Source organism: Gopherus flavomarginatus, chromosome 2 (assembly GCF_025201925.1).
Source record: "Gopherus flavomarginatus isolate rGopFla2 chromosome 2, rGopFla2.mat.asm, whole genome shotgun sequence".
In the NCBI taxonomy this organism is placed as follows: domain Eukaryota; kingdom Metazoa; phylum Chordata; order Testudines; family Testudinidae; genus Gopherus; species Gopherus flavomarginatus.
Genome location: NC_066618.1, coordinates 130,530,821 through 130,819,178, shown reverse-complemented (window position 1 = coordinate 130,819,178; position 288,358 = coordinate 130,530,821). Strand labels below are relative to the sequence as shown.

General features: G+C 43.5%; 3 protein-coding genes across 8 annotated transcripts; 1 reads left to right on the top strand and 2 right to left on the bottom strand.

Annotated features, from left to right (window-relative positions):
- Positions 1–134,184: 134,184 nt before the first annotated feature.
- On the bottom strand, positions 134,185–273,648 carry MTRR (5-methyltetrahydrofolate-homocysteine methyltransferase reductase). 5 transcript variants are annotated; one of them, XM_050938192.1, is made up of 15 exons: positions 273,561–273,648; positions 262,410–262,564; positions 258,195–258,348; positions 250,470–250,587; positions 248,918–249,299; positions 241,818–241,940; positions 234,514–234,667; positions 209,693–209,781; positions 187,959–188,139; positions 186,092–186,134; positions 184,405–184,591; positions 164,004–164,122; positions 137,478–137,570; positions 137,208–137,387; positions 134,185–134,889 (listed from the first exon to the last, which is right to left on the bottom strand). In XM_050938192.1, exons 2-15 carry the CDS (start codon positions 262,551–262,553, stop codon positions 134,745–134,747), a joined length of 2,112 nt encoding a protein of 703 aa, XP_050794149.1. In that variant the 5' UTR covers positions 262,554–262,564; positions 273,561–273,648; the 3' UTR covers positions 134,185–134,744. The 5 variants fall into 5 exon arrangements, with proteins under 5 accessions (XP_050794149.1, XP_050794148.1, XP_050794151.1 ...); XM_050938191.1 differs by lacking the exon at positions 273,561–273,648 and adding an exon at positions 273,235–273,543; XM_050938193.1 differs by lacking the exon at positions 273,561–273,648 and adding an exon at positions 273,235–273,543 and having other exon boundaries at positions 134,770–134,889; positions 137,216–137,387.
- Positions 195,199–201,502, bottom strand: LOC127043942 (uncharacterized). The gene is made up of 2 exons (XM_050938238.1): positions 196,468–201,502; positions 195,199–195,800 (listed from the first exon to the last, which is right to left on the bottom strand). The coding sequence occupies exons 1-2, from the start codon at positions 197,198–197,200 to the stop codon at positions 195,205–195,207; spliced, it is 1,329 nt and encodes a 442-aa protein (XP_050794195.1). The 5' UTR covers positions 197,201–201,502; the 3' UTR covers positions 195,199–195,204.
- Positions 273,649–273,751: 103 nt separating the features above from the next.
- On the top strand, positions 273,752–287,855 carry FASTKD3 (FAST kinase domains 3). 2 transcript variants are annotated; one of them, XM_050938200.1, is made up of 7 exons: positions 273,756–273,854; positions 277,144–278,613; positions 279,308–279,393; positions 281,803–281,977; positions 284,052–284,121; positions 285,934–286,048; positions 286,910–287,855. In XM_050938200.1, the coding sequence occupies exons 2-7, from the start codon at positions 277,173–277,175 to the stop codon at positions 287,006–287,008; spliced, it is 1,986 nt and encodes a 661-aa protein (XP_050794157.1). In that variant the 5' UTR covers positions 273,756–273,854; positions 277,144–277,172; the 3' UTR covers positions 287,009–287,855. The 2 variants fall into 2 exon arrangements, with proteins under 2 accessions (XP_050794158.1, XP_050794157.1); XM_050938201.1 differs by lacking the exons at positions 284,052–284,121; positions 285,934–286,048; positions 286,910–287,855 and adding an exon at positions 281,148–281,271 and having other exon boundaries at positions 273,752–273,854; positions 281,803–281,900.
- Positions 287,856–288,358: the final 503 nt, after the last annotated feature.

Genomic DNA, 288,358 nt, shown 5'->3' with positions numbered 1-288,358 from the left:
TTAGCAGTGACTGTGAAGGGACTTCCAGCTATTTGGCTGTGGGAACTCTGGTATTAAGTGGACAGCCTGTCTTAGCTGTGTGGCTGTATTGCTTGTAGATTGATATATTCTGTATTGATGTTACCAAGTGGAGTATTTTGTAGCTGGCTGTTATAATTTGTTTAACTTGTATGAACTATTACTATGCTCCCTCAGACTTAACCACCTGCCTTTCACACACTCCCTGCCCCTCGCTCTCTGGGGTGGGAAGAAGCCACCAGCATGTGTGTCCATTGGATTTTTTTTTATTTAATTACTTCTCATTGTTAAATTATTTATGAATCTTTCTTAAATTTCATTGCAGTGTGTTTTCTTCCTGCCACTGTCACCTGGCAGCTCAGGGATGTGAGAGTCTCCTCCATTGCATTTCTGCCCACAGAAAAAGAAGAGAGATCACACTTCAGCACCTTTGGAAATAAAAGCAACCTGGAAACAAACCAACTGTCTCCTCAGTGTGCAGTTTGTGTCTCTTTTGGTGCAGTTGATGTGTGTGCAGCATGTGTGGTGGACAGGGGCACTGTGTGCTACCATGGGAATTCATCAGCCTTGGTGCAGGATTTGACTTGTTCCTGGAGTGAATGTAGCACTGTGGAGTGCCAGGCACAGGCTGCATGACCCCCTCCATTCATCCTTGGTGCAGATACAGCCCACACAGCACTAGTGCAACCTCCTCTCCTGCTGCCCTCCACCATCATCTGCACAGCCCACCTGTCAGGGCAGGAGGGGAATGTTGCTCCATGGATCCTGGGTCTCAGATGGGACTGCCCTGGGATGGGGGTGTGTGGTTGCATCCATTGGATTACCAGACTGAGCCTTCTGATATCCTTGGTGATTGTTCCCAAGATCCAGGACTTTATGCTCAAACATCTCCCAGCTTCCTTGGTGAAAGGAAGACCAAGGTTTTGTTGCAATATACAGGAAGAAAGTAGATTTTCACCCTAGATGGGACTCAAACCCACAATTTCTGGCTTCGGAAGGAAATACTTTATCCATTAGGGCCCTGGTGTACAGCTGCTGAAGAGACGGAAATTCCCTCTCAGAAATGCACATTCCTCGCATTTGCTTCAACACCAAATAGCTCCTTTCTGCACCTTACAGAAATGTCTGCATCCCCTGGCAACAAGGCCACTGGGCAGGTGACTGACAGAGCTGAGCACCACCTTTCAACCAGCCATCTTTAGAGAAGAACCCCACTCGATTCACCCCTCCCTCCTTCAGCACCTCCACGTCTGTGGCTCTGAGTGGCAGTAGGATGATTAGGGGGCGAATCCGGGAATGGAAGAGGGGTAAGGTCAGCCTGTAAGGAGTAACTAGGTGGGGCAGACCCAGGGGGAGGCTGTGGGCTGCTGGTCGGTCATTGGGATCTGAGCTCTAGATCAAAGCTGCACAGTGACCTGACACCCAGGGTTATAGGGCAGACATAGTAACCCCCTTACTGGTCTCTGTGAACCCCAAATTCTTGTTACTAAGGGCATTGAGGAGTCACTGTCCCTTAAAGCTTCTGGGAGCTCCCCAGCAGGCTGCGGGCATCAACTGCTTCCTGCCACACAGGTTAGACCCTTGGCGCTGTGCCAGCTGCCCCCTCGCTTGCAGGCCCAGTGTAGGAAGAAGGAGGCCCAGAGGTAGCAGAAAGGGGTTTTGATTGATTGACCTATGTGGTATGGGCACAGGACGCTTCCACTGTGTCACTCTGCTGGCTTTTCTTCAGCAGCGCCTAGAGGCCCTGGCTCCAGGTTAGTGCCTGGTGAGCTCTGGCACTGGCAGGAAGCGCTGCAGAGTGCTGGGCAGCGGCCCTGGCAAACCAGCTGCTGGTAGGTGTCTCTGTGGTATCATGGGTCAGTGAGTTCAGCTGTTAATGGAAAGGAGGGGGTGTTTCTGCTCCCCCAGGGATGCCACTGAAGGCTCCTCTTGGGCTCCTCAAGGTCTGCTGGGAGCCGTGATGTTCCCCTTTTGCCACCTTGAAACAAAGGTTCACCTGCTGCCTACAAGAGTGTGGGGGCAGCGCTGCAAAAGCCCATCTCCCGGCAGCCGTGCTGGAGGCTCGGGCTTAATCCTCAAAGCCGAGCACAAAACCTTCAGCCAGGAGCGTTTTGCTACCTCCCGCCTCCACCCAAGGAGTAAGGGAGAAAAGGATGAGACATGAAGGCTCAAAGATGCCTCCCTCCCACTTCCCTGTACGCTGTGCAAAGCCCTTGGCCTGCCTCATGCCTCGTCAGGAATGCGTGGCCATGCTGCCCAAGCCGCAGTCACATCCACAGCCTGGCCCACCTCAGGTGACGGAGCACAGAACCACGCGAGTCAATGGCAGGTCAAGTTGGGAGCCTCGGCTCTTTCCCCTGACAGCCACACAGGGCTGCCTAGCATCTCAAGAGCCTCTCTCGTGTTCTCTTGCAACAGCCGCCTGCTGGTGCGGGTGGGAAAAGGAACGAGGAAGTACTGTGGCCTCAGGCTAGGACAGGAGGCCCTCGCCACACATAGGCCTTCCTCTTACCTTCAGCCCAGGCAGTCAGAGGTGCCGAGGAGCTCCCTGGCAGGCCGCCGCCTCAGCCAGGAAATAAGGAAAAGGCGATGAATAAAGAAGTCAGGAAATAACAAGGAAATGAAGAGGTTTGTCGAACGGGTTTCTGTCCGATTTACCAGCTTCTCAGCTATCGCTCAAAGTTAAAGACCTAAAGTCAACCTATCTGCATAAGTACAGATGGTTAAATGGGTGTTAAAAGGAGCTGCTGTCACAAGTGTTAGGTGCCTGCAAGCAGCATGCAGACCATTTAAAAACACTGCAATTAGAGGCTCAGATGAAACGTTTGACCTAAATCAGAAACTACAATAGGAGGACCAGCAGAAAGCCACTCTAGGTATACAGTCGAGTAATGGAAGCTTTTAGAGGCAAAAAGTCATCCCTCAAAATTTGGAAATCAAAACCTAGTGAGGATAATAGGAAGGTGCACAAACTCTGGCCTGTTAAGTGTCAAAGTCTAAGAAGTCAGGCCAAGAAAGAATCTGAGAAGCAACATGCTAAAGACACAAAAGCTAAGCATAAATCCGGTCAATGAGCATCCTGGTCTGTCCCTGCAGAAAAGTGAACCCCCTCTGTTGCTGGAGTGAGCTCCTCTAAGCTGACCTCACTACCAGACCTGTGCCAGGTAGTGCTCATTGTAAAAATGTTTCCTCTGATGGTCGGGAAAACGGGACCAGCGGTCCTCAGGCCAGCTGACACAATTAAAATCCTCCCCCCAACAACAAACATCATGCAGTCCAGAGGAAGGGATCCTCTGATCTTCCCTCTTATGCCTTAACTGGGGACCATACACACTAATATAGCAGTAACCAGTGCCACAGAGCACTAGGTCTGCCAGTAATGCCCTCCCTGGTCGGAGCTCCACCACCTTCTGTATTCACACCGCAAATGTGAAAAACAAGACTCCAGCCCCATCATTCTTTCTTGGCCAGGAGGCCCTTCCTCCAATCACCCTCTGCCTATTGAGCTACCCTAGAGTTGTTAATGTGCATTTCCTGAACACCCACCATGTCCAAGTCCAGCTGCTCCAAGGCACTGAACATCAAGCACCTCCTCCTGGGCCCCCAAATCCCTTCCACCTTCCACACAGCCATTTTCACAGATGACCTTTCCCTGCTACTGCCCTTGCTCAGTTGCGCAGAGGAGTTTTCATCCCCAATCCCTGCCTGTCACTGCCCAGCAGCCCTCTGGCACCATTCCTGAGGGTCACCCTGCCTTGCTCTCTTCCTGTCATGTTGGGAAAGACAGCTCTCATCGTTAAAGGTCAGGTGGGTCAACTAGCGGCAGAAGTCCATTCTATGATTTCCTAATGCAGAGCCTAAGATCAGAGACTCATCTTTAGTGCAATCCAGAAGTGAGGCAAGTGGGGCAATTTGCCCCAGGTCCCGCAGGGACCCCATGATAATACAGTATTGCAACTTTTTTTTAATGGAATGGGCCCCCGCAATTGCTTTGCCCCAGGCCAGCCCTGCTCACTTTGGGTGCAGGCATTGCTGTGCTGCCAGAAAATAAGCTGCCGCTGCACAAAGAGGATGAAAAAACCTGCCGAAGCCTGGGATCGATCCATGGGCTTTTATCTCTTCAGTCTAATGATTACCTAACGGAGCTATTTTGGTGGCCATATGGGTTTATTTTGGCCTGTTGCTTCTCTGTCCAGGATGTTTTTGCACCAGTTGCACACAAAAAGGATGTCATTGTGCGCGGCCCATGAAGACAAGACTCGCCTTTGCCTGCCTTGCTCGGCTTGACTTGCTTCCTCACCCTGTTCCTGCCCTAGTGCCTGGGTTGACCTGATGGTGGAAAGGGACTGGGGGCCTCTGGCTTGTGGAGGAAATTGAGCTGGACTCTGAGCTAGACTAGACCCTGGCAGTGAGAGTCTGGCCACTACTTGCCACCCCACCCTGTTGTCCTGGCTTCCCTCACTGGACGTCATTTCAGGAGGGAAGTGGGGCTTCTTCCTCCCCTCCCCGATTTTCATACGGCAGAGGAGTGCAAACAGGAAAATGAACTGCTGCTCCACAGCCCCACCGGAGGAACTCGACGCCCTTTGCTGTGGTGAGTAAGAAGTGGCTGTTGGCTGACAGGCCCTGTCCCCGAGGAGCTGGAACAGCAGCTTCCGCCTCCCTCTCAGCTCCAGGCTGTGGGAAATGCTCATTGCCTGGCTGCATGGGCGGCTGCTGCTCCTTGCTCTGGAGAGCGTCTGTATTGCTCTGTCAACCTCCCGTCTTCACTGAGCCAGTCTGGTAAGGTCCCAAGTGCCCCCTTCGGCTCGGCAGCTGATAGTCTGTGCAGACATCAGCCTCCTTGCCAGCCCCACAAGCAGCAGCAGCACCAGCCCCCCAGCACCACAGGGGCACTCAATGCATTTCCTGTGGGGAAATGGCTCCTTGGTGTCCAGCTGATAGAATGAGAGCCAGGAGAGAGCACTGTCTGGCTCACCTTGGGGGAGAGAAGGGACTTGATGAGTGCGGATCTCCCTCTGTCTCCTCCACAATGCTTGCCAGTTTTATTGTCACTGTGATAGTCAGCGTTCTCCCTTCAGGGCTGGCCCTAGAGGGATCCGGAGTCTGGGATAAATCCCCCCTTTCCTCCCCAGGTCCTGCCCCCACTCCACCCCTTCCCCCATGCCCCTACCCTTGTCCCATCTCTTCCCGGCTTTCACCATTCCTCTCCCTCTCCCACCTCTTCTCGTCCCTGCTCCTCCCCCACCCCACCCAGCGCCTCCTGAACCCCACTGAACACTTGATCACTGGCAAGTGGGAGGTGCTGAAGGGGAAGAGGAGGAGCTTGTTAGCACAGCCTGTAGTGGTTGGGGGGAGTTGGCTGCCAGTGGGTGCTGAGCACCTATTTTTTCTCTATTGGTTCTCCAGCCCCAGAGCTCCCATGGAGTTGCTGACTTGGCTTCTTTCGCACTCTGGAGAGAGGAGAAGAACCAGGGCTATGGCTGATCTGTGGGGCACCAGGTGAGTGGAAGAGGTGTCAGGTGCTGAGAGTTTGCCTGACACCTCAGGGACACAGTGTGAGGTGGTGTCCCAGGGACCTCTATGAAAGGAGCAGAACCGGATTTACTTGGGGTGGGGAGAGAATTGAGAGTGTCTCAGTCGGTTGTACAGAGGTATTGCCTGGGTTGGAGACTGGCTAAAACACAGGCCTCGCTGTGAGCAAGATTCAAACCTGCACAGGGGAACCCTAATGGATTTCAACTCCAATGCCTTAACCACTCGGCCATCACAGTTGGGAGCACAAAAATGCCCCAATGTCTGAGAAACTGGTAAAGAATCACAATGTCCAGGCTTGAAGCCATCTGAACTACAGAATTCCCACCGCAAACCTGGCTCCCAAAGCACAGGGGGGATTTGGGTTTGTTCTCTTTGCTTAGCCATGCGCAGTCGCACAGAGAGCACATTTAAAAGTCTCCCCTCCCACAGGGCGGGAATAGGAAATGATTCTCAACTTGAAGATTGATGTAAATGAGGATGTTTGGACCACAGGGCCAGGGACTGATCTTTGCTAGGGAAACCAGTGACACACAGAACCAGGCTAAGGAAAATGTTCCCTGGAGTCAGTAACTGGATTAGCAGCAGTATTGTGCAGAGAAATGTCTCACAGGAGGAGTCAGAGCATTGGTGTTTCAGTAGCAGAAGTCACAGCTACAGTGGGGGAGGTCTAGCTTTGGTTTCTGGCCAACAAAGGGATGAGTTTTATTGTCTCCAAATTTCAGTAGAAAAATTCAGACCCAAACTGTGTGTGGTGGGGGTTTCTCTGGTTTGGTTTGTTTTTCTCATTTGAAATGTAATTTTAAATTTTTCGGGGAAAACTATTTCGAAAAGGCCAAGGAAGAGTCCAAACAATTACAAATATCCATGGGAATGAAGGGTTCTCTCTGCGCCGGGGGAGAGGTGGAGATTTTAATGGAGGGGAGTTGAGGAGATAAGTGAGAGACTTTTGCTCCAGCAGAGGGAGCGGCTTGGCAGGTTCATTTTTACCAAGTGAAAGCCCCCTCCGCCCCCACTACACACACATTGCTCCCCTGCTGCTGCTGCCCCAGCTCAAAGCCCACTGTCACCCCCCGCATGTGACCTACAGCTTCCCACTGACAAAGCCCTTATCTATCAGAGACAAAATCCGCTTCTCCCAGCTGAGCCCTCCCCCTACAGAGCCCAGGACAACCCCGACCTAGCCATGACAGGAGTTCGGGCTTAATCTTCAAGGCCGAGCGCGAAACCTTCAGCCGGGCTTGTTTCGCTCCCTTCCCACCTCAACCCAAGTGGCAGGGGAGAAACGGACAAGACGCACTGGCTGGAAGACGCCTCCCTCCCACTTCTCTATAGCCTTCTGTGATGTTATTAATATGAACTGGGACCGCAGAGATCATTGTTGCCACAACTGTTATATATGTGCAGCAAATATTGTGCAAAGGTTGGCATGTGAGGTGTCTCCAGAGGAAGTGAAGGATAAATTCTACGAAGAACTAGAAGCTCTGCTATCATCAGTGCAGTGCACTGCGCAGACAAGCTGATCCTGCTTGGCGATTTTAATGCAAGAGTTGGATGCGATGCTGCAGCCTGAGAAGGAGTCATTGGGAAAAATGGAGTGGGAAATGGTCTGTTACTGCTGAAAACTTGTGCAGCACATGACCTTCTGATCACCAATACGGTCTTCCACCTCCCTACCCGTAACAGGACTTCATGACTGCATCCTCATTCCAAGCACTGGCATCTGATCGACTATGTCATCATCAGGAGAAGGGACAGACAAGATGTCAGGGTTACAAAAGCTATGTGCGGCGCTGACTGTTGGACAGATCACAGGCTCATAGTATCTAAAATGAAGCTCAGTATCATGCCGAAGAGACGACCACAAGGCTGCAAGGCTCTCAAAGGATCAACGTGTCGAAGCTGAAGAACAGCCGCATCACTGAAAATCTAGTGGAAGACCTAGAGAATGAGCTTCCTGATCTTCGTATTGAGGATGATGCTGAGAAAGACTGGGAGCGATTCCGCAACACTGTCCATACAGCTGCATCAAAGGTATTGGGGTCCTCCACACGCAGGCGGCAAGACTGGTTTGACTAAAATGATGTGGAAATCCAGGCCTTACTTGCTGAGAAGCACCACCTGCATCATGCATATCAGAACTATCCATCCTCAGCGGCAAAGAAGACCGCCTTTATCAACACTCACAGAATAGTACAGAACAGAATGTGCAAAATGCGGGACTTGTGGCTGAGCGTCAAAGCAGATGAAATACAGGCATACGCAGACAGGAATGACTATAAGCAGTTCTATGAAGCCCTCAATACACTCTATGGTCCACAGTCTTCTGGGAACTTTCCCCTCCTGAACTCTGATGGCACTGTGCTCCTTACAGAAAAGCCACAGATTCTCCAGAGATGGGCTGAACATTTTGAAGCAGTTCTCAGCTGCCCCTCAGGCATCAAAGATGAGGCCATTGAAAAGATGCCCCAGGCTGCAGCCAATGACTCCTTGGATCCTTCACCAGAAGAAGACGAAGTGAAGAAAGCCATCAACCAGCTGTCAAGCGGCAAAGCCCCAGGGTCAGATGCCATACCAGCAGAGGTGTACAAAGTCGTTGGACCCATGTTGCTACGGAAACTCATTGAGCTGTTTCAGTCCTTCTGGAAGCAGGGATCCATTCCACAGGAATTTAGAGACGCGTCCATCGTGCACCTCTATAAGAGGAAGGGCAATCGCCAGGTATGCAACAATCACCGTGGAATCTCGCTGCTCTCTACAGCTGGGAAAGTTCTTGCAAGGGTTCTGTTGAACCAATTGGTCACTCACCTGGAGCAGGGCTTACTGCCAGAATCACAGTGCAGCTTCCGCAAGGGACGTGGGACTATTGACATGATCTTCGCTGTGCGTCAGCTACAGGAGAAATGTCAAGAGCAGAATCGTGAACTCTACACAACTTTTGTGGACCTCACGAAAGCATTCGACTTTGTCAGTCGCCAGGGCCTGTTGAGGATCATGTCGAAATTCAGCAGTCCAGACAGATTCATACAAATAATACGTCAATTTCATCACGATATGATGGCTCATGTCCTGGAGGACGGTGAAACATCTGAGGCCTTCCCAGTCACCAACGGTATCAAACAAGGGTGTGTTTTAAGCACCCACTTTGTTCAGCATGATATTCTCTGCCACTCTGACTAATGCCTTTCAACACTGCACTAAAGGAGTAGGCCTGAAGTACAGAACTGATGGGAAACTATTCAATCTGAGGCGACTGTGTGCCATCACCAAGGTGAAGGAAACTGTATTTTGACACTTTCTCTTTGCCGATGATTGTGCTCTGAATGCTAGTACAGAGCCAGAAATGTAAGCTAGTGTGGACAAGTTTTCATCTGCGTGCAACAACTTTGGTCTCACCATTAACATAAAGAAGACTGAGGTTATGCACCAGCCAGCTCCCCATGCTCCCTACTCAGAACCGTCCATCACTGTAAATGGACAGAGACTTCAGGCAGTGGACCACTTCACGTACCTGGGCAGTACCCTTTCCCGAGCAGTGTCAATCGATGTTGAAGTAAACTGCCGAACTGCTAAAGCTAGCTCTGCATTTGGCCGATTGCGCTCCAACATCTGGGAACATCGAGGGATCAGCCTACCAACGAAGCTGAAGATCTACCAAGCAGTGGTGCTTCCACTCTGCTGTACGCCTGCAAGACGTGGACTGTTTGTCGGAGTCATGCATGAAGGATCGATCACTTCAACATTTCCTGTCTGCGAAAGCTTCTAAAAATCAGATGGCAGGACAAAGTGCCCGATACTGAAGTCCTTACCAGAGCCAGTCTGCCGTCAGTTCACACACTGCTGATGAGAACCCAGACCAGATGGGCCGGACATGTTGTGAGAATGTCAGACGAGTGCATTCCTAAACAACTCTTCTACGCAGAACTCACCCAGGGAAAGTGCTCTCATGGAGGACAAAAGAAGCGGTTCAAGGACACGCTGAAGATCTCTCTGAAGTCCCTCAAGATCAACACTGCCACATGGGAAACCCTCGAACTGAACCGTCCAGCATGGCGCAGCCTCATTCACACAGGCAGTAATACCTCTGAGGTGAGACATACTGCTGAGGCTGAAAGAAAGCGTGAGCTGTGCAAGTCCAGAGCTGCCTGCACATTATCAACAGTGCCATCACGTCTGTCCGATGTGTAACAGGACGTTCCATGCCCAAATTGGACTGATCAATGATATTCGGACGCACAGCGTACGGTCATCGAACGAATGAGTTGCTGAGGCCTTCATCGACAATGATGGACGAACATCATCATGTCAATAACGTCACAGGAGGTGACACGGCATCAGTGAGACTGATATTGGAATACTGCCTCCAGTTTCGGTGTCCTCATTTGAAAAAGATGTTGTGAAATTGGGGCTGGGACAGCAAAGAGGCAAAAAATATACTGAGGGTTGGAGAAAAATGCCTTCTAGTGAGCTATTGAACAAGTTCAACTTGTTTAGCTTATCAAAAGAAAATTGAAAGGTGACTTCATTGAAGTGTTGAAGTGCCAGAATGGAGAGAAAAGATTGGGTATTAAAGGGCTCTTTAATCGAGCAGAGAAAGGCAAAACAAGACCCAATGGCTGGAAGATGAAAAGAGAGAAATTCTTATTACAAAAATGGTACTGGCACAAATATTCAACAGTGAGGATGATTCACACAGGAACAAGCTACCAAGGAAAGTGGTGGATTCTCCATCTCTTGATGTCATTTCATGAAGACTAGATGCCTTTCTGGAATGTGTTTGCCCCCAAAGTAGCTATTGTGTCATACAGGAGGCCTGTGAAATGATCAAACCTCCGCTCCTGGGGAAGATGGCAGCTGCTTCCCTCAGGCTCTGGGGACACCTGCAGAGCCTTCTTCCTGAACATCCTCAGGAGCCTGACCATCCTGGAACCCAGCGGGGAGCAGGCATGAGTCTGTGGTCAAGGCAGCTTCTCGCTAACCAGCCTGTTTGGTCCCCACACATCCGTGCCCCAGCCAGAGCAGCTCCTCCTCTCGCCACCGGGGTGCAGGGAGTGCAGGCTACACACACTTGCATGATCTGCTCCCCTTCAACGTTCCCCCTCCTCATCCCTGTGGCTGCAAGAACCGGGGAGTCTCGTCCTTTTCGAGCACTAGGGTCAGTCACAAAGATCATCGGTCACTTTGGACAAGTAGCTCCCTCCTGCCAATCCAGGACACACTCACTCCCGCCACACACCCCCACCCAGTCTAGAGAAGGAACAGAACCCAGGAGTCTGGACTTCTCCTGGGAAACCATTCCCCACTTCAAAGTCCCTAGGCATAGCAAGGCCAGGGCCCCCTCATTTCCCATTGATTTCCATGCTCAGCAGCTCCCCGGGTCTGGCCCAGCTCAGAGACTCTCAGCCTGGGGAACAGTCTCCCATAAGGGAATTGTTGGGAGCCCCATTGCTGGGACCTTGCCAAACACACTGGAGATGGCTCTGGAGAAGCCCCTCCCAAGTCTGAGAGTCAGGGGTTCCTGGGGGCTGTTTGCAAATCCAATCTCCTTTGGGAGAGATTCTTTTCCCCTCTTTCTGCCTCTCCCCAGACAGACAGGGGATGCCACCGAGCAACCCTAATGCCACTCACTTGCTCTGGTGATGGAGCGATGGATGGAGGATGTTCAGTGTCATCCCTCATCCTTCTCCTCACTCTCCCAGCCCAAGGCAGACTGGAGAGAGGGGTGGTGACCGGAGGAGTTACCCTGCCCAGCCAGCAGGCCGGGTGATGACACTGGGCGATCGGCTGGCTGGGAAAACAAGAGTCTGTCTTATTGCCAAGGAAAGGAGAAACTTGGCCATCAACAGGGGGTGCAGAACATCACCCTAGTGTGGGGGTTACAAGGCCTCCAGAATCCTGAAATTCCAGCACTTTACACACCTTCCCGGAGCCTCCCAATCCCCCTGGGCTCTTGGGACTGCAACCCCAACCCTACTAATTTGAAACAGGCCTGGGCAGGTGAAGCTACTGGCTCAGGGTCACACCAAGTGTCAGAAGGATGGATGGAACCCAGCAGTCCTTCTTTCCAGGTCCCTTCACTAACCACTGCAGCACACTCCCTCTGGGGTTTCACTTCATCCCAGTCTAGAGAGATGGGCCCAGCCATGGAGTTTGGCTCTAGAAGATCAATTCTCCAATTTGTTAAGGGCGTTTTTAATTCCAGTCCTGTGCTCCAAAGTGCTTGGTGTCATTTGCAAATTTTAGAAGCATGCTCTCCACTCCATTATCCAAATCTGTAATAAAAATATTGAATAGTACTGGACCCCGGACTGACCCCTGCCGAACCCAACAGGTACACCCTCTCTGTTGGACAGCCAAACATGGAGAAGGGCTCTTGGATTCCGGGCTTTCAACCAGCTCTGCACCCACATCACACTGAATGTGTCTAGACCACATTTCCCTCATTTGCTTGTGAGACTGCCCTATAGGACTGTGTCAAAAGCCTCAGTAACACCGAGATAGATCCCATCTAATGTTTACCCACCTCCAACAGGCCCAGAACCCTTCCAAAGAAGGAAAGAGGATTGGTTTGGAAAGATCTGTTCTTGACAAACCCATGCTCACTCGTCCTAAGAACCAAGGTATCCTGTACGTGCCGCAACAAACTGATTGTTTAAGAATCTATTCCAGTATCTCTCCAGCCATGGAAGTGAGGCTAGCTAGTCTGTTAGTCTCAGGGGTCTCTTTGTCCCCTTTTAAAAATAGGTCCTGTCTTGTTCATGAATGGGAAGGTGTTCTTTTTCAGGGATCTCAGACGAGAACTGAAGCACAACACCTGGTTTGTTAAGGCCACAAAAACAGAGGCAGGAACCTCTTCTGTCCTGCTGGCAAAGAACCCCAGGTACTTAAGAGACAGGGACTCACAATCCTGAACGGGCTTTAAAAAAGGCAGTGGTTAAAAAGTTTGGCCCCAACCATTTCTTGTTTCCACAGATTAGATATTTTAGCAAACTTTAGAATTCCTTGGTGCTAAACACCGTGAAACTCCCCTTTCTGCTTCACAGAGGGCTTTAACGTCCCTTATCTCACTCAGGCTCATGACTGCCCAGAGTTCGAGACTTGTCCCTCTTCCCATTGGACAGATGGGGAGGAACCTGAGGTCCAGAGAAGGGAAGTGGCCTACCCAAGGGGCTACACAGCAAGGCGGTGGCAGAGTCAGAAAGAGAAGCCACCAGTTCTGACTCTTGTTCTAACAAACAGCAAACTCCCCCAGAGGCAGGAAGAAGTTCTGATCAGGACTTAACTTCTTAACTTCTGATCTCTCGCAGGCATGCCGCTGAATCCGCTAGACCGGGGACCTCCCGCAGGCAAGCCGCCGAAGGCAGCCTGCTTGCCATGCCTGGGGCGCAAAATACCTAGAGCTGCCCCTGATCAATAAGCATCCCTTATGTCATAGCACTGGCTGTTTCCATTTTCTAGTGGACATGTGGCTGCCTCCTTGAACTGCTGAGCAAATCTCTGTGTTGAGTCTCCCATCCCTGGTTAAGGCTTCTCGCTCATTCTCACAAATACGGTGCAAAATACAACAGGCCACTATAAACTGAGACTAATTTTTTTGTGCAGCTTCTAAACTGGCCTGTAAACAGCACCACATTCCTTTCAAGCACCCAAATGCACACTATGCCATTGTGCAGCCGCTGAGGCAATAGTTAAATAGTTCCTTCCTTTCTTCTGTCCAAGTGGCCTATGAAGAACTTGATTAGAGAGGGAAGCAGAAAATATACTGGGTCTCCCAACATAACTGGAACAATGTCCACCTCATTCCTGTCTATGGTGATCCTGGGGGCAAACTATCCTTTATCCATTAAGGTAAGTGGATTCAGATAGATCCTGGCGTCAGTCACCCTTTCAGAAAAACCTGCATTTATATTTGTAAACCTAGTGGTCAACCAGCACTTGGAATACCATGATTATGAGGGCACATCAATTGCCTATGCAGAGTTTGGGAACCCAATGCTTACAATGACATTAATAATCACCTGAGCATGACCAAGTTTCATAACACAGTACAATAGTATCTTTTCGTTGACATTCCACACCCACATGACATTGGCCGCAATAGTTTATCTCCCCACTCCAAATTGGATGGCTATGGACTGGTAGCATTCAAGGCATGGTCGAATTCCAGATGGCAAAGATCAGCTGCTTCTCCACAGGTATGGGGCACCGCCTGATGGTATGCTGCTGCTGTAGCTCCAGAATTAGTTCAACATATATCTCAAAGAAGTCACCTTTGCAGAACAATCCTTTCTCATCAATGTTTCCTGAGCCCAAAAAACAGCCCTGCTTGGTGTAAAGTTCCTCCTAGAATTGCTTCTCTACTCTCAGTTTCTCAGTGTTCTCTTTATCTTCATAACTCTGTTTTTCAACTCTTATCTCATGTAAACGTGTGTGTTTGGAAAATGCACATGAAAGGCCATTTCAGTTAATTTTCTTTTAATAACACTTCTTTTTACTTTTTATATTATTACACACAAAATACTAAATTAAAAGAACAATACGATAGCAAAGTCAACCATTCAAAAGTTAGGAAATGCCAGAATTAAGGTTGTCTATATAACCTTATTTCTGCTCCCTTGTTGTATGGATAATGATAATCTTTCATCACATGATCACATACTACTTTTCCACAGGACTCTACCTCGTTCAGTGCACAGGATGGACCTGCTCTTTGTATTGTGAAAAAGGTTGTAGGTACCCTGAGTCACTTGGTGCAGAAGTTGGAATGTGTGTAGTGAAAAAGACAAGAGATTGCAAGAAGAGAAAGGAGATTCTCAAAGTTAAGGCAGTCCTGGAATGCTGCTCTGGAGAACTGGATTCTATTCTTGCCTCTGCCACTGAGTTTTTCTGTGATGCTGGGCAAGTTACTTAAACTAAACTTTCTAGAAGCAGTCCCTAATATTGTGTTCTTCATTTTCTAGGTGCCCAATTTGAGACCACGGCTAATTTGCAGAAGAGGTGAACACTCACAGCTGCAATTTTAGTCATCAAGAGCTGTTATTTGAACATATTAAGTGCTATATAACGCTAAGTAATCAAAAAAAATCAGACCTTGGAGATCTTAAATTAGGCACTCAAAATTAATAGAAATACTTGACCTAAATTTCTCTGTGCCTCAGTTCCGCACCTGTAAAATGGGGATAATTTCACTGGTGTATTTGTGAAGATGAATATTCGTAGATCCATCACATACCATAGTGGTGATCCTCATAGAAAAAACCATGAGGAACTTCATAATCCTGTCTTCAGAGAAGTGTTTGAATGGGACCATATATTGAATAATGAAGATAAAACAAAATATCAAATAACTTCTCACTAAGTGTGCACAATCATACTGTGCAAAAAACTCACGATAAAAAGTTGGCAGTTGAAAGTGTTGTGCAGCGCGGTCACAATGGAGCACTCTGGGCTAGCTCTCCAAGGGCAATACTGTTAAATTGCATCCACACTTCCCCAATTTCAACCTGGTGATGTTAATTTCAGTGCTATTCCCCTCATCGAGGGAGTAGAGAAATTGATTTTAAGAGTCTTTAAGTAGATTAAAATGGATTCATCGTGTGGACGGGTGCACGGTTAAATCGATCTAAACCACCTACCGCCCTTTCAAATACCAGTTTCATGAGTCGTTAGGCTACGGTGTGAAAGTTCTGTTTGTTTCTCCTTGACGAAAACCCACCCCTTTGATTCACTCTACTTCCCTCTAAGCCAACCACCCTCCCCTCCCATCTCTGAGCTCTGCTTACAAGAGCAATAAAGTCATTTTTGTTTCAAATTCATGCATTCTTTATTAATTTGTCACACAAATGGGGGATAACTGCCAAAGTAGCCCGGGAGGGGTGGGGGAAGACAGAAGCACCGGGCAGGGTGCAGGAGGAGGGGAGGAGGGAAAGACAAAGCCTCAGTGCACTTCACAACTTATTGAATGCCAGCCTTCTGTTGCTTGGGCAGTCCTCTAAGGTGGAGTAGTTGGGTGCCTGGATCCCCCCACCCTCGTGTTCTTGGGCATCTGGATGAGGAGGCTATGGAACTTGGGGAGGAGGGTGATCAGTTACACAAGGGCTGAAGTGGAAGTCTGTGCTCCTGCTGCCTTCCCTGAAGCTCAGCAATACAAATGAGCATATAAGTTTGATCCTGCAGTAGCCTCAGCATTGCCTCCTGCCTCCTCTCATCATGCTGCCATGCTCATGCTCATCATGATGAAAGCAGAAAATGAACGCGAGTACAGAAGGGATGCACGAGAGGCTAGATGGCTGGAGAAAGAGGCGAATCACCTCGCCTCTTTCTCCAGCCATCTAGCCTCTCGAGCATCCCTTCCGTACTCGCGTTCATTTTGTGCTTCTAGACTCTGACATTGTCTGCCTCTAGGCATTTTGTTGGCCTATTTCAGTGCAGGAGGACTGCATGAGCTCAGAGAACATTTCATCGTTACTACGTTTTTTTCACCGTCTTATCTGTGCTAGCCTCTGCAACGGAGATGATAGGGGGAGTGTTGAAACATTTGAAGTTGTGGTAGGAAAAAAAAGGAGCGTGTATTTAAAAAGACATATTTTAGAGTACAAGGTCGCATTTAGCCTCTTATAGGTGAGGGCCTGCCGTTTTGGTGTGAGAAATCACACATGCAGGCCTGGGCAACAGAATTTGGCTTGCAGGCACCCACGGTAAGTCACAGTCTTTTGGCTTCTTTAAGTCTTCCGGACAAATTAATCATTAAATACGCTTGCTTTTAAACCATGTATTATATTTACAAAGGTACACTCAGCAGATGTCCCTTGTCCGCTTTCAAGGTCTGGGAGCCTGCCTTGGGAGGGTTGAGAGGGTATTGGCTCCAGGGTGATTAACAGTTCCTGGCTGTTGGGGAGAATGGTTTCTCTCTTGCTTCAACCTCCTCTTCCTGCCCCCAAGTCCTCATCTCTGTTGCCTGAGTCTCTCCCCTTGCAGCCATCTACGAACAGGTCCAGGATAGTGGTGGGAGCAACCGCGAGAATTGCATGCAGGTCATCATACGAGTGGCATGTCAGGGGTTTGACCCGGGACAGTCACTTTCCTCTTTGTTTTTTGGTAGGCTTGCCTCAGCTCCTTTAGTTTCACGTGGCACTGCTGCAGGTCCCTGTTGTAGCCTCTGTCCATCATGCCCTTTGAGATTTTCTCAAATATTTTGGCATTTCGACATTTGGAATGGAGTTCAGATAGCATGGATTCCTCTCCCCATACAGTGATCAGATGCAGTACCTCCCTTTCAGTCCATGCAAAGCTCTTTGCCAACTCTGGAACTCCATGGTCACCTCTGTTGATGAGACCTGGATGGTCACTTTTGCTGATCAGCTTGTCACGCTGGCCAAACTATAAATGATTTTCAAAAGTTCCCCGGGGCTTTTCCTGTGTACCTGGCCAGTGCATCTGAGTTGAAAGTGTTGTCCAGCGCGGTCACAATGGAGCACTCTGGGCTAGCTCTCCGAGGGCAATACTGTTAAATTGCATCCACACTACCCCAATTTCAACCTGGTGATGTCAATTTCAGTGCTATTCCCCTCATCGGGGGAGTAGAGAAATTGATTTTAGGAGCCTTTAAGTAGACAAAAATGGATTCATCGTGTGGACGGGTGCACGGTTAAATCAATCTAAGACCGGTAAATTCAACCTAATCTCGTAGAGTAGACTAGAGCTAAATAAAGAGATATAAAGAAAACAAAAACTATTTTATGTAGCCCATTAATAAAGAACAAAGTAACACATCTACAAACTTTGTTGAAAGAATTATTTTTCCCAAAAAGTTTTGAATTGACTTTTGTCAGAAGATTTACAAAAATAAAATGTCTTTCCACTTGCTTTGTAGTGCAATAGTCTCCTTGTGCAAAGGTATATGAATCTTTACACGTTCTGATTACCAGAAAGAAAAGCTGTCATTTCCATTTGGACATTTGACGCTTTTAAAAAGTTGTCAGAAATTTTCCAAACTATTTTTATAAGAAACAGATTTTTTTTTAAAACTGGTTTCCCCTAAATGACTACATTTTTCAAAAAATAATCATTTTAAAATGTTAAATCGGTTTCTCTCCCCAACCCGCGCCTTCAAGATAATGACTCACTCTTCACTGAAAGAAAACAAAGGTGATGAACGTAGAGAAGAAGGAAGCCCAAGAAAACACCTTGCAGCTAGATTATCAATAACATGGAAAGGAGGGATTTTTGCCTCCTAAACCTATCTTTCAGTAAGTCAAACACTGTCCCTTCTCTGATCCTTAAAAAAGCTTCCAATATAACATTGTAGAAGTGACAAAAGAACTAACAGGGATTTGTAGTGGATCTTAACGCATGACAGTCTCTAAAAGCAAGCATTAGGCTAGTTGTAACCCTACTAACGCAAAATTTGTAAAAGCAAAGATTGTGTAAAGTAAGAAAAAAGAGCTATGTAAAAAGTTGTTGCGACCTTGTATCATTAATAAAACCGTAGAGTGGCCTGTAAAAAAAAAATCAAAGAATAAAAATGCTTGCTGTAATGGTTTACCTGAGGAGACACCTGCCTAAAATTGGGTCAACCCTGTGTCCTGGGCACTTTCTCCCTCTATACAATTGTAAAAAAAAAAAAAAAAATGTAGTATCTAACTCTGCTGCACCCAACCAAAAAGTAGAAACTAAGTTTTTCTCCAACAGGGTGAAGTAGAGGGTTGTTTATATCATGAGATCCTGCTACTATAAGAAGAATGAGGGCCCTGCCAATCCTTCCACTAAAGTTAAGGGTCTCTGAGGTGTCTCAAACAGAGAACAATGGCCAACTGGGGAAGCGAAGAGTTTGTCTAAAACCTATAAAAATGGTTCACTTGCCCATCATTCAACTTCTGACCTACGCAATAAATGCAAAGGAACTTGATTGCTCCATTCTAATCATTTATGCGCATCACTAAACCACCACCAAAATCTGGCAAAATTGAAAATATTTTCTCAGAACAAAGGAATGACTACTTTACAAATCCAGTATACTATCTAGAATCCAGTTGAAAAATCTACCCTGTGGATATATGCAGGTGTTGGAAAATATCCTGAGTGTCTTGCAGTGAGCCTGCTGATGTGGGTAAGGTGAGCAGGATTTGTCCTCTTGTTTAGAATAAAAGGCATGGGTACAGTAAGGAAATATAGGTTATCATCACAGCAGTAGAATTTGAAGAGGATCAGAGATAAATGAACATCTGTGAATGAGAGCCCTAGAAATCTGCTTATTTTTTAAACAAACCCAGTGCAGTTTATATAAGCCTAATATACTTTGGCTGCTTCGTCAATGTGATAAACCTTTTCTATCAGAACTGAACCATTAACTCAGAGCAAAAAAGATATAATTTGTACTGAGGCTGAATCAATTCTTCAAGGGTTTAATCAACAATGAATCTAGAGCTAACGTTTCAGTATGAAACATTCTTGGAAGGGATTTCAAGTTTCTAAGAGAGATTGACATACTGGGTTTGGTGGCGACTTCAAAGTTTCTGACTTCCTTGCTTATGATGCATGACTCTAACTTTATTCAAAAGCTTTTTATATTTAGAAATATTCTTTTATTGGAAAGAGGACTCTTGAGAAAGATTAGATTAGCCTAAGGACTTTAGATTCATTTTATTACATCAACTATGTAGGCTTCAGGCCCCATATCCTAAGTAGTCACTTTTTACCACAGGGCCAGTGCAAAGCAATGCTAATACCATTATAGTAATGGTCTCAAGTTGCAGTGGAGGAGATTTAGGTTGCATAGTAGGAAAAACTTTTTCACTAGAAGGGTCGTGAAGCACTTGAATGGATTACTTAGTGGGGTGGCGCAATCTCCATCCTTAGAGGTTTTTATGGTCAGGCTAGAGAAAGCACTGGGTGGGATGATTTAGTTGGGGATTGGTCCTGGTTTGAGCAGGGGGTTGGATTAGATGACCTCCTGAGGTCCCTTCCAGCCCTGATATTCCATGATTCTATTACCGAGCAAGGCTTTGGGCCATTCCTTCCAGAGATGTAATCCTCTTTCTAACACTATTTCATACACTTTCCTCCTCTTCCTTCTCTCCTCCAATGCACACCTGCCGTCAAAAAAACAAATGAAAAGCATCAGGTTTACATGAATGGAAAATAATACAGAAAATCTTCTGGTAACATTGTATAAATCACTGATATGGCCACACCTGGAATAATGGATTCAGTTTTGGTGTCCGCATCTCGAATAAGTTATAACTGAAATGGAAGGGAAGGGATCCAGAATTGGGTGACAAAAATAATTAGCGGTATTGGAAAGACTTCTACATGAAGATATTGAAAAGATTAGAACTCTTTGGCTGAGAGAGGCAATGAAGAAGAGAGAAAAGATAGAAGTATACAAAATAATGAAGGGAAGAGAGATGGATAATCATGGGTTCCTATTTATTCCCTGTTAATACAAGAACAAGATTAAATTAAACTGAATACAACAAATTTAAAACAGATAAAGGAAGTGCTTTTTTTCACACGAGCATTACACATTCAGAATGGCTGAATATTTGGAACATCCATATTTTCATTAGAAAGGATTTAAAATATAGGACTATAAACCTTCATGCTTAAGGGCATGAGCCAACTTGTAACTGATAGAATTCTCCGTAGGTAAAAATTTCCATAACTTGTCACTTTTCCCTCCTTTTGAACCATCTGCTGTTGGTCATTGTCAGACTAGATGGACCTCTGATCTGCTACACCAATCCCTAGGTTTCTGTGTACATAGAGTCCAAAAGGGATTCTGATGTCACACCTCGTTGCTGTGTATAATAGCATACACCTCGGGTATCCACCAAGAAACCTTGCAGACCAGGCACATTTTAAACTTTGCATACTTTGAAATTTACATAAAGGCTTTAAGAAGGCTGAAGTCTTCACATGGAAACATCTGAAACTATGTCCACCGCTCACCACACCCACCATTTCCATTGCTCAGTCCAGCAGAGATAAGTGATGAAATATAGCCTCTCCCAAGTGCAGTCTGGCCAGTGTGAATAACACAGTGTTTAAATATGTCTACAGTTTACCAGTTTAAGGGAGCAGTAGTTGAAATCTGTGACATTGTTTAGATAAAAATCCATGAAGTGTTTTAGACATAAGGTTTGCAAAACAAAAGCTGTCTTTGTCCTATCACTTAGTTCATTAATGTAAGCCACAAACGCTGGAAAGGTAATTAGACAATATTCGGAGATGCTTTTGAGTAAAAGATGAATCAATCAATAGTGAAGATAGGTATTTAAAAATGAAAGTGCTGTATGTGTTAGCCCACTATGAAAACAAATGTTGATCTCTCCTGTATTTCCCATGCTGCTCCGAAGATAGATACCGAACTAGATATCTGGACTCAGACAACGAATAAAGTAGAAAATAAGCAAAAAATAAGTATCAGGTGGGAATAAAAAGGAAAATGAAAAAGTTTACCTTAAAGTAGTACGGTGATTAAAGCCATAGCTTCAGAATTCAGAATTCTTACAGCAGTGATTAGAATCATATACATAGAGATTATCAGCTTTGGAAGAGACCTCAGGCAGTCTAGTCCAACCCCATGCTCAAAGCAGGACTGGGCAGCACAGCACGTAGAGGAGGTGACCAGCCCTCTGTGGAGAAAGAAGTGGTTCACCAAGGGCAAGTCTTGCCTGACTAACCTAATAGCTTTCAATACGGAGCTAACTGGGTCCGTGGGTGAGGGGAAAGCAGTGGACATGGAACACCTTGACCTTAGCAAAGCATTTGATACCATCTCCCACAAATTCTTGCCAGCAAGTTAAAGAAGTATGGACTGGATGAATGGACTATAAGGTGGACAGAAATCTGACTAAATCGTCGGGCTCAACGGGTAGTGATCAATGGCTCCATGTCTAGTTAGCAGCAATTATCCAAAGGCGTGTCCCAGGTGTTGGTCCCGGGGGGCAGTTTTGTTCAATAGCTCCATTAATAATCTAGAGGATGACATGGATTGCACCCTCAGCAAGTTTCCAGATGACACGAAACTGGGAGGAGTGGTAGGGATACGATATAGAGGGACCTAGACAAATTAGAGGTTTAGGCCAGAAGAAATGTGATGAGGTTCAACAAGGACAAGTTCAGAGTCCTGTACTTAGGAAGGAAGAATCCCATGCACTGCTACAGACTAGGGACCGAGTGGCTAGGCAGCAGTTTTGCAGAAAAAGACCTAGGGGTTACAGTGGATGAGAAGCAGGAATTGAGTCAGCAGTGTGCCCTTGTTGCCAAGAAGGCTAATGGCATTTTTGGCAGTATAAGTAGAGGCATTGCCAGCAAATCGAGGGACGTAATCATTCCCCTCGATTAAGCGTTGGTGAGGCCGCATCTGGAATACTGGGTGCAGTTTGGGGCCCCACACTACAAGAAGGATCGAATCATAGAATCACAGACTATTAGGGTTAGAATTGACCTCAAGAAGTCATGTAGTCCAACCCCCTGCTCAAAGCAGGACCAATCCCAACTAAATCATCCCAGCTAGGATTTTTGTCAATCCTGCCTTTAAAAACCTCTAAGGAAGGAGACTCCACCACCTCCCTAGGTAACCCCTTCCAGGGCTCCACCACCTTTCTAGTGAAAAGATTTTTCCTAATATTCAAGCTTAACTTTCACTAGTGCAAGTTGAGACCATTGCTCCCCATTCTCTCATCTGATACCACTGAGAACAGTCTAGATCCATCCTCTTTGGAACTGCCTTTCAGGTAGTTGAAAGGAGCTATCAAATCCCAAGTCATTCTTCTCTTCTGCAGACGAAACAATCCCAGTTATCTCAGCTTCTCCTCATAAGTCACGTTCTCTACCCCCTTATCATTTTTGTTGCCCTCCACGGGATTCTTTCCATTTTTTTCACATCCTTCTGGTAGTGTGAAGCCCAAAACTGGACACAGTACTCCATATTACTCCTCATCAATGCTGAATAGAGAGGAATGGTCATGTCCTTCGATCTGCTGGCAATGCCCCTACTTATACTGTTTACCTCTCTCCATTCTTAAAATTGAACATTTATACCTATCCTTTGTTTCTTTACTGAACCCTCAATAAGGCTTCTTTAAAATACCTCCAGCTCTCCTGGACAACTTTCCCTCTCATTCCCTCCGAGGGAATTCTGCTCATTAGTTCCCTGAGGGAGTCAAAGTCTGCGTTTCTAAAGTCCAAAATCCATATTCTGCTGCTCTCCTTTCTTCCTTTTGTCAGAAACCTGAACTCAACCATGTTATGGTCACTGCTCCCCTGGTTGGGACCCACTTCTACTTCCCCTACCAGTTCTTCCCTGTTTGTGAGCAGCAGATGAAAAGGAGCACAGCCCCTAGTTGGTTTCTTCAGCACTTACACCAAGAAGTAGTCCCCAACACTCTCAAAAAATTCCTGGATTGTCTGTGTACTGCTGTATTGCTCTCCAGCAGACAGTAGGGTGATTGAAGTCCCTGATAAGAACTGGGGCTTCCGAAGAAAGCCTTTTCTCAGAGATGGCAGACATCTATCAGAGAGAGGACATAGACTTTTTCTAGCAAAAATGGTCTGTTTTAATGAAGGTGATAATGATTGGTTTATGATCTGAAAATCACAACTGTTTTCTTTTTAAGAGCCACAATAAATTAAACAATGAAACAGAGAAATTCTTTACCTCACTGTGACATACCAGGGTACAATCCAGGCTAGTGGAGGGCTGTGTGATGCCTGTCCTTTAATCTGGGATGCCCTATACAGTCGTATTTCACTGCTATAATATCAATAAGTTGTTCAAAGTTATCAGAGACATGATGGCATCTGACAGACGCAACTTGATTTGGGTATATGACAAAACTGCAAAATTTCTCCAGGGTGACCACCAGAACGTTGGAGAATATTGTGACACCGCTATCAGTAAGTGAAATTAGCCTATAATTGGAACATATTGTGTCATATCTTTCTGTCTCAGCAATAACTGATACTAGGGCTTCCTTCAGCATGGGGGAAGGGTGCCCTCTGTGAGTGACTTATTAAACCTTTTAAGCATCTTCTCAGGCAGGATGTCAATGAAGTGTCTTAGAAGATAATAAAGTGATAAGAATCAGCATGGATTTGTCAAAAACAAATTGTGTGAAATCAACTGATAGCTTTCCTTGACAGGTTAACAAACCATGTGGTCAGTGGGGAAGCAGTACGCATAGTATATCTTGATATTAGTAAAGCTTTTAATATTGTCTTGCATGACCTTCTCATGAACAAACTGGGCAAAAGAAACCTAGATGGAGCTACTATAAGGTGGGTGAAAAGTTGGTTGGAAAATCATTCCCAGAGAGTTGTTATCAGTGCTTCAGTCATGCTGGAAGGGAATAACGACTGGGGTCCTGCACGGATCAGGTCTGGATCCAGTTCTGTTCAATGTCTTCATCAATGATTTAGATAATGGCGTAGAGCGTACACACATAAAGTTTGTGGATGATACCAAGATGCGAGGGGTTGCAAGTGCTTTGCAGAATAGGATGAAGATTCAAAATGATCTGGACAAACTGGAGAAATGGTCTGAAGTACATAAGATGAAATTCAATAAGGACAAATGCAAAGTACTCCACATAGGAAGGAGCAATCAGTTGCGCTCATACAAAAAGGGAAATGATTGCTTAGGAAAGAGTACTGAGGAAAAGGATCTGGGGGGGGGTAATAGCCGACCAGAAGCTAAATATGGGTCAAAAGTGCAATGCTATTGCAAAAAAAAGCAAAGATAATTCTAGGATGTATTAGCAGGAGTTGTAAGCAAGACACGAAAAGGAATTCTTATGCTTTACTCCATGCTGATTAGGCTTCATCTGGAGTATTGTGTCCAGTTCTGGGCATCACGTTTCAGGAAGGATGTGGACAAATTGGAGAGAGTCCAGAGAAGAGCAACAAAAATGATTAAAGGTCTAGAAAACATAATCTATGAGGGAAGATTGAAAAAACTGAGACCTTTTTGTGCATGTGCCATCGCCACAAACCAAGTGGGCATGTTCCAGGCCAGGAATATAGGAGGTCAGTAGGACTTCGCCACATTTACCTCCCTGGTGCTGCCAAGAATTGGGATCAGGCACCAAGATTGAAAGCAGACAGATCATCACCATCACCCCTGTGCTGTCAGTTACCTCTTACAATGTGTAAGAGGAAGGTGTCTGACTCAAACGTAGAAGGAATAACAGCTAGGAAAAGTAGATTGGGACAAGGAGCCATGGGCCGCTTGGAGACGAGGATGGGAGGGAGGGAGGGAGAGAAATTCCGACTGGAAGTCAGAACAGAAAGACGAGTGGGATCAAGGGAGAGAAAAAGAAGTGTACTGGGTAGCTTTTGGCGTGGGAGACTGCGATCAGATGAGCAGCCTGGGACTGACTGGACAGGGAGGTGGGGGTGGGAAAGGCTGGAGCTGGGGGAAGACTGAGATTGGTAGACAAGAAGGAGAATGAGACTGTGAGCAGGGGATGGTAGGGATTTTGGAGCATAGTGGAGTATGTCTGGAAAGACACAAATTGGCTGAGGAGATGGGAGAGGAAAATTATGTTTGGCTGAGTGATTAGACTGGGACTGGGATGAGGAGCCGGGGCAGGGACGAGACAGGATTGGGGCAGAAACGTCAAGCTTGGTGGGCAGTGGATAGCAGAGGGGTTTGTGATTATTATGTAAGCAGTCAGGATGCGCTCTGCGCTGACATCTGGTGGTGAATTATGGGAAGTATGGAACAAATTTCAGGAATTGTGACTTCTCAGATATTTGCATGGGCACGCCCAGCACAGGCCAGTGCAGCCTGGGATGATTATTTTGACAGCTCTGGGATCCCCAATTTCTTTGTTACTGGGGCAGGATAAATAAAGTGTTGCCACCTGTTTATATGAATGAGGAAATACGAGACTGCTTTATGACAGAGATATCTAAATACAACTTAAGTGACATGTCCTAAACAAGGGACATGGCTTCCAATACCCAGTGAATTGAGAGAGGTTGGGGACTGGTATGTGTACCTGATAGTGTGGGCTCCTTTTGAAGGCGTGGAGCACCAATTGCACAGTCTTCTCTCTCTGCTGTAAAAGAGTAGAGCTAATTTTGATTCTATTAGGAGTCCATCTAGAGACGGTGGAGCAGAGTTCATGTTGGGCCAAGGATGCGTCAGCACCAGGGTTCCCCTACTAAGCTGAAATCACTGTGCTGTGTTAAGTAGTGGGGGAATCTGAAGACCTATGATTAAGTGGTTGGCACAGCGGAGCAGTTTGCAGCATGTTGGAGCAATCCATAAAACATTGAGTGTCGTGAAGTGGTGTGCAGGGACAACTGGAGGAGTGGCATAGCTGATGTGGTGGAGTGGGTTGTGGTGAAGGCTGCAGCAGAATTCCACGGAGACGAGGTGCAGTTGGCCCTGGCCCATGTAAGGTGCCCCTTAACACCTTGTATGGACTCCCCCCCATTTCCACTCAGACTGAGGGGATAAAATTCTGCAGATAAGCTTTTGAATTCTGAGGTGGCACTGACCAGAGACTTTCGGGTTGTTGAACTTTGGGGTGATTGGTCTTGAGACCCTAAGGGGGAAAGGACATTGCTAAATGTACTTGGAGGTGGGTTTTTGCTTATGGTTTGTGTTATAATCCTGTTTGTGGTGCTTCTCCAATGGGATGCCACATTGTTTCCTTCTTTTATTAAAAGGATTTTGCTACACTCAGACTCTGTGCTTGCGACAGGGGAAATATTGCCTCCTAGAGGCACCGGGGGGGGTGTGGTATGTAAGTGTCCCAAGTCACTGGGTGCGGGCTGGAGCCTGTTACGCATTGTGTTATTTAAATTGAACCCCTGAATGCTAAACCCAGCCCTTGTTGCTGCCAGCTCAGAGGGGCAGAAGGGGTACAATTACTACACACTTCCCTCCAGAGCCTAGAATGGAAATCAAAAGCTCTAAGTCTAACATTCTTCTGCTTTCACTAACTGTCTGTGAAGCATGTCTCTCGTCCCCCACTAGTGCTGGTCCACAGTAAGGATGACAAGAGCCTATGCTACCTTAATTCAGTCCTCTTCTGTTTTCATTACATGATCGTACTTTTCCCCACAGGACCCCTGCCTCACTCAGTGCACAGTATGATGGTGCTCACTTAGTGAGAAGTTATTTGATATTTTGTTTTATCTTCATTATTCAATATATGGTCCCATTCAAACACTTCTCTGAAGACAGGATTATGAAGTTCCTCATGGTTTTTTCTATGAGGATCACCACTATGGTATGTGATGGATCTACGAATATTCATCTTCACAAATACACCAGTGAAATTATCCCCATTTTACAGGTGCAGAACTGAGGCACAGAGAAATTTAGGTCAAGTATTTCTACTAATTTTGGGTGCCTAATTTAAGATCTCCAAGGTCTGATTTTTTTTGATTACTTAGCATTATATAGCACTTAATATGTTCAAATAACAGCTCTTGATGACTAAAATTGCAGCTGTGAGTGTTCACCTCTTCTGCAAATTAGCCGTGGTCTCAAATTGGGCACCTAGAAAATGAAGAACACAATATTAGGGACTGCTTCTAGAAAGTTTAGTTTAAGTAACTTGCCCAGCATCACAGAAAAACTCAGTGGCAGAGGCAAGAATAGAATCCAGTTCTCCAGAGCAGCATTCCAGGACTGTCTTAACTTTGAGAATCTCCTTTCTCTTCTTGCAATCTCTTGTCTTTTTCACTACACACATTCCAACTTCTGCACCAAGTGACTCAGGGTACCTACAACCTTTTTCACAATACAAAGAGCAGGTCCATCCTGTGCACTGAACGAGGTAGAGTCCTGTGGAAAAGTAGTATGTGATCATGTGATGAAAGATTATCATTATCCATACAACAAGGGAGCAGAAATAAGGTTATATAGACAACCTTAATTCTGGCATTTCCTAACTTCTGAATGGTTGACTTTGCTATCGTATTGTTCTTTTAATTTAGTATTTTGTGTGTGATAATATAAAAAGTAAAAAGAAGTGTTATTAAAAGAAAATTAACTGAAATGGCCTTTCATGTGTATTTTCCAAACACACACGTTTACATGAGATAAGAGTTGAAAAACAGAGTTATAAACTCTCACGCTTTAGGGCATAAGCCAACCTGTAACTGACGGCATTAGAAATAAACTTTGCACAATGTCTGCTTTCCCCTCTTCTTGACGCACTTGCTACTGGCCACTGTCAGATTTAGATGGACCCCTCCCCCAATCTGCTATGCCAATCCGTAGGTTTCCATGTGCATTTTCTTTAAAAGCTTGCCTTTGTGGACTGCAAGAGGGATTCTGATGTCACACCTAGTTGTTATCTACAACAACAGACAGCTTGGGGGTCCACCCAGAAATCGTACAGACAAGGAACATTTAAGAAGGATGCAGTCTTCAAGTGGAAATGTCCGAAACTATAGCCACAACTCACTACACCCACCATTTACATTGTGCCCCAGTTTAGATACACGATATAATATCATTTCCCAAGTGTAGTCTGGCCAGTGTGGATAATGCAGTATTAAGATGTGTCTTCATTCTAGAATCAACTGTGAGGGAAAAATAGTTGAGCTCTATGATATTATTTAGATAAAAATCTATGGAATATATTCTGTATGAGGATTGCAAGCTTAAAGATGCTGTATTTGTCCTATCAGGGATAGTAGTTCCAATAAGCCACAACTGTTGCAAAAGTAATTGAACAACATTCAGAGAAGCTTTAAAGTCATGATTCCCACAGAAAAAATATCAAATGGTGAAGTCAACCGTTGACATACTTATTAGCACGTCTATACAAATGGCACCCACAATCCTTCCCACCCACTCCCATCTACCTCATATAGACATAAGTCTTTACGTAATATATTACTGCAATAGAAAACAAGGAAGGAAGAAGTACAAGGGCAGAGAGCATATAAGATGTAAAACCGTAGATTTAGAACTCAGATTTATTAGCGTAGTGACATTTTTACTGCTGTGATCATATCTAGCCAACCTATTAAAAATTAGAGCTGCAAGATAATCCATAAAGATATTTTACAATAGACTGGCGTCAATACCAGCTGGAGGATCAGGAACGGTGGCCACTGGAGGGTTCGATTAATTGTAATACAATCGTCCAACATCTTTTATTTTGTCAGCGAACTGGAAAATGGAATGAGCATATGTATGGTCAGATATTTATGTCATTATGGAACAGAACAGATATCTTGAAACAGTGTAATTTGGTTCCATCAGGCTTAGGAAAGAGTTGTGAAAATGTTCTAAACTCATTATCCACTGTAATAGCAGGAGCGGGGTCACATTCGGCCACAGCACCCCCACCGTATGGTGACAAAGTCCCCTCAGCCCCGCCAATTGAGCCCTCTACAGGTTTGTACCCTTTGATTACTGAAACCCGAATTACTCACAATGCTACAAGTACTCAGGAGGCAACCACTATGCAGGTGTATGCCCATGTTCCTTTTAATCCTGTGGATCTAGCGGCTTTTAAAGTGCAGGCAGAGAAATTCTCAACCAACCCCTCCCGATTTATCTCAGTTTTTGAAGGCTGTCTGGTTAGTCATAAACCTGACTGGGATGACTGCCAGGTACTTTTATGAACGCTCCTCTCTGAGGTGGAGCGGGACCAAGTTTTAGCTAAAGCACAGGCTGAGACCTCACTACTGCTGCAATCACTTTTCTCTGTCCGTTCCCCAACTGCTGCTAGCCTCTGTGGGGGGGCAGTATTCATGTTTCTCAGTTCTTGATTTAAAGGATGCCTTCTTCACGAATCCGGTGGACCCCCAGTCCCGGGAAATTTTCTTCTTCGAATGGGAAGACACAAACCAGAATAAAAGGCAGCTGTGTTGGACGGTGCTGGCACAAGGATTTAAGAACTCCCCCACTCTCTTCGGCCAAGCTTTACCTCGGGACTTGGAAGATTGGGAAAATGAGAACAAAGTCCTTGTCCTGCAGTACGTTGATGATTTATTAATAGCAGCAGTGGGACTAGAAGTATGTCTCCAGGCAACCGTAAGTCTTCTAAACTTTCTCGGGCTGCGGGGGTATTGCGTGTCAAGAAATAAAGCCCAAATTGCCCTCCCTGAAGTACGTTACCTAGGCTTCCAGATCAGACAAGGGGAACGCCAACTCTCAAGGGAGAGGCTTGAGGCTATCTGTCAAGTCTCTACTCCCCGGAATCGCAAGCAGCTTAGAGCATTCCTGGGAATGGCAGGGATTTTGCCGCATATGGATTTCAGATTTTGGACTACTGGCTAAGCCACTGTATGAATGTGTTAAAGGGACCAATCAGGAACCATTTTACTGGACAACAGAGGCAAATAACGCCTTTACCTTAATAAAAAGAAAATTGATGGAAGCCTCAGCCCTGGGTCTGCCCGATCTTTCTAAGCCCTTTCAGTTGTATGTACATGAAAGAAAAGGGGTGGCCCTCGGACTCCTTACACAGTTATTGGGCTCTTGGAAACATCCAGTGGCTTATTTCTCCAAACAATTGGATCAGGTTGCTAAGGGGTGGCCGGCATGCTTACGGGCAGTTGCAGCTACAGCTCTGGTGTTAGAGGAAGAAGAAAAACTGACTTTGGGGGGGCTGTGCAAGTCTAAACTCCTCATATGGTTCAAACCTTACTGGACACAAAGGGGGGTCTCTGGCTCATGCAAGCTCGGGTAGCCCGGTATCAGGCTAAGCTCTTAGAGAACCCCAAAGTTACCCTGCAGGCTTGCCCCTCCCTTAACCCGGCCACCCTGCTGCCAGAAACAGAGGGCCAAGAACATGACTGCTTGGAAGTTATAAATGCCCAGTATTCCAGCCGTCAGGATTTAAAAGATCAACCTCTCCCTAACACAGACTATGAGTGGTACATGGATGGCAGTAGCACTGTTGTAAATGGACTTAGCAGGGCAAGCTGTCGTGTATCTCCATGAAACTGTGGAGGCAAAAAGCTTGCCCCCCGGGACCTCAGCCCAGCTAGCCGAAATAGTGGCTTTAACTCGTGCACTTGAATTATCAACAGGAAAAAGAGTTAATACCTTCACGGACTCTAAATATGCTTTTGGTGTGCTGCATGTCCACGCAGGTCTGTGGAAACAAAGGGGATTACTGACGGCTCAGGGCTCTCCGATCAAGCACGGGTTACAGATTCTTCGGCTTTTGGAAGCCATACAACTCCTCTTAGAGGTAGCAGTAATGCACTGCAAGGCTCATCAAAAGGAGGATCACAGTAAACTTGTTAAAGAAATTTTTCCTAGATTTGGCCTGCCTCGATGAATGGAATCTCATCAGGGAACACACATCACCTCAAAGATTGTCCAGAATGTCTCGGATATCCTCCAGCTCAACTGGAAACTTCACACCCCTTGGAGGCCACAGGCCAGCGGAGTGGTAGAGCGCACTAATCAGACACTCAAGAGGCACCTAGCCAAAATATGTCAGGAAGCGTCTTTAAAGTGGCCCAATGCCCTACCTTTGGTTTTACTCTGCATTCAGGCTTTTCCTAACGGTAGAACTGGTTTAAGCCCCTTCGAGATTATGTTTGGAAGGGCATGGCCTATGAATGGTACCCCGATCCTGCTAGGGCAATGGGAGGTTGGGTGTGAATATTTGTCTCAGTATATGTGTTCTCTGTCTGCTGTTTTATGTTCCCTTCACAGGTACATGAGGGACTCTCAGCCACTCCCTTTGGATGCACCTGTCCATTCCCTACAGCCTGGTGACTTCATCCTCGTCCGTACCTGGAAGGACGAACCCCTCCAGGAAAAGTGGAAAGGACCCTATCTCGTCTTACTGGTGTCCCACATGGCGGCTAAAGTAGAGGGACACAAAAGCTGGATTCACTACTCCCGACTAAAAGCTGTACCTCCACCGCAGAATCCAGACCCCGAGCAGTGGATGGTTCAGCCTACCGGGACCGGAGCATCGGAAGATTTGGGATTCAAGTTATTTTAAAAGCAAATAACTTTAATTTGGTCATGTTTTTAATACTTGTATGGGTGTTTACTGTTTCTGGACAGCTGGCCCCTTTATCCTTCCGCTCCCCTGTCCTCAAATGTTACTTCCTGTTTTACTATTGTAGGGACACGGAAGGTTGGTACTAATTTAACCAACCATGAGATGAATTGTTCTGTTTCCTCAACCCCGACTTCTTATTTTTATGCACATTTATACCTTCCCTGTGGGTAGTTTTTGCTTTGCGGACTAACTATATTTACCTATGTCCCAGCTAACAATTCGGGGGGCCCTTGTTCTCTCGGACGATTAACCATGGGGGTTGTCCCTGGCCATGCTCTAGTTTTTGGGACACCTGGACCTACCCGAACCCAGAGGGCTCGGCGTGGCCTGCCTCTGGACGAAACATGTGATTCTAAGGTAAATCTGGTGTCTAAATCTCAGGCCATAGCCCTTGCTACTTCATTGGTCGGAGTCCTAGGCCTGGCCTTAGATGCAGAGCTCCAGCTTGCTAAAGTGGCCTGTGCCCTCACCAAGTCCATTAACCTAACTTCCACTTTAATCTCTGACTTGGCCTCGGAACTCACAGGGGTCCGAGAAGGGGTACTCCAAAATCGCGCTGCAATAGACTACCTCCTCTTAAGGCATAATCATGGCTGTGGGGAATTTAAGGGTCTCTGTTGCATTAACCTTTCTGATCACAGCCAAAGTATTGAAAATAGACTGGCTAACTTGCATGACATTGTCACTCACATAATGCAAAATAGTGACAATGATTGGTGGTTTGCTCTTCTGCTGTGGTCTGAAGATAGGAGTGCCTTGCTGTAAAAGTTGTCTTTCTGCCCTCCGTCAGCCAACAGAAATGTACCCCCTTAAGGCGGTCTCGCTGCCAACGTAAGGTGACCTACCTTTCAACCTTGTTCTAAATAATAAATATGAGAAAACTCAACAGAAGGCCTTTGAGTATTCTCAAAGGGGGGATTGTTGGGGGAGGCTAGGACCCAAGTAATTAGCAATATGGCGTGGGGTTAAAAGTTTACATTCTCAGGCCTGGTAGCTAGCATGAGTACATGTAATAATTCATCATTTTCTTTTGTTTATGGTACAAATGTAATCGATCAAAGGAGGGGTCAGTAGTAGGGGTTAAGGATATAGTTAATTAAAAGATCCGGTAGTTAATGAATTGTAAATGATCGATTGTAGCACCTGTGAAAATCTTTGTAAACAAGACATGGCAACGGATAGTGATGCGCGCAGGATTTGAGATTGATTTCTCCCTGTGCCTTATTTGATTCAAATAAGGAGACATGCTTCTCCACTCCGGTGTGGTCATTGGGGATATGCACACCGGGAAAACAAATCCAAACTGTTGCCCCCCTGCAACAAGAGCAATACAAAAATTTAGATAAATAGAAAGACTGAACAAGAATAAGCTAATATTGGAGCTCAAAAATTGGAGTCTGGTGCTTCCACTTTTGCTGATAATTAGCTTCTTCCTCTGTGATAAATAGTTCCAGAGAAACCAGATCCGGTTCTCTACTACTTAAGCACAAAAGAAAACTAAAAGTCAGTGAAGTGCATTTATTTCCTGTGATTTTAGCTTATGCAAACTCCTGGTTTAGTAGCATAAATATCATATCCGCAAAAGACACAAGGAATGTGTTTCTCTGCATGCATAAGAGGCTATTACCATTGGGGTTTCTTCTGAAAAAACAAGAATTCTGGGGGCCTCTTTGTGCGTTCATTGCTTTAAAAATGAATGCAACTTTAGAATTCTAGTTTTATGAGTTAATTGGTTATTCAAACAGTTAAAAATGAATTTACATTGTGTGCTCTTTTACTACCTCTAGGCATAAAAATTACTATGATAACCAATGGGGCCATGCTTTCAGCTGGAACATTGAGGTTCTACTTTAGTACAAATAATTATACGATCATCTGGATTTGGGGCCAGGCTTTGCAGCTCAAGTTCATCTATAAATATAGCAAATAACAATGAACAAAACCCAAAGGGATTGATTCTTCTCTTTCTATGTGCATAAACAGAACCTCCCCTTGATTAGAGCCATTTGGGCTGTGGGGCATACTCCATTCCTGAAATTGGAGGTGTGGATTTCTATTTTCATGGAAATCCTCAGTGCTTAAGCCAGTAATTTGAGATGGGGCTTGGGAAGAAGATTTGGCATACACTGAGGTCCATACCCAAAACCCAATGGGGCAAGAAATTACAGGGAAAATTATTCTGAATGAGATCAGAGGAAAGTGGTTGTTCTCGGGGTTTGATCTCAGGGCTGTGAACCTCTAAGCTGCGTGGCTGCCCAGTAGTCTGTCAAGTGCTGCAGACTTCAGGTACCCCCCTCCTCACACTGCTGTGCTATTCTTACCCTCTGCCTAGGTTTGGAACACCTGGACAGCTGCTCCTGGAAGCCTCCTGTTTGCTGTGCATTGTGGAGGTGGGGAAGGGAGGATGCAGATGTCAGAGTGTCCCCCTCCCTCTGCCCCCCCAAATACTCCATCTCTGCAGAGCTAGTATGGGGACATGGCAGGGCTCAGGAGTGGGAAGTAGGGAGCTTGCTGGTGGCTGCTGCTGTGTCTGAACAAACAAGCAGGTTTCAGATTGATGAGTGCAGATCTACTTAAAAGGGCAGCATACTTAAAGCGGCAATGTCTCTCTATTTCTCTCTCACTCAGACACACAACACACTGTGTGTCTCTCTCACCATTCCATTGTGTGTGTTTCTCTCTTTCATACACAGCATCACACTGTTTTTCCCTCTGTCTCTCATACGTGTGCTCACACCACTGTGCATGCACGTCTCTCTTTCACACACACACACACACACACACACACACACACACACACACACACACACAGTCTCTGTCTCTGAAACACACAGACACAACACACTGTTTCTCACTCTCTCACAGATATACAACATGCGTCTGACAAAGTGGGTATTCACCCACGAAAGCTTATGCTTCAATACATCTGTTAGTCTATAAGATGCCACAGAACTCTTTTTTGCATTTTACAGATCCAGACTAAACGGCTACCCTCTGATACTTAAGATGTTGTGTGTCTCACAAACACACACACTCTCACACACAAAACTGTGTGTGTGTCTCTCACTCTCCTCCCAACGCATACTGTTGATGTTGTTGTTTGTTACTTCTTGGTATTTCCTGCAATGCACATATATTCTCTATAATTTTATGCTTTAAAAGTGCTGTTATTTTAGTTTTTGACTGGTCAATGCATTTCATAATTTTTATTTCTCTCTTATGCTTAAATTTAATTCTTTGAGTAGTGAGTTCTAAAATGCCTAACCTGGATTGAGTAATTATCTCTATGGTAAGTTTTAAAAAATATATCTAGGGTTTTTTGTTTCTACCGGTGCTGCACATCTGCACATATCTCTATGCACATAACAAAATTCATTCCGCACATGGATGGAAAAAATTAGAGGGAACTTTGATGTGAACTACCAGCTCTTGAGGCCAGGTCCTAGCTCTGTTCCTCTGACTTAGGAGTCAGGCTGACTGGAGAGAAGACACAGTAGTTTTATTAACTGCAAGAGCGGTCAGAGTGATTCTGCTTAGACTCCTGGAAACTTCTCATTCATATTAGACATGCTCAGACTTAATACAAGTAGTAGCACAATCACTCTCATATTCATATTACATTCTTTAATTTATATGGTTCATAGTCGTCATAGTAGTAATTTGAAATCCATAATTACACTGCTTGACCTTTTCAGCTTTACACCCATTATTTAACCTTTCTATGCACCTGTAAAATGAGGGCACCTCAGATTAAGAAATTGGCAGTTAATACAAATACATAACAATAGCCTTCTGCTGGGGTGGCTGGTAGAAAATACTCACAGAACATTTTCTACTCTGTGGTTGGAAACTGATACTTCCCTCTTCCAGATGGACCCTAGCCAGGGCCGGCGCGTCCACTTAAGCAGGATAGGCAATCGCCTAGGGCGCCAGGATTATTGGTGGGCGGCATTATGCCGGAGGGGGCGGCAGGCAGCTCCAGTTGACCTGCCACAGTTGTGCCTGCGGAGGGTCAGCTGGTCCGCAGCTCCGGTGGATCTCCCGCAGGCACCACTGCGGCAGCTTCACCGGAGCCGCGGACCAGCGAGCGGGGCGGAGAAATTGCCATGCTCCTAGGGTGCTAAAACCCCTAGCGCCAGTCCTGACCCTAGCATACTTGACACAGGAAGCAATTGAAGCAGGGTGAGTGGCTTTGCAGAAAGAAGGTCAGGGCTGGTCCACACTACGGGGGGAAATCGATCTTAGATACGTGAATAACGTAGCTGAAGTCGAATATCTAAAATCGGATTACTCACCCGTCCTCACAGAGCGGGATCAATGTTCGCGGCTCTCCCTGTCTATTCCAGAACTCCGTTGGGGTTGATGGAGTTCCGGAATCGATATAAGGGCGCTCGGAGATCGATATATCGCGTCTAGATGAGACGCGATATATCGATCCCCGAGCAATCGATTTTAACCCGCTGATACGGCGGGTAGTCTGGACGTAGCCTCTGATGGGATCTAGTTCAATGTGGTGCTAGTGGCTCAGGAATACCAGCATAGTGCAGAGTGCTAGGCCTCAACCTTTGGAGCCCCAGAATGTAACCTTGGCCTCTCAGCCTGCACAATACAATATCTTTCCTACAGCTCTGCCTGCTGCCTCATCTAGTGCTTATAAAACATAGTGGCAGCAATTTGCAAGTAAGAATTTTCAGTGTGGCAACTAGCAGCATGTACCACGGCTGGAAGTCCCCAGGAACCCTGGATTTTTGTAGAAAGGAAGCTTGCTCAGGCTGGCCCCTGTGGAAGCAAGCACTGGCGCTGTACACAAATCTCACTATACAATGGGAGGAGGGAAGCTCAAAGTAAAACTTTATTTTGTTGGGAATGAGAGCAGAGAAGTATGTGCCAGTCATTGCCTCATTATTGCCTCAGGATTAGCAGCCACTCTGAGAGCTCTAGAGACGTGTCATTCTCCAAAGAACAATGAAACTATGGGCAGTTCAAGTTCTTTGAGGGGCCAATAGTAGGGGGAAGGAACAGACTCTTATGTGACAGCAAGTAATTTTGTAGATCTGTCAGAATCCCTAGTTGTTGTTTGACTGGAAGGAGAGCTGCAGTTGGAAGTAGATCCGCTGACTGTGAGTTGGTGTGCTTGTCACAGAGCTAAGTCCCAGTGGCACTATATGATCCAGTTTTCAAGGAACTGGAGAGTGTGAAGAACACATATCATCACAGGGGAAGATTTCAGCACTGCCTGAATAAGCAGAATGGTGGCTGTAAGGGGGCCATCATGTAAATTATAGATATGTGTAGTCCCAAAGCCATTAACTTGAATGCTATCCACAACAGTAGTGGGCTGAGGAACAGGGGAGCCCTGGTACTCCCAAAGAAGAATGAGGCCACCCTTACCAATGGAGCAGCTGCACCTCATATGTGGGCAGCTCTGGCCATTACTAATCCAAAGGGTGTAAATGGCCATGGTATGAAGGATGGCCATGGCATTCGGTCTCATGTCATGACGTGTTTAGGGCTCCAGAGTGCCTTAATCCAGCTGTGAGGCTAATAGAATTTAGTTACCTATTTTACAGCTGTGCTGTGAAGTTTAATAGATGAATATTTTTAGTCTCTTGACAATCTAACACACTATGTGGATGTCTGTGCTTGTAGCAAACACATGCTGCTGATATTATTATTCATGTGTTGACTTTAAATTGAATTTCTGGGCAGCTCCTTTGTCATGATTGTAACAGATTTTTTTGTGAAGTACAGTGAGTGAGCAGCAATGGGTTATGTTGCAGATGACTGTGAAGAGACTTTTTTCATTACAATTCATACTGCTGACTATCATTTTATCACAGCTCTAATTTAAACAAATGGAAGATGCTGGAGCAAAGACAAATTATGAAGTGCCCGGCAAGCAAGGCAAAGAGTGTTAAGTTGATCCAAATACCATATTTAAGATTCTTGCACTCTATTAAATGAATGGTGACCTTCAGGCTGAGTATGACAGATTCTGTGAAGATTTGAAGGACTGTGGCATATTAAATGATGGAGGACATTCTGGATGGACATCAAAACCATCAGAACTCAGGAAGTATTAAGCTATTAAAACAATAAGTTGAGAAAGGTCCTAGAAGGAAATGCTGAAAAATGAGACTATGCAGATGCCATAAAAACAATGAGCCATGAATCAGCCTAGCAGCACTCAGGAAAAGGAGTAATCAGAATTGCTGAAACCAAAGCAAGAGAGATTGGGCAAGTGATTGGAAATTACAATTCCAGGTTGGTGTTGGAGACAAAATCTAGGGGTGTCATTAAAGATAATATGTGGAACAGAAGTCAATTTTTTCCCTGTGTTTCAAAATGAAGGTAGACCTGTCAGAGAGAAAGAGTGAGAGAGAGCAAAAACGTGGATTGAAAATAAAGCTGGTGAATACAGCATAAAAATCTTTCTTGAATTCAACAACGATTTTTATGGTCTCTGCCCCCACTCACCTTTTTCTACTATAGTATTTCCTCCAAGCATGCAGTATGCAAACTCAGTAAGGTCATATAAGTATCTCCATAACATGAACTTATGGATGTGTGTATGCCTATTCGGTTTGCACATGTTTTCCCCATAATGTTTAGGAGCCCCTGTTTGAGGTGGATTAAAGGTATAGTTTGTTGAAATGATGAATATCCTACTGTTTATTTCTTTGCATATGATGTACATGCATGCGTTGATATGGTTTAATGTGTATAATATCTGTGTGTGTTTAAGGTGCCCCCCAAAAGCAGTAAAATTTAAATTCTTGCCCACACCCATGGTCAGAACCATTAATTATCGCTGTGAGTAGTCCCAGTGATGTGCTTTACTTTAATCACACACTTAAGTTAAATGGTACTAATCAAATGGTTAGTGTTAAGCATGTGTGCAAGTTTTCGCTGTATAAGGCCTAATTATGAGTACACACAATAAAATGGGTAACAAATTTTGAGGAAGTGGCAAGGAGAGAAAGTTAAACGGCAGCCCCAATTAGATTATTCAGTTATCCAGCAAAAGCTAGTACATTCCCTGATATAGTAAAACCCACTTTAAAAAGATGAATAAAAATAAGTAGACTTCTGTGTTGACTTACATCTTTTAGACATCTTCATAGAAATGTGTGTGAAGGAGGGAAATGGACAAGGAGAGGGTGTGGAAGGTTATGAAACTACGATGGGAATTTCATTAGGAAAAAATAACTGAACAAAAGGGCATACGACAGCAGACAAGTTTTATTAATTATTAATATACAAAAAATCTTCATGCTGTAGGTTCATACAAAGTTGATCAGTTAGAATAACACAACTCAAATATCATTCAAGCTGTTAGCTATATACAAAGCCTGAAGAAAATATCACAACATTACTTAGTCGTGATCATTATTAGGGATTTCAGAAGTCTGATTCAGTTCTCCCTGAGTAGAACTGAATGATTCCTGTAACTGGATTTGCTATGCTTTGCTTTACTACATAAAGGCCAAGTTTTGGAAGTAACTCCATGCAGGCTTCTCCTGTGACTCTTGATGAAGTGCTCTCCAGATGCAGGAGGTTTGCACCTATTTCTCTAGGTGTCCCATGACTGTATCATAATGTATATGCACATGTGGGTCAAATTAAAGTTGTTCTGGGGCCTTTAACTCTTGTGTTTCCTAATTTTTGAGAGCTTGACTTTATAGCCCTAATAAAGTTCATTTAACAGAGTTTGTATGTGTGTGATAATATTAAGTACAAATAAATAAATAAATGAACAAAAAAACACAACCCCCACCCAGGACTCCTGGAAAGTATTTAAATCTTTAGGATGTGTCTGCAATGCATTCCAAAGCAAGCCTCCCAGCTTGGGTCAACAGATCAGGCTAGCGGTACTCATTCTAGAACTCTAAAATACTGTCTACACAGCTATTTTTAGAGTTGCATATGCCTAAGTGGTTTGTCTTGTCTCGCCTATACGCAACTGCCCTCCCCCGGCACCAGCCCAAGCTGAAAGGGAGAGCCTGCTATACTCTTTTAGAGCTGGTCTACACTACGGGGGAAAATCGATCTTAGATACGCAACTTCAGCTACGTGAATAACGTAGCTGAAGTCGAAGTATCTAAGAGAGAATTACTCACCATCCTCACGAGGCGGGATCAATGTCCACGACTGGGTCTATTCCGCAACTCCGTTCGGGTTGCTGGAGTTACGGAATCGGCCGATATGGGGGGTAGTGAAGATGTACCCTTAGGCCACGTCCAGACTACTCGCAGTATCGGCGGGCTAAAATCGATTGCTCGGGGATCGATATATCGTGTCTAATCTAGACATGATATATCGATCCCCGAGCGCGCTTATATCGATTCCGGAACTCCATCAACCCCAACGGAGTTCCGGAATCGACAGGGGGAGCCGCGAACATCGATCCCGCGCGGTGAGGACGGGTGAGTAATCCGATCTTAGATATTCAACTTCAGCTACGTTATTCACGTAGCTGAAGTTGCGTATCTAAGATCAATTTCCCCCCCGTAGTGTGGACCAGCCCTTAGTTTCATGATAGTGGATTTATTTATTTATTGCTGATTTGACGGCTTTTCGGACATTTGTATTGTACTACTAGTTTTCTCTTAGTTCACGTGGAAGATCAATGTGAAATTATAAGTATTCCAAGGTATTGCTTCCTAAAGCTACCGGAAGGCAAATAATCCTTTAATATTTTCCTCCAACCCTCATTCTGTAATTGAAAATAGAGTATTTTTTTAATGTGTGAAGCTAAGAAGGTTTGGCACTATTCGTTGAGATTACTTAAGAAGCTGCAATTGCTAATAAAGGGGAGAAAAAGCACATGATTTTGTGCCTTGAGATAAATCGAAATATAAATCAGTTGCCTTATAGCATTCCTATGACTATTTCACATTAACATCCACACTTGAGTATCTTACAATAATCATAGTGTCTGCAGGGGTTATTAAAATTAATGAAAGTTTTAGGCAAACTTTTACTCTTTTTATGCAAATGTATTAAATTCTGAGCACAGAAAAAACTGTCTCAGGACACAAACTGACCTGTTATTAATTTAGCTAAACAAATTAAAAATGGAAACCTAGAGACATTTTATAACCTGAGTAATACGTTATTTTATTAACATCACTGTTTAAAAATGAAAATAATACCCTTTCCTAGGCTGTCTCATTGAGCACCACCATGAGTAGGGCCCTCCGAATTCACCGCCATGAAAAACGCATCACAGATGGTGAAATCTGGTCTTTTCAGTGCTTTTAGCCTATGCTATATAGATTTCACAGGGGAGACTAGTTTTTCTCAAATTGGGAGTCCTGACCCAAAAGGGAGCTTCAGGAGGTCACAACGTTATTTTAGGGGGATCATGGTGTTGTCACCCTTACTTCGGCTGCCCAGCTCTGAAGGCAGTGCAGGAGAGTGATGGCTTCTGGCCGGACACCCAGCTCTGAAGGCAGCTCCCTGCGAGCAGCAGCACAGAAGTAAGGGCGGCATACCATACCATGCCATCCTTACTTCTACGCTGCTGGCAGTGGCGGCGCTGCCTTCAGAGCTGAGATCCTGACCCACCTGCACAGCTCTGAAGGCAGCATTGCCACTAACAGCAGCGCAGAAGTAAGGGCAGCAGTACCACTACCCCCTTAAAATAGCCTGGTCACCCCTTGCAACTTCTTCTTGGGTCACAACCCCAACAATTACAATATTGTGAAATTTCAGATTTAAATAGCTGAAATCTTAAAATTTGACTGTGACTGTGAAATTGACCAAAATGTACCATGAATTTAGTGGGGCCCTACCTATGACCCACATGCCACAATGTTTGATTTGCAAAGTATTGTTGGATAGTGGGCTTTTTTTCCCATTTTGTAGGTCATGGGTCAAAAAGGTTGAAAATTCCAGGTCTACACAATCTTTGAGGACAGGAAATGAAGAAGAAAATTGTATCTAATTGTAAATTCAAGGGGAATTTTGCTTGACAGAATATAATCACACAAATATTGACTATTTTATACAGTCTCTGGATAGAATTCAGTTGTGGAATGACTGCAGATTATAGTGAATTTTAGACTTTGAAAAAATTTCTTTTCCTTATAAACCCAGTATAGGTATTTGATATTTACAAGTACTCTTGAGCATATGACAATAGACAAATCTTGACAGCATTACTATTTCTTTTGTAGAGATTCGAAAATAAATATTCTAGGTCTATCCATCAAATAACTAAGTAGCCTGGAGCTGAAATGATGACCTTTGATTTATACCCTTATTGAATAGTGTCAGGTATTGATTTTTATAGGTTCATATTAAAAGTCAGAAATATCTACACTACAGCAGCTACAGTAGCATAAAAATGGTGCTGCAGTTGGATCACTGTAGGCCTGTAGTGTAGTTGCTTCATACATTGACAGAAAGGGTTTTCCTGTAAAGTCAGGTACTCTACTTCTCTGAGAAGTGGTAGCTGGGTCAACAGAAGAATTCCTCTGTTAATCTAACTGTGTTTACGGTGGAGGTTATGTCAACCTAACTACATCACACAGCACATGAAATTTTTCACAGACCTGAGCCATATAACGAGGATGACCTGTATTTTAGATGTAGACCAGGCCTCAGATGCTTGGAATTTCTTTGAAAAAAATGTCAGCTAAAATAGTTCAGCCATTTGTGAAAACACTGTGCTTGTGTGTGGGTTTTAGAAGCTTAATTTAGAGATTCATGTTTGAAAATGTTGACCTAATATAGTAATGCAATGAGTACATAATCAGTACTATTACTAACTATTATTTTGGATAAATAAATAGTAATAAAACCACCACCCTTCTGCATTAGCAGGGGTGAATCTGGTCCTCTGTGTCTTTTTTGAAAACACAAAGCTAAGATTTATAAAAACCATGGGATTTAGGCACACAGTTTCCATTAATTCTAATGAGAATTGTGTGTCTAATCCCTACGTAGCTTTGCACATCTCATTCTAAATATACTGAGTGGGAGAGCAATCCTTGAGGCGTGGCGTTCCATAGGGCCCCCTCGGCCCTTGGCCATGCTTGAACTGTCACTCATGTTAAGCATAGATTCAGATTTGTTAAGAATCATGACACCCCCCTCCCCCGCCATCAAACAAGTATTCACTTTTTTTAGGCACTTGATTTCCTCCTTGTTTGCCATTTGAGTTTTCTAAGGGTACGTGTACACTACAGGATAAATTCGAATTAGCTTAACCCGATTTTATAAAACAGATATTATAAAGTCAATTGTGCGTGTCCACACTAGGCACATTCATTCAGTGGTGTGCATCCGTGGTCCGAGGCTAGCGTCGATTTCTGGAGCGTTGCTCTGTGGGTAGCTACTGTAAAAGAATGAGGGCAATAACGTCAATTTGCGTCCACACTAAGCCTAAATTGATATACTAATATCAATTTTAGCTTTACTCCTCTAGTTTTGTAGGAGTACAGAAATTGATTTAAAGAGCCCTTTAAATCGATTTAAAGTGCACGGTAATGTGGAAGGGTACAGCGTTAAATCGATTTCACTCTGTTAAAATCGATTTAACTGCGTAGTGTGGACCAGGCCCTAGTGAAATAGTTTTTCCTAATATCCAACCCTAGACCTTCCCCACTGCAACTTGAGACTATTGCTTCTTGTTCTATCATTTGCCACCGGTAAGAACAGCCTAGTTTCATCCTCTTTAGAACCACCTTTCAGGTAGTTGAAAGCTAGTATCAAATCCCCCCTCACTCTTCTCTTCTGCAGAGTAAATAAACCCAGTTTCTTCATCACAGAACACAAACTAGACAGTGCTCACTTTACATTTATTTTTTATTACAAGTGTGGCATTGTAAAAAAAGTATTTTTCAATTCACTTAAAACAAGTACTTTAATGCAATCTCTATCATGAAAGTAGAACTTACAAATATAGAATTAAGTACAAAAATACTGCATTCAAAAATAAAACAATGTAAAATTTTAGAACTTGCAAGTTCACTCAGTCCTACTTTTTGTTCAGCCAATCTCAGACAAAAAAGTTTGTTTATATTTGCAGGAGATAGTTAACAGTCTGAATTTGACATGTGTTATATGCATGACTCCCATTGGCTTATAACTTAGTTTTGATCCTAAAACTGATTTTGGAACCTATTTTCTGTAATTTTGAAAAATAAAAGCTTCTTTCTGTCCATCTTTTCTAGCAGTATTCATGAGGAAAGTTTGACATTAATGGGAAAAGACATGTCTAAAAGCTTTCCAGTGATTATTTGGAAAGTTATCTCTCTAAAGACTAATTAATAAAACAAACTTTTGAGAGATTTACTGTTTATTAGAATTTTGGATTAAAGTTTGGGGGTTGGATTTAGAGTTATTGTCTGCAAACAATATGGATCTCTGAAAGACATGCAGGTCTCATTGGGCATGAGAAACTTAATAGATCTTCTAAAACTTGATATAAACCTCACCGATGGAATTTGTAGAGGATAGTTTCTTTAAATCAAATAACTCGCATTTCAGGACTGAAATTTAAATTCTAATTTTATTTGATTTTATTTTCTTGTATTAGCTGACCTGGTAGCTTCACCAGGCTGCGGGTGTCCAACACTTCCCAGTATAAGACCGTGTTTTCAGTTGCTCATAAGCTTTCCAAACTTTAAGTGCTTGGTCTACAATTTTAGTAGTGCAGTGTTTTTGTTTCAGGCTGAATTTCTTTGAAAAAAATGTCAGCTAAAATAGTTCAGCCATTTGTGAAAACAAGGCTAGGAAAAACTATATCATATATCCATGTTAAAAATTCAACAAAGCTTTTCTTAGAAAAGCTCTAGTATCCACATGCTTTGGAGCAGGATTTTGAAATTTGGCAGAGGGTGACCCTGTAATAAGGATCTGTCTTTAGCCATCTGTGACAGGTGAACTAGGCTCTGAGTCCTACTGCTGGTGGTCTTTTGGCCCTGCCACACCCTGCGCCAGAAAAGGGCAGTAAAGAGGTCCTCTAAGCTGCTTAGATGCTTACATTTTAGGGGGTCCCACGAAAAAAGCAGTATGTGATCATGTAATTTAAAGACTGCATCATAATGAATCTGCACATATAATACTAGCATTTCTTAACTTTTGAGTGCCTGACTTTACATACAAAAAACTGTTAGGTTGCAATTTATTATTTATATTAGAGTAGCACCTACAGGGCCAACTCAGGATTGGTCTGTCTTATGCTAAGCACTGCACAAATACACAATTAGGGACAGTCCTTGCCCAAAGAATTTATCATCTCAATGGACAGGAGAAAGGATGGGAGAAGAAGCAGTGACAGAAAGACAAGTGACTTGCAAGTAAAATAGCAGGTCAGAGGTAGTGCCAGAAGGAGAACCCATATCTCTTGAATCCCATTCTATCTAGTACTTTAAGCACTCAACTACATTGCCTCTCTATTCACTTCGCTGGTAAAGATGACTGAATTTGTAAGATACATAGCGATAATAGCGTTGGATCAGCAGTTTGGAGTCTGCAGACATACTATGTGGAATCTGTAAACTCCAGAAATCAAATACTTCCTTTTCAAGGAACATATATACTTGAGGATCTCCAAGAAAGGAGCATCTGCAAATAGTTGTTCATGCATCTTAAATTCGGAGTCTTTTTCTCACAGGGGAGAAACCCCTACATTTCCAGTCTGGATTATACACTTGTACAGTCCAGTCCCATTCTGCAGAGACTGACTTGCAAGCCAAAGCATAACCACTGGCCACAGACCCAATCCTCCTGTGTGTCATCTGATAATGGGGGCCAGACATGCCAACAGTTTATAGCTACCTTCTACACACAAGCTGGAAACACAGCCTTCCCATAGCCCATCCTCCTGCTTTATAGTATCTTCACATTTTACCCTTCCCTTTGGATCCAGGACTAATAGAAAATGAAAGCCAACAGCCTTCTCCATCCAGCACTTTAGAATGAGCTAGCAAACCCTATATCCATACCATAGTTACCATAGTTATCGCAGTCACAACTCAGGGTATGGCCATGAGATCCTGCATTCCAAATATTGGCCAAATATGCCTCATCCACTCTCAAAATATTGGCTGTGGATGCCAGACTACCAAGTTCACCCAAGCAGGTCAAAGATATCTTTCCTTAGAAGGAGAGGCAGGAATCAGTATTATCATAAACAAATAGTTAAGGGTTAATGTGTCTTTTACCTGTAAAGGGTTACAAACAGTGAACCTGGAACGCCTGACCAGAGGACCAATCAAAAGACAAGATACTTTCAAATCTCGGTGGGGGGAGTCTTTGTTTTGTGCTGCTTGTTTGTCCGTTGTTCTCTCTGGGTTCTGAGAGTGACCAGACGTACCTACAAGCTCTCTAATTTTCTGTTCAAGTAGTAAGTACAAGTAGAAAGGCGGTTTAGTCTTTTTGATTGTTTTCTTTATTTGCAAATGTGTATTTTGCTTGAAGAATTTTAATTTGTATTTGTGCTGGGGGAGAGGCTTCTCTCTAGTGTCTATAAGCTGAAAAACCCTGTAACATTTACCATCTTGATTACAGCAACAACTTTTACTTTTTTCTTTCTTTTATTAAATGCTTTACTTTTTTAAGACATTGTTGAGGCTGAAGGGGATTGACTGTACTCACCAGGGAATTGGTGGGAGACAAGGAGAGATAAGGGAGGGGGGAATCTGGAATTCCTCTCAGTTTTAAGATTCAGGAGTTTGAATCACAGTGATCTTCCAGGGTAACCCAAGGAGGGAAAGCCTGGGAGACGCAATGGTGGGGGAAAGGGTTTACTTTCCTTGTGTTAAGGTCCAGGGGGATCTTGGTCTTGGGGTCCCCTGGGAAGGTTTTGGGGGGACCAGAGTGTACCAGGCACTGCAAGTCCTGGTTGGTGGAAGTACTACAAGATCTAAGCTGGTAACTAAGCTTAGGGGAATTCAGGCTCGCATCCCATCTTTTGGACGCTAAGATTCAGAGTGTGGGTTATACCATGACAAGTATATAGGCAGAGTTCAATACATGATCACTTGTATCAATAAAATGTTTCTAACAGGAGGATGGTGAGATTGGATTAGCTCTTGAAGCCATATTCTAATTGCCTTTCAAGTGCTTAGTTTTTAATTCTGAAGTCTGTAAATTCTGAGGAAAATAATCAGTACATTATTTTTGAACTGACCAAACATTTTCTGACAAAATTTGCTGTCAGAAAATACTTTCAGTGAAATTTAACCTTTCTGTGACAATGTAAGTTGTGACAAAAATTTCTTTAAAAACATCTAAATGAAGCATTTTTATAAGGTTGTAGCAAAATGTTTAATTATTCAGTTTGAAAGGACTTCATTTAGCAGTTTATATTATAAAATTATTACATTGTAATATCTAAAATGAAGTCAAAAGCACCATTAAGTGTTTTGATTTTAGTCAAAGAAAAATATTCTGATTGACCCAAAAATTTGTTGGAAAATATTTTATAGAAAGTTTCACATTTTTTCCTTCCTGATTTGGAACAAAACCAAACTAGACTATTTTGGTTCCTGTGCAACTCTATGGTCTATTTAATATTACTAAAGTTGCTTGCTTGTCATTAAAAATGAATAAAATTCAAACTTTTACTTTAAAAAAGGAAAAGTTGTACTACACAATATTTTAATTACAGGCCAAAATTTGAAACCTTGGTGTTCTAAAGTTAGGCTCCTAAAGTCATATTTAGTCTATTGTGTCTAAATATGACTTTAGAAGCCTAACAGTAGGCAAATATTTTTGTAAATTTTCACTTATAAGTAATACAATGCTGTCTGCTAGGAGTAAAGATTATATAGTTGGTTCACACTTCTGATTTCAAATTCCAGGCAGAAGTTTCACAAGCTAAATAGTAAACTAATGAAATTATAACATCTAGAGCTATATTTTCAAAATAGCCTCTTAATTTTATTAGTTCAGCTTTGAAGTGTTCTCTGCAGATGCATGACTGAGTCCTAAGTAATTAGATGGCTAAATCCAATTTATTTCAATGGAAGTTCGGCACCAAAATACCTTTAAGGATCTGGGCCTAGAAATTTGTCATCTGTCTGTATTTTGTTGCACCTGAAATTGTAAGTAAATTAGATGGTGTTATTGAAAAGTATCTAAGTACCTATTCATGATGGTCAAAAGAAAACTGACAAGCAATATTATCACTTCAACTCAGAGTGGAGAAACTGAGGGTCTGTTATCACTACTTCCAGAGAACAAAAATTCTGGGTAAGCAATTTGTGTCCTGTATGATAATAAAGAGAGAGAGGAGTAAAAAGGTAATGGGGAAATGAGGACAGATGGAGGTGCAATGGAAAGTATGAGATTGAGCAAAGAGAAACTAATGTTCAGAGCACAGAAAGAGAAATTGTAAGTTTAAGGTTCCATTTTCTGTTCTGATGTGTTTTGCATCCTTGAAACTTTTGAGACAAATCATGTTAGTAGAGCAGTCAGTGAAGTTTGTAGGCTGCCTTAGGCAACTAAGTAGTGTTGTCTCAATATTTGCTGAAGTCCCTATAGTAAGTATATAAGGAATACTGCGAAGAGTGAGGTAACCCATTCATTCTAAAGGTGACTACTATAAGTGAGATTGTATAGCTTTATTCTCCTATGATTCAAGTATACACTTAAAAAGCTGTTGGTTGTATGTCAGATTTTTGAGTTCTCATCAGATTGCATCTGTATCACCATTGTGCTCGACTTATGCTTTTGCCAGATCTATGTGGCAGTAAATGCTTTTTAAGTGTATCTGGATTTGTAATTACTTATCCTATATATGCCTTTCACCATGTTTGAGATCATCTGTTAGAAATGCAATACTTTGTCATTGGGGACATGCAACAAGCAGTAAGTGAAAGTGTCTGGTCACAGCCCCTAATTATAAATAAAAAAAATGCTACGGCTTTACCCCAGTGAATTTAGTACAGAAAAGATCTTTAAGAGTATTATTGTGCTAAAATCATCATTTCCTTTGAGTGGCTCTTCAGTGGAAGCTGGCAGCTGTGAAAGGAAACACATATTAACCCACTTTCCATACACTGTAGGTGGAGTCTGTTATTCGTAGGCATGCTGTGTTGCTTTGAGGTGATGCTTTCATTTTTCCTATCATCTGGAATCAAACCACATCTTTTTACAATGGCTCCTAGAAAGTTTTGACTTTAAGGAACTCTGATGGTTCCTAGGACTATATAGATGAAAGAATGTAACCAAATTATTTTTCAAAAGGACTTTTGAAAGACGATTTCTCCAGTAGCTCTGCATGAATTTGGAGTGGTCAGGGGCTGCCCTTTTTGTAGTACAACACAAAACGTTCAGTAAAAAAGATTTCAGCATTATAATGTGGTTCCTTTGTGGCATCAAATATGAAAAGACTAGTGGGTGTTTTTAAGTCAAAATCATAATCATACTCCAGAAGATGGCACTATATAGTTTATCATAATTTTGCAAATGGTGTAAATGTGTACTCAGATCCTCACCCTCCCCCCAAAAATTTGCACTTGCTCAGGTGTCTCCCTATCCTTTCCAAGAACTACATTGAATAAGTGCCACTTCACGAAAGATAGTCATTATTGCAACAGTAAGATAAGTCTGCCTTGGACTACATTATATTAAACATCTCAGATTTCTACATACACAGTGAAGAGAAACTAAGACCTGAAGCCTATCTTTGTTATTTGCATGAATATTCCATTATTAACCAATGTATGGAGAAGCTCAGCATATTAACATATATATCAGCTAAGACATCATATTATCATTTAATAATTTTAATTTAAAAAGGAGTGAGTGCTGAATCTAAAGATACACACTCTTATCAGCCTTTTGGTAGAAATTGGCATTGTAAATTAACTAGGGGACACTTAACTAAGGTCAATTATATTAAGAAAAAAGTTGTGATTTTAATTTCCACCACAAGAAAATCACCATACCACCATGTCAAGGGAGCTTTCTGTCTTGAAAGCAATGCATCTGTCACCAAAAAAAGATAAATGTTATTAAAGTGCTCAAGTTCTTTAAACTACTAAACTAGATGTTGCTGAAGTTTCCCTGACAGGACATGTTTTTCAACCTCTAATGGATGCCCACACAGGGTAATCTTATAAAGGCATTAACTGGACATAGGCCTTAGGACTGTCCACCTGAAAATCTGCATCTGCAACAGCAAAGTATCAGCAGCAAATTATTCAGGTTAAGAGGATCAAACAGAGCAACCTTTAGCAAGGTTAGACTTGCAAGTTATTTCCCTCTTCTGAGACTCCCTGCAATTCCAATAATTAAAAGAGAATTATTTAGTTTAAAAGGAATTGTTTTGAGGAAGTTGCATAACCTGCACTATACAGAAGGTCAGATTAGATGATCTTAGTGGGCCCTTCTGGCCTTGGAATCTAAGAAGAGGATCAGAGCAAAGGTTTTGGGGAAGGTATTCAAGATGTTTCCTTAGGGCACCCCTCCATTTATCTGACTTGTTCTAATATATATATATATATATATATATATATATATATATATATATATATATATATATATATATATAAGAGTTTACTCTTCAGATCACCCTTGGCTCCTGCTGCAAACATGCAGTCCATTTCTTTCTATTCTTAGTCACCAACAGTTTTCAAAAGTCATCTATTCTAATAAGCCAGGGGACTTGGGAACTGCAGGTTTCCTGTTTGCTAGAGGGTTTTTATGAGAGGAAGGACTCCAACTGACTTTTTTGGCCATGGGATTGGGCCCAGTTACAGCACTTCTCAAACATTGCTTCCCACAGGTTACTTGTGATATAGTATTATCCTTAATTGTGACATCTGAAACATTAAAAACAGTTTTCTGCAGGCTACATGAGCACTTACACTATGGCCTGGTCCACACTACAGCGTTAAATCGATTTAAACAGCATTAAAACGATTTAATGCTGTACCCATCCACACTACAAGGCACTTTAAATCAATTTTAAGGGCTCTTAAAATCGATTTCTGTACTCCCCAACAAGAGGAGTAACCCTAAAATCGATATTACTATATCGATTTAGGGTTAGTGTGGACGGAAATCGAAGTTATTGGTCTCATTCTTTTACTGAGCTACCCAGAGTGCACCGCTCCGGAAATCAATGGTAGCCTAGGACCATGGACGCACACCACCGAATTAATGTGCCCTAGTGTGGATGCGTAAAATCGATTTTATAAAACTAGTTTTATAAAACCGGTCTTAATAATTTCGATTTTATGCCATAGTGTAGACGTGGCCTATTACTTATCTATAATTCTATTGAATTGATTTGTGTAGTTCCCATCAGTCATACTGATGTGGGGTGACCCATTGCTGCAAATCATTTTCAGCTACTGTTTTCTTCCCATGTATGGGCTGGATTTGAGGTCACTCACCCATAACAGACACCATATATGGAATGAGATGACTAGGTAGATGTGATAGCAACTCTTTAGGTAATAGGGTTGCCAACTTTCTAGTTGCAGAAAACTGAACACCCTTGCCCTGTCCCTTCTCACTCCACCCCACGCCCCCATCGCTCACTCACTCTCCCTCCATCAATTCCTCCTTTTCACCTGGTTGGGGTGTGGGAGAGAATATGGGCTCTGGGGTGGAGTGCAGGCTCTGGGGTGGGGCCATAGATGAGGCATTTGGGGTGCAGGAGGGGACTTTGGGCTGGGCCCAAGGGTTTTGGAGTGCAAGAAGTGGTGAGGGCTCTGGCTGGGAGTGCAGGCTCTGGGGTGGGGCTGGGCATGAGGGCTTTGGGGTGCAGGAGGAGGTTCTGTTCTGGGGCTGAGGGTACAGAGTGCAGAAGGGGGCTCCGGGCTGGGGCAGGGAGGTAGGGTGCAGGGCTCTAGGAGGGCGTTTGGGTGAGTGAGTTTGCTCAGGCAGGGGGGTGGGTCTTGGGAGGGGCATGGGGTGCAGACTCTGAGTGGCGCTTACCTCAGGTGTCTCCTGGGAAGCTGACGGCATTTCCCTCTGTCTCCTAGGCAGAGGCATGGTCAGGAGGCTGTGCACGCTGCCCCTGCCTGCAGGTGCCTCCCACACAGTGCCCATTGGCAGTGGTTCTCAGCCAATGAGTTCTGTGGAGCTGGCACTGGGGAAGGGAGGGCAGTGCGCAGAGCCTAGTAGCCAGAGGGGAAGGCCAGCAGCTTTCTGGGAGCTGCGTGGAGCTGGGCCATCACCCTCCCTGCTCTACTGTGGGTGGTCAAAAAGACTTTTAACAGCCCCATCAGCAGTGCTGCCTGGAGTCACAAGGGGTGAAAACCAGACCCCTGGCAACCCTATTAGACAGTAATGATTACGGGATAAAGGAATAAGTAGAGCAGTTGAAAATTTTCACTGAATGTACCTATATCAAATATTTTTTAATGTTTTAAATCAAGCAATATTTTTCATAAAGGCACACAGATTTCTAAACTCAATCCTCCAGACAGGGAGGGAATCTTTCAGTAAGAAACCACAATAATAAATTATATTTTTCTTATAAAAGCAACAAAAGAAGATAAAGGATGCAGCTACCTCAAATACATCCCAAATAATCCACAAGGACAAGGGGAGTGATTTTAGGACCTGTCTATACTACAAACCTATACTGTAGACACCAGCTCAATACTTACTACCCTCAGTTCAGCTCCCCACTGGGAGCCCAGCTTCCCCGCCCCCCAGCCTCTGGGCTCCCTGCTCTCAGCTGGGAAAGGGGATCAGCTGCCCAGGCTTCATGCCTCCCTGAGCAGAGAGCAGTCTAGCCATGGATGGAGCTCCAGGGACTAGTGAGCTGTACCTGCCCAGCTTTCTTGTCAATTTCACAACTGTAGCATGGAGCCATGAAATTGACAAGACAGCCAACAACAGCCGATATAAGTAATATGTCTACATCACCCTAACTGCACTGACATAAGCCCTATGCCTCTCACGGAGGTGGAGTTATTATGTGTAGTAGGGCACTGACAGCAGTGGGAGAAAGTCTGTAGTGTAGACACTGACATTTAGGTCCATGTACAATGCTTTACATTGACTTAACTACGTAGTGTATGCCGGCCTTAGATTTCCCAACCATAAAATTTAGATATTATAATGTTGGTTTTGTGGGTATCCTTTCTTGCATTGAATATAAATTGAAAAGACAATTACACTAGAAACAAGACATTCTGAATAAAAGCTTCAGCAGAATTTGATGCTACCAGGAAAAGACAATGGACCAAAAGAATAATAATAAATAATATGTCCCAGTGATAAAAGGTACAGGAATTTTTATGTTAATAGCATAAATATAACTGACAACATTTCTCACAGCATAAAAGCAATAAATATTGAGAGTTTCATACATTCCTGCAGTGAGGTTGAACACATACACTAAATAAATTATGGATCTGAGTTGAGACTGAGTGTGATTGTTTCTAAAACAAGAAAATTGTCAGTGTTAAAGATAAGTGCAGCACCATCTTTAGTATATTGAACCCAGCATTCCTGTTATAATTTAATGCGGGTATGTAAGCGGTCATTTAAATCAATTTCTGTATCCGATGATTGGAGGATAGCTAATGTGACACCAATTTTTTAAAAAGGCTCCAGAGGAGATCCTGGCAATTACAGGCTGGTAAGCCTGACATCAGTACTGGGCAAACTAGTTGAAACTATAGTAAAGGACAGAATTATCAGACACCTAGGTGAACGATTTGGTAGGAGAGAGTCAACATGGTTTTTGTAAAGAGAAATGTTGCCTCACCAATCTGCTAGAATTCTTTGAGGCAGTCAAGCATGTGGACAAGTAGAAATAGTGTACTTAGATGTTCAGAAAGCCTTTGACAAGGTCCCTCACCAAAGCCTCTTAAGCAAAGTGAACTTTCATGGCATAAGAGGGAAGATCCTCGAAGGATTAATAACTGGTTAAAAGATAGGAAACAAAGGGTAGGACTAAAGGGTCAGTTCTCAGAATGGAAAGAGGTAAATGGTGGTGTCCCCCAGGGGTCTGTATGGGGACCAGTCCTATTCAACGTATTCATAAATGATCTGGAAAAAGGGGTAAATGCTGAGATGGCAAAATTTGTAGATGATACAAAACTTCTCATGATAGTTAAGTCCACAGCAGACTGTGAAGATTTACAACAAAGGGATCTTACAAAACAGGGTGAGTGGATGACATAATGGCAGCTGAAATATCAATGTTGATAAATGCAAAGTAATTCTGTAACTGTTGCAGCGCCTCCTGTCAGTCATCTTGGAAATTAGCTCTTTAATCCAGGAGCACCCTCTGCAGGCTGACCCCTCATTGCCACTGGGCCCCCCTTGTCCCTCCCAGACCCAGTGCCCCTTGTCCTCAGACACTGGCTCCTAACAGTACACCATCTCTCTGGGTCTCTACACCCAGGAGAACCCTCAATCCGCCTAACTCCACTTTGCCTCAGTGACAACTACCAGTCATCATCTAGCCCCCACTTTCTGGGGCAGACTACAGTCTATAAACCACTCATCATCAACAAGAGAGGTTGGACCAGCTGCCTCTGCCTATATCTGGGCTGCCCTGCTGCAGCCCGAGTACCCTCTTGTAAGCCCTTAACTTGGCCTGCAACCTGGGTCTTTGCTAGGCTAGAGCTTCCTCTACCCTTCCTCAGCACTGCTCCACCCGAGGTACTTGGTTCAACTTCCCAGCAGCCAGGCCCTTTTCCCTCTAGAAGCAGAGAGAGCATGCATGCTGCTGGCCCAACTGGCAGTTATAAGAGGGCAGTGGGCCAGCAGCATGCATGCTCTCTCTGCTTCTAGAGGGAGAAGGCCATAGCTGAGGCTTTCTCCAATCAGCTTTTCCCCAGCTACAGCCCTCTCCAGGGTTGTTTTTAACCCTTCTGGGCAGGAGCAGTGTGACCACCCCACTACAAATGTACATTGGAAAATATAATCCCAACTATATATAGAAAATGATGAGGTCTAAGCTGTTACCACCTGTACCTATTGGGTTCTGGGAAGTGGGCGGGCGGAAGCCCGGTGCTAAAAGTTTCCCCCTCCCAGCCTAAGGGGAGGATGTACAGGACCTGAAACCCAACTGGTTACGGGGGACAACTAATAAAATAACAGGGACAGGAGTGTGGTCAGAGGATCAAAAGAATGGAGTCTGATGGGGACACTGAGCAGAGAACCCCAGATAGTGCCCACTGCTCCTTGAAGGTGTCAAGGGAGCCAGTGAACGCCACCCAAAGGAACTCTGCCTGAATACGTGAACGGACAGAGGATCGGAAACAAGCCCCACAGTCACAGGAGTCCCCATCAGCCAACCTCCTCTCCCTGGTTTTATAGATGGCTATTTTAACCAGAGCTAGGAGCAGGTTGACCAGGAGGTCCCGTGACTTTGTGGGGCCACGGGTAGGGAGTGCATAGAGAAGGAGGTGAGGGGAAAAATGCAGCCAGAAGCAGAACAGTATATTCGTGAGTAGTCGGCATAGGGGTTGCAACCTAACACACTCTAAGTAAATGTGTGCCACGGTCTCTCTCACGCCACAGAAGGGTCAGGTGTCTGGGACAGGGTAAACTGCACCAAATACATGTCCGTGCTCATGGCCCGATGAAGGAGTTGCCAGCTGATATCCCCGGCGGGCCTTGGGACCAGGGTGGAATATAGGCTGGCCCACTGGGGCTCCTCACCCTCCAGAGGTGTCACGAGGTCCTGGCACTTTGTGTCAGTGTGGGACACGAGGGTGAGGGAGTGAAGGGTGTGGAGCACGAGCATATATAGATGTTTCCTTGGCACGGTTTAGAAGCGAACTGCTGCAGATTATGCAGCCAGTTTATGGAGAAGGGGCGGGGGAGTGGTTGGGTCCACGGGGCAGGGGCCCAATTAAAAGGTCCAGAGGGCCTGGGGTGGGTGAGGTGTGCCCTCGTGCAGGACCCAGTGGAGGTAGGCCTGAGCAGAGGGCGGCAAAGCGTCCCACACCTCCTGTATTACGCGCCTGGGAATACAAGGCCTGGAGAGCCCCATACGCCAAGTGAGCATCAGGGGATCCAGCCAGTCTCCCCAGTCGTAATCTAGGAGGTCTCCGATTCTGGTGACTTCCACCACTCCCTCCCTGTAGCAGGGTGATCACTCTGCCCCAGCCCTTGAAGTGGGGAAGCAGCCCTGGAGAGGGCTGCAGCAGAGTAAGAGGGATTAAGAACAGCTGGGGAAGCTCAGAGGGTAGCTGACCACAGCTATGGCTGGCTTAATGAGGGCACAGCTGGTCATTATAAGAGGGCTGGGGCCAGAAGCTAAGAGATAGTCTTCCTCTAGTTGTTGAGAGGGAATGGGCCTGGCTGCAGGGATACCTAAAATGGAGCAGAGCTGGGGAAAGGCCAGAGGAGCTGGGGAGCTTTGGCCTGGAAAACCCCAGGCTGTAGGTCTTGTTAAATGCCAAGAACGGTATTGACAGAGGAGCAGCCTAAGGGTAGGCAGAGGCAGCAGGTCTAAACCCTCCTTGCCAATGATGAGTAGCAATTATACTGCATTCTGTCCCAGTGAGTAGGGTCTAGATGGTGATTGGCAGTAGCCCAAGACTGAGGTGAGGTGGGGATAGGGGGTTGGAGTTCCCTGGGGAGGGGAGACCCTGAGAGATTGTGGGTACTGCAGGTGCAGAAACCCTGAGAGAAAGGGCACTGGGGTCTGGGAGGGATACTGGGGATAAGGGCAAGGCAAGACACTGGTCTGCAGAGGCTGCTTCGGAGGCTGGTGAGGTAATTCCTGGATGACCAACGGGAGGTGCCGCAGGGGTGAATTGTCACCTTGCTATGCAACCCACGAAAGAGACCTTGGAGTCACTGTGGATAGTTATCTGAAAAAATACACTCAATGTTCATTGACAGTCAAAAATGCTAACAAAATTTTGGGAATCATTAAGAAATGGATAGCTAATAAGACAGAAAATATCTTATTGCCTCTATATAAATCCATGGTACACTCACATCTTGAATACTACATGCAGATGTGGTTTCCCCATCTGAAAAATATATATATTAGAACTGGAAAAGGTATAGAAAAGGACAACAACATTATTAGAAGTATGGAACTGTTTCCATATGAGCAGAGATTTACAAGTTGAAAAGTCTCAGTCTTATTAAAGAGATGACTAGCAGTCTATAAAATCATGACTGGTGTGAAGAAAATAAAAAAGAAGCATTATTTATTCCTTCTCATAATGCAAGAACTAGGGGTCACCAAATGAAATGAACAGGCAGAAGGTTTAAAACAAACAAACAAAATTTCTTCACACAATGGCCAGTCAACCTGTGGAACTATTTGCCAGAGGATGTTGTGAAGGCCAAGACTATAACAGGGTTCAAAAAAGAACTAGATAAATTCACAGAAGATAGGTCCACCAATGGCTATTAGTCAGAATAGGCAGGGATGGTGTCCCTAGCCTCTGTTTGCCAGAAGCTGGGAATGGGCAACAAGGAATGGATCACTTGATGATTACCTGTTCTGTTTATTCCCTCTGGGGCACCTGGCATTGCTGACGGTCAGAAGACAGGATACTGGGCTAGATGGACCTTTGGTCTGACCCAGTATGTCTCTTCTTATGTTCTTATGGGGAACTGCCTAAATTACCATTTCAAGATTAAGGGCTTAGGGCCAAATTACACTCTGATTACACCATGTCATTCCAGAGTAATTCCATTTGGTTCAGTACAGTAACTCCAGATTTACAACAGTATAACTGAGAGCAGATTCTGGCCCATGGATCAAACCATTGACAGTTACTTCTGTACTCACAAATGGAAAGTCTATCTCTTAGTTATTTACATTATTTATTTTCAAGCTGCAGGGAAGTTTTCCTCAAAAATTCAAACTCCAACACACTTACCTCCATTCTCCAAAACTCCTCATTAGTGACATGAGGAGTGAGTGAGTCTGTTTTTCATCTTTGCTGCTGACCAGTCCCTAAACATAGACCTTAGTAACATAATTTTCATTGTGCATGCGTAACTCCTTTCAGAACAACTGAACATACGTTTCACAATGATGTTAATGACCAGTGTGACACTGGCTTTTATTTGAGACTTCATGTGATGGTCTTTGGTAAACTAGAACTTACCTCACACAAGTGGTTCTTGTTAATCCCCTTAGATCTCCTCTGTATCTCTTGTCTGTTGGCCTTACTATGTTCCTGGGTCACAAACAGGCAGAACTAAAAATCCATATCCAAACTTCTTGCAACTCAGGTTGTTTCACCCCTGGCTGAGTCCTCTCACTGCTCCCAGCAGGTGCTTACCAAACTGTTATAACTAGATCCAGCCTATGGATCCCATATTCTTTCTAGCCAGCTGGATATGAGCAGTGTCCACTCACTGTCTCTAACTCTGGGCCCCTAGGGGATGCTCCTGGGTGCAGATTCCTTCTGACCCCCTCCTTTGGGATATGGGATCCTGCAATTCAACTGCCCTAGGCCCTGAGACTAGTGCCAAATCCCTTAAGTCTCCCTAGTAGTCTATGCAAACTTCCTCCAGAGCTCACCCACGTGGACTCTCTAGTGTGCAGTTTAAGTCTCTGGGGACACATGGTAATCAAATCAATAAACACAAACTTTGCAGAAGAACTTCTTAAAAACCCACACACAGTTACTTTACTCTTGGACAGCATATGAGAGTTACAGAGCTATGGAAAAACAACAGACACATTAATGCAATTTCCCTTGCCCTGGCAGTCCTCACCACTCCTGAGAGTTAGAGTTTTGTCCTTGGTAGACAGCTAAAGCCCCTCCTGCTACCACTCCTCCAGCTGTGTCTTCTCTACTGGCAGTAGAATAATCATTCCTGCTTATAAACACAGTCTTGATCATAAGCCCCCAGTTCATGTGCACATCATCTGTCGAGGTTCCTTCCCCACTCTGAACTTTAGGGTACAGATGTGGGGGACCTGCACAAGAAGGTCTAAGGTTGACTAGCAGCTTAGATCTAGTCTTGCTGCTACCATCCAGATTTCTCAGTGTCTGGAACACCCTCTTTCCCCCCAAAACCTTCCCCTCCCTGGGTAGCCTTGAAAACTTCCTCACCAAGTCCCTGGTGAACACCGATCCAATCCCTTGGATCTTAAAACAAGGAGAAATTAACCATCTCCCCTCCTTTCTCCCACCAACTCCTGGTGGATCCAGATCCAACCTCCTTGGATCTAAAAACAAGGAGGTGAAACTGGGACCACATGATGCATCCTTCACATTATTCGTTGCAACACTAGTGGGGGATGCAGCAGTGATGTTCATTCCTCTTTTTAGCAGCTGCTGGGGCTGTGACATTAGATGGAAAAACCAAGATCTCAGCAGATGCCAAAATGATCAGCAGCCTCAGAGAAGGGTGCCAATCTTACCGAAAGGAGTAGGAAAAATGCTCGTTTTTTTGGTGCAGGTCTTTGAAACAATTTCACCCCACCCTTCCAAATCAAAACCAATTCTGTCCACCCTGGTTACATCACTGTGCACAGGGCCTAGTGATTTTGGGGAGGTTCACTTAGCTGCTTCTTTAGTTAACCCCTTAATACAATAAGTCAATTAATTATAAGAGTTAGTGGAGAGAGGGAAGAAATGTTTTGCTTCCTCTCAGTTCCCTGCTCAGCATCCTGATGCAGAAGTGAAGCCCCGCTTCTTTTTCTTTCCAGCCCTCAGAATCAGTTTACATCTTCACAACAAAGAGGGCTAGAGACTTACTATGATTTTTTTTAAATGAAAGTTTAGATTCTCCTTCAGGGGAATAAAAGGCTGCTTTGTTAGCAAAGGACTTATATGAGTCCCCATGAGTTCCCTCCAGCTCAACAGTGCTCTATGGTATATTTACATTACTAAGATCAAGAGCTAGAGTCAATGAAAACTCTGGGGGTCCAGTTTTCCTAAGGCTGCACAGACTCTTGCAGAAATTGTGAAGTAGATGGATTTGGTATTGAATGTGAGCCCAAGGGATCATTTCCAAAAAAAACTAGAGGAGACTCTCACAAAATATTCATAGTAATATTCATTTATTCCTGCATAGCTTTGGGACCTGCTATTTTGCTTTGTCTAGATGAGACGCGATATATCGATCCCCCAGCATGCTTATATCGATTCCAGAACTCCACCAACCCCAACGGAGTTGCGGAGTCGACAGGGGGAGCCACGGACATCAATCCCGCGTGGTGAGGACTGGTGAATAATCTGATCTTAGATATTTGACTTCAGCTACGTTATTCACGTAGCTGAAGTTGCGTATCTAAGATCGATTTTCCCCTGTAGTTTAGACCAGCCCCCGACGTCCACTGGAGACCAACCCACTAGTGGAACATATCGCCAGCTAGGAGAGACTACCATTGGGCAGAGTAGATTCCATTGCCTCAAGAACCAACGAAAATCTATCCCCAATCACCATCCCTGCCCATCACTGGAGAGGAGCTGTTCCTGACTACAGAGGGAGCCAGTACAGGACAATTTTCTGCTATCACAGCTATCAGTAGAGGCCACAGAACTTCCACCTATCAGCACATTTGCTTTTGTGAGTTATCACTGCCAGGTAGTGGAACCAACAGAGGGACCTTCCAGGAAGTGCTGGGAAGGGAATGTATGGCAATGGTTCAGGAGGTACTGGGCTCAAAGTAGGAGGAAAGGAATGATGGGTCTGAGAGGAAATAATATGGAATTGATGGATTTTCAGAAATGTGATTGAGGATGGAATTGATTTTTTTTTAATGAGGAAAAAATGGAGAAGGAAATTATTTTACCCAGGGAATATCCTGTCTGTCTGTCACAGGCTGAGGATCAGTTGGCCAGTTCATCTTTCTAGACTTCTAGCCTAAGTCACCTCTGTGGAGAATTTAGTCACACAGGAGAGCCAGTGACCTATCTTGTAACTATTGATAAAGGATTTTTTAAAAATTACGACTATCACTAATCTTATCTTTCTTTCTCTTATTTAATTTACGTTACCACACTGTACTTACTTTCCAAGAAAAGCCAAGATTTCATGAAGAAGGTTAAACTGTGATAGCATAAATGCATTTTCTTCAAGTAAATGCCAGTGTCAGGAAAATTTCATTTTAAACAATGATTGGATTAGGGCAGAACTTTACCCAAGCTCTGTACATGTGACTTGTGGCCAAGAGTTCAGGGATTGTATTGGGATATTGTTAGATACATGTTAATATCTATCAGCTGGGAATTGTGCTGGGCTCAACATTGAAAGAAAAAGATAATAAACCCTCCTAGTTAACAAGCCTAACAAAGGTTAATAACTTTTCCAAATTAAATGTTATATTAATCACTTGGGGACTTTTCTCCTTGTGTCATCAGCCCTATCATACAGCACCAAAGATAACCCAATTTACTATTAATATTAGCTCTGTCATTGACTGCCATTTTGATAAGACCTTTTATATTTATCAACCTTTATATTTAATAACCTCAGTAATAAACTCTGATTTTTTAAAAAATATATTCAAATGTCATGCTTTACAGCTTTGTTATAGTAGTTTTTTAAAGGCATCCCTATCTGTCACATATCTAGAACTTCTTGGCAGGAAAATGTAAGGAATTGGAGGAAAATCAGTGGATAAACTCAATCCTGCTGTAATCTTAAATCTCAAAGCTTTAAACAATTTATATCAGCTAGGAAAGTGGTAAAATAAGTGTCTATAATTGAAGCCTGACTTCTAAAGCGTTTTCTATTTGGGTATTTTAAAGATTTTTTTTAACACTCTAAAGGACATTTAATTAACTTCAATAAAACATTCTCTTTTCAAATTTAATAGATCAATGCAACTTAAATTTGCTCAACACTAAGACAAAAACCAAACTTGGTTTTTGGAATGTACGGACAATGTACGGACAAAACAGGGAAGCCATCTTAAGTCATAGCAGAGATGAGACACTACAGTTTACACATCCTGGTGTTAGCAAGAGGAGATGGATGAGATCAGGAAGATTAACAAGAGCCTTAAGAGAAACTTTGTTGTATTCTGTATGGGATGAAGGACAATAACATGAGAGTATTGCCATACTTTTGAAGAAGGGGGTGGAGCATTTCCTGCTTGAATAGAAGTCCATCAGCAGCAGATTTATGAGAGTTAGACTGAAAGGGAGACATAATATCACCCTGATTCAGTGCTATGCTCGGATAAATGACAGTGATGAAGAAGTAAAGGACAAAGTCTACCTTACGCTACAGGAGGAGTTAGAGAGAGTACCATGCCACGACCTAACTATCGTCATGGGAGACATGAATGCCAGAGTTGGTAAGGACAACACAAAGGATGGGAAGACATGGGTGTGGCACCATGAATTAAAATGGAGAGAGGCTTGTTGATTTTTGTAATATGAATGACCTAGTCATCCGTGGAACCCTATTTCAGCATCTTTGATTCAGTCAGCTGAAGGAATGATCTCCCATTAGCAGTTTTGATCTGAAAGTACTGGATTCTATAGTAGCTAATCCCAAACAAACTAAAGGCATTTGGATGATAGCTGTTTTATTTTTTAAAAACAATTATATAACTTGCCAATGCAAAATCAAAGCATTTACATGGCCGTTTGTAATGTAGATGGCCATAGTTCAGTAAAAGAGCATGGATTAATTTTTACACTCCTTGCCGGATCAGTAAAATATCTCCAACATATCCATAACCTCTACAGTACTGTGATGTTTGATATCCATAAAAGTGAGAGTGCTTATGCCTTCAAATTAGTTGCATCAAAGAGCTATCTTAATTTAGAAGCTTTTGTTCCTTTTAATGTGTGTGCAACAAATCAGTGCTCCCCAAGGAACTGTTTGTTTGGTACAGTACTTAGCCATTTTGAGAAAAAGCAAAGAGCAGTTCAATGCTGCAACAAAACGAATAATTTCCATAGACTTTGAAGTCATATTACTATTATAAACTATAATTAATAGTCTAATGGCAATATTATTTAAATTTTTATTTTGAAGTGGGACTGCAGCACAGCTGTACATATGCTAAGAGACTGTATCAGAATTCATAATGCTTAACTCCAGTAAAAAATAAAACTATAAGCGAAAGTTAGATTTTCCCAGCACTTGAGTATTTACACTAATCAAAGTGGAAATATGCAGTAGCATGGGTTTATTGTAGCATCATGCCAGCAATGCTGCAGGTAAAGTTGAGTTGGCACTTTCATGCTAATCATCTATTTTCAGTTGGAAATTTTCAGTTCATAACTTCCACAAACAATTATGTTTTCAGTTGAAATTTCTTATGCTTGGTTTCAGTTTAGAAGTGAATCATTTTATAATTTCATAAACTTGTATTTAGTCACTTTGAGTTACCTGCGCATAAAAAAGGAGAATAAAGAAAAAAGTGTTTTTCAGTTAAAACATTTTCTAACTTTATTTTCTATTTGGATAATAAATTATTTTTCTTATATAATTGGTGCATACATAGACCCTGAATGAGAACCTGCACGTTTGCCTGTTTTAAATAAAGTTTGTTTTGAAATTAAACAAATTTTAGCCATTTGAAAATTGTATACCAAGCATGCTCATAAGACATCATACATCTCTCTGAATGTCTTCAGGTGTGACTATTTGAATTTGCAGACATATCAGTTCACAATATTTAAATGTGATCCAGAGAAGAGTAAAAATAGAAAAGTGGTCATTAGAGGGAGAATAAAACCATTAGACATTGTATATTGCACAGCATGTTTATATATACCTCCTTCAGGATGTGCATGTGAAACAATTAACACTGAGGAAGATATGTTTTTTGAGTAATGACAAATACATATTAGAGGAAGGCTGGAAGATTGAATACCAGATGTGGGAGAATGGAATTCTCATTGGGAATATCTTGGGGGTGGTGGTTTGAGATCCTGTGAGCTGTCTTTGGGGCAAACAGGTTTGGGACAGTATAATTTTGATGTCAATTTTTTCTTATATAAATTTCCCTAGAAAAAGAGGGCTTTCTTTCTTATCTTGTATCCACAAGGAGCTGCACAAAACCTGCTAACAATGCCTAAAATCTTCTGGATGGGATGCATATTGTGATACCTTTGTCAAACAGAGCAGTGTCAAGATAAGCCCTTTATGAACAGAATTTATGTACAACAGTGGTGGGCAACCTGCGGGCCGCAGGTTACATGCAGCCCATCAGGGTAATCTGATTGCAGGCCGTGAGACTTTCTGCTGACGTTGACCATCCACAGGCATGGCCCCTCGCATCTCCTAGTGGCTACAGCTTGCCGTTCCCGGCCAATGGGAGCTGTGGGGAGTGGCGGCCAGCCACTGGCCCATCACTGACGTATGACAATGAGGAAACAAACTTTCTACTGCTCTGTATAGCTGTATCAGGCAAGTGCCGTGTCCTGGGCTTCCTTGTTTCTGTCCCCATCAGAAAATGTGACTCAAGAAATCAAAGTCTGCATTGAGAATGTAGATGGAATGTGACATCTCTACACTTCCTGTAGGACTGACTCTATAGCACATCTTCCATTTTTTTGTTTTTTTAAAGGCCCTCTCCGACTGAACTAAAACACTATTAAATTAAACTAACAAATTACAACAACTGTAATAAGTGACCTCATAACACTTCAAGTTGCTTTAACACAGCCTTAACACGTCTCAGTCAGTCTCTTATGGAATTTTAGCACCTTCCCGATCCCCTCTATTGCAAACCCTCTAGGCAAGTCTTGTTGACAACACACCTTCAGTCTCAAAAAAAAGTGGGGTCAGTTTGTGAACTACAATATTGCTAACCTCGAGAAATAAAAAATCATGAGTCAGATCCTAAAAACAATCATGAGGTTGGCTCCACAAATCATGAGATTTAAAAAAACACAATCAAGCCCTATTTTTCAGTCTGTATTTTGACTTTTTAATTCCCCTCTACTTTTCTAGCAATGTGTGTATGAAAATTTCAGATGGAAAAGTTAACCTTTAATACTCAAATACCTATCTCTGACCGGTCAAATGGAGACTCAGTGAATGTTGGAGGTTCATAAACATGTTTAAGGACAATCAGAACGGAGAAGATGCAAAAGAGTTAAGACTTTTTTTACTTGGGCTAGTCCTAAGTAGCAAAAGACTCATTTAAATATAACTATAATTGCAAAGCACCTTCTCTATGTATCAGATTTTCCAATTATTTTTCAGAAAAGATTTATATGAGCTGTAATGATCTTTATGTGCAGCAATTGCTTGGAAACTTCAACCATCATTCTGAGCTTTGTATATTTCAGTGCAGTAATTATATTTATAATCCCTAAAGGTTATTTTTAAATAATTCAGCCACATTCAAAGTATTTCAAAAGTAATTGTATATCATTCTTCTTTCTTTATATAATTTTGATAACTGCTTAAATAGATACATTATCCAATAAGTAGAATTTTTTTTTAGTTTTTAAAATTATTTTTTATTTTAATTATTCTTCCCTCCTACACCCTCCAGGGCTTCTTCCCTTCCCTGAACTCAGCAGCATCCACCTACTCGCATTATTAGTTAAGATCCCTCCATCTGTTACCTCTCCCACAGTCCCCTCTCTGATCCTCCTTGGTTCCTTCATCACTTTTCAGTCCTCGGGATCTGCAGCGGGTTCCCTTCTCAGCTCCACTTTTCCAGGCTGGGGCGGGGGCAACTCCAGCAGCCACTGGGCTTCTCAACTCTTTGCTCTCCTCTTGTTTCCCCTCCTTTGCAAACACTGATAGTGGAGGGGAGAAACTGCACTGGCATCCAGCAGGGCTTAACTTTGCACAGTGGCTGGAGCTTCTTGCATCATCATGATATGGGCTCCAGAACTCTCTGAAATCACTTGTGATAAAATCGCAAGGGTTAGCAATGTCAGAATTGTTTCAACTTGTGTGTTTTACTCATGGGGGAATTTTGTGTCACTGTGCATGCGCAGAATTCATGGCCCCTGCAGATTTCTTTGCTTACCCACAGAAAAATGACTTCTGACGGGGAAGCAAAGGGAAGCTGCAAGAACAGTCAGGCACCCACTTCCTGACACTGCAGACAGGTCAGTTTGAGCACCCAGAGCAGCCGGTAAAGATGTAAATCACCACCAGGGGATGGAGGGAGGGTGGTTGGAAGTCATGTGTATGTGTCTGTGTGTGCCTGTGAGAGAGAGAGAGAGAGAGAGAGAGACCCTCTCTCCCTCTTGCTCACTATTGCAGCAGGCTTGGCATGGAGGGGCAAGGCTTTAGGGTATTTCTGAAGAGGTAGCGATGGGTCAGGCCTGTTCCGTCAGGCAGAAAAGAATGTATCAGCCAGCCTACTTAGTGAATTGTTCCCACTGTTCTTAGTGAATTCTCCCAGGAATTTAAAACAGGTTCCCTTTTTTTAAGGCTCCCTTACATTGCTAGCGTGGTGTAAAAGACCCTTATTGTAAAGGACAGTATGACCTTATAAATGCTTATGGTGCTTTAGTAGTTAAAATTGGTCTAATTTTTTGGACTGAAAAAATTTCCTATCAAAATGTGCTCCATGAACTGTTTTCTACTGATCTTTTTGGAGATGGTCAGTAGCCAATATAAATTGTGAGTTTGAATCCCCAGCCCCTCACTTGCTCTTCAGTTGCCTATGATGTAACACTGAGCATATGGCTGCAAATATTTTGTTGACTAATAATTAGAAGTAAAGGGTCAATATTAGCTACATTACTATTAGACTGAGGGGGTTTGGTGATTTCCTCCAATGCTTCCCGCTCCCATTCTCCATCCATTGTATTGTAGTTTAAATAAAATTTCCAAAATAATTGAAACTAGCTGGATTATATTACATTATCTTGACAAAAAAATTGCAGAATTTTAAAATTTTGTGTGCAGAATTTTTGTTTTTGTTTTTGCGCAGCATTGCTCCAGGAGTAGTGGTTGCTCTTACTTCACTTGTCATAGCCATGTTATCAGGTACTTGAGCAGATGCTTATGACTCCTTTCTAAGATTCTGCCTCTCTCTAAGATTAGGCCTGGTCTATACTTGGGGGGGCGGGGGGGGAAATCAATATAAGTTACGCAACTTCAACTACGTGAATAACGTAGCTGAAGTTGACGTACTTAGATCTACTTCACATTGCTGAGTCAACTGCTGACGTTCCCCCATCTACTCCGCCTGCGCCTCTCACGCTGCTGGAGTACAGAAGTTGACAGAAGAGCGCTCAGGGGTCGATTTATCATGTCTAGCCTAGATGTGATAAATTGACCCCTGTTGGATCTATCGCTGCCCGCCAATCTGGCAGGTAATATAGACATACCCTCAGTGATTGCTAAGTATGAGCAAGGTGACTCCTCTTTGATCACTGCAGCTTTGACCGGCCAGCACCCATCTCACCAATTTCTCACACAATCTTTGCTTTTCAACTGTGAAAGAGATCTTGCACCTTTAGTATAATATTTTGTCTAATAGTACTTTACCAGTCTTTTCCTCACTAGGGCAGACTCCTTAGTTATCTTTAATTTTTTGTCCCATATCTGGTAATCAAGCATTTACAAATGTGTTGTACAGGAATTAATCAGTTGATTCTCCATGCTGAAGCAGTGTAACTTTCTAGTTGAGTAGTGCTAAACATGATCTTTTCTTGTATCCATTGCTTTTTTTAACAAATTCTTCACTAGACATCCTCATAGGTGAAAAGTGAAAATATTGTTTCAAGGGAGCTGAATAAAATGTAATAACTAGCTGGAGAGAACAGAGGGTGTGTGTGTGGGGAGGGGAGGTGAGTTGGAGAGTGACCCCACCCAGACCCTGCACTCACCCAGATGGGGTGGGTTAGACAGTCAGCCCATTCATCCACACACTGACCCTTAGACAACAGCAGCTCCTGTCTTGAAGCATCAGGTCTGGGCCTGGGGGTTGTACACTGGGTCCAACTGGCCCTGCACTCACCCCAGAAGGTGATACAGCAGTCTGAGTCCCGGGCCCTCAGCGCAGGGCAGCAAACAGTGAGTAGGTTCTGGCCTGTATTCAGGGCAGAGCAATTAAGCAGTCTCTGAGAACAAGGAAATGGTAAGCACCAGCACGTTCTAGAGGCTCAGATAAGGGTGGATGGTAGGGTACCACAGGTTCCCTGGCCTAAAATGGGGGTGCTGCCACCCCAATGGTGAGGTTTTAGTGGGACATGGGCCTGCCCAACTCCACTGCATCCCAGTTCAGGGCCCTAACAGTGGTGGAGTGGTCTGCCACTAGGTCACTAAGGATTTGCCCATAACATGCTGCCCTTGTATCAGTCCAACACTCAACCAGATTGTCATCTGGTTTCCCTGGGCCACTTCCTATATCCCCAGGGTTTGGTATCTCTACATTGCAGTTGTCCTCCATTTCCCAGGTAGATGGCCAGACGCAGGGCCGGCTCTAGCCATTTCACTGCCCCAACCACAGCAGCACACCACGGGGGGCGCTCTGCCGCTCGCTGGTCCGGCGGCTCCTATGGACCTCCCGCAGGCGTGCCTGCAGATGCTCCACCAGAGCTGCGGAACCAGCGAACCCTCCGCAGGGAGGCCTGTGGGAGGTCCAGCGGGGCCACCTGCCACCCTCCCAACAACTGGCAGAGCACCCCCCGTGGCATGCCGCCCCAAGCACACGCTTGGCACGCTGGGGCCTGGAGCTGGCCCTGGCCAGAGGCAACCCCAACAGCTCCTTGGCGTCTTGGTCAGCCAGTGGCCCTGGGAGCTCTGGCCAGTCCTCAGGCGGAAGCCCCGGCAGCTCCTCTGCAGGTTCCAGCAGGGGCGAAATGTGTCTGTCTCTTATGGGTGACTCCACCCTAAATGAGCCACAGGGCCCACCTTTTGTACTTCCACTTCCTGTCCTGCCCTTCCACTTCCGGTGGGCAGATATGGCTCTCCTGATTCTGCCCACCAGGGGGCGTGTTGTGGTCCCTCCCAGTCACTCTCCAAGGGCAGTCATGCCTCCTCACTACAGGCCCAAATAGCAAAAAGATCTCAGTTGCAAAATTTGGATCCATAGCTGTAGCAAGAGTTTAGCTTCCCTAAAATTTCAAAGTACTGTATTTCAAGAGGAGCACAAACTATGATTTAGATTATCCCCCATAAAATAAAATCTTAATGTAAAACAAAAGGTATTTTGGTATCTAGGCCAGTTTAGGAAATTTTGTTCCAACTTTAAACTAAATGTAAAAGATCCTTGCAGAAATTTCATCAACCGTATGTACACAAGCAATGCATTTTTATTACAGCAAGACATTTATATCCCATTTTTCGCTACTAATAGCAGATATTTTCTCTCGCTCCTCCATTGCCCTTTTTACCACAATTCCACATATGTTTCATATTACAGTTTGAAACATCCCAATGGCAGTCATCTGGGAAACATCAAACTCATTTTGTACATTCATTGATATATTAGGTCAAATGGAAATTTAATATTCGTTTAAACCAAAAACTAAACACTAGCCTTCCATAATGTTTCTTTATTTCCCCAGAGCACCACTGAGTCCAATCTGAATGTATTTTTAGATCTATGATTCTGCTTTAACACATTTTAACAATTAGAAAATTATTAGCTAAAATGGAGCCTGCATAGTGATTTAATACCCTTGCTAGTGCATTGCCCAATTCTAATCTAATGCAGATCTCTTGCAATTATGTAATGAAATTGAATGACACTGGTTTAATTGTCTGATCCCATTACTATTTGACCACAGAAGGCTGTCTTGCAAATCATAAGAATATGCATTACTGACATTAGGTAGATATAATAATTTAAATCTCCTTTCAAAGACAAATAAGACAACACAGATCTTCTAGAAAATATCTTGCAGTTTCAGGCTCAGTAGGACTAACACCAATCTAAAGCTACTTCTACTGCATAACATATTTAAGCATAAGTATTGAACCTAAGGCTTTCTGTGGGCTGAGGCCGGATGGAATGAACACATACCTCTGCTCAGGTTTATCCAATTTTCAATTACATCACTGTGTTAGCAGGAAATAACTTTACAGTGATAATAGTAAGCATAATCAGTATGTGCTAAAAGCATTATTATCCCCTCCTTCCAGACTGGGGTCAGCAACCCTTGGCATGCGGCTCTCCAAGGTAAAGCACCCTGGTGGGCCAGGCCGGTTCGTTTACCTGCCGCATTTGCAGGTTCAGCCGATCACGGCTTTCACTACGCACAGTTCGCTGTCCCAGGCCAATGGGGTCGGCGGGAAGCGGTGCAGGTCGAGGGGTGTGCTGGCCACCACTTCCCACCACCCCCATTGGCCTGGGACGGTGAACCGTGGCCAGTGGGAGTTGCGATTGGCTGAACCTGCGGATGCGGCAGGTAAACAAACCAGCCTGGCCCACCAGGGTGCTTATCCTGGAGAGCTGTGTGCCAAAGGTTGCCGACCTATGTTCCAGACAATGAAGCCTATAAAAATTATGGGACAAATTTTGATCTCAATTGAGCCCGGGCAGCCCCCACTGAAATAAATAGGGTTGTAGGTAACTGTTAGTGAAATATTTTTTTCCTAATATCCAAACTAGACCTCCCCCACTGCAACTTGAGACCATTGCTCCTTGTTCTGTCATCTGCCACCACTGAGAACAGTCTAGCCTCCATCCTCTTTCTAACCGCCCTGTCAGGTAGTTGAAGGCTGCTATCAAATCCCCCCTCACTCTTCTCTTTTGTAGACTAAATAAGCCCAGTTTCCTCAGCCTCTCCTCATAAGTCATGTGCCCCAGCTCCACAGTCATTTTCATTGCCCTCTGCTCAACTCTCTCCAATATGTCCACAACCTTTCTGTAGTGGGGGCCTCAAAACTGGATGCTGTACTGCAGATATGGCCTCATCAGTGCTGAACAGAGGCGAATAATCCCTTCCCTCGATCTGCTGGCGATCAATGCAGCCCAATATGCCTTTAGCTTTCTTGGCAACAAAGGGACACTGTTGATTCATACCCAGCTTCTCATCCACAGTAATCCCCAAGTTGTTTTCTGCAGAGCTGCCGCTTAGCATTTGGTCCTCAGCCTGTAGCAGTGCATGGGATTCTTCCATCCTAAGTGCAGGACTCTGCACTTGTTCTTGTTGAATTTCATCAGATTTCTTTTGACGCCATCCAATTTTTCTAGGTCAGTCTGCATCTTATCCCTGCCCTCCAGCATATGTATCTCTCCTCCCAGCTTAGTGTAACCCGTGAACTTTCTGAGGGTGCAATGCATCCTATCATCCAGATCATTAATGAAGATGTTTAACAAAACCAGCCCCAGGACCCACTCCATTTGATACTGGCTGCCAACTAGCCATCAAGCCCTTGATCACTAACCATTGAACCTGGCAATTTAGCCAGCTTTTTATCCAACATAATCCATTCGTCCAATCCATACTTCAACAAGCTGGCAGGAATATTGTGGGAGACCATATTACAAACTTTGCTAAAGTCAACGTATATCACCTCCATCACTTTCCTCATATCCACAGAATGGGTTATCTCACCGTAGAAGGCAATCAGCTTGGTCACGCATAACTTGCCCTTAGTGAATCCATGTTATCTTTTCTTGATCACCTTCCATTCCTCCAAAGTGCTTCAAAATGGATTCCATTGGGACCTGCTCCATGATTTTTCCAGGAACTGAGGTGAGGCTTATTGGTCTGTACTTCCCCGATTCTCTTCTCTTTTTAAAAGATGGGCACTATAGTTACCTTTTTCCAATCGTCTGGTACCTCCCCTGATCGCCACAATTTGCAAAGATAATGGCCAATGGCTCTGCAATAACATCAGCCAACCCCTTCAGCACCCTTGGGTGTATTGCATCCAGCCCCAACAGCTGAATGTTTTCAAGCTCATACCACAGAGGGCACAGGCACATCTACCTATTTTCCTGTCTCCTCTCTGTATCTTCCATGTCTGGTGAACATCCCCCTAAGCCCCATTTGTCTGCTGAAAATGGCAGCCAGCAACATGGCAAAGCCACAACCTCTACTCTTCCTCATCTCACCGCCTCTTCCATGGGATATTCAAGCATGAAAACATTCAGGTTTGTAAAATTTATCAATTGAAACAGGCTAGAGGAAAAGAAGCTTGGTTAAAGTTATTAAATAGCATGACACAGCAATATTTGATAAATTGGTTACTGTCCATTCAGTAGGTTATCTGGAAAGCCTGGTCTACACTATGCTGTTAAACCAATTTTAACAGTGTTAAATCTATTTAACGCTGCACCCGTCCACACTACACTGCTCTTTATATCGATTTAAAGGGCTCTTTAAATCGATTTCTATACTCCTACAAAATGAGAGGGGTAACGCTAAAATTAATATTACTATATCGATTTAGGGTTAGTGTGGACGCAAATCGACGTTATTGGCCTCATTCTTTTACAGTAGCTACCCACAGTGCACTGCTTCAGAAATCGACGCTAGCCTCGGACCACGGACGCACACTACCGAATTAATGTGCCTAGTGTGGACGTGTACAATTGACTTTATAATATCTGTTTTATAAAATCGATTTAAGCTAATTCGAATTTATCCTGTAGTGTAGACGTAGCCAAAGACAGCACCTATAAGAAACAACTGGAACTACGTCAACAACAGGTATATCACAGAGCAATGCAAACAATGGAACAGAAAAGCTAGCCATTCTTGTTCCCTTCCCAGCAAAGCTTACCCAAGAGTGCCACCCAGCAGTAAGGGTAGCCTGAAAATGACATATAAAGGCATTTGTAATGTCAGGAAAAAAATCTGTTTTACTCTTTATATACATAGCACTATGGGACACACCATAATAATAACCATCCCATTTAGTAACTCAAAAACATTTAGTCTACTACTAATGCTAATACAGGTGGTAACTGTAACTACCCTAATAGGAGTGTGTTGCTATCTATGGCACCAAAGTAAAAGGGCCAGACTACAATACCAGATTGGAAAAGGACTATGTTTGGGTATAAGGTGTTGTCATATGTACACATGCATACTATATATATCTACCCATATATACTACACATAAGTATACCATATCCACATATATTAATTATTTGGGAGTGCCCCTCATAGCTCAATCAAAAAACCACATTCCTCAATCAAAGTCCCAAACCTAATATTTGTAGGTTCACCATAATGGACTAAAAACAATTGAAAAATAAAATCTGTCCACTGGTTGTATGAGGGAATGTGCAAACTAAGGGACCTATGGGGCATGAACATGTAGATGGCAAGGTAAAGTGGCCACATAACAATGTTAAGCCCACTGGGTCATCTTCAGCCCATGTATTATACGTTTCTGGGATGATGGGTAAACATCTTCCTCATAAAAGACAAAAAGTGGGGAAATGTAGAGAACACCTTAAACATGAGGCCTGGTATAAGAGGCCTAAGGCCTGAACTAAAGTAGAAGTCAGGTCCTGCTGATATAAAGCAAAGTTAACAAAAGTTGGGCTGTGAGCAGAAGTCAGACTCTGTTACAAAACAGGCCTACTTGCAAGTTCACAGAACCTGGCAAGAACAGGACTGGTGTTGCAAAAACCTCACTTGCATTCCTAAAATGTGCTAGGCACAAGAAACTCAGGTAAGCACATTTCAGAATGGTGGTACCATAACATCCCGATACCAAGTATGGTATAATCACACTTCCTGAAGATGATACAGGGACACACTGACCCCGTCTTAAAGATAAGATTAGGATGACAGGTGATTGATAGAGATGTTTGGATCAAACCAACAGGTACAAGGTAAAGGCTGGTAACTAACCACGTAGAGGGGTAATAGGTTACTTGTTTGTATCAGTGTATAAAAGAGGGGGTCACAGAGGGGGTGTCTTTGACTGGCCAAGGAGGGAGTGGAAAATCCTGCCTCTCCTGGGCTGGTCCATTGTAACAAGCATACATATATTAGTGTACCTATAATCATTGAGCCAGAGCACTAGGACAATACTTAATTGACAATAAACCTGTCTGAATGCCTTTACTACTGAACCCAGTCTGTGATCTGCGCGTGTCTTCTCTCTGGGTGATTAACCGACTCCGGCCAGGTACCCAATACAGCAGGCTCTGATCAAACTGCTCAAAGCTTTGGGCCTCATACCAGGCCCCTTATACCAAGCCTCATGTCTCAGGCTCTCTCTTTCTACATGCCTACAGTCAAAACAAGGCTTCCAACAGGAGAGAGGACTTTTGAAGCCAGCAGCCTGTCCTGTTGTCTTTCAAGTGTCTGGTTTGGTGTGTTTTGTGGGAAGTCTTCCCTGGACATTGGACGTGTATAATAAACATTCCACTACACCCAATATAAGCTAGATCAATACTGTCACATAGGGAATTCTAATAAGTCAATATACAATCACGTCCCCTCACTGAACCAATTTTCATAAAATAGTTACAGCTCAGGACTCATAACATGACTTACTTCCGTAACTACTACAGAGGCACTTTCATGATTATTGAGACATATGCAGGGATCCAAATGGGCCAGCTGGCATATGGCCTGCCTGGGCAGTGAGCTTAACTGTCCGCATGAGGGTGGGGAATGCCACACTCCCCAACAGGCTTGGGAAGAAGCATCATGTACCCCTCATGCTATGGCTATGCAGCCAGCAACATTCTCTTCCCTTCCTTGGCTGTCCTGGAGCCTGTGGGGAACCCCCTCCCTCATTACCATTTCACGTTCTTACTCTCTTACCTATCCTTCTCCTTAGCCCAGTCTCCATCTTTCTGTCTCTTTCCCACTTCCTTCCCCTCATCCTCTCTGGAGCTCAGACCCCCCTGCTCCAAGTGCAGCCTCCCTGCCTGTGAGCTGTGGGAAACTCTCAAATGGTGAAATGCACACTCCACTGCCATTCTTCAGGCACAGAAGTAATAGCTAAACTGTTCTCGGATTGACAAAGCCCTGGCTGGGATGATTTAGTTGGGGTTGGTCCTGCTTTGATGAGAGGGTTGCACTAGATAACCTCCTGAAGTCTCTTCCAACCCTAATCTTCTATGATTCTATGATTCTGTGTTTCTTCTTTCCCTCCAAGCAGCTTATGTGGGACTTCATTAGCCAGGGAAGCTGAACATAAGCTGATTCTTCCAGCATAACTGGGGCAAGGTCCACACCAATAATGTCCATAATGATCTTGGGGCAAGCTGTCCGTTACCCATTAAAGTAAATAGAAACGAGTTCATATAGATCCTGGCATTGATCACCCTTCCAGACCCTTCTGCATTTATATCTGTAAACCTGCCATGGTGGTCAACCAGCCCTTGGAGCATGATGGAGAAATATCCCTTTCTGTTTATAAACGCTGAGTCATGGAGACTGTGGGGGCAAATAATAGGCACATGGGTCCCATCAATTGCCCCAATACAATTTGAGAACCTCATGCCTGCAAAGTCATCAATAATTGTCTGAGAATTACCAAGCTTTGTAACTTGCTGCAGCAGTAACATACACATGGCAACACACATCTGCATGACGGTGGCTGCAAGAGTTGATCTTCCCACACTGAATTGGTGGACCAGTAACATTAAAGGTGGCCAGCTTCAAATGGCAATGGCGACCGACCTCTCAAGAGGTACGCCCACTGGCTCCATGGCTAGTTCAGCACAGAACTCTAAAAAGGGTGCCTTCTGCCATCCTGAAATTCTCAGGTCCGCAGGAAGACTCTTTCCCACCAACTGACACTGGTTTCCCAAGCCCAGAAAAGGTGCTACTGCGTGCAGAGCTGCTCTAGGAAGAGTTCATGTAGTAGCATTTGCTCACTGTTGTCCTTCTTTTCCTCATTCTTGTTCCTCTGCCACTGCTGTTGCAGCTGGAGATGCTGCTGCTGCAGCCACATCATCTATTTGGTAGTTCAGTAAACACAGCCCCAACTGAAGCCACAGGGCTTTAAGGGCTGAAATACAGCCCAAGCAGCCTTGGCATATTTGTAGTTGCCAACATAGCTGTGCAGAGCATTGTGGGGCATATGCTGTCTGACAGCAATCTGAAAATGAAGCTAGCCCACCCAGAAAGAGAGACAGCATGGGGTGAAGGCAGCAGAATCTAGGATTACCAACCTTACCGGTTTTTCTGGGAGTATCCCAAAATCAGGATCTATTTCTTGGAGGCTACTGAAACCAAACCAGGAGATTTTAGGTGCTAAAAGTCCGGTGGCACAGCGGGCCTAAGCAGGCTTTCTACCTGCTCTGGCTTCACGCTGCTCCTGGAAGCAGCCAGCATTTCCTTTATCGGTAACTGCGGCCAATGGGAGCTTCAAAGATGGTGCTTGGGGGGCAGAGGCAGTGTGTGGAGACCCCTTGGCCTCCCCCCACTTAGAAGCTTCTGCCATAGGGATGTGCCAGTTGCTTTTGGGAGCCCGGAGAGGTAAATGCCGCCCAGGCGGAGCCCGCACTCTTCCCCCCTCTCCCACACCCTAACCCCCTGCCCCAGCCCTGAGCCTGCACCCAAACTCCCGCCCAGAGCCCACACCCCCTCCTGCACCCTTTGCCCCAGCCTGGTGAAAGTGAATGAGGGTGGGGGAAAGCAAGTGATGGAGGGAGGAGGGATGGACAGAGTGGGGGTGGTGCCTCGGAGAAAGGTTGGGGCTGGGTGCTGGGCAAAGGTGTTTGGATTTATGCGATTAGACAGTTGACAACCCTAGCAGAATCAGGGGATTTTTTTTTAACTTGACCCCAAATGTCATAGTTACACAAGTTTCCACCTGGCTTCTACATGCATCGCACAGTGCACAGTGAGACAAATCTCAGAATGTACAAAGCTCAGCAGATAAGCAAAGGACCATGGGATACCCTCCCAGAACACCATGGACTTAGTACACAACAAGCCCCTGCCATGTGTACACAATGATGTAAACTGAAAGAGGGTACAGTTATCCCATGTGACCACTATTAGTGTGGCTTGAGTACTACATATTAGCTAACGTGGAGCAACTCACTGCAGATGAACCCCTCATGTTGACTAGCCCTGGGTCTAGGCAATTTGGCCATCTGACTTAATTCCATTTCTTCTATATGCTAGTATAACTGATCCTTCCATCCACCTTGCTGAAGTCATTAGTTACAGAGACAGAAGATCAAATTGGAGCTCTAGAGCTCTGCTTCAGATGGGGTGGTGCAGAGCCCTTCCACTCCAGGGGGAGCTCAGAGACAGAATCTGTCTCTGAGAGTCACGGTCCTTCCCAAGTGGCCTTATCTACAAGGGAACTGCACTGTCTGCTCTCTCATTTATGTAGGGGGTCAGACTGCTCCCCTACCCTGTGCACCTGGCCCACTCTGCAAACCAGTGTGGAGAAGAGCAAAGTCATGAACCTTCTTCCTTCCTTGTCTCTTTGGGCCCTCTGTGCCCCACCAAGTGCAGGGATGGTAAGTGTGATTGACCCTTTCACAGGGCATGTGAAAAGGGATCACTCTGGGCATGCTGCATGTGTTGTGCACTCATGCAAGATTAGACACAACTTGGCCTCAAATAGTCTTGTTTCAAAAATCGAGTCCACAGATTGGGCTGTATCCAAAGATGCACTTGCTCGTTTTTATCTGTAACCAGGGCAAGTGCTCAATATAATTACACAGTTGAAGAATATCATATTCCCCATTTTAAAACATTTCCTTTTTTCAAAAGAAAACTGCTTCCCCATGCTAATAAATAGATATCCAAGTCAGGTGACTCTATTGCTCTCCACCAGCGTTTTTTTATTCTAATAATATGTCAACTTTGTCCTTTGGTTGACTATCCAGAAACTATGGATTCTTAAATCTATATGTGATGTGGAGTGTAAACATCATCATCACTTATGGAATATATATAGCTGAAAGAGATCATTTGAAGGAACACTCATGGTTGCCTGGGTCTCCAACTAGCTCAGACTTGAATATTCTCCCACACTGGAGAATTTGCATTCATGAGTCAAGGAAAAATAATCATTCTTTGCTGAAGCTCAACATTACAAACAAAAACTTAATTTATTACATCAGCAGCAAGAAATAATCCACCGTGCATACTTTGTCTTACTATAACACGTATGTGTTAGTCATTTGCAGTGCAACTCACAGTAAGTCATTCAGCTGATTTTTAATTTAGCGCTACTGCACCAGCAAGGGTGAATTTACCCAACTGTACCAAATCGCAGAACTTTCTACCATGATCACAAGACAGCTTTTTTTAAAGAGATTAGCCTGGATGTGGCCCAGAGCACAAGCAATAACAAAACAATTGCAGTCTGATATGAATGTTCAAGCTGCTGTTGAAAATATCATATTGGAAAATCTTCCTATCTTGCTATATAAAGTTTACAGGCAGGAAATGAACATTCCATACAAATGAGGTGTTAAAATGTACATAACAATTTAGCAAACAATAATTTTGTTACACAAAAATCAGAGGGAAAAGGGGTATGCCATAATGGTTCACAGCTTTGGTGCACCCAATCCAGTACCCTGTCTCTAGAAATGGCCAATACCAAAAACTTCAGAGGAAGTCAAATGTCAAGGAGACAAAACACCAGTCCCTAAATTGCTATGGTGTAATGCCATATGCTGGGGAGAGTGGGGGAAGGGATTTCTTCCTGACCTCTTCAAGGAGCTGATCAAACCTTCTAACAACATACAATCTGACTAACTTAACTCTATCATTGGAGTTACTTTGCATACCCCAATGGGCAGCCAATCTTTCTCCACCCTGTGAGAAGATTAGCAATTATTTGTGCATGGAATTGATCTATACATCTAGACAGATTAGAATAGATTGGATTAGACTGCGCTTTCTTTTCTGTTTGTAAAGCTTCTAGCACATTGTAGACCAGAAATCAGGTTGAGAAAGGCCACCGGTCACAGGTCCTCTGCATGTCAAGTGATTTGTGAAGATGAGACTATTTGGAATCACTGTAATGAAAGAGAAGGCAAAAAGATAATTGTTATTCAGTCAGGCTGTCTGCAGTGTGGTCCAGCAGCAGACCAGTATTCGGTCTAAGACATTTCTGAAATGGAATCGGTTCCAATAATGTTCAGAGTGAAGATAATGTAACATTCTAGTGAAAATTAAATTGATTTATTGAACTAGATTTCAGGCACAGCCCTGAATGAAGGGCAGTCAACCTCACTGGCCCAGAAGAAGCTCAGGCATATTCTGTTCAAACAAGCAGGATGACTCCTAGAGATCTCTGGTGCACATGAGAGTGCACAAATTGTTACACACATGAGCCATCTTTTTGTTGTGTGTTTGTACAGTACCTACCACAATGGGATCCTGGTCCAAGCCTGGGGCTCCTAGATGCTATGGTAATACAAATAAATAATAAAAACAATAAAATAATATAGCCAGGTCTATACTATAAACTATACTGGCATTAGCATCACTCTCTATTGGTATAAGCTGCATCTACATTAGGAATGAATTTCTGCTGTCATATGGCCAAACCTTCTCTAGTGTAGACCTGGCCTAGAGGTACCATCTTCTCCCTCCTTCTCCTCACAGCAAATAGGGAGATTGGAGCAATTATTATATGTCTCACTATTCCTTCCCTCTATTGGTGGGGTACCATGCCCCTTTTGGGTAGCAGCCCTTCAGTTATAGTATTCATAACCAAATTGGATACTCATGATGAATTGCATCAGTACATAAAGTATACACTGTATGACACTGAGAAAAATATTTAATTTCTGTAAAATAAAATAGTTTATGTGAGATTCATATTCTAACTGATTTACTATAAAGACTGACTTTTTAGCAGATATGCAGTATGCTGCTAAGGACTACATAATCAATATACAATTACAAATACAATGTACATGTAATTATGCGTGTTTATTGAGTTTCACATTCTCCTGCTTTATACTCCCCACTCTGCTAGTGATATCAGTTAGTGCTACTTTAATCTAGAATTGTCTATACGTCTATTTAGATTAGGGCTGTCAGTTAATCGCAGTTAACTCATTCCATTAACTCAAAAATCAATTGTGATAAAAAAAATTAATTGTGATTAATCACACTTTTAATCACTGTTGAACAATAGAATACTAATTGAAATTTATTAAATATTTTTGGATATTTTCCTACATTATAAAATATATTGATTTCTATTACAACACAGAATACAAATGTACAGAGCTCACTTTATATTGCAATTTTTATTACAAATATTTGCACTGTAAAAACGATAAACAAAAGAAATAGTATTTTTCATTTCACCTCAGACAAGTACTGTTGTGCAATCTCTTTATCATGGAAGTGCAACTTACTAATGCAGATTTTTTTTGTTACATAACTGCTCTCAAAAACAAAACAATGTAAAACTTTAGATCCTAAAAGTGCAGTCAGTCCTATGTCTTGTTCAGCCAATTTCTAAGACAAACAAGTTTGTTTACATTTACAGGAGATGCTGCTGCTTGCTTCTTATTTACAATATCACCTTAAAGTGAGAACAGACATTCACATGGCACTTTTGTAGCTGGGTTTGCAAGATATTTGTGTGCCAGATATTCTAAACACTGGTATGCCCCTTCATGCTTTGGCCACCATTCCAGAGGACATGCTTCTTTGCTGATGATGTACGCTAAAAAATAATGCTTTAATTAAATTTTTACTGAACTCCTTTGGGGAGAACTGTATATCTTCATCTCTGTTTTACCCGCATTCTGCCATATCTCTCTGTTTTACCCGCATTCTGCCATATCTTTCATGTTATAGCAGTCTTGGATGATGACCCTGAACAAGTTTATTTTAAAAACACTTTCACAGTAGATTTGACAAAACACAAAAAAGATACGAATGTGAGATTTCTAAAAATAGTCACAACACTTGATCCAAAGTTTAAGAATCTGAAGTGCCTGCCAAAATTTGAGAGGGAGGAGGTGTGGTGCATGTTTCAGAAGTCTTAAAAAAGCAACACTCAGATGTGGAAAATACAGAACCCGAGCCACCAAAAAAGAAAATCAACCTTCTGCTGGTGGTGTCTGACTCAGATGATGAAAATGAACATGCGTTGGTCAGTTCTGCTTTGGATCGTTATCAAGCACAACCCATCATTGGCACGGAAGCATGTCTGATGCAGTGGTGGTTGAAAATGAAAGGACATATGAATCTTGTAAATAGCATGTAAATATCTTGTGATGCTAGCTACAGCAGTACCATGCAAACACCTGTTCTCACTTTTGGGTGACATTGTAAACAAGAGGTGAGCAGCATTATCTCCTGCAAATTGTAAGCAAGTTTGTTTGTCTGAGCGATTGGCTGAAGTAGGACAGCATGGACTTGTGAACTCTAAAGTTTCAGATTGTTTCATTTTTCAATGTACATTTTTTGTACATAATTCTACATCTATAAATTCAACTTTCATGATAAAGAGATTGCACTACAGTACTTGTGTGAGATGAATTGAAAAATACTATTTGTTTTGTTTTTAACAGTGCAAATATTTATAATAAAAATAATTGTAAATTGAGCACTGTACACTTTGTATTCTGTGTTGTAATTCAAACCAATATATTTGAAACTGTAGAAAACATCCAAAAATATTTAAATAATTGATATTGCTTTGTTGTTTAACAATGTGATTAATTACAATTAATTTTTTAATTACTTAGCCCTATATTAGATTAGATTAGATTTGGCAGTGCTTTCTTTATGTTTGGAAAGCATCTAGCACATTGTGGGCACTATAAGAAACAAATAAATGGTATCGCTAGTATAATCAGTTCTTCACTGATATTTATTTTATATCTGCATCTTTTATGGTTTCTTCTATTTTTCACTGATGTATTTATTCAATTTAGTTATTCGCAAAATGGAGAAAAAGTATTGCTCTCAGGCATTCCTACAGCACCATTAAATGAGGACAGGAGAGTGGCTACCTTTGCCTATGTGTTTTTTATTTGACTCTTCATCTGTCTGCTTCTCTCTTTCTCCTGTTTCTAGGTTTACCACTGGAGCCAACTTTATTCCCTGTGGCTACTCCAACTCCTCCTGGTCTCTTGCAAGACTTCTTATGCCAAAGCAGGAGCTCAGAGCTTATTCTCCCCCTGGACTGCCTCCTTGCTCCTAGAGGCGTCCCTCCTTCCAGAGAGTGACTACAGCCCCCTTCCCCTGCTTCTTGTAGCATCTTGGCTTTATAGTGCTGACCTAGGCTTTCCCCAGCTTCTCTCTCAATTAACTCTGACCCTCCCTCACACTGGAAACCTAACAGGCCTCTCAAGTGCTTGTTAAGCTTATCAGGACTGCTATCAGGTGTACCCCATCACAATCACCCATCCCAGGGTGGTGGTCCTTTGATCCCCCGAGATAACATATAAAAACAATAAAAGAACCTACATTCATGCCAAAAAGTTTACCAAAGGTCATCCCAACTCCAACCTCAGGCTCTGGTAGGTTTTAGCCCTTCAAAACCAACAAGTGACTATAACTTCATCTGCATCTTAGATCCAGAACCAGAACCCAGGCTGGGGCAAGCAGCCATTTTTTTATATAGCTTGGACCTTTGATATCGGCCATTTGTTACAAGTAATCAGCAGATAATTACCCACTCCTCAGGGTGCAGCTTCAAAAGGCTGGGGTTTTGCATAAACAGAGTTCGAAAGTTTGCCTTACCCTCTCCCTAGATATTCTCCAGGAAATCCATTTAACACTTATTATCCAAAGGTCTATAACTCTCTATGACCTCTATGAACTCTCTAGTAGATTTTCAATATAGTCTTTTGAACTTTCAGGTCTCACATCACATCTCATGCCCAGAGACATTACATAAAATCCTGGCTCACAATACATAGACTTAATACAATCAGATCATTCAAGAATATTGCAGGAAATTGCCCTATCTAGGCACTCTCCATAAGTATAGTAGAGGGTCCCTGCCCTGAAATGCTTACAATCTAAACAGATAGACAGACGTGGGGTGAACAACAGTTGGCAGCACATATCAGTCTACTATCTTTTATTTTACTTGTGTGGGGTGGTGGTTTAGGAGTAGGTTAGCTAAATGGAAAGACAAGGAGAAGTGAGAAGAGGAAGGTATAAGGGTTGTCGGGGAGTGAGACTGGGGTGAAAAGACTGTAAGGAGTTGGAAGAGGATTGGAGCAAACAGCCAGTCAGCACAGGGCAGAGAAATTTCAGTCCAAACAGTAGAATATATTACCAGCATCCACCACTCCTAGCTTAAACTGCTTCTGCATCTGCTCTGCTGGCATCAGCCTCGGATGGTTCTTCCCTGCAGTTTCTTTTGGCTGTGGGAGGGATGGCATTGCGTGGACCCTACAGCCCACCAGAAGTTATAGTGCCAATCTTGCCTGCACAGCTCTGCCTCTGGGTGTTACTGTTGTTAGCGGAGGGGTGGCCCTGGCTACATCCCATTTTCCTTCCAATCCCAGTGCAGCAATACCTGCTTCTGGGGCTGTTGTGATGGCTGCAGCCTCTGGCTAGCTTGTCCTTCTCGTGGTTTCTTTCCCAAAGGCAACATGACTGGGGAGAAGTGGATGCCATGTAGATTCTAGTCCCTCAGTGAGCGATTGCTCTCTCTGCTGCTGCTGTCCTGGATTGTGTTACTGCGTTTATCTGGTTCCACAGCTGACTGACCCACGGGAGGCTATATGCTTCCATTCCCTTGCCCGGTTACTCTATTGTAGCTCCCTAGGTTCCAGCTGGAGACAGTCTACACTCAAAGTTTAGGTCCAACCTCTGGATGTCCTCTATTGGAGACACAAGCAGACATTCTGGACCTTTTCCTATACATATTGACAGAGAATTATTTGCCATATATGTCATCTGCAGCTCATTTGTTTCCCTTCTGCTTTTTATGTCTTTCTGGGGCAAAAGATCTCTATAAAATAGATGTTTGGGTGGATCAGGCAATTTTTTAACCCGAGCTCTATCAGTATAGATTAAGTTAAAGAGTTTTTATGACAATTTCCCTTGTAACTCTCAATTACTTCAACCAGCTCCCTGTGTATAATGCCATAGATCCTGTACAATTCTTTGCAGATTTATAAATGTTTCAATCTTAGTTTTACCTTGACTTTTTGCAAAAAAAAAAAAAAACAAACCCCTTTCCTTGGAGCAACTTGCATATTTAAGTCCTGCCCTGTCAGTGAAGGTTGCAATGTCTTGTGCCAAATTTGGAAAATTCCTTGAAGCTTTTAAATAGGCTGAGCTGGGCATATGATTGTTAGCTCTATGCATGGACTGTCGGGGTAGAATATTAAACTAACTCAAACATTTATTTTTGGTCTGCTCTTGTCAGAATTGGTCTTTGTGCATAGCTTCTCAATTCTCAGCCTGTATATTTTTAAATATATTTCCCCAGTAAAGAGCGTTGAACAATCTGTCAAATGAACAGCTTGTGGATGGGTTGCCACATGGACTTCTTTGGTTTCAGGTAGAGCTGTGTGAAGAAGTTCTCACTGCTGAAGAAACTAACAAAAATCTCATGAGCACTAACAATATTTGCATAAATGCAAACAAAGTAATTATGCTTCAAGTCATCAGATATTAACTGAAATGAATATTTCATCTGCATACAAATGTACACCTCTGTGAAGAAACTTATACATAATAATTCTCGAAATGTATAAGACCTTTTTCTTTTTTTCTCAGAAAATGGAGGAAGCTATGGGGACAGGCTGTTCTAGAGTTGATTTTGGCTAATAGGGAGGAACTAGTTGAGAATTTTAAAATGGAAGGCAGCTTAGGTGAAAGTGATCATAAAATGGTAGAGTTCATGATTCTAAGGAATGGTAGCAAAGAAAACAGCACATTAAATATAACTGATTTCAAGAAGGTGGACTTTAGCAAACAGGGAATTAGTAGGTAAGATCCCATGGGAAGCAGGTCTATGGGGAAAAACAATTCAATAAAGTTGGCACTTTTTCAAAGAGACATTATTAAAGGCAAAAAACAAAGTATCGCAGTATCAGAGGGGTAGCCGTGTTAGTCTAGATCTGTAAAAGCAGCAAAGAATCCTGTGGCACCTTGTAGACTAATAGACATTTTGGAGCATGAGCTTTCGTGGGTGAATACCAGCTTCGTCGGATGCATGTCATGGAAATGTCCAGGGAGCGGGTATATCTATATATATATATGCAAGCAAGCTAGAGATGACGAGGTTAGTTCAATCAGGGAGGATGAGGCCCTGTTCTAGCAGTTGAGGTGTGAAAACCAACGGAGGAGAAACTGGTTTTGTAGTTGGCAAGCCATTCACAGTCTTTGTTTAATCCTGAGCTGATGGTGTCAAATTTGCAGATGAACTGAAGCTCAGCAGTTTCTCTTTGAAGTCTGGCCCTGAAGTTTTTTTGCTATTAGTCAATAAGGTGCCATAGGATTCTCTACTGCTTTTAAAGTATCCCAGTGAGTAGGAAAGATAGGAAGTATGGCAAGAGACCATGCTGACTTAACCATGTGATCTTCAATTATCTGAAACAATAAAACAATAAGCAATAAAAAAGTGCTACAAAAAGTAGAAACTAGGTCAAATTACAAAGGATGAATATATAAACAAGTAACAACTATGTAAGAAGATAACAAGCTAATGCATAAAACAAAATTAATCTAGCTAGTGACAAAAAGGATAACAAGAAAACATTCTATAAATGCATTAGAAGCAAGAGGTGTAAAGGTAGTGGAATATAATTGGTTTGAAAATTATCTTACAATATATTAGGATTGTTTAGTTAAATTTCAGTAAAATGATTGGTTAAGGTATAACTGAGAATATTACTATATAAACTACGGTCAAACAGGAACTGAGGAGAAGGAAATTAGAATCATGTTTGCTCGGGGGGAATGGGAATAGGGAATGGGGAACAGGGACAAAGGCAAAGCTCTGCTGCATCAGAGGTGGGAAGGGGGAAATGGGGTAAATGCTCTGCAGCATCAGAGATGGGAAGGGGTAAACACTCTGTGGCATCAGACCTGGGAACAGAACACTGGGGAGATATCAGCGTATAGAGATAACTCAACTGGTGTGAAGGGCTTTGGAATATGCTTGCTTGGAAATTAACCTGAATAAACAGTGCAATGTTTGCACTCGGAATTCTGGTCTTCTGATTTCTGTGTAAGTGACAAGAACTAGGGGAGAGGGTGAAGGGAAAGCCCTCTTACAGGGCTCAGTGGTCCCACAGGACAGGGACCTTGATGCAGGGAGAAGGTTGAAATGCAAAGTCCATTGTTCTGAGTGAGAGTGGAACTTCATGCACTGGTATAGAGATTTTAACTATAGTTGTTCAGAACAGTCAAGAAGAAGGTTGGCAGTTTGTTATTTTCAGTTTGCTTATTTTGGAAAAGGAAATTTTATCAGAGAAAGCAGAACCATGGATGAGAGTGATGCAGTTGCAGAGCTAGAGCTGTTCAGACAGCAGCTGGCAAAAAGAGAGAAAGAACATCAGCAAATCTTGGAGTTAAAGCAGCTGGAAGTTGAGGCTCACCAGCAAGTCTTGGAGCAGAAAGGGACGAAGAGGAAGCCACACATAAAAGGGCCATGGAATTAAAAGAACTGGAAATTAGGGCTCAGAGGAAAGCTGAGGAGTCAGAACATCAGTGGGCCCTAGAGCTGAAAACCAGGGAGGCTCGGGAAAGAGAGAAACACAGAAAGCATCTACTATATCTGACAGACAAGCAGAACCAGATTACACCCTCCACACACACCACTGATTCCCGCCTCTGCAAAAACCCAGAAATGGGAACAATTGTCCTGCATACAAAGAGACAGCTAATAATGCATAATATTTCACTACCTTTGAGAGGCTGTCTGCGTGATTCACGAGGACAAGAAAGTGCTTGGTTGCAAAGTTAACTTGTAAAGGTCTGAAAATATTTACTAAAATGCCAATTCAGGATGCTTTAAATTACTCTCAGTTGAAAAAAACAGTTCTGAAGCAATTTCAGCTTATCCCTGAAACACATAGGATGAAATTTAGGAATCTTAAGAGGGGTGCTGGTATGAGTAATGAGGAATATGTAAACAGAATGAAAGATCTAATGGGGAAATGGGCGAAGAGAAAGGGGTTTGCAAGATTTGAAGAAATCAGGATCATTTCTTAAGCATATGTAAAGATGATGTGAAACAGCGTCTATGGGACAAAAAATGTGAAAACTGTGGATGAAATGGCTGCTCTTGCTGATGCCTTTGAGCAGAGCCAGGCATCTAGTGAGAGCAAACCCCTAAGGCAGAAAAAGAGGATCTGCAGATCTGATCTGGAGTTGTTGTCCCCTCTTTATCCTGGCCAGGTTCTGTGTCCATTCTGTGGGGAGTGGAGAACGGTGGGGAAGATGACGTACATTCAGAATGGCGTTTTCTTGTCCCTTCATTACATTTACTAGCCACTGCTGAGAAAGTTGCACAGTTCCAAGAATCTGGTAAATTCCCTTCTCAGAGAGGACCCGCAGTAAGGTTTTCTTTATTTCACAGTGGAGTTATTATATCCATCTTCCATTCATACCAATACACTAAACATTTCACACTTCCCCCTAGGGAGCTACATACTCTCAATTTTGCTCGTGGTTGGCCACCACATATAATCATTCATAATGGAGAAAGACACCAAAGAATCTCTTTTCTTTCCTCCTGCACTTAACAAATTGCATAAAGTCTGTTGTTCTATAAATGAATTTCCCACAAGTGTGATACACGGATGCAGAGGACTATGATTTCACATATGCCCATTTAATTACAATTTCCACAATCTCCTATCTAGGGACAATAGAAGTTAGATACAGATTTGCTCACCAAGTGGCAAAAGTGACAGCTGGGGCATCAGCCTCCAGCATTGGATCTGTGCAGGATGACAGAGTACAAATCCTTCTCCTCCACTCCCAGTAACAACCACCTGGAAAATAAATCCCCTTCCCGCCAGCGAGCTAGCAAATGAACAATCAATCATCCATGTAGCATATGCCGCATGCATAGTTGTGTTTGTGCCACTGCAGAACTGCTTACAAAACATACCACAAACAAGTTATGTGATTCAAAATGAGAGACTGAAGACTCATGAAATAAAATACACAGACAGCACACTGGAGAAACCTCCTGCTTTTGGTTTCTGCGTTTTCAGTCTCTAGCTGCAATTTTGTGACCCTTCACTACACAATGGTGGTGAGCCTGGTGAGGTGGAATTCATAGTCATTCTCAGGCAGTCATTCATGAGTAATTGCTTGTGCCAGAAGGTCAATATTGACTTATGGAAGATGAGGGAAAATACATTTTTCCCACTGCAAAATAATTATTGCAGCTTTTAACTAAAAGAACTCAGGATAATACTAAAGTTGGTAAAAAAAAACTTAAATGAATCTTGACATATAAATAACTTAAAATCAAATTTCAAACCTGCTGCCCATTAATTTCATTTGGTGGCCCCTAGTAAACAACTTTTCCTTACTCACTTTCTCCACATCACTCCTGATTTTATATACCTCTATCATATCCCCCTTAGTCTCCTCTTTTCCAAGCTGAAAACTCCTAGCCTCTTCAATCTCTTCACATATGGGACCCATTCCAACCCCCTAATCATTTTAGTTGCCCTTTTCTGAACTTTTTCTAATGCCAATATACTTTTTTGAGATAAGAAGACTACATCTGTATGCAGTACTCAAGATGTGGACGTACCATGGGTTTATATAAGAGCAATGATATTCTCCATCTTATTCTCTACCCCTTTTTGAATAATTCCTAACATCCTGTTTGCTTTTTTAACTGCCATTACACACTTCATGGATGTCTTCAGAGAACTATCCAGGATGACTCCAAGATCTCTTTCCTGATTAGTTGTAGGTAAATTAGCCCCCATCATATTGTATGTATAGTTGAGGTTATTTCTTCCAATGTGCATTACTTTACATATATCCACATTAAATTTCATTTGCCATTTTGTTGCCCAATCACTTAGATTTGTGAGATCTTTTTGAAGTTCTTCAGAGTCTTCTTCAGTCTTAATTATCTTGAGCAGTTTAGTATCATCTGCAAACTTTGCCACCTCACTGTTTACCCCTTTCTCCAGATCATTTATGAATATGTGGAATAGGATTGGTCCTAGGACTGCCCCTTGGGGAACACCCCTCTCCATTCTGAAAATCTACTATTTCTTCCTACACTTTGTTCCCTGTCTTTTAACCAGTTCTCAATTCATTAAAGGATCTCCCCTCTTATCCCATGTCAACTTAATTTACGTAAAAGCCTTTGGTGAGGGACCTTGTCAAAGACTTTCTGGAAATCTAAAGTACACTATGTCCACTGGATCCCCCTTGTCCATATGTTTGTTGACCCCTTCAAAGAACTCTAATAGATTAGTAAGACATGATTTCCGTTTACATGTTGACTTTTGCCCAACAAGTTATGTTCTTCTATGTGTCTGACAATTTTATTCTTTACTATTGTTTCAACTAATTTGTCTGGTATTGATGTTAGACTTAGCAGTCTGTAATTGCTGGATCACCGCTAGAGCCCTTTTGGCATTACATTAGCTGTCTTCCAGTCATTGGGTACAGAAGCTGATTTAAAGGACAGGTTGCAAACCATAGTCAATAGTTCCACAATTTCACATTTGAGTTCTTTCAGAACTCTTGGGTGAATGCCATCTGGTCCCGGTGACTTGTTACTGTTGAGTTTATCAATTAATTCCAAAACCTCCCCTAGTGACACTTCAGTCTGTGACAATTTGTCACCTACAAAGGACGGTTCAGATTTGGGAATCTCCCTAACATCCTTAGCCATGAAGACTAAAGCAAAGAATTTGTTTAGTTTCTCCTCAATTACTTTATCGTCTTTAAGCGCTCCTTGTGTATCTCGAACATTCAGGGGCCCCCTGGCTGTTTAGCAGGCTTCCTGCTTTTGATGTACTTAAAAAACATTTTGTTATTACCTTTTAAGTTTTTGACTAGCTGTTCTTCAAACTCCTTTTTTGCATTTCTTATTACATTTTTACACTTCCTTTGTCAATCTTTACAATTGTTTTAATAATTACAATTGTATAATTGTAACACAATAGATTAATGTGATAAGAGTAAGTGCTCTTAGTATTTTATTTGTTTATATCTCTGACATGCTCAAAAATGTACAATATGCAAAATAAAGACTGACCCTATCAACAAGATATTGTAGCCCGAATGACAGATATATAGATGATGGCAAACACCAAGAAACCTCAGAGGGGATAACTTAGTGGATCTCTTTGTTTTCCCATTATTATGATTGGTGATGGATGAACTAGTTGGAATTAAAATGGGAACTTTTGCTTGTCTATCAAATTAAACCTGAAAAAATTGTTTAGGGGTTGGGAAAACACCAATTAGTACTATTTAAAAAAGACTATGCTTCTGCTGTTTCTGGTTTAGAGCCTGTTCCAAAGCCTTTGCAGTAAATGGGACTCTTAAGTAATTTTTTGAATCAGGTTATTAGGGTGGGGGCACAGTGGAAGTGGTGAGGTATCACTGGAAAGGCTGTTCTCAAGAGTTTTGGGGGCCTCTCTGGAAAAAGAAAATATTGCAGAAATCTTGCAGGAAAGCCTGTTTGTGACTTTTCAAGCCTGGCCTGGAGCGTTGGATAGTTGGACAGTTCAGCTGCTGCTGACTGCTTATCCAAACTCAACTGCCACTCCTTTTGAGCTTCATTCATCATCACTCAGGAAATTATCTAAACCAAAAGTAAAATAATTCTTAATACTATGAGCCAAAAACTGGGCATTTTTAAATCAACATTGCTCCACTGAAATCAATGGAACTGCACTGATTTACACCCGCTGAAAATCTGGTCCTTTGCTTTCAAAGTATTTGACAAACATTAATGCGTATTTGTCACCAGAGAATATCACCCCTGTTAAGACTCAGATAAAGATAGGAGCCTGATTTGCCTCTGTCATACACTGTAAAAATGTCTGGCAGTGTTTTAATACAGCACAGAACTATAGGGACCATGAGCTCCGAGTGCAACATTGTGGCCAAAAGGTCTAATGCCAACCTGGGGGACACAAACAGGAGAATCTCTGGGAAGAGTTCAGCGGTCATATTACCTTCTGCATTTGGCACTGGTGTGACTGCTGCTGGAATACTGTGTCCAGTTTTCCTGTCCACATTTCAAGAAGGAAGTTGAAGAGAAGGGCCAGGAGGGATTAGAAAACCTGCATTTTTGTGATAAACTTAAGGAGCTCAATCTCGCTATTTTAACAAAGAGAGGGTTAAGGAGTGATTGCTCACAGATTTTAAGTACAGCATATTCCCAATTATCCGAATAGCATGGGAGGCACAGATTTTATTCAAATAATCATGCTTTCAAATAATGAGAGGGCAGGAGCCATTCAGCAGCAGGGTGACCTGCCTTGTGGTCAAGGACTCATCTTCCTCCTCCTCACAGTCCTGGCTGGGGATCTCTGCTCTGCAGCATTCATTCACTCCAGTGACAACAGGGATGCAGAGGGCTCCCTGTGCTGCCAAGGAGCCATTCAGTGGGAAGGGAGCTTTCCCATGGTCAAGACTAATTCTTTACCTTGCAGTCCTGTCTCTCTCTTGTGTGTGTATGTGTGTGTGTGTCTCTCTCTCGCTCTCGCTTTCTCTGCTTGACTCTCTGAAGCTCTACGTTATCTGAGTCCATTCTTTGTCCTTCAGCAGGAGATGCATGGTTTCAGAGAACAGGGTTTTGAATAAATGGGAGTATACCCAGTTACATGGGGAACAATTATTTTATAACGGGCTCTTCAGCCTAGCAGACTGAGGTAGAACAGTATCCAATGCCTGGCAACTGAAGCTGGAGAAATTCAGACTCAAAACAATGTGTACACTTTTAATAGTGATAGTCATTAACTATTAACACCGAGTGCTGGGTGGCAGTTAATTAACCCAGAGACCTCAAGAAGCACCAACGGCTTCAGGCTGATGAACGCCTTGAAGAGGGTAGTGGAGCCTTTGATGGATGAAATGCTGTCAAAAGCGGATGAGCAAATTCACTCAGTGTTTTTGCCAATGACATCCACACAGGACAGATTGGGCCCTTCAGCGGTGGCTGATAACCAATCTAGGAGTGGAGCCCCGAAAGGCAGGCACATGAAAGATCTCCTCTGCATTGGCAACTCCTGCAGGGTAGCTGGCTCCAAATGTATTGACTCCCATCCTTCCTTTGTCCAAACTAGCGAAGTCAAGAGGGAGACGCTGACACTAGGGCAAAGCAGCATCTCCATATCAACTGGCCAGGGTATTGCAGTCATATCACATGGAGAGGACACTCCATTCTTGCTGGCAACATGGACACAACACAGAAAGTGGCAGTTACAGGTTATAAGCTCTCACTTCACTGGCATAGAGGAGAGTGCCACAGATCACCTTCGATGGTGCGAGGAATAACTGCATACCATTTGTCATGGTATAATTCCCCACTCTGAACCTTAGAGTCCAAAAGATGGGGTACAAGCATGAATTCCTCTAAGCTCAATTACCAGCTTAGTAATTTTAGCGCTGCCACCAACCAGGAATTCCAGTGCCTGGTACACTCCGGTACCCCTCAAAACCTTGCCCAGGGACCCCCAAGACCCAGTCCCTCTGGATCTTAACACAAGGGAGGTAAAACCTTTCCTTCACCATTGCCTCTCCCAGGTTTTCCCTCCCTGGGTTACCCTGGAAGATCACTGTAATTCAAAGTCCTTGAATCTTAAAACAGAGAGGAAAATCCACCTCCCCCATCCTTCTCTCTCCCCCTCCCAGACTCTCCCTGAGAGAGAAAGTAATAGTAATCCTAACACAGAGAGAAAATTAACCTTTCTCTCCCCTTCCCTCCTTTCTCCCCACCAATTCCCTAGTGGCTCCAGAGCCAGTCCCCTGGGGTCTCACCAGAATTAAAAAAAATCAGGTTTTTAAAAGAAGAAAAGCTTTTAATTAAAGAAAGAAAAAACAGTAAAAATTATCTTTGTTAATTACGATGGAATATGTTACAGGGTCTTTCAGCTATAGACACTGGGAATACCCTCCCAGACTAAGTATACAAGTACAAATTAAAATCCTTCCAGCCAAATACACATTTGAACTCCTCCCAGCGAAATACACATTTGCAAATAAAGAAAACAAACATAAGCCTAACACTTTATCTACCTAGTACTTACTATTCTGGACATATAAGAGACTGTATCATAGAGATTGGAGAGAAACCTGGTTGCACATCTGGTCACTCTCAGAACCCAGAGAGAACAACAACCAAAAACTAACAGGATACACAAAGCCTTCCCTCCCTCAAGATTTGAAAGTATCCTGTATCCTGATTGGTCCTCTGGTCAGGTGACAGTCAGGCTCACTGATCTTGTTAACCCTTTACAGGCAAAAGAGATATAAAGTACTTCTGTTCTATTAACTTCTACTATGTGTTTATGACACCATTGGTCACCCACCGCCTGCCACAAAGTCGGACAGCCCCCGGGCAGTTAGGGGCTGAGCCACTACAGTGTGTCTGCCTCACGGGGTGCATGGGTCTAGACCAAAAGTTGAAAGGCACTCAGCACCTGGCAAAAATAACAAATCAAGAACTGTCCAGCTTGGAAGCTGGAATGTCACAACTGGGATTGACAGACAATGATGAGCTACAATATACAAGTAGCATAGGCAAGTCAGCTTTGATAGACTGTGAGCTGTACAAACTCAGTGCTGACATTGCAGCACTCCAAGAAACAAGACTTGCAAACACTGGTTCTGTCCAAGATGACAATTATACCTTCTTTTGCCAAAAGTAAAAGCAGCAAAGAAAATCAGTTTCACAGTGAGAAAACTATGGGTAAAGCTTCTAGAAACACCCATTGGGAAGTCAGAGCATATCATCTCACTTAAACTTCAGATGACCATCGGCTCTGTGAACATCATTAGTGCCTATGCACCAACATTCAAATCTAGCCCCAAGGTGAAGGATAAATTTTATGACTCTTTGCATCAAATTATCAAAAGAATACCATCAACTGAGCAACTTTCCCTTCTTGGTGTCTTTAATGCAAGAGTCAGTGCAGACAACGACTCATGGCCAGGTTGCCTAGGACATTTTGGCATTGGCAAGATGAATGAAAACAGTTCTTGAATTTGGTTCTTGAACAATGATTTCTTGAATTCTGCACCCAAAACCAAATGAGCATTACCAATTCATATTTTACAGGAAAAGATCACCACAAAATATCATCGTGACATCCACAGTGAGGCCACTGGCACCAATTAGACCTTGTTATCATCAGGAGGAAAGACCTATCCTTAGTGCAGAACACTTGCATGTTCCACAGTGCTGATTGTGACAGAGACCAGGCTTTGATTATTAGCAAAGTGAAGATTACAGCCAAGAAACTACATAGAGCAAAACCTAGGATCAAGCCCAAAATCAATGATATTAATACCAAAAACAAGAGGACGTCTCTGGAGTTTGTGAAGTTTAGAATTTAGCATGCATGGGAAGTCATTATCAGAGAAGGCAGAAGAATTTTGGAAAAATTTAGGAACAGCAATCCATGAAAGAGCTTTAGCTACATTTGGGGGAGAGAGACCATCAAAAAAGGACTAGTTTGATGAAAATGAAGCAGAACTATTACCTCTCATCATTAAGAACACAGCCTATCTGGAACACAAGAAGCCGACAAAGAGCACCGAAGTTAGATTCTGACATGCAGAAACCGAGATGCAGCAAGCAAGGAGATGCTGTGCAGATCCAGCTCTGTGAAGAGATAGGGTACGTCTTCATTACCCATCGTATCGGCGGGTAGCAAGCGATTGCTCGGGGATCGATATATCATGTCTCATCTAGGCGCAATATATCGATCCCCGAACACGCTTATATTGATTCTGTAACTCCACCAACCTGAACGGAGTTGCGGAATCCACAGGGGGAGCCGCGGACATCGATCTTGCGCTGTGAGGCCGGTGAGTAATTTGATCTTAGATACTTCGACTTCAGCTACGTTCTGAAGTTGCGTATCTAAGATCGATTTTCCCCCGTAGTGTAGACCAGCCCTGAAAGGGCTCTTAAAATCAATTTCTGTACTCCTCTCTGATGACAGGATTAGCTTTGAAATCAACCCTGCTGGGTTGAATTTGGGGTAGCATGGTTGCAATTTGACGGTATTGGCCTCCAGGAGATATCCCTGAGTGCTTCATTGTGACTGCTCTGGACAGCATTCTCAACTCAGATGCACTGGCCAGGTAGACAGGAAAAGCCCTGTGAACTTCTGAATTTCATTTCCTGTTTGGCCAGCATAGCGAGCTTATCAGCACAGGCACCCGTGCAGAGCTCATCACCACAGGTGACCATGGGGTCTTAGAATTGCAAAGAGCTCCAGCACAGACTGAACGGGACGTCCTGCATCTGATTGCTGTATGGAGAGACCAATCCATGCTATCTGAACTCCATTCCAAAAGATAAAATGCCAGAATATTTGAAAAAATCTCCAAGGGCATGAAGGACAGGCGTTATAACAGGGACCCGCAGCAGTGCCACGTGAAGCCTACCAAAGAACCAGAGAGGCAAAGGGCTGTTCCAGGTCAAAGCCCCAGACATGCTGCTTCTATGATGAGCTGCATGCCATTCTAGGGGGTGCCCCTACAACTACCCCATCTCTGTGCTTCCCTCCTCCCCCACCCCTCCCAGGCTACTTTGGCAGTTATCCCCCTATTTGTGTGACGAATTAATAAAGAATGCAGGAATTTGAAACAACAATGACTTTACTGCTCTTGTAAGCAGAGATCAGAGATGGGAGGGGAAGGTGGCTGGCTTACAGGGAAGTAGAGTGAACCAAGGGGGTGGGTTTTCATCAAGGAGAAACAAACAGAACTTTCACACTGTATCCTGGACATCATGAAACTGGTTTTCAAAGCTTCTCCCTGCTGTGCTCCCTGCTGTGCTCTTCTAACTGCTCTGTCGTCTGGCTGTGTGTAATCAGCGGCCAGGCAATTTACCTCAACCTCCCACTCTGCCATAAATGTCTCCCCCTTACTCTCACAGATATTGTTGAGCACACAGCAAGCAGTAATAATGATGGGAATACTGGTTTCGGTGAGTTCTAACTGGACAGTAAACTGCACCAGCGAGCTTTTAAACATCCAAAGGCACATTCTACCACCATTATGCACTTGCTCAGCCTATAGTTGGAATGTCCCTTACTACTGTCCAGGCTTCATGAGCCACTGGAGCAAGGGGTAGGCTGGGGTAGGTGCAACCGCACAGTGCTGCCGACAGGGAGAGCAGCCTAAGGCAGAAGCCTCCAGCTGGCATGATATTCCAGGCAGGACTGAATCTCCATTAGACAAAACTTAAAGATGAGGATGACCAGGACTCATTCCAATTTTTGTCCAGGCGCCCCCGACCAACCTCACCAAGGCTGGCCAGGAGCACCCATGTCTCCCCAGGCGCCCCCGACCAACCTAACCAATGTCAGCCAGGAGCACCCACAGGATGACAACGATGGCTAGCAGTCATATTGTACCATCTGCCATCCGCAAGGCAAGGCAAGGGGATGCTGCTGTGTAGCACTGCAGTACCGCGTCTGCTAGCAGTACCCAGGAGACATACGGTAATAGTGAGCTGAGTGGGCTCCATGCTTGCCGTGGTATGTCGTCTGCATGGGTAACTCAGGAAAAAAGGCAAGAAACGATTTTTTGCCCTTGCTTTCACAAAGTGAGGGGGGCCTGAGGACATGTACCCAGAACCATCCACGACAATGTTTTTGTCCCATCAGGCATTGGGTGCTCAACTCAGAATTCCAGTCGGCAGTGGAGATTGTGGGAACGATGGAATAGCTACCACAGTGCAATGCTCCGAAAGTTGGCGCTAGCCTCAGTACTGTGGACTCACACCGCCGACTTAATGCGCTTAGTGGGGACACACACAATCGACTGTATCAAACTGATTTCTAAAAAATTGACTTCTATTCAATCAACCTAATTTCATAGTGTAGACATACTCTAAGACCAAAATATTTCTCAAACAACTAAAAAATTATTTTGGCTCTTTAGTTTGTTTTTAAAATATGACAAAGGAATATAATAATTGTTTTATACTTCATTGCTACCACTGTTCACTAACAAACAAAAATCTTCATAAATAATTCACATCTGGATGATAATCAGTAAATTACATTTTACCCCACTACAGTGGCAAAGTTACGAAAGCAACAAAATATAGTTGCATAATAGAAGGAACTAAACCTTCCGTGTAACAATCCTAGAAAAGATAATTACTAAGTGCTACTCGGTGGCCTAAATGCAAGATCGCTTATTAGATTAACTGTGGCTTAAATGGGGTGAATATGGGAAAACATCGGTATTAGGCTCTGCTGCTTAACCATATGAATGTCTGTCTCATTGGGCACTTTCCTGAAGACCCACATTCCAGTTCAGACAAAGACCTCTCCTTATATAGTAGATTTAATTACTAATTGGCATATAGGTCTGATATTTGAAAAAGTTTATAAGGAAAATGTCACATCAAAGAGGATAACCAGCTGCAGTGAAATGTTGAGATGTGGGTTCTTGCATCAGGAGCAAAATTATTAATGCCATTTTGGTTAGTGAGAAGACTGAAAGGAGTCTTTGATGACTACTTGACTTTGCCCTTCTTACTTTACTGTTGGAGTGTGGTGTTGAAACTGGATTGTAAACCTCCTTAATTTTATGTTTTCATCCTCATGCAGGGGAAGCAGAACAGGGAACTACAAAGTGTCCTTGACTCAAGCTATTAATGACTCTGCCAAGGTAACAGAATGTGGTGTTGTGAAAAAGTACAGATTATGAATACAACAACATAAACCTCTGAGTAAAATATATGAAAAGCTCCACTGGGCTTTTAATTTGAACAGAATCCCATAACAAATGAGTAACCTGAGGCAAATATAGGGCATACTGTACTTAAAATACTGTGAGCCTACTGTATGTTTTCTTTTGTAAATTAACAAAAGGATAAAAAAGTTTTCTTGGATGTCTACTATAAATAATATGGAACAGTCACACATAGCTGAACAGAATATCCTGAACACTCCTCAGAGCACAGTCCATGGGAGACCAGGCATTTAGATTGGTATAAAGAGATGGTGTTATAGTGAAGTTGTCTGCAATAAGGCTGAATAGGTAGGGAAAAAAGTATAGTAGTCCAGTATGTGAGACACTGTTATAAATACAGCTTTATAGGAAGGTTGGAGTTTACAGTAGAAGACATTAAGACTGTTAATTCCTACAAGAAGCCAAAGATTTTCTCAGGAGTAATTATTAATTACTTATTAATGGTAATAATTAATTAATTAATTATGAATGGTAATAATTATCAGTTACTGAGATATTCAATTTTTATTCTGATAAAATTCTGAGCACAGATTAACCAACACAAATATCTACCAAAAGCTACTTTAATCCTTTTAGTGGCTTTACTTTGAAACACAGTTTCTCTCCAGAGAACACAAAAAGTAGACACTTAAATATTTATATAAGAAGCCAAGTAACCAAAGAAAATGTGAACTTGCAGTTCCCTAAATGGTAAAATAATATCTTAACTGAACCATAGCAAGTAAGAAAGTAGTAATAATAATATTGAGAATTTACCTCCCTCCCCCACAAAGCTCCTTTCTCTGGATAATCTGACTTGCCAATTACTCATAAATCTCATATTATCTGATCCTTCATATTTGCAAAAGCAATGGTGGATTAGGGCATATGTGTGTGTGGGGCTTGTCTCATGAGATGCCCTCAACACTTGCAGGTCACAAGGGGCAGATTTTTTCAGGAGAATGTAAAGTGTTTGAATGAGTTCTTATAACATTAAGTCATGACAGGGCATAGCACAATACCATTATTATGTGACTATTTCAGTTTTAAGGCACAGAAGTAAAAAAATCTTGCAAAAATAAATTCTCTCCTCTTTTCCGGACATCTCCTTCCACTATGGTAAATCATTCAGACTACAAGGTCAAATACAGTAGCAGAGAGTCTGGCTGCAGACTCTTAAATTCATTTCCCCATTTGATCCAACAAAATCTGAGTTTGTTGTGCCAACCTCCTCTACTTTCTCTGTCTTTTGCTTTAGGGAGTGGCTGAGTGGGGTGATTCTTTCTATGACTGGAATGGATTTCTCTTGAGGATGATTTTTATGTATAATTACTTTGTTGATTGATGTTTTTATAGTTGCACTCCATTATTCCTCATCTGCTCTCTGAAGAAACTACTCTTGAACAGTAAAAGGTGAAGTTTTGGGGGGTGGAGGGGAGGGGTGGTAAACACAGAAAACTCTGGCCTGGTCCACACTACGCAGTTAAATCGATTTCAACAGCGTTAAATCGATTTAACGCTGTACCCGTCCACACTACAATGCACTTTAAATCAATTTAAAGGGCTCTTAAAATCGATTTCTGTACTCCTCCCCAATGAGAGGAGTAACGCTAAAATCGATATTAGCATATCGATTTAGGGTTAGTGTGGCCGCAAATTGAAGTTATTGGCCTCCGGGCAGTATCCCACAGTGCACCAGTGGCCGCTCTGGACAGGTAACTGAACTCTAATGCACTGGCCAGGTATACAGGAAAAGCCCCGTGAACTTTTGAATTGCATTTCCTGTTTGGCCAGCGTGGAGCTCTCATCAGCACAGGTGACCATGCAGAGCTCTTCAGCACAGGTAACAATGCAGTCTCCTGAGAATAGAAAAAGAGCACCCGCATGGACCGCACGAGAGGTACTGGATCTTATTGCTATATGGGGAGAGGATTCAGTGCTATCAGAACTGCGTTCCAAAAGACGAAATGAAAAAACTTTTGAAAAACTTTCCAATACCATGAGGGAGAGATGCCACACCAGGGACTCAGTGCAGTGCAGAGTGAAAGTGAAGGAGCTCAGACAAGCCTACCAGAAAACCAAAGCAGCAAACGGCAGATCCGGATCAGGGCCAAAAACATGCCGCTTCTACACTGAGCTGCATACAATTTTAGGGGGCTGCGCCACCACTACCCCCCCTTGTCCGTGGATTCCGAGGTGGGGGTTATAATCTCAACCGTGGATGAGGATTCAGAGGAGGGGGAAGATGACGAGGAGGAAGAGGAGGAAGAGCTTGCAGAGAGCACACAGCACTCCATTCTCCCCAACAGTCAGGAGTTTTTTGTGACGCAGACGGAATTACCGTCCCTGCCCTCCCAAGCCACTAGCCCAGACAGTGAAGCCATGGAAGCGACCTCTGGTGAGTGTACCTTTGTAAATATAAAACATAGTTTAAAAGCAAGCGTTTCTTAATGATTGATTTGCCATGAGTGTTTGGCATGCATTAGCAGGCATTAAAGTTACTGGAGCAGTTTGTTAACATGTCTGGGGTGGAGCGGAAATCCTCCAGGGACATCTCCATGAAGCACTCCTGCAGGTACTCCAAAAGCCTTTGCAGAAGGTTTCTGGGCAAGGCAGCCTTGTTCCGTCCACCATGGTAGGACACTTTACCATTCCATGTAGCAAGTAATCTGGTATCATTGCATGACAAAGCCTAGCTTCGTATGGTCCCGGTGATTGCAGGCATTCAAGAAACATCCGTTCTTTATCTCGCTCTGTTATCCTCAGCAGAGTGATATCGTTCATGGTAACCTGGTTGAAATTAAGGAATTTTATTAAGGGGACAGGCTGGCCATTCCTACTGGGCTGCTTGCCTGTTGCTTAAAAGAAATCCTTCCTTGCAGGTAGCCAAGCGGGGGGATGGGAGGGGGGTTAGTGGCGCTGAGCTTTTTAGCATTTGGCCAGCAGGAATCTTCCCAGCTATCAGCCATGCGGTGGGGGGGGGTGGGGGGGAGGAGAAAGGGGGGGTGAGTAGCAGTGATCTGCCATTATACCTGCCATGCGGTGGGGGGAGGGGTAAAGCAATTCCAGTGTTAGGGTTAGGATTTGGCGTCTGCTGCTCCTTGTAAAAGCAGCAGCACAGGGAGAAGCTGTATGCCTTACCATGACCGCATGCAAGCTGAATTGTGATGCCCGGACCTGCGTCTGTGTTGATCTGTTACACCACAGCCGCAGGCACTCAATACTAAAAGAATCCAAATGCGACTTTGTAGTGAAATCACATGTGCTATGTAAAGTGAATAGTGTTGTTCACTGTGAAAGAGTATAACCATTGTTCTGTGAAATGTATCTTTTATAATCCTTCTATCACTATTTTCATGCAGCTGCAAATTTTTCAAGCCTCCCTACTCCATCCCGAAGGCTAGTTCAGATAAGGCGGAGGAAGAAGAGGACACGAGATGAAATGTTCACAGAAATCATGGCAGTAACCGGCAATGAAAGAGCTCATCTGGGGGAGTGGAAGGACGTGGTAGCAAAGTACAGGAAAGATGCCAGTGAACGTGAGGACAGGAGAGACCAACGTGAGGATAGGAGGGATGAATGTGAGGATAGGAGAGACGCTTGAGATAAGAGGTGGCGGCAGGAAGATCAGCGGTGGCGGGATGCAACGCTGGAGCTGCTGCGTGATCAAACTGACATCCTCCGACGTCTGGTGGATCTTCAGGAAGAGCAGCGGGGTCACAGAGTGCCGCTCCAGCCCATGTTTAACCACCCTCAGTACTCACCATGTTCCATATCTTCCACACCCAGACGCAGAGGTGTAGCGAGCACCCTCCGTACCCTCCGACCGGAGGGGGCCCCGCAAGGAAGGGGGCCCCTAAACGTGGCAAAAAAAATGTAAGTTATAACTAGGTAAGTGACATTTATTGATGCTATTGCACAATCCATGTAGGTTTTACTGACAAAACCGTGAAGTCATTATGATACATCATAATGCTATTGGCTACTTCAGTTGTCTGTCGGTCAGTTTCGAATTTTAGTTGGACCCATTCAAAGAATGTGTATTTGCGTTCATAATGGCGGTAGGTGGATAAATGTTATTAATTTAGTTGTTTAGTTTTTTATCGTTTCCAATGCAGAAGCGTGCTTTGTGATGTCTAAGAGAATGTATAAGAGCGGAGCTAGTAAACGAAAGGCAGCAAAAGATGCTGAGAAGGAACTTGAGAAAATTCCAAAGTTGTCAACGTATTTTGCGCTGCAATCCAACGTACAGATACAGGCACATGAAACGGACAGCGCTAGCAGCGACGAATCGTATCCAGAAGTATCCAGAAGTGCTTCAAGTGAGGTCGAAGGTGAAGCCAGTTGTTCTACAAAACAAACTGTGACAGATATTCCAGCTCCTGCCGGGAAAGAAGTATCTGAATCTGAACCACTGACTGATGATCCAGGAGATTGGCCGTCTATAATATCGGACAGGCAAGTGTGTGACATTGTTGCACGTGGCCCACAGCAGCAAAATGAAAGTTACGAATTTCCATTTAACGAGGAAAGACGGAGGTTCACAAGTACTCATTTCTATCGAACCATGGCAAATGGCGAGAAAATAAGACGTTCATGGTTAATGTACTCAGTTCAGAAAGATGCCATTTTTTGTTTTTGTTGTAAATTATTTGGCACTGGCGACATACTGCTACATCTTGGAACATCTGCTTGGAAAGCACTGTCAAAAAGACTTCAGCAGCATGAAACAGGCAAAGGTCATCAAGACTGTATGGTGAAATGGTTTGACCTTCGGTCAGGAATAGTAAACCGTACATCTATTGACCAACTCGAATTGCAGGCTTTTCTGAAATAAATAGATTTCTGGAGAAATGTTGTCAAATGCATGGGACTGTTTGAATTGCTTGCAAAGTATGATACTGTCCTCAGCGAACTTTTACAGAGGATTAAGAAGGCAGAGACACATGTTCAGTACCTCAGTCCACAGATCCAAAACGAGCTGATTCAACTTGTTGCCAGTAACATTCAAGAGGCCAACATAGCGCAGCTTAAAAAAGCAAAATATTATTCAGTTATTTTGGACTGTACTCCCGACGTGTCACATGAAGAACAGATGTCTGTGGTGTTATGCTTTGTTGAATGCAACGGTGAAGATGGTGTCAATATTTGTGAAGCGTTTGTTGGTTTTCTTAATGTTCATGATACAACTGGCGAGGGCTTATTGGAAGTGTTTCTTGAAAAGGCAAACAACAGGAATAGACATTGCTGACATGAGAGGCGAAGCTTATGGTAACGGCGCAAATATGAGAGGAAAGAATAAAGGAGTTCAAGCCCACATGCTAGAAATAAATGACCATGCCTTGTATGGACCATGTGGAGCTCACACTTGGAATCTTGTGATCTCAGACATGGCAAAGTCATCAAAATAGGCCATTGACTTTTTCAGTCTGATTAACAGAATATATGTTATCTTTTCTTCTTCACCTTCACGTTGGGATATACTTCAAGAACATATGCCAATATCTGTTAAAGGCTTATCGGACACTCGTTGGGAGTCGAGAATTGATGCTGTGAAGCCATTGCGTTATCACCTTGAAGAATTGTGCAATGCTTTGTCATCTTTGCGAGAATATGTGCTCGAAAAGAAAGATGGCAATACAGCAACAGAAACCGGTGTGCTTTTAGACCATGTTACTACGTGGCCTTTTGTTCTGACTGTGTACACATGGTACGATATACTATTTCACGTCAATAAAACCAGCAAATTAATTCAGTCACCAGATGTGTCAATTGACGTACTGCAGGCAGAAGTCGGTGCTACAATGAAGTTTTTGGAAGACTATCGAAATACAGGATATAACTCTGTGGTCACAAATGCACGTGAAATAGCAGAGCATATGGGTATTGAGCAGGTGTTTCCAGAAACCAGGGTGCAACGTAAGAAGAGAATGTTTGATTACGAATGTGCTGATGATTCGAGTCGTCTTTCTGCCAAAGAAAAATTCAAATCGCAGTTCTTTCTTGTTCTCACTGATCAGGCCATATCTTCTGTTTCGTCGCTATTTGACCAACTCATGGAGTGGTATAAGTTGTTTGGATTTCTGTACAACGCTAACAGCCTGAAGCAGTGTCACAGAGAAAATGAACTGGAGAATCACAGCAAAAATTTTGAAAGAAAAATGGGAGACATTGATGCCAAAGAACTCATAATGGAATTGAATCGTTTTATTTATGTCATCGAGAAAGAGAGAGGACTTGTCACGGCAAACAATTTTTTAACGTACATATACAAGAACAGCCTTCAGGAGATATATCCGAATCTTTGCATTTGCATCAGAATTCTTCTGACCACACCAGTTACTGTCGCTGGTGCTGAAAGGAGCTTCAGCAGAATGAAACTGATCAAGAATATCCTGCGCTCAACCATGACAGATGACAGGCTTTCTGCGCTTGCAGTTATCTCAATCGAAAACAAGATTGCCAGATCTCTGGATATGACGCATTGATTAACCAGTTTGCGAAGAACAAGGCTCGAAAGAAGTGCTTTGCGTAAATACGGAATACATGTACACTGTAAGCCTATGTATACATAATATGAACCTTGTATATTGTATAAAATAAATACCGCATTCCAGTTTCTGCATTGTAAGGGGCCCCGGACATATGTTTGGAGGGGGCCACATTCTTTGTTGCTACGGCCCTGCCCAGACGTGTAAGAACGCGTGGGGGAAGGCTTTCTGCACCCGCCCACTCCACCCCCGTGGACAGTCCAACCAAAAGGCTGTCATTACATTGAAATGTCCTTAATGGCCTTTTTCTTCCCTCGTATCCTCCTCCCAAACCACACCCGGGATACCTTGTTAATTCTCTGCCTCTTTTTATAATTACATGCTTCTTAAACGATAGTAACTTTATTTCCATAAGCAAGCTGTAATCGAAGGCGGAGGGTGGGTTGCTTACAGGGTATGACTTTTAATAAAGAATACATGCTTTTAAAACGATAGTAACTTCATTTCCAGAAGCAAGCTGTAATCAAAGGGGGAGGGTGGGTTGCTTACAGGAGGAGTCAATAAAGCGGGGGAGGTTCATGAAGGGGAAACAAACACAACAATCACACCGTACCCTGGCCCATGATGAAACTCGTTTTCAAGGCTTCTCTGATGTGCACCACTTCCTGGTGAGCTCTTCTAATCGCCCTGGTGTCTGGCTGCGCGTAATCAGTGGCCAGGTGATTTGCCTCAGCCTCCCACCCCGCCATAAAGGTCTCCCCCTTACTTTCACAGAGATTGTGGAGCACACAGCAAGCAGCAATAACAAAGGGGACATTGGTTTGGCTGAGGTCTGAGCGAGTGAGTAACGTTCTCCAGTGGGCTTTTAAACGGCCAAATGCACATTCTACCACCATTCTGCACTTGCTCAGCCTGTAGTTGAACGGCTCCTGACCACTGTCCAGGCTGCCTGTGTATGGCTTCATGAGCCATGGTATCAAGGGGTAGGCTGGGTCCCCCAGGATAACTACAGGCATTTCAACATCCCCAACTGTTATTTTCTGGTCCGGGAAGTAAGTACCTTGCTGCAGGCGTTTAAACAGAGCAGTGCTTCTGAAGACGCAAGCGTCATGAACCCTTCCTGGCCATCCCACGTGGATGTTGGTGAAACGTCCCTTGTAATCCACCAGTGCTTGCAGCACCATTGAAAAGTACCCCTTGCGGTTCATTGGCTGGGTGCCCTCATGCTCCGGTGCCAAGATAGGGATATGGGTTCCATCTATCGCCCCCCCAAAGTTAGGGAATCCCATTGCAGCAAAGCCATCCACTATGACCTGCACGTTTCCCAGAGTCACAACCTTTCGTAGCAGCAGCTTAATGATTGCTTTGGCTACTTGCAACACAGCAGCCCCCACAGTAGATTTTCCCACTCCAAATTGATTCCCGACTGACCGGTAGCTATCTGGCGTTGCAAGCTTCCAGAGGGCTATTGCCACTCGCTTCTCCACTGTGAGGGCTGCTCTCATCCTGGTATTATGGTGTTTCAGGGCAGGGGAAAGCAAGTCACAAAGTTCAAAGAAAGTGCTCTTACGCATGCGAAAGTTCCGCAGTCACTGTGAATCGTCCCACACCTGCAAAACTATGCAGTCCCACCAGTCTGTGCTTGTTTCCTGGGCCCAAAATCGGCGTTCAATGGGTAGAACCTCCCCCATTACCATCAGGAGCTCCAAAGCGCGGGGGCCCGCGGTTAGGGAGAAATCAGTGTCCATGTCCTCATCACTCTCGTCGCCGCGCTGCCGTAGCTGCCTCCTCCTCTCCTGCGTTTGCAGTTCATGGTTCACCATAGACAGCACGAGAATGCGTGAGGTGTTTACAACGTCCACGATCGCGCTACTGAGCTGAGCAGGGTCCATGCTTGCTGTGCTATGGCGTTTGCTCAGTTCACCCAGTAAAAAAGGCACGAAATGGTTGTCTGCTGCTTTCAGGAAGGGAGGGGTGAGGCTGTACCGAGAACCACCCGTGACAATGATTTTTGCCCCATCAGGCACTGGGGTAGTAACCCAGAATTCCAAGGGTCAGGGAAGACTGTGGGAACTATGGGATAGCTACAGGATATCTACCCACAGTGCAACGCTCCAGAAATCGATGGTAGCCTAGGACCATGGATGCACACCGCCTAATTAATGTGCCTAGTGTGGATGCATAAAATAGACTTTATAATATCTGTTTTATAAAACCGGTTTAAGTTAATTCGAAATTATGCTGTAGTGTAGACGTACCCTCTGTCTCAATTCTCTCTCTCAATCTAAATTTTTTTGAGATTCAGGGAAGATGTCAAGGCTCTAACCCCAAACATTCCTCAGTTCAAAAGAGAATGTGTAACAAAGCTACAAGAAAGTTTTTAGCAAATCTGCTGTCGTGTCTGATAGCTATTTTCCCTGCTTGTGTTATGTCCAATCTCTAGAACAGGACATACAGATATGATTGCTAGATGCTGGCAATAGATATCCCAACCTATTAGAAAGTCAGTATTTGCCCATCACAGAGAAATTGGGCAGATGTAGTTTGGTGAAAGGGAAACTTTTACTCTTAGGGCTCCACTCAACTTTTGATTTGACTATTCCATATATCCTTGAACCTCTAAATCTGCAGAAGTGCTTCTTTGCTCACCAGACTTGATGTTCAGAGGTTCTAGTCAGGCTAAACACAGCCAGAGCTACTCACAATCTGGAGACTTAGACACAAAGAGCACGTTCCTTGCAGATTTCTCCAGGGACACCTATTCAGATACTGCCTGATAACAACTTACTATAGTTGCATCTTCCTTAACCAAACTGTGAGGAAGTAGATCTGAATGGATGGCTAAGCCATCTTTAGAAATCTAGAATCTGTGTCAGGGTCACAGCCTTTTCCACAGCCTTTTCTGTGTCAGGGTCACAGCCTCAGCATTCAGCCTTTTCCACAGATAACGAAGAGACAAGACAGAGAAAGACTTATTGGTCTTTCCAATTGGCAATACATACAGTAACTTCTCACTTAACGTTGTAGTTATGGTCCTGAAAAATGTGACTTTATGCGAAACAATGTTAAGCGAATCCAATTTCCCCATAAAAATTAATGTAAATGGGGGCGTTAGATTCCAGGGACATTTTTTTCGCCAGACAAAAGACATTATATACATATATAGTACGCGTTTAAAACAATTTTAAACTAACAGTTTAATATTGTACACAGCAATGAATGATTGTGAAGCTCAGCTGAGTGGTGGAGTAAGAGGATGGAATATTTCCCAGGGAACGCCTTGCAGCTAAATGATGATCTAGCACTTGGCTGAACTCGCAAGGGTTAATACACTGTTGTTAATTAGCCTCACACTTTACAAGTGTGGAAGCACAGACTGAGGAAGGAGGGAGGAAACACAATAGATAAAGGGCACTAGCTGCAAACACTTCCCTGCAAAAACTGAACATGATGATGAGCCTATGCTATCCAGCTGGAGCGCACCACTCCCTCCTCTGGACAGCACATGCACAGCTGCACAGGACTTGACTTTCCAAAGTGCTTGGGGATGCCTGCATGAGTGATTGAGAGAGACATGCATTGCCCCTTTAAGTAAACTGATGCCACTTCAAGTATGATGCCTTTTTAGGCAGATCATCCAGTTCAGACAGGAAGCAACAGCTTCCAGCAAGCTCTCTCCTTTCTGTCCCTCTCCTCCACTTTGTGGAGAGGGGGTACAGAGTGGGGGGCAGGAGCAGGTGGGACATCCTGATATCAGGATGTCACATCAAAGATGTCACAGCTGCAGTGGAATACTGAGATATGCTGGTTTCTGGGGGGTGCTAGAGAGCATCGGGTCCCTTGCACTAAACCTGTGCACTGACTCAACTCCGGTACCGAGACGTCTCTCTGAGTCAGAGGTAACTGAGAGTCCACAGACTCGAAGCTCGATTGGGACCAATGCCAGTAGCGATGCTGGGATGGTGTCCTCGAATGGCACACCATTGCCGGATTTCCCCTTGATGGCATCCCGGGCCTGGGTGCCAGAGGCTTCTCCCTGGTCGGGAGGGGGCTCACCGCCGACAACCCAATCAAGTCCTTCGCTGCCAAAGAAGTGTCAGGAGTGGAGGGTTGATCTATTACTCCCTCGAGCCCATCATCCTCACTGAGTTCTCTTAGGGCTGGACTCAGTTGGACTTGTGGCACCGGTGCCACTGGTGCCAGCACTGGTACAGCATCCATCACGCTCTTCCCGGTGCTCGGGCCCTTAAATGGCGCCGGTCTCCTTTGTGGGGTGCCCTTCCTTTGGTTTAGTCTTGGGCCACACTGGGGAGGATGAGCAGTGCAAGGGCCTACTTTGGTGCTCTGAGGCCAACAACTTGTGGTGCTTATCTGGCACTGGGTCTCTTGGCAACTCCGGGGCACTCTGCACCAAGAAGGCTAGAGCTGGCATTGGGTGCTCCAGGCCCAATGGCTGCAATGCAGCCTCCATTGCTTCAAATGAAAGTCTCTCTCTTTCTTTCTTCTAGGCCTAAACACCTTGCAAATCTTACACTGCTCTGTTTGGTGAGCTTCCCCCAGGCAATGTAGACAGGAGTCGAGGAGGTCACTAACTGGCATTGGCTTGTGGCACTGTCATAAACAGATAGCTAAGGGTTAACATCTCTTTCACCTGGAAAGAAGTAATCTGAACACCTGACCAGAGGACCAATCAGAAAACAGGATTTTTTCAACTCTGGGTGGAGGGAGTTTGTGGCTGAGTCTTTGTCTGTCTGCCTGTTTTTCTCTCAGCTTTGAGAAGTGATTTCTGTTTTCTAATCTTCTGTTTCCAAGTTGTAAGGACAAAGATCAAATAGTGAGTTATATGATTTCTTTTCTTTGGTATTTACATGTCTATAGTTGCTGGAGTGCTTTGAATTGTATTCTTTTTGAATAAGGCTGTTTATTCAATATTCTTTTAAGCAATTGACCCTGTATTTGTTACCTTAATACAGAGAAACCATTTTTATGTATTTTCTTTCTTTTTTATATAAAGCTTTCTTTTTGAGACCTGTTGGAGTTTTCTTTTCTGGGAAACTTCAGGGAAATTGAGTCTGTACTCACCAGGGAATTGGTGGGAGGAAGAAGTCAGAGGGAGATCTGTGTGTGTTAGATTTACTAGTCTGATTTTGCATTCCCTCTGGGTGAAGAGGAAAGTGCTTTTGTTTCCAGGATTGGAATTACAGAGGGGGGACTCCCTCTGTTTAGATTCACAGAGCTTGTGTCTGTGTATCTCTCCAGGAGCACCTGGAGGGGGGGAAGGGAAAAGGATTATTTCCCTTTGTTGTGAGACTCAAGGGATTTGGGTCTTGGGGTCCCCAGGGAAGGTTTTTCAGGGGGACCAGAGTGCCCCAAAACACTCTAATTTTTTGGGTGGTGGTAGCAAGTACCAGGTCCAAGCTGGTAACTAAGCTTGGAGGTTTTCATGCTAACCCCCATATTTTGGACGCTAAGGTCCAAATCTGGGACTAAGGTCTGACAGGCACATGGCACAAGCCTTATACCTGTGGGCCTGCGGCATGCCTTGCGGCCCAGGATGGGTGCTGGAAGCCTTCAAGCACATAATCTATTAAGTGTCCACAACAAGTGAATGCTAACGAACTGATAGCAGCTATGTAACTCTAATGCTAAGGGATTGCTTCTCGTATGAGACCAAGAGGTTGTTCCAGTGCCGCCACGGATGATAAGAAGGAACTGGAGGAGGTCGGCCTAGCGGAGGTATATTTGCACGGTGAATTGGTGCCACTCAGGCGGGGCCCTCGCCAGCCCGATGGGTGCCTCTAAGGGAAAAGTTTCCGATGCTTGTGCACATGGCGCACAAACCTAATGTGTAATGGACGTGAACAAACACTCAAAGAAGAACTCTTATTTTAAGGATAGAAAAAGGCAGCAACCAAAATGTGTGACTGTGTTTATAAATACTTTGGGCTAAATCTGAACCAGAAATTAAGAATTTTCTTGTGTCAATTAAGTACTTAATTATTGACTTCTTAGGCAAGATGGTGACAGATGGTAGATTATTATCACCATTAAGACATAGCATCTACTTTAGCCTTTATTTTCCCTGTTCCCTTGACCCAGCCACTGACCCAAGCTTGAACAAATAACTAAGCACAAGTGGAACCAAATCTAGCTCTGGTAAGGACCCAGCCCATGCTGTCACAGAGACATTACCTCAGAGGAGCTCTGGCCAGCTTCATTTGTGAATGGCCGCTGAAAGGACAAAGGACATTTAAACTCTGGTTGTAAACTCCGTGGTTCCACAGTGTCTGAAAAAAACATGATTGTATCACAAAGAGATTGTGACTACAGATAAATGCAGCTTACTTTATCTCTTTCCAAATAAAGTTTATTGAATCAAATTCATCATTATAAAATCCAAATCAGACCAAATGTCCTATAAAATGTGGAGTCTAAACTGCTTTTAGGTACAGACACAAACAGCAAGTATGGAGGTGCCACCAACACCTGAGGCCCCAGCAATGGCAGGAAATGGCTGTGTTAGATGGGCCCAGATGATCCCAATTGATGAACCCAACTTGATGCTGCAAATAAAGGTGAAATCCCTCCATGGTCTTGGCCAATCTGATGTGAAGGAAAATTACTTCCTGACCCCAAATCTTGTGAGATAAGGTGGGTAAGGTAATATCTGTTATTGGATCAACTTCTGTTGGTGAGAGAGACAAGCGTTTGAGGAACACAGAGCTCTCCTTCAGATTAAAACTTGAGTTTCTTTCTCTCACCAACAGCATTTGGTCCAATAAAATATATTACCTCACTCACCTTGTCTCTCTAATATGCTTGGACCAGCACAGCTACAAAAACACTGCATACCCAAATCTGGTGATCAATTTAACCTTGGGCATGTGAGCAAGAACCATGTGACGAAGCACTTAGCACCATAGGATTTGCTGGCTCTGATGCAGCTACATAAATATTCACGGCATTTTTCCGAGCCCTTGGTTGTGACATGTGCCTGCCCCCAAAGAACTGACAGATAAAGGGGCCAGTTTTTGGAGGCTTACTCACCCAGCACAGACTCTCTCTGTTAGTTCCACTGCAGTCAGTGGGACCGTTCGTGAGTAACTGCTCCCCAGTGGGAGTGAGGGGTTCACAGCCTGTCTCTGAATGTGCAAACACAAAATTCATTTTCTGCTGGTTAACAGGTGTGAGTGCGAGGCAGAGTCTGACCTGCTTCTGAAGTGTCCTGGGCTTCTGTGATAGTCTCTGATCTTTGGCTGTCACTTATTTTCTCTCTCGCAGTATGGGTTTCAGTGCTTGTGCACTGTCAGATGTGTGGCAAGAAATGCCATTATTATAGCTACAATGATAAACTGATCTTGGCTGTGACTGTGACTGTGCCTCTCCCTGCCCCTGCCTGAGCGCCAGTGACAGAAGAGATTGTAATGGAAAGATGAAATGGAAGATCCCCATTGTGACATCCCAGTGAGGCTGTTACCATAGTGACAGCACCTGTGAACTGCAGCTGAGCAGTGAAGTGTCTGCATTTTCATTGAACTACACTATTTCAGTCCATTTGCTCACCCAACCTCCACCCAAATTGAGTCCTTGTTCTTCCTCTCACGTCAAAAGACTGTTGGTTTTCTTTGAAGGAATAAATAGAATCAGACCCAGAGGTTCCTGGAAAAACCACATGGCTCTGTGTTTGATTATTAACATAATCTATATAAAAAGATTTAGCCAAATAATGTTCCAGGTGTTAAAGAGGCACAAATGGTCATGATGAGAAGATTAAAAATGTAAAAATAGAAACATGAGAAACAAGAAGGAAGGATACAGATTGGAGAGAAAATTTGTGAAAAGTAGATAAAAACATAAAGACCAATATGAGAGACAAAATATTTGATAAAAAGGCATGGAAAACAGGGCTTCTTGTCTGATGCTGCCTATTGATTATGTCATTTCTGCTAAAGCCCTATCTCATCTTTTCCTAATATCTGCAGTGATGGTTGTCTCCCTTGCCAGTGCAGTCCACTAACCTTTTGTTTTTCCTGTCAATGTGTATCTTAACGTCTCAGCTACTTGTTCCTATCCTTGGTTTCACCTCACTTTTTCTCTCCGTAGTGTTACCTGGTAGATAAATAATTATTCTGATCCTGCGCCGTCATCCTTGGGCTCTTGCTATATACCAGCTATCTAGCCTGATGAATCACTAGGCTCATCTCTTATTTTATGACACATTGTCTCATTTCAGCCTGTGTTGAAATTTAATCGTTATAGATAGGCCTGACCCAAAATCCTAGATCACAAGTCCTCTCTCCCAATTCTGAGGTTCTAAATTTGAACCAGGATCATTTTCTGAATGTCAGAGCCCTCCCACATCTGTATAATGAGTCATTCCAAAACCCTGGAGTCAAAACAAAACATCTTACAGTTTTGTATGACTCTTAACCACCACATGGCAGTGTTGCAGATTCTTCCCAGAAAACTCCATGTCAGGTCCTGCCACAGTTAACTCAACCATTTCCAGCGCTGTGGAGGTGCTGAGGGGGCATGTTCTTTACCATCACATGGACCCTACAGCCTTAATGTTTTGCTCCATGTTTCTATCAAGAGCTTCTTAGGTATGGGCAGAGTTTGTACCATGTTGTCGAGGGCCAGGGTGCAATTTGCTGAGGGTATGTCTTCACTACCCGCCGTATCGGCAGGTTACAATCGATCCCCGAACATGCTTATATCGATTCCGTAACTCCACCAACCCGAACGGAGTTGCGGAATCAACAGGGGGAGCCGCGGCCATCGATCCTGCGCTGTGAGTAATTTGATCTTAGATACTTTGACTTCAGCTACGTTATTCACGTAGCTGAAGTTGCATATCTAAGATCGATTTTCTGCTGTAGTGTAGACCAGCCCTGAGTCCCGAGGTGCACCCAGGGCACCAATACTGTGCTAGGTTCCACTACACCAGGGCCAACACTGGCTTTTTTGCCACCCCAAGCAAAAAAAAAAAGGAGGGAATGGGGACAGCCAGAACGGCAAAGCAAAAAAAAAAACACCAGGTGTTAGTCACCTAAATGCCTTTGAAGATCTGCGCCTTACTCCATTCATTTTTCAATTCACTTCAAAGGTGCCTCTTGTAGAGTAAGGTGCTACTCAGCCTGAGTAAATGTGTCAGAGTCTGTTGCTTACATAGCAACATAAATATACATGATTTTCTCTTCCCCCAAAAGTTGACAACCAGGCCGGATGGTAGAGTCCTTACTCAGTTAGTTCCATTGAAATCAATGGGACTATTAGTGTGTGAGTAACCACTCAACAATGGGAGTAAGGGGTTCACAGCCTGGCCCTTAATGTGGCAAATAAACACAGTAAGTGGGTGTCAGGCAGAGTCTGAACTGCCTCTAGTGATAACAGAGAAATTCAATTTTGAAGTTGACAGACTCCATTTTGTATCCCTGGCTTCCATTTTGAATAAGCAAGACTTACTCCGCCATTAGCTAGAAGCTGCAGGTCACATAGCACTAAATATAGAATTGGCAGAAAAATGAAATTGGCAGGGAAAAGATTATAAAATTGTGAGGTCAATAATGGCTGCAAGTCTAAAAAAAGAATTGACAACAAAAGAAGTAGGAAAATGTCAGGTGTCTAAAAATAGAATTGAAAAACTGTATAAAGGTGAGTGTCTCAGTTAAGGAGACAGGCTTAGGAGACAGTTGAGAAGAGGGAGAGACAAAGATTTTGAGAGAGTGTGCCAGAGAAACAGTGCAGCATAGTCATCAAAGTGAGTCTATCCGACAAAGGTATACTATAGTTAATGTAGTGTTAGTGTGTATATGTGTATGTGTGTGTTAATAAAGATGAATTTGTGTGTTGTGTTGATTGTAAGAGGATTTATATATGTAAGACCTAAAGAACATACAAGACTGCTGTCAGCAACCTGTGGAAGACTGGCTATCTGAAGGGTGCATCACTTAGCATCACTTCAGACTGTAAGGCAATATAATTTGAAGTGCTCTTTAACTTGTTGTAAGGGATTTGTGTTTTAGATTTTTACTGTGTCAGGTTGTGGTGTTTGCACCAATAAACGGTGCCTTGTTTTGTAATAGAACACTGCCTGTGTCAATCATTTGTTGGAAGGCTGTATCTGTGTCCTCTGGGGGCAACAAGTCAGAGCTGTTCTGGGGAATTTCTTAAACAGGGAACCCCTGGCAAGCCCAAGATAGTCTGTAGCCACCTTGGAGACCCATACTTTAGGAGAACAGATTGGTGTGGTTACAACAGGTGGGCTTTTTTGAGGGAACCCTTGGTAAACCTGGAAGGGGGCAATAGATGGGCTATTCTAGGGGTGCCCTAATTCTGCTTTTGGTGTAATACTGGGGTTTCATGGGCTGCACTGATGTTCTCTGGTCACTGGCTGTTGCATTTGTTCTCTTGCTCTCACTCTCTATGTCTGGATTTTGGTGCTTCTGTAGTTAGACCTCTGGGAGAAAAGCCATTATTATAGCAACAACAGTAAACTGACCCTGGCTGTGACTGTGCCTCAGCCTCTCCTTGAGCCATGGTGTTAGGAGAAACTGTAACAGAAAGTTGGGATGGAAGATACACATTGTGACATCCCAGTAAGATCATCACCATAGAGATAGCACCTGTGAACTGCACCAGAACAGTGAAGTGGCTGCATTTTGACTTATCTCTCTTCTCAGTATTTAGCTATTTTGGTCAATTCACCCACCCAAACTCCACCCAAATTAAGTACTTGTCCTTCCTTTCACACATAGAGGCTGCTGGTTTCCTTTAAGGGAATTAATGTAATAGAATCAGATACAGTGGGGCCTGGAAAGACCATGTTGGGTTTTATTTGATTATTTACAAAGTAAATATTAAAAGGCATTTGGCTAAATCGCTTTGTAAATGTTAAAAGAGCACAGATAGATCATGGTGCAGGATCCATGATGCAAAGATAGAAAGAACAAACAAGAAGTACAGTCAGAGATTCCAGAGAGAGTTTGTGAAAAGGAGATCAAACCAAACAGCCCAATAGGAAAGGGAGAGAAGGCATTTGATTAACAGACAGGGGAAATCTGGCTCCATGTCTGATGCTGCCTATTGACTATAAAGATGTCATTTGTAATAAGTGCACTTGAATCCCTGCACTGCTGTGCCTCCCTCACTAGTTTGTTCTGCTTACCAACTGCTTGTATGGTGAATGTTGCCCTTTGTGTTTCTTCTAATAGTTTCCCTTCAACATTGCTGCTTATCCAACCATTCTCTGAGGTTGCATAGAATTCCTCCCTTTCTTACTGTATACTGTTACCTGGTAGATACTTATTGACACTGGCCCTGTTCCATTGTCTCTGTGTCTTTGCTATATAACAGAGAGCACCTTAATCACTTTTTTCTCTGATCCTGCCTCATTTCAGCTCCTATTGAACTGCACTGATTAGAGATTGATCTGAGTCCCAAAATCCCAGATTCCAAAACATCCTGACTTGGAGAGATTGGGAAGCTGAACCCAGATCTTCATGTGAATTTCAGAGCTCTACCCCATCCATATAATAGGTCAAACCAAATCCCTGGAGTCAGATGCACTCAAACTTTGGCATGTTTCAAATCTGGAAGGCCATATTTTGAAATAAGATGACTTTGAAACTACCTTTTTTCTCTCTCTCTCTCTCTCATACACACACACTGAGGGAGTGAGCCTAGGATGACTAGAGGGTGGACAGTTGTGTCAACAACTCCCTTCCAAATAAATTCATGACACTCACTGGACTTACCTGTGGGGAGATTATGTGCTTTGCTATTGATCTCCATTATCCTGAACTTATGTTCTCATCATATTATCTATTAGAGATGGACATAAACCAAAATCTCAGACCCCAGCATCCTTGATTTTTTGGACAAGAAAGGGTGAGATCCAGATCTAGTTCCAAATTCTTTGGCTGGGGCCTAGCTCTAATTGTGAAAGATCCTGGCTAGTTGTCCCTCTCTCTGCCTCATTCTAACCATAGGAGGCAGAGATTGTTTCTAACACAACAGATCATCAGCATTGTGACACTCCATTGTTGACTCTATCCTCCCCAAAGTGCTTCTGGCAAACAAGGATGCTGCATTTTGACTGATCTCACAAGCAAAGTCTCTGTCCTGATGTCAGCCTAATATGACTGTTTTTGCCGTTTTTGCTACAGGTCTGATTTCTATTAGCCCTTTTCAGTTGATATATGAATCTTTGGGTATGTCCACACAGCAGCTGGGAGGGTATTTTGCTGTGTTTTGGCTGCAAAAACATTGTCCACACCAATTCCTAAGCTTAACTAGTTTAAAGCTTTAATATGAACATTTTAGGGCACCACTTTACCACTTTAATCAAGCAAAAGCAGACAGTGTAGGATAGTGTAATGATCAAGTACCCAGTCCTGGGCAGAGGTGGGCTGTTTAAGTCATCATCAGATCAATGTTGGGCCAATCTGGTGTAAGTCCTGCATTGCTCCACCTCCACTTTGTTAAACAAACATTCTTTATACCTTGTCACACAAGCACAGCTTATTAAAACTACCTCTATCTATACACATTCTACTCTAAATATATTTTTGTACACTAACTTTAAATCCTTTTAACTTACATTTGTACTTATCCTGCTAAAACTCTAATTGACATCTCTTTATATATCTTTTTTGAAGCTGTTACTCTCCTCTACCTTCAGTCCAGCTTTCTTTTCATTGCTTTAATGTATTTCATTATTGCTTACAACAGTTGTCATATTCTTACTTATCTGCTTCTTGTGGCCTTGGAACTAGTGATTGGCTATCTCTGTTCAGGCTACGTCTACACTACAGCATAAAATCGAAATAACTAAAACCGGTTTTATAAAACCGATATTATAAAATCGATTTTATGCGTCCACACTAGGGCACATTAATTCAGTGGTGTGCGTCCATGGTCCGAGGCTAGCGTCAATTTCTGGAGCGGTGCACTGTGGGTAGCTACTGTAAAATGATGAGACCAATAACTTCGATTTCCGTCCACACTAACCCTAAATCGATATAATAATATCGATTTTAGCGTTACTCCTCTCGTTGGGGAGGAGTACAGAAATCGATTTTAAGTGCCCTTAAAATCGATTTAAAGTGTGTTGTAGTGTGGACAGGTACAGCGTTAAATCGATTTAACGCTGTTTAAATCGATTTAACTGCGTAGTGTGGACCAGGCCTCAGTCACTGATCATCCTCCTTAAACTCTTTTACTAGGGAGGGCTATATCTGGCTATTAAATCACACATTTGTCTGTTTTGCTTTGCCCTGTTAGCTACACAGTAGATATGTTAGAAACCAACTTTTATATTTTAACACCTTTAAAAGCTGTGTCAACAAGACACATTCAGAAAGCAGAAAAATTACCTTCCATATTTTTATAACACTTTTAAATATGAATCTACTTCTTGAACATTACTTAATATACATTTATCTAACACTATTCATTATACATTTCTTGACAACAACCTGGGTAGACAGACACGCACTAGCTCTGCTCAAGCTAGTGCGCTAAGAATAGCAGTTTGCCCATGAGGGCACAGGTTAGCTGCCCTAGTACAATCCCATCTGACCCCATGGGTATGTACTGAGGTGGCTAGACTGAGCTGCTGTGACCGCATTGCTATTTTTAGCATGCTACCTCAAGCAGAGCTAGTGCGTGTCTGTTTACCTGCACTGGGAGGCACTCTCCCAGGGACCGTATAGACATACCCTTATTCACTATAGCCTTTGTTCTGCTTGCTGTTCTGCAGTGCAAATGTTGGAGGCTAGGAATGTGCAGAAGTAAAATGTAACTCATTGGGAATCATCCTCCATAGCTGAGCCAGTTGTTCAGTCTCCTGATCCTGGAGGGAGCAGGGGCTGATGCAATCTCTAAAGAAACTTAGAATTGTGTGCAGCCAACATGTCTGCTACAAAGAAGGTGGAAAATAGATAATGTATCAGCTACACTAGCTTTATGTCATCTGAGGATTCCCCATACTCAGGAACAGATGGCTGCTTTGTACAGTGGGTGGCAAACAGAAACAACACCAAAAGGAAGTGAGTAGATGAGACTAGCCCACAAAAGTAGAATCTGTTGTAAAACTATCCTGAGACAATCTACATTAAATGTACAAATGAAAATTTCCCACGTGCTACATTTCAATTTCCCATATGCTACATTTTACTTCTGATAGAGTGATTCAATGGTTACTAGGGACAATTTAATTTATCAGTTATTTTCAAAAATCACGTTCATTCACTGAGGATTTAGCCTGTTTTAATAACTCTTTGTCATTTGATTTTACATTCATTTTCCTTCCTCCTCTCATTTAAGCTAATCACTTCAATAAACAAATCCTTCAAAATACTCTACACTTTGGACTGGCACTGAGATGTTGGGAACACAGCAAAGAATCCTGTGGTACCTTATAGACTAACAGACGTTTTGGAGCATGAGCTTTCGTGGGTGAATACATGCATCTGACGAAGTGGGTATTCACCCACGAAAGCTCATGCTCCAAAACATCTGTCAGTCTATAAGGTGCCACAGGATTCTTTTTGCTGCTTTTACAGATCCAGACTAACATGGCTACCCCTCTGATACGTGGGAACACAGATAATCTTTATTTGCATTATGGGGTTGATTTGGTGATAGGATTCCCTGTTTAATACCAGAGTTCTTTCTTTCCAGCTATTATTTCAGTTACCAATTTTTATTTATTTATTAATGCATTTTTGCTAACCTATATGAGTTTTCTCTTTAGTATATAAGAGATCATCTGAAAGATCATGACAAATTGTGCACTTCTTCTGCACATGCAAGGCAGGTCTCCCCTATAATAATGATAAACAAGTGCTAATGAATGCAGAGCTCATCTAGGAAAGTAAAGATGGTCTTTTGATTAAACCCCTGGTCTATAATTCAGAAGATCCGTGTTCAGTTCCTAGTTTGGCCACATGCTGTCTTTCTGACTTTGGGTGAATTGTATTGTGTTTCAATTTTCCATCTGGAAAAACAGAATGATAATACTTATTTCTCACAGTCTCTGTCTGTCTTGTTTATTTAGACTGTAAGCCCTTCAGGGAAGAGGCTGTCTCTTACTATGTTTAAAATAAAAAAATAATAATAATTGGAGATATCCCATCTCCTAGAACTGGAAAGGACTTTGCCCAATGGAGTCTAGCCCTCTGCCTTCACTAGGCAGGATTAAATACTGTTTTTCCCTAAGATCCCTAAGAGGCCCCCTCAAGGATTGAGCTCACAACCTTGGATCTAGCAGGCCAATGGTCAAACCACTGAACTATCCCTCCCCCAAGGCCAAATATAGTGAGACCCTGAACTTAGCTAGGCCTCTTGATCAGGGGTTGGCAACCTCTGGCACATGGCTAGCCAGTGTAAGCACCCTGGTGGGCCAGGCCAGTTTGTTTACCTGCCGTGTCGGCAGGTTTAGCGGATGGTGGCTCCCACTGGCCGGGGTTTGCTGTCCCAGGCCAATGGGGGTGGTGGGAAGCCGTGGCCAGCACATCCCTCGCCTGCGCTGCTTCCTGCCGGCCCCATTGGCCTGGGACGGTGAGCCGCAGCCAGTGGGAGCCGCAGCCTGCCAAACCTGCTGACATGGCAGGTAAACAAACTGGCCCAGCCCGCCAGGGTGCTTACCCTGGGGAGGCACATGCCGGAGGTTGCCGACCCCTGCTCTAGATGTTAGTGTAATATAAATAAATAATACTAATATAAATTATAACAGCCACCTTTTTAGTGGTAAGACAAAATAGCTGTGCCTGCTGTGAACATTCCTGGAGGTGTGTGTGTAAAACAGCCTTGCAGAATTCTGCTTTCCTACTCATATGGGACTTTTTTTTTTTTTTGCTTTTATGGGCCAGTAAAAACCACCATTTTTGTATTATCATAAATCATTATAAGTATTGAGCATATAAATTTTGTGCCAGGGTAGGTACATTTTCCTAAAAGTTTGTCAAGTCTGATGTAAATCATTGCCCAAGCCCAGAGGATTAATGTCTAGTGACACTGCAGAAATGTAGCCCCAGTGTCAAGCCAGTTATAAACTTTGGAAAAGAGTGCTAGCAGAATTTGGCTTCCTCATTGAAAGAGTCAGCATCTTCAGCCAGAAATTAATATAACAAAGAATTCAGTTTACTTCTCTATCAAAAAGGCAATATACTGTGTTTATGTGACATTCCCCAACATGCAATCTGAATTGCTGTGTTTCCATAGTGCTTTAGCCTCAGATGCCTTTTACACTGCTTTGCTAGTGAACAGCAAACCCTTCCTGGCTTTGCTCACTCATAGTCATGTTGCCGACACAGAAGTGCCAGAGGCAAGCAACAGCGGTTTGTTGCCCAGAGTGCTTAGCGCCAATGAACACACCAGGGTGGAGAAGCAAAACACAAGTTGATTTGAGATCTCAAAGCGGTGCTGGGAGGCTGATGCCTCAAATCAAGCACAGCTAAAACAAGCAGTCTGTTCCTTTATATCCCATGAGAACTTTTCTTGCTGACTAACAATCCCCCGTTTCCCCTCCCTCTTCTGTCCGGCTGCAGCATTCTCTTCTCACACACTCCTTTGTCTCCCCCCTCCCTCTCCCCCTTTCTGCTACAGAGACATGTATGCTGTATCTAAAAGCGGCCTTGAAACTTGCTTCAATTTAGCTCCAGTGTGTTACAGCAGGGAACTGGCTGTTACAATCAGAAAACTAACTGCTGACATTACATTTTACAGCTCTTAAATTTTGTGCCAGGGTAGGCACATTTTCCTAAAAGTTTGTCAAGTGATGTAAATCATTGCCCAAGCAATGATTAGGTTACTCTAGGTTACACAAAGTGTTTAACATGGAGGAAACATTGGTTCATTGAGGCCTACAACAGGAGGGCTTAATTGACACTTGTGGTCTACCACCTTCCCAAGTTACCTAGGGTTATGCCAGAGTGACACCAACAGTCACCAGCATGTAAAGTCACTCACAACTGAATAAATGAATGCTATGCCTAGCCACTCTTGAATTATATATAGGGTGACACCGGCATATTCCCAGTCCCAGCCTTGCTCCCCAAAAATGTGCATCTTGTACTGCTCAGTGGCCCCCTGGACATCACAGTTAATGTGACATTTCAACAATGAGTAATGTTGATGCACCAGGCTTGTTGACCTAAGTAGAGATTCCCAAGCACTTCAACCAAAAGAGATTGATTTAGCTAAAACAATAAAACAAGTTTAACTAGAGAAAGAAAGATTTTAAGTGATTACAAGTACAGATACATATGAATCAGGATTGGTTACAAAAGAAATAAAAGGATAAATACACAAACTAATTCCTAAACTTTACCAAGGCTAACATATCTAAAAGGAAAAAAGTTTTTTTTACCAACAGGTACAATACATTTCACAGACTGTGACTTTTTCCAGCCTGGGACCATTTTCCCCCTTAGTTCAGTTCTTTTGGAGTTTTTGATGTCATAAGCAGACAGATGGGAAGATGCGGAAGTCACTTTCCTTCTTTCTTTGAAGATTACCCCTGCCCCCTCAAGGCAGAGACAATCTCCCTTGTACCTGTGGTTCAAAGCATTTTCGGGAGAAAATGTAAATTCTTTGTTTATACCTCTACCTCACCCCAGCTGATTAAGTAGGTAATGGCCTTTTTGCTCTTTGCTGGTGTGCCAGTGTTCCTTGTCTCTGCGAAATTGCTTTGTAGGTGTTACCCAGACTTATAACATATTTCAGTAACAATCATTTAGCAAAATCTCTTAAGTGTTACTACAAACATTTCAACAGGATAATATTCAGCAGATTTTGAGTTTCCCAATGATAGCTCATGCTTTTACAAATTATATCATAACCATATGAAAATGGTGAATATGGAGTACAGGATGTCAGAGTTTACTTTAAATTATTTTCACCTACAATTTCAGGTTGAAAAAAGACGGTTACTTACCTTTGTAACTGTTGTTCTTCGAGATGTGTTGCTCATATCCATTCCAGTTAGGTGTGCGCGCGCCGCGTGCACGTTCGTCAGAGAAACTTTTACCCTAGCAACCCAGGCGGGTCGGCTGGGCGCCCCCTGGAGTGGCGCCGCCATGGCGCCCAATATATATCCCAGCCGACCCGGCCACCCTTCAGTTCCTTCTTGCCGGCTACTCCGACAGTGGGGAAGGAGGGTGGGTTTGGAATGGATATGAGCAACACATCTCGAAGAACAACAGTTACAAAGGTAAGTAACCGTCTTTTCTTCTTCGAGTGATTGCTCATATGCATTCCAGTTAGGTGATTCCCAAGCCTTACCTAGGCGGTGGGGTCGGAGCGAGATGTGGCGGTATTTAAAACTGCTACGCCAAAGGCCGCATCATCTCTAGATTGTCTGACTAACGCATAGTGATCGGTGAAAGTGTGTACCGATGACCAGGTTGCCGCATGACATATCTCCTGTATAGGCACGTGCGCCAGGAAGGCCGCCGATGTCGCCTGGGCTCTCGTGGAGTGTGCTGTGAGGTGGCCAGAGGGGACACGAGCTAAGTCATAGCATGCGCGGATGCAAGCAGTTACCCAGGAGGAGATCCTCTGAGAGGATATAGGTTGCCCTCTCATGCGTTCTGCGATCGCCACAAACAGCTGAGGGGACTTCCGAAACCCTTTAGTTCTCTCGATGTAGAAAGCAAGCGCTCTACGTACATCCAAGGAGTGTAGCTGTTGCTCCCGCCGAGAAGAGTGTGGTTTCGGGAAGAAGACGGGGAGGAAGATGTCCTGGTTGGTATGGAAGGTGGAAACCACCTTAGGGAGGAACGTCGGGTGGGGTCGTAGATGTACTTTGTCTTTATGGAAGACGGTGTAGGGTGGGTCCACTGTGAGAGCTTTCAGCTCTGAGACCCGTCTGGCCGATGTAATGGCCACCAGGAAAGCCGTCTTCCATGATAGGTGGGTGAGCGAGCACGTCGCCAGTGGCTCGAATGGTGGGAGCATGAGCCTGTTCAGGACTAAGCTAAGGTCCCAAGTAGGGGCAGGGCGGCGTACGGGGGGGTATAGCCGCTCCAGGCCTTTAAGAAATCTGGCGACTAAGGGATGAGAGAATATGGAGCGGCCACCTTCGCCTGGCCGGAAGGCGGAAATGGCCGCCAAGTGTACCTTTAAGGAGGAAGTTGCCAGGTCCTGCTGCTTAAGGTACCAGAGGTAGTCGAGGATTGTGGAAACTGGGGACTGCGTAGGGTTCACCCCTTGAGAAGCGCACCAGCAAGAGAAACGCTTCCACTTGGCCCTGTACGTAGAGCGAGTGGAGGGCTTCCTGCTGTTAAGGAGTATATGTTGGACCGGTGCGGAGCAGCTGAGCTCCGCCGAGCTCAGCCATGCAGAAGCCACGCCGTGAGGTGTAGGGCTCGCAGGTCCGGGTGGTGAAGCATGCCATGATTCTGGGTAATCAGGTCTGGGTGGAGAGGAAGGTGAATTGGGGGGTCCACAGATAGGTCCAGCAAGGTGGTGAACCAGTGCTGTCTGGGCCACGCAGGTGCGATCAGGATCAGATGCGCCTTGTCTCTGCGCAGCTTCAACAGGACCTTGTGTACCAGGGGGAACGGAGGGAAGGCATACAGGAGATGGCGGGTCCACGGCAGGAGAAATGCATCCGTGATCGACCCCGGGGAGAGACCTTGAAAGGAGCAAAACTCCTGGCACTTCCTGTTGGACCTGGTTGTGAAGAGGTCTATGCGGGGAAAACCCCACCTCTGGAAGATGGAATGGATGACGTCCGGTCTGATCGACCATTCGTGGCAGAGGAAGGATCGGCTGAGGTTGTCCGCCAGCGTGTTCTCGACCCCTGGGAGGAAGGATGCCACCAAGTCTATCGAGTGGGCTATACAGAAGTCCCAGAGTCGAATGGCCTCTTGGCATAGGGGAGACGACCAGGTTCCCCCCTGTTTGTTGATATAATACATGGCCGTTGTGTTGTCCGTGAGTACGGAAACGCAACGGCCTTGCAGGTGACAGTGAAATGCCTGGCAGGCAAGGCGGACTGCCCTTAGCTCCCGGACATTTATGTGGAGTGACAGCTCGTGGGACGACCATAGGCCCTGGGTGCGCAGGTTTCCTAAGTGAGCTCCCCACCCCAGGGATGACGCATCGGTTGTTAGAGTTACCGATGGCTGTTGCGGATGGAATGGCATCCCCGTGCATACCAACGAAGGGGTCAGCCACCAGTTGAGGGAGCGGAGAGGATCGGGGGGGACCGTCACTAACACATCCGGGTGGTCTCTCCTCGGTCGGTATACTGAATGAAGCCACGTTTGGAGGGGCCTCATTCTGAGTCTGGCATGCTTTGTCATGTAAGTGCAGGCGGCCATATGACCGAGGAGTGTGAGGCATGTTCGAGCCGAGGTGAGTGGGGATGCTTGCAAGCTCCGGATGATCACACTGATCGCCTGGAAGCGGGGTTGAGGTAAGAAGGCCCTGGCCTGAATAGAGTCCAGGGTCGCGCCTATGAAGTCCAACCTCTGTGCTGGAACCAGGCTGGACTTCTCGGCATTGAGGAGCAGGCCCAGCCGGGAAAAGAGGTCCGTGACGGCCTCTACATGCCGTCGCACCTGCGACTGGGAGGAACCTTTCAGGAGCCAGTCGTCTAGGTACGGGAAGACGTGGATTTTCCGCCGACGGAGGTGGGCAGCCACGACGGCCATGCACTTGGTGAACACCCTCGGGGCTGTCGAGAGACCGAAGGGTAGAACTGTGAACTGGAAGTGCTGATGTGTGACCGTGAAGCGGAGGTACTTCCTGTGCGGTGGGAAGATGGCAATATGGAAGTACGCGTCTTTCATGTCGAGGGCGGCGTACCAGTCTCCAGGATCCAGGGATGGGATAATGGTTCCCAGGGAGATCATACGGAACTTCAACTTGAGCATCCACTTGTTGAGGCCCCGAAGGTCTAGGATGGGTCTGAGACCTCCCTTGGATTTGGGAATCAGGAAATATCGGGAGTAGAATCCCTTGCCTCTCTCGGCTAGAGGCACTTCCTCTATGGCCCCCGCCGCCAGGAGGGAACGAACCTCCTGCAGGAGGGTTTGCTCGTGAGAGGGGTCCCTGAAGAGGGACTGGGAAGGGGGGCGGGAAGGGGGTGAAAAAGCAAATTGGAGATGGTATCCATGCTTCACTGTGCGCAGTATCCAACGGTCTAACGTTAATTGAGACCACGCCGGGAGGAAGCGGGAGAGGTGGTTGGAGAAGGTAGGGGAAGGATCCTGAATTGAGACTGATAAGCCGTCCCCGGGCGCACCTTCAAAAACCGGACTTGGGGCCCGGTTGTGACTTGGAAGGCCCTTGGTTCTGGCCTCCCTGGGAGCTGGGTTGGCGTCTGCGTCCCCCCATGGCCACGCCGTCTATTGAGGTCCTGCCTCTGACGGGGTGGAAAGTATGGGCACCGTGCTTGGGGCCTGAAGGGTCTACGCTGGGTGGAAGGGGTATGCATCCCCAGCGAACGAATAATGACCCGATTGTCTTTTAGATTTTGCAATTTGGAGTCCATCTTATCCAAGAACAACCCTTTCCCATCAAAGGGTAGGTCTTGGATAGTGTATTGCAGTTCTGGAGGTAGTGTGGAGGCTTGAAGCCATGAGATGCGCCGCATGGTTATTCCGGACGCCATGGTTCTGGCTGCCGAGTCAGCTGCATCGAGTGAGGCCTGGAGGGCGGTCCTGGCCACCTTCTTACCCTCCTCCAGGAATGCGTTAAATTCTGGGCGTGAGTCCTGGGGTAGCAGTTCTGCGAACTTACCCACCTCCACCCATATGTTGTGGTTATAACGCCCTAGAAGGGCCTGCTGGTTGGCCACACGGAGTTGCAAGGCCCCCGCTGAGTAGACCTTGTGACCCATGAGGTCCATGCACTTAGCCTCTTTGGACTTGGGGGCCGGTGCCTGTTGTCCATGCCGTTCCCTGTCGTTGACCGACTGGGCCACTAGGGAGGAGGGGGGAGGGTGTACATACAGGTACTCGTACCCCCGAGAGGGTACCATGTACTTCCTCTCCACTCCCTTAGCTGTCGGCGGGATGGAGGCTGGTGACTGCCACAGGTTTTCGGTGGTAGACTGAATAGTCCTTATAAACGGCAGGGCTACCCGGGTAGGGGCATCGGCCGATAGGATGCTCACCACCGGGTCCTGAACCTCTGAGACTTCCTCCACAGGGAGGTTGATATTAAGGGCCACCCTACGGAGGAGGTCCTGGTGGGCCCTGAGGTCTATAGGTGGAGGCCCCGATGTTGAAGTCCCAGCCACTGCCTCGTCCGGCGAGGAGGAGGAGGAGGAGACTCCGGGGATGAGGTCATCCTGTGCGGTGTCTCGTTGTTCCTCTGGTTCCTGCTTGTGACAGCCCGGTGAGTCTGGACGCGGCTGTTTGCCCGACTCAATCACAGGAGGGCGGGAAACAGTGGCCTCTGGCACCCGATGCTCTGCGGTAGTGGGACGTGGCTGAGGCAGGGGGGCACCCTGGGTCTGTTGGTAAGCCCAGGGTGTCCAGAAACCCCACTGTTGGGCACTCGTGTCCTGTGTGTGGGGGTCTTGAAACTCGCCCAGCGGTACTTCGGGTTCGTAATAGCTACCAGCATGGGAGGATGCCGACGTGCCTCTTGATGGCCACGGTGGTGCTGCAAAAGTCGGTGCCGAAGTACCGACCGACCTCACCCCTCTGGATACTGGCGACCGGTGCTGGTATCGGTGCGGAGAGCGAGACCGGGACCTGCGACCGGCTCGGTGCCGGGAGGTCGACCGGGATCGCGAGTGCCGTTGTCTGGATCTGCTTCTGTAGGCGCGGTGCTCCCTGCGGTGCCGTGAGCTGGAGCGGTGCCGGGAGTACGAAGTTGACGCACGTGATGTCGACCGGTGCCGGGAGCCTGACCGGTGCCAGGAGCGTGAGCGGTACCGGGGTGATCGGTGCCGAGAGCTCGACCGGTGCCTAGGCGATCGCCGTCGAGGTGATCGGTGCCAGGAGCCCGATCGGTACCGGGATCGGGATCGGGACCGACGCCGTGAGCCTGAACGGCGTCTTGAAGCCGAGCGTCTGCCGGACCGCGACCTGGAGCGGTGCCGGTCTGTTACACTGACCAAAGCTGGTCTGGTCAGGGTCGGCTTGCCCATAGAACACAGGACCCGCACCGGCGGTGCCGGGGGTAAGGGCATTGGTGCCTCTGTGATGGCGATCAGCTCTCTCGCCGCGGCAAATGTCTCCGGGGTAGTAGGTGTGGAGAGCTCTACCACTGCGTGTACCGGGGAGCTACCAGGTGCCGGAATCGACGGTCCTCGCGGGGCCGAAGTCGACGGTACCGGTTTGGGCGGTGCCGCGGCTGGTGTCGGTGCCGGGCAATCCGTCTTCTGCGCAGGATCTGGCTGCGGGGCGGCTGATGGCGAGACGATTTGTGCCTTCGCCGCCTTCGGTCTCGGGGAGGTGGAGCGGCTCTGGCCCGGTTTCGGTGCCGCCTTCTTGGAGGAGGTACTCGGTGCCGCGGTGCCCTTGCTCACCGGCTGACTTGCGCTCTGAGCCGAGGGCGAAGGTGTCAGGGCCGCTTCCATTAGGAGCTGTCTTAATCTAATGTCCCGCTCCTTTTTGGTCCTTGGCTTAAAGGACTTGCAGATTGAGCACTTAGCAGTTAAGTGCGACTCCCCTAGGCATTTTAAACAGGAGTCATGAGGGTCTCCCACAGGCATGGGTTTGTGACAAGCCGAACACGGCTTGAAACCGGATGAGCCGGGCATGGGCTCCGGCTCCCCGTGTGCGTGGGGGGTACCCCGATCCCCTCGCTACCACTAAAAACTACACTAACAACATTAAATTACTGACTATTAACAACTATAAACTATATATGTACAATAACTAACTATATACAACGAAAGCTAAATGAGCTGCTAGGGAGTGTGGAGGTCAGCGAAGCCGCGCTCCACAGTTCCAACGACCGACACGGGCGGTAAGAAGGAACTGAAGGGTGGCCGGGTCGGCTGGGATATATATTGGGCGCCATGGCGGCGCCACTCCAGGGGGCGCCCAGCCGACCCGCCTGGGTTGCTAGGGTAAAAGTTTCTCCGACGAACGTGCACGCGGCGCGCGCACACCTAACTGGAATGCATATGAGCAATCACTCGAAGAAGAACAATTGAGATAAACTCTAGAAAAGGCTAAAACTAAAACCAGACAAGCACTCATTATGCCCTTCCAAATTGACTGTGACCCACTGATGGTATTCTCTGGGAAGTTTTCCAAACCAAAGAAAGCTATTAGGTTGGTTTGACATGATTTGTTCTTAACATATCCACGTTGACAGTTACTTATCACCTTATTATCTTCTAAGTGTTTGCAAATTGATTGCTTAATTATTTGCTCCATTATCTTTCTGGGTACTGAAGTTAAGTTGACTGGTGTGGTTGTCCTTATTTCCCCTTTTATAGATGTGCACTATATTTGTCATTTCCAGTTTTTGGAATCTCTTGTGTCTTCCATGAATTTTCAAAGATAACTGCTAATGGCTCAGATAGCGCCTCAGTCAACTCCTTGGGTATTCTGGGATGTATTTCATCAAAGCCTGGTGACTTGAAGACATGGATAGCTCAATGGCTTGAGCACTAGCCTGCTAAACCCAGGGTTGTAAGCTCAATCCTTAAAGGGGCCATTTGGGGATTGGTCCTGTTTTGAGCAGGGAGTTTGACTAGATGATCTCTTGAGGTCCCTTCCAACACTTATGATCTTAACTTGTTCGTTCCCTATTTTAGCCTTTGATGCTACTTCCTTTTCACTGGCATTCACTGTGTTAGATGTCAAATCGCTAACCTTTTTGGTGAAAACAAACAAAAAAGTCAGTTAGCACTTTTTTCATTTCCACATTTTCTAATAAGCTGGTGTTAAGGGAGAGCTATCACTAAACTTCTGTGAAAAAGATGAACATAAAACCTAAACAAAAGAAAAAAAGAGTTAAACCTAAAGTTTCACTTTCAAAAAATAACAGAAACAAACAGTGGAAATACAGAGTTAAAGGTGTTTGGTTTATTTTAACTCTATCCCCATGCTGGCATGTTCAGACCACCGAAAACTAAAACCACCTTATCCTCTAAGGACACAGATTCATTTAATCACTTACCTTTTACTAAGCTTCCTTATCTCTGATCTTAAAGTGAGTGTAAGTAGTTACCACCAGCCCTTAACTACAAGAGCCAGGGGAAAGTACATGGCACTCAGCCTCTTGCTCCTGGGCTCAGCCTTCAGATTTACTGGACTGTGACGTCAGCTTTATTTTGAGATCTGCATTTTTTCCTCTGGACTGTGATCCTGCCATCCCATTTGACCTATTCACCTCTCATCAGCTTGGTTTCATTCATACCGTACTTATACTCACTTCTGCCACCATTCTACTCATTCTGTTCTCTTTCCCTTCCCCCTTTACATGATCTCCATTTTTTCCTTGCTGCTTCCCCCTTCAACATCCATTTTATCTCTCCCTTACATTCATCACCCCCATCCTCTTTCAGCAGCTCACAGAGAGGGAAAAAACAAAACAAACCAGAACCAACACCCTGCCGGCCCCTCCCAAAAAAAACACGAAATAATTTCAGCTCTTAACATGGCTTACAATTAATTCAAGCTGACTAAACATAGATGAGATAGCCAGTGTGAACAAGGCCTGAGTTAGGTTCATACATTTCAGCATTACTGTGCAATTCGCTTTCACTCAACACTGATGCTCCAACACACACATGAACAAAATAGAAATTAGCTTTTCAGGTATGTTACTTGTATCAGGAGGAAGGGAAAATGTGTAAAATACAGAAGTTCTTCAGTTTGTTTTAAGGAAATGATGCCTTGTATGTGGGTCACAGGGATGTCTGATACGAGGAACATAGAGTCAAAAAAAACCCAAAAGAAGGCAGAAATACTGAAGCAGTTAGCTAGGAGAGTTAGTGTTATAACTACATTTACACATTCTAAAGAGGTTGTGAAATATGTATCCATTCTAAAGTGAAGTCATCTCCAACTTCTCACATTTATAACAGCTTAGGACCTGGCCACGTTTTGCATATTTCAACCATACTGACACAATGCAGCCTATACACACATCTTATTCCATATATTAATTTGCAAAAACTTCATCCACAATCCTTGTGTTTCTTCTATTTTAAAACTTTGGTACTATTTGATGTATGTTCTGCCTGTTGATTATTTTCAGTTTTGTTCTTCCATGCATGCCTTTCCCCCTGCACCCAGTGTCCCCTACAAAAGACCAACCATATATAACAGAGTAGAAAATCAATATCACCTTCAAGTGGTTAGAGAGGTTGAAGTGTTCTCCCACTGGACAGTCTCTCCGCAAAAGAATAAATGGACACAAATCTGACATCAGGAATCATAACATTCAAAAACCAGTGAGAGAACACTTCAACTTCTCTAACCACTCAGTGACAGACTTGAAGGTGGCAATTTTGCAACAAAAAAACTTCAAAAACAGACTCCAAAGAGAGACCACTGAACTCGAATTAATATGCAAATTAGATACAATTAACTCAGGCCTAAACAGAGACTGGGAATGGTTGGGTCATTACACTAATTGAATCTATTTCCCTATGTTAAGTTCTCCTCACACCTTCTATGGGTCATAATTATCACTTCAAAAGTTTTTTTCTCCTGCTGATGATAGCTCATCTCGATTAGACTCTTCCTGTTGGTATGCATACTTCCACCTTTTCATGTTCTCTGTATGTATAAATATCTCCTGTCTGTGTGTTCCATTCTATGCATCCGAAGAAGTGAGCTGTAGCTCACGAAAGCTCATGCTGAAATAAATTTGTTAGTCTTTAAGGTGCCACAAGTACTCCTGTTCTTTTTGAGTATAACAATAATAAATTATACGTCTCTTTCTTTATTTTACTTTTGTGTGTGTGTTTCATTTTACATGTTGAATCCCAAATTACATTGTATTGATAGTTTAATAGTTTTTATTACTCTCTCTCTACATATAAAAAACAAACAAACAAACAAAAAAAACTATTAAACTATCTCCATCATGTCCTCTTTGTGGAACATTATAACCTTTTTCTATAAGGCTTGTTTTGTGAAATTTTAGTTGAGCTTTTCTATTGATGTTTTATATAATTGCTACTTTGCAAGTATGTCAAAGCTTTAATAAAATTTAATTGTAATTAGAGTTAATTTCAGTTTCTTTTTAAAAAACTGGGATTTTATTCTGATTATTACATTTTCGCATAACTACTCCCCCTGCCTATACTGAATTCATAATGACAAACATTATAAAACAAGAACCAGAATACAAAATGCTGCTTTATGTGTGGGACAGAGTAAAAATGGAATTTTCGCAAACAAGAATACCTGAGCAATGCCACAACTGAGAAATATTTCCTCCTCTTTGTCTCCTCCTCTAAGGGTCTAAGCTTGGGGAGAAAGATGGGAAGGAACCAAAAGAAATGGGGATTTAGGAGTCATGAGTTAAGATAAGAGGGAGCAAAGGGAGTGGTGAGTTGAAGAAAGGTAAAAATAATGACAGTTGAAGTGAGGCACAAAAGAGCTTTTTGTCCTTTGAGCAGCCCTGTTAGGCAGAGAATGGATTTTTCTACCTGAATTTGAAAAATTTTATTTTGGTGGTAGTAATCCAGATTTCTGTATGAGGAAGCAAAAGATTCAAGGCTGTAAAATGAGTTTCAAATTACCATATATACTTGTTCATTAGCCCATTCGTTTATAAGCTGACCCCCCAAGATGGTTAGGTAAAAATAGCAAAAACTGTATGACCCTTTCATAAGCTGATACTGTATTTCAGGGGTTGGCAAACTTTGGCTCCTGGCCTGTTAGGGTAAGCAGCTAGCGAGCTTGGACGTTTTGTTTATCTGAAGTGTTCACAGGCAGGGAGCCCCTCAGTTCCCATTGTCTGCGGTGTGCCGTTCCCAGCCAACGGGAGCTGCGGGAAGTGGTGCAGCTAGAAACAGCAAACTGTAGACACTGGGAGCTGAGGGGCTCCGTGGCTGCAGACGCTCCAAGTAAAGAAAACGACCTAACCAGCCAGCGGCTTACCCTAATGGGCTGGGAGCCACAGTTTTCTGACCCCTGCTATATTTTATAAGCTGGCATCACAAGAACACTCAAAAGTTTTGCCAGAATTATTTTAATGTAATCTAATGAAAAACCTGTTATTGTTATAATAATAACTGAACAAATATGTATTCACCTTCAAAATTACAGTCGATATTTAAAATCAGTACATGGATATTTAAAACAAGTAACTTAGAACAATATGAGACTTTAAAAAGTCTTAAAATTCTTCAAAGTCTGAATCAGTCTCTGATTCACCAAACAGTTCATTAAACTCGGCTTCAGTCACAGCTGCACCTGCATTGTCATCGTAGATGTTGGCAGTGTTGTCTTCAGGCTCATATTCCCTCTCATCATCAGCCTCTGTTGTGTCATCATCAAATATGGCATCATCTTCTGACCCGTCGACTGCATTGCTGATACAGCATTTCCTATATGATTTTTCTATCATTTCTGAGGGAATGGACACCCACGCGTCCTTGATCCACTGGGCGACCAGATTGATTTCGGGCTTCATAAGATTCCCACCTTTTGTCAACTTCGCCATGCCTGAGCACATCCATTGAGACCACATTTTGCGTAGCCTGCCTTTAAAGGGTTTGTTCAGGCAGACATCAAGCAGTTGTAGAACTGAAGTTAAGCATCCAGGTTTTATAGCCAAAGTAGTTTTCATATTTTTGTTCACATTTTTCACCTCATCCGTCTTGTGTACCCTGAACATGTCCCAAACGAACATAGCAGGTTTCTTGAAAAGTGCTCCTGGTCTCTTATTCCACACTTTTTCTAGCCATTCAATAGTCCTACTTTCATCCATCCATCCCTTTTCGTGTGCATGTTTGATGACACCCGCAGGAAATTTCATGTTTTTAGGTAAGGTTTTTCTTTTAAAAAAAATAACAGGAGGGAGCTTTGATCCACTTGCCAAACATGATAAAACCACAATAAAATGGATTTTTTCATGGCCAGTGGTTTTAATTAAAACTGTTTTTTCACCGACACCGGTTACCATTCTGTTGCTCGGGATATTGAACGTCACTGGCGATTCATCCATATTTCCTATTTGTGACAGTTCAAATGCATATTCCTTGAATATTTTAGAATAGACCTTTGGAAAGATTTGATTTTTTCCTCCAGATTTCTCGGCAGCTTTTGCGCGATCTTTATTTGCTGATGAAGACAGAGACCATGACGGTTCATGAAGCGAGTACACCAACCTGCTGATGCAACAAACATTGACAGCTTTACTGACTTGTACTTGTCGTCTTTTGACATTTGCAGAGCATGCAGACATATTCCAGTTCTAGTGACAATGTACCCATTTTGTTGTCATTCAACACCCCAATTATTGAGATCTTTCTCTAGCGCAGGAAATGAAGTGCACGTTGTTGGACATTTTTTCGTGCTTCTTGGCATGTCTTTTAGTGTTTTATTTTTTCGTCATTCTCTTACTTGCTTCTCATTGATACAGAATTCACGAGCAGCGGCGCAATTATTGTTTGCTTCTGCACATTCAACAACTTTAAGTTTGAATGCTGCGTGATAAGCAGACCTTTTTCTTTTGATTTCACTGTTGTTCATTTTAAATAATAGTTTGAAAATAGATTATTATTATTGTTATAGATTTTGTAGGACTTTACATAGGAATGTCACCTGCTTTATCGCTGTCAAATTATTATTGTTCTTTGTTTATTTAAAAAGCAGCCCTGTAGATTGGCATGTCTGTGGGGATAACAGGCTATTTCAATTTAGTTAGTGATTCCATCAATTCTGCACATAATATTTTCATATTGGCTCGAGACTTATGAGGTCCATTGGTAGAAATGCATGAAGAGATCAAATTACACAGTAGTGGACTGACACTAGTGCTATAGTACTATCGTTCATTCTATTTTTCTCATTGGCTTGTAAGGCATAGCATTTTGTGAAATGTATGGATCAAATGTCATGCAGATCTGAATCACTGCTCTTTTAGTATTCCTTTCAAGACAATCTAGTCCACTAAACAAAGCCTTTGCAACTTCAAAAGGCTGCAGTATTGACATCAATAAATGGGTCAGCAAACTTTGGCTCCCACCTGTCAGGGTAAGCCGCTGTCGGGACGTTTTGTTTACTTGGAGTGTCTGCAGGCATGGATCCATGCCTGCAGATGCTCCAGGTAAACAAAACAACAATGTATTACATATTCAAATCAATGATTCCACAGAGTTTAAAACCATCAAATTTTGGTGTAGATCCATTTATAAGCCGACCCCCTGTTTTCAGAAAATAATAATAATAATAATTTGGTATTCCTATCTCAGCTTGTAATAATTATACCCCCAAAAAATTAGCACAAATGGCAGATTTTTTTAGGAAAGGCCTAGAATTAAACCAACAGGGTTTAAAGGCATGGATTAAAGATATTTTGCATGAGTTAGTTGGGAAAACCTACTCAATATCAGCCAGTGTTATATGAGTATCTGCAAAGTATTGTTAGCCCATCACTTAAATATCAATATTCATAGAAAAGCTTGGAGGTGGAGGGAATTATTGTGACCAGAAATCCTGACAATATTTTTAATATTTATTCCTGTTTGCAACTTGTATCATATGTCATAAGGCAACGAAGAAAAATTCCCTTAAAAGACTTTCACGTAATACGTTCAACTAAATCTTGGCAATAAGATGTACATGATAAACAGTAGAACTAAATAAGTAACATTATGTGTACTGTATACGATAATATATATAATATTGTATACTATACAAATGCATAAGTTTATTTTCAAAGTATACCGTTATTAAATTGGAGGAATGGAACTCCATGAGAATCTACTTGGTAATACTGCTACCAAGTGATGATTCACAGGTTCCATTTTGTTGTTGTTGTTGCTATAAAGGCTTTAAATGCCATTCAAAAGATCAGTAGAAATTATCAAAAATTAAATGACTAGAGAATAGTAATTTAAAAAAAAATAATTATCAATTGGCTGCTTTTAAGAGAGAATTTACTTAAGTTAAGTTGAAATAACAGTAATCCAAAGAATCAGCAGTCTTCATACAGTATATACAGTAAAAATTGTCTAACAGTCTTTGTTTTGCAAAGGCACAGAGGCCACACATTTAGGTCCAGACATCCTGGAGATAGCGTTTTTCTTGTCGTAATGTAGCCAGGATTTTCATTGCTTCCAATTTGTCAACTCCAGCATCAGTGCTTAAAATGTCCACTAAAGTATCATTCACATCTTTAGCCATGTGCTTTGCATCTCTAGAAAAGACAGAGGAAAAAAAAAAGTACTTATTAGCAGATTTCTCCATTCACCAACAGCCACAGATATAGGATGTTTTTTGAAACAAGCAATAATTTTTAAAATAAAGAAATGCAGAATTTATGTTGGCTTGTACCATAGACACTGATTGTTCATGTACTTGAGAGTGGTGGCAACAGTAATACCACAGACAGGTAAGACCTGAAGCTTTCAATACACTCAAATGTATGTGGAGCAGATACTCAGATCCACATTTTAATTGGAAGAAAATAATTGCATTCTGCTGGATGTTTGTGGTTATGCTGCCCTCTCGTTGCACAGATACAGAAAGAATAAAAGCCCTAATGCTACTCACCACTTGGTAGTAGTAGTAGTAGTAGTAGTAGCTGTCATAACATTTCTTCCCAGATCTGGACCTTAGCGTCCAAAATATGGGTGTTAGCATGAAAACCTCCAAGCTTAGTTACCAGCTTGGACCTGGTAATTGCTGCCACCAGCCAGGAATTATACAGTGCCTAGCTCACTGTGGTCTCCCCAAAACCTTCCCAGGGGACCCCAAGACCCAGATTCCTTGAGTCTTACCATAAAGGGAAATAACCCACTTCCCTTCTCCCTCTTCCCCTCCAGGTGTTCCCTCCCTAGGTTCCTGGAGAGATATACAGATTCAAGCTCCGTGAATCTAAACAAAGGGATTCCACCCTCCCTGCTTCAAGTCCTTGAAACACAAGTACTGAGAGATCTAACCTCTCTACCCCCGCACCCAGAGGGTATGCAAAGTCAGGCTTAGTAAATCTAACACAAAGAGACTTTCCCCCTCCCTTCATTTCTTAGCCTTAACCAGTGAAAAACACTCAAACAGGTCTTAAAAAGAAAGCTTTATATAAAAAGAAAGAAAAAGGACATAAAATGGTCTCTGTATTAAGGTGACAACATAAAGGGTCAATTGCTTAAAGGAAAAAAAATGAATAAACAGCCTTATCCAAAAAGAATACAATTTAACACATTCCAGCAACTACACACATGTAAATACAAAAAAATAATATAAACCTACTGTCTTACTATCCTTGTACTTACAACTTGGAAACAGAAGATTAGAAAGCCTGGAGATAGAAAAATCACTCTCAGAGCCGAGAGGGCACAGACCCAAGACAAAGAACAACGAACTCACACCCAAACTTCCCTCCACCCAGATTTGAAAAAGTCTTGTTTCCTGATTGGTCCTCTGGTCAGGTGTTTCAGGTTACTGTTTGTTAACCCTTTTATAGGTGAAAGAGACATTAACCCTTAGCTATCTGTTTATGACAGTAGCAGCACAAGAAGCAGACTTCTGTTGGAGGAGGAGAAGCTACTGAGTTCTGGGCCTAATGCTACATGTTCAAATAACTGTCTGTTTGTAAGTAATCAGGGATGCATTACAAACCTAGATGCTCCTAAAAATCCTGCACCTGCAAGTGTGTTAAATCTCCATGCACAAAAACTCACACCATAAGGATGCTATTTCTACAGAAAACACTCCATAATTCCCACAAGGGCAGGAAAAGAGGGCTAATGGAATTCTCCAAGGGAAGATATCCTGGGGAGCTGTCTGCTTCACCTTACCTCCAAACTTACAGAATGCCAGCTGAAGGGCTATCATCACATACACATATGTATATATAATGAACTATGGAGGTATATCTTCCACCTTCACATGAGTGAGACCATTTGCTTGTAGCCTGTCCTACTTTAACTAGACAACACTATATGAACAAGAAACATTTCTGAAAAATTATATGGTGAGAACAAGCAATGGAGTAGTGGAATGTCTGGCCATAATCTAAGAAAAAAAATAAGCTGTACAGGTGGATGATTAACATTATACCATAAAGTTAACACACTAAAAAACAGGAATATTTCAGTACAGTAGAACCTTAGAGTTACAAACACTAGAGTTATGGACTGACCAGTCAACCACAGACCTCATTTGGAATCGGAAGTACACAATCAGGCAGAAGCAGAGACAAGGCTAAAAAAGTACAGCACTGTGTTAAATGTAAACTACTAAAAAAAGTAAGGGAAAGCATCATTTTTCTTTTTCATAGTAAAGTTTCAAAGGTGTATTAAGCCAATGTTCAGTTATAAACTTTTGAAAGAACAACCATAAAGTTTTGTTCAGAATTATGAACAACCTCCACTCCCAAGCTGTTGGTAACTCTGAGGTTCTACTGTATTGTAAATGCCAGTCATTTACTTGATGCTGCCTCAAGTCTTGAAAATGTCTTCAACAATTTCAATTAAATGCTCCCTCTATTAGGCATTCAAACTCCAGTCTACTCACCCACATACATAGAAACAACCTCTCTTCTTCAGCAGGACTCTGGCAACCTCTTTAGCATAAAGTCGAATGTTGTCTTGCACATATTTCGTTGGTTTTTCTCCTGCAGCTGGAGGGTCTCTTGAGAAACAAACCTTAAGATGAGTTAATGTGCCATTTTCAACAAAACTTCTGAGCTCATCTCTGAAAGACAATGCAAAACAGTAGAAATCAGTATCCCAAGCATAAATACAAGGCGCAACACAGAGCTCCAATACTACCTACAGAACCTGCCTGAATAAGTAGTCTCTGTCCTGATTTCGGCAGCCAAAAAACAGCCATGTCTCTCCAAACTTCCAGTCCATATGCTCTTCTTGGAGTTTCTGTCTAAATGCACAAGGGAAAAAAGACACATGTACACATAAATGTGTAAATCCAGTCTTTTATTCAGTCAGTACTGCAACTATTATACTCACGGATCATCTAAACTCTGAGGACCCGATTCTCATTTGCACTAAGGCCCCTTTATGTTGGCAAAACAGCATAAAGAGGACTTCACTGTAAAACACTCAGCACTGACTTAACTTTGCTATCAATGGAATCTATGGGAGCTTTGCCACTGACTTCAAAGGGAGAGCAGTGAGGCCAACGCTGAGCCCTTTTGAAAATCCTTCCTATCAGTCCTGAATAATGAAAGTGAAGGCTATCATCCTTAGTATCTTTCATTAGAAGCATTACACAAATATTTGGGGAGAAAAATCAGTTCAAGTCATTTTCAGCATACTGTATATCTATCATTTCCGACTTTATAGGCGTAATCTTGGCAATACTAAATCACGGGAGTTAGTTTTGCTGCTAGAAATAATACCAAAAAGAGAGAACTCTTGGTTCTCTATCTGTGACTTTCTGTTTAACTTTCTGTTAGAAATATTTCATATAATCACTGCACAATTTGGCGTTGAAATTCTTTTAACTGTTTAAAGTGAGATATGGAAAGTATTTAAAGATCTAAAGAAATGCTATAGGGATGAGAAATAAACAGCAAGTTTGTACAAATGGATTCAGTTAATAACGTAAGCACAGATCCAAAGTTTTACTCATCCCTTTAACATAGGCTATTTTAAAATGTGGATACCAGAACCCCCTCTCCCTCATCTTCTGACTTCTCCTAGTGAAAGAAAGGAATCAGGGAGCTCCCAAGACAGTCCATACTTGTTCCTACCATATCTAAAACCCTTCATTTGTTATACTCTCACACAATGACCACTTTTCTCTCCCCTTTACACCTTTCCAATGGCATTGTGGGACCCATCGCATCTGGCAGCATCTCTCAAGAGCCCCAGTTCCACTTTAGCCGAAGTTCCACCTGCTCTGGGGTAAGGCTTTGCCATAGCTGCCAAGTTAAAATGAATTCTTCAGGAGACATCTGCCATGGAACAAGAGACATTAGCTAGTTTCTGCCAGGAGACCTGCACAGTAGGATGCTTACTTGTGGGAAAATTTATAGTTTTGCTCCTTTCCCTGAACTTAGCTCTCCCAAACTACTCCCCTTTGCCTGCTTCTGTTCCCCTCCTAATTCATTCCCTCCCTGCTCTTTCTCTGATTATCAGCACCAGGAAGGCAACCTTCCAAGAGAGAAGCAGTAGAGGGCGCAATGGCAGCGGTTCGAAGGGAGGACACATGAGCCTCAGCAAAACCAGTTCTAAGTCCCATGAGGGGACTGGCTTGTGGACCTGAGAAGAAAATCTCTCCAGTCCCTTAAGAAAATGGATTGTCATCTCATGAGAGAACACTGTGGGCGGAAAGCTGAAATTGCTGCTCAACGCACCTCGATAGATGAAAGGGGCAAGCCTTATTGTTTTAGATGAAGCAAGTAGTGCAAGACAGACTGGAGAATGAATCAGAGAAAGGTTGGGATGTGCATATCAAAAAGCGTTTCCACTTGGCCAGGTAGGTAGCCCTACTGCAGCGTTTCTCAAATGCTGCCACCAGGAGGTTTTCTTGCAGCTAGAGTCTCCTGGGCAATGACTTTTTTGGGGGGTGAGGGGTGGGGAGAGAAGAGGAGAGTGTACCTTCCCCAGGGCCACCAGCTGGGGTTGGACCCTGACCCCTTGTGGAGCCACAGTCAATCAGTGAGGAGCAGTCAATCAATGAGTTCCCACCTTCCCAAGGACACTGAGGCTCCAGCTTGGGGCTTCAGCCCTGGGGTGGCGGGCGGCAGGCTTCAGACAACGGGTTTTGAGCTCCAGCCCTGAACTCGAGCCACATGGCAGCGACTGCTGGCCCTTGGCTCACCACCATGCCTGCATCGCCCCTGGCCCCTACTGCCTCCCTACCCACCTCCCCATCCAGGGCTTAATTTGTCCTCTGGTTTGCCAAGGTTGAGTAACTCTGTTGTGAAAACTGATACTTGTATGTTTGTTAATATCATTTTTCACAGCCTCCCAACTAGCTAGTAAGCCTGTTGTGAAAAGTGATATTAACAAATATTACTTTTCATAGCAGTAGACTTACTAGCTAGCAAGTCTTAAAAAAAAGCCATCAAAAAAGCAAAAGAAACAACAAAAAAAGACAAGAACGTGCAAAGCACCATATTTGTGTTTCTGTTCTGTTTAGATCCATTAAAAAAAAGAGACAACTGCACATTAGCTTTATTATTGAGTCTGCAAAAAGAAACTCTACATAAATAAATTATGATGATTTGGACATGTATATTTATGTGTTTCTCCTAAAGTTAATTAAGTATTTTAGGAAAAACTGTCAGAGTGGCCACCAACAAAAGCTGGTGGCTGCACTCTGAGGCTACCAAAAAAAATGTTGTGAGAACCCCTGCCCTAGTGGATGGCTTCCTACTACTTAGCAGGACCTGGTGAATTTCTTCAAAACAGACCTGCTTCTCGGGGTTCAGCCATGTAACATCCATTCACTTAGGTAAAGGGAGATGAGGTTTGGGTGGAGTAACCAGCCGTGGTCTTGTGAGATCAGGTCTGGATGGAGCAGAAGCGGGGTTGCTATTGATGGATCTAGTAGTGTGCCAAACCACGGCTGGTGTGGCCACACTAGGGTGTTAAGAATAACTCTCGCCTTGTCCCATTTGATTTTCAGGAGGACCTTGTGAACTAGAGGAACTGGGGGAAATGCATAGAACAGGAGTTCTGTCCATGGAACTAGGAAGGCTTCAGAGAGGGAGCCTGTGCTGTGCCCCCACAGTGAGCAAAACTAATGGCATTTCCTGTTCTGCTTGGTCACGAACAGATCTATCTGGGGAGACCCCCACCTTTGGAGGATGAAGCTCATGACCTCCGGATGAGGGGACCACTTGTGGTGAGAGGAAAAGGATCTGCTGAGGTCCTCCACAAGTGTATTCCAGGCTCTCTGAAGATGTGAAGGCTTGAGGTCGATGGAGTGCTTCATGCAGGTTTCATAAACAGATGGCCATCTGACACAGGGTGGAGGCTACCTGTTGAATAAACTTTCCTTCCAAACAGGTCCAGCTTTCTTGCATCCTTTTGTTTGGGGGTAGCACTTGTCTGGCCCTCCTGTTGGCCACTGACTCAATGAGGGATCTTGGAGGAGGGTGGGAGTATGGGTACTTGTACCTGTTGGCTGGCACATAAAATTTCTTTTCAGCACTCTTTGAGGTGGGGAACAGAGAAGAAGCAGTTTGTCATAGGGTCTTGACTGGACCCATTACTGCAAGTTATGGGCAAGTTAGGAGTTGCTGCAGCCAGGATGTCAATAAGGCTGTGGGATGATTCCTTAAGCTCCTCAATCTCTATCCCCAGGTTAGCTGCTATCAGTTTCAGAAGCTACTAATGGGTCCTGAAGTTGTCCTGCAGGAGTGACCTACTCAGCCCTGAGATGGACATCTGGGTTGGAGGGTCTTCCTCCTTTTCCTCAGCCCCAATAATGTTGATGGGAGCCACATCCTGAACATTGGTACTGGGGTTGGTACAGGAGTTGGGGTCCAGTGCAGAGCAGGGAGGAGCAGTAGCCAGCCTCTTGGAAGCCACCGAAGGAGCTCAGTGGGAGCGGTGACCTGATGCCTTCCAGTAAGGCCACTGCACAGACCACTGTTCACTTGGCCAGGCACTGTGGGGCTGACCAGTACTGACCAACATCTGGAGGTTGTCACACTCCAATGGCCTCCTCCCTCAAGGGGTTCCCTGGGAAAGGCAGATCAGCACTGTATATTGCTAATGCTGTTGCAAGCATTGCAGAGCATTTTGGGAAGGGTCAAAGGTGTGAGTGAGTGTTGAATGGAAGATTTGCACTGGGGGAATGGGGGAGTTGCATTGTATGTAAGACAGCAGTATGACTGCTCAGAGCTCCGGTATGAAACTGCAGAAAAACCTGAGAGTCTCTGGTTTAGAAGTGTGAGCAACAAGGGTGATGTCATGGTGGGAGTCTGCTATAGACCACCAGACCAGGGGGATGATGTGGACGAGGCTTTCTTCTGGCAACTAGCAGAAGTTACTAGATCGCAGGCCCTGGTTCTCATGGGAGACTTTAATCACCCTGATATCTGCTGGGAGAGCAATATAGCAGTGCACAGACAATCCAGGAAGTTTTTGGAAAGTGTAGGGGACAATTTCCTGGTCCAAGTGCTGGAGGAACCAACTAGGGCCAGAGCTCTTCTTGACCTACTGTTCACAAACAGAGAAGAGTTAGTAGGGGAAGAAAAAGTGGATGGGAACCTGGAAGGCAGTGACCATGAGATAGTAGAGTTCAGGATCCTGACACAAGGAAGAAAGGAAAGCAGCAGAATACAGACTCTGGACTTCAGAAAAGCAGACTTTGACTCCCTCAGGGAGCTGATGGGCAGGATCCCCTGGGAAAATAACATGAGGGGGAAAGAAGTCCAGGAGAGCTGGCTGTATTTTAAAGAATCCTTATTGAGGTTGCAGGAAAAAACCATCCTGATGTGTAGGAAGAATAGTAAATACGGCAGGCGACCAGCTTGCTTAATGGTGTAATCCTTGCTGATCTTAAACATAAAAAAGAAGCTTACAAGAAGTCAAAGCTTGGACAAATGACGAGAGAGGAGTATAAAAATACTGCCCAGGCATGCAGGACTGAAATCAGGAAGGCCAAATCACATTTGGGGTTGCAGTTAGCAAGAGATGTTAAGAGTAACAAGAAGGGTTTCTTCAGGTATGTTAGCAACAAGAAGAAAGTCAAGGAAAGTGTGGGCCCCTTACTGAATGAGGGAGGGAATCTAGTGACAGAGGATATAGAAAAAGCTAATGTACTCAATGCTTTTTTTTGCCTCTGTCTTCACAAACAAGGTCAGCTCCCAGACTGCTGCACTGAGCAGCACAGTATGGGGAGAAGGCGACCAGCTCTCTGTGGAGAAAGAAGTGGTTCAAGACTATTTAGAAAAACCAGAGAAGCACAAGTCCATGGGGCCGGATGCGCTGCATCTGAGGGTGCTAAAGGAGTTGGCGGATGTGATTACAGAGCCATTGGCCATTATTTTTGAAAACTCATGGCAAACGGGGGAGGTCCCGGATGACTGGAAAAAGGCTACTGTAGTGCCCATCTTTAAAAAAAGGGAAGGAGGATCCGGGGAACTACAGGCCAGTCAGACTCACCTCAGTCCCTGGAAAAATCATGGAGCAGCTCCTCAAGGAATCAATTCTGAAGCACTTAGAGGAGAGGAAAGTGATCAGGAACAGTCAGCATGGATTCACCAAGGGCAAGTCATGCCTGACTAACCTAATTGCCTTCTATGAGGAGATAACTGGCTCTGTGGATGAGGGGAAAGCAATGGATGTGTTATTCCTTGACTTTAGCAAAGCTTTTGACACCGTCTCCCACAGTATTCTTTCCAGCAAGTTAAAGAAGCATGGGCTGGATGATTGGACTATAAGGTGGACAGAAAGCTGGCTAGATCGTTGGGCTCAATGAGTAGTGATCAATGGCTCCATGTCTAGTTGGCAGCCGGTTTCAAGTGGAGTGCCCCAGGGGTTGGTCCTGGGGCCTGTTTTGTTCAATATCTTCATTAACGATCTGGAGGATGGCGTGGACTGCACTCTCAGCAAGTTTGCAGATGACACTAAACTTGCAGGAGTGGTAGATACGCTGGAGGGTAGAGACAGGATACAGAGGGACCTAGACAAATTAGAGGACTGGGCCAAAAGAAACCTGATGAGGTTCAACAAGGACAAGTGCAGAGTCCTGCACTTAGGACGGAAGAATCCCATTCACTGTTACAGACTAGGGACCGAATGGCTAGAAAGCAGTTCTGCAGAAAAGGACCTAAGGGTTACAGTGGACGAGAAGCTGGATATGAGTCAACAGTGTGCCCTTGTTGCCAAGAAGGCTAATGGCATTTTGGGCTGTATAAGCAGGGGCATAGCCAGCAGATTGAGGGATGTGATCATGCTCCTCTATTCGACATTGGTGAGGCCTCATCTGGAGTACTGTTTCCAGTATTACAAGAAGGATGTGGAAAAATTGGAGAGAGTCCAGCAAAGGGCAACAAAAATGGCGAGGGGGCTGGAGCACATGACATATGAGGAGAGGCTGAGGGAACTGGGATTTTTTAGTCTGCAGAAGAGAAGAATGAGGGGGGATTTGATAGCTGCTTTCAACTGCCTGAAAGGGAGTTCCAAAGAGCTTGGATCTAGACTGTTCTCAGTGGTACCCGATGACAGAACAAGGAGTAATGGTCTCATGTTGCAGTGGGGGAGGTTTAGGTTGGATATTAAGAAAAACTTTTTCACTCAGATAGTGGTGAAGCCCTGAAATGGGTTACTTAGGGAGGTGGTGGAATCTCCTTCCTTAGAGGTTTTTAAGGTCAGGCTTGACAAAGCCCTGGCTGGGATGATTTAGTTGGGGATTGGTCCTGGTTTGAGCAGGGGGTTGGACTAGATGACCTCCTGAGGTCCCTTCCAACCCTGATATTCTATGATTCCCTTGCAGGGAGCAAGAAGCCAAAAGGGGGAAGGAGGAAAAGAGCAGAGAACAGGTTAATTCGACACTCCAGCTTGCTCAGTCAAAAGGTAAAGCACCAACTCTGGCTCAAGGCTGCAGCTCATAGACGACGCTCAGCTGCCTGCCAAGAAAGAGGGGGGCCTGGATTCCCGCCCCCTGCTGACCAGCCGTGAGAAAGGAGAATTCAGCTAAACAGACAGACCTGCGGAGGCAACCCAAAATAAACGAGACCGCGAAGGCCAACATGGGGGAAAACAAAGTCCCGCTGGTATGTCTGGAGCCAATGTGTTTTGGAATAGTTGGAGACCACAGAAGGCCATTTTGGATTAGTACAGAGCACCAGAAACAGAGGTCATAGAATGAAACACCCCCAAAGGAACCCTGGACCCAGGACAGAACTCCCATTCACCATTCCCCCTCTTCTTCTTATGTTACACCCAGGCTTGGCCAGCCATAGGTAGAGCGTGTGAGAGTATGAAAGCGGGTTAGGGCTTGGGGCACTAACGCTTTCTTCCTTCCTCTGAGTGACGCGGGGAGCACCCATCACTCTCCCTGTTATTTTATTATCTTATTAATAAAGCTTTAAAATTTAATCCTTGGTGTGTTTCGTCATCTCCTCCCCAAACAATCCTGTGGCCTCAGCATGATCACCTGACACCTCAGGCAGATTGGTAACAGAAATGTCACAAGGTGCATAGCATGGGTACTGGTGGTGGCCCTTTGGCTGGATATTGGGTACCACCTCAGACTCAAAATCTCCCCAAGGTGACCACAGAGGAGCGGTACCCCTGTCTTCGTCTCCACTCGGTGTCAAGGATCTGGAGACCGGTGGCGGAACAGAGATAGTCACGAAGAGGGTATCAGGCATGGTTTGCGCCCCATGCTCCCTCCTGCTCAGTGTCATCAGAGATGGCAGCTGTCCCAACAGAGTTGGTGGAACTGGGAGTGTCAAATAAAGTCCCTGGTCGCTGCAAAGGCCTCAGTGGTTGATAGTACTGTCAATCTGCTGGTGCCACAGTGGCTTCTGGGTGTCAGGAGAGGCTTCCTCACCAGACCTGAAACTCTGTGCAGAGTTGATCATAGTGTTGTGGGACCATGGATGGAGAAGTGGCCTGGCCCAGGTCACATTCCATTGCCTTTGCCATGTTTGTCCTTCTTCTGCACTAGTGAGCGCCCTTTGTCAGCGGGTTGCTTTTTGTGTTTCTTCCACAGCACCAGAGATGGGGAATGGTACCAGGCAGTGTGCGGCGCTGGAGGAGTAATTCGTACTGAGGTTGAAGTGCTCAGTGCAGAACTGGAATGGTTTGGATGCTTCCATTAGGATAGCCTTCAGTCTTATCTCTCTTTTCCATTTTTGTAAGGGGTCTAAAGTCCTGACAAATATGGCACTGGTCCGTCATGTGAATTTTTCCCAAACACTCCAGACAACTGGAGTGTGGGTCACTAATAGGTATAGGTTTGCCACAGGAGGCAAAAGATTTGAAGCCCAGGGACAGGGGCATGCCCAGCCTCGGGGGCAAAAGCAGAATGCATTTGATTTAAATCACTAGTCAGGAAGACTCAATTTAATCATGGATTTTTACATAAAAGTGCATTCTTGTTGGTTGTTATAAAAAACGGTTACCTACCTTCTTGTAACTGTTCTTCAAGATGTGTTGTTCATGTCTATTCCACATTAGGTGTGCACGCACCGCGTGCATGAGCGTCGGAAACTTTTCCCTTAGTGACTGCCGTTGTGCCACTAAGGGGGTGCCCCCCACCAGTCCCACTGTGCCATGCATATATACCCCCGCTGGCACAACCCCCTCCAGTTCCTTCTTGCCGGTGACTCCAACAGAGGGGCAGGAGGGCGGATGATGGAATGGACGTGAACAACAGATCTCGAAGAACAACAGTTACTAGAAAGTAGGTAACTGTTTTTTCTTCTTCGCGTGCTTGTTCACATCCATTCCACATTAGATGAATCACAAGCTCACCTTTGCAGGAGGGTAGAAGTCATGGAACAACTGATCGGAGGACCACCCTGCCAACTGCTGCATCCTGCTGCATCCTGCTGTTTGACCGCGTAGTGGGTTGTAAAGGTATGCACTGATGACCAGGTGGCTGCCCTGCAGATCTCCTGGATTGGGACCTGTGCCAGGAAAGCCGCGGAAGCTGCTTGTGCCCCAGTTGAGAGGCCGTGACTGCAGAGGCTGGAACACCTGCGACGTCATAACACGCTTGAATGCAGTCCGCAATCTACGACAAGATTTGCTGCGCTGACACCGGGAGGCCTCTCATCCTCTCAGCTACGGCCACAAACAGCTGGATTTACGAAATGGCTTGGTGTGTGCCAAATATAATGCCAACGCTTGATGGATGTCCAGGGTGTGCAGGCTGCGGTGACTCGGGGCCACATGGGGTTTGGAAAAAAACACCGGTAGACAAATGTCTTGGAATTATGAGACCACCTATGGGAGGAACTTGGGGTGCGGCCGGAGCTGCATTTTGTCTCTATGAAACACTGTGTATGGTGGCTCTGAGGTGAGTGCCCTCAGCTCAGATATCTTTCTGGCTGAGGTGATAGCCACCAGGAATGCCAACTTCCAGGAAATGTGGAGGAGGGAACAGGTAGCAAGGGGCTTGAACGGGGGCCCCATGAACTCAGACAGGACTAACTTGATATTCCATGGACAGACTAGAGGGGCGTGAGTACAGCAACACCCTCTCCAGACCTTTAAGGAACCACCCCATCATTGGGTTGGAGAACACTGAGCCCCCTGAAAACACCGGATAGAAGGCAGAGATGGCCGCCAGGTGCACTCTGATGGAGGATGGGGCCAGCCCTTGCTGCTTGAGGTGAAATAGGTACTCTAGGATGGCGGCACCAGGGCCTGGTGTGGCTGCTGCTGTTGTGGCCCACACCAGCACAAAACCTCTTCCACTTGGCCAAGTAAGTTGCCCTGGTAGAGGGCTTCCTACTACCAAGTAGAACCTGGTGCATAGGCAGGAAGCACTGGCTCTTCAAAGCATTTAGCCACAGAGCTTCCACACTGTCAGATGGAGCGATTGCAGGTCAGGGTGGAGAAGCCACCCTCTGTCCTGCACGATGAGGTCCCGGTGTAGGGACAGGGTTAATGAGGCTTCCACTGACAGCTCCAGGAGTGTAGTGAACCAGTGCTGGTGGGGCCAGGTCGGAGCGATGAGGATGACTGTCGCCCTGGCCCTGCGCACCTTGAGCAGGACCCTGTGCACCAGCAGGATCGGGGGAAAAGCGTATTTCAAGTCCCCTCCCCACGGGATCGCGAACACGTCGGCCACTGAGCCCGGGCTGCAACCTTGGAACAAGCAGAACTGCGGGCACTGGGCGTTGCCCTGGGTGGCGAACAGGTCTACCCAGGAAAACCCCCAACTTGTGGAAGAGCAAATGCATGACGTCTGCTCTGAGCATCCACACGTGCATGTGGTACGACCTGCTGAGGTACTCCGCCAGTTCGTTCCGCTCCCTAGGGAGATACGATGCCTTGAGGTGAATGGTGTGGGGTATGCAAAAGTCCCAGAGGAGGAGAGACTCATGGCAGAGTGGGGAGGAATGGGCTCCGCCCTGCTTGTTTATATAAAACATGGCGGTAGTGTTGTCTGTCAGAACTGTCATGCTGTGGCCACTCAGAGTGTCGTGAAAGGTCTGGCAGGTTAAACGAACAGCCCTGAGCTCCTTTACATTGATATGGAGTGACCGCTCTACTCCCAACCACAAGCCCTGAGTCCTCAGGTTCCCCAGGTGAACACCCCATCCGAGATCTGACGCGTCCATCACAAGCATCAGGTCCGGCTGTTGTGCAGCAAAGGCGATGCCCTCGCAAACCATGGACTGGGACCGCCATCGAAGCAAGGAGCCCAGCACGTCCCCCAGGGCTGTCACTACCAAGTCCAGGGTGTCCCCGCCTGGCCGGTGTACACGGGTGAGCCAAGCCTGCAGAGTCCTGAATCTTAGTCTGGCATGCTTGACTACATGCGTGCATGCTGTCATGTGGCCCAGCAACTGCAGGCAACATCTGGCCATTGTAGGGGGGAACTGGCACAGGGAGTTCACTGCTTGCTGGATGGCCAGGAATCGTGATTCCAGCAGGCTTGCCCTTGCCTGTACCACCCCTATGAATTCCACTCTCTGTGTTGGAACGAGAGTGGACTTGGGGATGCTGACCAGGAGCCCCAGCTTGCGGAATAGTCTTAGGGCCACCTGCATGTGGGTACGAACTTCCTCTTCAGACCAATTCGCCAGGAGCCAGTCATCGAGGTACGGGTAAAGCCGAATCCTCTGCCTCCATAAGAGGGCTGCCACTACCGCCATTCATTTTGTGAACACCCGTGTGCTGTGGCTAGGCCAAACAGGAGAACCGTGAACTGGTAATGGTCCTGGCTCACGGTGAAATGCAGGAATCGGCGATGTGCTGGGTGGATGGCGATATGAAAGTACGCATCCTTCATGTCGAGGGCAGCGTACCAGTCCCCTGGATCCAGGGAAGGGATGATGGTGCCCAGAGAGACCATACAGAACTGGGCCTTGACCAGGAACTTGTTGAGCCTGCACAGGTCTAGAATGGGACGAAGGCCCCCTTTGGTCTTGGGAGTGAAGAAGTAGCGGTAGTAGAGCCCTTTCCCCCTTAGGTCTAAGGGCACTAGCTGTAGCACCCCCGCCTCTAGGAGCGAGTGAATCTCCTTTTCTAGGTGGTGCTTGTGAGAAGGGTCCCTGAAGAGGGACGGGGAAGGGGGGTGAGGGGTAGGGAGGGAGGAAAACTGCAGCATGTACCCGCTTTGCACTGTGTACAACACCCAATGGTCCAACATAATGCTGGACCACGCACAGGAGAAACGGGACAGGCAGTTCAGGAAACAAGCAGACAGATCTAGTGATTGAACTGGTATGCTGTCCTCGAGTGCACCTTCAAAAGCCTGGCTTAGGGCCTGGCTGTGATTTGTGTTGGCCTTGGCTCTGGTCCGGCCTAAAAGAGACTTGTTATTGCACCACCGTCTGTTATCTCCGCCTCGCCTGCAGTAAGGCTCATGCCTAGGCTGAGGCTGGTAGTAGCGCTGAGGGGGAGGCTGTGGCTTGAAGGGCTTCCTCTGAGTTGCCAGGGTGTGCATACCCAGCAACTTGAGAGTAGCCCTTGAGTCTTTGAGGCTATGTAGCTTTGCGTCTGTCTGGTCTGAAAAGAGTCCGGACCCTTCAAAGGGGAGGTCCTGAAGCGAATTCTGGACCTCAGGTGGCAGGCCTGATTCCTGAAGCCACACCGATTGCCGCATGACCACGCCAGACACGATTGTCCTGGCTGCTGCATCAGCTGAATCCAAAGACACCTGGAGAGAGGTCTTTGCTACGGCCTTGCCTTTGTCCACCAGGGCCGTGAACTCCTGTTGGGAACCCTGCAGGAGGTTGTCCTTAAACTTCCCTACTGCCGCCCAGGAGTTGAAGTTATGCCTGTTGAGGATGGCCTGTTGGTTAGCAATCCTCAACTGCAGCCCCCCTGACAAATACACCTTCGTGCCGAACAGGTCCAGGCATTTCGCTTCCTTGGTCTTAGGGGCCGGGGCCTGCTGCCCATGGCGCTCTTTCTCGTTCACCGCTGAGACTACCAGGGAACATGGGTTTGGGTGGGGAACAAGAACTCATATCCCTTTGATGGGACAAAGTACTTTGCTCCACACCTTTGGCTGTTGGCGCGCTGGCGGCCAGGGTCTGCCATATAGTCTTATAGTTTGACTGGATGGTCTTAATGAGCAGGAGCGCTATTCTGGATGGACCTTCTGGGCTCAGAATGTCCACCATGGGGTCCTCCTGCTCAACCGCCTCCTGAGCCTGCAACCCCAAGTTATGGGCAACTTTATGCAACAGCTCTTGGTGGGTTCTGTGGTCTATTGGCAGGGGCCCGGATACCACTGTGCCTGCCACTGTTTCATCCAGGGATGATGAGGTCAGCAGCTGCTCAGCTTCCTCCTGCTGGTCTTCCTGGTCCCCCTCCGTCAAGGGAGGTGCTTCCAGATCGGGCTGGGGCAGATGACCTTGGGGCGGCACCGGACTTGGTGTTGGTCTCTCTGGTCTCTCACTCGACAAAGATGTAGGTGGTCTAGACACTGTAGCTTCCCGCATGGACAAACGTCGGTGTGAGGACTGGGACCGCTGCACCAAGTAGCTGGCCATGGAGGGAGCCCCTTGCTGCTGGTGGTAGGCCCAAAGGGTCCAGAAGGGCCAGTGTCCTGGCGGCTCCCTTCGAGGTTGCCAACCAGCCTGGTGTTCCCTGTTGTCCGGTAACCGTACTGGCCTGAGTTGGCGCCGGACTCTGGCGACGCGAAATGCGAAGGCCTGGCGGTGCCGTCAATCTGTGCCAGCGGGAGGTCAGCGAGCGGCTTCTTGCCGACTGGGAACGGGACCAGTACTGCTGGGACCAGTGTCTTCTGGGAACCTTCGGCGACAATTGGCTCGTCTCCTCCTGGTGCTGGCCCCTTCCCCCAATTCTGCACGTTGAGTCACCTCCAGTACCAGGAATTCCCTCTGAGTCAGGGGTAATTGGGAGTCCATGGACTCGGAGCTCTACCTGGACCAACATCAGAAGCAATGTCGGGACGGTGTCCTTGAACAGCGCACCACTGCTGGCTTTCCCCTCAATGGCACCCTGGGCATGGATGCAGGAGGCTTCTCCCTGGCTGGGAGGGGGCTTGCCGCCGATAACCCAATGAGGTCCTTTGCTGCCTCAAAGGTGTCAGGCGTGGAGGGCTGATCTATTACTCCCTCGAGCCCATCGTCTGCACTGAGTTCACTTACAGCTGGACTTGGTGGGACTTGTGGCGCCGGTACCGTCAATGACGGTGCCGGTACAGCATTCATCAAGCTCTTCCCGATGCCCAGGTCCTTAAATGGTGCCTGTCTCCTTTGTGGGGAATGTCCGTGCCCTTCCTTTCATTTAGCCTTGGGCCGCACCGGGGAGGATGAGCGGTGCAAGGGCCTACTTTGGCGCTCCAAGGCCAACGGCTTGCGGTGCTTCCACACCAGGTCTCTTGGCGACTCTGGAGCACTCCGCACCAAGGAGGCTAGAGCCCGCTTTGGGTGCTCTGGGCCCAATGGCTACAGCACAGCCTCCATTGCTTCAAACAAAAGTCTCTCTCTTTCTTTCTTCTAGGTTTAAACACCCTGCAAATCTTACACTGCTCTGTTTGGTGTGCATCCCCCAGGCAACGTAGACAGGAGTTGTGGGGGTCACTAACTGGCATAGGCATGCGGCATGTGGCGCAAACCTTAAACCCGTGGCCCTGCGGCATGCCCTGCTGCCCGGGATGGGCTGGAAGCCTCCAAGCACCTAATCTATTAAGTATCCACAACAAGTGAATGCTAACTAACTGATAACAGCTATGTAACTCTAATGCTAAGGGACTGTTTCTCGTACGAGAGCAAGAGGTTGTTCCAACGTCACCATGGATGGTAAGAAAGAACTGGAGGGGGTTCGGCCAGCGGGGGTATATATGCACAGCGCAGCAGTGCCACTAAGGGGAGGCCCCCCACCGGCCCTACGGGAGCCGCTAAGGGAAAAGTTTCCGAGGCTCGTGCATACAGCGCATGCACACCAAATGTAGAATGGACGTGAACAAGCACTAGAAAGAGAACCTTAATACATATTCTTCATAACTCAGAGATAGATTTAGGTTTCATTTTTAGAAGGTACATACTACTATACATTTTTAAAGTGACTTATTTTGAAAACGTTTCAGATTATTTTTACAGCTATATCAGAAAATGAATGATTGGTTATTTCATTTACCAAAGGTAACTGAAGCAGATACTTATCAAGTCACCGGGAGGTGAACTATCTCCAGTTCAAGACGTTAATCATTAACATTTGGAAGATTTTCTTGCCATGCTGTATTAGGAGGAGAACATCACCAGACAGACATTTAAATTGTTTTATTTAACTAAAACAACAACATTATGTAGTCTGGATTTTTTTCTGCAACAGCAAACCTATAATATTTTAACAAAACAAGCATATGAATTTTTGAATTTAAACATGAGAGTTTTTTAAAATCTGGTTTGTTTTTGTTAATATTGTTTTAACTAAAATAGTTAAATGAAATTTAAACAAAAAAAATTAAATCAACTATGTCAGCCAGGTCAACACAAGAAACTTAAAATATTGGCTTCTGCAGCTAACTCAGTCATCTTTACCTTCATTTTCCTGTTGGTTCATAATCTGGAAAAGAAAAACAAGCTTTCCTGCTTTTTGAGGTCCCAAATGATTTCTCAGTTGGGAATGAATTAATCCAAAGGAAGAAAATATTCTTTTTACACCAGCAGAAGAAGTGAGATTATCACTTCAACAGTCTCTGAAGTCTCTAAGTGACTTCCAGCAGTTCACTGGTGTGACTTTCTTTAAAACATCATCAGCAACGTATATTTCTTGAAAAGGTTCACTCTTAGCTCTGAAGTTTATTATAGTTGGCATTATGGAGGGATGATTGCTGGATGTCCATATCATAGCCAACTCCTCTTCTTCAGCAGTCAAGGTTTTACCCTAGTACCGAGTATTGAGAATATTTGCAAGATAATGAGCTAGAGGTAGTTCTTGTTCCATTCATTTTTTTAATGCTTGTCATTTAACTCTGCTATTGCATATTTCCCTCACTCAATTCCTTCCAAATTTCAACAGCATCAGCAATAAAACAGCTATTTCCCTGCATTATGTTCAAGGCTACAGAAATAGGCTTCAGGGTACTCAGCATGTGTTCAACATTTCTCTTAAGCCCAATGCTGAGAACTCTGGCTGTGATAGTGCCATCTATTTTTTCACGATTTTGTTTGCAAACTATCATCAGATAGGCCAGTTCTTGATAAAGTGCTCAAAAGAGTCCACCACTGAGTTCCATCGCATGTCTTGTGGAAGAGTTTGCTTGGTTTCTCTCACTTTTTTCGAGCAGCTGCTGCAAAGTGGTTATTATGGAAATATTTTGCAATTTTGGTCCTGCCATGAGGGCAGGGGACTGGACTCGATGACCTCTCGAGGTCCCATCCAGTCCTAGAGTCTATGAGTCTATAATTTCAACAACATTGAGCAACAACATCCTGGGCTCAATTTCTGGAACACTGAAGTCTTTGGCTAGGAAGTGCATCAAATGAGCACTGCAACGGTATGTTATTAGCTTGGGACTCTCTTCTAAATAATTTCTTCTCATCTTGGATACATTTGCAGCATCGTCTGTGACCAAGCTGTACTAGACATTTGAATTTTTTTTTCCCCAGTTTGTTATAGCTTTTACTGCTATTCTGTAAGTATTCTGCTGTGTGTGCATTTCCTGATGTATCAATTGTTTCTGTAAGGAAGACATTCTCTTCTTTTGGACATTGCTCCACCCATCATGCCTCAGGTTAACAATTTCACCCTTTAGATTTTTTGAATACTGCTCAATTTCTTTCATACACTTTATCCACAATTTCCCTGCAACATCTGCTCTGTTGGGTGCACTATATCCTGGTCTTAATGACTGAATCATGTTAATGAAGTATGGTTCTTAATCATATGGAAAGGAGTTTGTTGCATAAACAAACCGGGCAATTTTTTAATCAATTACCTCTTTTTGGTAATCTGCTGGTTCTTATCACAAACTTATCTATGGTTCTTTCCGGATGATGGAGGGTTTTTTTCTTTTTGCTACAGGTGATATACTGTGGCTATGTAACATACATGATGTGACTGAAACACTGTCATTGGCAGATACCCTGAAACTATAGAAAATGATGGTGATCTTGAAGGTGGATAGCCTTCAGAATCCTGTATGTTAAGGATGGATTCTCCTAAACAAAATAAATCAATGCAGTTATTTAATTATTTTTACTATACTACTCATTTAGTATTACTCATTGCATTCACTGACACTCAGTACTACTCAAGGGCGGCTCCAGACCCCAGCATGCCAAGCTTAAGCTTGGGGTGGCATGCGGCGGGGGGTGCTCTGCCGGTCGCCGGGAGGGTGGCAGGCAGCTCCGGTGGACCTTCTGCAGGTGTGCCTGCAGAGGGTCTGCTGATCCCGTGCAGCTTCAGTGACCGGTAGAGCGCCTCCTGCGGCATGCCGCCCTGCTTGAGGCAGCGAAATGTCTAGAGCCACCCCTGGTACTACTTTAAAAGTGAAATTGTAAAAGGAAGATCTGCCTATTTCAGCTATTTATTTTTTATCACAACTGCATCTAAAATGATAGTACCATAGAGTAACAACTATCTTTTTTGCTCAAATATGAGAATCCAAGAATAGTCCAGAAGGAAGACAGGCAGTCCTTAAGAAAGAAGTGTGAAATAAAAAAGTTTACCAATCTGAAGATCCTGCATGTTCCTTTCATCATCTTTAACATAGCTTCCTCCTGAGAAGGAACACTTCTCATGATGTTGTTTCATTCAGGCACCAGGCCTTGCATTTCTTTGTTGCACTCTTTGCATTTTGCATGCATGCCTGTCTTACCCTCAACTAGAGGAACTTCATTAAAATATTCCCAAACTGGCTCTCTTTTACGGCCTGCTGCCATTATAGGTTTTTCTTTCTAGTGAGAGAATGGTATGGTAGATCTCAGATCAATGAAGGCTACACTCAGAAAGTTCTCAAGCCTTCTGGAATATGCTGCTCAAACAGTTTCACTTTTGTTTCTACTGCCTGTCCCTCCCTTCTCACATTTATCTCCAGACTTTTCCTTGTCAGATCTATTCCACCCCCAACAATCTTCTATTTATTGAACTTTTTGAAACTTTGCACTTGTAGAGAGCGGTAAGGGATTGACACTGTCTATACAAATTTGCAGAGGGACAATAGGGTTGAGGTCTGTTATTTCTCACCTCTAAATTTATTTATTTATTTATTTTAAAACATTTTTGCTGTTAACAAGCATGTTATCTCTGGAGACACAAATTCATAGTGTGAGAACTATAAAACTAAGCATCTCTGATAGCATCTTCTAGACTGAGCACTGAGTCCCATTGGGTAGATAGAAAGATTAAACCTAAATAATCTATACAGAAGCCCCAGGAACACCATAAGATTGGGTCCCTAATCCATGAACTATTGGAACTCATTTACAAAACTCTTCTTAAATATTACATGAATATATCATCTCATACTATAGAACAAGAATTTATAATCCTTATTCCATGATGAGATATCTTTGAGCTATAATGTATCTTAATTAAAACTATCTTTAGATAGGTTTTTTTCCTCAAAAAGCATTTCATCAAAAAGAATCCAATTTAAATAAAAAAAATCCAACTTTCTAAATTTATTTTTAAAAAAAATAAATAATTTTTATCCACTCTGGGCAAACTATGCTAACTATATTTCAAACTAATAAACTATGAAACAGAGTACAAAACTATCGAGAAGAAGCCTTGCCAAAGCAAGAGGAGTTGTTCCAGAAACCATCATGGGCACTAAAAAGGAACTGAAAGGGTGTGTGTCTAGCATTATCCCTTAATCTGGTGCATGGCACCAGAGGGAGCTAGAGACTGCCTGATAGATTCATTGAGGGAAAAATTTTCAGCAATGGTGCATGCAGCTGGCACATGTCTAATGTGGAATGGACATGAGCAAGCACTTGAAGAATTTCTTAAGCAAAATCTATTGACTGTCAAAAATAAGATTAAAAACAAAACAGATCAGGTGCAAACAATGTTGGATGGAAGTTTGTGAAATTCAAATAATATTTTTGAGTAAGATCTAAGATTTTTTTATGCGGTTTCAAGATGTTCTTGTTTGGACACTGGGTGTTTATGCATTCCTCAAAACACTGCAGATTTTCAGAACTGTGGTATATTTTAAAGTTAGGATCTTATCAGATGATTAAGCACAAATTCAAAGCACAATTTTTTGTTTGTTTCTACTATACACGTCAAGCAGCTTGGTTGGAAACATTGACTGAAACTTGTAAAAAGCATGGAGTACACACATTAGTCCCATAATCTTAGTACCAAACTCTCAAGTACTAGTCTCAGATCTGAGAATAATTGCCTCTGTGCTTTGGGTCATTCACTTGCCCTCTTTTTCCTTTTGAGTTTTCCCTCATCTTTAAAAAAGGGGGATACTAATACCCACCTACTTACCAGAAGTATTGTGAGGATCATTCAGTGTATGTACAGCACTTTGAAGACTAAAAGCAATATATAAGAAGTTTTATTATTAATTATTATTAATAGGAATGTGTTCTTCACTATGTTCTACCATATGGTTCCAAAATGTTCAGGGCAATCAAAACATTCACAGTCAACACCCAGAGAATCTTTCATACTCACTAAGGGCCTGATTCTGCTCACAATCACAGAAACTCCATGCCCCTCAGGTCTTCTCAGCAACAGAGGCTACTCTGAGTCCTGAGAGAGGATTCCCCTAGGCTCGCTTCCAAAGGGCAGTCATACATAACTTAGGTGGCTGCCTACTTCTTTCCCATTCCCAGAATCTGTCCAGTTTAATTGCTATAAAATGCATTCAAGCTTTGAAAAATGATGCTGGGGAGGCTTACAGCATGCTTAATGCCATCTGAAAATCCTAGCGTGGGGAAATAGATTGGAGGAAAGGATTAGATTGCATCCCACGTGACGGATTGATAAAGGAGATGTGTTGCCTGAAGACATCTTCTTGGTTTTCAGTTCAGAAACAGAGCTAGCTAGAAGATACTGGGGATGAGAGGAACCTTTTATCCCGGCCTCTGCAATGGCAATGAGGAGGGGAGGGGAAGAAGCAGGGAGAGCACCATCTCACTCTACAAAGTATACTGCAGTGTTGTTGGTTGTTTTGATTTCTTCCTCACCCATTGGCTGTGCAAGGAGGTTACTACACTTCATTTATATCTTCTTTGCTGCTTCATGCTGTTGAATGCATCCATTTTCTTTCCCTTCCTCAGTCTCTTACACACCAACCTAACGTCTCCCAATGCACAGCCACTTCAGATGACCTACATGTGCCAAAAGATGATGCAGGCCATGGTCAGGATTGGGTGCTAAATATGAAAATTAATAGTTAAACTTACACTATTTATCATGTGAAAAGGATGTCTGATAACACTGTCATAGTGTCCTAACAGGCATTTAAAATGTATTTCTGCCAACTTTGATGGCAACATTTTTTAAATTAACAATACAGAAAAATTTAAATAATTAGTATTCTATTACAATTCTGTTACGGTCAGCTCCTCACAGTATTTGGAAGGAAATCTGTCAGTGTGTCACATTTTATAAAAAGAGTCACAGGAGGCATCAGGGCACTCACAAAGGAAAATCTACCAATTCAAATACAGCTTAAAAGGCGATGTTGTAACACCAGGCCTGCTTCTGCATGTCTGCCCTGGCCTCCATGCTTAGATGCAAAGCCAGCACGTACACCGAGCTGTTTCCTGTTATTGTCTTTGCCAGTAAAGGCTGAGGGTTGACCATTCCAGTAAAGGCTGAGGCTGAAGTTTGACCGCTCTGTTGCAACTTTACAGATATTTTGCAAACAGCTTGCAACAGAATATCCCCCGCCTCTTCGGGGAAACTTGGCGAAACCCTATCTATAGTTTATTTAACCTTATTTGGTAGACGAGAAGCCCCATATAGCTGTCAGCGATTTCTTCACTAGATCTTGGGGGGGTGGGGGGCGTCACTTTGGGTATATCTGTCCTGCCCACAGTTTGGCAGGCAGAGAGGAGAACGCACCTGAGTCACTTGCACCTCGAGTGCACCCGTAACCGAGCCTGATCACCTCGAAGCCTCTCTCAGCTCTCGTGTTTCAGTGGAGCTTACGTGTCTGCCGGCCGTAATGTTTTTGCATTGGTTTGTATTAGTAAGTATGCTTTGTAATTAATTGTTTTTGGAAGTTAACAAGATTTTCTTTTGGGGTTAACTGTATATTGTGTCTTTCTTTGTATGAGTATATTTTGTGTTTCCTTGTATAAATAGAGTTGTTAGTCAATATTGTTTCTGTATCACTAATAAACCATTAAGGTAAAGCCATACGTCTCAGTGCCTGCACGCTCCAACACTGTGCCACAACTGTTCCCCCTCTAAACATCCAAAAACGAACCTTTATCGTTTGGTCACCCCTGCAACCTGGTAGATAACAGGGGTGCATCTGACTACTTGGGTCCTCGCATACAATTGGGTGACTAACAGGCCAGTGTGAGATTCCTTGGAAATACAGATGGTGTGTGAAGTCATGTGTGGAGGTAGCAGTTTTCACAGTTATGCATCCAGGACTACATCCTCAAATGGCATATATTAGTGTTGCTCCATTGATTTAATGAAGCTCTGCCAATTTATACCAGTTGAGCATCAGTCTGAGTCCTCCAGAAAGTTCAAGGAAGTCAGAAGAAACATAGAAAGCCAAATTCTGCCTTTCATATGCTCATGCACAAGTTGAAAGAGTACACCTGGTGTCTATACAAGCCACATATAACACTGCTCTTACATAACATTTTTAATCTAAGGATCTCCTGGTATTTTACAAACAATAATTAAATCTCACTATTTGTGGAAGCTAATTAAACACACCATTATAGGAAATAGGTAACCTGAGGTACAGACTGGTTAAGAGACTTGTCCAAGGTCACACAATATAAAATAGAACTAGAAATAGAGGCCAGGAGTTCTGGCTCCCAGTCTTTTGTTCTAACCAATGCACACATCCTTCCTCTTGTAAAGAATTCATCACTCTCTATCAAATGTTATTCGTATAAACAAGGCATGTACTATGTTTGAAAGGAAATCAACAGTATTTAAATTCAGCTCAGAAGGAATAGGAGCACATAAAGCAGCATGATGCTCTTTCACTTTCCCTCCACCGTTGTGTACTTTGTGTCCTCTTTGAAATGTGCGTGTGTCAGACACATTGTAATAATTACAGTTTCATTTTGGAAATTTTGTTGACATTTTTGTTAAAAGACTAAATCTGATAAATTTGCTGCTCACTAACATTCCAGTTCAATAAAGCACTTAAGCCCATGCAAGTGTTTTGCTAGTAAGGGCCCTAATTCTCATCCACCTTTGCAATATGCTTTGAGATCTACAAACGAAAAGTGCTTTATCACAGCAAAAGTATTACTACCACCACCATGACGAATAAATTTCCAGATGAATCAATCAATAAATAGAAATTAAGGTGGAATTGTTTGAGCATATTGTGTGTGTACATCTTAGGTTCTGATAACGTTTTTTCCTTTTTGCTGTGATTTTTCTAGCTGCTAGATATGCTCTTTCAAATGATTTTTCTCCTGATCAGAAGTCACTCTAGACAAGTTTTTGCTGCAACATCTGAAGAAAACGGAACTGAAGAGAAATTTAATGGAACCTGTCTTGCTTCTCCTCCCTGGTTCAAGAGTGGATTGAAGGATAATTGAGATGACATGTTTAAGAGCTACTGAAAATGACCACTGGCCTTGACTCACGCAACCACAGCTGTAAATTTATTTAAATTTTTAGGTTGAATATACTGACCTTGCGATGTTTAAACAAGCTTTAAATTCACAAAACATTTTAGCAGGTCATTATACCCTCAGGGGCTATGGACTAGCATTAGAAACTTAAAATGCCTTGGCTTGTAACTACATAAAAATTTGATTACATCTAAAAATTCCTGGCTGTCCCAAACAGCCCCTTAACAACAACAGGGTATTGCCATCATTATAATATGTAGGAAATTAGTTGCAGCAGCAAATACATTAGCTTGTTAAACCATGCACACTATGATTTTCTTTAGTAGTAATAACGAGAGTAAACTTAAACAAATCCTCTTAAACACCTCTACATCAGCAAATGCAGTTTCTGCCTGTCCCAATTAATATTTTCCTAAGAATTTATTACCCAACAGAAAATCATTTGACATTGCAACGATTCAATTTCATGCTTCACATACACATACTTCCCTAGTTTTTTCCCCTCATTACTGACACATCATCACCTACTCTTCCAAATCTCACAGTGTAAATTAAAAACAAAAGCACTGAGTTCATGCTTTAAACCTATATGTTAAGTCAGAAGCAGGTTAGAAAACAGATCTGCAGAGATTTGAGTCCAAAAACTAGTCTTTTCCATCACACACACAAAAGCTCTGCAAATCTACTGTTTTCCTACAATAACGGAAGAATTGTCTTTACGTATGTTTGAAACTCTTCAGAAATGAATGGGAATTAGCCCACATCAGTGCATAAGAAAAAGTTTGGGCCATTGTCCAAAAACAACATGTCAAAGAATATTTTATTGCAGTATTTGTAGTATATAAAACAAACCTGCTCCAAAAATAATCGAGCTCTGAGTTGATGGTACTGCACTTAAATACCACATGTAAAATAACAATGATCTCCCATGGAAATGTTTACAATTAAATATTTACTTGTGTCCTCTATTTCTGAAGGTAATAATAAACTTTGTTCAGCATTCTCCTCTGTGTAATCATACATATCTAAGTAGTGGCGTGTTAACTCTAGGTAGGATTATTTATTCTTTATAATGGCTCATATAGTAACTATTCCCACACAATATGACCAGATGAACAATAAACCACCGTAAAAACAGATGCTCTCTTGTTTCTGTTTTAGCTTAGATAAGTCTTTGATTGGTGTTTAAATTAAAAAAAAAAAAGTGAGATGACATGTGAAGAAGGGAAAGAGATGAGTTCTGAACAAGTTATTGAAAGCACTTCTAAAACTGACTCCAGGAAATATTTCCTAGCTCCTTTTCTTACAGAAGGAGAAAAATATATTGGTGACTAATTGATTACGGAATACATATTAATTAGAAAATTGATTGGTTTGAGTTTAAGTATTGTGGTGCTCAAGAAAAGGAGCCTGATTAGTTGAAATGCCAATAAACTAGAATGAGCAAATCTGGAATTATTGGTAACAAAAGGAATGCTGAAAAGACAAAACACAAAGAGAAAGTACAATCTGTCTTGGTGTGGGATTTCTTTTGTTGATTATGGTTCTGCTCCTGGAAACACTAGTGTTTGAAGTACCAGGGCATCTGTGCATAGCGTATATAATATTTAAAATTTCATTTTACTTTTTGAGCTTCAGAGAACATGCTATTTGATTTCAGTAAGTGAAAAGCTTAAAAAAATCTGAAGCCAGAATTTAACTACACCATTAAAAAGAGACAATCAGTATATATCCACACATCGCCAGGGCATTCACAGGATCAGCTAACTTCAGCCACTCAGCAACGTGCGATAAAATCTACCTCTGCTCCACTCATAAATGGAAGTTATAAGAAGAACAGAAGGGAAAAGGTCTTCTCTGTACTTGACTGTGGTATAAGTGTATCATTGGTAGATAACCAGAAAGATATGTCAAAATCCTCTATCCTAAAGTCATTTAACCACTAGCTACTGTATATTTTACAGTAAGGAAGGTTTGCTTTGCCAAAAAATACTGTATATTATACCAATACACAAGTTTATACTGAGTTCCTTATTTTCTGATGGAAGGAGGAAGGAAGGAGAGAAGACAGCCAGCGTAATAAAACAAATTCCCATCTGAACGTAGGGAACTATTGCACATTTAGTATTTTTAAAAAAGTATGCTGTCTTTCTTGTCTCCTTATAATAAAATAACCCCAAAAATATGGTCTATAAAATCCATCGGTACACAGAAGCTGTTTATTCCCACACAAACATGGAGGCTAGTGAAATTACTACTTCTTGCCTAACACCACACAATTTTTTTTTCAGATATTAAGTCCTATCTCTTGTTAATGTCACAATGTGAATAATATGATTTATTACTGATATTTATTTTTGCTGTTTCTAGCATAACCGTACACCAGCTAAGTATCATTTTTACTGCATGTTAAGGTGGATACAATGCCTCTTTTGTTTCTATTAATATGGGAGAGTGTATGAGTATGATTATAAAGTAACACCAGAATAATAAAATAAACAAACTGAGATTACATATCAGGTTATTTTACTAGTCAGATAAATTAGACATCATGTACATCATCGTGTACATCAATTACAGGATTGTAATTGTTCTGTATTTTGCTAAATAGATTTTTTTCAGTAGTACATTTAATAAAAGATGCTGGACTGACTGCTTTGGAGAGTGAATCTGATACTGGAGAAATTCTCCAGAGTCCATCTTGCATTTCTGACCTCCATTTTGAATAAGCAGGAGTCACTATTGAAAGCTCCAGGTCACATGATATTTCTGAGCATGTGCAGAACAAAGGTAGGGGAAAGGTCAAAAGGGAAAGGTCAGATGATGTAAACATAACTCTTGGGTAACCAATGGCAGTAAGCACTTGTGGAACGTTGGCATGCGTTAAAGAATGTGAGATAATGTTTGGTACTGAGCATGTGCAGGAAAGATCTGATGATGTTATGCATCTAGAAAGTTCTGACAGGACACTGTAAAAGGCAGTGTGTCAGCGGAGCAGCTGAAGGAGTAGGAACTGAAGAACAAAGCAGAGAAGAACAGCAGCAGACCTGAAGAAGCAGCAATGGCAGCAGAAGTCAATGGAGTAAGCTTGCCAGTTATAATTATAGTACAGTATAGAAAAGCATAGTATAATGTTAGTATACATGTGTGGGTTAATAAAGATATATGTATGAGTGTTGATAGTGAAAGAAATGTATAAGATTTAAAGCATACAGAAATTTCTGTCAGCAGCCTGTGACACTGGCCATCTGTGACAGGGTACAACCACAAAGAACCATTTCAACTGTATGTTATTGTGGCTGGGGTGCTCTTTAACTTGTTTACTACTACTGTATTAGAGATTATTGCTTATATTAATCCAAAGATGCCTTGTTTTGGAAAAAAAATACTGTTTCTGTCAGTTATTTATTGAAAGGCTGTATTCATGTTCTCCAGATATTTCCTTAGCTACCCTAGAGACCCATACCTTAAGAAAACAGAATGGTTAATAAGTGGGTTGTTTTTAGGAAATCTGTAGTAAACACAGGAGGGGTAATAGGTGAGCTATTCTGGGGGTACCCTACATCTGTTTTTGGGGTACAATGCCCTTTATTCATCTGCAGAACAGGAACAGCGGTAGCATTGGCATGTATCCCCCAAAATTTTGCTTACATTCTTCGGCCATCACCTGGTGGGATCTGTTGGGGTATGTCTATGAAGCTAAAATAACCCCACAGCATTGAGTCTCAAAGGCCAGGTTTACAGACTGAGCCTCATGCTATGGTGCTAAAAATAGCTGTTTAAATATTTGGGTTTGGGCTGGACCTTGAGTTCTAAAACCACTCTTGGATTTCAGAGCCTGCACCCGAATGCTTACACAGCTTTTTTCAGCATTACAGCATAAGTCCAAGCCTATTGACCTAGGCTCTGAGACTTGCTGCCACAGGTATTTGTTTTGCCATTTAAACATAACCCTAGAGTCAGCAGGGACTCCAATATTCATGCCCATTCAATACATGGCCTCTTAAAAAAGACTGCCAGAAAGGCTGTCAAGAAATTCCATTTGCCATTGTAAGTTTTGTGATGTGGACTCCAGTTCTGAAGGAAATGAACTGAGAATATGAATTTATTTCTCTTAGGTCAAACAACAGCATAGGAACAACTTTCAGTAACTATTGACCTCTTCTGGTCTCCTACTAGAGACCCAGAAATGAAAGATTTTGTTTCTTCTTATCAGTCCCTTGAACCATCCAATTCCCCCTATATCAGGCACATTTATGTGAAAACACGTGTTCCATGAATTTAGACACTATGAAAATTAAAATAAAATTGTTTCCAACAAAAACCCTAGTGATGTTGTAATAAGCGTCATGAGAATATGTCCAACCAGAAACAACAGAAAAAAGTTACCCATTACGTCTACCCGGCTCCAGATGTTATGAAACATATTCCTTAACATAACAAACTGGTAGCTTTTCATGTAATAATGCAGCACATACCTATGTTGCAGAAAACCAATAAAAGGTGAAACTCCAGTTCCTGGACCCACCATCATAAAAGGGACAGATGGATCTGAAGGTAAGTGGAAAGTGTTGATTGCACGAGCAAAAATGGAGACCTAGAATGAAATTAAATACTGTTACAATATAACTGAAGAAATTCTGTAGGCAGTCAAATGATCATGTGGTCTTTGGAGCTTTAAAAGTTGTGTATGTCTACCTTTTTTCATATATATATGTTCCCACACACATGCACACACGTACACAGGCACACAGAGCACATTAATGAATTACATTTGAATGACAGTAGTCTGCTTAAACTTCCCAGCTTAGGTCTCTGAAAATATAGATGCCAAATTTGCAGTCTATCTATCCACATATCCAAAAGTGGGTAAATGCACACAGAAACATGGGTTTCTGAATATGAAAACTGATACAATCACAAATTTAGGAGAGGCATTTTTAGCGATTCTTGAAATTTTGACCTGTAGTACTCTGAGGAAACAAGGTTTCTTGGTGCTAATCTTAAACTGTTTCTTTCCGTCCACTTGTGACCCCTGCTCCCATCATCACTTATTATTATGGAAAAGAGAGTCAAATGTGAGTGTCTCTGGAACTGCAAGACTGACTCCCTGTGTGAAGAGTGGGAAGAGAGAGACACACATACACATTTTTCTCTCAAAAAAAATTGAACTATCTGTTGAACATTAAATATTCTCCATATTGGTCTGTTTGTGCCATCTTAATTGAAAATAATAATTGCCCAGCTAGAAATAAGGTTAACAGGGTTCCCCTGTCCAGAGGTTTACAATATTATAAAATTTCCCTACCCCCAATTGAAGAGAGAAGGTTTTCAAAGGGATGGTTGGGAGAAGAGATTCACAGATCTAAGGCCAGAAGGGATTGCTGTGATTATCTAATCTGTATACCACAGCCCAGAGAGCTTCCCTGAAAAAATTCCTAGAGCACAGCTTTTAGAAAAACATCCAATGTTGGATGAAAAATTGTCAGTGATAGAGAATCTACCACAAGAAGCCAGATTTGAAATGGGACCTTTAGATCTTCACTCCAATGCTCGCCCAATTGAACTAGTTCAGCTAAAAAATAAAAGATAAAATAAGACATCTGCCTTAGAAGAGGCCCTTTTCTCCATCACTGTGGACAGCACCACCAGGAAAAAGACCTTGCAACTCAGGTCAATAGTCTGGGCATTATTTTTGACTCAGCTTTCTCTGATGACCTTCACATCCAGGCCATATCTAACTCTTGCTGCTTCTTCCTGCAAAACACTTCTGAGATCCAGACTTCCCTCTGCCCACACAGACAAAACTTATCCAGGCCCCCCAACATCTCACATATTGCAACACCTTCCTCTCTGATTTTGACAAATGCAATTTTGCCTCCTTAAATCCACTGAAAATGTCACTAAAAGTATCTTCTTGGATCATCCTTCTAACCACATTACCCGCCCCTGCATTCCTCTATTAGTTCCCCCTGTTTCTCTGCATCGAACACAAACTGCTTGTCTTTTTCTTTTAAAGCCAATCATGTCAACCCCCACCTCTGCTCTGCCAGTGATGTCAACATCACTGTCCATCGGTGCAGTTTTTCCTCAGGCTCCTCTGTGATTTCTTAAATGCCACCCCTTTTGCGTAAGAGTAGCTGCACTGAAATGGTTTGCTTTTGTGGGGAGTATTGCCTTGTCAGGGCTTAGATCCTCCAACATGTGGGGTGGGGGGCAGGTTGGTAGGGGAGCCAGGGACCTCCCACTCCACTGGGTTCCAGCCTAGGGCCCTGTGAGGGCTATCAAAGATCTGACTCCAGAGGCATAGCGAGCGTGCTCCGTACCCTCCGACCGGAGGGGGCCCTGCAAGGAAGGGGGCCCCTAAACGTGGCAAAAAAAATGTAAGGTATAACTAGGTAAGTGACTTTTATTGACGCTATTGCACAATCCATGTCGGTTTTACTGACAAAACCGTGAAGTCACTATGATACATCATAATGCTATTGGCTACATCAGTTGTCTGTCGGTCAGTTTCGAATTTTAGTTGGACCCATTCAAAGAATGTGTATTTGCGTTCATAATGGCGGTCGGCGGATAAATGTTATTAATTTAGTTGTTTAGTTTTTTATCGTTTCCAATGCAGAAGCGTGCTTTGTGATGTCTAAGAAAATGTATAAGAGCAGACCTAGTAAACAAAAGGCAGCAAAAGATGCCGAGAAGGAACTTGAGAAAATTCCAAAGTTGTCAACGTATTTTGCGCTGCAATCCAACGTACAGGTACAGGCACATGAAAGTGACAGAGCTAGCAGCGACGAATCGTATCCAGAAGTATCCAGAAGTGCTTCAAGTGAGGTCGAAGGTGAAGCCAGTTGTTCTAACAAACAAACTGTGACAGATATTCCAGCTGCTGCCGGGAAAGAAGTATCTGAATCTGAACCACTGACTGATGATCCAGGAGACTGGCCGTCTATAATATCGGACAGGCAAGTGTGTGACATTGTTGCACGTGGCCCACCGCAGCAAAATGAAAGTTACGAATTTCCATTTAACGAGGAAAGACGGAGTTTCACAAGTACTCATTTCTATTGAACCATGGCAAATGGCGAGAAAATAAGACGTTCATGGTTAATGTACTCAGTTCAGAAAGATGCCATTTTTTGTTTTTGTTGTAAATTATTTGGCACTGGCGACATACCGCTACATCGTGGAACATCTGCTTGGAAAGCACTGTCAAAAAGACTTCAGCAGCATGAAACAGGCAAAGGTCATCAAGACTGTATGGTGAAATGGTTTGACCTTCGGTCAGGAATAGTAAACCGTACATCTATTGACCAACTCGAATTGCAGGCTTTTCTGAAAGAAATAGATTTCCGGAGAAATGTTGTCAAACGCATGGTTGATGTCGTTATTTTCTTGTCCAAAAGAAACTTGGCATTTCGAGGAACTAATGAAAAGCTCGGCGATCCTTCGAATGGCAACTTTTTGGGACTGTTTGAATTGCTTGCAAAGTATGATACTGTCCTCAGCGAACTTTTACAGAGGATTAAGAAGGCAGAGACACATGTTCAGTACCTCAGTCCACAGATCCAAAACGAGCTGATTCAATTTGTTGCCAGTAACATTCAAGAGGCCAACATAGCGCAGCTTAAAAAAGCGAAATATTATTCAGTTATTTTGTACTGTACTCTTGACGTGTCACATGAAGAACAGATGTCTGTGGTGTTACGCTTTGATGAATGCAACAGTGAAGATGGTGTCAATATTCGTGAAGCATTTGTTGGTTTTCTTAATGTTCATGATACAACTGGCGAGGGCTTTGTGGAAGCGTTTCTTGAGAAGGCAAACAACTTAGGAATAGACATTGCTGACATGAGAGGCCAAGCTTATGATAACGGCACAAATATGAGAGGAAAGAATAAAGGAGTTCAAGACCGCATGCTAGAAATAAATGACCATGCCTTGTATGTACCACGTGGAGCTCACACTTGGAATCTTGTGATCTCAGATGCGGCAAAGTCATCGAAATAGGCCGTTGACTTTTTCAGTCTGATTAACAGAATATACGTTATCTTTTCTTCTTCACCTTCACGTTGGGATATACTTCAAGAACATATGCCAATATCTGTTAAAGGGTTATCGGATACTCGTTGGGAGTCGAGAATTGATGCTGTGAAGCCATTGCATTATCACCTTGAAGAATTGTGCAATGCTTTGTCATCTTTGCGAGAATATGCGCTCGAAAAGAAAGATGGCAATACAGCAACAGAAGCTGGTGCGCTTTTAGACCATGTTACTACGTGGCCTTTTGTGCTGACTGTGTACACGTGGTACGATATACTATTTCACGTCAATAAAACCAGCAAATTAATTCAGTCACCAGATGTGTCAATTGACATACTGCAGGCAGAAGTCGGTGCTACAATGAAGTTTTTGGAAGACTATCTAAATACAGGATATAACTCTGTGGTCACAAATGCACGTGAAATAGCAGAGCAGGTATTGAGCAGGTGTTGTTTGGATTTCTGTACAACGCTAACAGCCTGAAGCAGTGTCACAGAGAAAATGAACTGGAGAATCACAGCAAAAATTTTGAAAGAAAAATGGGAGACACTGAAGCCAACGAACTCATAAGGGAATTGAATCATTTTATTTATGTCATCGAGAAAGAGAGAGGACTTGACACGACAAACAATTTTTTAACATACATATACAAGAACAGCCTTCAGGAGATATATCTGAATCTTTGCATTTGCATCAGAATTCTTCTGACCACACCAGTTACTGTCGCTGGTGCTGAAAGGAGCTTCAGCAGAATGAAACTGATCAAGAATATCCTGCGCTCAACCATGACAGATGACAGGCTTTATGCGCTTGCAGTTATCTCAATCGAAAACAAGATTGCCAGATCTCTGGATATGACGCATTGATTAACCAATTTGCGGAGAACAAGGCTCGAAAGAAGTGCTTTGTGTAAATACGGAATACATGTACACTGTAGGCCTATGTATACATAATATGAACCCTGTATATTGTATAAAATAAATACCGCATTCCAGTTTCTGCACTGTAAGCGGCCCCGGACATATGTTCGGAGGGGGCCATGTTCTTTGCTGCTACGGCCCTGTCTGACTCCCAGGAGTGCCTTGAGGCTGCCCTCTCTGGACCACTTCCTATCACTCCTTGTGGCCATGCTTGTTGTGGCAGCTCTCTCTCTCTCTCTCAGGGCAGCAGCTGCCTCCTCCTGTGATCTGGCCCTGTGGCCAGGTCAATTCTCAGTCTCTCCCCTGTCCTGGTAGTCCACAAACAAGCGAAGAGGACTTAACACAAACAAACCATATGAGAGAGAGAGGGAGAAGGAAACGCTTCCCTTTCAGAGTGCATCTGAAGCAGGTTCTCTCTTCCCTCAGGAAGGAACCTTCCGGCAGCTGTTGCTGAGAGAGATCCTGCCTTCCCTCAGCCCTTTCCTCAGGAGCTGCAAGTTGCAGGTCTGCTCTCCTCCCTGGTTTGCCCACAAATGAGCTGTTCTGCTCCCTTTTAACACCATCTATAGCAGGGTGTCAAACATGCAGCCCACAGAGTTATTTGCTGCAGCTCACAAAGCTCCCCCCCGGAGTTATTTCCTGCGGTCGCCAAGCTCCCATCATCTGCCGCCCCCGCTTCCCCCCAGCGCGCTGCATCCCCGCTCCTCTGCCTACCTCCAGGCGCTTTCCACCACCAAACAGCGGTTTCCAGGAGGGAGAGGGGAGGAGCGGGGAGCCGCACCCTCAGGGGAGGAAGCGGAGAAGAGGCGGGGCAGGAGTGGGGATTTGGGGAAGGGGTTGGAAAGGGGGCGGGGAAAGGGTGGGAAGAGGTGGAGGAGGGGCGGGGCCTCATGGAAGGGATAGAGTGGACGTGGGGCCGGGAGTGGGATGGGAGGGTCTTTTGTATCTTTATATGAAAAGGTGTCAGTGATGCAGCCCTCCAGCCAATGTACTAGTCCTCGTGTGGTGACTTGAGTTTGAGATCCCTGATCTATAGTGTGTGCATCTCCTGTAGGTATGGCAGGGTAGGACTGGCTGTGCCCAGAGCAGCTCCTTAACCCTTGTTGCCCAGTATGGGATTTGTATATCCCATCACATGTGCATAATATCATCACAAAGCCACTACATTATCCTTCTTCAAATCACTCCTTCAACTCCACCTAACTGTGATGTCCACAAAACACATGACAATGTGCTAGGCAACTGGTGAATTGTGACTGCTGTTTGTTATACTGTAATCATATTTGTTTCGATTTTCATAAGAAGGTTGGTGGCAATTGGACGTCTAACATAGTGAATGCCAGTGAAAATGAGGTAGGATCAGATCTAAAATAGGGAAAAAACAAATAAAAAATTACTTAAACAAGTTAGATGTCTTCAGATCACCAGGGCCTGATTAAATGCATCCTAAAATACTCAAGGAGCTGACTGAGAAGATATCTGAGCCATTAGCAACTATCTTTGAAAGAAGATATCCCTTTGGAAGAGGGAGATATTCCAGAAGACTGGAAAAGGGCAAATATAATGCCCATCTATAAAAAGGAAAATAAGGGCAACCCAGGAAATTATTGACTAGTCAGCTTAACTTCTGTACCTGGAAAGGTAAAGGAGCAAATAATGAAGCAATCAATTTTCAAACACCTAGAAGCAGGGCTGGCTCTACAGTTTTTGCCGCCTCAAGCAGCGCGCAAAATTGCAGCCATGGGCGGCAGTCCATGTGTCCTTAGGGCAGCAGGCGTGTTTCCGTGGCGGTGGCAGTTCAGCGGCAGCTTCTAGGATTAGCTGAAGCCACCGTGTACAGCTAAACATAGAAGCTGCCACCGAACTGCCGTCACCGCAGAAACATGCCTGCCGCCTAAAGGCGCACGGACTGCCTCCATCCTCTGCGGCAGCAATTCAGCACGCTGCTTGCGGGCAAAACAACAGGGGCTGCCACCCCTTGCATATTGCCCCCGCAAGCACCAGCTTCGAATGCTGGTGCCTGCACCCTGCCCTGCCTAGAAGATGATAAGGCGATAAATAACAGCATGGATTTGTCAACAACAAATCGTGTCAAACTAATCTGATAGCTTTTTTTGACAGGGTAACAAGTCTTGTAGATAGGAGGGAAGTGGCAGATGTGGTATATCTTGACTTTTGATACTGTCTCCTATGACCTTCTCATAAACAAACAAGGAAAATATAACCTACGTGGAGCTACTATAAGGTGGGTGCACAATTGGTTGGAAAATCGTTCCCAGAAAGTAGTTATTAGTGGCTTATAGTCATGCTGAAAGGGCATAATGAGTGGGGTCCCACAGAGACCGGTTCTGGGTCTGGTTCTGTTCAATATCTTCATCAATGATTTACATAATGGCATAGAAAGTATACTTATAAAGTTTGTGGATGATACCAAGATGGGAGGGGTTGCAAGTGCTTTGAAGGATAGGATTAAAATTCAAAATGATCTGGACAAACTGGAGAATGGTCTGAAGAAAACAGGATGAAATTCAATAAGGACAAATGCAAAGTACTCCACTTAGGAAGGAACAATCAGTTGCACACAGAAAATGGGAAACTGCTTAAGAAAGAGTACTGTGGAAAGGTATCTGGGGGTCATAGTGGATCACAAGCTAAATATGAGTCAACCATCTAATGCTGTTGCAAAAAAAAGCAAACATCATTCTGGGATGTATTACTAGGAGTATTGTAAGCAAGACACAAGAAGTAATTCTTCCGCTCTACTCTGCGCTGATTAGGCCTCAACTGAAGTATTGTCTCCAGTTTTGGGTGCCACTTTTCAGGAAAGATGTGGACAAATTGGAAAAAGTCCAGAGAAGAGCAACAAAAATGATTAAAGGTCTAAAAAACATGACCTATGAGAGAAGATTGAAAAAATTGGGTTTGTTCCGTCTAGAGAAGAGAAGACTGGGAGGGGACATGATAACAGTTTTCAAGTACATAAAACGTTGTTACAAGGAGAGAGAAAAACTGTTCTTATTAACCTCTGAGGATAGGACAAGAAGCAATGGGCTTAAATTGCAGCAAGGACAGTTTAGGCTGGACATTAGGAAAAAATTCCTAATTGTCAGAGTGGTTAAGCACTGGAATAAATTGCCTAGGGAGGTTGTGGTATGTCCATCATGGGGGATTTTTAAGAGCAGGTTTGATGAACACCTGTCAGGGATGGTCTAGATAATACTTTGTCGTGCCTTGAGTGCAGGAGACTGGACTAGATGACCTCTTGAGGTCCCTTCCAGTTCTATGATTCTATGATCTCACTGCTACGTTGTGCTCCCCTAATCCTCTTGTTGCATCCATTTGCTGTCTCCTGTCTTATACTTCAAATTGTGAATTCTTCTGGGCAATGGCCATCTTTTTGCTGTGCATATATGGTGACTAGTGGAGTGTGGCCCTAATCCCAAATTATGGCCTTTAGCCCATACCACTATATAAATAATAATAATGGGAGACTCAACTACTCTACTGAAGTCAATGGAAAATGGGAAATTTATTTTTGTGAATTAATTCAGTGGAGCAAGATTAGGTCCTTAGTTAAGGGAGGCCCCAAATTATTTATTTATAAAGTTTTAAGGAGAGAAATGTAAGAACAAAATTTAAGAAATTCTGCTCTACCATGTAAAACAAGTTTTTTTTTAAATAACAATAACTCTGTGTTCAATTCTTATTGTTTAATCCCCTGTGAGCAGCTCTCTTTTATCATATCTCTAAAAATATTACAGCCCTATGTTTCTTTTTGATATTTAACAATAAGAAATTAGTGCAATTCCTGCAGGGGAAGCTGATGTTTGTATTTACATAACCATAGTACATTCCATCATACTTCAGTTAGTGGTTTACTTTTGCCATTATGTATTCCAAGACTGTGTGTGGGTTTCATTTTTTTAATATTGCTTCTGCAAATGGTATATATACACATCTATTTTTAAACGGGTTTGTAATTAATCTAGTATATTTCTACTCAACATCAGCCTCATTCATTTTGTATTGGTATTCTATACATTTTGCAGTCAATGTGTACTTCTGCACATTTATCTATGTTGAATTTTAGCTTACATAGCAGATAAAAACCCCTTAGAATTTTGTTCAGCCCACTGTAGTAATTAACCTTTCATTCTTCTCTCCTCGCCCCGCTCCCCACACCCACCATATGTTTAGGTCCCTTTCCTATATCCCAGTAGTGGCTTAAAAAGTGATAATATATATTAAATCAAAGCTGTTCCTGAAAGCTGGGATGAACTACATATGCACACTTAGTCAATTTCCCTTGAAAATAATTTTAAAAAAATTAAGGTAATTTGTAAGACAGGTCTTGCTCTAGTAAATTTGACAAATTACCGCTGACTATGGATATCTTGCAATTGGATTCCCTCTTTTAATCAAACAGATGGTGACCTAAACTTTTTTGTGTCAGTTGTTCTTCCTTTTTGGCATGCTGATTATACAATACCCTGCCACGCATCTGGTATTTCACTTATTTCTAATTAGCCTGAGAGCATGATAAATATAAAAGATGGCAAGCAATTCTCTGACAAAAAAATACACTATAAATCCCTTCTCATGAGGCAATAAATAATATACATGTAAGGTGCTGTAAAAAGGTATCATCTTCCAACAGTTCCCTGACCTTAGATACACACCAGAAATCTCTCAATCTTCTATGGTTGTTCCAGAAACTTTTCCAATATAGTAACTTCCAGTAACCTGGTCTGTTACAAGACCTCACAAGAGATGGGAAAATCAGGAGGTTCACCACTGAGAGAAAAAGAGCATCTCCTGGGCAACACTTACAGCCCCCAGTAGCACTTTAACACAGGTGGAGTTAGCCCGACACCACATTTTTTCAATATTCTTAAACAAAATGAAAATGTGTACAAATTATTTCATACAAAAATCACCTTGGCAAACTGCACAGTTAAGATATTACATCTCCATGAGTACTATTCTCCCACATGCACAAAAAAATGTGCGGCAAAGTAATCACATCATCAATGTGACTCAATACAATCTAGATAGGAAACACTGTACACTGCAAACAAGAAAATTGATGCCTCGTAAAAAAAAAAAAAGTTAAAAAGGTGTCTGCAGCAGATCACATGCAGCAGTATCCACCATGAGTTTTACCCAATGATGGAGATAAGCTTTTCCATACCTCCTGAAATGTTACTGTACATCACTACCGAAAAAGGTCAAAACAATCAGCTGGATTTAGGTGCTTATCAAGAGAGAAAGCTGAAAACCCAGAGCAGTATAGCAACTCTTTTACTTGTGAAGAAACAAAAAAAACAGGTTACTTATCTTTTCGTAACTGTTGTTCTTTGAGATGTTGTTCATGTCCATTCCACATTAGGTGTGCGCGCCACATTCATGAGCGTCGGAAACTTTTTCCCTTAGCAGCTCCCGGAGGGCCAGCGGGGCACCCGCCAGAGTGGCGCCACCGTGCCGTGCATATATACCCCTGCTGGCCTGACCCCCTCCAGTTCCTTCTTGCTAGCAACTCCGACAGAGGGGTAGGAGGGTGGGTGGTGGAATGGACGTGAACAACACATCTCGAAGAACAACAGTTATGAAAAGGTAAGTAACCGTTTTTTCTTCTTTGAGTGCTTGTTCACATCCATTCCACATTAGGTGAATCACATGCTTACTTTTGGAGGAGGGTAGGAGTCACGAAACAACTGATCGGAGGACCGCCCTGCCAACTGCCGCATCCTCCCATACCTGCTGGTTGACCACATAGTGAGTTGTGAAGGTGTGCACCGATGACTAGGTGGCTGCCCTTCAGATCTCCTTGATCAGGACCTGTGCCAGGAAGGCCGCGGAAGCTGCCTGTGCTCCGGTCAAGTGAGCCATGATCACCGGAGCTGGGACACCTGAGAGGTCATAACACACGTGAATGCAGCTCGTGATCCACGACGAGATTCGCTGCACCAACACCGGAAGGCCTCGCAACCTCTCAGCTACAGCCACGAACAGTTGTGTGGATTTACAAAAGGGCTTGGTGCGCTCCAAGTAGAATGCCAATGCTCTGCAGACATCTAGGGTGTGCAGGCTGTGGTGACTTGGGTCCGCATGGGGTTTGGGAAAAAACACCGGCAGACAAATGTCCTGGCCCAAATGGAATTTTGAGACCACCTTTGGGAGGAACTTAGGATGTGGGCGGAGTTGCACCTTGTCTTTGTGAAACACAGTTTATAGTGGCTCCGAGGTGAGAGCCCTCAGCTAGATACCTTTCTGGCCGAGGTGATAGCCACCAGGAATGCTACCTTGCAAGAAAGGTGGAGAAGGGAACAGGTAGGCAGGGGCTCGAACTGGGCATCCATGAGCTTAGAAAGGACTACATTAAGATTCCATGGTAGGACTGTGGGGCGTGAGTAAGGGAACACCCTTTCCAATTCTTTGACGAATCGCCCCATCATTTGAGTTGGAGAAAATTGAGCTACCTGAAAACCCTGGGTGGAAGGCGGAGATAGTTTCCAGGTGCATCTTAATCGAGGATGGGGCCAGCCCCTGCTGCTTGAGGTGCAGCAGGTATTCTAGAATGGTCAGCACCGGGGCCTGGAGTGGCTGCACCTGTTGTGGCCCACACCAGCATGAGAACCTCTTATATTTGCCAAGTAAGTTGCCCTGGTAGAGGACTTTCTGCTACCAAGTAGAACCTGCTGCACAGGAAAGGAGCACTGGCTCTCCAAAGCATTTAACCACACAGCTTCCATGCTGTTAGATGCAGTGATTGCAGGTCAGAGTGGAGAAGCCATCCTCTGTTCTGCATAATGAGGTCCTAGTGTAGGGGGCAGGGTTATCGAGGCCTCCACCGACAGCTCCAGGAGCATGGTGAACCAGTGCTGGCGGGGCCAGGCTGGGACAATGAGAATGATCGACGCCCTGTCCCTGCCTACCTTGAGCAGTACTTTGTGCACCAGGGGGATCAGGGGAAAGGCATACTTCAATTCTCTTCTCCACGGGATTGCGAATGCATCGGCTATTGAGCCCGGGCTGTGATCCTGGAATGCGCAGAATTTCAGGCATTGGGCGTTGTCCTCAGTAACGAACAGGTCTACCTGGGAAACCCCCACTTTCAGAAGACTGAAAGCATGACGTCTGCTCTGAGCGTCCACTTGTGCATGCAGTAAGACCTGCTGAGGTGGTCTGCCAGTTCGTTCCGCTCCCCCTGAAGATATACTGCCTCGAGGCGAATGGCATGGGCTATGCAAAAGTTCCAGAGGAGAAGAGACTCTTGGCAGAGTGGGGGAGCAATGGGCTCTGCCCTGCTTGTTTATGTAAAACATGGCGGTCGTGTTGTCTGTCAGAACTGTCACGTTGTGACCACTCAGAGTAGCATGAAAGGTCTGGCAGGTTGAACGAACCGCCCTGAGCTCTGTCACACTGATATGGAGCGATTGCTCCATCCCTGACCACAAGCCCTGAGTCCTCAGGTCCCCCAGGTGAGCCCCCCATTCGAGGTCTGACGTGTCTGTTACCAGTGTCAAGTCCGGCTGCTGTGCGGCAAAGGGGATGCCCTCGCAAACCACAGACTGGGACCGCCACCATATCAAGGAGACCAGCACGTATCCTGGGGCTGTCACTATCAAGTCCAGGGGGTCCCTGCCTGGGTGGTATACATGGGTGAGCCATGTCTGCAGAGTCCTGAGTCTCAGTCTGGCATGCTTGACCACATGTGTGCATGCTGCCATGTGGCCTAGCAGCCGCAGGTAACATCTGGCCATTGTAGGGGGGAACTGGCACAGGGAGTTCACTGCTTGCTGGATGGCCAGGATTCGTGATTCCGGCAGGCTTGCCCTTGCCTGTACCGCATCTAGGACTGCTCCGATGAATTCCACTCTCTGCGCTGGAACGAGAGTGGACTTGGGGATGTTGACCAGGAGCCCCAGCTTGCGGAATAGACTCAAGGCCATATGAACGTGGGACCGAACCTCCTCTTCAGACCAACCCACCAGGAGTCAGTTGTCGAGGAACAGGTAAACTCGAATCCTCTGCCTCCATAAGAATATCACCACTACTGCCATGCATTTTGTGAATACCCGTGGGGTCGCAGCTAGGCCAAACGATGACCTGGTAATGTCCGTGGTTCACAGTGAAACGTAGGAATCGGTGATGCACTGGGTGGATGGCGATATGAAAGTATGCATCCTTCATGTCGAGGGCAGCATACCAGTCCCCTGGATTCAGGGAAGGGATGATGGTGCCCAGAGAGACCCTGCAGAACCGGGCCTTGACCAGGAACTTGTTTAGTCCATGCAGGGCTAGAATGGGATGAAGGCCCTCTTTGGCCTTGGGGATGAGGAAGTAGTGGGAGTAGAACCCTTTCTCCCTTAGGTCTAAGGGCACTAGCTGTACCGCCCCCGCCTCAAGGAGCGAGTGAACCTCCTTTTCTAGGTGGTGCTCGTGAGAAGGGTCCCTGAAGAGGGACAGGGAAGGGGGGTTAGGGGTAGGCAGGGAGGAAAACTGTACCATGTACCCGCTTTGCACCGTGCGTAACACTCAACAGTCCGACGTCATGCTGGACGACGCACAGGAGAAGTGGGACAGGCGACTGAGGAAACAAGGGAATGGATCCGGTAGTTGATCTGGTATGCTGTCCTCGAGCGCACTTTCAAAAGCTTGGCTTAGGGCCTGGCTCAGATTTATGTTGGCCTTGGCTCTGGCCCAGCCTATTGGAGTTGTTATTATTATTGCGCTGTTTCCTGCTGTCTCCGTCTCATCTGCGGTAAGGCCCCTGTCAAGGACGAGGCTGGTTCTGGCACTGGGGAGGAGGATGCGGCTTGAAGGGCTTCCTCTGAGTCGCTGGGATGTGCATACCCAGCGACTTCAGTGTAGCTCGAGAGTCCTTGAAGCTATGCAGCTTTGCAGCCATCTGGTTTGAGAAGGGTCTGGACCCTTCAAAGGGAAGGTCCTGGAGCGAATTCTGGACCTCAGGCAGTAGACCTGACTCCTCAAGCCACGCTGAGTGCCACATGACCACGCCCAAAGTGATTGTCCTGGCTGCCACCTCTGCTGAGTCCAAGGACACTTGGAGGGAGGTTTTCGCCATGGCCTTGCACCGAGGAGGCTGAAGCCAGCACTGGGCATTCCGGGCCCGATGGTTACAGCGTGGCCTCCATCAACAACTACTTTAAGCAAAAGTCTCTCTCTTTCTTTGTTCTTGGCTTAAAAGCCTCGCAAATTTTACACTTCTCTGCTTGGTGAGCTTACCCCAGGCAACGTAAACAGGAGTCGTGGGGGTCACTTGCGGCACGTGGCGCAAGACTTAAACCCTTGGGCCTGAGGCATGCCCCGCAGCCCGGGGAGTGTGCTGGAATCATCCAAGCACCTAATCTATTAAGTGTCCAACAACAATGAAATGTTAAGTGATAACAGCTATGCAACTCTAAGGCTAAGGGATTGCTTCTCTTACGAGAGCAAGAGGTTGTTCCAACGCCGCCACGGATGGTAAGAAGGAACTGGAGGGGGTCGGGCCAGCGGGGGTATATATGTATTGCGCAGTGGTGCCACTCTGGCGGGGGCCCCGCTGACCCTCCGGGAGCTGCTAAAGGAAAAAGTTTCTGAAGCTCATGCATGCAGTGCACACACACACCTAATGTAGAATGGATGTGAACAAGCACTCAAAGAAGAACAGTGACTTTCTTGTTTCCAAATTCCACTGAAAACTGTAAAGCAAGTAATTCCCTAAATATTGACCAGACACACACATTTGTTTGCATAAATATCTCTCTTAATAAAACTGGACAATCAAAGGCGATTGGAATTTTTCAGAAAGAATGTAGTAAATGGTGGAGTGATTCCTTCATCAACCCACCTGAGATATGAATATTTATCTAAAATTGACAAGTGTCAGAAGAAGGAGATTATGGAATTTGTAAAGTCTGGATGGCTGTTCGTGGTCACTGACAAACTAACTGATGTCCAAGATGAGTATCTGTTACATATTTTGTTTTTCAAGTCCTAAATGGTGATGACAATCTTACTTGGAACTGAAAGTTTTCATTGCTGATACAATTTATCTATAGCCTGTTATTTACAAAACCATTGCACATGCTACTGCAAAGTGTTGAATACCTTTGGGGTGGATTTTGATTATATTAGTGTATCTATCTCTGACAACACACCCTACATCAAAAGCTTACAATCAAATGCTTTGAGATTACTGCTTAACTCAGTTCAACATACCTGCAGTGCTCACATAGTAGCCCTTGCTAATGCGATCCCAAAGGTTGACAAGCTAACAGAAAGAGTCAAAAAAGTTTGTAAACATCAACTGAGTAGAAGATTGCATTGTAAAGAAATCTGCAAAGGGCAATCTAGGCGGTGGGTTCAACTCTTCCTGTGAAACTGCCCCCTAAATCAGTTAAGACAAGATAGGAAGCTTGTATGCTGCTACTGAATACCATGCACAGTACATTACTTTTTACTTGAGTTTGGTGGAAGAGGAGATGAAAGTTACAAACACAGTGTTAAGGAGCTGAAACATCTGTTGCACGATTCAAAAATTTTACAGCTACAACTCAATTTCATCTTAACGTAAGCGAGGGAATGGTCCCGTTATTGTGGGAAACTTTCTCAGCTTATACACTACCCCAGTAAAGTGGGCTAGCAAAAAGATCTGAGTCCTCACTCCCACTTCCTTTGCCCAGAGGCCTGTCTGACCTCAAGGGCTCCCTTTCCACTCTCTTGTGTGGCGGTCCTCATAACCCAAACAAGGCTAGGCCCAGGATTCCTTGGTGGCTCGACCCCCAAACTTGTTGTGGTCACTTAGGGCAGGGGCTACAGTGTCCCCACTCTGGGATGCGCTTTCTGCCCTGGATGTTTCCCTGACTCACTGATCATTCCATACAGTTCAAAGCAAATACAATTGATTAAACAGCAATCAATTAAAAAAAATAAGGAAAAAATGGGAAAGGTTAAAGGAAAACACATAACCCCGCTCTGTGGCACAGGGACATCACGACCAGCTTCTCTAGAATGTAAGAGAAGTTCAGTCTGTTCCTCACAAGTCCCAGGCCTCCTTCTCAGGACCTGGCTGTGCTGCGGGGATGCTGCGGGTCAGACACTTGCTCTGGCGGTGGCCACACACTCTCAGGGTATGGCTACACTTGAACCTTCAGAGCGTTGCTGCAGCAGCGCTTTGAAGTGTGAGTGTGGTCGCAGCGCCAGTGCTGGGAGAGAGCTCTCCCAGCGCTGCACGTAAACCACACGCTCTACGAGTGTAGCTTGCAGTGCTGGGAGCCACGCACCCAGCGCTGCGGCACTGATTACACCGAGGCTTTACAGTGCTGTATCTTGCAGCGCTCAGGGGAGTGTTTTTTCACACCCCTGAGCGCGAAAGTTGCAGTGCTGTAAAGTGCCAGTGTAGCCATGGTCTCAGACTCTAGCTGGCAGGACCCTTCTTTCCAGTGTTCCCCACGCCCCATCGGGGTTACGATCCCCATCCAAGTCTGACTGGCCAGGTGTCTTGGGTGGGGGTGTTTCCCTGCGCTGGGCCTGCTGCCCACGGTCCCCCTTGCTCTCCCCAGCTGCTTACTGCACCCAGCTCTGGACTGCTCCAGCCCCAGCTCCACTCTGCCTCAGCACTGCTGCTGCTCTGCCTCTAGCTCCCTGGCCTGCTTCTCTGGCCCCTCTGGCTCTGGTTGCTGCAGCTCTCCTCCTAGCAGAGGTCTGCTCTCTGTGGGCTGCTTCTGTAACTCTGCTCCTAGCACAGGTCTGCTCTGTGGGCTGCTTTTCTGGTCCCTTTGGACCTGGCACAGCTCTGCCCCCAGCTCAGCCTTGGCCCCAGCTTTCTCCTTAGCTCGGCCCCACTCTGTCTGACCCAGGCAATTCCAGCTCACAGGATAAACAGGACCCCCCAGTCCTCCTGACTCCCTTATTAGCCTGCCTGCCCTGTCAATCAGGCTGACCTGGAGTATTGGCCCCTCCCCATTGTTCCTGGGGACTGTCAGTCTCGCAGTCCTGATTTCCCATTGGCCCCTCCCCTTACTTTTGGTACTGGGAGCTAGCCAACCAGAAACATAAAACCCACTGAGTTTTAGTAAGGGGATAACAGTTCCCTTACATTAAGGTATAGCAAAGAGCTTGCTGATTTGATGAAATGGTTTGAAAGCTGTGAGATGTGCATGAATCAAGTGTACAATAAAGTTGCTGACTTAATTAACAACTTACTGAGCACTTAAAAGTGAGCAAGGCAGTGGTGATGTGGGGATTCAAAGCCAATATATTAAAACTTTTACTGAAGTTGCAGATAAGATTACAAAACTACAACCTCGCGAAGCGCATGGAAAGAAAACTCCATTTCACCCAGCCAACATGCCATTTCCTTAAAGCAGTAAGGGTCTTTGATCCCTTGCAAGAATATATTTTAAAAATGGATGCCATCCCACTAGATTTCTTAACTGATTTCAACAGGAGTTGCAAACCTCAATGAAAAGGCTAATGATTTCATGCAAAGGAATGTAGCAATGACTACCTTTTGGAAGTCTGGAAAACCATGTCTTCCCAACATTGCAAAATTTGCCAAGCAATATTTATTTGGAGTCCCTAGCTATGTGGATGTCAAGCAAAGTTTCAGCATATGGGCGATTCCTGCTGCGCAGAGGCAATCCATCAAAAAGGAACCACTCAACAAACTAATGATACTTAATTTTAATTCAAAAAAGAAATAGAAATAATTGAATATTTAGTGGACTGTATATATCTTTGTTTACTGCTAATTTTAATTGTAAAATTAACTCCATGCATACTCCATGAAATTCTGTATTTTGCCCTTTACATTATTATGAATTTTTTAAACAAAACAAAACAAAATTTTCACAGGCCACTATATATGACCTTCTTAGAAGTGCGCTGGGACCAGATTGGGAGTCTAGTTTTTTAAAGAGATGGAACCTTACCAGATCAGCCATTCCAGTGGCTGATGCACAAACCCACCTTTCCACTCTTTCAATACTATACAAACTTCCCTTCCACAGCATTTTTCAACAGTGTGGGAGCACTGCTCACACTTTCCCCTCCCAGCACACACATTGCAGCTCTGCTTCTCTGACTCTGATCAGAAATCTTGGCTCTGACTGAAGCACACAGACAGAGCAGGAGGCTGAGCACTCTCTCCCTAATGCACAGGGGCAGAATAAAGTGACATAGCCCAAAAGAGAGCTGGAGAGAAAATCAGGCAAAAGAGAAAAAAGACTTTCCCTTCTATGAAGTAGTGTCATAAATCTACCATTTCAGTAGCTGTTCAAAGATATGAATCTTTCTTTAAAGGCAGTCATTTCAAGGAGAAAATGGCAAGAATGAAATATTGTTTGAAAAGCATAATAGGTTACCTGATCTCTATAATTAGTTTTGCACTTTGTCACATGACTGCTATATGTATATACTCATAGTCATACTTTGTCTGGTGGGATCGAACCGTGTGCAATTATTGAAAAGGAGAAGGGAATAGCAAGGACCTGTCAATACTGCAGTGTTACAATCTTTACCCATTGGCTGATCAAATATGCATCTATCTGGGCAGGAAGACTCAGAAAGGGAGAGAAATGCACAAGTCCATGGGTCCAGATCTAATGCATCCAAGGGTGCTGAGGGAGTTGACTGATGTGATTGCAGAGCCACTGACCATTATCTTTGAAAATTTGTGGCAATTGGGGTGGTGGGCCTGGATGATTGGAACAAGGCAAATATAGCGCCCATATTTCAAAAAAGGAAGAAAGAGAAGCCGGGGAACTACAGACCGGTCAGCCTCACTTCAGTCTCCAGCAAAATCACGGAGCAGGTCCTCAAGGAATAAATTTTGAAGAACTTAGATGGATTCACCAAGGGCAAGTCATGCCTGACCAACCTGATTGCCTTCTATGATGAGATACCTGTCTCTGTGGATATGGGGAAAGCGGTGGATGTGATATATCTTGACTTTAGTAAAGCTTTTGATACCATCTCCCACTGTATTCTTGCCAGCAAAAGTAGTATGGATTGGATGAATGGACTATAAGGTGGATAGAAAGCTGGCTAGACCATCAGGCTCAGTGGGTAGTGATCAACAGCTCGATGTCTAGTTGGCAGCCGGTATCAAGCAGAGTGCCCCAGGGGTCAGTCCTGGGGTCGGTTTTGTTCAACATCTTTATTAATGATCTGGATGATGGGATTAATTGCACCCTCAGTGAGTTTGCAGATGACACTAAACTAGGGGAAGATGTAGATACGCTGGAGGGTAGGGATAAGGTCCATAGTGACCTAGACAAATTGGAGGAATGGGCCAAAAGAAATCTGATGAGGTTCAACAAGGACAAGTGCAGAGTCCTGCACTTAGGAAGGAAGAATCCCATGCACCACTACAGGCTGGGGACCAACTGGCTATGCAGCAGTTCTGCAGAAAAGGACCTGAGGATTACAGTGGACAAGAAGCTGAATATGAGTCAGCAGTGAGCCCTTGTTGCCAAGAAGTCCAATGGCATATTGGGCTGTATTAGTAGAAGCACTGCCAGCAGATCAAGGGAAGTGATTATTCCCCTCTATTCGGCACTGGTGAGGCCACATCTGGAGTATCGCATCCAGTTTTGGGCCCCACCCCCACTACAGAAAGAATGTGGACAAATTGGAGAGAGTCCAGCGGAGGGCAATGAAAATTATTAAGGGGCCGGGGCACATGATTTACGAGGAGAGGCTGAGGGAACTGGGGTTATTTAGTCTGCAGAAGAGAAGAGTGAGGGGGGATTTGATAGCAGCCTTCAACTACCTGAAAGAGAGTTCCAAGAAGGATGCAGCTAGGCTGTTCTCAGTGGCGGCAGATGGCAGAACAAGGAGTACTGGTCTCAGGTTGCAGTGGGGGAGGTTGAGGTTGGATATTAGGAAAAACTTTTTCACTAGGAGGGTGGTGAAGCACTAGAATGGGTTACCTAGAGAGGTGGTGGAATCTCCATCCTTAGAGGGCTTTAAGGCCCAGCTTGACAAAGTTCTGTCTGGGATGATTTAGTTGGGGTTGGTCCTGCTTTGAGCAGGGGGTTGGACTAGATGACCTCCTGAGGTCTCTTCCAACCCTAATATTCTATGATTCTAAGAAATAGTTTCACCAGAAATGGTGGAACTGCCCTCTGATTGGCTGACTGCAAGCCAATTGACCCTTTACAGGGTTATAAAAGACCAAGGCAGCTGTGGAGGAGGCTGTCACAGAGAAAAGAGCTCATTGACCAAGGTCCAGATTCTGATACCAGACTCTACTTTTCAGTGTCAAAAGTAAATAGGAAGCTGGCCAAAAGAAGCCTGGGCTAACAACACTCATGCACTAAATTCTTTGCTGACAAAAGTCAATGGAGCTCATCCTATTTAAACCAGTAGAGAATTTCAGTAAATGAGTCCTGATAGGGCGTTAATTTCCTTTTTAATATGCACATGTAACTCCCACTAAGGTTACTGCAAGTTACACATGCATTTCAAGGTGAGGATTAGATATGAGGTACAAGCTGCAAATGAAGATCTGCTTCCGAACTTCTCCAGAGTTTGGAGGGGCATTTAAACCTGGGTTTTGGATTCTGGCACATCATTAGTAAGTTTAAATCCCTCTATGAATTCACTCCAACACAATGGTTACATATACTTTGCCAGGATATCCTATTCATGGATAAAATTAACAAAAAGATTTTAATCAGAAAAAAAAATCCCATTGGAGACGTACCACACTGCAGATATAAAGAGATCACAAAGGGAAGGAGAAACTTGTAACTAGAGGTGGAATTGTACAAACTGAGAAATATATTACCAGTATCAGAATATCTGAGCCTCAAATCAAAGAAATAAGGAAAACTGTTTTTCCCAGGAACACACATTCTAATTGTATCACTCTGAAAACACAAGAATTTAGACTTTGTTTTGGTACCTTTATAGTTGATGATTTTTCTTCCTTTGTGCGTAGAGAGTTTTTATGTTGCTGAAGCATTGGTTCAACTAACTCAGCGAGCCAACCTGTACACACTCCTTTTCGTGAAACCAGTCGAGATGGGGAAGATGGAAACTCCACAACATTAAAAACAAACTGCAGTTTTCCTGGTTGAAATAAATTGGAGCTGCAATGACATAAATAATTAAATAATCAAAATACTATCTGAGAAGAAATCAGTTCAGTAGCTTCATTTGGGGCCTAATCCAAACCTCATTGAAGTCAGAGTCTATCCCTTGACTTCATGGGATGGGGTTGTACAGGGCTGGATTGGCAGGTGTGCCTGGACAATACTATATGAATGACTCACAGAATTCGAACAGAACTCTTCTGAATTTATCAGATTCATGTGCATGAGAGTTCTACTTTGCGAAAGCACTGGTAAAATTTTACTAGCTACTCAAAGAATATTGCTTTATTTATATGCAACACAACATTTGCGTGTGTTTTTAATCAGAACATTTTTTATAATACTTTCTATTAAAAATGAACTTAGATTCTTTTCTACCCAGGTTTCATTCTTCCTTTTTTTCCACTCTATTTCTCCTCCTCCATCTACTGTCTCCATCTTTTACTGTTTCCCCTCCTTCTAGATTGTATTTAATGTTTAATATTGTTCCCTTTCTTTTCCTCTCTCTCTCTCCATTCCTTTCCTATCTTCCCACTCATTTTAGTGTCCCCCCATCCTCCTTTAATCTATTTCCAGCTCTTCATTCTTTCCCTAACCAATTTCATCACTTTCCTTCAATTCCTTTATCCTTATCATCATCAGTCTCCTCCTCCTCCATTCCCACTCACTCCCACTCTATAACTCTTCCCTTTGCAATCTTCTCACCCACACATTTGTTTCCTGCAATTTCTCTCAGACAACTCAACCTGGCCTGCTGGGGAAGGCTGCTAGGCAAGTCCTTTCCAGAGACTGCCATGCCTTCAATACTTATCCCTATTAAAGGGCTGTTGGGGTCTCTTCCTTCTCCTCTTTCTGCCTCAGAGGATTTGGGGATGGAGAGTCAAGCTGCAGTGATCTTCTGTATCTTTTCCCAAAGGCAAAGGGCTGGGAGCTGCCTGGCTGGGTTAGTTCAGCAGCACTAGTAAACGGGAGCAGTCAGTCACTCCATTCTATCTGCCTTATCTCAGAGTAAAGCAGTTCCAGGAGTGGCAGGTGAGCAGCGAGACAGCCCTGCTGTTCATGGAAGACATCAATCCACTAGCAAATGCCTCATGGTCCAGTCTAGGCCTGAGATTATTTACTTGTTTGCTCTGTGTAACTAAAGCCATACTGCACACTTGCGCTGGAAGTATTCCAATAAATAAATAAATCAAGGACATTTTCATTTGTTTAGTCTTGCCTCAAGATTTCTAAAAATAAATAAATAAAATAAAAAAATAGTTCCACTGTGAGGAACTTCTGTAGAAGTAATCCATGTGCTAGAATTATTTTTAGCCACTGGGTATTGCGTGTGTATGTACAAACTCAAAGAGATAAAGCCGAATTCCACATTGACCACAGGATCAAAGTTCTCTTAAACAAAACTAAACTGCAATATAACCCAGAATTTGCTCTCTGTAAGGTATATTTTTATGAGGAAAAACCATGCCTAAATTACAAACAAGATATAATCAGTACCTTGAAGCTGAATAGGACCTGGCCTGCAGTTTAGGAAGATGTTCTGAAAAGAATAATAAAAAACCCATTGGTTATCATCACTGTCACATCAAAAACTGTATTTTTAAAAGCAAATGTCTTTATGCCTGAAAATACAAATTTAAACAAACATTCTTTACAGCCTTAACTAGTGCTCACTCCATAATCAGACAGATGTGTATTTGGACATTTTTTCATTAGAAAGACGCAAAAACTTAAAAGATTCTATTCAGCAGTAACTCAGCTTTCAGAGTAGTAACATACACCAACATAACAGTGGTAGAAATCCTTGAGGGTAAAAAGTGTGGCTTGGGAGCAGGTACACTGTGGTAAAGTAGCTGTAAATCCACTTGAGCAGCAAGGTGGAGAATGGCAATAAAAGGTACGCACAGCAGAAATGTGGGTAAAGATAGAGCCAAAAGGGGCATGCACATTTCTTTGGCACTCATGTACATTAGCACACAGACGTAAGAGTCCTGGCTTAATTTAAGACTGCCCTTCCTCATCAACCTGGAACAGGACAGAGTCAGACATGCTACCCACCACTCATTTTACTGAATCTTCTTTCCAGGACAGCAAATTCAGCTGCTATCTTGCATATTACACGTTAAACTTCTCCGAGCCACCTTTTACTGGATTCATACACCATAATATGGACCACAATATTTTGACATAGTGGACTACGGTATTTTATCTGAATACAAAAATGCAAAGATTTCTGGGGTCACTGATATTCCTTCTCTACTCAGAGAAATTTGGAGATAGCTACAGCGAGAGCCTATCCTTTTAACATTATATTTAAATACAATCCTGCAATCCACTCACCCACTGAATTCCTCAGGTCTTCTTGAATGAATAAAAGTTGCAGGATGGGTTATCTTTATCGTAATGGCACAGGTTTACAGTACTCATGAATAGTGCTTAGAAATGCGGCAAATATTATATGTTGTTAATTTGAAAAATATTGAATATTGAGCACCAGATATTAACACCACATGGGCTCCATTTAAGGAGGCCAACAACAATCAGTGCCACAGAGTCATCTCATGAAAGGAAGGGGAAGAACAGAAATACAACCACTGAGTTCCCCTTCCACAAAGGGAAGGCAGAAATATCATTGCAGAGGGATCATGGTGGGATGTACAGACTTGCTGTTCTGTCTCAGAAAACTCCCGTACACTCTGCAGCTTTCATTTGAATTAATTCCTTGAGAACACAAACTAGTCGTATTTTTTATTATTCATTCAAACACAAATATCTGCAAATAGCAGCTATTTGCATATACAAGGCAAACTTTAGCAGAGTATTTGAAACAGCACTACATTGTACAAAATAAATGCTTTTGGGGGTTGTTTTGTTTAAGGAAATCTACTGTATTATTTCTTTAAAAATATTTATATAAAATGTATTTTTGGTTTGTTTTCAACAGTTATATGGGACACAGGGAAAAACAGAGTACCAAAAGAAAAACAAAAGAAGGCAAAAACCGCAAGTGTTGGAAAATGGGCCCTTGAAAATGTTAGACTTTTTTTAAAGCTGCTTTACAAATAAAGGCGCTTATCTTGGAAACACTTAGGCCAGTGCTTTTCAATATGCACAGGAGCAGCTCAAAGTCAACAGGATTACTCACACACATGAAGTTCAGCATATGCATAAGCATTGGCAAAATCAAGGCCAAACATGACACAGTGAAGAGCAGGTATTTACTTCCAGATTATAAATTCAGTTTCATAACCTTGGTTAGTGATTTTCCCAAACAAGTAATAACTGAATAGTTTTTTGCTTTTAAATGTATGCTCTGTTGCATTTTCACAAATTAAATACAACTGAACTTAAATCAGCTACTTACCTATCAGCAGGTTAAGTGGAGGTCTGCACGTTGGAAAAGCATGGAGTAAATCCAATAAGCAGATACTAGCATCTCTGATAAAACTATTGTAATTAGAGGCTCCTTGTTTGCTGCACAGCTCCTGAAGCCTTCGCTTTTCCCTAGCATCACTGGTGTATTCTACAAGAGCTCGCAAAAATGCCTAGGGGAAGAGAGAAGCAGGTTATAATTTGGATGATTTTTACTGTTTGTATTTTCATGATGTTTTGTTCATTATCTATGTGGAGATTTGCCCAACTACCTGGGAACAATTTGGATTGCCTGTAGGAACATCCTGTAGGTTAACAAATAATGCAATTTGCTATGTGCTGCATATTTTCACCTCCCATGAAAATTTTTCCATTTCTCAGTCACCTCCTCCAGTGCCTGGGGCAGCGTAGCAGGTCACGAAATCTGATTTAGTCATGTGGAGGATGGTGTGTACTGCTGGATAAATCTAAAACGTCTTAAAGACTTTCTGGGTGGATTTGAACTGTATTCTCTTACTTGTAAAAAAACAGCACCATAACACATATTAACTCAAGGGAAACACGGTTTTCTAAATTACAAACACAAAGACATAAGTAAAACTTTTGAGAGGTATTATTTGCAATATTAAGTACAATATTTACTGAGCAGCATAAATGCAATTATAGTATTCTACTCTATTCTCCTATGTCCATATAAAGCAATATGCACTTTTCCTACAGAAAAATAAGTTGTATATTGTAAGACAGTGAAAATCACATTTAAAATATTTGCAGTGTTGCACTTTCAATGACATTAAAATATACACAGTACATAAAAAGAAACACGTGAACCAAAATATTGTGTAATCAGAACTTGTATTCTTAAAAAAAAAAAAAAAAAGACTGAGTTTGCTCAAATTACATTCTAGCACCAAACCTCTGCAGAAAGTAACAGTTTTGACTACAAAGCTCTATAAAGCATGTTGTGCACTGACCAGACTATAAAGCAGATGGGTTATGAAAACTGTCTTGGGCGGTATTCCCTAACCACTACTCTATTTACTCTCATTGCTGACACAAATTTTGCAAAACTGTTTAAGGCAGTTTTGAAAGGTTAAGCCAATTAAAAGGCTTTCTTATATGGAATGTAATGTAATACTGACATCTAGTGGACCCTGCTGTAAAAACTACTCCAACTGAATGAGTAAGGCACATTCAAAAATGCATTTCATTTAATTTTCCCCTAAGTGTATTTCCTAGTGTGTTTTAACAGAACTGCATAGTACTGTTGCACCTTTTTTAAATTTTCTGCTATTTCCAGGCATTAAGTGTAAAGGAAGTAATTTTCATTGGTTGTGAAATCAAATTCCCCAGCTGTACTGGCTCAGCTACAAAATCTGCATTTTTCCAAGTTATTGTAGAATTAAAGAACATGGGAGTTATGATTAAAATAAAAAACATTCTGGATCGTTTGGATGCAGCAGCCCACCCATTTCTAGTAATAATACTGCAAATGTAACATGAACAGGATAACTTTGGTTAGCAAGCACGGCTTCGATTCTACACTTATGGCTAAATTTTGCCATCTTCATGTTGAAGTAGCACCATATTCCATGAGAAGTACCATACATTTCAATGGGACCACTCACTGAGCAAGGTCCTACTGAATGTGAGTAAGGTTATCAGAATGTGGTCCTTAATTATATGCCTCATGTAGCTTGCCTGGTAAAGGTGAAGCGGCTAAAAGGGGAAACCTTTTTTAAAAAAATACAAAATAAACATGTGCCTACTTATTGATAATGGCTTGTACATGAAGAAATATGGTAGTGTAAGAAGACAGATGAGAACAGATTCACTACAGACAGCACAACTAGGTAGTTCTGCAACACAACAAAATTGTTTTATTGTTAGATGTCAGATCAACTGCAGTCAGTTCATTTTAAGCTTAATGGAACTACTCAGGTCAATGCCCTATAAACTAAAGGTATGTCTACACTGCACACTCATTGCACACACTATAAATTACACCCCCCGCAGCATGCATATAAACAGCAATGTAGACAGTGAGACAATGGCTTAGGTATAAAGACATGTCTGAACCCTGTGGGTATATACAGCTCTCTACACGCCAAAGCAGTGCCTTCTCCAGCTACACTACTATTTTTAGTCCCACTCCCAAACCTTTCCCTGCCACAGAGACCTGCTGGAGCTTTCTCCCTTTACCTCCCCACTGCCAGAGCCTTTCACTGCTGCATGTGGCTACATACCACAACGTGGATGCAGCCTGCTTTTCACCACAGCATGTAGCTATGCATATCTTACATGCCACCACCAATGGTGTGCAGCGTAGACATACCTTAGGTTTCTGCCCCTGGTAGCACAACTGGTCCCCATATATCATTTACCCTCTTGGTCTCTTAATAAGAGCTCATACTTCTTTCTTTCTTTCTTTCTTTTTTTGGTAGATCAAACACCTTGAATTTGTTTATATAAAGTACATGTGACTATTAAGAAAACCATTTGCACACACAGAAAGAAGAGTTCAGCTTCAACACGTAATATCTGCATGTAATGGGTAGTCTTTGACAAAGTCTATAGCAGCTATTCTCAAGGAGGGAAAGAAAATCAGTCTTAATTTTAAATTATTTGTTGTTGTCGTCATTTCTTACTATGGCCTGCAGAAATAGTACTATAGCTGCTCCAAAAACGATTTTTTGGTTCTCAATTTTTTGTTCTCCATTTTCAACAAAAGTAGGACAAGTAATGGGCTTAATCTACAGCAGGGGAGATGTACATTAGATACTAATAAACACTTTCTCACTATAAGGATAGTTAACCACTGGAATAGGTTACCAAGGGAGGCTGTGGAATCCCTGTCACTGGCAGTTTTTAAAAAGAGGTTAGATAAATGCCTGTCAGGGATGGTCAGGGATACTTATTCATGCCTCAGTGCCAAGGGCTCAACTAAGTGACCTCTCAAGGTCTCTTCCACATTTTCTCTGAGTCTATTAAATGTTTCATTTTGACTAAATAAAACATTTTTGTTCAGCTTTTAACCATCTTTATTTATTTTTTTAGAGAAAATATAAAGAATCTTTTAAAACAAAAAGTCATTTCAAACTGAAAAATTGGCAAAACATTTCATTATCAGTTTTTCACCAAAAAATGGTAATTCAAGAAGTTTCACCAAGCTCCACGTACTACCTTTGTTCTGTGTCAGATATCACAAGCAAAGAAAGCCAGGGGGTGCCTTAGTGCTTGGACTGAAAACCTCCATAGGGAATCCCAAGATTCTGCAGGAATTCAGCATGTAGCATTCTTCTCTCCAAGTCGGAGCAGTGGCCCATCTAATTCAGGATCCAGTCTCAGACAATAACCAGTACCAGATTCTTTAATGGTGCAGAGAAACCCTGTTGTAAACAGCCAATCCATTGGGGAAGTTTCTTCCTATCCCTCATTAGGGAATAGATTATGTTGTGAAACATGAGGGTTTATATACTCATTGTTTTTTAAAATATTTTATCCTATGTAATTAGAGCTGGTAAAAAAGGAAAAAGTTTTATTTTTCAAATTTTTTATTTTTTTGAAGTGAGATTTGAATTCAAAAAAATTCCATCCAGCTCCAATCTAGTGGAACTGTGAATGTTTAAATGTCCAGTCTCATTTTGAATATTAAATTGTTTTTAAATTTCTCTTCATATGTAGGACTCTCCATTCCTCCCGTTGTGTTTGCCACTTGTCATAAACAGATAGCTAAGGGTTAATGTCTCTTTCACCTAGAAAAAAAGTAACCTGAAGCAGCAACAGAGGACCAATCAGGAAACAGGATTTTTTCAACTCTGGGTGGAGGGAAGTTTGTGTGTGAGTCCTTTGTTCTTGGGTCTTCTGTCTGCCTCTCTCTCAGCTTTGAGAAGTGATTTCTGTTCCCTGCTTTCTAATCTTCTGTTTCCAAGTTGTGAGTACAGAGATCATAAAAACAATAAGGGTTATTGTTTTCTTTTGTATTTACATGTCTATAGTTGCTGGAGTGCTTTGATTTGTATTCTTTTTGAATAAGGCTGTTTATTCATATTTCTTTTAAGCAATTGACCCTGTATTTGTCCCCTTGATACAGAGAGACCATTTTTATGTATTTTTCTTTCTTTTTATATAAAGCTTTCTTTTTAAGACCTGTTGGAGTTTTTCTTTAGTGGGGAACTCTAGGGAATTGAGTCTGTGCTCACCAGGGAATTGGTGGGAGGAAGAAGTCAGGGGGAAATCTGTGTGTGTTAGATTTACTAGCCTGACTTTGCATTCCCTCTGGGTGAGGGGGGAAGAGAGATTAGCTCTTGGTAATTCTGTTCTCCAGGCTGGGAACGGGGAGGGTGGAGTCCCTCTGTTTAGGTTCACGGAGTTTGCTTCTGTGTATCTCTCCAGGAACACCTGGAGGGGGGAAGGGAAAAGGTTTATTTCCCTTTGTTGTGAGACTCAAGGGATTTGGGTCTTGGGGTCCCCAGGGAAGGTTTGGGGGGACCAGAGTGCCCCAAAACACTCTAATTTTTTGGGTGGTGGCAGCTTTACCAGGTCCAAGCTGGTAACTAAGCTTGGAGGTTTTCATGCTAACCCCCATATTTTGGACGCTAAGGTCCAAATCTGGGACTAGGGTTTGACACCACCCATCTCTGGACAGCTTCTGTTTCTTCTGCATCTTTATTGATACAGCAAACTATTACTAATTGTAATCGAGCAAAACCCAGGATAGTGATAGGAGGCTGCTGTATTTTGGATGACATTAAATACATCACTTCTACTTATGTCAGAATAACGGTGTTAATCTGGTGTTCATCTTGGGCAACTGCATTCCACCTTCCTGAATCCCTTCTGTTATGTCAGTTAGATGTGGAAATCCTCGCTGGCCTGCGCTAACCTTTGAGTTAATGTTGCTGATATGTCTTCATTTGAGTGTGCGAATAAACACTTGTCTTTGTAGCTTGTTACGGCTGTAATTCATTCTGGGATCATTTGAAATGAAACATTATTTTTATAACTGGTTTACTTCTTTGCATATCACAAGGCTTTACTGTAGCCAAGATCCTTCAGGGAGACATAGGTAAGAAGTTGTCTTAATGCTTTATTATTATTTATTAAGCACCAATGTGCTTGGGGCTGTTCAAAGCCAGAAGACCCTGGGTGGGATTAACAAAGGTGTTTTGGCACCTAAGTTCCATTGAAATGGAAGCTGAACACCTAGATACTTTTATGAATCCTATCCACTGTCCCTACCCAAATGACTTTGTACTGTAATGTAGTGGTTCTCAATTAGGGGTACATGTACCCCTGGGATTACGCAGAAGTCTTCCAGGGGATATGTCAACTCATCTAGATATTTGCCTAATTTTACAACAGGCTATGTGAAAAGCACTAGCGAAATCAGTATAAACTAAAATTTAATCCAGACAAGGACTTTTTTGTACTGCTCTATATGCTGAAATGCAAGTAAAATATATATATTCTAATCGACTGTAGGTGACTAGGGTAGTGCCCCTCAGTGGAAGGGTCTTCAGAGTTGCAGTTGTGACGGATGATAAAACCAAAAGTCCCAGGGTATGGCTACATTTACATTTGTGCAGCGCTGGGAGTTACAGCTGTGTTCGTACCACTGTGTAGGAACAGCGCTGCAGTGTGGCCACACTGACAGCTACCAGCGCTGCAGTGTGGCCACATTTGCAGCGCTGTTGGGAGTGGTGCATTGTGGACAGCTATCCCACAGAGTGCCTCGTCCCATTTTGGCACCGTGGGCTGTGGGAAGGGGATGGAAGGGTGCAGGTCATTCCGCTTCCTGTCTCAACGCCCCGTGGTGCATCGCTACACATCCCAGCAGTTTGGCGCCATTGTCAGTCTGCAGCGTGATTTCTGTTAGAAATGAAGCCCGAGCTGCTGAGGACCTTGCTGATGAATGTTGCCAGCACATCACGTTTGGCAGTTGAGCTATTCCTTCAGCTCCAAAGTGAGTGAGGAGTCAGACGATGATATTGATTCGCCTGACGCGCAAGACACTGAATTGCTTGTGGCAGTAACGGATGTGCTCAGCACCGTGGAACGCCGCCTTTGGGCTCGGGAAACAAGCACTGAGTGGTGGGATCACATTGTCCTGCAAGTCTGGGATGACAAACAGTGGCTGCAGAACTTTCGGATGAGAAAAGCCACTTTCATGGGACTGTGTGCCGAGCTCACCCCCACCCTGCGGTGCAAGGACACGAGATTGAGAGCTGCCCTGCCAGTGGAGAAGCGGGTGGCTATTGCAATCTGGAAGCTGGCAACTCCAGACAGCCACCGATCGGTGGCGAACCAGTTTGGAGTGGGAAAGTCAACCGCTGGAATAGTGTTGATGCAAGTTTGCAGGGCCATTAATCGCATTCTGCTAAGAAGAACTGTGACTCTGGGGAACGTGCAGGACATTGTGGATGGCTTTGCACAAATGGGTTTCCCTAACCGTGGAGGGGCGATAGATGGGATGCATATTCCTATTCTGGCACCACCCCACCTGGCATCCAAGTACATTAATCGCAAGGGGTATTTCTCTGTGGTTCTCCAAGCGCTTGTGGATCACCGTGGGCGTTTCACTGACATTTATTCAGGATGGCCTGGAAAGGTGCATGATTAACGCATCTTTCGGAACAGTGCCCTGTTCAGGAAGCTGCAGGCCGGGACTTTTTTCCCAGACCGCAAGATCACAGTAGGGGACGTCGAAATGCCCATTGTGATCTTTGGAGACCCCGCTTACCCCTTAATGCCATGGCTCATGAAACCGTATACAGGGAAGCTTGACAGGAGCAAGGACCGGTTCAACTACAGGCTGAGCCGGTGCAGAATGACTGTGGAGTGTGCTTTCGGCTGTTTAAAGGGACGCTGGAGGTGTCTTTATGGGAAGCTAGACTTGGGGTAAAGCAGCATCCCCGCTGTTATATCCGCGTGCTGTACCCTCCATAATATTTGTGAAGGGAACATTCAGTGAGGAATGGACCTCCGAGGTTCGACGCCTAGAGGCTGAATTTGCACAGCCAGAGAGCAGGGCTACTAGAGAGGCCCAGCACAGGGCTTCAAGGATTAGGGATGCCTTAAGGGAGCAATTTGAGGCTGAAAGCCAACAGTAATGTTTGGTCCTTGCACGGGTGTGAAATGCAGTGGTTACAATGATTTGCTGTGCCTGTTTTCCCTTTGGGTACAGTATTTTTCACTTTCTGCAATAATAAAAAATGTTTTAAAAGCCAAGAAATCATTTATTCAAAATACAGTACATAAAAGGGTAGGGGGGTAGGGTGCTGGACTGTACATTCAGAGGTTTGAATATGTCCTGCCTGGATTGCTGTGCAATGCCTGCTGCACTTCAGGATTAATATGCTGCATGGTGATGGGGGTTGAGTGCATAGGTAAGGATCGTAGTTCTCAGGGCTGGTAGGTGAATGTACAGGTGTTGGGGGCAGCTGGTGGTGGTAAGAACCAGGCTGCTGGAGAAAGGGGTTTTGAGCAAACATTGGGGCACAAGGGAGAGAGCTTTGGGAGGTGTGTGTGTGTGGGGGGCGGTTAGCACGGTACTGATCTGCCCGCATGGCTACGAGAGACTGCATACAGTCCATTTGGCACGCCAGGAGGCTTATCAGCTGCTTTGTGCTTTTCTTGGTATCCAATCCCTTTCTCCTGCTTTGTGTTTCCCTCCACTCATGCATTTTCTCTCTCCAGTCCTGCAGCCTCTTCCTTTCTCTGGCATACTGATTCATAACTGCTTTCACCAAATCTTCTTTGCTTTTCCTTGGTTTACGCCTCAAGTTCTGTAGTTTTTCAGCAGGCTGTGATAGGGCCAGAGGATTCAAGGACACTTAAAAAAACAGAAATAGAAACATTTAATACAGAGGCTGCATTGTTTATTATCACAGTGAAGGAGTTTGTAGACTATTTGTGGCATCATTTACACATAGCAAACATAGCACAGAGAGGCCACAGCAGCGAAGACATGGTGAGTAATGGGGTGAGTGTTTCTGCCGTGACTCACCTGGGAAGGGGAGCTGCTTGAGTCAGGGCTCACTGTGGTTTCTGTGCATTGGGGAAAGCAGAGAGCAGCTGGGGGGGACCTGCACTGAACAGTATCCCTACATTTTCAACAGGATTTTCTACTGCCAGATATATCACTGCTGCATGTTACCTAGGAAGAGCGGGAGGGTCTTCTACAGCAATGTGGATTCCGCCCTGGTCCCTATGCAGCTTGCCTGTGTGTAGCAATGGTCCCCCCACCCCTCGCGGCACAGAGGCGCGGACGAGTTAGCCTGACCGGGACAAGGACCACGTGGCTCTCCCTATAAACTTGAGCAAGCGCATTGCCCACGCTCTGGCTGAAACTTTTGAAGAGATTACTGAGGCCGATTACCGAGACGTGATAGACAAAATCAATGGGCTATTCCACATCTAGCCATGCATGCATGCAGCCATAACTCCCCCCCCTGCCCCTCTCCCAAAACATTTCCATCCTTAAAATAAAAGCTGCTTACCAGGAACCCGCTCCTCTGCTTCTTCTTCACCAACAAGTTCCAGCTGCTGCGACTGGCTAGCTTCCTCCTGGCTTGAGAAGAGCTCCTGGCTGCATGCCTCCGGGGTGTCTTCTTCCACCCCAGTAGCCTCACTCTCGGTTTCCTCTACACCCTCCCCCTCTTCTCCCTGCTCTGAACTCTCTATCGTGGTCCTCGGATTGGCAGTGGGGTCACACCCAAGTATGGCATCCAGCTCCTTGTAAAAACGGTAGGTTGTGGGGGCAGCTCCTGAGCGGCGGTTTCCCTCACGGGCTTTGCAATAGGCACTCCGCAGCTCCTTTACTTTAACCCTGCACTGCAACGCATCCCGTTCATGGCCCCTTTGCAGCATGGACTTTGATATCTGCCCATAGGTATCATAATTTCTACGGCTGGAGCGCTGCACAGCTTCCTCACCCCAAACACTGATGAGGTCCTGCAGCTCGCAAGTGTTCCATGCTGGGGCTCGTTTGGGGTGTAGAGGCATGGTCAGTGATTGATTGATTGATTGACTGCACTCCACACCTGGCTGAGCAAACAGGAAGGGGATTTTTAAAATTCCCGGGGCATTTAAAGGGCGGGTTACCTGAGCCCAGGGCAGTGGAGTGCGAAACAATAAGCAGACTGGCTGAAAAAGTATGCTGGGATACCTCCTAATACCCTGGAGGCCAATAAAAGCGCTTTTGGTGGCCACACTTGATGACCAGCACTGCATCACTAGCGCTGGAATCGCTACACCCCAAGCCGACCAGGTGTACAGCCAGCACTGCAGCCAGGGAGTTGCAGCGCTGGCTGTGCTTTGCAAGTGTGGACACAGACTGAGTTGCAGCGCTGTAACCCCATCACCAGCACTGCAACTCTCCAGTGTAGCAAAGCCCCCAGTAGAGCATCTGACGATGAATGCTGCTCTATGGCATAGTGCTGTGTGAACAGATTGGTTGATGCCTAGGTTGCTGCTTTGCAGATGTCCATAATAGGCACATTGTTGAGGAAAGCTGTCAATGTAGAGTGCTCTGGTGGAGTGTGTGTGGTTCCCCGGTGGGGGCTGTAACTATTACTGGCAATAACAAAAGTCAATGTAGCCGGAGATCTATTTTGACAGCCTTTGTTTGGATATAGTGTCTCCCTTAGTGTCATTCAATGATGGAAAGAAATAACTTTGGTGACTTTCTGAAAGACATCCAGGATATGAAGAACTGCTTCTCATTTCTTCCCATGAGGTTTTGGGAAGAACAATGGGAGATGGATGGGTTGGTTCAAATGGAATGATGAACTTATTTTAGGTAGGAGATTGGAATGTGGTCATAGGTGTCACGTTGCACTCCATATGTTTTATGGAAATATGCTAATGAGTGTGAATATAATGTAACTGGAATATGCTTCATGCAAAAGGTCTCTTGTAATGTATCATTACAAAGCTTATAATCTACTGAGTATTCATACTATTTGTATGTATGTATCATTCTTGTATCTAAAATTAGAAATACGAAGTGTAACTCTGAAGTCTTGTTGTAATTATGCAAAGTGCGGGCCATTAATTGTGGTTTAGAATCTTGATGGCTCCCATTGACTAGAACGATTGGTTGTAAATGGCTCTGTTTACTTGCAAACCTTCCTGCATTCCTGTGAGTCAGACTGGGAGGAACAGAGGCTTGGGGTTTTGCAGGACATGTGACCATGTCACCTGGTACTGGAATTAAACCTGGTGCTTTTCCATTTAGAAGGATGGGTGGGGACACAGAGAGACAAAAGATTCCTGCCTTATGCCAAAGCTATAAAAGGGGGTAGAAGAGAACAAAGTGGGCTGCCAGTCATGAGAAATCCCCTAGTTACCACCTGAGCTGAAACTTACAAGAACTGTACCAAGGGAAAGGATTGGGACAAGACTAAGGAGTCTAGTCTCTGAAAGAAGCTTATTGGAACATCTCTGAGGGTGAGATTTACCTGTATTCAGTTTCATAATGTATTAGGCTTAGACTTGCGTGTTTTATTTTATTCTGCTTGGTAATATACTTTGTTCTGTCTGTTATTACTTGAAACCACTTAAATCTCACTTTTTATACCTAATAAAGTCACTTTTGTTTATTAATTAATCCAGAGTAAGTGATTAATACCTGGGGGAGCAAACAGCTGTGCATCTCTCTCTATCAGTGTTACAGGGGGCAGACAATTTATGAGTTTACCCTGTATAAGCTTTATGTAGAGTAAAACAGATTTATTTGGGGATATCATTGGGAGCAGGGTGTCTGGGTATTGAAGATATGAGTATTTGCTGAGCTCTTTTCAGTTAAGTCTGCAGCTTTTGGGGCACGGTTCACACCCTGGGTCTGTGTTGCAGCAGGCTAGCATGTCTGGCTCAACAAGACAGAGTGCTGGAATCCCAAGCTGGCAAAGAAAATGGTAGTTTTCAAAGGTAGTTTCAGCACATCAGGTGACAGTCCCAAGGGGGTCTCTGTGACCTAGCCCATCACAATAGGATAACTTTGTTTTTGAAAAATATTGTATGAGTGGTGGGGGGTGTCATGAGGTTCCCAGTTCTACAACTCATCAGGCAGATGTGATAGCAACGAGGAAGACCACCTTCACTGAAAGGTGGAGAAGTGAACATGTTGCTAATAGGTCAAAAGTGGCCACCATAAAACATTGCAGCACCAGACTGAGTTCCCATGATGGAGTAGGGGCAGATATTTCAGGGTGAAGGCTATGAAGACCCTTGAGGAAGCGTATAGCTGGAGAGTGAGCAAAGATCAAGAACTCATCTACTTAGTGAGGGAATGCCATGATTGATGCAAGACGCACTCTGATCGAGCTCACTCAGAGACCAGATTTCTTGAGTTCCAGTGTGTAATCCATTACTATTAATAAAGGAGAGGTAGTTGCTATTGTTTGCCTATTCTGGCACCAGCTATGGAATTTCTTCCATTTGCACAGGTAGATAAATCTGTGTAGTAGATTTTCTGCTGTTTAAAAGAATGTCCCTTACCTCCTCTGAATAGGTCATTACATTGTCTCAGAACCATGGAGTAGCCATGCTTTCAGGTGTAGTCTTGCCAAGTTTGGGTGGTAGATCTGGCCTGCATCCTGAGGCAAGAGATGAGGAAGAGTGCATTGTGAGCACACAGAAATCTTCAAGAGGTAAGGAAAACCACATTCGTCTGGGCCACGTGGGGGGCTATCAAGGTGACTCTGGACTAGTTGGTCCTTATCTTGTGTATGACCCTGGCTAGAAAAGGGGGAGGGGAAATCATACAGTAGATGTGCATCCCATTTGAGGAGAAAAGCATAGCTTAGAGAACGAGATCCCAGTCCTGCTCTGGAGAAGAAGCATGGACACCTGGCATTCTGGGTTGTCGCAAAGAGGTTTATAGTTGGGAACCCCCAGTGTCTGAATATGTTCTGCAGTACCCTGGTGTTCATTTCCCACTCGTGGTTCTGGGAAAATTTTCTGCTCAGTGCGTCTGCAGTAGTGTTTTAGCATCCTGGTAGATAGAAGGCTGAGATGTCAATGTTGTGGCAGATTCAGCAGTTCCATAGGAGCATGGCTTCTGTGCACAGGGAGTGTGACTGTGCCCCTCCTTGGCGGAACAAGTGATGTTGTCCATCAGCACCTTTATGGCCTTGTCCCTGATCACGGTTAGGAAGTGTGAGCATGCATTGCGGACTGCCCACAGCTTCAGTAGGTTTATGTGTAATGTTGAGTCCAACGGGGACCAGCAACCTTAGATTGTGTGGTTGTGCCTCCCAACTTAGCAGAGAAGTGTCCGTTATGAGTATCATCGATGGAAGGGTCTGCACAAAGGGAACACTTGTGCAAACGTTGTGTGGTTGAGTCCAGAGAATTTTTTACTTTGGTCGGCATCGTAAGATGCTTGTTTGTACTGTGTCTGTGTGGAATATATACTGTCCTGAGCTTGCTTTGTAGGCACTGCATGTGCAGTCTTGAGTGTTTGACGACAAATGTCATTGTTGACATACGGCCAACAGTTGGAGGCAGGTCCTGGCCAATGTCTGCAGGCTGGCTTGCGTTATAAGGATTAGGTGGACTAGAGTGGAAAAATCTGTGCTGAGGCAGAGAGGTTGTAGCATCTAGAGCAGGGGTAGGCAACCTATTGCATGGGTGCTGAAGGCAGCACGTGAGCTGATTTTCAGTGGCACTCACACTACCTGGGTCCTGGCCACTAGTCTGGGGGGGCTCTGCATTTTAATTTAGTTTTAAATGAAGCTTCTTAAACATTTTTAAAACCTTATTTACTTTACATACAACAATAGTTTAGTTATATATTATAGACTTATAGAAAGAGACCATCTAAAAATGTTAAAATGTATTACTGGCACGCAAAACCTTAAATTAGAGTGAATAAATGAAGACTTGTTACATCACTTCCAAAAGGATGTCGACACCTGATCTAGAGAGTCGAGGTAGGCCCCAATGAATTCCAGTCTCTGCACAGGTGTGAATGTTGATTTTTGTTAGTTTATTTGTAGCCCTAGTTGTGTGAAGAGAGCTACTGACTTTTGGGTAGTTTCTATTGCCTCTTTCCGAATGGAGGCTTTGAGTAAGCAATCTTACAGATGGGGACTATTATGACCCCTTATCCGTGGAGATGAGCTGCCACCACTGCAAGGATTTTTGAGACTACCTGTGGAGCTGCAGATGAGCTGAAAGGGAGTACTCAGTACTTGAAATTATCTGTTCCCAGAACAAAACTGAGAAACCTCCTGTGTGAGGGATGTACCGTTATGTGGAAATATGCATCGTGGAAGTCAAGAGCTGAGAACCAGTCCCCTTGTTCTAGTGTTAGAATTATCATTGCTAGAGGGGTGTGAAAGTAGAATGAATTATATTGTGAAAATAGAAAGGATTAAAGAAATGCTGTCTGTACCTTTAAGCAAAACTGTTGGAATGCTGCAATCCAGGTGTCAGGAATACAGACTTTAACATAGAACAATTGCACCATTTAAGGGCAATTGGTGAAGTATTAGCCTTAGATCGATAAGAGTTAGTAAGGAAGTAGGATATGCATGCTGTGCCCCAGATGAATTTTACTGTTTTGCTTTCTTTGTCCCTTTGTCTAATTCTCGCTCTTTTATCTGTATAAATAAGACTGTTTGGGTCTTGCATGGCCACTCACATTATCTGGGTGTTATTGGCGGAGCGCTGCATTAATAAAACAGAGTGGTCTGACAAATTGTGAGTCCTGATTCTAACTTTGACAATTTGGAGGTTCCACCGAGATGGCAACCGTCTTCACTGGGGCTGTGTGATTCCTGACCGTTTTTGTAGGATGCCCGTGGCAGCCGGCACCTGGGCATTTGGCCCGAGCGGTCCTCCACTAGAGCGGAAAGGTGCACAGCCACAGTGAGGTCTACGCCATCGAACCTGTTGGTTCCCACTCTGTTCTGGTAGGGATCCCGGGATCGGACATCAGGAATCTGGTCAGGTAATTATTTCTGTGTTTTGTCCGGACTGAGGACTATCCTGTCTCTGTGTCTATCCGTCCTCTTGTGGAGTGTTTGAGTCTGGGTGCCGTCTCCATCCGGGGATAGGCCGACCAAGGGGTTCCTGTCCCCCCAGTCTGAGTGAGTGGAATCTGCACAATCGCAGCCGCACCACACTTTGCGTAAAACCCCTGGTGTGAAAGCAAGGGTGATTGAGACAGTAGCCTGTGGGCTCCTTTTGCGTGTTGCACTTGGCGTCGCTCTGACAAACCTGAATTTCCTTCTTGTGTGATTGGTGTGTGAAGTCCCCCTGTATTGGTAACCAGACGTCTAAGTCGGGACCGTTCCCTAAATGAACGCTGGCTCATTTTATGTATTTAGGATGGGTCCCGACTCCTGTAAAAAGGGTCCAGACTCCTGTAAATTTCTGGAAAAATGGTCTAGGCTAACTCAGGGGGATCCCAAAACTCAGTGGCCACTGTTAAAATCTTGGAACAAAGACTGAGTGGACGTCTTAAAGGACAAACTTGGCCAACCTAAAACTAAATTGGCAAAAGGAGAGGTTAATTGTTTCATGCAGTGGTGGCAAGAGGCAAATCATAGGTGGATAAAATCAAAACTTGCCTCTCTCAAATATTCAAATAATAAGTTAAAAGCTTTATTAAAAGCCTTCTCTCTCACCACCAGACTGAGCGCTCCCCTTTACCCCATTCTCCAAACCCCGGATCGATCCAACCCCCTTCATACTCCCATCTCATTGTAAAAGGGACAAAAAGCCCCTTGTTCTGTTCCCCTTTGTTGTCTGCCTCAAAAACTGATTCTTTAGTGTTCCACTACCACTTCAGCAAGGAGGGTGGGCTCCTCAACTAGCCCCCACCCTTCCTGGTCCCTTTCCTTGAACATTTCAAAATTGTGAAATGACCACAATATCACTCTCAAATGGTTCATTGAAAAAAAAAGCAGGATCGGGGCCCGGACAAGCAGGCAAGCAACAGACAAACAAACTGAAAAACAGGTTGAAAGCCCTAAGGGAAGTGTCAGGAGTAAGAAAAGCAGTAAGTGCAGGCATGAACCCCTGGAACAATACTTAAAATGGTGAAATCTGAGGTGATAAAGGTGTCATTTTGGGACATAAACAATTGATTTAAGAAAAGAGAGTGAAAAGTTAACTCTACAGAGCCTGAAGAGAATTAAGCAGTTAAACTTTGTGGAAAATGTTAAAAAGGACCATGTTAAAGAGAAAGAATTCTTGGTTTCTTTGCAGCCATTCTGAAGGGAAAAATGGGCCCTTTTTCCAGAAGAATGTCTGTAAATAATCCATATATATATACAGCTATGTAAAAACAAAGCAGTGTAAAGAAATGTTAAGGAAAAGAAAATGTGTATATATTTATTTGTCTGTGAAAATATGTAACGTTCTAAGAATCTAAACCAACACATCTGGTATGTAAAACTCCTGTTTTCTAGGTGTGAGATAAATTGGTTTTGGTTTTGTTTTTAATGCCACTAAAAATTCATTTGACTCTTTAATTCAAAGTTGCAAAACTGACAGACCTTTTTGCAAGACCCAGGTAATTAGTGCTGTTTGGCTTTGGGATTTAGCATTTAACCCTTAAGGGGTAACTTGATTCTTTACAAAAATTAAAATGTTTTTAAATAAAGACCAAGTCATGGCTGCAATAGGGCAGTCAAAATCAGGAGAATAGGGAGAGATTCTGAAGTCTTTTTGTTTGGTTGGTTTTTTTTGTAACAACAGCAGATAAAAGCTGTAATGAAAGAATAAGAAATTAACAGTGACCCTCTGAAGCAACAGCAGAGGTGAGGTGCACAAAACAAAAAGAAGCAATGTTAAAAACACTGAGCCTTAAAATAGCTCTGTGTAATCAGACTGTCACTTTTATAAGGGTACATGAAAACTCTGTAAGAACAAAACAAACAGTTACACCTTATCTAAAAATTAATATGGCTAATGTTTTAAAAAAGTTATAGTATAGAAAGAATGTGCATTTTCCCTAGGACATGTGCAGTGTATATTGTAGAAAGGGGTAAAAAAAAATGCAAATGAAATGTGCTGCTGAATTAAAATCCTATTACGGCTCCAAAAAGAGCCGCAATAGGCTGTGTTTTCTTTTTCAGATCCTTGTGTGTTAAGACAGAGTCTCTGAGCTCTGCTGATGGCTTTGAATCCAAAAGCCAAGCCTGTGTTGATGCAAATTACCTAACTGATAAAGAAAGGTGAGAACTGCCAGCACAAAAGAAGCTGCAAATAAAGAACATACCTGGTCAGCAAACAAATTGCCTACATAAAAGGTATGGTATAATAAGATACCTTTAATAGATTTGATGCTAATATTATTGTTAATATTAAACATTAAAATAAATTTAATGTTAGTAAGTACCCCTGTAACAACTTATAGTGTGTATGATTTTTGGAAAAATCCTTTAAAGTAATATGGTAATGATGCTTCTCAGCTATTACCTGTGAATAAACTTAAAGCTTAACACAGCAGGAAAAACATTACAAACTTGGTCTGCTATACAAGAGGAAAAACTTGAGGTATACCACCTCATGAATTTAATAACTAAACAGTGGAATAATTTCCGCATAATCCTTAAAAAGTAGAAGCCATTAAAACCTGTCCTGCCTATAAAACAAACAAACAAAAAAAAAAAAAAAAAAACACAAGAAAATATGGGGGTAATTCCTCTGTTTTGCCTGCAATCAGCAAGGGTATTTGTAAAAGAAAGGAATCTTTTAAGTAATAATCAATGCCACCCCAAAAGGGGTAGAAAAATGTTATTTTTGTCTTTCAGATAATCCAAAGTACTGTATAATGGGCTATGTGTATGTGTTAATTCTTGGGGAAAAGTGTTTAAAAAGTGTTAGCAACCCACAGAAGACAAATGTAAATGTAATGTAAGTACTGTGTTTACCAGTAAACAACAACAACAAGAACAAAAGAGTCTCAGCTTACTGTAAGCACTGATTTAGCTGAGTTCTCGATCAAGCTTGGCATTGAATGGCAAACAGTTACCAATCATCTGTTAAAAGGTAAAAAGGTAACATAGTTCCTAAAAAAACAAACAAACCAACAAATGTGGAAAACTGGACCATTCATATTATACACACAATGGGGACATGTTAAGAATTGCCACTACAGAAAAACATAACAGCTTACCATTGGTATAACATATTTTCTGGATGGTCTCCCACAACTACTGGCATACTAATGTTACTACCCCTAATTGTGTTTTTGGTTTTAAATTGTATGTGTTTAATTGAAATGTTTAAAATGTGCTGGTGGATAAAACAAATGTGTGCAAAGCTAAAGCCACAGACCCAAATCACTTCCCAGTATTTTCTATTACGTGGACTAAATAAGAAGTGACACTGGCGATTAATAATCTTAGTGTCAAAAGGGGGATATGTAGGAGCAGGATTTTATAATGTCCCATAAGAATTAAAGTATAATTTGATTTCATCCTGCTAGCCACTTTTTTTAAATAGCAGAAAGAAATGACCCCCTGGGACTATAAGATTCTGTTTTCCCAGATGCATTACAAATTGGGCCCTCTCTTAACTCTTTGTTTTAAGATTTAGTTAGTAAGAGACAGGGTTTTCTATTGTGTCTATGTTAAGTAAATTAGAGAAACATTAAAGGCCTGGGTCTCAATGTAAATTGTATTGGTTATCAATTGTAAAACTTAGCAAGGTTTAATTTGCAATGCCTTTTTTTTTTGCTCGATATAAAATACTACTGTTTGTATTCTCAATCTATTTGTGTGAATGAGGAATGTATGCATCAGGAAAAGATAAGGTGTGAAGGCCATTGTTATAGCCAGAGTCAAGGAAGAAGTTGTAAAGAGACTTAAAGAACATCAAAGAATCACCAGGCACTGCTTACTACCCCGACGGCTGTTAAACTGTCTGGCATCTCAGAGTGGATACATGCTTCGCAGTGTAAGAATGCACCGCCCCCAGTGAACCAATCATCACCTCAGGACCACGCAGAGTCAATTTTGACTCGAAAAGAAGATGTAGAGGAACAGCCTGCAATACCTTACAATCTACGCTCTCGTAAGGGTTGCTGGAAGCAGACGACTACATAAAGCAAGGCCCAAGAAGAAGCAGTAGTGAGCCTAGCGCCTGCTGCCTGGTGGACATAAAACTGTGACTGCAGTTCCCTCAGTTGAGGTTTTCAGAACCAGAAGGGCCCTGCCTCCAACATGCATCTCTGGTGGTGCCTGTTCCTCGGCTGTTGGTGTCTTAAAGTCTGGGGAGTCCACAATGACAATTCTTTTATCCAGCAGCAAGTGTGGATAGCTCAGACCCTTAATATTTCTAAATGCTAGGTCTGCAGCCACATCCCAGCCCACTCTCAAACTGGTGTTCCTGTCCTGGCTACCCATTCAATTCCCCAGACCTCGCTGGAGGACCTTGTCAATTTAACACAATATGGAACAGTAATGACACCTGGGAAGAGGCTATTGGCAGTTCCTTTATCCCACTTGGGGGAGTAATACACCAGGCAAAAAGGCTCCTGAGGTTACAAGCAGTAATTGAAATAATGGCAAATGAAACTGGAGAAAGTTTAAAAACCCTGGCCAAAGAAACAGGGGCGATCCGACAGGTGGCCCTCCAAAACCGTCAGGCATTAGACATAGTGCTGGCATCCAAAGGAGGGACCTGTGCTCTCATTGGAAAAGAATGATGTGTGTTTATACCTGACAGTACCAATGAGGTAATAGATCGCGCTAGCCATTTAGAACAAATCGCATATCTTCCCCATGAAGAGCTGAGTTCTTTATGGAAGTGGCTAAGTAACCTGTTCAATTTCTCTGGCATAGGAAACTGGTTGTTTCAGGGAGCCCTGACTATCCTGTTTGGAATCTTAGTGATTTTTGTATGCTTTCAGTTAATCTCCTGTTGTATCCAGAATTGTGTCACCCAGGTGATTGCCCCAAAACAGAGTGCTAATATGATGATTTTGAATATCACTGATGAACAAAGATAAGGAACGGTTAATTTGTGGAACCCAGTAATTGTTGGTCATGCCGTGTGCTTGGCCAAAAGGAGGGATTGTGAAAGTAGAATGAATTATATTGTGAAAATAGGAAGGATTAAAGAAATGCTGTCTGTACCTTTAAGCAAAACTGTTGGAATGCTGCAATCCAGGTGTCAGAATTACAGACTTTAACATAGAACAACTGCACCGTTTAAGGGCAATTGGTGAAGTATTAGCCTTAGATCGATAAGAGTTAGTAAGGAAGTAGGATATGCATGCTGTGCCCCAGGTGAATTTTACTGTTTTGCTTTCTTTGTCCCTTTGTCTAATTCCCGCTCTTTTATCTGTATAAATAAGACTGTTTGGGTCTTGCATGGCCACTAACATTATCTGGGTGTTATTGGCGGAGTGCTGCGCTAATAAAACAGAGTGGTCTGACAAATTGTGAGTCCTGATTCTAACTTTGACCGGGGCCATCCTAAATTGCTGGGTCTTCATGGATTTGTTGAGTTTTCTTAAGTCAAGAATGGGCCACCATCCCCTGGTTTTTTTCTGGGTTAGAAAATAATGGGAGTAGAAACCCTTCCATCTAGGTTGTGTTGGTACTGGTTTTACTGCACCTAGGCATATGAGTTGGTTTACCTTCTGCTGCAGTAGGTGTTTGTGAAAAGGGTCACTGAAGAGGGATGGAGAGGGAGGGTTGGTTGGGGGGATGGAGGTAAATGGGATGCAATAGCCAGTCTTGATGATTTCTAATGCCCATTTGTCTGATGTGATTTTTTGCCACACTGGGTGGTATGGAATCAGATGGTCTCCGAATGGATGGATGGTTCTAACAACAGAAAAAGAAGGAGATGTCTCTGATCCTCAATCAAACCTTCAAAATTGTTGTTTAGAGGGAGTTGTTGGGACATCGAGGACTGAGAAGGGAGTGGTCTCCATCTTGAGGGTCTCTGTCACCGCCTTCGCGGGTCATATTGCCTCTGAGGTTGGGTGAAAGGTGTGGCTCTAGATCTTTGTGTCAAGTAATACTTCCCGTTCGTTCTTTTGTGTAGACATGCATATGTCCAAGGATCTCAGAGTCGCCCTGGAAGGGACTCATCCTTTTTGGCTGCAAACAGCTTGAGTCCTTTGAACAGGAAATCCTTGACAGTTGTTGTATTTCTTTTGGAAAACCCGAGAAGTGGAGCCAGGAGGCTTGTCACATTACTATGGCTGTGGCAATGGACCAGGCCCCTGTGTCTGCGGCTTCCAGTGAAGCTCGTAAATCTGTGCAAGCTAGGATCAGACCCTTGGATATCAGGGCTTTAAATTGTTACCTGAGGACAAAAAGGATGTGCTATAGCAAGGAGGCATGACCTCCCTCAGAGAATGATTGGAGGGACCACAACCAGCCCCCTGGTGGATAGAGCCTGGAAGGCCATGCCCGGCCCAGCGGAAGCAGAGGAGTGGAACAGGAAGTACAAGAGGTAGGCCATGCGGCTCAGTTGAACTGCCGAGGGAGACAGATACTTCTCCCACACTGCTGCAGTTGGATGCCAAGGAGTACCTCTGCTGCCCTGAGGACTTGCCCAAGCTTCCAGCCACTCCAGACACCAAGTAGCTGCTGGGAATACCATTGGCCACAAATCCCAGTGAGATGGAGGATGACCCCAGGATCCAGGTACACCTCGAGGGGAGGGGAGGAAGTAGCCCAGGGACAGCCGACTAGTCCGGCTGCACTGTTGCCTGAACCCAGGTCAGTGTGTTAGAGCAGGATTCCCCACTGAGCCAGAGGTTTAGAGGGTCCAGGTACGGAGGGTAATGGAGAATACCTTGACTTCTCCCTGTGTGCACCGGGAGGCTTAGGATAGTGTTAGCAGAACGCTGCCAATGGGTCCCAATAAGCCCACTGTGGTGGGAATGGCATTGGTGGCAGCATCCATGGGAATCTGTTCCATCCTTGAGTTTCAGGTCTGGGGTGGTATTTATGTAGCTCTAGAAATAGATTTCCCCTTCATCATCATTCTCGTCACTGGATAAAGGAAGAGCTGGTCTGGGTGGTGTGGTAAGTTGGCACAGTACAAAGTGTGCTGGAGTAAGGTCAGTACTGAGGAGTGGAGATTCTGGTGCCGAGGAGACTAAACGTTTTTTATGGCAACCACAGGGACACTCTTCAAAGAAGAACTCCCCTTTATATAGGCATCTGCTCTCTTTCATGCCTGGATGTGAAGAGGAGCATCGTAGAAATAGAAATGGACATGAAAATTTGGCATCCTGGCAGTTTGCACAGGTTTTGTGGCTCTAGAGCCAAGAGAATTATTAAAGAATTAGAAAACATACCTTACAGGACAGACTCAAAGAGCTCAATCTATTTAGCTTAACAAAGAGAAGGCTAAAGGGTAACTTGATTACAGTCTACAAAAACCACCTGGGGAACAAATATTTGATAATGGGCTCTTCAGTCTAGCAAAGAAAGATTTAGCATGATCAAATGGCTGGAATTTGGAGTTAGACAAATTCAGACTGAAAATAAGGTGTACATGTTTAACACTGAGGGTAATTAACCACTGCAAAAATGTATCAAGGGTCATGGTGGATTCTCCATCACCAGAAATTTTTAAATCAGGATTGGATGTTCTTCTAAGAGATATGCTCTAGGAATTATTTTGGGATAGTTCTATAACCTGTGTTATGGTCAGACTGGATTATCACAGTGATCCCTTCTGGCCTTGAAATCTATAAGATCTTTTCTTAAAAATAGCAAAGCAAGATATCAAAACCTTTCTGGGAACTGCTCTTATTTCCAGACTCCAGGTAAGAATAAATTCCACAGTACTTCTTTGAGGTATATGCACTGGCAGAGCTGCTCCTGTGGAGTGGAGAAATGGAAATTAATTAGTTAATTAATTAACGCCAGCAATAATGTCACAATGCATTTGTTCTTTAAAAAAATATCAGAGTTAAACTGTATTCCATATTCTGAATTATTGGCATTTTTTATTAAATACCTAATCAATATTCTCTAGTGAAGAACCTACCACAGAACTCAAGCTTATTGAAGGTGTGAAATAAAATAGGGTTTGCTAAATACACATTACTATATGCTTTACTGCTGAATTTTGAAGGCCTTATTGCCACCTCCCATGTGATGGAAAAATCTCCATGGAGATAAGCTCTCCAGAGTTTTCCCCTATGCTCTCAATTACAATGGGAGTGTTTGGGAGCTCTATGGATTGTGGAAGCTGCAACTCTGTCACACCCCACTGACCACTAAGGTTATGTTTTTACTACAGTTAGCTCAAGTTAACTCCTCTCGAGTTAACCTAGTTACAGCGAGCGCAGGCACACTGCAAAATAGCACTAAAGCTGCACAGAATGACTGCTCATCAACTGCTAATACAGTATGAGGTCTTGCCCTCAACTCAATGGGATTTCTCTTGAGGGGAAGGCAGGATTAGGGAGGAGAAATAGGGCAGAGACACAGACCCCTTCCTTTTGCCTCTGACTTTTCTCAGCCTAGTTCACTCCCTGAAGCAACATTATCTGCTGCAAATGTCTCAGGAGGAGAAGCAGAGCTGAGGAAACAATCTCCTCAAAAGGCAAACACAGCCTCTGGACCTGGCCGGGAATCAGACAGACACATTACTGAGCCCATTAGTCTGAACATCTGAAATAAAGTCTGATATTTCCCTTGGAAAAGACCTGTAGCTGCAAGGTCTGGCTGAGCCACTGGCCAGTCAGAGGGCAGAACAATCTTGAGGAAACTTCAGAGAGTGGGGCAAATCTCTGCTGCCAGTGACTGACAGGCCCAATTCTAACCCCAAGATGCAAACAGTGTAAAGTACCAACTGGAATGGATCTGTGGACCTCAGTGCACAGAATGGAAAATTTCTTAACAATAATTTCTGCTAGCACAGAAAATTCACAGACCACAATTCTGGACAACTGGGCTTCTCACTGCAGCTCACAGAGGCGGATCAGTATTTTGGCACCATATGCTCTGGCCACACCTCCTCTGCTCCCACTATTGCCAAGCTATAAAACTTACTTAACATCATTAGCAGATATTCCAGAGATAATGAAATAACCATGTACATTAGACCAAGGAAGATAGTCATATGGTAACAGTTTTATTTAGTATATGACTCTTAAGTTATGAGCCATCCAGGGTGGGTAGAAGATGCTGCGAGGAGAATGAAAATTATCAATAAGAAATCTTCTGTTCTACAGCACAGCATCTCCCACAATCCTGAATGCTGGGAAGTAGCGAGCAGTGAACAAATGTAGGGAGGGTTATGAAACAAAAGCCTGGTAGGAAAGAAGTATCCCCCTTTTTGCGAGCTCTCTCAAAAGCCTATGTCTGGGCCACTGCCTGCAGCACTTACCTGCCAAAGGAGGTGTCTGCAGAAGATAAAAGGTCCACCTTGTAGTGTTTAATAAAAGTGTTAAATTGTAGACCAAGTGACACTCTGTACATTAAAGTGGCACCTTGGAACCCCCATATTCACCACTGTGATATGATTATATATGTTTTGTACAAAGTATGCCTTGTGAGGTATCATTTTATAAGTTTTGATCTGTTGAACAATAATAATCTGTTGGATAGTATGTATTATCATTGTATGTGAAGTTATGAAGTATTACTATAAGTGTTACTGAAATATGTTGTGAGGTTGGGAACACCCACAACCAGCCTTTCAGTTACAACAAAGGAGGAGCCATCAATAGCCAGACAGTTGGTATTGGCTCATCAACACACAATCCACTATCCCAGAGGCTTCTAGAGAAGGCACATGCACAATGGAAACTGCTTGACCAATGGGAACTGCCTGACCCCCACATAACTGCAAGGATCTTTCTAGTAGATGGAAGAAGGGATAAAAAGAGAGACAGTGCCATTATCAATGGGCCTCTCTCCCCCACATCTCGATAGCTGGAAGAAAGTCTACAAGACAAAAATTTGAACTAGGGAAGTTTGATCCCAAGTTAGAAGTTATTCCCAGCCTTTGTATTGAGGAACTATAGACTGTTTGTACCATCTGTCAGGGTGAGAAAAGCTGTTTGATTCAACTCTTGCTTAGACTAAAAGTTTAGGATTTAGAATGTGTGTTTACTTTTTATTTTCTTAAGGTAACTCTCTCTGACCTTTATGCCTACCACTTATAATCACTTAAAATTTTTCTGTAGTAAATAAATTTATTTTAATGTTTTATCCTTACCAGTGAGTTTGTCTAAAGTACTTGGGAAATCTCAGCTCAGGTTACAAAAGCTGGTACATGTCCACTTTCCTTTGGCAAAGTGGCGAACTAGCTAATAAACTTACACTTGCCAGACATCTGACCAGTGCAAAACGGTACAGTTCTGGGGTGCAAGACTGGGGAGCTGGAGGGAACTGGCCAGAGCCTCCCTATTGATGATTTATGACTGGCTGGGAGATCATTCATGAAACTCAGTTGGGTGTCTGTGGATGTCTGTGTGAGTGCTGTGCCTATCAGAGGCCTAGAGTTTGACATCAGCATCAGATGCTGAGGCCACCCAGGTTGGTTGGATTGGAGGGCTCAGTGGTCCCACAGTCCAGGTTGCACACTGGAAACCTCGTTACAGCTGCTCTGCAAATTTCTGAAGTGGACACATTTGGTCATTCTGCCATGATGTTGCTAAGGAACTCAGGAAGTGAGACTTGATCCCTTCTGGGACAAGAATCTCTGATGATCTGTAGGCTTCCACAATATATATTCTAATCCACCTAACAATGGAGAATTTGAAAGCTCTGAGTCCCTGCATTTCAGGTGGAAGGACACAAATAGGGAGCCCAATATTCTTGTGGAGTCTATATGCTTGAGATAGAGATCAGAAGAGTATTGAAAACCTAAGCTGTGCTACACCTTTTCAGTTGGATGTTGTGTTTTGGACAGAATAAAAGAATCACAACCTGTTGCAAAGTATGGAAAGAGGAATTTACTTTAGGAAGACAGGATTCTGGTGGCCTTAGCTCCACCTTATCCTTGTGTAACACAAAGTAAAGTTCCTGTATAGATAAGGTTGCCAGTTCCAACACTCGCCTGGCAGACATGACAGCTACTAAGGAACAAGTGTTAATAGATAAATAAAAGGCCAACACTGAAGTCAGAGTCTCAAAACCAGTGGAAGGTCCTATTTTGGGAATAGCTGCCTGACTGCTGGTGTGGTTTATCGGACTCCTCAAAGCAATGTGGCTATTTGTGAACTGTCTGCCAGGGAGTCTGAGGATTTTGTGAATAGCCTAATACTAAGAGCAGACATTTGACATGCAGTGATACTGGACTGAAGGCCTCTGTCCATGCCTTCTTGGAGCAAGTCCAGAATGGTTGGAATCTGAATTCCCTGTAAGCTACCTGGTTGGGCAGCCGCTCAGGAGAAATTCAAGTGCCGCCCAGTTGATTAGCAGAGTGTGCACATCCAGCAGCATGTGTTCAGATGCCCCTGGCCCCACTGCTTTGCAGCCACGTTGCTATCCTGCAGCTGCTCCCCGGACCCTCCTGCTGACTGTACAGAGTGGGTGGGGGAGGGGAGAAGGGAGGCTGATGTTAGGGTGTCCATCTCCCCCACCCCTGTACCTCATCTAGAGCAGGGGAGAGGGGACATCCTGCGTAGGATGACTTGGAGCTGCTGCAGTCTGAGGTCTGAACTGTGAATGACTGAGTGCCATTCTTAAAGAGACAGCACCGAGTTTCTGAGACTTCCCCAGCAACCAGCTGACGCAGTCCCTGTCTCTCTCTCTCTCTCACTCTCTCCCCCCCCCGTCCCCCCTGCCCATGTTCCCCATCTCAGCAGAGTGGGGGACAGGAGACAACAGGTCTCAGGACAGAGCAAGAGAGCCTTCAGTGAGTGCCTTAAAGAGACAGCACATGGCATTTACCAGAAGCTTCCCCAGCAGCCAGCACACACACTGTCTCCGAGTCACACACACTCTCCCTCTCTGACACATACACAGATTCTTTTTCACACTCATCTCTCAAAACATATCTGTATTATTATTGTTGTTACTTCTTGATACTTCTTGCAATGCATATATATTCTCTGTAATTTTATTCTTTCAAAGTGCTGTTTTAATTTTTTGACTGGTTAATGCATTTCATAATTTTTATTTCTCTCTTACGTTTAAATTTAATTGAGTAATGAGTTCTAAAATGCCTTCTCTGTCCTGGCTGAAGTAATTATCCCTATGGTAACTTTTTTAAAAAATATATTTTATCTAGGTTTTTTGTTTCTATTGAGGCACACATCTGCACATAAAATTTATTCCGCACATGGATGGAGAAAATTAAAGGGAACATTGGTTGGAATTTCTGGAATTCTGGAATTTCCGGAATTCTGGAATTTCCATTGTGCTTTTGGCAATAGTCATTGACTCTGGACAAGACACTTTTAAAGTCGATACTCTCCTAACTGTAAGGAATGTCTTAATGACTCCTGAGGACAGACCAAAACCTTCTAGTGCTTTCCTCACAATAACCAGACTGTTTGTTGAAGCCAGTTTGGATCCAGATAAGGAAGAGGACTTTGCGAGAGGATGCCTGGTATCCATGGAAACTGGAGTACAGACTCCAGTGTCAGCCCTGTTAGGTCTAAGAATCAAGGTCTCTTCAGCCAATGAGGCGTTATCTGTATCACCTGTTGCCCGTTCTAATTTTATTTTTCAGTAGTGAAAAGGGTGGAAACTTAAGATATGCCCTGCAGCCAACTGTGCGATAAGGCATCTGTCCCCATCGATCTGGAGTCTATCTCCCTTATGAAGTATTTTTGCCTACTTGCATTTGTACAATTCATGGACAGGTCAGTCAAAGAGAGGCAAAACATCTGAACAATGAGATTGAGGAGACTGAAAACCTCCTGATTCAGGCCCCACTAAAATAGTCTGCCTTTTGGTTCAGGTCCCCTTTGATGTGGTTTGCTCTGAGGAAAAGGAAGAACTGTTCCACCCACCTCATTATTTTAATTGTAGTGCTGAACTTGTTGGTCCCTCTGGTTGTTTAAATATACTACCATAGTCATATTGCCTGAATGAACCAGGACATGGTCACCCTTTAGGATGCGCTGGAACCTTCACAGAGGTAGCTTAACTGCTCTTAACTCTCCAAGGTTTATGTTGTGAGCCTTTTCCTTTTAGCTCCAGCAGCCCTGAGCTATTTGGATCTCCCAATGAGCTCCCCAGCCCTCCAGGCTGGTATCAGGTGCCAGGACTAAAGGACCTGGAAGGCAGATGGATATGTCTTTGCAGACATTATTGTGGGCTGGCCACCATTGTAAGGAGTTGAATATCTGTTTTGGAGCCCCTATTTGATCTTTCATGTGTCCTAGTAGTGGTGCCAAACCTTTTAGCATGAAGGCTTGAAGACGTCTGATGTGTGATTGTGCCTGTGGAGTGATCCCTATGCACAAACACTGGGCAATCTAGCAGCTGGAGGCATAATTCTATGGTAGACCTCCTACAGCTCCAGAGTGGGAAAATAAATTTCTGAATGGAGCCAGAGAATTTTTCTTGGTACTGATAATAAAGCTGTGCTTCTCAAGGAAAATCAACATCCGAGACATAGCCCTGTATGCTGCTGACTGCGATGGAGTTTTGATCAACTTAAAGTGTCTCAGCACCATTGGTCATCTGGTTCTTGAATGTTATAGTGCCTGAGCTCACTCATTACTTTGCTTGCCTTACTAGGCTTGTTCCATTCATCCCTAATCACTCCCTCAGAGAAGGATTGAAAGGGTCTTGCAGCCTTGGGGTACGTCTAGACTATCCGCTGGATCAGCAGGTAGCGATCGCTCTATCGGGGATCGATATCGTATCTCGTCTAGATATAATCGATCCCCTAACGCGCTCCCGTCGACTCTGGAACTCCACCAGAGCGAGAGGCAGAAGTGGAGTCGACGGCGGACCCGCGGCTGTCGATCCCGTGCCATGAGGATGGGAGGTAAGTAGAAATAAGATACGTCGACTTCAGCTACGTTATTCCCGTTGCTGAAGTTGCATATCTTACATCGATCTCCCCACCCCCCCACATGCACACAGTGTAGGCCAGCCCTTGGGGAGGATTTTGAGGGGAAGACTTTACTCTGAGGCTAAATCACAGGAGCCTGCTCAGGTTTCAGAGCCAGACAGCTCACCTTCCTCACTGGAGGAAGAGGAGGATTCATATATCCTCGATTTCTTGTGCTTTTTCTTCCACTTTTTAGATTTTTTTTAAACCTTTTTTGCGCACTTTGGAAGTGTAGAAGCTCTGCTGCAGCTTTGGTGAGGCCTTTTGCTGCTTGCCTTCCTTAGGGTCTGAAGCCTTCTTGAAAGGTCTGCCTCAGTATCCTTCCCCAGTGGGTCACATTCCCCCTGCATGGGGGGAACTTGTAAGAGCCTCCTGGTCAAATTGGGAAGGAGGGGGCTAATTGAAAGCCCTGTTACTTTCTCCAGGGCACCTGGTATGCACTTTAAAAGTTTGGGGAGGGGGCGGGAGAGGAAACCTATGACCTCAAAAACCTCCATTCTCTGTTCTGGAACTTAGCCCGAGTCAATTGGTCAGGGTCCTCCTCATTTTTGGAACCTCTCCCTGCTCTGCACTAGGGTTCCTGGTCCATTTTTCCCTGTTAGAGTCATGACTGCCTCAGTGGGTAGGGGACCATACCTGCCTGTCTGACTTTCAGCTGTAGGACCTAAGGGAGTTAGGCTGCGAGGGCTGGCCACTACTTACCATCTGCTGAGCCTAGGAAGGCTGCCTCACATATAGAATAGTGCTTGGATTTGATCCAGTGCTTTCTTGGCTACTCTGCCATCCCTGTAACGGTCTGAGGAGACAGCAGGGAGAAGTTGCAATAGAGTCACAGGGAGGGCTAAACCCCTGATCCAGGGAGGAGACACAACCCTGAGGAGGGAGAACACTGCTCCCCACTGCCCAAAAAACTGGGCAGAAAAGTTAAAATAGAAGTAGTAAGAACAGGCGCAAAAGAGACTGCCACTGTCTGCTGCTGTGGAGACAGATAATCTAGCTGCAAGTGGGAGCAGAGGGAGTGGCCAGACTGTGCAGTGCTAAAACACCAATCTATTTCTGCAAGCTGCAGAGAGACGAGAACAGCCCGGACAGCCAGAACTGTGGGAGACACTGGTCTGCAGAAGGATAAATTTCTGAAAAGTTGACAACTGACTTCAACCATAGCAGCAGTCTCTATAGTTCATACACACATACCATATATACAAGACGTAAAAATAACCAAGTAAGAAACCTGCTCATTGAAGTGTTTTAAACAGCAATAGATCACAAAAGCATAATCCTCCCTTTTCATTTATTATTTATACTGAGTAATATACAAGTATAGCATTTCACAGATGAATAAAACAAACACGGAAACTGAACTACATTGCAGTTTCATTTTTTTTCTGGATAGTGCCAAATTTAGGGCTCGTCAAAGGTGCTACATTAACAGCCCTAGAGATTGACTCTCTCTGGTTCTTTATCATACAGCCTAGACAGGCTGAGCAGCTGCAGTTCAAGCTTCCGCTCACTATCCTATTAATGTGCATTGAATCTGACTTGAAGGGACTACACACCTCTTATGGTCCGTAAATAGTGGACTGAACATGGAAACTGAACTACAATTTGAGACCTCAATCCTTGGGGCATCACTCCAGCTGGGGATTTCCACACCACAAGGACTACAGAAACAATCTACCAAACTGGTCACCTGATGTTAACACACACTGCTTAGTAAACATACGTATTGAGGTCTACATGGCTGCTTTTACAAATTTCATTTAGTGGGAAATGCCTTACACATGCTACAGAAGCAGCAATTCCTCGCAGAATGTGCTCTCAGCAGAGCAGGAGGAGATTGTGAGGCATTTTTATAACTTCCCAGTATACACTGTCTGACCCCATCTAAGATAACATTTGTGCATAAACATGATTTCCTTTATAGTTACCCACATAGTTTGCTTGAAAAATCTAAAATCCATGGTCCTAAATATCTTTTAGCATCCAAACAGAATAACTTGGACATGCCATTATTTGAATGTGGTCTGGAGAAAAAAAGTGGTAGACTAACAGATTGATTGACATGGAAATGAAAAATTACTTTTGCTAAATTTTGTGCGAGGACAAAACTACTTTATGAAAAACTGTAAATGGAAAATTAGTCATTAAAGCATGAAGTTGACTAACTTTCCTGGTTGATGTTATTGCTATAATAAATGCAGTCTTAATCCGAAGATGAAATAGAGAATAAAAAGATAAAAGTTCAAAAGGTGAAGACAATCTGTGATAACATTGTTTGAATTTCATGGGGGGGGGTATGCTTTCTCACAGGGGATAAAGATTTAATAACTCTTTCAGAAACTTTTTAATGTTATGCAAGAGTATAGATCTATTGTTATACAAAATGGTACAACTGTGGCTAAATATACCCCCAAGTGATGTAATAGATAAACCTTTATTCTTTGGAAACAGCAAATAAATCTAATATAGATTGAATAGGAGCTGACACAGGATCAATACCCTTATTTGATACCCACAGTGGAAATCTTTTCCATTTTAAATCATAACCTTTCCTAGTTGGTTGTCTTGTAGAATTAAGTAAAACATGTACATCTACAGAGACATTTTCTTAATTTTGTCAGAATCCAATTGCTCACACTATCAGACCCAATGAAAGTAGACTTGGATGATAAACTTTCCATTGCTGCTGTGATAGAAGGTCCAGTGACAAACACAAGCATCTGTAGTTCCCTTTCAAAGGGAGGAACAAGATCGTGTACCACTACTGTCTTGGCCATGCAGGGGTGACAGGTATCATCTTGGCTGATCTTCACAGCCTTCAACATTGAAGAGAATGGTGGGAAAGCATACATTATATCTGTACCCCAAAGAGGAGGATTGCATCTGTTCACTCTTGTTCGTGAACAAAAACAATGCATTTGGTGTTAAATCTTGTGGCACACGTCTATACACCTCTACCCTGATATAACATGAATTTGGATACAACACAGTAAAGCAGTGCTCCGGGGAGACAGGGCTGCACAATCCGGTGGATCAAAGCAAGTTCAATATAATGCAGTGTCGGAGAAAAACTCGGTTCTCACTTTTTGTTTGGGTGCAGCAGAGTCAGACACTTTATTATTTCTCAAGCAATTGCAATTGAGGGAGGGAGTGCCCTAGGACACAGGGTCGCCCCAGTCCCAGACAGGTCTCTCAACAGGTAAACAATTACAGCAAGCATTTACACCTTTTGTTACAGAAAATAATAAGCAACAGTTGCATTTTTTTTATACATAGACCATCCTGCTATCTTTTTTTCTCACTTCTATTCAGACACCAGTCTACATATTTTGTTATCAGTGCAAGGTCACAACAACTTCTCCCACAGTTCTTTCCCACTTGCCTCACACCATCCTCGCCTCTACAAATCTCACGTCATTAGGGTTACAGCTAGCCTGACTCTTGCTAACAGGCTGTCATGCATTAAGATCCCCTACAAATCCCTGTCAGTTCTTTCTCTACTTCCACAGCAGTTTCACCTATAACTTGGTAAGATTTTTTGGCTCCTGAGGACAGCATTATATTGAGGTAGAGGTATATTTGGAGTGCCCAAAATAACAAAAATGTCCCAGAGTCTTTTGATGACCATTCATACATCTGGGAAAAGTCTCTGCTTAGCTGATGAGCTAACTGATTGAGAGATCCTGCCACATGCAGAGGCACTGCGTAAATCTCATGAAGTATACCCCAATCCCAAAATTTCATTGCTTCCTTGCAAAGTTATCAGGAGCAGGCTCATTCCTGTTTGTTAACATGACACACTGCTGTCATATTATCTGTGGCCACTTGAACCACAGATCCTTGTATTTGAGAGAAGAATGAGCTGCGTATCAAATGAATTGCTCTTAACTCCAGAAAAATGAGATGAAGGTGACGCTACTGCTTATTCCAGAGACTTCTTCTTACAAGACTGTTGAGGTGCACACATCTAGCCTGTTTTTGAGACGTCTGTTTTAATTATCATGGAAAAAGAGAGAAGGCTGAGCATCACTCCCCTCCATACATTTTCTTGGTCCATCCACAACAAGAAAGTTTTCTGGATTTTCTCTGGAACATTATTAGATTCACATTTGTATTTCCAGATCTGAAGCTTCTTGCTAACCAGTGCTGAAGAGGTTTTAGCCTTAGTATTACATAAGCTGTGACTCACATTGCTGATGCCATAAGAACCAGCGGGGAGAGAAAGAACTTTAAAGATGGACTCTGAAGTAGAGAACGATTGGTAGATTTCATCTTCAGGAATTTCTCCTCCAGAAGGTAAGATTTTGCCATTTTGGAGTCAAGAAGTGCTCCTAAGAAAAGGATATTTCGTGAAAATGTCAGTAGAGATTTATTTTTGTTTCAGAAATGCCAATCTTTGGAAGAGAGAACATATGAATTCAGTGATTCCAGTCAGTCAGTCTTTGGAAGCTGCTTTTAGGAGCCAGTCATCTAAATCCGGAAAAACAAAAGCCTCCTGTCTTCTCAGAAAAGCTGCCACACAGACAGTTGGGTTGTAAAGACTCAGGGTACTGTAAAAAGAACAAAAAGGTAGGACCCTGTATTGGAAAAGGTCCACTATGGAAAAACAAAGGCCCCTCCTGTGTGATGGTCTTATCAACTTATGAAAGTAAGCTTCTTTGAGATTGAGAACAGTAAAGCAATCTAGATAGGAGAAGGAGGTGATAATGGGTTCTAGAGTAGTAAATTTGAAGGTTTTGCTTCAGAATGTTCTGTTTAGCTTCCTCAAATCCACGATTGGCTGAAGACCTCTTTCTTCGGAATTAGGAAACACTGTTAGTAGAAAGTGAAGGTTACTTACTGTAACTGGAGATTTTAGAGATGTATGATCCTTATTTGTATTCCATACATGGGGTATGCATGCAGGCAATGCACACAAGTCCAGAAATTCTTCAAAGCAGCTTCCATTGGCCCACACATGCACAGCAGCTCTCCTAGCCTTCCCAACCAAGAAGATAACAGGCAGTGCGGGTCAATACCCCTCCAGTTCTTCTTCTTACCACAAATCCAACAGGATCTTAAGCAGAGCATATGGAGGTCAAGGAGCAGAATACAGATAGGGACCACACATCTTGAAGAACCTCCAGTTACAGTAAGGAGACTCCATTTCTTGAGTAATGGTTCCTATGCATATTTCATGTATGGGTGATTGGCAAGCAGTATTCAGACTGGAGGCTGGTGAGGAAACTGGCAGCAAATATGCTTGCAATACTGATGATTCCACTGCTTCATCAGCAGCCACAGCAGGAACTAGCGTGTAGTGTGTCATAAACATGGGGATCAAACTCCAGATGGCCGCTTTACAGATGTCCTGCAGCAGAACGTCTGAAAGGGATGCCATGAAGGAAGCTTGTGCTCACGTGGAATGAGCTATGACACCCTCAAGGGGAGGAAAGAGTGCTACAAGATAGCAAACAAAGATTCATCCTGAGATCCACTTAGAAATCCCCTAGGACGAAATGGCTTGCCCACACAATCTCTTTGCTATGGTGATAAAGAGTCTCAATGATTTCCTAATGAGCTTCATTCTTTGCAGGTAGAACACCAGGATACACTGGACATCAAGAGAGTGAAATCTCTAGTCTTTGTCCCTGCCTGCAGGTATATGGGATCTTGGGGAGCAATTACCACACAGGTGGGGTGCAAAATAAACTTTATTAAGAAAATGCAAAAACAGGGAAAATTTAATAGTGAGGGGTATGGGGTTTGTTAAGGTAGGCAATTGGGGAGGGAGTTCTTTTAGTACAGTATAGGGGGTTTCAATAGTGGGGTACAATACAGTGGGGTACAATACAGTTGGTAACCAATTAACACTGAAGTATAAATGTAACAGGTAGCTAACAATTTCTAGGTAAAGGGTGTGTCACAGCAGCATATAACCAACTAACAGTTATGGGTAAAATGTGTTAAATAACCAACAACTCTAGGTAAAAATGTGTCACAGTGGTGTAAATATAAAATGTGAGGTGTGTGAGAGAGAAAAAGGGTAACCAATGGGGTTTTATGCTAGACTTCAGTAATACAATTGAGGTTTGGCAGCAGTAGGAGCGGGGTGAACACGTGGGGGAAGGGATTAAAAGAGAGAGAGAGAGAGAGAGAGAGAGAGAGAGAGAGAGAGAGAGAGAGAGAAAGAAAGGCAGTGGTAGAGGAATGAGGTTAGGGGATGGGGGAAGAGGAGCACGTGGTGGAGCAGAAACCAAAGATAGAGGCGCTACAGAGGGAGATTTAAACTCAGGGAGACACAGAGAGCAGACAGGCTGCAAGTTTAAACAGCAGAGAGACTGCAATGAGTGACTGGGGAGCTCGGGGGGGGGGGGGATTGGGGCAGTGGGAAGACAAATTCAAATAGTAAAAACCTTATCTATCCCCTAACTTAATCAAACTTATATAAAATGACAAGCAGCTACAGAATACAACCAGGCAATGATTTTCTAAACTTATCTTAACCAACAATTAGGCAACACAACAAATATCACAGAAACTTACAAGCTCTACAATCTTAACAAACTATGACTTATTAAATTAAAAAAAACAAGACCTATGGTGCACCTTATGCTATGGGGAGGTTACAGAGGGTAGAGTGGTATGTATCCAGGACCCAGCTCCCAAGGAAGCCAAGGGATGGTGGCTACAGCGGTGGATACAGCTGAAAGCAGAGAGCCCCAAGGCAAAGCCCACAGGAGCAGAGCTTAGCAGTGGCAAAGAGCCCTGTAGTTTAAGAGAGGTTTTAAGACACAGACCAAGGTTTAGCTTGAGTCTGTGTGCTGGGAAAACAGAGCCAGCAGCTAAAATAATAAAATAAAAGTATAGAAAGTTTTACAGAGGGATTCTTACCAGTCCCCAAGGCAGCAGCAAAGGCAGAAGCAGCAGCAACATCAGAAGAGGCAAGGAGGGTTCGGTACAGTCTCAATAATCAGGAGATCTCTCAGGTAGCAATTCGTTCTTCGTGGGGGGGGGTTTTCAAAAACGGGGGTATGCTCAAAAATAAAACGAGAGCGGAGAAAGGACCCCCCAGAACCCCTGGCTGATCAGACCAGGCAGCAATGCAGGAACCTTTCTGAGGTGTGTTTCAAAAATGTCTGGTTTTAAAGGCAAACTTGGGCAGTTTCCCACCAGTAATCCTGATAGGCTCCCTCTGTCACAGGGGAGGGGGCACAGGGGAAAAACTGAAGGTAAGCCCAGAGACATGCCTGGACATAGTCCTGTGCAATAGGTGACTCAAGAGCACATGAGACTATGACTCATGCCCAGGATCTTAAAACCACAATAGGCCTTGCAGCTCTGGACATTGCCTACCCTACACCAAGCCCAGGTTCAACGAGGTGATAACAGGACTAACCCTTTGAAAAGGGCAGTGGTCCCACTTAGCATGCAGCACAAGTGGCCATCCCTTTGAGAAGGGCAATGGCTCTTGTTAAACAACTTAAGGGGCCCTCCCTTTGAGAAGGGCAGTGGCCCTGGTAAACAACTTAACAGCCAGGGAAGGGCGGCCACAGGAGAACAGAAAACAAAATGGAGTCTGGGGAAACAAAATGGAATAGGGGAATAGCTGTAACGGACAGTCTTCAGAGGAAGAATGGGGGTTTGGGGAAAAATATAGGTAAGTAACATTTAATTGATGTGGAGCTCAGAAACAATATAGTGGAGAAACTTGTGATGTAGTCAAAGAGAAACCTTTTCTTTGTGAAACACTTTATAAGGAAGGTCCACCATATGGCTCTGAGCTCGCTAACCCTCCTAGCTGAGGTGATAGCTACTAAGAATGTCACCTTCATGGACAGGCAGGCCAAGGTACAAGTCTCCATGGGTTTGAAAGAGGACTTGTGAGCTTAGACAGGGCAAGGTTAAGGTTCCACTGAGGGGTAAGTTTAAGCATTTGAGGGAAGGTCTTGATCAGGCCTTTCATGAATTGTACTGTAGTTGAGTGAGTAAAGATCGAGTGTCCTTCCACTGGAGTGAGAAAGACACTAATTGCTGCTAGAGGTACTCTTAGTGACTGGAGAGAGAGAGAGAGAGACCTGAAGTTTTCAGGGACAGGAGATAGTCTAGAACAACCAGGATGCTTACAGTATCTGGAGAACATTGATGTAGTTGTGTTCAGGCTGAAAAGCATCTCCACTTGGCCAGATAGTAGGTTCTAGCAGACTGAACAGCAGCCAAACACAAGCATTCTATTTCTGATGCCCACTCAAAAACCAGGCCATGAGGTGGAGATAGTCCACTTTGGGATGCTTTGTCTTCCTCCCATTCGGGTTGGTAGATCCGGGAATAGGCAGATCCTGACTGGTGGGATGGCACAAACTGTTAAAAGTTCTGTGAGCAGAATGTCTGGGCTAATGAGGTGCTAGGTGACATTGGCTTTGTTACAGCATATCTTCCCTACAACCTGTGGAAGCAGCAAAATGGGAGGAAAGGCATATGTGAGGCTGTTCGTCTAGGACATCAGCAGAGCATCACTTTGGGAGTTGCAACCCATAGCTCCCCTGGAGCAACATAGGGGGAGCTGTCTATTAGTTTGGGATACAAAGAGGTTCCATAGTGAAGTATCCCATTGTGTAATTATCTTGTTTAGGACTGTGTTGTGAATCTCCCACTCATGGTCTATCAAGAAGCTTCAGCTTAATTTGTCTGCCAGGGAGTTGTGAATATTGGGAAGATACACTGACTATATCATGACACAGTTCCTGAAATGTCAGTTCCAAAGTCTGATAGCTTTCTGGTGGAGAGGACAAGATCTTGCTCATCCCTGTCTGTTTATATCATATTGTCCAACACTACCTGTATATGAAGTGAACATTTAAGTGGAAGGAAGGTTGTGCATGCGAAGCGGACCACTTTCAGTACCACTGGTCTCTCGTTGGGTCCAGGTGCCCTAAGTAGTGCAATTATCCAGGTGAGAACCTCACCCTAGAAGGGAGATCTGTCATAATGAGGCCCTGGGTGTGAGAGTTCTGAAGGCAACTCCCACCATGATCTTTTTTGGGTTTAACCACCACATTAAGGAGGTGACAACTCTGGTGGGAATGACTACCCTGGAGTTTATGTGCTCCTTATTTTGTTGATAGATCCACTGGAGCTAAGCCTACAAGCATTACAAGTGGAGTCTGGCAAAAGGAGTCATGTAGCCATATGGCCTAACAGTGAGAAGCACTTATGCATTGTGATTTGTAGTCTGTGGGTGACATGTGAAATCAGATTGTTCATGGCATGCAGCCCTTTTGAGGGGAGGTACGCTCTTGCAGAAATAGAGTCTAAGGCCTGGTCCACACCACAGTGTTAAATCGATTTAAACAGCGTTAAATCGATTTAATGCTGTACCCGTCCACACTACAAGGCATTTAAAATCGATTTCTGTACTCCTGCTCAACGAGAGGAGTAACCCTAAAATCGATATTACTATATCGATTTAGGGTTAGTGTGGACGGAAATCGAAGTTATTGGTCCCATTCTTTTACTGAGCTACCCAGAGTGCACCGCTCCGGAAATCGATGGTAGCCTGAGACCATGGACACACACCACCGAAGTAATGTGCCCTAGTGTGGACGCATAAAATTAATTTCGATTTTACTCTGTAGTGTAGACGTGGCCTAACTTTCCCCCTAGAAAGTTAATTGACCTTGTGGGTAACAGAACAGACTTTTCTTCATTTATGCAAAGGCCTAGGGCTGCTAAAAGTTGTATGAGAAACCCTGTCGCCAACCTGACCTCCTGACGAGATCGGCCTTTCAGAAGCCAGTCGTCCAGATATGGGAATACCATATAGCCCTGGCATTTCATCTGAATGACTACCACAGTGAAAACCTCTGTAAATACTCTGGGCTCCATAGCCAGCCCAAAGGGGAGGATTCAAAACTGGAAGTGTTCCTGGCCTACCATAAAACGCAGGAACTTCCTGTGTGATGGGTGAATGTCCACATGGAAATATGTGTTCTTCATATCAAAAGCTGTGAACCACATCCTTTCATGGAGGGGATTATAGATGCCACTATAATCATATAAAACTCTACCTTTTGAATAAAAATGTTGAGTTGCCAAAGGTCCAGGATGGGTGTCCGCCCTCCCTATTTTTTGGGGGATTGGGAAATAACAGGGAGAAGAACCCTCTCCCATAGTAATGATGCAGAAACATTCTATTGCCCCTTGGTTTAAAAAAGATTCTCCTTCCATTGAAGAATTACCTTGTGCAGGCCTTGCTGGAGCACTAGGCATGACTAAAAGCATGAACCAAAGGCTGTGCACCAGAGCAGGCCTGGCCTTGGCAAAATAACACACAGATATTAGCTAAAGCCAAGTAAACACATTCCTGACCGGAAAGGACAGTACAAAAACACATAGATCTCTCAAATAACTTTGTAAACTTTCCTAAAAGATGGTACAAGAACACCCCGACCCTTGGTAAGATAAGGATGGGATGACGGAATAATGGATAAAGATGTTTTGTTTGAACTAGCAGGTATAATGACAAGGGTGATAACTAATAGTGTCTGGAATGTAATATTTATTTGTATCAACATAAAAGGAGAAGTCGTAGGAGCAGCTTTGTTCTAGCCTAAGGGACAGGATCCTGGTGTTCTGACTAAGCTGGTAACGTTGTCATGGGCATACACATGTTAGTGTACCTGTAGAGCTTATGGGACGCTAATATCATGCTTTATCAGCAATAATCCTGGCTGAACACCTTCGCCACTGAACCGAGCATGTGGTTTTTCTTGCGAATGACATCGAAGTCTGCTGAATTAAAATGGTGTCAGCTGCACTAGCAGACAGTGCAGCAGCACTCCAAGAACAGCAACACCAGCAGCAACAAGAATGCTGTAGCACTAATAACATGCCACAGCACTAACCCCACCTCATGAGACTGGTCCCCAAAGGGGGACCAGCAAGTGGGTTTGTGAGGAGAGAAGGACAGAAACTCTTTGCAGTATCCCTGGTGGATAATCTCCAGAACCCGTAGTGATCTTGTTCCAGTTGTGGGCAAAGAGTGTAAGATGGCCCCAAAAGGTGACAGGGGCAGGATGCCTGGCATCAGTGAGGCACGCAAGTCTCAACCAATATGTCAAAAGTGGCTCTTGCCTGGTGGCTGAGAGTGAGTAGAGGTTGTGGCAATAGAGGGGGCAAAGAAGTGAGGCCTCTGAATCTTTTAGCATATACACAGAGACTCAGCTGTGTGCTGATAATGAGGTGCATAAGGAGGGAGTGACCTCAGGCTATAGGATTGCTTTGGGTGTTTCCTCCTGGGGGTGGAGTATAAATCCCCAGAGAATGCAGAGTCAATCTCAAATCTTTTAGTGAGTGCAGGGACTCATCCATTTTCTCTTGGAAGAGAGATTCAACTAATCAAAAGGGAGGCCCTGGATGGTGTTTTGGACCTCCCTATGAAATCCTAACAATTGCAGCCAGGAATCCCTCCTCCTCAGTTAACTAGTGGCCAAACTTCTGGAAGCTGTGTCCATTGCATCGACTGAAGCCTGGAGGGCTACTTGGGCCACTAGCTTCCCCTCATCTAAAATAGGTACAAATTGAGCGCTATCTTCTGTGAGAAGCTTGTCTCTAAAGTTTGCAAGCCTGGAATAGGTATTAAAATTGTATTTCGCTATCAATGCTTGGAAGTTAGCGACATGAAATTGCAGGCCTCTGGAGGAGAAGACCTTCCTCCCCAAGAGGTCCAGTCTTTAGAGCCTTTATCTGCCATTTGACAGTATAGATGTGCCCTTTCAAACAGCCACCTGAACCAACAGCAAGCTAGGAGCAGAACGAGAGAATAAGAATTCAGCCCCTTTAAAATACTGGTTCTCAGCCCTTTTCAGTGTACGGGCCCAGGATGCTGGAACATGCCATACTACTCTAGCCAGTTATAGTATGGCCTCATTGATGGGCATGGCCAACTTACTCGGTCCTTGAAGCTGCAAGATGTCCAGGGGCTGGTGTTGAGGGTCCTGGACTTCTTCTAATGGGATCTGTAGGTCACTGGCAACTCTTTAACAGCTCTTGGTAGCAGCAGTGGTTATCCAGTGGAGAAGGCAAAGGAGTGACTGCCTCATCCAGGGAAGATGAAGACACACCCGTAGGAACTGTTGGTACTTGCGCATACGGTTCCTCCACCTCCTCCTTGTACACTGATAGAACTGGCTGGCAAGAGGGAAAGGAGTGGTATAATTCTTGAGAGTGGCCCGGATGCCTGCCATAATGATCCCATGGACCCCAATAAGGCAAGAAAGAGGGACTGATCGGTTGTGGGTCACCCCAAGCAAATTGGTACCAGTGATCCCAAGAGGGAGGGGGAGGAGCAGGGGGTCATACCCAACAGAATGGCAAGCATAATCCTTCCTCGACTGTCTATCAGGGCTCAAATGGATCTGCAGAGATATTGTTATGGACATCTCCTTTGATTTATCAGAGTCCAAGAACTGCTCCCTCAGTAGCAGGGGTGCTGCTGTACCAAGCCACTCCTGCAAATGGTTGGATGTGAGACAGCTCCTGGGACAAAGATGTAGACGACTCCTCTAGATTAAGGACATCTCTCAGGAGGTCCAGGCCAAAAAGAAATGGAGTCTGTGAGTAAGGGAGGAATATCTCTTCCAGTGTTATACAAGTCTCTGTACACCCAAGTGTCCAGGGGGTTCCTGCAGTTAAGTCTGAAACATCTGGTGCAGCTGTTGTGACTAGACTGTCTTGAGCTAGACAAGGCGGTACTGACAATGGATCCAGACCAGCAACTGTAGACTAAACTGGAGAATGTCTGTCTATCTTTTTGTTTCGGTACTGAGGTGACCAAAGGAACTGGTGGATCTTGCTTTTTACGTGTCTTGCACTCCGATCTTGGGATCTTCATGAGAGCGGATTCCTTAGGTTCTGTATGGGATGTCTCACCCAATCTAGAAAGGCTCATGGAGGAAGTACATTTCTTATGGACAGTCCTCAATGGGTATGTCCTTAGGCCCATGAAAGAGCCCTCTACGCTCATGCAAAGCCCTGAAAGAAGAATCTTTGGGCTTCGATGGTGAGGGCGCCACTCCAAGGCATGCGCTGGTCAGTTGAGGCAGATGTACCATCAGAGGAGTAAAGTTCTGAAACAGCCTTCCAAGGGGAGCAGTGCAGGCAAAAAAACTAACTATCGTTAACACTGAGCTTGATAAATTTATGGAGGGAATGGTATGATGAAACTGCCTACAACAGCATGTAGCTGATTCGTGACTGCTAGTAGCAAATATCCACAATGGCTGGTGATGGGACATTAAATTGGGAGGGCTCTGAGTTACTACAGAGAATTCTTTCACAAGCTCTAATAAAAATATAACATTAGGGATCTATTATCGACCACCTGACTATGACAGTAATAGTGATGATGAAATGCTAAGGGAAATTAGAGAGGCTATCAAAATTAAGAACCCAATAATAGTGGGGGATGTCAATTATCCCCATATTGACTGGGAACATTTCACTTCAGGATGAAATGCAGAGATGAAATTTCTCGATTCTTTAAATGACTGCTTTATGGAGCAGCTGGTACGGGAACCCACAAGGGGAGAGGCAACTCTAGATTTAATCCTGAGTGGAGCGCAGGAGCTGGTCCAAGAGGTAACTATAGCAGGACCGCTTGGAAATAGTGACCATAATACAATAACATTCAACATCTCTGTGGTGGGAAGACCACCGCAACAGCCCAACACTGTGGCATTTAATTTCAAAAGGGGGAACTATATAAAAATGAGGGGGCTAGTTAAACAAAATTTAAAAAGTACAGTGACTAAAGTGAAATCCCTGTAAGTTGCATGGGCCCTCTTTAAAGACACCATAATAGAGGCCCAACTTCAATGTATACCCCAAATTAAGAAACACGGTAAAAGAACTAAAAAAGAGCCACTGTGGCTTAACAACCATGTAAAAGAAGCAGTGAGAGATAAAAAGACTTCCTTTAAAAAGTGGAAGTCAAATCCTAGTGAGGCAAATAGAAAGGAGCACAAACACTGTCAGCTTAAGTGCAAGAGTGTAATAAGAAAAGCCAAAGAGGAGTTTGAAGAACGGCTAGCCAAAAACTCCAAAGGTAATAACAAAATGTTTTTTAAGTATATCAGAAGCAGGAAGCCTGCTAAACAACCAGTGGGGCCCCTTGATGATCAAAATACAAAAGGTGCGCTTAAAGACAATAAAGTCATTGTGGAGAAACTAAATGGATTCTTTGCTTTAGTCTTCACGGCTGAGGACGTTAGGGAGATTCCCAAACCTGAACTGGCTTTTGTAGGTGACAAATCTGAGGAACTGTCACAAATTGAAGTGTCACTAGAGGAGGTTTTGGACATTAACAAGTCATTGGGACCAGATGGCATTCACCCAAGAGTTCTGAAAGAACTCAATATGAAGTTGCGGAACTATTAACTAAGGCTTGTAACCTGTCCTTTAAATCGGCTTTGGTACGCAATGACTGGAAGTTAGCTAATGTAACGTCAATATTTAAAAAGAGCTCTAGAGGTGATCCCGGCAATTACAGACCGGTAAGTCTAACATCGGTACCGGGCAAATTAGTCGAAACAATAGTTAAGAATAAAATTGTCAGACACATAGAAAAACAAACTGTTGAGCAATAGTCAACATGGTTTCTGTAAAGGGAAATCGCGTCTTACTAATCTATTAGAGTTCTCTGAAAGGGTCAACACACATGTGGACAAGGGGGATCCAGTGGACATAGTGTACTTAGATTTCCAGAAAGCCTTTGACAAGGTCCCTCATCAAAGGCTCTTACGTAAATTAAGCTGTCATGGGATAAAAGGGAAGGTCCTTTCATGGATTGAGAACTGGCTAAAAGACAGGGAACAAAGGGTAGGAATTAATGGTAAATTCTCAGAATGGAGAGGGGTGTTCCCCAAAGGTCAGTCCTAGGACCAATCCTATTCAATTTATTCATAAATGATCTGGAGAAAGGGGTAAACAGTGAGGTGGTAAAGTTTGCAGATGATACTAAACTACTCAAGATAGTTAAGACCAAAGCAGATTGTGAAGAACTTCAAAAAGATCTCACAAAACTAAGTGACTGGGCAACAAAATGGCAAATGAAATTTAATGTGGATAAATGTAAAGTGATGCACATTGGAAAAAATAACCCCAACTATACATACAATTTGATGGGGGCTAATTTAGCTACAGCGAGTCAGAAAAAAGATCTTGGCGTCATCGTGGATAGTTCTCTGAAGATGTCCACGCAGTGTGCAGAGGCGGTCAAAAAAGCAAACAACATGTTAGGAATCATTAAAAAGGGGATAGAGAATAAGACTGAGAATATATTATTGCCCTTATATAAATCCATGGTACGCCCACATCTCGAATACTGTGTACAGATGTGGTCTCCTCAACTCAAAAAAGATATTCTAGCACTAGAAAATGTTCAGAGAAGGGCAACTAAAATGATTAGGGGTTTGGAGAGGGTCCCATATGAGGAAAGATTAAAGAGGCTAGGCCTCTTCAGCTTGGAAAAGAGGAGACTAAGGGCGGATATAATAGAGGTATATAAAATCATGAGTGATGTGGAGAAAGTGGATAAGGAAAAGTTATTGACTTATTCCCATAATACAAGAACTAGGGGTCACCAAATGAAATTAATAGGCAGCAGGTTTAAAACAAATAAAAGGAAGTTCTTCACACAGAGCACAGTCAACTTGTGGAACTCCTTACTTGAGGAGGTTGTGAAGGCTGGGACTATAACAGTGTTTAAAAGGGAACTGGATAAATTCATGGTGGCTAAGTCCATAAATGGCTATTAGCCAGGAAGAGTAAAGAATGGTGTCCCTAGCCTCTGTTCGTCAGAGGATGGAGATGGATGGCAGGAGAGAGATCACTTGATCATTGCCTGTTAGCTTCACTCCCTCTGGGGCACCTGGCGTTGGCCACTGTCGGTAGACAAATACTGGGCTAGATGGACCTTTGGTCTGACCCAGTACAGCCGTTCTTATGTTCTTATGTTTGTCTGTTGGGTCTTGCCAAAATGCTCAAGGTCCAAATGACCATCATATTTGGGGTCAGGAAGGAATTTCTGCCCCCAGGTCACATTGGCAGAGACCCGGGGGGGGGGTCACCTTCCTCTGCAGCACGGGGGAATGGGTCACTTTCATGTTTAAACTAGAGTAAATGGTGGAGTGTCTGTAATTTGAAGTCTTTAAATCATAAAATGAGGTTTTCAGTAACTCAGCCAAAAGTTATGGTTCTATTACAGGAGTGCGTGGGTGAAGTTCTGTGGCCTGCAATATGCACAAGATCAGACTAGATGATCATGATAGTATTTTCTGGCTTTGAAATGTATGTCTTTGAGAATGAGAAGTGATCAGACAGCAGAGTAGAGTGTAGGACGTCATTGTTGAGAGCAGGCACAGTAAAATGAGATGGGCTGGGCATATAGCAAGGCTCACTGACAATCAATGAACTGCAGCTGTCACTGAGTGGTACCCATTGGAACTGAAACGACCACTCAGCCAACCTCCAAAGAGATGGGAAGATTTTATCATGAAAAGGCATGGTCGCACATGGAGAAGGAAGGCCAGGATATGAGAAGAATGGAAGACGTGTTGTGATTGCTGCAATCTATACAAGGGCCGCAGGACCGATGGATCAAGGTAATTTCAAAATACCTGTCACCAAGTATGTCTGTAATAGTATAGACAACAAAAAAGATTCCTCCAGGAGCAGAGAGTTAAAGAAACTCTGACAACCCAGTTCCTGTTTCTCTGTTATGCTTTTGTCACGCACCTCAGTTTAGATGTGTCACACACTGGGCACATCTTGGGGGAAACGCTGCTCCTCTAGTCTTTAGTCAATTCTTTAGGTTTTTGTGTCCTCTCCCCCATAGGGTTACCATATTTCAAAGTTCCCAAATAGAGGATACTGCCGGGGAGAAATAAGAGGGGGGAACTGCAAGGTGAGTCAAGTTGGACGTGTTGGAGGGGATATTTGGGGGCTGCTGGATATATGTATGTATGTATGTATGTATGCATGCATGCGTGTGTGTGTGTGTGTGTGTGTACTGGGAGGGGGCATTTGGAGGGTTCTGGAGGGATGTGTGTGTACTGGGAAGGGGTATTTGAAGGGTGCTGGAAGGGGTTGTGTGGGACTCCTCCGACCCAGACACCTGCACACCAGCCCCGAGAGCCTAGCCAAGAGGCCATACACCCACACCCCTCCCCTCAGAGCCCAGCCACAGGCTCCAATCCATCCAGCTTTGTTACTGTCGTGCAGAGACAACCCATACTTGGTGATAGTGAGGGTATACAATTAAAAGATTCAGCCGCCCCCGGAACAACTCAGGTTATGTGTCTCTCCCCTCTCTCCCATTACCCTCAGTCTCACCTCTCAGAAAGCAGCAGCCCCTCCATGGAGCTCCCCATGGGGTGCAGCTCGCTGGCTCTGGCAGCTGTCACACAGGGAGGGGACCTGGCTGCACCATGTGGCCAAGCAAGGCTGGAAAACCTGGGAACCGCAGCCTGCCCAAATCTCTCGTGCAGGCACACTGCGAGATGGGGAATTGGGCTCTGTAAAGTTCAGTGGACCCCAGGGGTAGCCAGCAGCTCTGCAGTGCCAATTATATGGGGAAAAAATGAAATTCTGTGCACAACACTAATTCTGTGCAAATTCTGCATTGCACAGTGGTGCAGAATCCCCCCAGGAATAGGATCTGAGCCTGGAGCCAGCCTCCTATTTTCATTTTCCTTAGAAATTTAGAAAAAAGATTTTAGAAATTTCAGAACTGGAGATTTTAACTGATAAGATTTCTAGTAGAAGGAGGGCCTGGAGCCTATTCTGTCTCTCCCTTCTAGTTCATAGTGTGAAAGACCAAGAGATAGTACAAGGAGTAGAAAAGTGCCCTTTTCCTAAGCATTTTAGGCATGCAGCATGGGTGCATGGAAAACAGCATGGATGCCAGGAAAACTGTGTAATAAGATGCACATCTTTTAAATCTATATTTTTTGATCTTTGGATCCACCATAGCTAAGTAACAGTAATACTAATATAAAACTATTTACAAATGTATGAACTATTTAAAAAGTAAGGCACCTATCTTACTAAGGATCTTGAATCCAAAGAACGCTCACATCTAGTCATGTGGCTGGAGGGAACTGAGGCAGCAAACACAGCCACACCACCTTTTACAGCCCCGTTCTCAGAATGAGCTCAAACAGTGAGGGAAGGGGCAAGGAGGAGTGCTCTTCCAGGCATTACTAGTAGAAGGCTTCACCAGTCAAAGGCACTAGTCAGCACACATCCAATATGCAAAGGACACTCAAAGAAGAGCACACAGATTTAAAAATTGCAAATGTAATCTTAGTAAAATAGTTTGTTTCACCAGGACAGGCTTCTGATTGTTAGAGAGATACCAAGTAAAATCATGGCCAGTGTTTTGCACACCCCATCCCCACACCTTTTTAAGTGCCAATAAGATTAAATGACCAAATGTCCTAATATTTGAAAAATTCAAGCCAAAATGTTCACACCTATGAGCTTTCATTATATTTAAATAGGCAAACAAGCATTATTTGTTGATTAATAATGCATTTATACATTACCTTTCTTTTTAGTGGCTTGTTTAATCTTTAAGCAAACAAAGCACTCTTTCCTTTCTGAAAGTCCCAAGATATGAAGAAGTTCTTGCACCTCCCTGGCATTGTTGGGGCATATGACACAGAAGGCATCTCCAGGTTGGTAGCAAAACGATGTTTTCTGTTATAAAATAAAGATTTTTTTTCCTATAAAGCTGTGTAATAAACCATGGCCCATATTCTCCACACTCATAAAACAAAATCTGGCTGTTTAAGACTACACTATAATTTTATATTTTTATTATATTTGGCCCGGTACATCAGAAATCTAGGCATGTAACCTTTTATTTTTAAATTTAAGTTTTCTACGTAGGAAACCTATTCTCTTACTGGTCAAAGAATTTTTCAATTATATAATAAGCCCAGTTAAACAGTTTATGCAGAAACAAAATGTGTTTACAAGGAGATTTGTATATACAAGAGGCCCCAATTCACCATTAGCTGTGTATATTGTTTTTCTATTTCTGCAGATCTAAATCAATATTGAATCTTTATGGTGAACAATTTACATAAATTTGTTACCATTAACAAAAAATTAGCAGGTTAAAAATACGTAGGTGAATGGTGTTTATAATGATATACAATTATTTCCTTTTCCTGAGAAAATTAGCACAAGAGAGAAATTCAAAGAAAATTAAACAAAACTAGATCTCTGAATAAATAAGAGGTTGTAGTCTCTTTATTTGGATGAGGTGCATGATGTTAACTGATAACTTAATACTAAGCAAAGGTGCATGATGTTAACTAATGCTTAAGTCTTGAGTGGAGCACAGTATCTGATTCAAGAGGTAAATATAGCTGAACCAACTGCTAACAGCAACAATAGTATAATTAAATTTAATATCCTTGTGGGGCTCAAAGAAGCCCACCATAGTAGCTTTTAACTTCAGAAAGGGGGACTACACAAAACCAAGGAAGCTAGTTAAAAGGTACAGACACAAAAAGTGAAATGCCTGCAAGCTGCATAGAAACCTTTTTAAAACATTATAATAGAGGCTCAAATTAAATATATACTCCACATTAAAAAACGTAGTAAGAGGACCAAAAGAGTACCATCATGACTAAATGAAGTAAAGTAAGTGGTTAGAGGCCAAAAGACATCCTTTAAAAAATGAAAGTTAAATCCTACTTAGGAAAACAGAAAGGAGCATAAACTCTAGCAAGTCAACAGGTCAAGCACAATTAGGCATGCTAACAAAGAATTTGAAAAACAACTGACCAAAGACTCAAAAACTAACACAAAATGTTTTTTAAGTACATCAGAAGCAGGAAGCCTGTCAAACAACTACTGGGGCCACTGAAGGATCAAGGTGCTAAAGGAGCATGCAAGGAAGATAAGATCACCGAGGAGAAGCTAAAAAATATGTTTGCATCGGTTTTCACTGCAGAGGATAAGAGGAAGATTCTCACACCTGAACCATTCTTTTTTTTTTAATGACAAATCTGAGGAAGTATCCCAGAATGAAGCATTAATACAGGTGGTTTTGGAACAAATCAGTAAGTTAAACAGTAATAAGACACCGGGACAACATGGTATTCACCCGAGAGTTCTGAAGGAATTCAAATATAAAATTGCACAATGCCTAACTGTGGTAGGTAACCTATCATTTAAATCAGCTTCTATAACAGATAACTGGAGGATAACTAACGTGACATCAATTTTTTTAGAAGGCTCCAAAGGCAATCCTGGCAATTACAGGCTGGTAAACTAAAGTTCAATATCAGACAAACTGGATGAAACAGAATTATTAGAAACACACATGAACACGATTTGTTGTGGAAGAAACAATATGACCTTTTTCTAAAGGGAAATCAGGCCTCACGAACACATTAGAATTCTTTAAAGAGGTTAACAACCATGAAGACAAAGGTAATTCAGTGGATATAGAGCACTTGAACTTTCAGGAAACCTTTGACAAGGTCCTTCACCAAAGACTCTTAAGCAAAGTAAGCAGTAATGGGATAAGAGGGAATGTCCTCTCATAGATTAGGAACTGGCTAAAAGACAGGAAACAAGGGTAGGAATAAATTATCAGTTTTCAGAATGGAGAGAGGTAAATAGCAGTGTCCCTCAGGTATCTGTACCAGAACCAGTGCTGTTCAACATATTCATAAATGATCTTGAGAAAGGGATAAACACTGAGGTGGCAAAATTTGCAGATGATATAAAATTGCTCAAGATAGTTAAGTCTCTTTAGAGACTTAAAAAAGAGTTACAAAGGGATCTCAAAACCTGGGTGGACTCGGAAACAAAATGACACATGAAATTCAAGGCTGATAAATGCAAAGTAGGGCTGTCGATTAATCACAGTTAACTCATGTGATTAACTCAAAAAATTAATCGCAATTAATCGTACTTTTAATCACATTATTAAAAAATAGAATTGCCAATTGAAAATTATTAAATATTTGTGGATGTTTTTCTACCTTTTCAAGTATATTGATTTAAATTACAACACAGAAAACAAAAGGTATAGTACTCACATTATATTATTTTTATTACAAGTATTTGCACTGTAAAAACAAACAGAAGAAATATTATTTTTCAATTCACCTTATACAAGTACTGTAGTGAAATCTTTTTATCATGAAAGTGCAGATCTTTTTTGTTTGTTACATAATTGCACTCAAAACAAAACTATGTAAAATTTTAGAAACTACAAGTCCACTCAGTCCTACTTCTTGTTCAGCCAATCGCTCACACAAACAAGTTTGTTTACATTTATGGGAGATAATGCTGCCCGCTTATTATTTACAATGTCACCTGAAAGTGAGAACAGGCATTCGCATGGCACTTTTGTAACCGGCATTGGAAGGTATTTATGTGCCAGATATGCTAAGCATTTGTATGCCCCTTCATGCTTCGACCACCATTCCAGAGGACACGCTTCCATGCTGATGATGCTCATTAAAAAAGAAGGGGGTTAATTAAATTTGTGACTAAACTACTTGGGGGAGAACTGCATGTCTCCTGCTCCGTTTTACCTGCATTCTGCCATATATTTCAAGTTATACCAGTTTTGGATGATGACCCAGCACATTGTTAATTTTAAGAGCATTTTTGCTATAGAGTTGACAAATCCTTGAGGGGGCAATTTGGGGATTTTAGTTGGGGATTGGCCCTGCTTGAACTGGGGGTTGGACTTGATGATCTCCTGAGGTCCCTTCCAACCCTGATATTCTATGAAACACAAAGAAGGTACCAATGTGAGATTTCTAAAGATAGCTACTGCACTGGACCCAAGGTTTAAGAATCTGAAGTGCCTTCCAAAATCTGAGAGGGACGAGATGTGGAACATGCTTTCCGAAGAGTTAAAAGAGCACCACTCCAATGTGGAAACCACAGAACCCGAACCACCAAAAAAGAAAATCAACCTTCTGCTAGCGGCATCTGACTCAGATAATAAAATTAAATGTGCCTCAGTCTGTACCACTTTGGATCGTTATCGAGCAGAACCTGTCATCAGTATGGACGCGTGTCCTCTGGAATGGTGGTTGAAGCATGAAGAGACATAATGTTTAGTGCATCTGGCACATAAATATCTTGCGACGCCGGCTACAACAGTGCCATGCAAATGCCTGTTCTCACTTTCAGGTGACCTTATAAACAAGAAGCAGGCAGCATTATCTCCTGCAAATGTAAACAAGCTTGTTTGTGTGAGCGATTGGCTGAACAAGAAGTAGGACTGAGTGGACTTGTAGGCGCTAAAGTTTTACATTGTTTTATTTTTAAGTGCAGTTATTTTTTGTATATCATTCTACATCTGTAAGTTCAACTTTCATGATAAAGAGATTGCACTACAGTACTTGTATTAGATGAATTGAAAAATACTATTTGTTTTGGTTTTTTTACAGTTAAGCAGCAGGCTTAAAACAAATAGAAGGAAGTACTTCACCTAACACACAGTCCACCTGCGGAACTCATTGCCAGGGGATACTGTGAAGGACAAAAGTATAACAGTGTTCAAAAAAGAATTAGATAAGTTCATGGAGGAAAGGCCCATCAAGGGCTATTAGCAAAGATGATCATCGAGGCAACCCCATGAGGCGGGTGTCCCTAGCCTCTGATTGCTAAAAGCTGGGAGCAGATGACAGTGGATGGATCTGTTCATTCTCTCTGAAGCACATGGCATTGGTCATCATCAAAAGACAGGATACTAGGCTAGACTGACCATTAGCCTGACCCACTATGGACTTTCTTATGTTGTTCTTATGAAACTCCAGCATGCATTGTACAAAGCATGTAGACAGTGTGTAGGCAACAACAATAATAAAAACATTTATTCATAAGGTGCACCAGGCAAGAATGACTCTGTGATCCTAACAATAGAGGCCCAAATGTTCAAATAAGTGCATGCACTTTTTAGCCTGACTCAGGAGTGCAAATCTTTGGATGTTCATGTAAATTAGGTTTTTTTTACACACAGACACAGACACACACACACATGCGGAAGAGTGCATGCTCCCTTAGGAGCTGACCTGTTTGAAAACTTGGGGTAGAATCATTTAAAAACAAACCCTAATTGTAACCAAACAAGCATTTCTGAAAAAGTCCTATCGAAATAAAAAAATTATTAAACCAATAGAGTAAAAGGGCCTACAGAAGTTACTTTAAGGACCTACAGAATTGAACAGACTGATATCACTGCAGTAGAATTCTACAGAATTCTATATTGGCTTTATAGAGTACATTCATAAAAATGCTAACTTTATTTAAACAATATCCATACAAACCACCTAGCTCTTGTATGGAGCTTTTCCTCTAGTTTTCCCTGAGTAAAGTCAAGTCATTCTGTTTTTACAACTAGGAAAATAGAGGTAGAGAGTTTAAGTGATATGGAGACACAAAGAAAGTCAGTGTCAAAGCCAGAATGAGACTCAGGAATTCCTAGCTTCCTGTCTTGTGCCCATATCACTTGACCGGACCTCATTCCTGCTACACAATGCAAGGAAGATCAATGCTTGCATGTATTAAATATCATGGAATATAAGTTTTACCTTATTACCCAGTGTTTCAAAACATCTTCAAAGTATTCATGGAGTCTTTTTGTCATTTTTCCTGACATCCACCTCTCCTCTCATTTTCCTCATTTCTGGTTACTTTAACCCCTTTCTTTTTTTGAAAGAATCTTCCACAAAACCAATCTCACTCAATCCAAAATTAACAGAAATCACTGTGATATTAATGTGGCTTTAAGAGAATGAACAGAATCTCCAGGATGTGGGAGCTGACAGCTGGAGGAGGTCCTTGGTTTGAGGTTAAACTGAGAGACTGACCTGAGTTCAGACGCTCTGTATATACGTTAACTAAGTATTTAATAAAGACAGTTAATTTACAAGCAATGAATTATTATTATTAAAGACTAGAGAGACAAGATGGGTGAGGTACTATTGTTATTGGACCAACTTCTGTTGGTAAGAAGTTGTGGTGGAAATCTATGAGGGAGTTTAGGCCATCTGTCCATGCAGAATGTCCATGGGGTGGGTTTGTGGGAGAAGAGTCTGTAGAGTTTCGCTTGGAGTTGTTTGGGGAAGGATTTCATTATATCGTTAAGTTCCTGGGTAAACTGTGGTATGAGGTGGTCTCTGAATTCTTTCTAGTAGATGATGTCGTTAATGTAGTCATCACGGTTGAGGACTAAGATGGCACCCCCTTCATCTGCTGGTTTCATCACTATCTGGTGGTTACATCTCAGGGTCTGAATGGCTGTTTCGGTGGCAGAGACATTATGGTAGATGTGATGTTTGTGATTTTTCACAAAGCAATCCTCTATGTCTGATCTATAAGCCCTCATCCTCAAAGGAAACCTACACAACACTTTCAGAAGACAAGCCTGGGATCTTAAATTCGTAATTCTGCTAGGCACTAAAAATCATGGACTAAAGATAGATACTGCATTTATGGCTTATTACAACAATCTGTAAACCAATAACCCACTTTTTTTGTCCTGTGACTACAGAGGTATTAACAGGCCATCTCTTAGATCTCTTAGAATATATATTAACTGCTTATGCTAAACAATCTGTTCCACCTTGCATTTAGCTGTGAGGTTTAGAGTTCTTTTCCCAGAACTGAAGAAGAGCTTTGTGTTGCTCAAAAGCTTGTCTCTCTCACTCACAAAAGTTGGTCCAATAAAAGATATTACCTCACCCAATATCTCATCTCTCTAATATAATTGGACCAACATGACTACAAGAACACTATATATATTAAAGATGAGTGGATTATTTCAACATAAAACAACACATGGTACCAAGAGTAAGGGAAGTTATAAACAGAATTTTAAAAAGTTTAAAAAAATTAGCTAAAAGTTACTCAGAAGTGAAAAACAATCTGAATGAAAAAAGGAAATTAGTAAATATAAATACCAGTCACATGTGTATCAAAAGAATTATGATGATAAAGGATCACATGAACTACCTTATTTGAAACCCAAATGATGGAGTACATATCTAAATGGTGGAAATTGGGCTCAGAAAGCCACTGTAACTTAAGGCGTAACACCTCAATCTTGTGACATGACTAATGATGGTCAAATGTATAGACAAAATTGGAGACATTTGCAATTGTTACCTGCAATTATCAAACTCAGCTGAAAAAAGAAATGATATAATACCACATCAAGAGCAACAAGAAAATGAAAATGACATCATCCCTCTAAGTCATAAGAGCAACTTCAATATTATAGCAAATACAGAAGTTAGATGGCCATTGTATCAAAGAAGACTTGTTAAAGCACGTACAGCAAGCAGTTAATTCTGAGGTTGTAGACAAACAGATACACACACACATAAATTTGTGCCAAAAAAATTTAAGGAAGTAGATGTGGTGTTACTGCGTCTTTAAGAAAACGAATGGAATCTCTAGGGTGTGGGAGCAGTGAGTTGATGTGATGTGGGACTGATAGATTGATCTGAGTTAAGATGCTCTGCATATATGTTCATTATGTATCTAAATAAAGACTCTTGTTAAATTACCAGTAATGAATTATTATTAAGACTAGTAAACTACTTGAATATAAAACATACAAAATATGTAACAACTATTAAATGTTAGCTTATGTGGGGCCATACTCTCTACAGAATGAGTGAGATACTTTGTATTACAAACAAGATCAATCTCAGTTGACCCACACTTCAACCCACTGTAGAAAGATATTTTAATAATATAACCCAGATGATTAGCATATAACATCACTCTTAGCAGCTTTGTTCTCCAATTAATATTTTGTACCCTTTCTTCCACCAGCTGAGGAAGTTTATCAACTTACAGAAATATCAAGTTCTAACAGCAAAGCTGTTTTTACTGCATCTTCCCTAGTGAGCTGAACTGCTTTGGTTACTGGAACATGGAAGACTATGCCATCTGAAATCAATGAGGACACACTGAGTTCCTGAAAACAAGGACATAAAAGTTTAATCTGATTAAATATAACCAACTGTATGGCAACCTACTATATAACATGTGCAAATAAACTCACAAGTAATTAGTAGGACCATTTTCTTTTTCATATTAACATCCTAAAAAGAGAATTCCAAACCACACCACAAACATGCACTCTTTATACACATACAGTATCTCCCCCGTACCTTTTAAAAAAATTCATACTCAAGTACAAACACGAGCACTTTCAAACCAATTCTAAAATATAATAAGCCCAAATGGGGGGAAAGCGGGGAAATACAGTTTGACAAGTCGCTGCTAAAGTGGATACCAAATACAGATACAATAGTTTTCTTTTTGAAGAGTTACCTTAAAATAGCCAATTTAAAAATGGCAATTATATCAGATACTGTATGAGGAAAAGATGACAGAGTGGCTAACACCATAACTAATGAATATTGAAAGTAAGAATATAAAACATTTAAAAATTATTCAAGATTAGAAATATAGACCACAATAACAGATGAGGACATGTCAATTCCCAGAGAGGCAAAGCAGCTTTTGTAATGAGCCAGCCACTCCCAGTCCCTAATCAAGCCCAAATTAATGGTGTTAAATTCAAAGAGAAACAGCAGAACTAAAATTCATTGGCAAACTACATCCACTCTCATCGAATTAGTCCTATCAACACTGGTTCTCCACTTGTGAGGTAACTCCCTTCCCTTCATATGTCATTATATAATGCCTGCATCTGTAATTTTCACTCCATGCATCTGAAGAAATGGTGTTTTACCCACAAAAGCTTATGCCCAAATAAATCTGTTAGTCTTTAAGGTGCCAGCAGACTCCAACTAATTTTTTAGTTCGCTGGCAGTTCCAAAAAATTATATATATATTTTTTTTTTCCCCCAAGTCAAACTGAAACAAACATTGCAAACAATTTCAGTGAACTGAAAAAAACTGATTTTGGTTCAAGCCTGAATGGATTTTCCACACATTTGTTAAGGGCTAGATTCACAAAAACACCCAGAGCAAGAGAAGAGGATTCGGTGGTGCCACTCTCCTTATAACTTTTAGCCCTGCCATTAGGGCATTCACCTGATATGTGGGAGACCGAGGTTCAATTTTCTCCTATGCCTCACATGAAGAAATTATTTGAACTTGGGTCTCACTTTCTACAGGAGAGTGCCTTAACTACTGGACTACGGTATATTCTGGTGTGTGGGTCTCTCAGTCCTTCCTGTTGAAATTGTTAAACTTTGTATAAGTAATTTAAAAAAATCATTGGAGCAGGAACTTGCGTCCCCCAGATCCCAGGTAAGTGTCCTGTTCACCAGGTTATATAGTCATGTTCACACTTTTCTTGGCACAATGAATATTCATTGTCATTATGAATGGGCACCATCATCACCTCCTCCTCCTTTGTGAATGATGTCAGTCCCTCTCCAAATTTTTGTGGCCAAAACTATTTAATTAATTGACATCAACTTCACAAATAGTTTCAGCTACAGTAACTCCTCACTTAACGTTGTAGATATGTTCCTGAAAAATGTGACTTTAAGCGAAACAATGTTAAGCGAATCCAATTTCCCCGTAAGAATTAATGTAAATGAGGGGGTTGGGTTCCAGGGACATTTTTTTCACCAGACAAAAGACTATATATACACATACATACACATGCAGTATAAGTTTTAAACAAACAATTTAATACTGGTACACAGTGATGATGATTGTGAAACTTGTTTGAGGTGGAGGAGTTAGACGGTGTGATATTTCCTAGGGAATGCCTTACTGCTAAATGCACTAGCAATTGACTGAGATCTCAAGGGATAACTCTCACAACACTCTACAAGGCAGCAGGAAAAGAGGGAGGTCAGACAGAGACACATATCCTGTGTGTCAGAGAAAAAAATGCGCATTTCCCCTTTAAGTAGTTGAACTCAAGCTTTAGTACACTGCCTTGTTAATTAAATCAGCTTGCTGAGACTTGAGACCTGCAGCTACTGCTTAGAAGCTCCCTCCCTCTGTCCTGTGTCCCCCCTGCTCTATGGAAGATGGGGTAAGCAGGGTGCAGGAGCAGGGGGGACAGGGAGACACTCTGACATTAGTCCCCCCTTCCCCCCTCCCCCAGTACAGCAAGCAGGAGTCTCTGGGAGTAGCTCCAAGGCAGAGGGCAGGAGAAGCACATGGCAGTGGGGGGGAGGGACAGCTGCTGCACAGGGAACTTAGGGGAGTGGGGAGCTGATAGGGGAAGCTGATGGAGGGCTGCCGGTCCACCCTGGCTCCGGCCACCCCACCAGCTACCTGCAACAGGCTGCTCTTCCTGCAAGCAGTGGACAAAACAGGTGGCTGCCAAAGGACATTAGAAGGGAGCATTTCACAACTTTAAATGAGCATATTCCCTGATTGATCAGCAACTTAACATCGAGACAAGGTTAACCTAGATGACTTTAAGTGAGGAGTTCCTGTATACTGAAACGGTTTTCTTTTTCCAAACAAACGATTAGTCTGAAAAATTTCACCCAGCTCTAATCCTAAAGACTCCTTATAATTAAAGCAGAGGAATGAATAATATTCATTCTGAACTGTTAGTCCTTAAAAAACATGTTAAATTGCTCTCAGAATGTTTTAGTTCCAGTTACTCAGACTCAGAATCCAAATAAATCACTAAAGAGGCACGTACCCAGCCCTGAACTTGAGAGTGAATGAGAAGAAATCTTTTTTTGGTGATGCTAAGATCTGAGTTGATGGGCTTCAGTAAGAGCTGCCTTTAGCTTTCCTTAGAAGGAACATGTAACATAAGATCTTGGAAAACACATAGGCAACAGGGGAACCAAGAGGAACCAACCTGCTGAGCAGTTCTAACTGTCCCTGTCAAAAACAATAGTAAGGAAAAAACAGACTTGATTGTGAAACTTTTTTCCCCTATCCATACTCTGGAAGCACTGGGAACCATTTGGATTTGTCCAACAAACAGCTGAGAAAGAGACACACTAAAAGATACTAAGGACCCTTCATTTTCAGTGTTTATTTTATTTAATTTTTCCCAGGAATTTATCAATGTTTATTACAACAACAAAAACAGGTGGAAATGGGTGGAAAAAACTACTAATAGTTTTTCTGGGTAAATATCAGAAAATAACAGAGAAAGGGCAGAAGTAGAGCTGCCATTCTCAAGGTCTAGATTAGAATTTTATAAAATCCTTTTAAGATTAGAGCCAAACATCTACCAAAGCCTTAGAGTAAGAAAGTGTGTTGAAGGCTCCTTTTTTATATCTTGAAGATGCTCTAATTCATTTATTTGTAGCTAATCTGGGGCCCTTAAACTAGTTTTCTAAACTGTCATGCATGGTAAGATTCCTGTGCTACACTCCAGTGGGTGGCTTTTATGAGTGTTGACCAAGCAGAGCAGTTCCCTCCTATTGCTTGGCAATGTTTACATTTCAATTTAGAAAAAATTATGTTTTCGTTACTTTGTTCCACTCAATTGCTTGTCTCAACTCTCCCTTCAGCTTCCGGTATGCTGAGCTAGATTACCAAACATCGGAGTATGAGTTTGTCACTAAGGGCTAGACTGTGAGATCAGTAGAGACAACATGTTGTTGCACTGCCCCAGGAATAGCCTAGGAAAGAGAGATTGTGATACACTCTCACTCAACCAACTCCATCCTCAGGGGAGGAGTAAACTGTACCTAGTGTATACATAGCATAGTGCGTGTTACCCTCATGTGCCAGCACAGCTGCACCACTGTGAAAGCAACAGTGCATAGGAGAATACTTGTCTAGTATATAAACTTTAATTATTCCTATTTCAAATGGGCTATCTTGATCAGTTGGCATAACCTAGTCAGTGTTGTCTTCACCTCTTCCCACAGGTGGCTGACCTCAGGATAAGGCACATCAATCTCCTCAAGTGGCTCACTGACTCGAAGGAACCAAGGCCTTCCACTTTAACCTTCATTTTTACAGTTTACAATCCTTGGTCACTCTGCCATATAGTATCTCTGTCTTTGGGCCACGTCATCAGCATCCAAGGCATACTTCACACCTGATTTCCTAATCAACCTTTATACTAACATGAATGTGGAAAAAGTCCCACTTAAGCCAGCAGTTTTTTCTAAAAATGCTTGTTGCTGCAAACCACAGGCACTGTGAGTTTGGACCCTAAAAATAAGAAGGCATTTTTTTTTTTTGACAGGTTTCAGAGTAGCAGCCGCATTAGTCTGTATCCGCAAAAAGAACAGGAGTACTTGTGGCACCTTAGACACTAACAAATTTATTTCAGCATAAGCTTTTGTGGTCTATATTTTTTTAAGGAAACTGCCTCAGGCTCAAGTAGCTGTGTGTTAACATCTATTCCCACTTACGAGAAAGAGGCTTCAATATTCTACAAAAGTCACAGAATATCAGGATTGGAAGGGACCTCAGGAGGTCATCTAGTCCAACCCCCTGCTCAAAGCAGGGCCAATCCCCAGACAGATTTTTGCCCCAGATCCCTAAATGGTCCCCTCAAGGACCCTGGGCTTGAATTGCAAAAGATCCTAGCAGGAAAAAAACTACTCAGCACGCATTCATCAGCAAATCTGAACACATCTTGACAAGTGTCACATCTTTCCTTTTAGACCTGGGCAGATATTAGCCAGTCCACCCAGGAACCTAATTAGCACCCTCTAACTTAACCATTTGGTTCTCAAACCACCCACTGTGATGGTGTGGCACGTGCCCACCAACACTCTACTCATTCTCTGTTCTCTCTTGCCCACCTACACCACAGCTGCTTCTATTCCTGTGCGGCAGGTGCCTCCTTACAGCCTGTCCTGGCTACCTTACACTACTTCCTCCTCTGCCTACCAGGCTAGCCAGGACACAATTTGGGTGTAAACACTAATCACCTATTTGTACTATTGATCCGTAGTCTTCAAATTTACTATACTTATAGGATAAGAAAAAGACATCCAGTGCATTCAATACTGTGAAGACTGAAAAACAGGATGAAATATAATCAGCTTTATATAGTGCCACATTATCAGATGCCCTACTCTCTTTCCAGAAATTTCTAAATGTTTCCTGCTGCCAGTTTAAGACTCTTGTCTTCAATATCCAATGACAATTAATTTCACTCCCTAGCCATGCACCTAGCCAGTGACCCCACCTTTTCCCTTTCCTCTCCTTCTCTCAACTTCTAGTTCTGTAATTCTCTCATTGTTTCCTAATAGGTCTCAAATGCATAACTAGAACGTTCATTTTCTTATCGTTTGCCTTTTAACTTTCTAGAATTGTTGAAGTTTTCATTCACAGATTAAAATGAAAGCTTAATGTTTCTAGAATTTAAAACAATACAAAAACTATTCAAATGCTTTATTTTAATTGTTTCAAAGAAACAGAGAACTGTTAAGATGTCTCACTTTTTAAACACAGTCCAGAGGTTTGCAGAGTCTATATAGAAGAGTTTTGGCCCTTTGAAGCTAAGAATTTTAAATTTTCTACTGTTGAGTACTACATCAAAATGCACAGTTCCTTGGTTAACCAAGAAAGTTCTGGCTCCGTCTGCAGAAAGGTGTTTACCTGGGATCTAAAATATTATTTCAACATACTTCTCATTTCTCGGTTAGTATAACTACAGTCAAACTTTGAAGCTGTCTCATCACAAGCACCAAAAGGGCAGAGAGCAGGTTTACAACAGCTGACTGGAAGAAAGTTAGCTATCAACTTGATTTTTAAAAAAATAAAAATTAAAATAAAGCAAACACTATCTCTCTCAACTTCCAAGTTCACATGGGATTTTATTTCAAAACTAAAATAAAAAACAAAGAGCATGTCAGAATTCCAACTATCATCTGAAAGAAACTTAAGAAATAAAACCAAATGAATCAAATGCTCACGGTCTGGCAAACACAGTACTGTTTTTAGCTGTATTTTCTAGACCATTCTGGGCTTCACAGCTATAGAGTGCAAAAGATCACAAGCTGAGGCTGTGGAGGCTTTGTTTGATTTGTTTTGCATAGTATACTATAGTTTAAAATGTCTTCTTTGTAAAAGCATATTGAGCTTAAAGCACCAACATCAACCACTTGCTAGCTTTTAACCTGCAATTTATTGTTCAATTCACAACAGTAAAACTAATATGATGTTATTACGGTGGCAAGTTTGTCACAGTTATTGACTAGGAAGCTGTATTTTGAGTTGTTTTTGCACGATCATTTCTGACTTTTGTAAAGTACTGCGTTTTGAATGAAAATTGGACTAGACTGATTTGAATTGGAATGAGTTACCTAGGGAGGTGGTGGAATCTCCTTCCTTAGAGGTTTTTAAGGTCAGGCTTGACAAAGACCTGGCTGGGATGATTTAGTTGGGAATTGGTCCTGCTTTGAGCAGAGGGTTGGACTAGATGACCCCCTGAGGTCCCTTCTAACCCTGATATTCTAGGATTCTAATGGAAGGAGTTTTTCATTACTATAAAATAGACTTTTGATGATTCCAGCAATTAAAGTTGTTCACTTCCTAGCATTTTGGTGTGATTTCCTTAGAGAGGGCTTATCATCTTGTCTGATGTAACTGGTTATACTTGTCAGGTCATTGTCCGCTAAACTGACAAACATTCAGATATAAGCAGACATTTGTTACTTATAAAGTAATATGAAAATCTGCTTCCTTCAGAAACATATATGCCTTAGAAATTTGTTCAAATGTCCCATTTAACTACAGAGACACAAGGTGGGGGAGGTAATGTCTTTTACTGGACCACCTTCTGCTGGCAAGAGAAACAAGCTTTTGAGCCACACAGAGCTCTTTTTCAGCTGGAAAACTTGTCTCTCTCACCAACAGAAGTTGGTCCAATAAAAAAATATTACCTCACTCATCCTGTCTCTCTAATCTCCCAGGACAGACACAGCTACAACTACACTCCATTTAACTATAGGATCATGAATGAAAACATCCACTGATCAGTTTTGGATGATAAAAGATAGAAAATTCTGAAGTCCTTACCTGGCCAGTGCTGTCCTGAAACTGTACATCTATATATTCTGGTGGCAAAGCAGGAATGTCAAGAGTGGACTGTGAAAGAGGAGGGACTGATCGATCAAGTGAAGGTTCAGTATTTTGAACAGACAAGACAGAATGAACATTAGCTGGTCTTTGGGATAAAGCATCAGTAGCCTTCACTTCTAAGTCTTCTAATTTCAAATGCTGTATTTCTGAGTCTAAGCTGCATGCTCCTGACATTCTTGGGTCTACAGTCACTGCAGAGACACCATTAGACACAGCCCCGAGATTGTTGCTCATGTCTTCTTTTATGTTCCGTGATGAAAATTCTCTTTTAAGGGCAAGCCAAAGCCCATCAATCCATGGCTCAACCACTATTTCTAAACTGAAACAAACAAGGCAAAGTGGAGGTAAAGAATGACTTACTTCACTTTTAATTCTTACAGATAACCAAAAGAACAAAAAAGACTTGATGACACTTTTCATTTTTCATTACATGTACACAAATAGCTGCTATTAAGAGGACTTCCTTTACTAAAAATTCATGTTTGCATTTGACATCACATTTTTTTTTCCAGATTTAGGGAAAAAAGCACTCTGTCAACTATACAACCTTTATCTTCTTATGATGAAGCTTATCATAAGGAGTTAAAATAAGAGTAACTGGAAAACACAGGATTTTCAGCTGTTTATTGTAAGCTACAGACATAACTAATAAAAGTTCAATTTTTTTTTAACACACAACAATAAGTCTTATGGTTGTGGCAATGTTTGTTTGTTTTATTCTGTCCAGCACCTTCATACGTCAAACCAATATAAATAGCAAAGACTCTGGTCTCCACTTGATGAAAAGTGAAACCAGGAAAACAAGAACAAAACTATTTTCTCTCAGTAAAAATCTCTATCTCTAGAGAAAACAGATGCAACTGAGATTAGTGGGTCATTTTATAGAGGAAAAAATGATAATTTCAGGGGGTACTCAAGCTAATCCTGCTACTATGGGAGGGGGGGGGAGACAATAACAATCTGCACAGAAGACTCCACCTGTTGCGAGACAAAAACCGGTATGCTCAGATGGGTTAATCTCCTTTGTATGAAGCTGAGGTCACAGTTTTGTTTGAATCCAGTCTCCATGTATTAGCTAGAGGTCATATAACCCACTGTTTCGACTCCAGAGATATTGCAGAACTGTGGTTGTTCTGTATTTATAAGACTGAATTTTCTTTGTTTAAACCTAAAAACTAGTAATAAAACCTTGTACCCATAATATAGGTAGAAAAAGGCCAAGAATGTCACTGTTTATGAAAAGGTCTTCAGATGCAGTTTTCAGAAGTGGTGAGCCCTCACAGCTTCCACTTCTCAGTGAATAGGCCCATCAAATTCACAGAAGATAACTATGATTCCTCTAGCTCATACTGGGTTCAATCCACTCAGATGCTTAGCTTAGCATCGTCAACTACTACTGGTTTCACTGAGTACTCAGCAACTGGCAGGGTTCATCTTTAATCCTGTGTTTATTGGGAGAAAATGAAAAACAATTTAACTGTGTTCATACCCTACGCAATCATCTGCCAGTCCAGTCTCATAGAAATGCTGTGCACCAAGTTCCTGGAGTCGTTTGTCTACTATCTTCCCACCATTGCAGAAGAACATGTATTCAGAATCTCCCAAACCTGAAAAATCCATGTAAGAAGGGTTTATAGCTAACAAACAAATAGATATAAAATTTAATGAAAATTTACAGTAAAAACCAATGGGGGGGGGGACGGGTAGCTCACTGGTTTGAGCAACAGCCTGGTAAACCCAGGGTTGTAAATTCAATCCTTGAGAGGGCCCTTTAGGAATCTAGGGCAAAAATCTACCAGGGGATTGGTCCCCCTTTGAGCAGGGGGTTGGACTAGATGACCTCCTGAGGTCCCTTCCAACCCTGATGTTCTAGGATTCAATTGTCTCACAAACTTGAAAGTTAGTATGTATATGATGGTAGATATATTTAAGTCCTAAACTAACAAAACACACGTGAACTGAAAATTGAATAGCTGATTACATTAAGGTATAGTTGACAAATGGTTCCTCTTCATTTACCTGCCCATTTCCAAGTTCAAGATGTTGTGTTTCTGTTGCAACAGTTGTAGGCACTGAAAATGCCTCAAGCAACATCTTCCTGCCATGTTTTAGGTGTTTATCATCAGAAATCATTGTCAGAGAAACACAAAACACCTAAACTAACTAAAAACAAACTGTAGGTTGTAAATTCATGTGAATACCCAAGAAATAAATTGATTTCAGCTAGAGCTAAGATTGCTAATATGTCACTAATTTAAATGAGGAAAACATATTAAACATACTAGAGAGAAAAAGAAAAAGAGAGACAAACATTAGAAATGCAGGAAAATTTAAGTAAAGGTAAATTTTAAAACCAGGGAGGTACATGGAAATACATTAATCTTGAAATTTTCCCCATTGTCTTGCTCAGGAACCATCAGAGATACTGAGTAAAAAATATTCAAGCATAACTCTTAGGATATGTCTACACTTACGGAGTTTTTGCACTGTAAATTTCACCGGTGATAGGGAACCGGTGAAAGTAAAGTGCTGATTTGTGTATTCACTCAACTCCTCAGGCATCAGAGAGCGTTTACACTACCAGCACTTCCATCGCTGATGAGAGTAGCGCTGCAGTACAGCTATCCCACAGCGTAGCTCTCTTGATAGGTCTTGGGAGGGGGCGGGGAGCAGAAGGCATTCTGGGACCCTGCTCAGTGCCCTGTGCTGCCCTGCTTCATGTCTCAGGAGCCCCATTATTTCCTTGTTTCTTCCATGGCATTTTTTAAAAAATCTCCTGCTATCTGGCTGCTTTCCTTGCCACATCTACAAACAAAGGGAAAGGGAGCTTCAAACTTCCCAGGGCTTAGAGGGTAAGGAGCAGACATCAGTGCGTCAGAGCAGCGGAGATGCTGGCCAGTGTGGTCACTTTTGAAACTGTGGAATATCCACTGGAGGCCAAAAGGCGTTTACACTGCTAGAACATGTCTTCACTTTCACAGCAGTGCAAAAAGAACAGTGGTAAGAGCTGTGTGCCTCTCGTGAAGGTGGTTTTTTATGTGGTGAACCTTCTGAGTTTCACCATAAAAAGTCATTAACAAGTGTAGACGCTCCCACGGTTTTAGGGCAAAAAAGGGACGTTTTGCATTTTAAAGTATAGACATACTCTTAGGTCCATAACCTCAATTGCCTTAGGGCTTGGCTACACTGGAAAGTTGCAGCACTGGTGGTGGCTTTACAGTGCTGCAACTCACTCACTGTCCACACTTGCAAGGCACATACAGCGCTGTATCTCCCTGGCTACAGCGCTGGTTGTACTCCACCTCGACGAGAGGAATAAAGACTATGGTGCTGCTAATGCAGCACTGCTCCGCCAGTGTGGTCACCAAAAGCGCTGTTATTGGCCTCCAGAGGTATTCGGAGGTATCCCAGAATGCCTGTTCAGCCACTCTGCTCATCAGTTCGAACTCTACTGCCCTGGCCTCAAGTGACCCACCCTTTAAATGACCCGGGAATTTTAAAAATCCCCTTCCTGTTTGCTCAGCCAGGTGTGGAGTGCTATCAGTGAATCTTTCCAGGTGACAATGCCTCCACGCACCAAACGAGCCCAAGCATGGAGCAACGGCAATTTGCTGGACCTCATCAGTGTTTGGGGAGAGGAAGCTGTGCAGTCCCAGCTGCGCTCCAGCCATAGGAATTACGATATCTATGGGCAGATATCAAGGGCCATGATGGAAAGGGGCCATGACCGGGACACGCTGCAGTGCAGGGTTAAAGTGAAGGAGCTGCGGAGTGCCTACTGCAAAGCCCACAAGGGAAACCGCCACTCCGGTGCTGCCCCCACGACCTGCCGTTTCTACAAAGAGCTGGACTGGATACTTGGGGGTTACCCCACCTCCATGCCAAGGACCACTATGGAAACTTCAGAGCAGAAGGAGGAGGAAAGTGAGAGTGAGAGTGAGGAGGAGACACCCCAGAGTCCCTGGAGGCATGCAGCCAGGAGGAAGGTAGCCAGTCGCAGCAGTCTGTACTTGGTGGAGGACAAACAGAGGAGTGGGTTCCTGGTAAGCGGCTTTTATTTTCAGGATGGAAATTTTTCAGGAGCGGAGGGAGGGCTAGGGCTGCATGCATGCATGCATGCCTAGATGCAGAATAGTGCACTGATGTGGTCTATCACGTCGCGGTAATTGGCCTCAGTAATCTCTTCAAAAGTCTCATCCAGTGCGTGGGCAATGCGCTTGTGCAGGTTTATTGGGAGTGCCACTGTGGTCCTTCTCCCAGGGTATGTCTACACTACGGGATTATTCCGATTTTACAGAAACTGTTTTTTTAAAACAGATTGTATAAACTAGAGTGCCACACTAAGCACATTAATTCGGCGGTGTGCATCCATGTACCAAGGCTAGCGTCGATTTCCAGAGCGTTGCACTGTGTGTAGCTATCCCATAGTTATCGCAGTCTCCCCTGCCCATTGGAATTCTGGGTTGAGATCCCAATGCATGATGGGGCAAAAACAGTGTTGCAGGTGATTCTGGGTAAATGTAGTCACTCAATCCTTCCTCCGTGAAAGCAACGGCAGACAATCATTTAGCGCCCTTTTTCCCTGGATTGCCCTGGCAGACGCCATAGCATGGCAACTATGGAGCCCGTTTAGCCTTTTGTCACTGTCACCGTACGTGTATTGGATGCTGCTGACAGACGCAGTGCTGCAGTGCTATACAGCAGCATTCATTTGCCTTTGCAAGGTAGCAGAGACGGTTACCAGTCCTTTTGTACCGTCTGCTGCTGTCATGGGTGCTCCTGGCTGGCCTCGCTGAGGTCGGCCGGAGCGCATGGCCCAGGTCATTCCCTTCTTTATGTTTTGTCTAAAAATAGAGTCAGTCCTGCCTAGAATATGGGGCAAGTCTACTAGAGAACCAGAGAGCACAGCTGCTCTGGGTCAGAGCCCCAGATATCCCACAGAAATGATGAGCTGTACGTCATTCTAGGGGGTGCACCTGCAACAACCCCACCCGCTGCTTCCCTCCTCCCACACCCTTCCTGGGTTACCGTGGCAGTGTCCCCCCATTTGTGTGATGAAGTAATAAAGAATGCAGGAATAAGAAACACTGACTTTTTAGTGAGATAAAATGAGGGGGAGGCAGCCTCCAGCTGCTATGATATTCCAAGCAGGACAGAATCTCCATTAGACATGAAAGGGGGTAGGGGGATGAGGAGCTCAGCCTCCAGCTGCTATGATGAGGACGGTTACCAAGCCTTTTGCACCGTCTGCCTCTCCAAAGCTTAAGGAAGGGAATGACCAGGAGTCATTCCCATTTTTGCCCAGGCACCCCTGGCTGACCTCACCGAGGCCAGCCAGGAGTACTCACAGAATGATGAGGATGGTTTTCAAGCCCTTTGTACCATCTGCCATCAGGAAAGGAAGGGGAGGGGATGCTGCTGTTCAGCGCCGCATCTACCAGCAGCATGCAGTAGACATACGGTGACACTGAAAAAAGGCGAGAAATGATTTTTTCCCTTTTCTTTCACGGGGAGGAGGAGGGCAAATTGACAACATATACCCTGAACCATCCGGGACAATGTTTTTGACCCTTACATAAGAACATAAGAACGGCTGTACCGGGTCAAACCAAAGGTACATCTAGCCCAGTATCTGTCTACCGACAGTGGCCAATGCCAGGTGCCCCAGAGGGAGTGAAGCTAACAGGCAATGATCAAGTGATCTCTCTCCTGCCATCCATCTCCATCCTCTGACGAACAGAGGCTAGGGACACCATTCTTTACCCATCCTGTCTAATAGACATTTATGGACTTCACCACCATGAATTTATCCAGTTCCCTTTTAAACACTGTTGTAGTCCTAGCCTTCACACCCTCCTCAGGTAAGGAGTTCCACAAGTTGACTGTGCGCTGCGTGATGAAGAACTTCCTTTTATTTGTTTTAAACCTGCTGCCTGTTAATTTCATTTGGTGACCCCTAGTTCTTGTATTATGGGAATAAGTCAATAACTTTTCCTTATCCACTTTCTCCACATCACTCATGATTTTATATACCTCTATTATATCCGCCCTTAGTCTCCTCTTTTCCAAGCTGAAGAGGCCTAGCCAATTTAATCTTTCCTCATATGGGACCCTCTCCAAACCCCTAATCATTTTAGTTGCCCTTTTCTGAACCTTTTCTAGTGCCACTATTAAGCCCTTCAGGCACTGGAAGCTCAGCCAAGAATGCAAATGCTTTTCGTAGACTGCGGGTACTGTGGGATAGCTGGAGTTCTCAGTCCCCACTCCTTCCCTCCAGTCAGCCTACCGTGTCGACGCCACTGTGCTGCGAGGGGTGGGGAGACCATTGCTGCACACAGGCAAGCTGCATAGGGGCCAGGGCAGAATCCGCATTGCAGTAGAAGACCCTCCCGTGCTTCCCAGGTGTAGGTGCCCCCTGCAGCTGTTTGCTTTTCCCAATGCACAGAAACCCCGGTACAGCCCTGAACCAATCATTCCCCCTTCCGAGGTGACACACAGCAGCGAGATAGCTTCCAGGATAAACTCCTGTGGAAACTGTTGGGATAGTGTTCAGTGTAGGTGCCCCCTGCAGCTGTTTGCTTTCCCCAATGCACATAAACGCCAGTACAGCCCTGAACAAATCAGTCCCCCTTACTCACCATTTTGGGGCTAACCCTAATGTCCAAACCAAACTGCTCTTGCTGCAATTTAAGCCCCATTACTTCTTGTCCTATCCTCAAAGGTTAAGGAAAACACCTTCTCCCTCCTTGTAACAACCTTTTATGTACTTGAAAACTTATGTTCCCTCTCAGTAGGTATACTGTTAGTATTAAAGATGTCCTTGCACATATAGCTAGCAAACATGAAATTAGTTACAAAAATCAGTGCTCTGTTTCACATTCTCAGTTGTCCATCTGCAATGAATAATAAATACAGTATTTTCTCCAGAAATAATATGACTATGGCTGCATACTTCTTATACTCCTCAGAAAACTCTCATAACTAAAAATAAACTTCAGAATACACATGGCAAAGTTTTTTAGCCTGATAGTTTAAATGCAGATTGAACAGTCAGCAGCAGTCTGGTGGAAGAATTAAAGCTTTTCAGATGAACTTTTACATTTCCAGAACTGTCTGGGTTTTGGTTTTATACCTCAATATTCTTTGATTTTTCCCCATTAACTTACTGACAAGTGCTAACAATTTTAACTGTAGCTTAATTAAAAAAAGCCATTTGATGTTTCTCACTATTGTTGAAATAGGTCATAGCACAAGTATTAAGAATTTTCAGATTAAAAAAAAAAAAAAAAAAAAAAACTGACTGACTTTTACATCTCCAGACTGACGCAGTCAATGTATTATAAATTTGGTAATACAAATATTTTCCAAACCTACACTTCCCATCTCAATTTGTAGTCTCAAATTACTGCTCACCCCCAGGATGCCCAATGGATATTAAATTGATAAATCATATTTTAATTTTGAATCACTTTCATGACAAATTCCTCCTATACTGCTTCACAATTATTACACATAAAATCAGCTAATAATATAAGTTGTATTGTAAGAGATTGGGGCCTGTCTCATCGCATTCTCTTCTGGATGGACCTTGGCTTGCTCTTCTTGAACTCCCACCCACCCTTTGGGAATTCTGCCAGGAACTGTCTCATCGTCTCTAGGGAAGTTAGTTTCCAGCAGGGTCAGTTGTTATGGTTCTCTCTCTTTTAGTTCAAGTCTTCTCAACAAATAAGATCAAAACGTCTCAGTTTCCCTTCTGTTCATTTCTGTTTCAGGGAACAGCTCCTTCCAGCAGTAGCTCTGCAGCTCCTTCTCTCTATTTCTTGCTCTTCCTTTTATGAGAATCAGCCAATTAAGCTGCAGATCTTTTACCAGGCACAGCCAGCAGTGCTAGTTAGCCAGCCACTGGCTTCTGACCTCAATCAAATAGTATCCCTTATACCTTCACAACTATGAATAGGCTTAGGGCTTGTCTACATCAGAAAGTTGCAGCGCTGGTGAGGGAGTTACAGCGCTGCAACTTAGGAGGTGTACACATCTGCAGGGCACCACCAGCGCTGCAACTCCCTGTTTGCAGCGCTGGCCGTACTCCCGTTTTGTCTCGGGTGTAGAGGATCCAGCGCTGGTGATCCAGCGCTGGTAATCAAATATAGACACTTACCAGCGCTTTTCTTGACCTCCGTGGAATAAGCAGGTATCCCAGCATACCTGAGGAAGCCTCTGGTAATCAAGCTGGTCTCCTTCCCCGGTTTGCTCCCGCGTTCCCCGAACCCCGAGCAAGCAGGTCTCCTTCCCTGAGGTTTGCTGGGTGGTTCCGGGAACGCGAGAGCAAACCGGGAAAGGAGACCAGCTTCGCCGCGGTTTGCTCTCGCGTTCCCCGAACCCCGAGCAAGCAGGTCTCCTTCCCTGAGGTTTGCTGGGTGGTTCCGGGAACGCGAGAGCAAACCGGGAAAGGAGACCAGCTTCGCCGCGGTTTGCTCTCGCGTTCCCCGAACCCCGAGCAAGCAGGTCTCCTTCCCTGAGGTTTGCTGGGTGGTTCCGGGAACGCGAGAGCAAACCGGGAAAGGAGACCAGCTTCGCCGCGGTTTGCTCTCGCGTTCCCCGAACCCCGAGCAAGCAGGTCTCCTTCCCTGAGGTTTGCTGGGTGGTTCCGGGAACGCGAGAGCAAACCGGGAAAGGAGACCAGCTTCGCCGCGGTTTGCTCTCGCGTTTCCCGGAACCACCCTGCAAACCGCAGGGAAGGAGACCTGCTTGTTCGGGGAACGCGAGAGCAAACCGCGGCGAAGCTGGTCTCCTTTCCCGGGTTTGCTCTCGCGTTCCCCGAACCACCCAGCAAACCGCAGGGAAGGAGACCTGCTTGTTCGGGGAACGAGAGAGCAAACCGGGAAAGGAGACCAGCTTCGCCGCGGTTTGCTCTCGCGTTCCCCGAACCTCCCTTGAAGCCGCCCAACAGCGCTGCAGTGTGGCCACATCTAACACCACTTGCAGCGCTGGTTGCTGTAAGTGTGGCCACTCTGCAGCGCTGGCCCTATACAGCTGTACTAATACAGCTGTAACAACCAGCGCTGCAAAATTTTAGATGTAGACATGGCCTTATTTACTATTGTAAAATGACTTAAAAGATACCACACTACAGTGGGGACAGTATAGTGACAAATTAATTTCTGATACTGATATAGAAGTACAGGAAAAAGGGACACAAGAAATATTGTATTACCTAACAATCCATAACGTAGATGTGCAAAATGATCAAGTGGCAGGGTCTTGTTTTTAATTTCCTTAACAAACTTGCAAGCTGTGTCTGGAGGGTCTCCAGTACCAGTAGTGGAAATAACAACAACAAGAGGGTCCTTTTCTGTTACCAGATTATACTATAAAAAGAGTGAGGAAAAAAAGGCAAATTAAAAAGAATAACCCAATACACATCTATAATCAAGTCAAAGAGCTGATCCTGGCAGTGTTGTTTTTTTACAATTGGATGGTCTCTCATTTTCCACCTTATCCCAAATTTTTATGCTCTCTTCTTCCGTATCTGCATGAGACCATAGTAAGCCTTATAAATAATGCTAAGTTAATTTGGGGAATAACACATTCTCTCACTTTGTATTACTTTTTGTGCCTGTAACTTCTTGTTTATTAATTTATTCTAACATGTGAAACAGTTTGCATAGAAGAAGAAAAGAGAAAAAGACTATCAGATTGCATGAACTCATGTCAGAAGTCTGAACTGCCTGGTCATCACTTAACTCTATGATGTATGTATAATTAACCTAAAGAATGCAAGTGGTGTTACACAACAGATCAGTGTTCATTTCTTTTTGTACAAGATGTAAACAGCACTGTCTTGCAATATGGTAAAAAAAAAATTGCACTCAGTAACATTATAAAAATCTTATGAAACAGGATAGAGGGGTAAAATGTGAAAGCAATACACAGGTATCCATACTAATCCTGTGAAATAATGGCATCTGCACATTTAGGGTCAAATTTTCAACAAGTCTTTAATCTCACACCATTTGTATGACCAATCAATTGAGGGCCAAATTCTGAGCACATCATTACTTGCATATCGAAAGATGAGGTGTTTTGAAAATGTGGCCCTTTACAGTATCTGCCACCTATCATTTGGAAAATGCATCTTTTACATATCTCCCTTTTAACTGAATGTTTGTTTAAGTGTTATATGTTGCTTTCACAAGAACTACTTAAATCAACTCTGGTATTTATTTACATGCATTTGAAATTCTCAGGTGAAAACAATTCAGCTTCTTTGATGAGTCAAGTTGTACATAGCAAGAAAAAAGTGGTTGCAGCTGCACTTGAGCTTAGTGGCAAAAGCATATCAACTGTCAGTTTGATTAATCAGACATCTACATCATCTGAAGTATCCCTGCAGGGTAAGTTTGGAATCACATGAACAGCTAGCAGTTCACATGAAAAAGACAATTTTAATTTAAATACATTCCAAGTGCTTTTATTTAAACAAAATGCTTAAATCTAAATATTAAGATTATGACAAGTTATAAATAATGGTTATGACACAGATGTACAGTATCTAGCTCAGGCTACTAGTTTCTAATTTAACCATCTATAGTACAGATAAAAGGAGGTCTTATCATAAGGCCAGTGTTACATCTTAGTTTAGAACTTAAGATTTTGTGGGACTTTTTCATACCTATAATAACGTAAAATGCTATGTCTTCCACCTCTTTCTTAAGGCACACAAAAACACCACTCCACAGACCCAGTCCCATTATATAATTCTAAAAATTTCTAAATTATGAATGAAGGCAAGCAAACAAGATCTAGCGGGGCTTTTTTTTTGGGGGGGGGCAACTTTTCAAATAACTTGTTTTAGCTGTGTCCAATATAAATTGTAAAACTAAAAACTGAAATGTATTTCTGTTCAGATGCTGTTTTACACCCTGAACTCAACCCCTCAGACGAAGCCAGCTATAATATTTATAATACAGCTGTGCAGGAATAAACCCACAATGAGGACTAAACATCTTCTTTTCCTTTGTACATATCAGAATCAAAATAATGAGGCTTAAAAAGAGTCTTCCATCAATCCACAGGCAAGGCTGGCATTAAGTCACATACAACTCTGCAGAACCACAAACCCTTGGGATGTGCTCTGGGTAAGAGGGCTGGCATACTATACAGAAGAGTCAAGACCTTTCAATATGTTGCTGAAGTCTCATGCACATACATTATGGCATAAAACCCTTCCTTTTAGTGCTTTCGGAATTACCCCTGTAGCAAGCCCATTGGAGTCACTAAGGGTATGTCTACACCGCGAAAAAGCACTGCAGCAGCAAGTCTCAGAGCCTGGGTCCACAAACTCAGGCTCACGCTACAGCACTACAAATAGCCATGCAGAGGTTTTGGCTCAGGCTAGAGCTCAGGCTCTGAACTCCGAACCCTACCCTCCTACCAAAGGCTTCAGAGCCTGAGCTCCCGCCTGAGCTGGAATGGCTACACAGCTATTTTATTGCCGTAGTGTGATCCCCACAAGCCTGAACGTGTAGACCATGGCACTGTGAGGAGGGTTTTTTTTTGTTTTTTCCAGTGCAGATATACCATAAAAGCATCAGAGATGCCCTGGCATCTTAGCTGTTGTTGCTAGGCCATATGCCACCCTCCAGCTAAGATCACTCCTGAGTGCCAAATGGTAGGTCAAAACCTTCTCTCCTTGCATTCTCAGAATCTGGTTTCTATGCTATCCTCTAAGTGCAAAGTCAGGAGGTAAAAAAGAGAAGAAGTGGCATGGCGCATGCTCTGTCCTTGCCTTAATGGGTGAGCGTGTGCATGCACAGCTGCATGGAAGTGCTTATAGGAGATATCAGAAAATTGTTATTCTCCTTTCTCTACTGGCAAAATTAGTCTAACTCAGCCAGTTAGTCCCTGATCTGACACAAGTGAATTTTGTCCCTCGGGCCTCCCATGTCGGACTTCACACAAGCCCCAAAAAACCTAGGCCTAGCCCTAGTATATTTTCCCTTGATTTGTCCTAGCCAAATAGAAGACCTCTCCATTCAAATACAGCTGCTCCCTGGAGAGATGTGCAAAGCTATACAAATTGTCTTCTTCTCCTACCAAAACAAATAATAAACTTTAATCAAAAAATTCTCACATATGCACAACATTTCATCTCATCAGTAAATCACAGCTTGGTACCAACTTGCCATATCTGACAAAATAGACTTGTTCCAGTAGCAGGCCACCTCCAGCCAAACAGGCCTGGAGATGACCCCCCCATGAATCTGTAGAGATGTGGAAGGAAGAGACAACTGCTCTGAAGCAGACTGGAGGCTCCCTCTCTTTTTGGGCTTGCTTTATGTTCTTTCCATTAAGAATTGTTAATGTGTATAAAATATACAAGATGTGCTACTGTAAGTAACATTACACAGTAAGTGTTCTTTTACAAGTAGAAGCTCTACTGCGAAACAAGTAATATTTCCCATAAAGATGAAATGAGAACAGTAAATAGTTTACCTTTGTGTTCTCTGTTGCTCCTTTGATTACATGAAAATATCACCCATCCCTGATTTCCGGAACAGGTTTTGTTTTCTGTTTATTTATTTCCCCAGGAATATCAGGAATGTCAAGTTTTATATTTTCTGTTCTTGTTGGAGGACCTAGGTGTGTGGATTTGGTCCTTTTTACAACCTTTACCAGAGAGTGTGGGATTCCTGAGTTCTTAAAAACACTTTGGTTTAGAACTCTCTTTACTAGATAGGTGTAACAGACAAACAAAACAAAACCCCCAAAGAATTTTAATCATTCTGAATTTAAATCACAACCCCTCTCTATCAGGTCTTTACTTTCTTGGTAGCACTGATATCATGAGTCATCCTTGGTAACTGTAAATTTGCTTATGTCAACAAAGCTAGACTGGATGACTTAGTGGGATTCTACAAACCACAGAGATAAACCTGCATGGATCTGACTGCCATATTGGGATCTATGCATATATAGAACCAAGCCTTTCTTTGGGCATTGTCGTAATACAAATAATAAATAAGACCAAAAAAATTGTGATGCTTTTTTTTTTTAAATGATATGGCCTCCCATTCACTAAATACTGAATTAATTCCAGCAACTCATTTCTGCATGTCTAAGAATCATTTCAACAGGCCACTTTAATGCCAGTGTAGAGACACACACAGAAGAATATTCATATACTAATTTACTACTCCAAGCAAACCATTAACCATAAAAAGGATACATTTGCTACAAGGCTGGTGGAAGCCTCAGTTAGTACTGATCCAAACCACTGACATGGATGTTATGAAAATGTAAATACACATGATATACTCTCTTCTCTATGCATGCACACAGCTTCCATTATCATTAGTGGCTACTATAGGAGCAGAGGAAAATACATGTCTTAAAAGTCTATTTTCCAAACCAGCATAGAGTATCTCACCTTGTCAGACTCACTTATACAGTGAATATCAGCTTCAAATCCATGTGCATCTGCCTGCTCGCACACCTCCTCAGCTATGGCTTTTGCCTGTCCCTTCTGTGTTGCATAAAGCAGCAAAAACCTCCTCTTTATTTCACAGCACATTTTAAACTATACTGCAGAAAGGAAAAGGAAAGACAGGTTTACTTCATACAAAGAAATCGAAGCCTGACCATCTATAGAAAAATAGACACCTGGTTTTTACATTAAATATGCAGACCAAGGGGCCTAGACTAGAGGGAGTCCCATGCAGATTGAACCCTATGCCTACACAAAAGGTCCTTGCAGGACTGAGGCTTGAAGGACCAGTCGGTGACAGCAACACACCATATTCATGTGGGTTTTCATTGACTTTACTTGGAAACAAAGCAACAGAGCAATGATTCTCACAAAAAGGAATGCTGCTATTTGTCACATGATCCCTTATTTCCCACAGAAAATTGGTGTATATTTTGACGTATTTTTGGAGTTTGCGTAAAAGAAATGGGTGGACACTTGGTGATGCCAACAGCGTAAACATACAACCAAGTGCAATTTGTTACTTGTTTAAAAAAAAAACCAAGCTTTTCCAGCACAAGTAACTTCTGCTCTAGCCACTGTAGGTCAAATCCTAAAGCCTTTATACACAGGTCAAAAATTTACTGAAGTCAACAGGTGTCTTCCAGGAATGATGACTTCAGCATTTGGCTCTGTGCTTTATTATTCTTTACTCCATGATTCAAAAACTACGTATTTCTAATAACAGCAAAAATAGCAGTATGTTTTTCCTTAGAATGAGAATACATATTAAAGCGATCAAAGCAATCCCTAATATGAAATGTGATTCCCTCCCCAAATATACAGGTTTTATTGCAGGTAATGTGTGACAGTATACCTTTACTGCTTTAAGTAGCCCTAGAAATTAGAGTGGGTGAACCAAGAGATAACTGTTAGTGGTACAGTGCTGGTACCATGCCTCAATTCCCATAAATGATGGAAAAAGTAACTACTGAGAAGAAATAAACCTTTCATTGCATTTTGGTGTATTAAAATACTACATTTTTACATAAAATTTAATATTAATAATTATGAAGACCTCTTCAAACAAATCTGTCTGAATTTGCAACCTGTGAGAAATAAGTTTTACACACAAAACAAAGGTACAAATTTACCTTTTTTCCTTTTCAACAGGAAAAACATAGGGTATATCATGTATGTTAAAGATTGGACTTTTTAAAAACTCTCATGATATTCGATTGTGATATCGTCACATAAATACTTTATATGGATTCAGACTGCAAATCCAAATCCTGTATTTTAATCCTGATTGGCTTCCCCTTCCTCTGAATGAGGTGAAATTGCATTTCAAGAGGCTAAGTGTCTGTTGCTTCTAAACTTTTACTTTTCACATCCTCAAAGAGAGAGATAGCCAACTCCTTTGACTGATGCCACAATGCAACCATATTTATGCTGAAATACTGATATTCTTCTACATTAGCTCATCTACTGGAACTAAAGGGTAACTGGCTGAAAGGCTTTTTGAATCATTTTGAATTGAAAACACATCAATATTTAAGCTTTAGCAAGATGGAAAGCATATTCGTATTCTAGGACCTCAGAATACAACAATGTAAACATGGAGCATCAGCAGCTTTTCTCTCCACAGCTCCACAAATACAGAAACCATCTGTGGGGCAAGACTTTCACTCTTCAGAGACTCCTCTGATCTCCAGTGATCTCACTAGACCAGCGGTTCTCAACCCGCGGGTCGTATGTAGCCCAATTAGCACACAGCTGCAGCTTAGCTGCGTGCTAGAGGCCACAGGGCCCAGGTGGCAGAGTCCGGGTTGCCAGGCTGCCCTGCTCGTGTGGCAGGGTATGGGTTGCCAGGCTGCCCTACCTGCACACTACGGTCTGAGGCTGCCCTGCCCTGCGTGCCAGGGGCCAGGCTGCCAGGGCTGTGCTGCCCTGCCGCCCAGCCCTACAGCGGGGTCCTCTCCTGGCCCCCCTCTATGGATGGGTTTCTGGGTGGGGGCTGGGCATAGGCACATGGGGGGCAGTTGGGAGGGGTGCTGTGGTTCTCAACCTGCGGTCCAAGTAACACATTTTAGGCTGCATATGCAGGCCACATGATAAATACTTGAGAACCACTGCATTAGACCTATCTAGTGAGAAGCGAATAGTTTAAAATATCAAATTAAATCCAGAAAAAAAGCCTCTGAAATAAAAATCCATATAAACTAAATACCAGCTGTACATAGTCCTCAACTTGTGGACATTTGTGTCAACCTGATTTGTTTTTCAACTGATGGCAACAGACGAGGTTTGAACCAGTTACTGGTAATAGGACTAAACAGATGCAAAAGTTTAAGGGAGGGAGGGAGGGCCAATGAAGTCCATAAGTGATGTCTTGGTAAGAATCCCACCTCCACAGGTACCAGGATTTCTACCAGAATGCTTTCCCTGGCCCTGCACATAGGATCCATCTTTCTTCTCTGCATATAGCTAGTAAGTGGCTAAGTACAGAACATCAAAGTTACAAACTGACTGGTCAATCACACACATAATTTGGAACCAGAATTACACAATCAGACAGCAGTAGAGGCAAAAAAAAAAAAAAAAAACAGTACAATACTGTGTTAAATGTAAACTACTAAAATAGTAAAGAGACAGTTTAAACAAATATTTGACACAGTAAGGAAACTGTTTGTGCTTGTTCCATTTAAATTAAGATGGTTAAAACAACATTTTTATTCTGAGTAGTAAAGTTTAAAACAATACTAATATTCAGTTGTAAACCTTTGAAAAAAGAACCATAACATTTTGTTCAGAGTTACAAACATTTCAGAGTTATGAGCAACCTCCATTCCTGAGGTGTTCATAACTCTGAAGTCCTACAGTATGAAGCTTCACCACCTCTGGCTGTGAGAATGGAACAAGAGCTTTCTCCCTCCACATTAAAGTCTGACTACTGTGGGAGCACAGCTCTATTCTACCCCTCCTCCAACCAATGATTTTTGGGCCACCATTCTCTTCCTTCTCTGTGAAGAGCTACAGTGTTTAAGCTGCTGCTGCTCACAACTTTCCCAAGCAGCACAAGAGCAAAACTGATAGATGACCGGTGCCTTCCCACAACTTTCCCAAACTGCGCTGGCTCCCTCTGGCTGCTCTCCCTAGAAGCCAGGCCCCGGAGCCACTCCTAGATGCTGCCTGGTCCAGCACAGCAACTGCTTGGGAGAGTGCCTCACTGTGGCTGGGCTTGGCTTCCAGGACAGAGGCAGAGCAAGTTGGAGCCCCTCCTTCCCCTCCCCCACCCCCGAGTCCCCGCACTCTTAGGCCTGGTCCACACTACGCAGTTAAACCGATTTTAACAGCGTTAAATCGATTTAACGCTGTACCCGTCCACACTACAATGCACTTTATATCGATTTAAAGGGCTCTTTAAATCGATTTCTGTACTCCTCCCCAACGAGAGGAGTAACGCTAAAATCGATATTAACATATCGGTTTAGGGTTAGTGTGGCCGCAAATTGAAGTTATTGGCCTCCAGGCGGTATCCCACAGTGCACCACTGACTGCTCTGGACAGGTATCTGAACTCGGATGCATTGGCCAGGTATACAGGAAAAACCCTGCGAACTTTTGAATTGCATTTCCTTTTTGGCCAGCGTGGAGCTCTCATCAGCACAGGTGACCACGCAGAGCTCATCAGCACAGGTAACAATGCAGTCTCCTGAGAATAGAAAAAGAGCACCAGCATGGACCGCACAAGAGGTACTGGATCTTATTGCTATATGGGAAGAGGATTCAGTGCTAACAGAACTCTGTTCCAAAAGACGAAATGAAAAAATATTTGAAAAAATTTCCAAGGTTATGATGGGAAAAGGCCACACCAGGGACTCAGTGCAGTGCAGAGTGAAAGTTAAGGAGCTCAGATAAGCATACCAGAAAACCAAAGCGGCAAGCGGAAGTTCCGGGTCAGGGCTGAAAACATGCCGCTTCTACGCTGAGCTGCATGCAATTTTAGGGGGCTGCGCCACCACTACCCTCACCACTTGTCCATGGATTCCGAGGTGGGGGTTATAATCTCAGCCATGGCTGAGGATTCAGCGGAGGGGAAAGATGAGGAGGAGGATGAGGAAGAGGAGGATGACCTTGCAGTGAGCACACAGCACTCCGTTAGCCCCAACAGCCAGGAGCTTTTTGTGACCCAGATGGAATTACCCTCCCAGCCCTCCCAAGCCACGAGCCCAAACAGTGAAGCCATGGAAGCAACCTCTGGTGAGTGTACCTTTGTAAATATAAAACATGGTTTAAAAGCAAGTGTTTTTTAATGATTGATTTGCCATGAGGGCTTGGGATGCATTCACAGCCAGTAAAGTTACTGCAAAAGTTTGCTAACATGTCTGGGGATGGAGCGGAAATCCTCCAGGGACATCTCCATGAAGCGCTCCTGGAGGTACTCCAAAAGCCTTTGCAGGTTTCTGGGCAAGGCAACCCTGTTCCATCCACCATGGTAGGATACTTTACCACGCCATGCATGTAGCAAGCAACCAGGTATCATTGCATGACAAAGCATAGCTGCGTATGGTCCCGGTGATTGCTGGCATTCAAGAAACATCCGTTCTTTATCTCGCTCTGTTATCCTCAGCAGAGTGATATCGTTCATGGTAACCTGGTTGAAATTAAGGAATTTAATTAAAGGGACAGAGATGGCCATTTTGCTACTTGGCTGTTGCTTAAAAGAAATCCTTCCTTGCATGTAGCAAAGCGGGGAGAGGGGAGGAAGGATAGCGCTGAGCTTTTTAGCGTTTGGCCAGCAGGAATCTTCCCACCCACCAGCCACGCGGTGGGGGGGGGAAGGGAGGTGATTAGCAGTGATCTTCCATGATACCAGCCATGCGGTGGGGGTGGGGTACAGCAATCCTAGAGAATAGGAGTGGGGAGGGGAGGGGTTGGCATCTGATGCTGCTGCTTGTTAACAGGAAAGACGCATCAGAGGGCACTGTGTATATGAAGGCTGGAGAAGCTGTGGCTTACCATGACTGCATGCAAGCTGAATTGTGATGCCCGGACCTGCGTCTGTGAGATCTGTAACAGCAGAGCCACAGGCACTCAATATTAAAAGTTTCCAAATGCGACCTTGTAGTGAAATCACATGTGCTATGTAAGGTGAATAGTGTTGTTCACTGTGAAAGAGTATAACCATTGTTCTGTAAAATGTATCTTTTTAAATACTTCTCTCCCTATTTTCCCTCCCTCATGCAGCTGCACATTTTTCAAGCCTCCCTACGCCATCCCGAAGGCTAGCTCAGGTAAGGCGGAGGAAGAAGAGGACGCGAGATGAAATGTTCTCTGAAATCATGGAAGTAACCCGCAATGAAAGAGCTCATCTGAAGGAGTGGAAGGACGTGGTAGCAAAGTACAGGAAAGATGCCAGTGAACATGAGGATAGGAGAGACGCTTGAGATGAGAGGTGTAGGCAGGAAGATCAGTGGTGGCGGGATGCAACGCTGGAGCTGCTGCGTGATCAAACTGATATCCTCCGACGTCTGGTGGATCTTCAGGAAGAGCAGCGGGGTCACAGAGTGCCGCTGCAGCCCATGTTTAACTACTCTCAGTACTCACCATGTTCCATATTTTCCTCACCCAGACGTGTAAGAACGCGTGGGGGAAGGCTTTGTGCACCCGCCCACTCCACCCCCATGGACAGTCCAACCAAAAGGCTGTCATTACATTGAAATGTGCTTAATGGCCTTTTCCTTCCCTCCTATCCTCCTCCCAAACCACACCCGGGATACCTTGTTAATTCTCTGCCTCTTTTTATAATTACATGCTTTTTAAACGATAGTGACTTTATTTCCTTAAGCAAGCTGTAATCGAAGGGGGAGGGTGGGTTGCTTACTGGGAAGGAGTCAATAAAGGGGGGGGAGGTTCATGAAGGGGAAACAAACACAGCAGTCACACCGTACCCTGTCCCGCGATGAAACTCGTTTTCAAGGCTTCTCTGATGCGCACCACTTCCTGGTGAGCTCTTCTAATCGCCCTGGTGTCTGGCTGCGCGTAATCAGTGGCCAGGTGATTTGCCTCAGCCTCCCACCCTGCCATAAAGGTCTCCCCCTTACTTTCATAGAGATTGTGGAGCACACAGCAAGCAGCAATAACAAAGGGGACATTGGTTTGGCTGAGGTCTGAGCAAGTCAGTAATGTGCACCAGTGCGCCTTTAAATGGCCAAACGCACATTCTACCACCATCCTGCACTTGCTCAGCCTGTAGTTGAACAGCTCCTGACCGCTGTCCAGGCTGCCTGTGTATGGCTTCATGAGCCATAGCATCAAGGGGTAGGCTGGGTCACCCAGGATAAAGACAGGCATTTCAACATCCCCAACTGTTATTTTCTGGTCCAGGAAGTAAGTCCCTTGCTGCAGCCGTTTAAACAGAGTAGTGCTTCTGAAGACGCGAGCATCATGAACCCTTCCTGGCCATCCCACGTGGATGTTGGTGAAACGTCCCTTGTGATCCACCAGTGCTTGCAGCACCACTGAAAAGTACCCCTTGCGGTTTATGTACTGGGTGCCCTGGTGCTCCGGTGCCAAGATAGGGATATGGGTTCCATCTATCGCCCCCCCACAGTTAGGGAATCCCATTGCAGCAAAGCCATCCACTATGACCTGCACGTTTCCCAGAGTCACAACCTTTCGCAGCAGCAGCTTAACGATTGCTTTGGCTACTTGCAGCACAGCAGCCCCCACAGTAGATCTTCCCACTCCAAATTGATTCCCGACTGACCGGTAGCTGTCTGGCGTTGCAAGCTTCCAGAGGGCTATTGCCATTCGCTTCTCCACTGTGAGGGCTGCTCTCATTTTGGTATTATGGCGTTTCAGGGCAGGGGAAAGCAAGTCACAAAGTTCAGAGGAAGTGCTCTTACGCATGCGAAAGTTTCGCAGCCACTGCGAATCGTCCCACACCTGCAAAACTATGCGGTCCCACCAGTCTGTGCTTGTTTCCTGGGCCCAAAATCAGCGTTCAATGGGTAGAACCTCCTCCATTACCAGCAGGAGCTCCAAAGCACAGGGGCCCGCGGTTAGGGAGAATTCAGTGTCCATGTCCTCATCACTCTAGTCGCCGCGCTGCCGTAGCTGCCTCCTCCTCGCCTGCCTTTGCAGTTCATGGTTCACCATAGACAGCACGAGACTGCGCGAGGTGTTTAGAATGTCCACGATTGTGCTATTGATCTGAGCAGGGTCCATGCTTGCTGTGCTATGGCGTCTGCTCAGTTCACCCAGGAAAAAAGGTGCAAAATGGTTGTCTGCTGCTTTCAGGAAGGGAGGGTGAGGTTGTACCCAGAACCACCCGCGACAATGATTTTTGCCCCATCAGGCACTGGGATCTCAACCCAGAATTCCAAGGGGCAGGGGAGACTGTGGGAACTATGGGATATCTACGGAATAGCTACCCATAGTGCAACGCTCCGGAAATCGATACTAGCCTCGGACCATGGACGCACACTGCCGAATTCATGTGCCTAGTGTGGCCGCGCGCAATCGACTTTATAATATCTGTTTTATAAAACCGGTTTATGTTAATTCAAAATTATCCTGTAGTGTAGACATAGCCTTAGAGTCAGTTCTTGTCCCTGGAACCTGAGGCTGTGCAGGGAGCAGTGGCAGCAGCAGCCTGCTTCCTGCCTAGGCTCGACTTCTGGGGACAGGAGCCAACTCTGAGCATGCTCGAGAGGTGAGGGAGCTCCAGCTTGCTCAGTCACTGTCCTCAGAAGCTGAGCATTGGGGGGCAGCCTGCCACAGCCAGGCACTTTCCCAGTCAGCAACTGAACTGCACCAGGCAGCAACCCAGGCAGTCTGGCTGGAAGAGGCTCTGGCCCTGCCCCTTCCCTCCTGGCCCCACCCCTTCATCTCCCCATCTGGGCAGGTTGCTGGAGGGGCACTTGGCCCTTTGTGCACCTCCCACAAGTCTCCTCTGAACAGGTCAAAGTACCTGTAATAGTCTAGTAAAACTACATGCCATCTTGACAACAGGCTTACTTCAGTTATTTATCTCTGAATACTGCCAACTTTTTTTTTTTAATTTAAAAACTACAAAAGGAGCTTATTTTACCTGTCCTGAATTAGAAGAACACTGCTGGTCAGAAATATTCCAAGACCCTGCCTCACAAAGAAGCTAACTGAAGCCCACATGATTCACATAAAACAACAGTGACTCACACACTGGTGAATATCTTGCACAGTGCAGGATATGTACCTGAACTGACACTATTTTCTGTACTCTTCTTCCTTTCCTGTATATACTCAAAAGGCAGTAGGTCAGTTCATTTAGGCTATAGGTTCCAAATGAAAGATAATAAAATTGAATAGTACTAAAATGTCATATTTTGACAGCAATGCCACAGCAATGCCTTTTAACCTCACCACATTCACATCTGTTGACACTTACATGCCCCAAAACAACAAAGTGTTCTAAACACTGAAAACAGTAAGACAGAGATTTGTTTGCCCTCCTGGCTGCCTGTGACCCAAAGAGCTCCTCAATGCTCACTGGCATAGGGTCCACTCTACTGAAACTGATATCTGGCCTGACATTCACTACCTCCAACACCACACTGTTGTTGTAATATGTATCCAAAAGGTATCTTGTAAGGTATCATATCTAAACCAATTAAAGGCTGGTCATGAATATGATTGTGTGATGTATGTATCTGTTGTGTGTAAACTCTGCAACTGAACGCCACCTCCTGGGTCCTAGTGCCAGTCATGCTCCCCTTCTGTGTGCTGGGAACCTTCCTGTTTTCTGTGCAACAGTGAGTGCCCGCAGTGGGGTGGGGAGGGGAAAGAGGCAGTGGGGAAGGAAGGGGGTGGAATAAGGCAGGGGAGGGGAATGTGGGAGTGAGGCATAGGTGTTAGAACTAGGGGTGTGGGGGTGCTGCCACATCCCCTGGCTTGAAATGGTTTCCATTATATACAGGGTTTACCGTTTGGTTCAATGGCTCTCATCACACACACATACACCCCCTACAACTTGTTCCAGCACCTCTGGAGTGAGGGACAGGGCTGGAAAAGGCACATGAGAGGGGGAAGAAAAGGGATAGGGGAATCCCGAGGGGAATTAGGAGCCCAGCATGCAGCATCCCCTCTGCAGCAGCAGGGGCTCCCAGTTAAGCAGGCCCATTGAACCCTCAGCCTGACAACCCCTACCCCACTGAGCCCAAACCAGCTGCACCCAGACCCCCACCCCATCAAGCCCCACTCCCCCAACACCTCCCGCACCAAGCCCCGTCTCCCCACACCCAGACCCCCCTGCTGAGTCTCAACCACCTTCACCTGGATCCCCTACAGCATCTCATTGCCCCTGCAGCCGGAGCCCCTGGGCATCCAGATTACCCACTGAGCCACCCACACCCAGACTGCCCCATATAGAAACCTCTCACCCACAGACGGATGCCCCACACTAAGCCCTTCCGCAGTTGGATCCTGCTGGGGCTGAGTCTGCCCACATACACCTGTTATGCCTGGTGGCAGAGGGGAAGGGCCCTAGGGTGTTTCTGGGACAGGTCTGTCCCTTGCACTGTGTCAGGGTTGGGGGCTGCCTCACTGCCAAGTCCCTGTATCAGGGGAGGTGGGGGCTTCAAGGTAATCTCACACATCAATGGAGCCAGTAGCCTATGCTCATTTATCTATTAACAAATAAAATTTGCAGAATTTTAGAACATTATGTGCATAACTTTCTTTTTTTGGCAAGATTTTTTAATTTTTTTGGCACAGAATTCCCTCAGAAGTAAGCAAAGTCCTCACTTGCTGAAGTAGAGGGGTGTGACTTAAAGTTGTGGGTATCCTGAACAGAACATCACATTGCCAACCAAAGACAAGTTGTATTGCAAATGACACATAAGAAACTCACTGAGATGCTTTGGGGAAGTAAATGTGTACAGTTCACATTTTCAAAATACACTGTGCAGGCATACAGTGTGGACAAAGCCTACAGAAGTCAACAGCAGCAGGGGACAGGCTCAAACAAAAAAAAAATCAAGGTGACACAGTTTAAAGCACAATTATTATATTTTCCCAGAGAACAGAACACTGATTTTTTGTTGTCGTTGGTTTTTTTTTTTCAAAAGGGAGGGAGCTTCATGCCTTTTCATACTGGGAGGAAGAGTAGAAGGAAGAAGCTTGTATACACATTGACTCAATATAAAAAATAAGAGTGAAGGTATTGTTGAGCCTCAGTCAACCATTCCAATGGAAAGGGCTCCCTTGCCACACTGGCAGACCTCCTTGGACTCCCCTTTGCCAAGCCAATGAGGCAGGTGCCTAACTGTAAAAGCATTAATGAAAACAGGATGTCATGATTAGGAAGCTCATGGGTAAGAGTCAATCCAGAAATAAACTGAGAACACAACTCTGGAGTCTTAAAATGTCACCTGGCCTGAATAGGGCTTCTTGTCATGAAGGATAAAATCTACTGAATAATGCTGATTGCCGGGGGGTGGGGGGGGCTTCTGCAGGAGGGGAGGAATTGTGAAGACCTAAGAGCCGCCCTTGAGAAGTGCTTCGCGCTCAAGGTAAGAACGACGTGAGAGCCACGTGTTCTTACAGACAGAGCGGCTCAAATGCAGTTTACCGCGTAACCCTCATCACGGAAGAAGATAACTGACCAGACTATTTCCCACGTGAGACCCGAGGATAATCGGAAGAAGTGAGATTGTGTCCGGAGTTATAGGGCAGGTCTCTGCTCCACCTCAGCCTTCCAGGAACCAAGTTGTGAAACAGACCGAAACTGAGATTAAAAAACCCACCTCACTCCGCTTTGAAACCGATTCCCCAGAGAGCAGATGTCTCGTATCACCCCCCGCCGGCAAGTCTCAGGGAAGGGACAGGGAGGCTGCGCCCCTTTCACCTGCAGGGACGGTCTCGCCTCGTCTTCTCAGCACGAAACGGGGTTCAGTTCTTTAACCGGGCCCAGGTTTCCCTTATCTCGCGCCCGGGTTTATCGCGGCAGCCGGGCCCCGGGCCCCGCCCAGCAGCTACGGGCCTCACCGCGAGCCCAGCCCGCGCGGCCGGCCGCTAACGGTCACTCCGCTCCGAACGCGCTCGCGCCCCGGGAAATGGCCCGGCCCCTCACCAGCTCCGCGCTGTCCGGTCTCCCCGAGGCTGTCGCACCGCGCGGAACAGGCCCCCGCGAGCCAACTGCCGCGTTGCCCGGAGTTGAGCCAGGAGCGGCCCCGCCCCCTTCTCGGTGGAGAAGCGACCCTGCGGGCGCGAGGTCACTCCGGGCTAGTCTGTGGTTGGCCCAAGCAAGAGCTGAACACCAGGCGGAAGGGGGCGGGGTCTTATCGAGGAAGAGGCACCGCTTGCGCGCGTCGCTGGGGCTGTGTGTGGTGTCGCTGCGCGGAGCCCGGCCCGGGCTGTCATTCAGGTACAGAGCCGGGCCCGTGCTTGTCGGAGCGCAGCAGCAGCAGCAGCAGCAGCAGCGGGGCGGCGGGAGCGGCAAGGGGAGGCTGCCCCACTCTGGGGGTTGCGCCTTTCCCCCCTCAGTGCTGAGGATGCGGCCATCCCCGGGGAAACCTGGGAACCGGCAAAGGACGTTATGCTAAAGCCATGCTCTGATGGAAACTGCCATTGGCTCTTTGGAGAGAGATCGAGTGGTTAAAACGATATTTCAGAAAGAATAATTCGTCTAACAACGGTTTGGGCCCTAAAACCTAAACGCAACAAAATCTAGTAGTGGCCTTACTATTTTACTTATATAGCAATGGAGACTGGTCCTCTCTGGCTCATAGCCAAGCGTCTCACGTGCTAAACACCAGTTAGCAAATAGCTTCTATCCTGCAAACGCCTCCAGACCTAGTACTTACTCCTGGGAGGGAGTAGTTCTGTAGAAGTCAATGGGAGTAAATCTGGTAGCAATCCTGATTAACTGTTGCTGTCCTCCTTTTGTAGTCATTTACCCCTGTCCAAAGGGAATGTAAAATGGTACCGAATCAGAATGAGAGCATTTTGCACCCTCATTGCACAAGCGTAAACACATATAGGAATGTGTATAGTTGTGGATAAGGGTTTTTGTGTCCTTCATTAGCTTATCATGCACCACTAGAGTGTTACTCTACGTGCAGAGAAGTGTACCTTTAAACTTAGATGTAACATCCTTTATGGGAGAGGTATCTGTACCTTGGGACTGAGAGGGCCAGATTCTTCACTGTTGTAAATGAGTACACCTTTGCTGAGGCCTCGTAACTCATTTTTTTTCATTATGAACAGTTAGATTGTCTGTCAAAGATGTTATAATGTTATAAAGTAGGAGGAAAGGGAACTGATCCAAAGAGCTGCTTGAAGTTTCACAAAGAGTAATATATTTGTATTATTATTGTGTTTTTATAGTAGTACCTGCTATCGGGCGAAGTGCTTTCCAAATAGGAAAAAAAGAAATGGTCCTTTTTTCCAAGGAACTCTCAGTCTAAGGACAGATTGACAGGCAGACAGATAGGCAGAAGTTTGGGGAAATGTGAATGACATACTATTCTTTCTTTTTAGTTAATGTGCATGACAAGTAGATTCCTTACTGACTTTGCCGGGGGGCAATAAAAATACTTCTCTGAAACTTCCTTTCTATTACGTGCTAGTTTGTTAACTCAAAGCAAAGTCAGTGTAACTATACACATTAGTTTGGTTGAATATGGACGGTAGTAAGAGGCAAAAAGGCATCCTTTAAAAAGTGGAAGTTAAATCTTAGTGAAGAAAATAGAAAGGAGCATAAACTGGCAAATGAAGTGTAAAAATATAATTAGGAAGACCAAAAAGAAATTGGAAAACAGCTAGCCAAAAAAGTAATAGCAAAAAAAAAAAAGTAAGTACATCAGAAGCAGGAAGCTTGCTAAACAACCAGTTGGGCCACTGTACAATTGAGATGCTGAAGGAGCACTAAAGGATGATAATGCCATTGTGGAGAAACTAAATGAATTCTTTGCTGGGGATGTGAGGGAGATTCCCAAACCTGAGCCTTTCTTTTTAAGTGACAAATCTGATGAAAGTGTCCCAGATTGAGATATCATTATAGAAGGTTTTGGAACAAATTGATAAACTAAACAGTAATAAGTCACAAGGACCAGGTGGTATTCACCCAATAGTTCTGAAGGAATTCAAATGTGAAATTGCAGAACTGCTAATTGTAGTCTGTAACCTACCGTTTAAATCAGCTTCTGTACAAATGACTGGAGCAGGGGTCGGCAACCTCTGACACATGGCTCACCAGAGTAAGCACTCTGGTGGGCGGGGCCAGTTTGTTTACCTACCATGTCCGCAAGTGGCTTCGACTGGGTGCGGTCCCCCGCTCCAGGCCAATAGGGACTGTGGAAAGCGGCGCAGGCCGAGGGATGTGCTGGCCGCAGCTTACTGCCGCCCCCATTGGCCTGGAGCAGCGAACCATGGCCAGAGGGAGCCGCGATCAGCCCAATCTGTGGATGCGGCAGGTAAACAGGCTTACCCTGGTGAGCCATGTGCCAGAGGTTGCTGACTCCTGGACTGGAGGATAGCTAATGTGATGCCAATATTTAAAAAGGGCTCCAGAGGTGATCGCAGCAAATACAGGCTGGTAAGCCTGACTCTAGTATTGGGCAAACTGGTTGAAACTATAGTAAAGAACAAAATTTTTAGACACATAGATGAACATAATTTGTTGGGGAAGAGTCAACATGGTTTTTGTAAAAGGAAATCATGCCTCACTAAATCTACTAGAATTCTTTGAGGGGATCAACAAACACATGGACAAGGGGTAGGGCAGGCTCTAGCTTTTTTGCTGCACCAAGCCGCCAAAGTGCAAAAAAAAAACCCTACAGCTGGCTGGAGTGCTGAAACAAAACAAACAAACAAACAAACAAAAAGCTGCTTGAATGGACGATGGGGTGAATCACTTGATGATCAACTGTTCTGTTCGTTCTCTCTGGGGCACCTGGTATTGGCCACTGTCAGAAGACAGGATACTTGGCTAGATGGATCTTTGGTCTGACCCAGTATGGTCACTCTTATGTTAAATACAAAATTTATCAATATGCAGGTCAAAAAATATACTTGTTGATAATAGGACTCTTGCATAGTTTAAGAATTACTCTTTTAAATTAACACTGTGAACTTGAAATCAAGTCAACTTTAACAAGTTTTAAAGGTAGTTTCAGGTATAACACTACACTTTCTCCTGAGTTCCCATGCCAATTCTTTTAGGACCTCTAATTGAGAAACCATGATCCTGCAGATGTTTACACAATGCTTCTCTATAAGCGGGAATGGGATGAGGTTGTCTTTTTATTATTATTTTATTTTATTTTTGTTGCTGTATGTGCAGGTAACTAAGGCCCTGATGCTGCAACTGCCTGGGTATTTGCATGTGCTTGAGCAGTTCTAACCATAGGATTGGAATCTAACTGACCACATGTTCTGCAGTCAAATGTACAAAGTAATCAAGTTGGGGGAAAAAACAGAGAAATTATTTTGGTGTGATGGGGTGGGGGAGTCTTTGGGAAACGGACTATTAAGGGAGCAAGAAAGAAATCCTATAAGCAGGTTGTTCAGTGTCCTCTGTAGGGTTTCTTCCACTTCCTCTGAAGCATCTGGACTAGATTGGCCACTGGTCTAACCTGGTAAGGTAATTTGTACATTCCTGTGAAACAGTCATTTTTCTATAAAATGTCCCTTTCTTTTTTTTTCTCCTATAGGCAACTTCCAGAGGAGCACTTGGCTTGATATGGCTTTGATTAACTTACAAAGTTTCCAGTTTTATTCTTCTAGTGTACGCACATGCAGATCCCTGGGAACGCTAAGAAAAACCTTGAACCACCTTAATGATCAAGCCAGACAGCTAAGGTCATGGTGCTGTGGTTCCTCAGTCTTTGGCACAGTACTTTCAAGGGTTAGGTTTCGGTATGTGTTTTGTAGAAACTACCATGCAGAACTCTGGAACCAGCCTAACTCCATTATGGGAACTGTACATCTTCACAGAGATGCTGTGAACAGTTCTAAATCTGATGGCAAAGGGATGGATGAACAAAAACTTTTCATGGAGCTGAACAGCTTGAATTCATCCGATGAGATTTTTAAATTTCTGAGTTCTTTAGAAGTTATATCTGACACCATGGCAGCAGCAGCTTTACAGAGGATCTGTGAATTTGAAGTGGATGACAGTGGATTGAAGAATCCTGAAGCCATATTGGAGAACGAAGTCTTCAGGGCATTATGCTTTCAGTTTGAACATGAATCACAAAATCTGTCAGACACTGGTCTCGTGACTGCTTTGCAGGCTTTGATAAAGTTGCGTGTTGATCCCTGGAGTACTCTGATTGTACGTTTGGTATCAGAGAGCCAGAAACGACTTGATAAGGGACAATTAACCATTAGAAACCTGTGTATTCTTGGAGAAAACTTGCTTGATTTGGAAGGCCCTGGTTGTACAATGCTGGAACAAATTGTGAACCAAGTACAAGGAAAAAAGCTTGAAGAATGGACCACTGAGGAAATAGCAGTGGTTTATGGAATGCTGCAGATGAGTATTACAGAAGAAGGACAATACCAAGACTTGTTAAACCACATGAACAACATCACTTTAACCTTAGCTCCCCAACTAAGTCCTAAATTGATAAGCAGAATACTGAAGGCACTGGTTATTCTTGACCAAACTCAGGCAATCCCTCTAGTAATAAGACTATGTAAGTATTCAGTGAGGCATGTCCCTCGATTCACAGATGATGAACTAGTAAATGTGCTGGGAGCTTTCATACATTTTGGACACACTGACCAGTTCTTCACAGAAGCACTGGAAAGGCTTGTTCCCAAATCCTCCTTCACCATGCACCCTGAAGCAGTCAGCAAAGTCATGCAGTACTGCTGCCGAAAGCTGATCCGTTCTAAGCCCATCTTTGATGCCGTGGCAGAAAGTTTTGCTTATAATGCCGACAAATACACCACCAGACAGATTGCTGAGTATATTGTTCCATTTGGGACACTCAATTACCTACCACCAAGTGCTCCCTCTGTCTTCAGAAAACTTGAAAGGATACTAAATGCTCGCTTTACTCAGTTTCAGCCTCACGCCCTGCTGAATCTGCTCCACTCATGCACCCTTATTGAGCGCTATCCAGTAAACTTTCTGGCAAAAATATTTAATCCCTATTTTCTTCAACAGCTGCAGGGTAAGGGCCCTAAGTTCATCTGTGTCTCTGTTACTCTATATATTAGCTTCTCTCATAGCATCTGCTTGCCACCTATGTATCTCAAACTCCACAATCAGCTGTTGGAGCTAACTGACGAAGAGGGGACTAGGAAGTTGAAGGTACCTGTACAAAGTTTAGAGACAGAAACTTCTAAAGGAGAGCAGGAAGATAGGCTCCTTTCCTGCTTTAGCTGTTTCTGATTAAATAATAATACTTAGCTCCTTCATATTTTAAAAGTGTTCCGTAAACATTAACCAGTTGATCCTCAGAAATTAGTAAATATTATCCTCAGCTTAAAAATCGGGAAACTGAATTACAAATTTTGGGAGTGGGTGGCAGAGGCTTCCTTTCCCATGCTTAATCCTAGAACTTGCTGCCCCTCTGATGTCATGATATCTTGCAAGATAACATGAAGAACCCTGAATTCAGATCTTGCCAGATAGTTATTTTTCTTCAGACTTTAAAAATACAGCTATAAGTGGGATATATGATTTTCAAATATTTGATTTTTATATGTAATTTTTAAGTTTATTTGCATGTTCTGCTAATGATTTAGGATAAAGCAGCTTTTGTGCATATTTATTTAAAAACAGCTCCCCTTTATGCAATGACTTGCATGGGAATTCTTGTTGAACACATATCTATACTGAATGTCTGAATCTTTTTGTTTCAGCTCAAAAACCAGGTTTGGACAGATTTGTCCTCTCACAGCTGACCCAGCTCTTTCTAACAGTTACCTTGGAGTGTCCCTTCTATGAGGTAGTGGATATAAGTTGAAATATTGTTTGGGAATTATTTTAGTCCATGTAGTAATCGTTGCATAATTGTTCCTTCTGAAGCAACATAATACAGACTGATGGTCCCTAAACTTTTCAGGATCATGCCCCCCCATTGTCCCCGTCTGCCCCTCCCTCACCCCCTCCAGCCAGGAGTGGGACCGTGGCTCTGGGGGAGAGGTGACACACACGGAGTAAGGGGGGGCAGGAACAGAGCTGCGGCCCTGGGCCAAGTCTGGGGCCAGTACAGGGGCAGAGGCACGGGCAGGGTCCGGGAGCTGGGAGCAAGGCTGGGGTAGAACTGGGAGCGGGTCTGGATGGCACCCCCTCCCTGCCCCCTGTGGGGGCTGGCCCAGGCCCTGTTGCACCCTCCATGAATGTTCCTCTAGGCCCCACAGTTTCAAGACCTCTGATATAGTTATATACAGATGCCCTCCGGGTTACGCAAACCCAACTTATGCGAATCTGCACTTACAGAAAAAGTTCCGTAAGCTAGAAATAGTTTGAGGTTTTTTGTTTTGGTTTTTCTGGTGTAATGGTCGGGTATACGTTTCCGACTTATGCAATATTCAAGTTCCGGAACGGAATGCTTGTGTAAATTGGGGAGCATCTGTAGGTCTCTTTTCATGATTAAAATTGTGAGGCAAGGAAATTGTCCTACTTTATTTTTCTGTTCTCTGCACAACCAGTTACTTACAATGCACTATAGGCAGCCATTAAAAAAACACTGGAAATCCTGTCTGGTTGCAGAGGGAAGGGTTATTGGCAAGGATTTCAAAAATGTGTAGAAGAAACTTAACCTACTCTGGCTGGCAATTTGTCTGACAGAACATTTATTGGCAGGGAAATGCTAATTCATCAAAACAAACTTTTTAGAGGAAAGGTTTGGTCTACCCTTTTAATGGCCTGATGCTGCGAGGTGCTGAGTGATATCCACACCCCTGGGGGTTGAGGGTATGCAGCATCTCACAGGGTCAGATCCTTATGGTTTCTCTCACAATCACTACATAATAAACAGCTATCCTGCTCCTCACACTTTAACCCATAGAAATTCAATATAATTTACAAAGACTGATGAGAAAGGGAGCACTGTGATGAGGGGACTGCTTCCCTTAGCCTGAGATATGTTATAAAACCTGAAGTTGCAGGAGTTGGGGATGGGGAAGTGACAAGCTCTTTGGACCATAAATGAAATTCTGCTTTAGGAGGACATTAAGAGCTAGGAATCTTCATGATGAGAAAGACAGAGTCTTTATTTTTCCTGTCCCACAGAAATGTGAAAGCCCAGTGGAAGAGCTAGCATTTTTTGTCTAATGGCAGGAACATCTGAGTCATGGGATGCTCTCTTCTCTTCTCTTCTTTTCTCTCAATTTCTCGCTATGTAAAATGCTGGCAAATCGCTCTTGCCTTCTTTCTTTACTTTCCACAGGAAAGTAAAGTGTTGTCTGGCCCAACTGTAAGAATCTAAAAGCAGCGCTGTCTCTCGTTGTTTCCTGTGCCTGGTTCTGAAGGGACAGGACAGAGCTGATGTTAATGTTGGAGCTACATAATTCTGGGACCCACCTGTAACTGACAGGAGGTCAGGAGGACTGGAAACCAAGCACATCTGGCAGGCATAGTTACCATGACTCAGACAGCAGGGATCTCAAACGACATCCATTGGGAGTGAACTCACCCATTGCACTGAGCCATGCATAGAAGATGTTTCACTTTGTTATTTTCTTTTTGGTATGAGAGGATATAGAACGTAACACAAGCTCCTGTGATTCCTCAAGCAGCTTCACTGGAAAATTGAAACCTTCAGGCTTGTCTCCTTGTAGCCTGTAGTGTGGACCAGCCTAGGCCACACTTGAAGCTGATGGTGGGTGAATATATATTTGGACATATAATAAGAGTCTTGCTTGGAGTGTTTCTGTTGTTTTAGTTTGGTGTAGTATTTCCTGTTGTTAGGGTCCTATTAGGGTCCTGATTCAGCAAGATACTGAAGCACATTATGTATACTTTGTTACAATATCAGAGGGGTAGCCGTTTTAGTCTGGATCTGTAAAAGCAGCAGAGAGTCCTGTGGCACCTTATAGACTAATAGACGTATTGGAGCATGAGCTTTCGTGGGTGAATACCCACTTCGTCGGATGCTCCAAAACGTCTGTTAGTCTATATGGTGCCACGTGACCTTTGCTGTTTGTTACAATAATACACGTACTAGTTATTAAAAAAAAAGCTTACCCGCCTCATTATTTTTTTAGTTTCTTAATTACCTGCATATGTAGGAAATGTTTCTATGTGCTACTGAGGTAACTGTAAGTGCAGAGCAGGTAGAGGCTTAGATTTTACCTTTTTTCTTGCTAAGTGAAATTTTATGAGTATTTCCTTTTCTTTGCTCTTTTGATAGGGTCCTAAACTCCTTCCAAAGTATCGAGTAAAATCCTTTCTCATACCAGGCCGTTCACTGGAGTCCTCTGTGGACGTTCACCTCTACAACAGAGTGAAAACTGGACTAGTTGATTTGCTAGGAACAAGAATGTATTTTGCTTCTCATGTGTTGACACCATATTGCTATACATTAGGTGAGTGATGTTGCCATTTTTTAAGTTAGAGGGGACTGGACCTTCCAGACTTACACTTCTCTAATTCTGTGATTATTGTCACACTGTCTGGAGTGGCTCAAGGCTGAAAGTGCCAATTGCAGGGCAGACACCCCAAACTGGTGGTATGATCTGTAGTTAGATATCACCAACCCAATAACAAATGTGAATTCCCAAACTACAACCATAGTTTGCTAATGGAGTCACAGACAGTCCCCTTAGACACTCCAGTCTATCTTGCCACCCAGGCAAGCAGGACCATGTGATAAGCGGTCACTTACACATAAATCACAGATATTCCAGGTTGCCCCCAGTTCCAAGAGACCAGCCACTTACCCCAGATCAGTTTGTTCCTTAGATCTCACACCAAAAACAATGTTGGTAGCCAATCCTATAATAAACTAATTAAAGGTTTATTAACTAGGAAAAAGAAATCAGGGTTATTTAAAGCAAGAAAGCATATACACAAGTGAGTTGCAGTCTCTGATTCAAAAGGTGACAGAGTTATACTAATTGGTCAGTTCAAAGCATCTTTCAGGGCTAACCCCTACCAAGTAGCATGGGGATCTCTTTGCCTGTGTTTAGAAATATTTACCTCTCAGTCTAAACAGCATGAAAGAGAGATTCAGTTTCTCCTTGTCAGGGATTTTTATCCCCTCCACTGCAGAGTCCAAACTGATGGGACGAGTTCATGCATAGGTCTCTCCTTCCTGGAGGAAATTAGGAATGCAGTCAGTAAAGTCTTTGTCCTTTGATGCTACACAATGCTTAATTTGCCTTCAGTGGCCATGGACAAGCACTTTACCTTAATCAGTGCTGCCTGTCCTATTTGGCGAGTTACAAAATTACAGAGGTTTACAATGCAGACGCTTCAGTATAACTTTATACCATGGGCTATAGAGGTTATAAGTGAGATCAATACATGCAACATATTACAAGCATTTTATAAAGTCTAAACACATTCTTATCAACTTACCATCTGCCATCACGTCTCTGGAGTAGAGACCCATGTCTCCTTCCTTCCTGTCTAGGATTTTTTCAGGCTGCACCTTTCTCTGCCTACACTGTGATATTCACAGCAAGCCAGGCTTTCTCTTTGAAGACTGTGAACAGGTGTGGTGGCCAGCAGTTATAGGTTACCACTCAGCTCTTTCTCTGAAAGACAGAAAATGTGCAGTTTAATATATTCTTATTTATGTTAAATATATATTGTGATCTCTGAGACCAAAAAAGAAAAAAAAATTGGACAAAATTAAGGCTATAAATAAAGCTTTTAAAAAAGCAGTATTTATCAAAATATTATAGTTTGTAATTCAAAGTTCTTAACTGACTCATGGCACAGTGCAGAAAGAGAAAACACTGAAAAATAGAGAATTTTTGTTCTGTTTTTTAAAAAAATTGTTTTTTGTTTTTAATCCATCTCCAAAATGTCTTGTCAGGCAGGGAAAGGTAACCTCAGATTTGCATGTGCACACACAAATCTTGTTTAGCAGGAGTCCACTCATTTTAAACTTTTGGGTGGAAAGGATATTTTACTGAGATGTTGGTGGAGTAGTTAAAAGGAGATATAGAAAGGAAGCTACTAGTTTTATACACTCACATTGTAGGCAATACAGCTATGGAAAAATGAAGATATGCCACTGTCTTGTCTTGAATGTCAGAAAATTCTCCACTTCAAGTATGCATGAGGCCAAACAATCATTCCTTGATTAAAATCTTGGCAAACGGAAGGTCTAGGTTGTCCGTGGTAATTGCTGGTTGCCCAGATTATACATGACCAGCAGTTGCATAATTTACATGTCTTTTTTAGAAATGTTTGCACATGTTTGTCTGCCTTGTTTATTCTTTAATCATTAACCACCTCTTTCTTCTTAACTCCTTTTTAGGCCTGCACATGGATAGATGTAATTTGCAATAGAAAGTTACGTTCGTTCTTGGGGAGTGTCTGTCATTCAGGGAAAAGTATTAATAAGAAATAGTTGGAAATTACAATAAGCAGTGTATATTGTATGAAAGGGTTTGTTTTTCTTTCCCACTCATCCCTTCCTCAATGCAGATGTTGAGATTAAATTAGATGAAGAAGGCTTTGTATTACCTGCCACCCAATATGAGGAGGTGCATAGAAGGTAAGAGAACTACAAACATTAGAGGCAAAGACTATCGGACTGTGAGATTACATTAACATTGACAAAAATGGCAATATTCAGGGTGAAATTCTGACCCGACTGAAGTCAATGGGAGGTTTGCCATTGATTGCAATGAAGCCAGATTTATACCATGGGTATCTTAAAACTTTGACTTGAAATGTATCACATATAGACTCAGATTGTGAGTGGTTATGAGGGACAGATGAGAAACTCACCCTTCACTATGTAGGAGCCAGAATGGATAACACTAATTTTCTAATAAATAAAAATTAAATCAAATTATTTTACTTACTTTATTGTTTGTTTTCTTTTCATTTTATACTTTTAAGTTGCTAAAGTGGATGTTTGGTACTTGTTTCTTTAGTTTCCTAATTACATAAAATCTGAAATTTTACAAAACAGATTTTTTTCTACTAATTAATTTAACCTTTAAAATGTCGTCTGTGTGCTGAAAAAGTTAAGTCCAGGGCCTCATTAACATACTTCATGTGAGACCAGCACAACCTCAGAGACTAAATCAGAGGTGGCCAGTCTGAGCCTGAAAAGGACCCAGAATTTACTAATGTACATTGCCAGAGAGCCACAGTAATATGTCAGCAGCCCCATATCAGCTTCCCCACCCTGCTCCCAGTGCCTCCCACCTACCAGCAGCTCAGCCAATCAGCGCCTTCTCCTCCCTCCCCTTACCTCCCAATCAGCTGTTTCATGGTGTGCAGAAGGCTCTGGAAGGGGAGGGGGGAAGAAGTGAGGGCACTGCAGGATTCGGAGAGGGGGGCAGGAAGAGGTAGAGTGGGGGCAGGGCCTGTGGCAGAGCTGGGGGTTGAGCACTGAGCACCCCACAGCACATTGGAAAGTTGGCGCCTGTAGTTCCAGCCCTGGAGTTGTTGCTATACAAGGAGCCACATATTAACTTCTGAAGAGCCACATGTGGCTTTGGAGCCACAGGTTGGTCACCCCTGAATGAAATTGATAAGCAAGGAACTTATACTATGTATTTGCAATTGGACTTCCATAAGTCAAGAAAGTTGAGATGCTTTGACAAGGCTGTACTCCTCTGGCAGAATTTGCAGTTTGATATCCGTGGAATTTGTGCTCCTAAGTCATGAAAATCCCACCTATATAGTTGTCTAAATGTGGGGTTAGTAGCTTAAGCATAGCCTCTTACTTTTGAAAAGTTTGGCCTATGTTCACAATAACTTTAATTTATTTAAAATATTTATTGAAAACTGCACATTGTGAAAGATGAGGCAAATTTTGTTTTGGAATGACAAAGGTTTTATGCCATTTGAGAGACATTTTTAATCAAAATACAATTTTTGCCCCTGATGCTGCAAATCTTATACACATGCTTAACTTTAAGTAACATTCATTTAAGTAAAGCTACCTGCTTAAGTGTTTGCAGGATCAGAGTCTTGTTTTCAGTATTCAAATAAGATACCCCACCAATAGTGGCATTGCAAATAAACAATTTAGGTAATTTGATTCATTATATATTTTAATCTAAAATTGCTGTATAACATTTTTTCAAATTAATTTTAGAAAGTTTCAACCTGATTTAAATAACTGATAACAAAAAATAAAATTATTTAAATTGCTTTGATTTAAATCACTCTACCCTGGCAGGGGCCAATCACAGTAGCATCCCCTCTGCTCTGACCCCCTGAGGGACCATGTGCTCTAAAAGGGTGTGGGAAAGAGGCAATATCCCTTGCCCCTTTCCCTGGGGCCCACAAAGTAGGTCTAATAATTGATAACATTGTTTTTAAATGCACTTTTGTGTTTGATTTTTAGAATAGCCCTGTGTATTGATGGTCCAAAGAGGTTTTGCAGCAACAATCACAGTCTTCTAGGCAAAGAAGCTATTAAACAAAGACATTTGCAATTACTTGGTTATGAAGTTGTGCAGGTAAAGGCTGACTCTATCAGCTGGTGCTTCTCTAGCTAGAAAAAAACTGAAGGCTAATTTATAATAAAGCTTAAAGCTACTGCTGCAAACACTTCCCATGCTGGTTGTGGACTTGCCCTGGCTGTGTGACCTCTTCCCTTTCTTGGTCTCTTCTGCTTGTCTTCCTTGTCTTTTTTATTATTAGTTCATTCTTTCTGCTTGCTAGTTGCAAATTTCAAGAGCACTCAGCTCCTATGACTCTTTCAGATTCAAATCCTGGTCCCATTGACTTCAGTGGAAGTTTTGCCACTAAGTTCAGTGAGACTATGGTTTGTACCTAAATGTCTCACTTTTTTTTATTTTTGAAAGACCGTAACTGGGATTTTTTTTAAAAGGTGAAGGGTTTCTTGGTAAGGAATACCTATAAAACCTCTTTTCTGTTCCTAGAATCCCTACGACTAGGTCGTTTTCGTTATTTTGCTTGTTGTTCATAGCTACTTAATTTTTGCTGAAAGACTTTTTTCCACTGTGGATTGAAGTAAAATCCTTTTTAAAATTTTGCAAATGGAGAATTTGTTCTAATCGGCTAGTTCAGTGCACCCAAGTTTTTATAGTCACCCAGTTCTAATAGTAACTGACTTAGGCCCTGATCCTGCAATGAACGTCACACTCAGGTATTCCCTATAGGGTCCACTTGCATAGAATCAATTGCAAGATTGGAAGCTTAATATGCATTTTTAAAAGCTTAACTTCATTTATGACATGCAATTATTCATTAAGGAAAATTTCATTTTATGAAAGTTAATCTTAAAGAATATTGACTGTAATGCAGTTGTTCATTTAAAGCCATTTCTCACAACCATTTCTCTGTTTAACTTCCAGATTCCATTTTTTGAGTTCGAGATTTTAGATAACAGCAGAGAGATAGTAGAATATCTGCACAAGAAAATTTTTCCTCATACCTACAGGCTCAACTGGTGATAAAATATAACAATAATAGAATACAGATTGGTCTACAGCACCTTTAGGTACTGTGAACTGTATATTTTTTGAATGGGAGAACCACTCTACTTTCAAAGTAATTTCTCATAGGATGATTTTAGCTTCTGAATGTGAGGCTCTCCAGTTCCTGGATGGATTGATGTACAAAGAATTAGAATGAGCAACAGAATTTGTTATTTTGTGTGAATATTTACTGCGGCTGAATAATAATGGAAAATGCTTGCAAAACCGTTCACGCTGAGTTTCCTGAGTATTGCACTTTTCCTTTTAGAGTTGACAGAGATATGCTTATAAATGGGTAAATACATCATTGTATGTGGGGTTACTAAACATTGCTAGACGTTCAAGTTGTTACTGATCGAGGCTTTTCTCGGTACAATAAATTCAGTTGCACAGTGTCAAATTATGCACTGCCTTACACTTTGCAATGCTGGAATTATTGGAGTTTCCAAAATATGTAAAGCAGGGTAGAATTTTTCCTCTAGTGTGAATCAAAAGGCTTAGTACTTATGAAACAAATTTAAATACCCTAAAGAAAAGTATTCTCAGAATTGCATATATATTTAAACTTGTATTGATTTTTTTAATAACGTGATTTTAAGTATGCAAGTTTTCTATTTACCAGGCATTCTAAATGTGAAAGAAAATCAGTGCACTTCATTCATATTTGCTCATGTTCTTATTTATATTTCTCACCATTTTAGATGTCTGAGCTGTATTACATAGAACCTAAAATATTAGTGGTTTTAATGTTCAGTGACTGTAGTAAAGAGCACTATTGCCCATTGATCAAAGAGTAAAATAATTTATTTGAAAGTATGAAAAATTCATTGCATTGTCGTCAATCCAGTGCTGTTTGTTATAAAGCTCTTTTTCCAGATAAAATGAAGAATTATTCTTAAAGATGAAACTTGAATCCCCGACTACCTTACACTGTCAAATCAACATTATTTTCTCTGATAGAGACCACTCATTGCAAGCGAATGGAGGTACACAGGTGGCACTGAGGGCCTCATTTGTTCGGCAGAGTCTGTGTTGCTGGAGATGATGTGTGAGATAGAGGTAGCTCAGCTTGACTTGGAGAACACTGGATGAGTTTTCAGTGGGGAAAAATCTTCCAGCCAGGCTAGATTGTATATTGGCTTTACTATTTGCACAAGTAATTACACATCACTGGACATAAAGGAAACAAAGTTAAGCAAGATTGACCCTAATTACTACAGATGGCAGGTGACCTAAGTCAGAGGGAAAATTCCTATAATTTTAAAACAAAACAAAAATACAACTCTTCTTATTTTGTTAAAACATCCACCTCCTCTAGCATCGGTT

Bases quoted from the DNA above. Each gene is read 5' to 3' on its own strand.
- LOC127043942 (XM_050938238.1), bottom strand. From the start codon at position 197,200: ATGCAGTGCTGGTCATCAAGTGTGGCCACCAAAAGCGCTTTTATTGGC. The intron at 195,801-196,467 runs GTAAGCAGCTTT...TGTTTTTTTAAG, and splicing joins AGCAGAGGAGCGGGTTCCTG to TGTCCTTGAATCCTCTGGCC.
- MTRR (XM_050938192.1), bottom strand. From the start codon at position 262,553: ATGTGCTGTGAAATAAAGAGGAGGTTTTTGCTGCTTTATGCAACACAG. The intron at 249,300-250,469 runs GTATGAACACAG...TGTTTGTTTCAG, and splicing joins CTGGCAGATGATTGCGTAGG to TTTAGAAATAGTGGTTGAGC. The intron at 184,592-186,091 runs GTACTGATTATA...ATGTCATTGCAG, and splicing joins AGGTCCTATTCAGCTTCAAG to CTCCAATTTATTTCAACCAG.
- FASTKD3 (XM_050938200.1), top strand. From the start codon at position 277,173: ATGGCTTTGATTAACTTACAAAGTTTCCAGTTTTATTCTTCTAGTGTA. The intron at 281,978-284,051 runs GTGAGTGATGTT...TCCTCAATGCAG, and splicing joins ACCATATTGCTATACATTAG to ATGTTGAGATTAAATTAGAT. The intron at 284,122-285,933 runs GTAAGAGAACTA...TTTGATTTTTAG, and splicing joins TATGAGGAGGTGCATAGAAG to AATAGCCCTGTGTATTGATG.